General features: G+C 36.8%; 1 protein-coding gene across 1 annotated transcript; it reads right to left on the bottom strand.

The window, feature by feature from the left end:
• Positions 1-41,625: 41,625 nt before the first annotated feature.
• LOC150104249 (ribose-phosphate pyrophosphokinase 2-like) lies at positions 41,626-227,395 on the bottom strand. The gene is made up of 7 exons (XM_090396866.1): positions 227,069-227,395; positions 180,397-180,580; positions 155,385-155,483; positions 117,075-117,199; positions 114,921-115,094; positions 63,440-63,599; positions 41,626-41,742 (listed from the first exon to the last, which is right to left on the bottom strand). The coding sequence occupies exons 1-7, from the start codon at positions 227,188-227,190 to the stop codon at positions 41,650-41,652; spliced, it is 957 nt and encodes a 318-aa protein (XP_090252992.1). The 5' UTR covers positions 227,191-227,395; the 3' UTR covers positions 41,626-41,649.
• Between the last annotated feature and the right edge of the window lie 34,211 nt (positions 227,396-261,606).

Raw genomic sequence — 261,606 nt, forward strand, 5'->3', positions numbered from 1 at the left:
GTGAGAAACGAATATATAACGAGAAAAGGAGTTTTGTAAACGCAATAAAGCGTCTGACAAACTATAAAAGTCTGAGATGAAATCACCGGGGAGATGCTGAAAAATGGTGGCGAGATGATAACAGACGAACTACGCCAGATGTGTGACACTGCATGAGATGAAGAGGGAGCAACAAAAGCGTGGGTAAGATCAATTTTACTACTCATTCACAAAAAGGAAAGCAGGATGGACAGTAAAAATTACAGAACAATCGCCCTTACGAGTCATGTGGGTAATATGATGATATTAGGACAGTGGAGAGTGGCATTCGACTCTGATGGTCACTTAAGTTGTATTCAAACGAATATACAGGAATACACCATAGATATACACATTTTACTGGCATTTTTCTTTGTCTGTTCAATTATGTTTGCAACTGTCATCCCATTAAAAATGATAGCCCTTTTTAATGGGATGACAGTTGCAAACATAATTTTTGCCTCCCTAAAATTTCATGAAAAGTACTGCATAATAAATTTTTTGGGAAAATTTAATTACCAAAAAAAAACAAAAAAAAACATATTTTACTCCTTTTTCATGAACGGAAAAGCACAAATACAGAACTCATTCAACGCTCGGAATGATCATCTATTAACAAATTCGTGAATCCCCATATATGATGCAACATCATTCTCTTTCTTTTAAATTGTGTTTTAAACTATATTTTTTTAAACTTCTTTTATTCTCATCATCTCAGAGAAATACATTATACAAAAAAACTGATAAAACGCTAAATGAAACGCAAGATGCAGCTTCGTTATTATAGTATATTTACTCCAGTTAAATTAAGACATTGATATGTATTTTAAAAACATAGATTGAAAGAAAAATAAAATGAGAAGAATAATTTTTGACATACCTTCATAGAATCCTCAAGTTTAACTTTTGTAATGAAAGGGCGTCAGAAATAATAAATAACTGAACTTGAAACCATTAAAACTGAACTATGAGTAATGGACTATAAAAACCATTTAGGACTATCGGTTGGATTAAAAATACATTAGTGTTTTTTTTTTTTTTACAGAAGGGGCTAAATCAGAGATAAAATATATGGAAATTAAAAATGTGGAAATTGAAAATATGCAAGCTTAAACTAGAAAAAAAAAACTTTTATTTTTTCTTAAAATACTATGACACTATCATCCCACTGCTCTCTTCTTCTTCTTCTTCTTCATATAGCTTCCTCAATAAGAGGGTGCAGCACCATGTCCTTCCAGTTCTCTCTGTTGGTGGCTTTCCTTCTTGTTTCTGCATAGCCATGTGATCCTATCCATGATCTTATATCTTCAAGCCATGTCCTTCGTTTTTTGCCTCTTAATCCTTTTCCCATAATTTTTCTTTCTAAAACTGTTAATATCCTCTGTCCTGCTGAACCTCTCAGTATATGTCCCGTCAATCTCATCTTTCTCTGGATCATTTCAAAGGCCATTATCTGTTGCCTTACTCTCTTCTTGAATATCCAGGTCTCACTTCCATATGTAAAAACTGGCCACACTAATGTTCTTATCATTATTTTCTTTGTCTCGATACTCACAGAACTTCTGAGCAGATATCTTTATTTTTCCAGAATGCATCTTTAGCTATGGCTGTTCTTATTTTTATTTCTTTGTCTTGCTTTCCATCTGCATAAAGTAGGTGCTTAAATATTTGTATTCTGTTGTATGTTCAATTTTCATATTGTTTATGAATATTTCTGGCTCGGATCTGCTTTCTTTTGAGATTTTCATTTTTTTTTTTTTTGCTTTAATATCTAATCCAAATTCTTTACCTTCTTCAATTAGTAGCTGCAGTAATTTGATTAATTTGTTTCTGTTTTCTGCTATTAGAATGGTATCATCAGCATATCTGAGATTGTTGCATTTTATACCATTGATACTAATTCCTATTTTTTGTTTTTCAATCTTTTTCATAACTGTCTCACTATAGATATTAAATAGATTTGGTGAAAGGATACAACCTTGTCTAACTCCTCTTTCTATTTTCACTTCAGAAGTCTCAGAGTTAAACAGCTGCATTTTCTGTTTGGTGTAAATCATTTTTATAATCTTAAGTACATGATCTTCTTTCTATGTTTGATTTATCTAATATATTAAACATTTTATTATGTTTTACCCGGTCAAAAGCCTTCTGAAAGTCTATGAAGCATATGTAAATGTTCCTATTTCTTTCAAGTGATCTTTCTATTAGTATTTTTAGTTCCAGGATAGCATTACTGCTCTCTTCATTCTTCTTGAAATAACAGAAATTATCAGCGGCTAATGTCTACAGAAGATCCACTAATTACTTGGTGGTCACCTCTTTCAGGTACAAAGAATACCGATCAGAACACCATCTAAATATAAGAATGACACCTTGCCATCATTTTTTTCCTCTTCCAAACACTTAACTCTAGACTACCAAGGAAAAAAAAGGAAAATCGCTTCCACTATAATAAGCACAGTTCATCATACATGCCTCGTTGTGTTTCTAATGTAAGACATTACAAATGTCATGAACAGCTTGATACCAATAAGTCTTCCTGATAGTAACTTCAATTATGTTCAAAATGTGTGTACAAAATAAACAACTATCAGACATTGCTATGGCGCTTTATTTCAAAACTGTCTGGCATCTGTCCTACAGCGTGAAAGCAAAAAAAAAAAAAAAAAATTTTTTTTAAAGTCAGCCGAAAGTCAAACTATCATTCCACTGCTCTCTTCATTCCTCTTAAAATAATGAAAATCATCAACGGCTAATTTCTACCAGAAGATCCATCAATTATTTGGTGGTCACTAATTAATTGCCGGAAGCGCAACAATTAATTTGACCACCAGTATGGATTATAGCAGTTTTAAAGCAAAGCAGATCTCCTCAGACAGTATGAACTGTCTTGAAGACAAGTAACAGAAAGCTTTCGAGAAGATTTTGGCGAAAGTATAGAGCAAACATCTGCTATCTTTAAGAAAGAAAATTTTCCCTACCAGCAATCAATGAGAAAACCGGTTGTCGTACTCATTGTTTGCTGGTAGGGAAAATTTTCTTTCTTAAAGATAGGCGCTAGGGAGGGGGGGGGGGCTCCGCCTTCCTAGCGCCTATGGTGCCCAACCTCCCGAAGTTCCGGGCTAGTAAGCCAGTAAGACAAAAAACGTTTCAAATTTCGGCTTATCTTTATATATATATATATATATATAAACAAATAAACAAAATGATTCGGTTATTCTGTTAACACGTGCCGCATATCGAACAGCAGATTTTTTTTTTTTTTTTTTGCTGTGAGCAATTCACCCAATACACACACACGGAACTTTTGCCAATCTCAAAGTGAGAAATAAATGACAACCTTCATGCTGTGTAAGGACAAACATATGATGGAACATTTAGAAATTGAAATGAATTAAAGCCCGGCAGATTTTTCTGAAGTTTGTTCTGTAATACGAAATAAGAACGAAGCGAGTTCAATTCCAGTTGAAATTCGAGCTGGTTATGTCATAAGGACTTATCAAATAGAGGTCAGTTATCTTCATAAGGTGATGATAGAGTTTTTCTACAGGCATCCCCCCCCCCCCTCCTGTAGAACACCGAAATCAAGTCAAGGAAAGTCAAGAGAACGATACTTTGCTTCTGACCGACTAACCAATCTTAATCGAATGGGAAAAGGGGAGAGTCAGGGGAATATCAGCAACTATTTCTCTTTTTGGAAATAAAACGGCAAGATTGGCTGTACTTTCGTAGCCAATAGTACACTTTTTTTTAGTTTTCACTTTCCAAGAGTATTACATTATATTTATATTATGTTTATATTACCACGTGGATACTAATAAAAAAAAAGCGATTATTACAACCCCCAAAAAGTTACAAGCTAACAGTTCACTTGCCTGAAGAATTTTTTAAACCTATATATCATGGTAAAATTCGACACTACAGCCCCGTTGAAAGCAAAGCGACGGCTTTACAATAGCAAGCAACAAAGCAAGTGAGTATGAATATTATTTTCTTTTCTTTTTAATTTTCTTCTATTTTGTTTATAAATACAACTGTGTATTTCTAAAAATGAACTTCAGTTCTTTGCAAATATCATCAGCTATAATCCCATACTTTATATCCCTAAAGTATGCCATGTAAGAAGAATATAAAATACTTAATGAAATACATAAAAAAAAAAAAAAATCAGCTAACGCCTTTTTATTCCCGTATACGGGAGTAGGCGAGGCCATTTAGCCCTATCTAACTTATGGAGACTGAGTGGGCAGTTCAATCTCCACTTATATGCATATAAATACATATAAACTGCCAAATTGCATCTCTGTTCTACCCTCTGTATATGTTCATAAAGAAAATGTAAACAAAACAGAACTGAAAAAAACAATATTTTTATTATCTATCCTTATAAAACATCTTATCACTTTCTATATAAATTATTACTTCTTTCGTGTTTTCTAGCAACCAAAGATTTCTTGCTACAGTCCTCACGATGCCCTTGCGTATTGCGGTGAGCAACGCGCGAAGCTACGGACGACAGGGAACTGATTAAGTGTCAGGGGCCAGCGGGACATATCGTGCCTGCTGGTGACAGCTGTAATTCAATTTAGGCTGATCACTGCCGCCGGAGTAGGGTGGACAAATCGCATTTTGCAGCTATTACAAGAAGAAGAGAAGTGCGAGAAGAAGTAGATTGCCCGGGGGAATAAGAGAATCTTCTTTCCTCTGGCTAATCGTAAGTAATATTACTGTATCTACCGTATCATAACTATGTTGAAAGCAGTCAGTTCAGTAAACTGACAAGAAAATTCTTAACCGTATCGACAGCCAGAGATGTATCACACGAGTTCGTTGCTCACGAAGAGCACATAAAATTTCTTCGGGGAAATCGCAGTTTTGTTCGTTTTAATGCGATGCATCAGTAGCTGTTAACCTCATCATTCTAAATTATAAATAAACTGCAGATGGGGGTAGTTCTAAAGTGTTTACTTCTAAACGATTTTTAGACTTCAAAATACCTTAATAACACATATAAAACTTAAAACGAAATTTAAATATGTTGCAATATTATAAAAATAACAGCGAAATTGAGTATTTTGTACTTTCACAAATTTCTTTTTGGAATTATGTCCAATTCACAGCTAGTTTTTTCTATTGTTATACGTATAATTAGAAATAAAACTCAGAAATTCGAACTCGTAAGGAGTTATTTTAGGACCGTTTTTTTCTGAATAGATCAATTCTATGGATCCAATAAACTGATTAATTCTACAAGCGTATGTTCAAGAAAGAAGCACCTGTCCACTCGGTGGTCAATTCCAGGAAAATGTTTCAAAGTAAGAGATAAGAGAGCTTACCCTGAAATTCAACTATAATTTTCTTTTGTTTGTTTGTTTCAAGGGAATAACTGAAGAAGGGAGGGAATTCTCCTCATACATATGGCACTGAACTTTTGCAACCTTTCATGTATATATAATGAGGTCAGGGTGAAAAGTGAACAGGCTTAATAAGGGGGTGATGGATTTTTGGAATTACGGACGAAGCAACTAAGGCTATGAAGACAGTGTATTATGTGTGGTAACTGCATATGCTATTTTGGCCGGTTCCTATTTTGCGAGATGAAAAATCCTATTTCTTCCATATGAGACAGGCAGCTCATCTTGGGAGGAGGAGGGGAATATTGGTTATATCTCATGTGTAAAGTGAAGTGTAAATCCTCCCCCCCCCCGCCTCCTTAGAAGCAAAGTAAGAGTAAATGATAAGAAAATGAAAGGTGATTAGTATCGAGAATTTCACCCATTAGTGGAATAAATCCATTAATAATGAATTACGCAAGAGTTCTGGTGTGCTATCTGCTATAAATCACACATAGAAAGATATGCTTAAATGTTTGTTATTTTTCTTCCTTAGGGAGACTCCAAATCTTGACTTAGGTAAACATCATGATATACTAGTTGGAATTCTTAAAACTTTCCCCAACTCAAAAAAAAAAAAAAAAAAAAAAAAAAGGACATTCACACAAACTTAAGACTAATGTTCATCTTACTAAGAGTAATCTGCCTTTTTCACTTAATTATATTATTTATAATTGCAGTTTTTAAAATATTTCATGTGGAATTTTTGGGATCATATCTTATTGTTTTCGATTTACTAGACGATTAAGTAAAAACAGGTTTCGTCTGAGAGAGAGAGCGAGCTGCGCCATTAAACCAGATGTAGTAGCCCATTCGGGCTATCCTTTTGAATTCGTTTTTTTTTTTTTTTTTTTTTTTTTTTTTTTTTTTTTTTTTTTTTGAGCTCGTGCACAAAAGTTGTGCACTAGCTTTGCTTCACGAAGGTAGCACAAAATGCGATATAGCCACATTATTTGATGCCTCTATAAAGGTAAATTTATTTCTGGATATGTCTTAGTGTTAAAAATTATCTCAGAAAGAAATAATGTTTCAGAATAAAGACATTCTCCACATATAACCCAATGGTAAGTTATCACGATTATGCCCATCGACATACTGTAGTGTAGCAGCGAAGCGAACTGGTCCATCTACAACTATGTATGATTCGTATTATAAATGGATTATCCTGTAATACTGCGACCTTGTTATAGATTTATTTTTTTTTAAAAGCTGATTATAATTAAATTTAAAGGAGGCTATTACTGAGATATTTTCGATTAGGTTTTATGTCTTTTATTTTATGGACAACAGAATGCAATGAGGCGCTCGTCACATACCACAGAAAAATACTATAGATTAAAGAATTAGTACGTTGAAGATAGCTATAAAAGAAATAAACATACACATTAAATATTGTGGAGTTTTAAATTGTCAGTGAATACAGGTCTCTTGACAGCTCAATCGACTTGAACATGATCTCGTGTTAAATACGGCAGATTTATTCCATTATATGAAAGGAGAGCGTGCTCTCTCTCCTGTACTTGTTCATCGATTTTACAAAAAAAAAAAAAAAAAAAAAACGCAGATCAAACATTTCAGGAAGCAGTCATTGTATGGTAGATGTCTATTCTTCTGCTATAGAAATATATTTTCCCGATCTATTTTTGATAATAATTTTAGGGGTCATCTTTGAATAATATTACATATTAAGAAGGGGCATAAATGCGAATCGGATAAATGCGACGTCTTGTGAAGGGTATATCTAAAGAGATATATCCCAAAGGAAACAACAGATTTTACAGATTAGAAATGTGACATTTTAATATTTTGAAATTAAATTTGTAAAAAAAAATAAATAAAAATAAAAAATAAAATAAAATAAATAAAAAAACTGAGAAAAAAAATGCCGAATACGAATAGATTTCTGTTACTGATTTATGATTTTAACCTGTAGTGCATATGTCTGTTATCAGAGGTCACCCGCCCGTGGGGTACATTTTGCCAACTGGCGAGTAGCTGCAGACAGAATATTCAATAAAAATAAGTTTCTAAACATATTCTTTCTTGAATTTAAGAAAACAGAAGAATATATATATATATATATATATATATATATATATATATATATATATATATATATATATATATATATATATATATATATATATATATATATATATATATATATATATAATCCTGTCCACTTAAACAACAATTTGAGTTATAACATCCCAGATAGCCATGCTGCAGTTATTCAATATTGGCGTTCACGTGAGCCTGCACGCACACTTACAATAAACAATGACACACCTGTTAGAACAACTTGAAAAAATACAACGTTTTTCATGTATCAATTATGTATGGCAATTTTTACCTGTAATTTCCAGCTTTTTAGATACTTCAATGTTTATTACTATTCTCTTCCTTTATGAATACCTGATGAAGGTTTCATAAAGGAAGTTATAAGCCGAAACTAGTTGTTATTATTCTCATTAAAATCTTTATAAGTTATCTCGGTTTTTTAAGTCATTAAATCTATATATTTTTTAAAATGTATCACAACAACCGAGTAGAAGCATATGATCATATATATATATATATATATATATATATATACATACTCCTGAGCTTCTACTCGGTTGTAATGGTACATTTTAAAGAATAAATATTTAATGACTTTAAACCGAGATAAAATATTAAGTTTTAATGAGAACGATACAAATAGTTTCAGCCTTCTTCAGATATCCACTAAATGTAGAACATAATAATAACAACGAAAACATTTTTCGCTGCAGTGATGAGTTTGAGAGGAAAATCGTGGAATCCAGGGAAATCCTCCTTAATCCTGAACATTTGAACAGCAATTTGAGTTACAACATCCCTGATAGCCATGCTGTAGTTGTTCAATACTGGCGTTCACGAGAACTCGCAAGCACGCGTGCAACGAACAATAGCGCGTTAGACAGAACAACTTGAAAAATACAACGTTTTTGTGTCAATAATGTGTTGCATTTTTTGCCTGTACTTCTCAGTTTTTTGTAACTTCAATTTTTATTATTATGTTCTACATTTAGTGGATACCTGAAGAAGGCTGTAAAAGGCTAAAACTAGTTGTATCATTCTCATTTAAAAACTTAATATTTTATCTCGGTTTAAAGTCATTAAATATTTATTCTTTAAAAAAGAAATATATATATATATATACTAGGGGAATCCTCTCCCTGGCGCCTATAGCGTCCAACCCCCCCGAGTTCCGGGCTGGTAAGCCGGTTCTCCTTCAATTGTGATGAAGGCAAACACATTGTGTTGAACATTTCAAAACAATGAAGAGACAAAAAACGGGATATAAAAACGTTTCAAATTTCGGCTTCTTTTTATATATATAGAATAGATATATGACACTAAAGATGAAATATATATATATATATATATATATATATATATATATAATAACAGAAACCGGTCTGGGTAGTGGCCCCTTGCCTTTAATACAAAGCATCATACATCTCCTCCAGGAGGAGGTTAGTGATCAGAGCTTATTCTATTTTTACCATGAGTTGCCTTGGTCTTACACTTCGTGCAGGATCAGCTAGACTTGCAACACTTGCAGGCGCAAACTTGACTTGTTTGTCTGTTTGCTTACTTGGGAAATGGAGTAAAACCAGGTTTAAAATAGCTTGGTATCTTTAACATTTATTATACCCAAGGTAAAATACTTTCTACACACACACACACACACACACACACACACACACACACACACACACACACACACACACACACACACACACACACACACACACACACACACACACACACACACACACACACACACACACACACACACACACACACACACACACACGCACGCACACACACACACACACACACACACACACACACACACACACACACACACACACACACACACACACATAAAGCAATGTTCTTTATACTACTTTTCCTGTTTATTTACTGCCTTCTTGAATGGTTCTCGCACAATGGAAATATTCTCCAAAAACGATGCAGCACTACTAATCATTTTATGGATCTCTTATTAGGACATATCATTACAAAAATAGTCGTGGTAGTGAAGGGGAGAGGTCTTGAATGAGTACATTTTTTTTCGTGATAAGAGGGACTTTGCACAATTTGTCAAGCCCTATTATATTAAAAAAATCAGCTAACACCTTTTATTCTTTTATTCCTATCTAGCTTTTGGAAACCGAGTGGGCAGTTCAATTTCTGATAGTTAAACATGGATAGCAGGCCCAAGACTATCACTAATTCTAAGCGGCAACCGATAAAGAGACTGGCAAACAAGTGCTGCCATCTCTTGGTAGCTAACCCAAACAGTATATGTTATTGTCAGAAATAGCGTGGGTCCTACAGTTGATTTTCTTGAGTTCAAGGGGATAAAAAACCTGTCTGCCTTGCCAGAGTTCGACTTACTGATCAAAGAAAGGCTTACAAAAAAGTTCCTCAGTCAGTGAGTAGACTTAAGTCTTCGTAAGTCTTAAGTCTTACTTAAGTAGACTTAAGACTTCGTCCTCCGAAGACTGACTGAACTCCAAGTCTATTTTTGGAAGACACAAACGCGACTTCCACTGAGACTACAGCTAACGTTTGAAGAACGTGGATTTGAACTGCGCGGATACACTTATATACGTGGATTTTTTTGAATAAATATATTGGAAAATTTTTTGAAAAAATTTGCCACAGAGCCACAGAGATAAGTTTGCCCTATGATGTCTCAAAGTAAGATAATCTCACATTAACATCATATCCAACAGCATGTAGAAACATGTCCATGAATCATCTGCATGAAAGTTTCATTTTGGAAGGAACGGTCAGGGTTAAGGGTCAGGTAAACAGTACTACAAGGAAAAACAAAGGAGTCAAGTGTCTTTGCAGTTATGGCAATTCGTTCATCCTGTGCAGCTATTGTATTGTGTTGTGGTGATTGGTATCCAGGAAAGTAAAGTAAAATAATGGGTGAGCCACAAAAGTCATTGAAATTTTCTTTCTTCAGGAAAATAGCACGAGACAAAACTCTTCACTTAGCTCTAAAAGGATGGAAACCGATTATTATTTTAGAAGACACATACATTGTGATGTATTTATCCAGGACCACTTGGGAAAAGTTATGCAGGAAGTGGTCTGATATCCTCGGCTACTTGCAAAGAAGAGTTGACTACGAAATGAACCTAAGTGAGTGTTATATTCTGAAATGCCAAGATGGGGAACTAATACTTGATGATACAGGAACTGATGGAAGTAAAGTTTTTTCCTATTAGTTGTGAAAAAGCTGAGAGATTTTCACCAAAAATGTATGACATTGATAATCATTTACTATTTTTGGAAACTGAATTACCATCTATTTGTATCATGGTAATTCAGCTATTATCGCTAATCATTTAAATTCATCAATAGTAAAATTAGACTTTCAAGATTTTATCCAATTTGATAAAGATTCTTTATTTTGGGACATTTATGAACATTTTACAAAAACTGTTTGTGTATATTTGCTGACAAAAGAATACACAGAATGTTTACGGAGGCATGGTGTCATTTCAAGACTGACACAATATCAAATGTATGGAAGTGTGGTTACCATGGTATCTGATTTAAAAACTCTTTTGCATGACCAGCTATTTTGATGTAATGTAACCAAGAAACAGTGAGTAACAAAAATTTTATTCATTGAACTCTTTGGAAAATGTTAAGCATCTAAACTAAATATTGTGAAAAAATTTTAGGTAATTACATGTTTCGAATTTTTCTCAGTGAATATACTTGTAAATAGTATTTCAGCAAAATAAAATATGCATTTGTAAACTTAAATGAACAAAGATGTATGCTTTTGTCGTGTTTTTCCACAGTGAACTTTTTACTCAGTTATTCTGATTAGAACTTGATATTTAAATCCACAACTTTATACCTTAATGCAATTCTGTTTAATTATTTTTAAAAAAAATCACTACTGTGAAATTAATGCCAGGAACGGGGGAAAAGTGTTGAAAACTGATATCCATGTATTGATTATTTTAGAAATTGTCTAATTTCTAAAATAATCAATACATGGATATTGATTATTTTAGAAATTCATGTCGTTGAGTCATCTGCACAAAAGGTTCATTTTTGAAGGAATAGTCAGGGTAGGGCATATAATAACGGTAAACAGTACTATAAGAAAAACCATAGAGTCGTGTGAGTTTGGACTTAAGGTAATCATTCATGCACTGCAGCTGCTGTTTTGTGTTTGGTAATGTAAAAATAATGGGTGAGCCACAAAATTCTTATAAAGTTTCTTTGTGAAAAGTTCTAATTGTTTAGAATTTTGTAATAGAAAGTTAACATAAAATATAAGATCAGAGCTAATAATAAGTGAAATAATAATAATAAATAACTATTTATTTGTGGTGCCATATGAAGTAATCTAAGAAGAAGAATGAAGGAAAACGATTATGAAAAATCGACAGTGTGTGAAAAATACGAATTTTCGGTTATCATTGCAATAATTGATTGTCAATTTCTTTTCAATAAGACTTCAAATTTATTTCTTAAAGAAATTTGTATTCTGATGGAATTATTGTAAGATATGCATTGACAAAATCACCTTGTAGTTGGAAAGAATTACCTGAAAGAGTTAAAAAACAGAATTCTTGGTTAATAAAATATAACCATCAGCTGAAGTGGGAAAATTGGTTCACTATCTCTGGACAAACTAAGAAATTGGATGATAGAATCAGCATGCAAATATCAAATATTACTTGCCAAAGGAAGAGAAAATTCAAAAACATTAACGAGGTTAATAGGGGGGGCCTGTTCTTGATTTAAATGAAATTAGATGCCCAAAACGTGAAACCATAACGTGTACTTTTAAATGCTTTTGGAAACATAACAAAAGATTCTGTGCTTTTAATAATTATCAGAAGTATATGTATTGGTTTCAAAAAAATAAATATGCAACCCTTAATTTTACTTCAGTAATAAATTCCGAATGTTCACCAAATGAAAAATTAACTTTCAGATGAGAGTCACATTGTCAAAACCATATGATGGCAATTCCACAAACATGGAAGAACCTTTGATGTATTTTCCAATTTATTTATTTTCTGCATGTTAGATTTAGTAAATACAATTTGTAAATAATATATCATTCAAATAAAATGTGTAAATTTAAATGAATAAATTGGGTGTCGTTGATGTGTTATACAAATTTAAGTAAGACCATAACATTTTTTTATTTCTTGTGAAATTTCATGCCACAAACTAACCACAGACTTTTTTTGACTCAGTGAATTAAAAGTCTTATTTGTTCATGCAATGCCTCAAATATTTCATGAAACTGTCAACTCTTGGAAGCAAAAGGTATAATAATTGGGTATTAAATAAATAGCCAGAATTTTAGTGGAGAAGATTTCACCTGAAAAGTCACAATACTGTTATAGTTTGGTTATTTTACAGAGCCATTAGATATTTTAAACCAACGACATGTTACTAATCATAAATTTAGTTTAATCCATTTTTCCAAGTGTGAGCAAACAAAGTTTGCACCTGAAAGTATCTTCAGGACTGGGGTAAAGCGGTACACCAGAGCACTCCTTGCAAAGGTGGAGCAAGCTGCCAACACTCCTATCTCAGTATCTCCCATAATGTAAAACACATCTCCTTGCGAATATGTCTAATGTTATGCATTCTTGGTTGTGGCCCTTCCCTTAATGCATAACATTAGACATAACCGCAAGGACAGGTGTTTTGCATTATGGGAGATACTGAGATAGGAGTGTTGGTAGCTTGCTCCACCTTTACAAGGAGTGCCCTGGTGTTGTACCACCTTACCCCAGTCCTGAAGATACTTTCAGCTGCAAACTTTGTTGGCTCACACTTGGATAAAGGATTAAACTAAATTTATTATACTCTAACCAAGTGAAAAATAAACTTTCCACATCCCTCTCTAAATCCAGAGTAATTTATTAAAAAAGGTTGGCACACCATTTGGCAACTCCTATAGGTAGAGATGACCTGCTAATGCTTCTGCCTGGTATCTCAACTTGGGCCTGGCTCCCACTGAAGAGACCTCAGTAAAGATCGAAACTAGTCTGGGTTGTGGCCCTTCCCTTAATGCATAACATTAGACATATCTGCAAGGAGATGTGTTTTGCATTATGGGAGATACTGAGATAGGATTGTTGGTAGCTTGCTCCACCTTTACAAGGAGTGCCCTGGTGTTGTACCACCTTACCCCAGTCCTGAAGATACTTTCAGGTGCAAACTTTGTTTGCTCATACTTGGATAAAGGATTAAATTAAATTTATTATACTCTAACCAAGTGAAAAATAAACTTTCGACACGTTACTAAAACTCTTAAAAAGATTGCTGTAGAAAAATTGCTGCGGAGAGTTCAAAACCTTGTTTGTCTCATATCCGTTACTTAAAATTACTAATGCTAAAGAAAAAAATAAATAAATTCCAGTTACAGAAATAGGTTAAGTGCACAAGGAATCGAAGGTAAAATTAATAGTCATATTGGTTTAAAAAAAAATAAATGTAAGCATTATTTACTACAGCAATAATTTCCCACGAGAACGAAGAGTTCCAACCTAAACACACGATTTCTCACCTACGTACAACAATTTGGCGACCTTAAAGATATCTTTAAGATAAGACTTAATGAGAAATCTACAGTGTTGGAAAATAATATAGATACATTTTATTTATTTATTAATTTTGCTCAGTTCTTCTGTTAGAATATGTAGTTAAACTGAATTTTAAAAGTAAAATAGAAAATAACCATTCAATTTGAAAAAAAATCATTTCACTTGTCAGAATTCCATATCCCAACAGCACTCGGAATTCGAAACAGGAAATAACACTTACCCTAAACAAAAAAGGAACAAAGACTTTCCCACCAAGCTTAGGAAAACAGCATGAGCTAGTTTGGGAAGGAATTAAAGAGAGAACCAATCGGATAGTAATCTAAATTAAGTAGTCAAGTATAGAAAAACAGTCGTACTTCCCTGAACTGATAATACCGCGCAAAACATCAAAGGAAGAATATGAGTCATGAAAAAGATGACATTTGGAATGTATTATCAAACCCTCAAGTAAGACCAGGAGAATTCTAATCCCTCCCACTCAGAAAAGTGTTCACAAGTAGACACAACAATTACCAATCGATGCCGGATATATTAGTCAGAAAAAGACAGAATGACCCTATGCGAAGGAATTAACGGTCAAATAGTTTTCCAGGTTATTACAGAAATTTTGTTCTTTCAACCTTGTGTTTGTGTGTGTGTGTGTGTGTGTGTGTTCTGCTGTGGGTAAAAATTCAACTATTTTGGAGTATCTATTTGCATTAAGAAGAATCATTATGGAAAGCCTGTAAGTAAATTTATATTATTAGAAATTCTAGACTACATACAAAAAAGTTATTGTAAGCATTTAAGTCTCTGTTTATTTTTAATTTGTTTTTTAAAATATCATTTGGTTTTTCCTCTTCATGTAAACTAAAAAACACCATTACCCAAACATTAGTAAACAAGATAATGTAAATTCGAAAAGAGGTTGTCATTTGCCAATAATCTTTTAGTGATGTCACCTCCAACTGATAGTGATAACTTCGGAGCAAAAAAAGTGTATGTTTGAGGAACACCAGCATATAATTGAATTATTCAGAAAAGTCTAATCACAACCGCCACTAGACTCTACTATACTCTAAAAATTCCCACCCTTTAACAGGAAAGAAATACCCCAAAATGTATATAAAAAAGTGTGTTTGAGGGACACCAGCATATAATTAAATTATTCAGAAAAGCTCGAAAGAGTGCCGCCATCACGACTTACTCTTAGAATTCCCACCCTTTAACAGGAAAGAAATTCCCCCAGAATGTATTGGAAATTTAGTACATCCATCTATAGAAAAAAAATGTTTGTTTGAGTGATATTAGCATATAATTAAATTATTCAGAAAACTCTAAATACGGCCGCCATCACAACTCTACTCTACTCTAATTCCCACCCAGGAAAGAAATACCCCAAAATGTATTGGAAAATTAGTACACCCATCTATAGACAACCAAACACATAACATGACGGATGTGTGTGTGTGTGTCACCCTGGGAAAATTCCAAGATATCTTATCTGAAAAACATCGCCCACAATTCCATAACCAAACCAAAGCACCATGTGATATCACAGAGAGGTATATGTTCCCCAGAAATTTCCGAACACATAACGTCACGATTCTTATCTCTAAATATCACCCGCAATGCATTAAATGAACCAAAAACACCACGTGATGTCCCTGACAGATCAGGGCCCCAGCGAAATTCCAAACTCTATAACAACACATTCACGTCACGATTCCTTATCTTATCTTGATCTTGATCTTGTCAGAAGTGTCCCACCAATCACGACACGATTCCTTATCCACTAATATATCTCCTTTTCCATTACAATAACGTCATTTATTTATAACTAACAAATGACGTCACTTATCTATATCTCATAACAACAAACATTCACGTCACGATTCCTTATCTCATCTTGATCTTGATCTTGATCTTGTCAGAACTGCACCACCAATCACGACACGAATCCTTATCGCTACCATCACCCATAATTCCATACGCGAACCAAAACACAAGAACACACGCCACTGACACATATGTCCCCAGGGAAAATCCAAACATTCCAATATCATGACGTTATGCCCACATTGACGTCATCTCAACAACCAATCACGTCACGATTCCTTATCTTACCTTGATCTTGTTCAAAGTGGCTGGACTACTACTGACCTCAACCGATTCGCTTAGTATTTATTATGTAAAAGGAAGAAATATAATAAATACTATAACACATCTGAGATGTATATATGAGTATACGATAAATTCACCAACAGGTGATGCATATTACTAAGTCTAGACATCGGAAGAGCATTTGACACTGTGAGCCATGAGTGCATCTTCGAAGTAGTAAAGGAAATAGGTTTTTGCTGCAAACTTTAAGAACTGGTTGAAAGTTTTTTTTTTTATGAGAATGCAGAAAGCGTTGTAATAATAAATAAAAAATCTGTTCGGACTTTTCCAAATCAACCGTTCCGTACGACAAGGAGATCCTCTTTCTATGGCCCTCTTCATTTAGCACTTGAACCATTCAGTAGGGCAATAAGCACAAATAAATTAATTCAGTGAACTAATATTCATGGAGAAAGTGAAGCAAAACTGTTAGCTGAAGCCGATGATATAACGCTCAAAACACAAATGAAAAATCCATGGTGATAAAAATAGTGAGAATATTGGATTCCTTCGGAAAGGCCTTAGCTCTTAAATTAAACCTTATAAAAATGTATTATTGTATGATAATTGGTAACTGGAAAACGGAACCCAAAATACCAGCAGGAATGTCGAGAAAAAATTACCAGTGTTAGGAATCAAAATTGCAGGCCCGGATACTTATGTAGATCAGTGGAAAGAGTTGCAGGAAGCAATATCCAAAAATAAATAAATAAATATAAGTAACCTCCAGCTTCCATTTCGTTCTTCCATGAAATGGAAGCTGGAGGTTAGGTCTAGTCAATATACACCGAAAAACATTGACAACCATAGCCATAATTTGAAAAGCACATAGTTATACTACGGATATGCAATTGCCTTTCTACGAAAATGCCTTCCTGACAAAGTCATCAGCTCTCTTCCTTAGATTAAGCAAAGCCAGTGTTCGTGTAAGAAAATTATAGCATAAAGAAGTTACTAAATACTAAATCACGAGCAATATATGCAAAATATTCTAGATTCACTTTCCTTATACCTCAGCACCGAAAGCAAAGAAGAGGAGAGATCATTCTAAGCCCAGTTTTAAACACTGTATCCCGACTTCCAATAGGTCCATTCTACAAAACGTTTTTCTTCAAATTGCAACATGCAATTTTTTTTTGTAAAAAAAAAAAGAAGTGAAAGAAATCTGGAGTGTTGCTAAACAATGGATGCCACAGATTCCGATAATAAATGAAAATATACTATTTTGGCTAAACGAGAAGCTAAGTAGGGTACAAATAATCATAATTATTATAACCATGTTATAACCATATACTATTTGGTCATACAGGCATGACTATAGGTATAAAAGAAAAGGCAGTGTAAAAATATCATGACAAAGTTTCATCAATACCACCCCACCCCCTAATCCCATCACCCCCCCCCCCTCTCCTCCAGAAGATGTCTGCTCAGCCTAGTGGAGATGAGCGAGCTCATCTTTTGCGGATATCTTTTAGTGATGTCACCTCCAACTGATACTGATAACTTTGGAGGAAGAAAAAAAAATATCAGGTGGTGGAAGTGAAAGGGTAGTCAAGAGGGTGACAGAGGTCTTCCCTGCAATATTCCCCCTCACCCCCTCTCCTCCAGAAGATGTCTGCTCAGGCTAGTGGAGATGACCGAGCTGCTCATTTGCAGATATCTTTTAGTGATGTCACTTCCAACTGATACTGATAACTTTTTAGGGGAAAAAAATAAAAAAACGCGTTTTTTTTATTTTTTGATGAATCCGTTAAAGAACTCAGTTTAAAGAAATTAGTACAAGGATTGGATTTGGCAAGAAAGTTAAGAAGTTATTTTACGGATAACGATCCCTCAGTCAGTAATAAGCAAGGTTTTATTACTGACTTCTTGATAACTAAACCAGCCAAAGCATGCAATGAGAATTATACCAATCATGTCCAAGAGATTTCAAGTGATGACGACCTCCACCTACTCGTAAATAAAGAACATCTACGAAATGTTAGTTTGAAGATGGTGATGACGATTAAAATATGCTTCATTTTATTTGGATTAAAACATTTATTTATACATTAGGTGCAATTAAGTTTACGTACAGTTTGTAATTTTTATAATTTTATACTATGCATTTGTTTCATAGTTTATATGTTTTCTTAACTTACATGAATTACCTGAATTAAATAAAAATATTTTTTTGTTGGATATGTCATTGTTGTTTATATAATAAATAATAATAATAAAAAGATTTCGGAACATAACCCTACTTTTTCTATGTGATCTGAGTCTTGCATAACGCGATTTATATAACGCGGCATTTCTATAGAACCTAACATCCGCGTTATACGAGAGTTACCTGTACTTAACAGGTTTTAACCTGTTAACTTTGTATATTACATAACACGAGGAAGAATAAAGCAAGAAAGCCAAGTTAGAATAAAATATAATTTCATTTAGCTTTCGTAATCAGTAATGACAATGCTCTTTGGTCAGAAAGACCCGAATTGGAATCCCATCTAAGATGGCAAACAGTTTTATGAGCTTCTCAAATCAGGAGTTTGTTTCACCTTTATTTGAGCTAGTTATATATTGAAAGAATTTTCTCTCTAGCTCTCTGAGAAACTCGAGATTTTCTTCCTGAAAAACAGGCAAACCGGTAAAAGGCAACATGAAATTAACGGACAAAAGTGTCATTTGCGAGTGGAGGGAATGAGATAGATTAATGTGGTATTGAACAGTGTAGTGACCATTCCAAAATGTCCTGATCTTCCATGAAAGTATCCTATAATAATAATAATAATAACAACACTAATACTACTAATAATAATATTTTACCTTGCTCTTTGTTCCTTTTTTTAAACAGAAATTTAACAATTATTATGTTAAAACCCTACTCTATAAACCACATATGACGTGTGTTCTCCAGCGGTTTGTCTAATCTAAGGAGATAAAAATCTGAGTTTCCGGGAGGGAAAACCTTTCGCATATGCATGGAACTAGCTAACTCACCTGCCTTATAAATGCCGAAGGTCAACCTTATAAAGGCTCCTCGCATCCTAGACGGAATTTTTGACGGATCACTGAAGTCACAAACAAGGACATTTTAAAGGTAAAATTTCACATTTATGCAGTAAAAAAAAAAAAAAAAAAATCAGTGGAAAGGGGACTGAAGCGCTATTCTTTGCAACAGTATGTGACTGGAAAAAAGGGAAAAGAAAGAAAAAAATAGGAACCAGAGAAGCAAAAGCAAGGAAGGATGAAGATAATGAAATAAATATTTTAAAATATAAAAAAAAAGTTAGCAAGTAGCTGAAAGAAATGATGTAACAATTAGAATGCGAAGTGACATTAAATTACAAAATCTGGAAATGCATTGCAAAAAAAAAAAAAAAGTTGTCTGCAGCACAGATAATAAGGCGTTCTTGATGTGTGTGTTTCATAAAATTCCAGCCGGAGTGGATAATAATAATAAGCACTGCGAGAAGACATAAAAACCATAACACTTGATGCCATATGCTGTATTAAAAGCATTTGTTGCTTGGATATAATATAAAGAATGTCTGCTCGTACCGTTATGAGGGTGAAATACAGACATACGTTCTTTTGACCCTTCTAATGGGCCATTTATAAGTGAAAGCCCAAAACATTCTCTCTCACTGCATGTGTGTGTGTGTGTGCGTGTGTGTATTTACTGTATCTTTCATTGCAGCTGGTGTATGTGATATACAACATCATAATGTGGATCCTCACAGCCTAAAGAGTGGCTTTTTGCCAGTTTTTCCCCGTTCCGTGAACAATCATTAATTCTTCACTAGGTCTTTATTATATTTGTTACTTGTAACTGCATGTTTTCACATATACTGACCACAAGAAATTCTAACATTGCAAATAGTAGGCACGAAACATGTTTCTTCACCATATATATATAAGAAAAATATATGTTTACAATCGTTCTTAGGACGGAGATTTTTTTATATGCTGGCAACTCAAAAAAAAATAAAAAATCCGACTTATAAAAATTAATCAAGTGCCTAAATAGCTAAATGTACAAAATTTAATGCTGGAAGAACCACTTGACAATGCATACTTAGATGGGAAAATACCGGAGTTCAATTCTCGTAAGGACGACAAGAACACCTTTATAAGGACTTTTAAAACTGAAGGTCAGTTAGATGATTGCATAAGTATGTAGAAGGGTTTTTGCTGAGGGAAGTTAGTTTTGTTTTGTTTTTTAAGTTATTATAATATGTGGAAACAACCCTAAGTCCGTATCCGTTTCGACTGCATGTAGTTTCGCCATTTGTACCAAGTGGAATGTTCATTACTCTGGCAATGAAATCTCCCATTAATAATAGATAACCATTCGGGTTTATTTTATCTTTTATTTTATTTACTTATTATTATTATTATTGAAAATCTGAATAAAGGGCATTGTTATCTTCCACTCTTCCGTCCTCTGGGACAAAGATACCAATAATAGTCAGCAAGTGATGTGAAAGAGTTATGGACGAAGCGAACATGAAGAGCGAGAAGGTGAAGATTGCAAGTCTCTTGCCACGCTATGACAGAAGCGAACTGAGGAGAACGCTGACAGCAAATGAATCAATACGCAGGTTGTGCAGAAGGAATTATGTAGAGTTTTTGAACCTATGGCCTGAATTTGGTGGAAAGGATTTGTATAATGCTGACGGACTACATCTAAATGGTTGTGGTGTTAGGTGTCTAGAGAGAGTTTTGTTCACCGAGCATGCTGAAGTGCAAATTCAAGAAAAATAAGCAATTAGGGTGGATGTGTGTGAAGGCACCCATGAGGCGAGTGAATGTGAGAATGACCAACAAGGGCAGAATCTAGTCTGCCATGCAAAAATATTGAATAGAGTGGTTGGGGGGGCTAGAGGGATCAGTTTCTATAGAGCAGTGTTTCTCAACCTGTAGTCCGCGACGATGGGACAGGTGATCCGCAGGCAGACTTAAATTAATTAAATAAATATATATTTTTAATTATCCACACACACTATCTTCACTGGGCATCTACAGATGCCGTATGGTCACTCCGATGCTCGGTGATGAGCTTAATCAGTATGGGCAGATGAGTGGGGATTACATATAAAATATAAAAGTTGCAGTGGATAGATCAATGGAGGTGTCAGCGGAACGGCGCTGAAATACCCATTCATTTGCCCACAGCAAATCGGAATCTGATACCTTTATTTGTTTAATAAAAATTAAAACTTTGTTCAGTGATGACACACTTTTAATCGTTTAATTCCAACTTTATTGTGCAAAATGTTGTATGTGTATATATAAATATAATATGTAAATGTTGTATGTAAATATGTAAATGTAATATGTATATGTATATGTTGTAGTGAGCTAAGTGATCCCTACATACAGTACATTAAAAAAAATTACATAACTTAGTGGTCCATAAAATTGTTTTAGGCATTTTACTGGTCCTTGGGCTTAGAAAGGTTGAGAAACGCTGCTATATACTAATGCCTAGAAATATCAGGAACAAGAGGGAAGACATTTTGGCATTAGTTAGTGCAATCAGCCAAACGTTATAGGCATTAGTGAGAATTGGCTAACAGCAGATGATGTAGTTACAGGGATAGAATATGAAGGGTTTAGAATTTTCAAGAAAAATAGGATGGGGAGGGGGGGGGGTAACTGATGATGATTATAACAGATGAATTGCAGCCAAAGTGAATAGGAGATAGGCAGATGAGTGGCTGTTCATTTGAAGCTATCTAGTGTGAGATCAAGGTCAATAAGACAAAATATACGGTTGGGTGCAATGAATGCAGGTCGAGTGATTATTATGAAGGACTTCAACTATGGAGATACAGATTGGAAGGAAGAGAGATCACATAGGAAGGAAATGACATTTACTAACTTTTTATAATATAGTGGCAGCAGATGAGTTGGATAAAGGAAATGGCTACACAATGATTCCGCTAGAATTTGCAAAGACATGGGTTATGTGGATAAAAAGGTGGCTGCTGGACAGATGGGATGCTAATTTATAATTTATCCTGTATTTACTAAGAGGCTTAGTAAAAACCTCTTTTATAATAACATCACGGCTTGACTCTGACAACACCAGGTGTTGAAACTTTGAATTATTGGGTACCAGATTGTATGATAGGCTCTGACCTATGATAGCAGTGATAGCTTTGGCATCTTAACAAATGAAAAATAAATAAAGAGTTCTTTAAACTCCAAACTAAGATATGGTGAAGACAAATAGTTTTTTTTTTTTTTTTACTTCTACTCCGTGATTTCCAAAAATGGCGGCTACTCTGCTATCTGTAAGAATGCTACATTCTTATCCATACCACCAACTTCTTGCTCACCTCTGCCCACCTCAATCTATGTGGAGAATTCTGTCAATTTCCCTGCAAAGTGCAGAATATCTCTAGACATTTTCTCACTCCTGCATTCTGGTCTTAACCAATTCCTCGAAGACTTTAATAACCTCACAAGACATGCTAGATAGACTTGCAGCTTGCGCTCTCCATTTCAGCACATTATTCAGGTGCAACGAACACCTATCTTGCCTTCCTTCCAGTTCTTCATAACTGCATCACATACCTGACAATACAGACACACGTTTCTTTGACCATTCCAATGGGCCATTTATAAGTGAAAGCTCACAACATTCTCTCTCACTGCATATGCGTGTGTGTGTATTCACTGTATCTTTCATTGCAGCTGGTGTATGTGATATACATTGTTGTCACAAGTGGCGAAGACTGACGTATTTACATCGAGATTCTGCAACATCTTTCAAGACTTACAGCTCATCCACCACATGGAATACTTTAAAACTCACTGTCATATATGAAATATTTATTTTTCTGATTTTTTAGTGATAAAAGTTCAATCATGAGCAGAACTAATACGTTTATTTATTTATTTGTGTGTGTGACTACCACCCATTAAAGATTATGTTTCCGACCAATGGGCTTCGTCTATACCGACTGAGCTAAGGAGGCTCATTTACAACCATAGTCTATTTATATCATGGGTTGTCTATGAGATTTTTATTACGTTATTTACTTCGAAAAAAAAAATTCCGAAACACCTCTGTCAATACGAAATATTTTCAAGCCAATTCAGAGCTCGAATTGGCTTGAAATAATAATTATTTTATTTCAAGAATAATAATTTTTCAAAGAAATTATAGTCTTTCGGTTCCTATTAGGTCATTTTTAGCAAATAAAGAATATTAGTACAACTGTTATATCAAAATAACTATTTATCCAATGTTCTGAAAGGAAAAAAAAAAAAACCATTGAAATGAAACATACTTGTGTGTGAGTGTTTGGGAAATACGAAAGAAAAAGTAATATTTGAAATGGGAAGGCTGTTTTCGAATATAATTTTTCGGCAATTACAGATCCTTCTTTTACAAGCATCCAGTGGCGGCTCGTACTTAAGCACTGCGACCCTGCAGCACCCCCAAGGAAAAAATGAAAAAATTAAATTTTGTCTGTGTTTATAAATAATAACAATGCTTACAACAATATATAAATGCAATACAACATGTTAAAGGTTACAGCTTAGGTTTTGACATTGAGTGAATAGTTAATAATTGAAATTGTTCGATTAACGCTTTAGATTACGAAAAATATGCACTGCGATCTAACGCCGATATTCGTTTGCGTTTGTCATTGCACGTTACGTCATTAGATACACTGCCGCTTGGGTAGTGTATCATAAGCTTGCGCGCGTTATTTCTGTGACATATGAAACGTTTATTATTGGTGCGTGTTCGTGGTGAACTATTTTTTGTAAATCTTATTTATTTTGTTAAAATAACATATAATTATTTATTTATTATAGTTACAAGGCTGAATTATGACGAGTGTCACTGTTGAAAATATGAAAAGAATTATATTTTTTCAATTATCGTTACACGAAACAAATGCACTGCGCTCTAACGCCAATATTCGTTTGCGCTTGTCATTGCACGTTACGTCATTAGATACACTGCCGTTTGGACAGTGTATCTAATGACGTAATATTCGTTTGCGCTTGTCATTATTATTATTATTATTATTATTATTATTCCTGATACCTCCAAGGAGGCCGGAGACTCATCGTGGGAGGACATCTACAACTGTCTCTACACCTAACCTCTACTACGAATCATCTCCATCAACGCCATCTACCGCCCAACTCCAACAACCTCCACAACTAGTAATTTTTGTCTGTAAATTGCGTGTGTTCTGAAGGGCCGATTTGTATGTACGCGGGATGAAAAACCCGAGTTTCCGGGAGAAAAAACCCTGCTACCTCCGTATGAGATCGGCTAACTCACCTTCGATTGAAATCGACCAGATAAAGATTCCTCCCGTCGCGACGAGAATCGAACTTAGGCCTATTCCAATTGAAGGACGCAATGTACCGTCGTTCTTCCAATTGCGCTACGGAGGTCATTGCTATTGATACGAAACTTCTATTATTGGTGTTTGTTCGTGGTGAGGATAAAATATTTTTAATAAAGCAATTTTTAATATGTAAATTTATTTATTAATAAATTCGTTACTGATTAAGAAAAAAAAAGTTTTTTTTTTTGTATGTGCAGCACCCCCACTTTAAATTTTCACCAGCCGCCACTGCAAGCATCGCTAATTATTAGGTAGGAAACGTATTGTTGTGTTGTTTCTTTAATCGTTCGAATAAAAATAAGTGTATTGTTTCATGTTGCATTGTTGGTCATCAGTAAAACACTTTCGTTCTAATAGAAACAAATGCTGGAGTTCAAAAGGTGAAGACAGCTGTTGGCGTACGCATCTCACTATTCATTTCATTTCAAAATACGGCATGAAGTGAGTAGATTTCGGAAAATATCATTAGTAATTAATCTTTACTAATTTCATATTCCATGCAATAATTATTAAATATAATTAATCCTAATTAGTTACTAATATTATGCTATAATTAAATGTTTACATTAGTATTAAATGCTAATTTTAACATTAATGCATCTATTCTTAATGATTTAAGTCACCAATTTTTAATATAAATATAACGGAGATTACATGAATAAACGCTAAACTAATACAGCGCACTGAATATTTAATTTTAGTGAGTGAATTACCAAAATATTTAGGTAAAATATAATGCAGGAAAAGTTGCATTTTATTTCGTAATGTGATGTGCAAGGATTTAAACGCTTATTTCTCCCAATCACTTACAGTGATCCTCGTGTTTAGACTTATTTCCATACATGATATTGTTTCAGGAAACTGACAACAAGCTTCTGTTTTGTTTTGTTTTTAAATCTAGGCCACCTTTATTGGGAGGCCACGAATGGGAATAGATTTGCTGTAATCTATGGATGGACAGGGGAACGGAGTATGGGTACGGGATGATAGTGTTCTTTTTATCTGATGGGGGTGTAGCCATTGGCGAAAAAATGTGTTTTATGTGGTTGAGTTCTATGGTGAGTGCAATGTTATCTGAGCAAATTTATTTTGCTCTGTAGACTAAGTTTTTATAGTGCTGTATTGTCTCTGGAGTTGGGTGTGTGTGTACGGGGGGGAAGGTAATGTGACTGTTGATGAATGTATTTACCTGTGGGGGGACGGAATTTCTGTCGACAATGAAGGCCAAACATCCATTTGGTTGTCTTGTAACTAGGGTGTCTATGAAGGGCAGGATGTTGTTACTTTCTTTTGTGGATTCAATCTTTGGATGGTCAAATGGAACAGGGGAGTGTTGAGGTTGTCCAGCCATGTGGCCAAATAGCAAACACATCGTCTGAGAGGACTAGGACTGAGAGGAGTAGAATACCAAGAAGAAGAAGAAGAAGAAACGACATAGCACGAGTTCATAGTGAACTGGAAGAGGACAGAGATATCAGGAGGAAATTTTGCTTGAATTAGAGCAAAGGTGTCTTTAAATGGAGAAGACATCGAAACAGACCATTAGGTCAGTGTTAAGGAGGGTGAAGTCTTGTATACGGAACTTAAAATGACTGAGCTAGATATATATATATACCTTTCGACGCAGTTTAAATTTCAGAGGCTTTTTCTCGAATCTGCTGCATTTCTCAACAACTGTCCCAACCCAAATAAATATGGCTGCATCACACTGCGTCTCATATGGAAAACGCTCAGCTAGAGAATTCACCCCAAGAACACGGAAAACCGAAGCCATAGCTTTAGTTGAGTATTCCTCTAACTAAAATCCTAAACGTATTTATGGGATTTTAGGATACTCTGTATTTCACCGGTTCTATTTGTTGATACCAGTGTATTAATCCCCGAAGATGATAATTTCACTTTGAGAAATACAGGAAGTGATAATTCAAATTGTATTCAATTATTCTTTAGTCTGCGTTGTCAGTTTCCTGAAACAACATGTCTCAATCACATAATCATAAACGGATTTTATTACTCTCAATAAGACAAATAAATCTCCAAGCACTATTAATCTAAATAGATTTTGAAGTTAAACTTTGCCTTTATTAATAGTTAACGTACGGATTAATTTGTTTTTATGAAAATAAAGATATCATCATGGGAGAGAGGGAGGAGGAGAGATAGATTACGCTTTAAAGCTTCAAATCACGTGAAGTTAAGATTTCTAACTGCATGTGTTATGTATAGTTCCAACTTTGAGTGAATGAAATGTTAAACCTAGACATAACTTAATTTTCGATAATCCGGGAGTTAAAATTTAAATTTGTTTAGGGTGTGCAAGAATACCATAATAGCAAAGACTTTTTCATGTTAAAAACTGCATATTTACTTTTTTCACCACAAGAACATTTCTTATAACTGGAACCAGTTTGTTAACTTTTACTCCGAAAGCCATTTCCATAAGGTTTTCTCTGGATATGATCTTAGATGAGGATATCACATAGTATTCCATTGACAAAGGGAGATTTTTTCTACTTCATTAATAGAATATCTTTTCTGTTTGGATTATGTTGTGTGCCGTTATTTTCCCCCTATTCTGACCATGATCATACACTGGTAGAGCATTTGTCATTCGAATTGCAGTCATAACCGTAATGAAAAGTAATCTAGCCTAGCGTCGATTTCTTTCAGTCGTCTTACCAATCTACTTCTGTCTCTACTGGATTTTGTACAGGTTTAGTTGGACCTTTGAACTCATATTTTTATTAATCCCTTATACAAATATTTTTAATGGACTGGAGTGAACAACGTACCATGTGGAATTCAGATGTAATACCATCGAAAACGTCACGTGTTCATTCTTCATACCACTCAATTAAACGCATTTCCTTGCTGATGGCAGATCACTAGTGCTGGGTCTGCACTAGAGCAGCGTTAGGGTGGTTAGCAGTGACAGATCGGGCAGTGTAGGTTGAGCTATTGTATGCTTCGAAGGAGTCAGGATGACTGACAGAATCTGCAATCGATGGCATTCCGACGGAGATCTCGCTCACTCTTCGTGGTTAACCAAATTTCTTCTGTTTTTATTGGACATCGAGGTTTAATTGAAACATTGGATAAGATTCTCCTCGTTAATTCTATAATGTTTTTTTTTTTTGTTTTTATTGTGAAGTGTAGTATTGTGAGTTGAGTACCGTCTTCGAAGTGAAATGCAAGACCATCCTATCCTTTAGAGTGTTGATTCATCACACCGCCAAAGTAAACGCTAGTTCCTTACCAGTGGCGTGTCATTAGTGCCAAACGCTCCGCTAGTCTGCACTAGTGGAGCGTTTGGGCGGTTAGAGTGAACGGTAAATACTGTCACAAAACAGTGACCCTGTGGGTTGAGCTTTTGGGTGCTTTGGGGGATGCAGGATGATAGAATTCATAATCGCTGGTACTTACGACGGAGATCTCGCTTCCACTTCATGGTTAATGCACTTTTTTCTGTATTCATTGGATAAGAGACATTTTTTGATATTTCTGGAATGTTCTCTTTATTGTGAAGTGTATTAGTTGAGTACCGTCTTCGAAGTGAGATGCAAGACCATCCTATCCTTTAGAGTGTTGATTCGTCACACCGCCAAAGTAGACGCTAGTTCCTTACCAGTGGCGTGTCATTAGTGCAATGTCTGCACTAGTGGAGCGTTTGGGCGGTTACAGTGAAAGGTAAACACTGTCACAAAACAGTGACAGTGTCAGGGACACTGGGGGTTGAACTTTTGGGTGCTTTGGGGGATGCAGGATGATAGAATTCATAATCCATGGCACTTCTGGCGGAGATCTCGCTCACACTTCATGGTTAATCCTTTTTTTTCTATATCTGATGAATTTTGATTGTGGACATTTTCTTTAAATTCATTTCTTCAAGATCTGGTTTTAAGTGAAGCTTGTTTTTTTTTTCGCGACTTCCTTTTTAATGTTCGCCTTATCTGTTCATGAAAATGGCTGATAGCTAAAATTTTGTACGGCATGATTTGCTTTAGTACAGTTGGCCGACTGCGAGTTCTTCCCTCCTCTGTTTTCTGTGCAGTTTAATCCTCATTCCAATGAACATTCGATCAATCTGCGGTACTCTAAATCCTGTTTTCTTTCTCTTCTTATTTGCTTTCATGCTATGTTTTTATCATCTTGAATCACCGTTTAAAGTATCATTCTTTCTCGATTGAGTAAAAAATTTTCACGAATTATAATCCACTATTAAAAACTAATCGTGGGCCTTACAAAGAGAAATCGAAATGACATACAAAGGCTTCTCTCACAAATGAAAATTCTTTATTTATTATTAGTAAGTCAGCATTAAATAGGCAAAATGAAGGCGGAAGATAATTTTGATGTTGGTTTTTTGTGTTGCTATTCCAGTCAAGAAACGTTTAAATAAGACTGTTCCCTCCTCCCTAGCCATCTCCTGATGAGGCACCAAAAAGTGCCGAAACATGTTTCTTGAATGAGGGGGACGCACTATCTTAGGTTTTTCGAACTTAATGAGATCTAAAATTTCCTAAGACTGAAAAACAGTCGAACTTGAGAGGACCACCAATAGCGATTTGAGCCTCTGTTCATGTGATCACTAGAGGGCTAAAAGAAACTAAATTTAGGATAAATTAATTTGAATGTGTCCCTTTGGAGGACATCGCGATTTGTCAAGAAACATGTCGAGATGGTGGGAAATAAAGCCGCATGTTATTACTGTGATTCGTTCCACATTTCGACGCTAAGAATTTGAGGTGGGGCTTAAGCAGATTGGAATGTGATAAAATTTGGAAGACTTTGGTGAACAAAAAAAATATCTACATTAGTTTTGTAATTAGCTTCTTATTTTTATAGAAGTACGGTATAAGAAAAATATGTTATTTAATTGCCTTCACATTCCTTGAAGATTACAGAAAACATGAGTTAATGCAAAGTAAAAGATAAGAAATACAAAAACAGGGTAACAGCACTAGCCTAAGAGGAACTGCAAAATATTTGTGAAAGAAAAGCCCCTCGAATCAAGATTTCGTCAAATCAGAAATAAGCATCTTGAAAAGTGATTTGAATGCTATTTATTGTTCAATGACAGTGGGATAGAAGTGTGAGTGGAATCCGAGGACTTTTACTTCGAAGCAGAAAGATAAGTCCTCGGATTCCAATTCTAATAATAACAATAACAGTGATAAAGTCTTTATTTATTTATTCGTATGGGATCCTGACCCCGTCCCTTTCGGGGAGTCATAAAATATATATACCTAATCCTGGTGGAAAAATCCTGGTCCGAGTTTCCTGGTGGAAAAACTCCTAACTCATCTTTAGTCGAATCACGTCATGGACGGGAATCGAATCAAGGCCTTTCCGAGGCCTGGGTTCGTACAGACGAAGCACTCAGGCCTTTCCGACAAGAGGACTTCGTCTATACCGACAGAACTACGGAGGCTCTGAGAATAAAGCATGAGTGAATTCAAATCACGAATTCAAATACAAATGAATAATTATAAGAAAAATAATGCATTAAAAACATAAGGTGACATATAATCAAAGTGATTATTTATACATATAATTGAAAAGAACGTTGAATGCATAGAACATGTAGAACTGAAAAGGAAAAAGTCTCATATTTCCATGTTTTAAATATTACGAAAGTGGTTTTCATTTTCGTAATATTTAACTTGTCATTCTTAATTACTCACATACTTCGGTCATAATAAAGGTTTTACAGATGCAATGAATACAGTATACTCCATGATGGGCCAGTGGATCCTTGGAATAAAAAAAAACTTATTCAATTAATCCAAGAATTCACTTCCTCCACTGGCCCACTCTGAAACAGGATGCACAATTCCTATCAGAAAAAAGGAACATAAACGGCATATTAAATTTGATAACTATGGTAAATCTGTCCTTTCTGATTATGCTGTGAATACTCTACACAGAATCGAATGGAAAGGCACCTGTTGTTTACATCACACCAAAATGTGGTATGAGCGTAAATTTAAGGAGGCCTGTGAAATTCTTATCAACCACCCTAATCTTAACAATGATAGTCTAAAAATTCCAAGAAAATGGATGACATATTCTACACACTTAACATTTTGGTCTAAGAGTTAATTATTATTAAGGCTGTAAGCAATCCAGGATCAAAACTCTAATATAATATTCGTGTTAAATTATGGATTAACCATCACTTTTGATGTATTAAAACTATCTATATGAATTTCTTCTCTGATGTTATAAATGAAATATAGCTTTGACGTAGTTTTTTTTTTTTTTTCATTAGCGATCGAGCCAGTAGAATAACAGTTGATAAAATCATTGTCAGTTTGGTTTACTGTTATAAATGTAATATAGTTTGTCTTTGTAAATATATGTGCATACTCCAAATGATGACCTTAATATGAAGGTCAAAATGTCTGGGAAATAAAGAAATTATTCCTAACATGGTTGTAGTCACGATATTTTACTAAAATGTCAAAACAGAATGTCTGAGCAAAATACAAAAGTATCATAGTGTATCTATTCCCCTTGTCTAACTCAGTTGGTAGCATTGTTATAGAATGAGAGCAAGATGCTAAAACATGACTTTCCTTTAGTAAACCAAAGCTGGTTGTTGCAAAGTAGGGATTCTCTGTCAACCCGTTTCTGAATGCGAGCCCTAATCAACTTTTCCAAAAATCTTCACCATCACTCATGACATACTGATTGGTCAATAGTTGGATACGTTGGTCTTTACACCACTCTTGTGCAATGGCATTACCATACATTCTTTCCACTCCTGTGGAATCTTCCCTATTCTGAGACTCAAATTATATAGTCTGGTCAAAGGAACAGCCAGTTCAGATGAACATACTTTTATTATCCGTGATGATATTCCATCAGTCCCTATTGCTGAATTCTTATTCAGTTTGTGCAACAGCTCTCATACTTCCTTCTCATTCATATGAGTTTCCTCGTATGGTGGAGAGGTAGCGATGAGTTCAATGCTGCATATACCAGACTGATAGCTTTTTAGCAAAATGGCTGCTCATTAGTTGAACAATTACTTCTGCATCAGTCACCTACATTGTGTAATTATTCTTTCAAATCCATTCTATTACTTGCAGCATAACGATAGAATTCTTTTGGGTTGTCTCAGTGGCGTTGCTATAGCTTTTGCCGCGCGGGCGGTCCCTAAGTTTGCCGCCCTTCTCAATACACACCAAAAATACTACAAAAAGTCAAAATGACGTGTAGGATAAGGTTCAAAGTACTGCCCGGGGCAGACCTCCCCCTCCTCCCTAGCTATGCCACTGGGTTGTCTTTAACTTGTAGAGCCAGTCCCTTTTCATACTTAGACTTAGTTTTCTATACAACACTTGTGACTCTTCTGGCCTGCTGCGTATAATTATAACTGACATCATCCTTATGCACATGATATTCATTTTTCTTGCGAATCTATTGCTTAATTAGATTACACATCCATTTTACTCCTACTCTATTTATTCTTCGAACTCCAGGGACACATTCTGATATCGGATTATCTAAGTATTTTTAAACACTTCCCACACATTGTCGATATCCTTCCCATCCAAGAACTCATCATTCCCCTCAGGTGGTCATAATTTCTAGCTTTGTAGTTTAGCATGTAACCTTTTCTGAATAAAACATTCATAAACTTGACAACTTCCCAAGTGAGTACAGCATGATCAGTCACCAATCAGAGGCAGAATAATTGACTTTAACTGAAATCTCCTCTGACACTATAATCAGATATAACCTCTTTGACAGCAAGTAATAATAATAATTATTATTATTTAGAGATACCTCCAGGAAGTGAGCTACACGCACCAGCTATCATACTCATTCTTGAATTCATTCACACTGCTTGCACTCAAAACATCCAAAGGCAATCCATTCCAATCATGCACCATCCTATTAGAGAAAAAATTAGCAATCATCCCTTCTTAGCGGCATTCATTCTCAGCTTCCAAGGATGCTCTCTTGTCCTTTCCCCCACCTCCATAAATTGAAAAATTCCATGAACTGAAATTCTGCTTGACCCTTTCAGAAGTTTGTAAGGCTCAATCATATCACCCCTCTTTCTTCTGTTTGCTAGCGTCTGCAGTCCACATATTCTCAATATGTCTTCATAATCAGCATTCCACAATCCTGATATCATTTCTAAGGAGAAATGATATCAAGATTCTGGAATACCCTTCACTATATCATCAGAAGCACAGTGGAAACCAGGAGACCAAACCTGCACAAAACAGTCCAAGTGAGGTCTTATCAAAGCCTTCTAAAGAGGCAAAATGGCATCCTTATCTTTATATTTGAACGTTCGTTTCAGCATTGTAATCATCTTTTGAGTTGTATATTTGCAATCTTTGCAACATGGCACCTGAACTTCAACTTCCTATCTACTAACATTCCAAGATCCCTAGCTTCATCACCTTCTTCAAGCATAATCCCACCAATACAATACGACATTGGATATCTAATCACGTCGAAGTGCATAACTCGACATTTACTGATATCTATTTTCGAACCCACAATTCCAGGCTATTCATATCATTTTGAAAGTACTGCATATCAGCAGCTTTTTTGATTACCCTACCTATCGTTGCATCATCAGCAAATAGCTGTATGTCGCTTTTCACATCGTTACCAATAGCATTAATGTACAGTTGAATAACAGTGGACCAAGCTCTGATCCTTGTGGTACACCACTGGTTATCTTAATTCTTGCAGACTTACATCGCCCCGTACACCACTTTTTAATATCCGTCAGTCAGCCATCCTCTTATCCACGCTAATATTCATTAATCCAAACCCATTTTCTACAATTTATTCAACAGTCTACCATGCTGTATTCTGTCAAAAGCCTTAGCAAAATCCAAAAGCATCATGGTGTATCCATTCCCCTTGTCTAGTTCAATGGTAACATTGTAATAGATGTGAGGAAATTGTAAAACATAACCTTTCCTTAGTAAACCCATATTGCTCATTGCAAAGTATAGATCCACTGTCAATTATTTTTGAATGCGAACCCTAACCAAGTTTTCCAAAATCTTCACCACCACTCCTGAGATACTACCTGGTCGATATTTGGACATCGGTCTTTGCACCTCCCTTGTGCAATAGAATTACCATACATTCTTTCCATTCTGCAGGAATGGAAAGAATGTATGGTAATGATTACTTTTCGCACCCATCGTATTTATTTGGGGATTCATTTCTTCGTCACTAGCAAACAATCCACCAGGTCTGTAACAACACCTATGTATTTAATCCTGTTAGACTCCACCGCACACTAGAGGGCTGCAAAATCACTGTCAAATTAAAAACTTATTCATATTGCAGTTATAGGTCTCAACTCTAACTGGATTCAAGATATATCTGATATCATTAGCAGCATACACCCTTCCTCTTCTGTCTATCCTTAAAACTACTGTTCAATACGTTAGTATGACTGATTTTGACAGCCAGGTCTCACTAATGTTTACGCTATGAAACTCCAATATATTAACCAAGGCAACAATCTCTACTCCTTTGTTTCTGGTACGCGTAGCATTCATGTACAGACATAATAAATTACCTGTATGCTCTTTTGTATACACTTGTCTGTGGTCTGCATGACACAGTTCGACAACTTGCAGATTTGTTCTTTACTTATGCAGACATCATTACACATGCTTGATAGGTCTGAACTGGAAAACCACAGAATTGTTCTCTCTTCATAATCATTTCCATAATAATAACCATTACCATCAAACTGTTCATTTTTGGTCTAAGCTGTTAAAACTGAGAACTTTTATTGTTAAAAGACATTAAGATTTTAAGATTTAATTCATTTACAAATACAAAGAGCCAACAAGATTCACTAGCCACTGTCTAGCATTTTCAAGGCTGTACTGGTGTGAAAAAAAATGCATCAAGTTATATGAAAACATACACTTTAGTAACTGTTAGGCCGTTACATTTGATAATTCGTGTTTGATGGCGTGCATGCGTTCGAATGCTTCAGTCAGAATCCGGTACATGACCACGTGTTGTGTAATTTTTCGCATATTGTAGTTCTGTTGAGCTGAGAGAATTGATGAGATATTTCCATATGTCTTTAAGAATAGTACCTTGATTTCTATTTAAATTATTGCCTGTGTGTAGCATCACTGCTGCTTCTTTGAAAGTTCTGTGTCTGTAGTTATTCTCGATGTAAGGCATAGAACTGTTTATTCCAATCTATAACGTGATTTGATATTGAGAAATGATGAGCTAAACCAGATGTGATGATTCTATTGTCATTGACATCCCCCACTTGTTCCTTCTCTCTTATTTCAAAACGTCTGTCCAATGTAAGAAAGGTCACACGTGCATGGAATTTCATATACTCCAGGAAATTTGAAGAAAGGTACCTGATCTTTGGGAGATCTTAAGACTTGCCTAATCGTGGTAGTTGGTTTAAAAACCACTCTGATTTTATGAGCTTTTCACATTCTCACCAATTTTGTGAAAACTGAATTAATATATGGAATGACAACTGTGGACACATATTGGGACTCCGTTCCACATTTTTGGGGGTTGTCTTTAAAAAGCAATTTGTTTAAAATGTTAGAAGGGTATCCATTCAGAGATAGTGTTAGCTATTTGTGACAGTTCTCTCTGTACATCTCTCTTTCGAAAATAGACCTTAAGGCTCTATTACGGAGCATATGAATGATGCTGTGTTTTTGTGATCTATGATGGTTAGACGAATAATGTAGATATCTACTGTATCTGTGGGTTTCTTGTAAATGGACAGTTGGACATTGTTATCTTCTCTCCTCACTGGTATGTCAAAGAAGGGTTGTTCTTTGTTCTTTTCCAGTTCCATAGTGAATTTGATCTTATTATGTAGTGAGTTGATTTTATTAAGAAACAAGAGGTTTTCCATGGTATCCTTCCAGATGATAAACACGTCATCGACATATCTCCACCAAATCGACGGTTTAGGTGAAATCGTGGAAAAATATCCTTTCCAAGTTTTTCCATAAATAGGTCTGTGCATGGTGGTGAGAGAGGGACTACTCATGGCTAGACCTTCCGATTGTTTGTATACTATGTTATTTACTTTGAAGAAATTTGAATTCAGGCAATGATGAAACAACTGGGTGATGTTTCATCATTGCCACAAGTTAGTTGATGATTGATTCCTCTGTATTATAAAGACAATTCTTCTTCTTTTTCTTTGAGTGCCATCTCCTATCGGAGGTCGGCGACCACCTTGGCAAATTTTGAGCGATTCTCAGCTATTTTGAGCAGTCTCTCAGAGTTCATACCAGTCCACTGTCTGATATCTGCCAGCCAAGATTTTCTTCGTCTTCCTTGTCCTCTTCTTCCATTTATCTTCGCTTTTATAATCAATTGAAGTATCTTATATTTTTCATTACGAAGTAGGTGACCAAGATATGCAGTTTTCCTTCTTTTTATAGTATCTAAAAGTTCACGTGATTTCCCCATTTGTTTCAGTACTTCCTGATTGGACGTTTTTGCTGTCCATGGGATTTTTAACATTCGTCTGTATAACCACATCTCAAAGGCTTCAAGTCTTTTTATTGATGTTGTCTTCAAGGTCCAAGTTTCTGCACCGTACAGCAGTACAGACCATACATAGCATTTAACCATGTGTACTCTAAGCTCAAAGTTTAAACTGCGGTTACACAGTGTTGATTTCATCAAGAGAAAATTTTTTCTTGCCATTTCAATTCTAACTTTTATTTCCATTTCTGGATTGCAATCTTCATTTAACCAGCATCCGAGATATTTAAACTTTGCCACTCTTTCTATTTGTTTCCTATTTAAAGAAAGTGCTAAATTAAGAATTGGTTTCTTACTTATGACTGAATTTAGTTTTGGTGATATTTATTTTTAATCCCATTTTTTCACTCTCTGCATTTATTAGCTCCAAAAGATTTTGAAGATCCTGAATATTGTCAGCCAGAAGAGCTGTATCATCGGCATATCGGATGTTACTGATGATTTCACCATTTACACTAATCCCTTCCTTTCTTCCTTCCAAAACTTTTTGAAATATGGCTTCTGAATAGATGTTAAAAAGAAGTGACAGCACACATCCTTGCCTCACTCCTCGTTTGATGTTAATGGAGTCTGTAAATGTCATCAACTTGAACAGATGCCTTTTGGTTCCAATATAAGTTTTCAATGATCCTGATGTCTTTACCATCTAATCCAATTTTTTTTAATAGTACAATCATTTTAGCATGTTGGACTTTGTCAAATGCTTTCTCGAAGTCGATGAAGCAAATGAATATTACCTTGTTTTGGTCAATACATTTTTGAAATAAGATCTGAGAACAGAAAAGGGCCTCTCTTGTTCCCAAGCCGTTTCTAAAGCCGAACTGGGTATCACTGATGGTGTCTTCACATTTTCTGTATATTCTTTTTTGAATTATTTTCAGAAACATTTTGAGAACTTGACTCATTAGGCTGATCATTCTATAGTCATTACAAGTTTTCGCATTTACTTTTTTAGGTAGCATGATGAAGGTCGACTGTAACCAGTCTTGAGGGATTATGCCTGTATCGTAGATCTTATTAAATAGCTTTACTAATATGTTAATGTTGTCACCTTCTAATAACTTTACTATTTCTGCCGGTATTCTATCTGGTCCTAGGGCTTTACCATTTTTAGCTGAGTTCAATGCACATTCTACCTCTGATTTTAGAATACATGGACTGTCCATATGTTCATAAGTATTTTCTGGGTTCTGTCTGTCATCAGTAAAGAGGTCTTCTATATATATCACCCAATCTTGTATTTTCTCATAATTTTTGGATATAATTTCTCCCTTTTTGTTTCGAAGGATACAGAATTGTTTTTTCTTATATATACCTGAGGTCTCTTTCATCTTTTTGTGTAGATTAAAATTGTCATGTTTTTCCTGTAGAATTTCTATTTCTTTACATTTTTCATTCATCCAGATTTCTTTTGCTTTTTTGATCTTGTGTTTAATAATTTTCTGAACCTTTGTATATTTTGTTGGATTATGATTTTTATATGATCTGCGTTGATCCACGAGAGAAAGAATTTCATCAGTCATCCAATTCATCGAATGCAATTCATGGAACAGCAATTCATCGAATAAACAATTCGCAACGACAATTTAACGAATGGCAATTCGTCGAAAAGGCAATTCATCGAATGACCAATTCCTTGAATAACAATTCGTCGAAAATGCAATTTATCGAAAAGGCATTTTTCTTGCAAAGTATTGTTTAAAAATCATCAGTAACAATGTGGAACGTTACTCATGACACAGACAACATATTTAAGTGGTCATTGAAATGTAATAATTATTTCTTGCATTTTAGAGCATTTAATGTAAGTGTACATCCTGCTTCATTGTACAGTTAGCGACATGCACTTATCTCCCGAATAACCTTGAAAACATGTAATTGCAGTTAATAAGGGGAGGAATAGGCTAAGAAATTCGTTCTACCAAATTTTGTTACAATAAGTCTAGTCGATTGAAATTAAAAATTTCATTAAATTTCATCCAGCCAGAGCGAAATTGCTAATATCATTTAGGAACTTCTTTACGGAAATGTCATGATACAAGTGATCCATTACGAACTAAAACTGAACCATGCATTCAGCTTCTTGTTCTGAAAACTTCTGCGAATTCTGCGAGTTATTGTATACATAATTTCGACACTATTCTTTGTAGCCCCGAATATAGATGAACTGAAAACTGGAAGGGTTCGACATTTTTTTGTAAAAGTTTCAAATACGGAATCCAAATAAATTTTTTCATTAATAAATGTAATAAATATATAAATTTACTGAACGTAAGTTAGTAGGCCTAATACCGAGATGACTAGGCTTTTCCTCCTGGAAATAGGCAAATCGGACAAGAAAAACAATAAGAATCGATACTGTTCTGTAATTATTCCTTAGTAAAGCAGCATTGCTATACCAACAATCATTATATTGAGGAGGATGAGGGAAAATACAACTACTACTACTAATAATAATAAATTGATTCTTTGATGTAAATATTTTTCACAATATAATAATAAAATATATAGGAATTCAGAGTAAAAATATTGGAAAACTTGAAAAAAATTCATTCCTGAAGATTTTTCAATCACGTTTCACTTATTTACTCCTGTTTCTGTTATTCCTCAACGACAGGAGTGCCACATGCACTTATTTCCCGAATAAACTCGAAAGCAAGTAACTGCAGTTAATAAGGGGAGGAATAGGCTAAGAATACTGAGGAGCATATGTGTGGGTATATTTCTGGGTTTTGAGGAGGTGATCGGTGCAGTTTGTTAAAAAATAAATAAAAGGTTAAAATATTCTCTAGGAAAGGAAAATAATAAAATAAAGAATGATGAATAAAGAGTCTTAAAAAACAAAACTCTAAGCCTTTTAGAAGCATACTCATCTGGTGTTATATTTAGATGACCAGCGGTTGGAAGTCTTATTCGACTTTTGAAGGATGCCAGTGGTCAGCAGATCAGTTAGAAAACACAGTGCTAAAGGAAATTGGAATTGGGTTGAGTTGTTTTGAATTAAGGAAGAAGCAACTGGCCTTAAATCACTGCGTTTGTTTTCCTATTCGGTTCGCTTGTTTTTCGGCAAGAAAAAAACCAAGTTTCAGAGAGGAAGAACCTTCCATCCTCGTATGAGACAGGCTAACTCACCTTCAGGTTAAACGCCCTGATAAAGGCGTTTGACATCCTTGATAAACGTAGGATGCTGAAGTCCTTTTCAGCAGTTTCATTAAATGAGCAGAAGAATTTTTCTCTTCTCGATTTCTGCAGTTTTGTAGAAAATAAGTTTAGGATGGAGGACTTTTTTTTATACATTCACGCCTAGGTTTTTTTGTAGTCTTCCATTTTCCAGAGATGAGATGTTTCTTAAAGTTGATTTTTCTGTTTTGGATTCGAGTTGGTTCGAAAATATGGCTTAACAATGCGATCATGCATGATCGCATTGTGGAGCCATATTTTCCATGAGGAGATGATTACGAGAGTGGCGTACCTAAATATGCTAGAGAAATTTGTGTTTTCCCAGATTGAGAATGCGTAGGTCCTCATTTTCCAACATGATGGAGCAACTCCACATTATGGCGACTGCGCATATCCCACTGCTTGTGGCCACCGCGCAGTCCCGATTTGATTCTGATGGATTTCTTCTTTGGCGTATGTTTATATTTGTGTATAAATAATTAAGTAAAAGAGTTTTTTTAAGGGGAAGGGGCGGAAAAATAAGCTACTGCATGTGGCGACAAAATTTCTAGGGCCGGCCATGGTGAATATGTGTTTGAGGTAGATATTGAAATCTCAAGTCGTATATTGTCTGTTGGATTTCATAAGCAGGTGCATTGTCATGCAAAAGCAACACGCCTCTGCTTAGTTTCTCGAACCGATTTTCCTTCAATACCTTCAGAGCTGCTGTAACAGTTTCACCTTTCTTGAGGTAAGGTAAGGATTACACCATCCATATCCTAAAAGACAATGGCAAGAAATTTCCCTGCTGTTTGGTTCGAAACTTCTTTGGCCATAGAGAACCTTTGTGTCTCCACTCCATTGACTGTTGTTCGTTCTCCGGGTCATAGTGACGAAGCCATGTTTCATCAACGGTTAGAATATGAGCTAAAAAATTTCACGAGGATGAAATCCCTTTATGAAATGTTCTTTTAACATCTCAACTATACCCGCCTCAGTGGATATCATTCACTGCAACCAGTATGCCTCGCCAAAAAATCGCTTTCCGAACGAAGTAGGATAAATAGTAGGATAATAAAAAGATATATACCTCTCAAAATAATTCAAAACAAACCAAAAAAAAAAAAATTGCACACACATCTTCTCCCCCACACGCCTTATAATTCATTTTTCGGTGAACTGTAGTTTTTCGATCAATTGCGTTTCGATGAATTCTTTTCGATTAACTGCTCATTGGTGAATTGCTTTTTCGGGGAATTGTCTTTCGGTAAATTGTTTTTCGATGAACTCTCCGGATACCATATTGTTTAACCTTTATATCAGTGACATCGTCAGTGGATTACAAGGGGATATTCAATTGTTCGCAGATGATGCAAAGCTGGGAAGGATTATTAATAATAGTGCAGAAGTGGTAGCCCTGCAAGAGGATTTGAATAAGCTAGATAGATGGGTAAATGAATGGGAATCGATTTAATGCAGCAAAATGTAAGGTCTTGAGGTTTAGGAAACATTGATGGGATGTTGCATACTCTATGAGAGGAGCAATACTGGAGGATGTAGGGGAGGCAAGAGATCTGGGTTGATGATTGATAGAAACCTGAAATTTAGGGGACATATTGCAAAGGTGGTGAAGGTAACACAGAGGATTGCTGCAATAATGAGAAGGACACTGACCTGCAGAGATAAAAGGGTTATCATTCCGTAGTATAAGACTCTGATCAGACCACGCTTAGACTATTGTTCGCAGATTTGGTCCCCAGGATTTGAAGGGGATAAATTAACTGTGGAAAGAGTACAAAGGCGGATAACAAAGATGGTTTCAGGCCTGTACAATGTTAGTTATTAGGATCGGCTGAGGGAATGTGAGCTGTAGAGTTTGGTGGATAGAAGGAGGAGAGGTGATATGATTGAGACTTTTAAACTGTTGAAAGGTGGTTACATGGTTGACAATGGAGAGTTCTTTCACTTGGTTGAACAGCAGGAAGGAATGATGACAAGAGGCCATCCCTGGAAGATATGAAAGGAAACTGTCAGCAAGAGGGTGAGAGTGGTTTCTTTGCATGGAGGGTGGTCGAACCATGGAATGCATTGCCCGATGGAGTGATGAGAGCGAGAATGGTCAATGAGTTTATGGAGTGGTATGATAGACTTTGTGTTCCTTAGGAGGGATCTCCCCTCGATGAGTCTTGGATAGACTTTGTGTTTCTTAGGAAGGTCTCCACGATGAGTCTTTTGACTCCATGGAGGCCTGGATAATAATAATAATCATTACCATCAGATACAAAAAACACATCAAGATATTTAAAAAGATTTATTTCTGAATATATATTAATTTACAAAATAGTGCACGTCAAAAAAAAAAAATAAATAAATAAATTACAATGGAATATTAGAATATAAAGCAGATACTGATTCACCATTATGTGTTCGACGTATTGCTTCAGCTAATATCATGGAGATATCAACACACTGTAAAATAAAATAGTACTATAAAAATTTCAAATGTTTCATTAAATGCTATTTATTGGCTACTTAAAAACTGAATTAATAAATTATAATCTAATTATTTACACCTAAAAGTAATCAGTGATCTTTTTTATTTAGCATGCACAATTTTTTGATGATTTTTATGTGATATAGTTTGTGTGATATGTAGCTTGAGTAAGATAAAAATTAGCATTACAGTGAAAACAAAAAATCAACAAAAAAGCTCTAAAAATAATCCAAGTAGAGCAGAAAGTTTTTTCAGTTGGTTATAAATAGGAGTTTTAAATTCCTAACATTCTTTAACCTTCAGGAATTAGGAAATGACATTATAAATTAAAGAGGCCAAGAAATTATATTATTGGTTTAATCCTTTATCCAAGTGTAAGCAAACAAAGTATGCACCTGAAGTAATTTCAGGAGCGGGCAGCTCGTATAGAAGCTAGTTACTTCACATCACTTGCCTTAGTATCCCATAATGCAAAGCACATATCCTCATGGACATATATAATGCTGTGCATTATGGGAAGGGTCACAATGCAGACCAGTTTCAACCTTTATTGAAGTCTCATCAGTGGGAGCCAGAGTCAGAAGTGATACCAAGGTTGAAGTAATATTCCTTATTATATGGAAATATGACTTATATGGAAAGACATCCTGCCATAGGCATGTTTGTGACTGTTTGTGAAAATATTAGTGGTGGTAGTAGTAGGCAGTAGATGGCAATGGTGTAGTTGATGAGGTTCTCTGTTGTTGGCAGATTGAGTGGTGACAGAGAGTTGTAGAGTAGGTGTCCTCCCTCAATGAGTCTTTGGACGCTTTGGAAGTGTCACGTAATAATAATAATAGTATGATGATGTAAACAAAACAAAACAACAAATTATATTGGTACAACATCAAGATAAGAAACAATATGTGTTTGTTGAAAAATACTGACTTTGAGGTTAAAATAAAAGAAATTCTAAGTGCATACTAATTTAATGCTTGGCAAAAAATAAATACCAACATTCACATCTATTGTTAAAATATTATATTATTATTACATGGGTATCTCCATGGAGACAGAAGACTCACTGCTGGTGACCCACACTAACCTTTACACATATAATACAGTTAAACTTAGTTATAACAATCACCAGGGGAACGGACAAAAGTTCCTCATTATAACTATTATTCACTATATCAGTGATGAGTTAAATTGACATTGCTTGCTTGTTGAAAAACAAGCGAGCAACAATTCAATAAAACTAGATTAAATAAAATAAAAAGTAATATAGAGAAAAAATAATATCATTACATATCTAGATAGTATTTATATGAATGTGCTTCTATAAACTACAGTAATGTTAAATACAATTTATTTGTCCAAAATTTTAAAATCATTCATTTAATAGCACACTTTATCTCTCTGTAATTAAAAACAATAATAATTATTAAAATGAAGATTTCAATTATCTAGTCAACAACTGTTATATACAAAATCGTCAAATCGTTTCAAATTTTCCTCTTGAGCCTTAAAGACTGGACCCTCGGTTGAAAATCCAGCACTTCTTTGTGTAGCAAACCATTGAAGCAATGTTTAGACATTTGTAAGCTCATTTTTTTTTTGTTTCAGTCATGCTGTTTTTCAGTGTTAATGTAAACATATTAACATATTCATCTGTCATTAATGTTGAAGAGGACAAAGAAAACTTGTTAATTACTTCAACATTTTTTGCACCACAGTCTAACTCACGAATAATTTCAAAATTTTTGTAAATCAAGAAACCCTTTCCTTTTAGTAGACGTGTTTCTGATGGAAGGGTTCATTTTTAACTGATTTTACAATCATGGCAGTGAGGGAGGGCCGGAGGCTAGTCACTGAAGAGGTAGATGGGAATGATTAGGTTATAAAATGGCTTGTAATTCAATCCAGGTGGTCATGAAAGTTAAACCACTCCTTTCATTTTTGTCTATTCCAAAAACTATCCAAGCAATTAAGTATGCTTGCATAGTTACCAAAATTTGTATGGTACATTCATGTAGTATGCTCATTATAAAAGTTAGTAAACTGTATCGGAATATGCATAAATTAAAATCACTATGGGCCTTTTGCTTATTACAGCCATTATCTTGTTATTTCTGTGCTCGTTACAACAAAGCTTGACTATACTTATCATAATCTCCTTAAACTCGTTCACAGTCAGGGCACTCAAAACTAATTCTGGAAATCTATTCCAATTGCTCACCACTCTCCAAGCAAAAAAACTACACCTTACACCCTTACTAACCACACTATTAACAACTTTCAGGGATGACCTTTAGTTCTCTATTTGTTATATATGCAAAAATTTCTTGTTTCAATCTTATACAAGGTGTCCCAAAATTCACGCAAGAAGTAATTTTGATAGAAAACACAGGTTTTTAATTAAAAATTGTATATTCTTATTGATCCATAAAGTATACAGTATAGGGTTATGCATGGAATAGACTATTGGGTAAATGACCTCCACGGCTTTGCTGGCACATACGCACTCTTTTGTCAAAATTTTCCATGACCGTTTTGCATAAATGTAGCTGAATTTCGTTGATACAGCGCTCAATTTCCTCCTTCAAGGCATGGGTGGTCGTGGGCTTGTTGGCATAAACCTTAGACTTCAAAAAACCCCAAAGAAAAAAGTCCAACGGCATTAAGTCACATGATCTGGGCAGCCAATTCTGATCACCCAAACCGGAAATTACACGACCAGGAAATGACTCATGCAGTAACTGAATTGTTTCTCGGGCTGTATGGCATGTGGCACAGTCTTGGTGAAACCACATGTCATCCACATCCATATCTTGCAATTTAGGCACAAAAAACTGGATTATCATGTCGTGATAGCGAGCACCATTAACTGTTATTGCCTTACCAGCCGCATTTTCGAAGAAGAATGGACCGATGATGCCTCCAGCCCAAAATCTGCACCAAACAGTGACACGTTGTGGATGCATTTGTTTCTCAACAATCACTCGTGGATTTTCTGAACCCCAAATGCAACAATTTTGTCGATTAACGAAGCCATCAAGGTGAAAATGAGCCTCATCGCTGAAGATGATTTTGTTCGAAAAATAAGCATCCACTTGTTGTTCCATAATCCATTCAACGAACTCTCTTCGCTGTGTGTGGTCAGTAGGCTACAGTTCTTGAGTCAATTGAACTTTGTAAGCATAAAGATGCAAATCTTTCATGAGAATATGCTGTAGAGAGCTTTTCGAAATGCCCAATTCAAGACAACAGTGCCGAATTGATGTTCCTGGACTCTCAGCAACACTCTCATGAAGTGCTTTGATGTTTTCTGTTGAACGACTTGTTGAAGGATGGCCAGAGTGTATAAAATCACTAGTTGATCCAGTTTCCTTGAATTTTTTAATTAATCTTTTCATAGTTGATGAAGTTAAATCAGTATTCCGACCATATTTTGTACGCAAATTGCGAACTGTAATTGCCAAACCTTCATTATTTTTAAAATATATCTCAACAATGAAAATGCGTTGTTTTCATGTAGCGCTCCATTTTTAATAACCCTGAACTGTCAGCTGTAACGCTGTCTTTTTTTTCTCGTTGGCAACACTTTACTGCACAAATGGTGCTATATTTAAATCTTGAGTGAATTTTGGGACACCCTGTAGAACCTCTTTAATAACTTATAAGTTTCTACCATGTCATCTCATTTCTGCCTAATAACTAAACTTTGCAAAACACACACACACACACGCACACGCTTCTGTGTGTCCTCATCTCTGATTCCTCTCACCACTTCCTGATCCCAAAAAAATCCAGGTGACTAAATCTGTGCACAGTAGTCAAGATGTGGCTAAATCATAGTCTTATAAAGAGGAACAAAATCCTCCTTATCATTACGTTAGCATGTTTTTCAACATGAAAGTAATCCTTTGAGCTATTTTGCAATATATCTTCTGAACTTCAACTCCCTTTCCACCATTACCCCAAAGTCCCCAGCCTCATCAATCTCCTACAACTTATTACCATCAATGTGATACACATCATGTAACCTTTTCAAGCCAAAGCACATAAACTTACAGTTTCCAACATTAAAATGACAATTATTATCATTTTCTTACGATGCCAATTAATTTAAATCATTCTGCAGGGTATCTACATCACTATATCATTTTTTGCCCTTCCCTACCCAGTTTTGCATTATCATCAGTAAATAACTGAATATCCACCTACCATTAAATCTTTCCCTATATCATTAATATACAAATTAAAGAGTAGTGGCCCTAGTACAGACCCACAAGGTGCTCCACTAGTTACCATATTTCTCCTATAAGTTTCCATGACACCATATACTACTCTCTTGTTTGGACTATCAACCATCCTCATATCCATGCTACCAGCTTTATACCTATCCCCATTTGTTCCAACTTTTGTAATAGTTTTCCAAGCAGTATTCTGTCAAATGCCTTTGCAAAGTCCAGCAGTATCATGGTGTATCCATTTCCCTTATCTAATGCTGCTATCACTCTATTATAAAATGTGAGTAAATTACTAAGGCAGAACCTGACTTTTACCCCATACTGCCAATCATAGTTTTGTTTACCTATCTACCCATTGCTGGATTTTATATTTAACCAACTTTTCCAATAACTTTAACCATCACTCCTGAGATATTATCTGACCTGTAATTTGCTACTTCTGTCTTGGAGCGATATTTATATTTATGTAATGGAACTATGTTATCCTCTTTCTATGCTCTTGAAACCTTGCCAGTGCTGAGAGATAGATTGAACAACTTTGTCAGAGGCACTTCCAATTCTCTCGCGCATTCAAATAGTACAAGGACTGACATTCTATTCAATCCTACTGCTGTATTCATATCAATATTTTTAAATATGCTGAGCACCTCCTGTTAATCTACTTCAATTCCAACATCAGACTCCATAACATCAGCAACTACAAAATCTCCACCTGGATGATACACCTTTGCAAAGTGATCACTCGTAACTCAACTATTTTTTTTCTTATTCCAGGAACACATTTTCATAAATGCAGTATCAATGATGACACTTGCAATTCCATCTGTTTCAAAACAAATCCTGAAGGACACCAATCTTTCTTTAACCAAAGAATAAGCCTTTGTTGTAGAATAAATACCATGAATTCTTTGCAAAGGCTTTTGATAGATTACCACATGATAAGCTGACAGTCAAACTAGAGCATGTGGGGGTTGGATGTTAGACTAGTGCATTGGATTGGAGATTGGATGTCTGACAGGTATCAACAAGCTGGGTATGGGGGAGCAATAGCCCAGAAGAGGAAAGTCACTAGTGATGTGTCTCAGGGGTTTGTTTTAAGACCACTGCTGTTTAACCTATATGTTAATGATATTGGAGAAGATTTGGATAGGAATATACAGCTGTTTGCAGATGATGCAAAGTTGGGATGAACTATGAGGAGGAGTAGAGCAGATGTTGTGGTCTTGTGATGGTTGTTTGCAAAGTTTGGTAAAAAAATAAGTTAAACACATTTTTTGGGAAAAAATCATCTTTATTTCTCAACATAGTCTCCATCAAGGTCTACACATTTGGTCAAGCAAGTTTCCAATTTTTTCATCAAATCTAAAAGTAGGCAATGCAAAATAGTCATTGCCTCGTTTGAATAAAATTTTTTCTCACCAAGCCAAATATTTAAGTTTGGGAACAACAAGTCACATGAGGCCAAGTCCAGAGAATACAGTGGATGTGGAACCAATTCAAACCTCAATTCGTGCAATTTTGCCATTGTGATGGCTGATGTGTGGGACGGTGCATTGTCGTGATGAAAGAGCACTTTTTTGTGTGCCAATCATGGCCGCTTTTTCCTCAGTTCTTCTTTTAAATGGTCTAATAATGACGCATAATAGACTCCTGCTATTGTCTTACCCTTTTCCAAATAGTCTATCATGATAATTCCTTGGGAATCCCAAATAACAGTGGCCATCACCTTCTCAGCTGACAAAACGGTCTTCGCTTTTTTTTGGTGCTCTTTTACCGGGCATTGTCTACTGTTTTGACTGCTTGGACTCAGGTGTGTGTAGGTGGATCCAAGTTTCATCTACAGTCACTTTTTTTTGCCATTCAGTCTTATGTTGATAGTACTGATCTTGAACTCTGGCGATATTGAGTTAAGTTGTGTTTTAGGATTTGTTCCAGTAGCTGATTTTTTGCCCTGGTTCCCTGGCAAAAACAACAGGGGCCTTGTTCAACTGGGCGATGCCCCAACCGGAATGAAATTCTATCATGTTGTACCAGCATTTTATATTGTGGTTTATGCCTATAAGAATACAATTTAGTCAGGTAAATCCCAAATTGCCAGCCCATCCTCGTTCGTTCAGTATTCAGGTAGATACTAACATGCTGCACCACAAGAAGGCGAGTACTGGATATTAGGGTAGAAGATAGAAGGGTAAGGTTAGTTCTCTGCATTCCTTTAAAGGCTATGTGGAGGTCTCCTCTTCAGTTGCAAACTTTGTTTGCTTACACTTGGATAAAGGATTAAACCAAGAATATAATTTCTTGGTATCTTTACTCTTTCAATGGTTAATTTATTTCCTTCAGATCCCTGAGATCAAATCTGAGCAAAACAGTCCAGGTGTGGTCTGATCAGAGCTTTATACAATGGAATGACAATTCTTCTATCTTTGCTGGTCAGAATCCTGATCAATATTGCAGCGATCCTTCAGGATACCTTCACCACTTTTGCAATATATCCACTGAACTTCAAGTTTTTATCAATCATCATTCCAAGATCTCTTGCTCTCCCCCTACTTCCTCCAACAGAGCATGCACTCTCCCAATGATGTATCCAAATCTTCAAGACTACATGTAGTTGAATTAAACTGACACTCCATTCATTTGCCCACATGTCCAGCTTATTCAAATCCTCCTGAAGGGCTACCATATATGAACTATTACTAATAAAAATTTTCCAATTTCATATCATCTGCAAACAGCTGAATATCCCCTTGGAATCAATTGACAGTCATTAATATAAAAGTAAAACAATACAAGTCCCAGTGCTGAGCCATGTAGTACCCCACTTATAACCTTCTGCTTCCATAATACCACTCTGTCTCATACACAATCCTATGATATCTAGCAGACAGCTAATCCAATTCACTAAGCTGACATTTAAACCCATGTGACATAGCTTAAATATCAGTTTATCATGTGGCACCCTCTCAAATGCCTTTGTAAAAATCCACAAAATGGCAACACATGCCTTTCTTTGATTACAAAATGCAATCAGATTACTAAAACAAGAGCACCCTTTAACAAATCCATGCTGACTCTCAAAGATAACATTACCCTCATCTGCCCAATGCTGTATATGATCTCTCACTAATTTCTCCAAAATCTTAACAACCACTGATAAAGCACAATCTGTTCTATAGTTTGACACTTCCATTCCAGTAGCACCCTTATGCAATGTATGGCACTATCGTCCCCTGCTTCCACTTCTTGGGCACCTTTCCCATAGCTAGACTCTCACTGAAAACCAGGTCAACAGAGTTGTCAGCTTTTAAGTGCATTTCCTTAAAACCTGTGACAAAATCCTATTCAGTTCCATTTATTTATTGACATCCAGAATACTCAGTATTTGAAACATGTTCTCCTCTTGTACTTCTAAACCTTGAACCTGCTGCATAGTCACAGCTCTGGGTTAATCCCAAGAGAGTGGAAAGAGGAGAAAATAGTTCCATTGCATAAGAAGGGTACAAGACTGCTGTTGCAAATTACTGACTGATCAGCATCTCAGGAGTCGTTGTCGAGGTGTTTGAGAAGTTGGTCAAGAGCAAAATACAGGAATGGATAGATGGAAATGGGATACTGTATGGGAGGGGAACATGGTTTTTGTGAAGGGTAGATCATGCCTCAGTAACTTGCTCATGTTTTATAATACAGTGATGGCTGAATTGGATAAAGGTAATGGGTTTACAGTAATCCTGCTGGACTTTGCAAAGACCTTTGACAGGATACCACATGGAATTCTAATCAGTAAACTGAAGCACATGGGGATGGATACAGGGTTGGTGAGATGGATAGGAGGGTGGTTGATGGAGAGATATGCTCCATCAACCATCCTCTCAGTAGTCGAGTCCAACAGAACACCAGTAGTCACAGAACCCCTGTGACTACTGGTGTTCTGTTCTTGGACCACCTATTTAATTTGTTCATTAATGATATAGGAAAGGATCTGAGAGGAACCGTTCAGTTATTTGCTTATGATGCCAAGATGGGTAGAGCAATAGTGAATACACATGATGTCAAAATTTTGCAGGATGATTTGAATAGACTGGAAGACTGGGCTAAGCAGAATGGATGTCAGTTTAATGTAGCAAAGTGTAAGGTTATGCATTTTGGGGTGAAATGATTATCAGCAGTATACCACATGGTGGAACCGTACTCCAGGAAATTGATGAAGCCAGAGATTTGGGAGTGTTGGTGGATAGGGAGTTGAAGTTTAGAGGACACATAGCAAAAGTAGCTAAATCAGCTCATCAGTTCACTTGGTTATTGAAGAATACTTTGACGAGTAGTGGCAACAAGGTTATTGTTCCTCTTTATCAAGTCTTGACAAGACCCCATCTTGACTACTGTGCGCAAATCTGGGCACCAGGGTTTCTTGGTGATGGGGAGGAGGTAGAGAGGATCCAGAGGCAAGTAACCAAGATGGTAGCTGGTCTATGGAATGAACCTTATGAGAACAGGTTGAAGATTTGAGGGTTACAGTTGGTTGATAGGTGGAAAAGAGGTGATATGACTGAGAACATTCAAATTACTGAGGAATTCTTACAAGATTAATTCAGAGGAAAATTTTCAGAACAGGTCTGGTGGTGGGAGAACCAGGGGCCATTCATGGAAACTGAGCAAGAGTGTGGTTAGCAAGGGTTTAGAACTAGATTTTTTACTTGGAGAGTGGTGAACGAGTGAAATAAGCCCAGAGTCTGTTGTGGGTGCCATGACTGTGAATGAGTTCAAAGCAAAGTATGACAGATACTGTGCAAAATGCTGAATAGTTCTTGACGTGATGTTTAGGGCCTCTTTCGATGAGTCTAAGGACTCTTTGGAGTTGCCCCTTATAATAATAATAATACCTCTAGTATTAAAACCCACAAAATATTCATTAAACAACTCTACTATGGACTCTGCATCAGTCATTCTTCCTCCTACTAGCACACAGTGAAAGAATTCCTTAGGATTTTTTTTTATATCCCAGGGCTAATCTTTTCTCATATTTCAGTTTTGCCTACCTCACCTTACTAGTCAATCTCCTAGCTTGAATCGTATATTCTTCATGCATTCCTTTTCCACCTCTCTCATTATATCTCTTCCATAATATTTTTTTCAACTGCAGTTCCCATTTAATATTGTATGTCATCGATTTAAATACCAAACTGCATTTTTTTTTTTCACTCGACATGTATAACTTGCACTGCTGCTACTAAATATTTCTTCACCAGTTCCCATGCACTTCTTATATCTTGGCCTTCCAATTCCTCCATCCATGGAACTGCCCTAAACTGATTTCTAAAATTATTATAATCACCTCCACTACAATTCCAAATAAATTTCTGTTTCTTTGATACTCCTGCATGTCTATTCATCCTCCAAGTCAAAACTACATAATCACCTTCTCCAACTAGGAGCAGAGATTCCATCTCAGTTACATTCAATTCCTCTAATGCTATGACCAAATCCAAAACTCTTGAACCTTATGTTCCTTCTACTAAGTGTTGCCTAAGATATCTGTTCCTCAGAAATTCCATTTCCTTTCTACTACTATGTGCAGTTTCCTATTCCAAATTTATACTGCTGTAATTAAATGGACTTCTGCTCTTCACTCTGTAGGTAACTGGCTTATAGCAACACCCTACTAAATATCCTATCCTTCCCATCTCCACCTCACATCATGTGCTCTCAAAATATCATTCTGCATACTTAATAAGCCTGAATGGGATGAATGTTTTATCATAGTCACTTCATGAAGAAGTGTTTTTATATCAGATTTTAAACATAACTCATCATAATAGCGGGGATAGTGTGCAACGATCACTATACTTATTGGAGGTTTAAAGTGGCTTGAGGAAGTTGCAGGTTTCTAGATTATGTAACCCTGAACCTTTCTATGATACAGATGTTTAAGATAAGTCTAATAACCTTTGGGGGGATTTACAAAAAAATAATAATAAAGAATTATCAATACATATAAATTTTCTCAAATGGACTTTGTTCTACATGCTCTTTCTAACAACTATTGAAATTCATTTAGGTCAGAAGGCCACTCCAGAAATCTTTGTGTTGGTTTTTCATTTGAAAGTCACCTTTAAGCAGCACTGTGAAAAAGTATTATTGCTCTTTATTAAAAATCGTGCATTGTTTAAATTAGGACTTTGGGGAAAAAGTCAACAGTCACACACTTTAAAATGAGAGATGCAAAGACATACAGCATACTACTAATGTGTTAAAGTGCTGTAGAACCATCTTATCTGTATTATTACTTATTATCACTTACATCTTATCTGTGTGGCTGCCTGATTAGCTTGTATCACTATATAAGGACTTCAAGAGACAACAGCAGTTGACCACACCATGTTATAAAGAGGAAACTGATGATGATCCAGATACAAGTAACTAATACAAAATCAGGATGCCAGAATGTTGATTATGAGGGAAATCTGAGTAAACATAAGTTACAAGGATTAGTGAATAAGTAGAGAGGGGTGATATGATAGACTTTTAAGATAAGTAGGGGATTTAATATACAGAGCAGAGGGAGAAAGGAGAAGAACTGAAGCCCATTCCTGGAAGATGTATTAGCATATGGTGAAGAGAGAGTCTTTTAATGAGAGGAATGGGTGAAATGCATAATTGTTGTGAATGTTAAGAGCATGCATGAATTTAAGGTACAATATTACAGATACACTGATCACTGAATTAGCACAGAACTCCATGGAATTCTGTTAATAATAATAATAAAGTAAACCTATTATATTCCATTTAACATAGAAACTAATAATAAAAAAGAATATTTATATACCAAGAAAATATACCAAGAATATTTAATGAATGAGTGCAAGCTTATACATTGATTATCATTTATGTTGGTATTTTAGGAAGAAGTATGTCGACATCTCCATATCCAGCAATACTGTAATATATATATGATATAGCAGCAACAATAATGTACAGTGACTCTGTATTCCTCAGAACTGCATATTTCATATGTTAACATATAACATATGCATGCTAATGTTATTCTATTTTGGACTACTACACTTGTCCAGATGATGTAGCATTCAAGATAAACAATAAAGCTATTTTAGTACTTTAAAAGCATTGCAAATTTTGTAAACCTTCATTATGACAAAGATATAATGAACTTCATTACGGCAATGACATCACAATATGAATATTAAAAATGAAGTATGCAGGCTTTTAAAATGCATTTCATCAATAAATAAATAAATAAATACAGGTTACAAAATATATAGTAAAATTTTGAATAAATGACTTAGAAATATTGTAAACAATCTACTCTCAAGAATTATTTTGGGTAATATTTTACTTAATTTAGACCATGAAGTTGTGTGTGTGTTTGTGAATTTCAATATGTAATATCATTCACAAATAAACTACAAACAATCTAAATGAAATATCTTAGAAAAGTGGTGCAAAAAACAAGATTAGATCGAATAAGAAACCAAACTATAAGAGACAATTTTCAAGTTGTATACCTCTGAACTAATTCATAACACAAGCCCAAATGAGGTGGTTTGGACATCTCATTTGAATGGAAGAAGGAAGAATAGTAAAAACTGTATATGAAAACCAGAAAATAGGAACAAGAAACATAGGCAGGCCCAGGAAAGGTTGGCAAAAGGAAATTAAAGAAAAATTAGAAAAGAAGGGAATTAATTGGAAAGAAGCAAAAGAACAAGTTTTGGACAGGATGGCATGGAAATCTCTTTGGCAAAATCTCAATGGTTAAAAGCACAAGAGATCACAGACAAAGAATATGATTCAGAAAGCGTTTTCCATGGCATTGACACATACAGGGAAAATGGAGGCCAAGGCTCCTTGTTCACTGAGTTTAGCATAAGAGATTTTTGCACAATTTAGTTGTGTTCTATGTACTCATTAAGAGTGAGTGGCTTATGGCATGAGAGAGAGAAAATATGTCAGACATGTTCTGTATGCAAGTGCAAGAAATGCAAGTCATATGGAAAGTGGAAAAATGAAGTAACTAATATTGCTGATGTAATGATAGTGAAAGTGTTGTAGAGAGTGTGGAAGGAGTGAATGACAGTGTCTGTAATGAGAGTGAGATGACAGTGAGAAGTGAAATAATGTGCATATACAGTATTGTTCACAGGACAAACAGTGAGCTAAAGCAACTGCAGAAATGATTGTCATGTGGTTCAGGAAGAAGAATGAAAGAAAAAGTGAATGGGGAAAGTATGAAAGTGGGAGAAACTGGGAATAATGAGAAGGTATTATATGGAGAGGCGATGATAACAGATGTACTTGATGAAAAAGTGACAAAAAGCATGTTTCCCAAGTGAGAAGATAAAGGATGTTAGTGAAACTGTTAGTTTTCAAGAGGAGAAGTGAAAGAATTGATTGAATTGGCTGGCAAGAATGATTTGAAAGGTGAGAAATATTCAATGAGAGAAAATATGAAATAGGTGCTGATAGAAGAGGAAAAGAAGAGCAGGAAAGTAAAGACCGAGTCTGCTGCCTCAGTATGATAGGGCTGAACTGAGAAAGAGGAATGATAACAAATGAGCCAATGAGAAAATTGAGCAGGAGGAATGATGTGCAGTTTATAGATATATAGAATGGATTGAATGGACAAAAGAACTTGTATATACTCAATGGACTGCATGGGTTTGGAGTTGTTTGAAGAAAGTGCTGTTCAGTGATATGTCGGAAGTGCAAAAGCATAGAAGCTATGAGTAGAATTAGGGGAGATGTAGTCAAGTGTCGGTTCAGTCACCCTGACACAAATGATTATGTAACGATGAATACAATTTCACAAGTTTCAAATCTGAATGGGTTGGTAATGACATTACAGAAGGGCAACTATGGGTGAAAAGCAATGTTGAAATGCATGCACATGAATGTCAGAAATAAAGGAGATGAATTTTAGGCACTGCTCAGTGTCTGAATGGCTAACCGTTATAGGCATCATGCATGGTTGAAAGAAAATGATCCGAATATAAAGAGTTCTTTTAAAAAACGTTTAATTTTCTTGACCAAAAAGCTCTGGAAAAACTTTTATTGGGATTATATTGATCAAGTGTGTATAATAAACAACTAAGTTATACCAACTAGTTTCACCAACTAAGTCTGTTGGCATCTAAAAAAAAAAAAAAAAATCAGCTAACGCCTTTTTATTCCCGTATACGGGGAGTAGGCGAGGCCAGATTATCACAATGAGAGCAGGCTGAGCAATTATTATGAGAAACTTCAAACTATGAGAACACAGATTGGAGGAAGGAAAGCTACCATGTCAAGGCAAGTAATTTATCCAGTTGCTAGGAGATAATTACCTGAAAAAGCATGTACCTATAACCAAGGTAAACACTTGGTCTCCAATCATGTTCTAGAAGGTTACTGAACATGTGGAATTCCCTGTCAAGAAAGGGTTCACGTTGAACTATAGAGCAGGATTTATGACAGACTTAGGAATCATCTTCAAGCAGTGTCATGGATTGAAAAGTTACAAAGAAAGTGGTCAGGAATTGTTAGACACAAGTAGCACGACTGCATAGCCATGGTCAGGAGGATAAACTAAATGGGCTGGGGGGGGGGGGGGGGGTAAGTGGATGAGTAGAAATATAAAGCAAGAGCTGAAAAAAAAAAGAAAACGCCTTGGTGGAAATATAAAGAAAAAGGCAATCCACATATTCATGACCAGTACAAAGTGAAAGTAAGAAGGGTAACTAACATGGTAAGAAAAGCCAAATCAGATTATGAGAGAAAATTAGCTAAGCAATCCAAGTAAATCCAAAAGAGTTTTTTGTAGCAATGCAGCAATTAAGAGGAAGAATGACTGTGGAACTGATGTAGGAAAGTGACAGAAGCAGAAGAAATAATTGAGTTGTTGAGTGATCACTTTGCATAGGTGTATCATCCAGGTTTTACAGTTGCTGATGTGACAGAGGCTAATGTCAGAATTGAGGTAGATTAAAAGGAGGTGTTCAGTATGATAAATAGCAGTGTGAATACAGCAGTAGGCATGGGTGGCATGTCAGTCCATGTGCTACACAAATGTGCAAAACAACTGGCAGTGCCTCTGATGAAAGTGGTGATTTTTAAGTCTCATCTCTGGCAAAGTCACTCCAAAACAGAAGTAGCAAATTACAGATCAATTAATATCACAGGAGTGGAGGTTAAAGTATTGGAAAAGTTGGTTAAATATAAAATCCAGCACTGGGTAGATAGGAACACAAAACTCAATAACTGGCAGTATGTTGTAAAAGTCAGGTCCTGCCTTAGTAATTTATTCACATTTTATAACAGAGTGACAGCAAAAATTGATAAGGGAAATGGGTACACTATGATACTGCTAGACTTTGTCAAGGCACCTGACAGAATACCCCATGGAAAACTATTATGAAAGTTGGAGCAAATGGTAATAGATATGAAGCTGGTAGCACTGATGAGGGAAGCTGACAGACCAACACCAGAGAGTAGTATATGGGAAAGTGGAATCTAGGAGAATGAAGGTGACTAATGGAGTGCCTGAAGGTTCTGTACTGCTCTTTAATTTGTATATTAATAATACTGGGAAAGATTTAAGGAGGGATGTTCAGTTATTTCCTGATAATGCAAAATTGAGGAAGGTAATATAGACATTCTGCAGGATGATTTAAATAAACAGGCATTCTGGGTGAATGATAATAGTTGTCGATTTAATGTTACAAACTGTAATCTTATGTATGTGCTTTGGGTTGAAAAGATTATATACTATCTTGCAATTCAGTACCATCACACCAATGGTACTGAATTGCAAGAAACTGATGAGGCTAAGGCATGGACAGAGAGTAGAAGTTCAGAAGGTATATTACAAAAGATGATAAAATAGCTCAAAGGATTACTTGGTCGCCGAGGTTTCTTTAGGATCAGGTGATGGTGGTGGAGAGGATTAGAAGATACATGAATTGGAAACAGATCTGTGGAATGTTCCCAATAAGAATAGGTTGCAGTGTGCAAGCTGCAAATAGTTTAGTTGTCAGGCAGAAAAGAGGGGAATGATGGAAACTTATAAATTGTTAAAGGAGTTCCTTATGATTGACAAAGGAAATTTTGAATACATGATGAACAGAGAGAGCTTGGGGTCACCCAAGCTCTCTTACACAACTTCCTGGAAGTTGTGTAAGAGTGTGGTTAGTAAGGGTGTGCAGACTAGATTTTTTTCTTTGAGTGGTGAATGAGTAGAATGACTGTCAGAATTAGTTGTGAGTAGAATGACAGTGAACGAGTTTAAGGGGCGTATGATATGTACTGTGTGTGTATATAAAGGTTAGTATGGGTTTCCGACAGTGACTTTTCTGACTCCATAGATACTCATATAATAATAACAATAATAATTATTATTATATGAGTATTATTATATAAGAAGAAAAAAATAACAAAGTGGTTTTAGACACAGAAGATCATGTACAGATGATATGTAATTATGTTTTAAAACAAATTACTGAAAAAAATCAGAATTTAATTTGATGTATTTAGGCCTTTATAGATTATGAGAAAGCTTTTGATAAAATATACGAAAACATAAGGATATGTATTACGCTTATTACAAGCTATAAATAGTTTAAATAAAACGCAAAAATGAAATTACAATTAGGTAATAAATTAACAGAAGAGATTAAAATTAAAGTGTAATCTAGAGATGTAGTTTTTCTCCAACTCTAATAGTTATACATATATTGATAAAAATAATAATAATAACAATACTACTCACAATTGATAACAATATTGATTGAGTAGCAGTAGAATCTCGTGAGAAGAATAAAAATGCATTTATTGGGCTGTCGTGGAACAACTTCCTCAAGCAGCATGTGACAGATGAGACTTGAGGGCAAAGAGTGTTAGATTTCATTATAGTGCCAGAGGATGTTTCAGTTAAAGACAACTATTCTCCCTTCGGTTGGTGACAGTGATTATGCAGTACTCACTTGGGAAGTGACTAAGTTTATGAATGTTCGATTCAAAAAAGGTTACACGTTGAACTACAAAGCAAGAAATTATGATCAACTGAGTATACTGAGTTCAGTGGAATGGAATCCGTTGCTGGATGGAAAGAATATCGACAGTGCATGGAACGCATTTAAACAATACTTAAATGATGCAATATCAGAATGTGTAACTAGAGTTTGAAAAATAAATAGAGTACAAGTCAAATGAATGAGTAATCTTATTAAGCAAGAGATTCGTAAGAAAAGGACGATGTGGAAAGAATACTGTGTGTATAAAGATGATGTCTGTTATAAACAGCAGGCTAGAATAGTCACAACTGTTGTTATATGGAAAGCAAAGTCTGAGTATGAAAAGAAACTGGCTTGCATGATAAAGTCAACCCACACAAATTTTATCGATATGCTCCAAGTAAAAGAAAGAATGAATATGAAAGAATAACTCTTCTAAATCCTGATGGCATGAGGGATACAGATGCAGAAGAGGTTGTTCAATTAATGAGTGCCCATTTTGTTAAAAGCTATCAACCTGGTGTATGCAACATTGAATATATCCTCATATTGAAAGTATGAGGTATTAGGGCTATTGCACAAATTGAATAAAAATTCAGCAACAGGGACTGATGGGATAGCAGCACGTGTGCTAAAAGAGTGTTCAGCCGAACTGGCCATTCCTTTGACCAGTCTGTTTAATATGAGTCTCAGAACAGGGAAGATTTGCAGGAATGGAAGGAATGTATGGTAATTCCATTGCACAAGGGTGGTGCAAAGACTGATGTATCCAACTATCGAACAATTAGTATATCAGGAGTGGTGGTGAAGATTTTGGAAAAATTGGTTACGGCTCACATTCAGAAATGAGGTGATAGTGAATCTCTCCTTTGCAATGAATAAAATGGGTTTACTAAGGGAAGGTCATGTTTTAGCAATTTTCTCACATCTATTACAATGTTACCATTGAACTAGACAAGGGGAATAGATACATCATGATACTTTTGGATTTTGCTAGGGCTTTTGACAGAATACAGCATGGTAGACTGTTGCATAAATTAGAGAAAATGGGTTTGGGTTGTAGAATATTAGCATGGATAAGATGATGGCTGACTGACAGATATCAAAAAGTGGTATACGGAGGATGTGAGTCTGCAAGATTTAAGATAACAAGTGGTGTACCACAAGGATCAGTGCTTGGTCCACTGTTATTCAATGTGTACATTAATGATATTGGGAAGGATCTGACAAGCGACATACAGCTATTTGCAGATGATGCAAAGATAGGTAGGGTAATAAGGAATGCTGATGATATGCAGTACTTGCAGAATGATTTGAATAGGCTGGAATTGTGGGCATGGGAAAGTGGGTATCAGTTCAATGTCAGTAAATGTAAAGTCATTCACTTCGGCATGATTAGATATCCAATGTTGTATTATATTGGTGGGATTTGGCTAGAAGAAACTGATGAGACTAGGGATCTTGAAGTGTTAATAGATAGGAAGATGAAGTTCAGGGACCATATGGCAAAGATTGCAAATACAACTCAAAAGATAATTGCAATGCTGAAACAAACATTCACATGTAAAGATAAGGATGTTATTTTGCCTCTTTACAAGGCCTTGAAGACCTCACCTCAACTACTGTGCACAGGTCTGGTCTCCTGGTTTCTGTTGTGATTCTGATATATTGGAGAGAGTACAAAGGAGAGTGTTAAAAATTATATCAGGATTGTGGAATACTGATTATAAAGACAGATTGAGAATTTGTAGACTGCAGACACTAACAAACAGGAGAAAGAGAGGTGATACAATTGAGACTTACAAACTTCTGAAAGGATCATACAGGATTTCAATTGATGGAATTTTTTAGGAAAGGATGAGAGGGCATCCTTGGAAGCTAAAAATGAAGGCTGCCAAGAAGGGGGGGGGGGGGAGTGAGGGCTAGTTTTTTCTCTCAGAGGGTGGTGCATGATTGGAATTGATTGTCATTGGATGTTGTGATTGTAAATGGTCTGAATGAATTCAAGAATAAGTATGATAGCTGGTGTGTGAGACTCATCGAGGGAGGCCACTTCTATGGCCTCCCTCGATGAGTCTCTGTCTCCCTGGAGGTCTCTCTTAATAATAATAATAATGATAATAATAATAAATAAATAATAATAGAAATAAAATAACAAATAATAATCCTTGCATTAACAACACATTCTGGTAATGCATTCCGTTACTGATAATTCTCCATGTAAAAAATCTACTCCTTACACTCCTCTTCACCACACTCTTACATAACTTCCAGGGATGGCCTCTAATTTTTCACCTCTCACCTTCTACTTTTTATTATAATTCTATCTGGATTAATCTGATAACATCCTCTCAGTAACTTAAATGTCTCTACCATGTCACCTTTTTCTCAGCAGCAGTGCTACTTATAAATTATCCACCAAACTCTGCAATCCACATTTCTTCAACCCCTCTCTCTCTCTCCATAGCCATCATTCCAAAGTCCTGACATTGTCTTAGTCACTCGCCTCTGGACCCTCTCCAATGTCTCCACATCACATTAAAATCCAGGTGACTAAATTTGAACACAACAGTCAAAGTGTGGTCTGACCAGTGCTTTATACAGTGGCACAACCACTTCCTTATCCCTACTTCTTATCATAGCAGCATTATAATGTGCAGCCTTTGCAACACTAGCATTATGCCCTCTAAACTTCAGTCTACTATCAACTATCACTCTCAAATCTCATCCACTTCCTGCAGTATGGCACCATAGATATAGTACACAGCCTTATATTTCTGCACTCTAAAATGCATCACCTTGCACTTATTAGTATTAAAACAACAACCTCGAACAAATTTTTCCAAGTCAAAAGTTTATCCAAATCTTCCTGAAGGAAATTAACAGCAGCAGTGCTACTTATAATTCTCCCCATGTTTGCATCATCAGCAAACAACTAAAGATCCCTAGTCAGTCCATATGATATATCATTTACAAACAAGTTAAACACCAGGGGCCCAACAACAGAATCCTGGAGCATGCCACTAGTTACCCTCTGTTTTTGAGACACTGCTCCATCATACAACTTGCTGGAATCGTTCACTAATCTCCAATCCATCTAACCAATATGCTATCTATTCCCATCTTATAGAGTGTGTACACCAACTTACCATGTGGTAATCTATCAAACGCTTTTGTAAAGTAAAGAATATCACTGTATATGATTCTTCCTTATCTAACACATTCATTACCATATTGTAAAATGCAAGTAAATTGCTAAAACAGGACCTACCTTTACAAATCCATGCTGACCATCATAAAGAATGCTATATCCTGTATTCTATTCCTAACCAATCTCTCCAATACCTTGATTACAATTGCAGTTATATTATACATACTGGTCTATAATTGGAAACTTCAAATCTATCAAACGCTTTTGTAAAGTAAAGAATATCACTGTATATGATTCTTCCTTATCTAACACATTCATTACCATATTGTAAAATGCAAGTAAATTGCTAAAACAGGACCTACCTTTACAAATCCATGCTGACCATCATAAAGAATGCTATATCCTGTATTCTATTCCTAACCAATCTCTCCAATACCTTGATTACAATTGCAGTTATATTATACATACTGGTCTATAATTGGAAACTTCTGTCCTAGAACCATGCTTGTGGAGTGGTACTATTTTCCTTCTTTCCACTCTATCCACTGCAAGACTTTCATTAAATAACCAAGTCAAGGGCATAGCCAACTGTTGTGCACATTCCTTAAGAATACGTGGTGATATGTCATCCATTCCCAAAGTCTTATTCACATTTAACCTAATCGACACCTGATACACCTTGGATTCTTTCACTTCCAATTCTACTAATACTTGCCTCCCTTCTATATATTGCACTGCATCATTTACACTAGTACGATATACACTGATAAAGTGCTCATTCAATAATTCCACTATATCCTTTGTAACTTTTATTCTGCTACCATAACTATCCACTAGTGCCAACCTGCCATTATTATTATTATTATTACATGGTGAGCCCTTGGACACCTCCAAGGAGTCCAAGGGCTCATCAAGGGAGGGCACCTACTGTATGACACTGTCTCCACAACTCAATCCACCAACTGCAACTACACCAACACCATCTGCCCACCACTACTAGTATTTCCACAGACAATCACAAACATCCATGCCCACAGCAGGATTTGAACCTGCAGCCTTTTGGCTGAAGAGTAGATACGCTAACCACTTGACCAACCAGGCCGGCTTTCTCTTGCTTGCCATACAATGGAAGAATTCCCTTGAGTTAACCTTGGCCTGACCAGCCAATCTCCTCTCATACTGCACCATACTCATCATCTTCAGATCTAATATAACCAGATGATCAGATTATATTACAAGATAATGGAAGATAATCTACAAAAATCAGTTTAATTGAATCACATTTAAATATTTCAATTAAATTAAGCTGTTTAAAATTCAAGTTTAAGTCTAGTCAAAGACTAGAGGAACTTTTTAAGCCTTTCTTTAACTAGTTTCTGAATTATCTGACACAAGCAAGCATTTTTTTTCCTCCCAGAAACTCAAGAAAATTGACCACAGAATCCATACTATTTCAGACAATAACATATCCTGTTAGGGTTAGTGATCAAGAGATGGCGGCACTTGTTTGCTGTTTCTTCATTGGTTGCCCTTTATAATTAATGATAGCCTTGGTCTGGCTAGCCTCTCATTGGTTCCTGGTGAGGACTGAACTGTCTGCTCAGTCTCCAACAGTTAGATAGGACTAAAATGGTCTTTCTTACTTCCTATACGGGAATAAAAGGCATCAGCTGATTTTTTTTTTTTGAAATATTTAAACTATTTAATCTAATTAAATAAGATAAGCCAACAATAAAATCTAAAGAGTTCACAAAAGAAAACAAAAATCATGGTATTTAAAGGCAAAGATCATATTAGACCAAAAATAATAGAACAGGTGACACAGTTTAATCATTTAGACTACACAATAACATGTCTAACAGACAAAAGAGTTAGTTGAAAAAACAGGTTAATTTCAGAAAATCTGTGGACCAATTAAAAGGATGCTGAATTAAAACAAAAAAAAAAAGTGAGAAACCTAACTTACATTTTATAAAATAATGGCCACTTCCACTCTATTGTATGGTTCAGAAACATGGACTGCTATAAAGAAAGATGAAAATAGAATACAAGCAGCAGCAGCAGCAGAAGTGAGATTTTTAGGAACATAAAAGATGCATAAAATTAGATCGTATATAAAATGAAGACATTGAAAAAGGGCTAGATATTTGTTTAAATGAAAGATCATGGAATATACAGAGCGAGAAATGGAAAGAGCATTCTTAAAGGTCTTTCCTCTACAAGCTGGAATAGGCATTTTCCTGCTGCTTCCTAAGAAGAAGAAATAAATTTGGCTATTAAAAAATACCTGTATTTTAGGACACTGTTCTATATTTTTCTCTTGAGGAACAGTATTAGTTGCAACAACTAATTTCAGAGATGAAGCAGCAATTCTGGAAAGTGCTGGGCCTGAGAAAATACCATGAGAAACAAGGGCAAACACTTCGCTAGCACCTCCATCCATTAACCTGAAAAAAAAAAAAAATGTCATACTTGGAAAAATGTTACACATTATTTCACTAATTTGTACAAATACAGTTGAAAATACATTCCATTACAAAAATGAATTTCTCACAAATAATAACAGATAACGTGAGAGGCTACTTACTCTTTACTTACAAAAGAGTACTTCAGGTTATGGAGTAATTGTTATTTAGCAAGTTAAATAATCCAAAATTAGCATTTTTGCACATCAGCTTTCTGGTAAACTAATATAACCAAATTTGCTGAGAATAGACAGAGGACCTCTTCATAACAGAACAGGCTTCATGAAAGAAACTTCCTATTTGTATCTACTTCTATACACCTTTATGGTTTTATTCAAGCCTATTTTAGGCAAGGTACTCACTACATCCAGCACAGACTAAATAGCCATAATAATGAAACTAGATGTAATTGTTGTATTTTTTAATTCAAGTGTTTAATTATTAACTATAATAAGCCAGTATGCATATGCAGTAGGCTTGGACAATGCCTAGGTAATCTCCCATCTAGGATATGAAGAACCTCTACTGGGGCTTATTTTCAACTGGTGAGTTAGCTAGTCTCATACAGAGGTGGGAGGGTGTTTCCACCAAGAAACATGTTTTTCATCTGAGAGCACAGACAAAAATCAACGGAGTAGTGCACACAATTAACAGGCATAATACACTGGCTTTGTAGTCTTAGTTGCTTCAGTCCTAATTCTGACTAACCTAAGACCAGGGAATACATGGTATGAAGATGACTTTGGGAGAGCAGATAGGAGATGTTCATTATGCAGTTTAAAGGAAGGTTATTATTATTATGGGCAAATTCAAGGAGTCTTGGACTCATTGAGGGAAGCACTAAAAATCATGTCAAAAATTATTCAGCATTTGCACAATCATATTTTGCTTTGAACTCATTCACAGTCATGGCACCAACAACAGACTCTGGCAACCTATTCTGCTCATTCACTACTAGATTTGAATACTACTATCCAAGCAAAAAAAAAACCTAGTTCTAACATCCTTGCTAACTACACTCTTACTCGGTTTTCATGCATGGTCCTAATTTTTCAGAACAGAAATGTTCTGAAAAATTTCCTCTGAATTAATCCTTTAAAAACCCTTCAGTATGTCTCAATCACATCACCTCTTTTCCACCTATCAACCAGTTTCTGTAACCCATAAATCTTCAACCTGTTCTCATAAGGTTCGTTCCATAGACCTACTACCATCTTGGTCACTTGCCTCTGGATCCTCTCCACTTCCTCCTCCTCACCAAGAAACCCTTGGTGAGGATGGGGTCTTATCAAGGCTTGATAAAGAGGTACAATAACCTGCTGATCTCTGCACATTAAAGTATTTTTCAGTAACCAAGTGATCTGAAGAGCTGCTTTAGCCACTTTTGCTATGTGTCCCCTAAACTTTAAATCCACTAACACTCCCAAGTCTCTGGCTTTGTCAATTTCCTGAAGCACAGTTCCACTAATGTGGTATACAGCTTGTAATTTTTTCACCCCAAAACTGCATAACTTTACACTTTGCGATAATAAACTGACATCCATTCTCCTTTGGCCAGTCAGAATTATATGAATTTCTAATTAATCTGGTCAACTCTTCCATAACAGTTAAAATCTGAACAAAATAATGAACAGAAAGAAAGACCAGAACAGATTAATTCTATGGCAATGTTACTAAGTGCTAATTTAATAATGCTTCTAAGTCAAGGTTATGGACCTTTGGCATTCTAGACTGAGGACATTCAAGCAGAATATTATATTAATTGGCAAACTGCTGCAAGTAGTCAATGAAGCTAAAGTTCACAGGACTAGAGTTCACATAACTTGTATACAAAAGGTGGCTAAATCATCACATTTCATAACTGCAATGAAAAAAAAAAATTAACTTGGATTATGGAAGTTATTCTCCCACTGGAGAGTCATTCTCCCATTTTACCAAGCTTTCATGATAAGAGTGCATCTGAAAATTCAGTCTCAGTGATGCATGCAAATTTGGTTACCTAAGTTCGGAGAAGATGTGGAAACTGCTTTAAGATCTGCCAGCAGGTAAACAAAATGATAACTGGTCAATGGATCTAGCTTGTTATGAGTACATCTTCAGTTAACATATTCAAAGAGAGAGCTTTGACAGGTATTTAGGATGAATGAATGAATTCGAGTTCTTGAAATCTATGGAGATGCTATCGTTCTTCTTCTTATAATTATTTTTTAGAGTAGACTGCTACAGCTTTTTTTTCTCTTCTCAAGAGAAAACAGAATGGATCCCTTGATGTAGCACATCTAAAAAGTTTGTATCTTATGATGTAAGTGTTTAAATATTAAGATATAAAGAGGTTATGGAAGAGATATAAGGGGAGGGTTAGAAGGCAGATGCATGAAGAATATGACTCAGGCCAGGAGAGTGACTATTAATATTATTATTAAAAAAATTATACAGGCACCTCCATGAAGTATGAAGACTCATTGTGGGAGACCCAATCTATACTGACAATCTATCATACCTCTCCTTGAACCATTAACAGATAAAGCACTCACAACAGACTGGCAATCCATTCCACTCGTTCACAACTCTCAAATCAAAAAATCTAGTCCTCACACCCCTACTAACTACACCTTTATTCAATTTCCAGGGATAACCCCTTGTTCTGGTCCCTCTAGCCAAATGCTGAATCATTTCATTTCCTCTGTGTCAAGCCTATAAAATCCTTGAAGCAACATAAATGTTTTCATCATATTCCCTCTTTTTCTCCTATCAACCAACTTCTGCAATCCACATGCCCTCTATCTATCCTCATAGGGAACATTACACAGGCCACTCGCCTTTGAATCCTCTCCACCACTTCTTCATTCCCCAAGAAACCCAGGGAACCATACTTGAGAACAGTTATCCAGATGTGGGTGTATCAAGGCTTTATAATGAGGAATAACAACCTCCTTATCTCTACCTGGTAATGTGCTCTTTAATAGCCAAGTAATCTTATGGGCTACCTAAGCAATATGTCATCTAAACTTTTAACTCTGCGTTTACCACCACCATCCCTAAATCTCTAGCTTCATCTATTTCCTGAAGTAATAGAGTTCAGTGTCATCGATGTGATACACAGTTTCTAATCTATTTATCCCAAAATGCATGATTTTACATTTCTCCACATTAAACAGACACCAATTATCTTTTGCTCATACTGATAGCCTATTTAAATAGTCCTGCTAGTTCTCTACATTGCCTCGATTAACTATTACTTTATCTAATTTTGCATCAGCAAACAACTGAATATTTCCTTTCAGGTAACTTCCCATATTATTTGTATTCAAATAATTATTTGTGTACAAATTAAACAGCAACGATCCCAGCACTGAATCTTGCAGCACACCCTTGGTCACCTGCTTTCACCTCGATTCTACCTCTCCATATACCACTTTTTGATATTTGTCTAGCAGCCATCCTCTTATACGCTTAACTAGTGTCTTATCCATCCCTATTTGTTCTAATTTGCTTAACAGCGTTCCATGCGGTATTCAGTCAAATGCCTTTGCAATATTAAGCAAAATCATCATGTAACCATTTCCTTTATCCAGCTATTACTCTATTATAAAAAGTTAGTAAATTACTAAGGCATGACCAACTCTTCACAAAGCCATGTTGCCCTTCATGCAGTATTAGATTTTTTATCTACCGATTCTTGAATTCTCTTTTTGACCAATTTTTCTACTACTTTTACCACCACACTTGAGATTCTCATTGGTCTATAATTTGCTACTGCAGTCTTAGAACCTAGTATGGCAAGGAAAGAAAAAATTGAAATATAAAGAGAGAGAGAGAGAGAGGGAGACTGGCCCTGATATCCATAGAGAAACCTAAGGAATGTTTTTGTTATGTGGCCAGTAGGAGGAAAAACGATTGTGGAAATATGCTATTGGACAAAAATGGAATAGAGTGATTCCAAGGAAAGGGAGTTGTTCAATGAACAATTTACTGGGGTATTTCATCCTGGAGAAGTAGATTTTAATACTAGAGGGATAGGGCAAGTTCAAGGTTTAAAAGTGTAAGAAGAGTGTATTTCAAATACTCAGTACTCTGAATGTCAATAAAGCAATAAGACTGGATGGGATTTTGCCACAGGTTTTGAGAGAATGTGCTAAAGAAGTGACAGCTCTGTTGACCTTGATTTTCAGTGAAAGTCTGGCCAGCCATGGAAAAGTTGCCCAAGGAGTGGAAGGAGGATAAGATAGTGCCATTGCATAAGGATGGTAGCAGACTAGATGTATCAAACTATAGACCAGTTTATATTTCATCAGTAGTTGTTAAGACTTTGGAGAAATCATTTACAGCATTGGGCAGATGAGGATAATGTCATCTGTGAGAGCAGCATGGATTTGTTAAGGGATGCTCTTGTTTAGTAATATAATTGCCTTTTATAATAAAGTGACAAGTTGATGAGAGAAAGGCATATTCTGACATTTTTTTGACAGGGTATCAACATGAGAAGCTGATATTTAAGTTACAACATGTGGGCTCAGATGTCAGGTGAGTAAACTGGGAATTGGTTTGGTTCAGCTAAGTGTGGGGTCTTGAAGTTTGGGATTCATCAATGGAGGCTGTGTGCTTTGTTGGAGGGGACTGTTGCAATGCTGAGGGCACTGACCTATGGTAGATACTTGGGATTTGGGAGGTGATGGACTGACTGTGTGTGTGTGTGGGGGGGGGGGCAGAGGCAAATAGCAGGGATGGTATCAGGACTGCGCAGTGTTGGTTGTGGAGGGGAAATGTAGACTGCGAGGTTTGGTGGATGGAGAAGTAATGTGGGTAAGACTTTTTGACTGTTGAGTGAGGGGTGGTTGCAGGGTTCGCACTGGAGAGTTCTTTTGTTTGGTGGCTCAGGGCAGTGGGGGAGGGAGGGTGTCCATGATCCACTAGAATTGTTTCTTTGCATGGGGGATTGAGCTGTGGAGTGCGATGCATGGCACAAATGGTCAATGGGTTCAAGGAGTGGTGTGGTGGACTTTGTGTTTTCTGGGATAGACCTTCCATGATGAGTCTTGTGACTCCATGGAAGTCTTGAATCATCATCATCAATATAATAATAATAATAATATGCCAAGGTTGGACAGACAAATTTGTTACATTAAAGCTCTCCATGCTAAAAACAGGCTGTAGGTGTAGTTTTGTTTCTAAATTCAAAAAAGAAATTATAAATTAAAACAAAAATTACCTAAGAATATCAGTCTACTATTGGACGGTACTATGTAGCAATTTGCTCATAATTTTATAACAATGTTGGATAAAGGGAATGGATACACTATGATAATGCTTGATTTTCCTAAGGCATTTGATAGGATACTACATGAAAGGTTTTGCATAAACTGGAGAATATGGGATTGGAATATAAACTCTTGACTTGGATCAGTGCATGGCAGACATATATATATATATATATATATATATATATATATATATATATATATCAAAAAGTGGTATTCAGTGGGTGTGAATCAGCAAAATTTAAGGTGATCAGTGGTGCATTTCAGGGTTCAGTCCTTGGGCCATTGTTGTTCAATCTATATATTAATGACATTAGGAAGGGTTCTAACAGATGTGCAATTGTTCACCAATGATGTGAAGATAAGCAGGGCAATCAGGGATGCTACTGATATCCAGCACTTATAAAATGATTTGAATAGGCCAGAAATTTGGGCAAACAAAAATGGCCATCAGTTTAATGTTAGTAAGCATAAAGTAAGCATATGCACTTTGGCATGAGATTTCTGGTGGCCTATTATATTAATGGGGTTATGCTACAAGAAATTGATGAGGCTAAGAATCTTGGTGTAATGGTGGATAGAAATTTGAAGTTCAAAGATCACATGGCAAAGAGGACAATTGTGATGCTGAAGTGAACTTTGAAACTTTGACATGTAAGCGAATCTTGATATTTCTTATGTACCAAGATCTAGGCAAAACTTGGTACATGTGATTATCCCTGACATTCCAACTAGCAACATTCCAGATATTCTTGTTTATTTTCATTCTTTTTCTTTTAATTGTCCTGCTCATATCCATTAAACTGTCTGAGTTGTTTTCCAAAGAAACAGTCTGGTTACTTCTTTCTTGAAACTTTCAACTAAGAAAAAAATTCACATTGGTTGGTTACTGGCCAACTACAGCCTAGTTTGGTGGGGCTGCCACCATAGGGTCTCCAATCTTGCTCTTCAGAGATCACATTGCAAAAATTTCAAATACAATTCAGAGGATAATTGCAATGTTGAAACAAACAATGACATGTAAGGATAAGGAAGAAGTCATTTTGCCTCTTTATAAGTACTTGATAAAACCGCATCTGGATTAATGTGTGCATATTTGGTCTCCCATATTCCAAGGTGATAAAGAAGCTGTAGAAAAGGAGCAAAGAAGATTTACAGATTATATGCTGATTCCAGGATTTAGTGAGGACAGATGCTGGAAGTTTTTCCATTTGGTTATACTATAAATTAAAGGTGACAAGAAATTATATTCTTGGTTTAATCCTTTATCCAAGTGTAAGTAAACAAAGTTTGCACCTGAAGTAATTTCATGACTGGGCAACTCATATACAGAAGATAATGATTTCACATCACTTGCCTTAGTATCCCATAATGAAAGCACATATCCTTACAGAAAATATAATGCTATGCATTATGGAAAGGGTCACTACCCATATCAGTTTTGACTTTTATGGAGGTCTCAACAACCTTGGTATTAATATAATAATAATAATCTCATTTAACCACGGTACTGTCCATGATATCTCTATAGGTCAACAAAAACATGGATGTGAAATACCCATTTGAAATAAAAAATATTTGAATACAAGTAAACTCTCAAATTTAAAGAACCCCTATTCAACGAACTTCGGATTTAACAGACATAATTTGATAAATAAATACAGATAATGAAATAATTAATAAAAACTACTTAAATAAAGAGCCAATAGGCTTCACTTCTGCGATATAACATTATTTAAATTAAGGGGATGCTAAATCCCATATTATTTCAAAGCTGAATAAGAAACTCAAAGATAGGAATCAAAGAGTTTTATGCCGAATATAGCAAACTATAAAAGTTTTGGTGGATTGTAGCGTAAGCTAAAGCACATAGTTCAACACTAGGGCAACTCATAGCAAAGGTGGGTAAAGTTCTGATCACTATTCTTAGTATTTTCCATAATGTAAAACAAATCTCCTAGGAGATATTTGATGTTATACATTATGGTGGAAAGTCACTACCAGATAGGTTTTGACCTTCATTGAGGTCTCATCAGTGAATAGGTAGACCTAGATAATACTGAGGTTATAGCGAAGAGAACTTATATACTTTGCTATACGAGTTGTCAAAAAGGTGCACCCATAAATTACTTAAATAAAGAGCCAATAGGCTTCACTTTGGCGATGTAAAATTATTTAAATTAAGGGGATATTAAATCCCACATTATTTCAAAGCCGAATAAGAAGCTCAGAGATAGGAATCAAAGAGTTTCATGCCAAATATAGCAAACAATATTCAGGGGGGGGGGCTCAAAAAAAAAAAGGAAAAAACACTAGAAAATTTTCCAAAAATCTTTTCCTAATCAAAATTAATATTTTTATTTATGTTGTGTCATGTCTTCTATTTATATACGACTTATGAATTAGCTATCACATAAAGTGGGAATAACCTATAGCTCTCGGGAACCATGGCCGCTGTGAACTCAAGGAGAATGAGGTAGTGCTACTTCGTTTGTCCGAAACCGGGCTAGAGGAGATCGCGGGTTTCATGTATTAGTGATCACTGCAGATGCTTAGTCATAGATCGTACACAATCATAGTGTCCATTCTCAAATTGTCTACTCAACTCGGTCTCCCCAAGATTAATCTTGAGTGCTTCCCCCCACCTCACCAATATTAAATCCTGAGTGTGCCATTACTTCGTATACTAGAGGATGGAGTTTGTCTTTAGTAGAGCAGATCAAACTTGCTAATTTGACATGTGGCTTGAATGTGGTGTGAAGGTTATATTTTATTAGTACTTTGGCTACCTTTTCAGATGTATCTTGGACACGTGGAATAGAAATATTGGTGCTTTGTTAGAGTGAGAAAGTGGGAAGGCCTCATGGTATTTTATCTATTTTGTGGTAGCTGTAGCCAGTAGTCAAGAAAGTATAGCAAAGATAGTTGAGTTCTATGGAAAGATCTGCATCAGTAGAATAAATAGCCCAAGCTCTGTGTATAAGTGTTTTTAGAATTCCATGCTACTGGGCTGGATAATGATGTGATTGTTTCTTTAGATATCTTCCTGAATGTATTGGCTTTCTAGAAATGGAAAATGATAGTGAACTACAGTATATGAAAGGCAAGCGACAAATTCATCAAAAAAAGGCAAACAGTTATTTAATTCTTTTTCTAATGTGAAGTGAATGTTGGCATGTTGGATGTTAAGGTACGTTACAAAAGAATTCAAAGTGTCTTGCCCATGGGAGCTAAATGGTAAGCACATTATCAATGAAGTGTAACTACACTAAAGATATGCAAGTAGCTGTCATAAGTACTTTGTTCTAAAAGTGTTTCATATAAAAGTTAGCTAAAGAGGAGAACCCACCGCAGTGGGTTCTCCTCTTTAGCTAACTTTTGTTTGCATCTTTTTCCTTGCATGTAAATGTAATCTGCATACACAGTAAATCTAAATAATTCAAAGATATCGGGGGGAAATCAGACTTTATTAAATCAAGAGCATTTATTAGTGGTGGTACATTAATAAATAAAGAAGTGACATCGAAACTAACCATTATGTCTAATTTTCTAAGGATGTAATTTTTAATTAGTGATGTGAAATGGACAATTTTTTTTATGAAAGTAGAGGAGCTACCAGTGAGAGGGAAAAGTGACATAACTAAAGCGGGACTGTCTATACTATCAACTACAGGGTATAGGGGAGTATTAGATTTATAGATATTAGGAAACCCATAAATACGGGAGTGTTTTAAAATGAACAAGTTTTATTTTAGCAATGATTTCTTTGGCCAAGAAGTAACTTCTTCAATAATTTACAAATTTTTTTGTTTTGAGACATATTGGTGTCTCACTCTATGATTTGGTAAGTAGAATTGTCATCTACGAGATCCTGCATTTTTTGTTGTAATTAATCCTCTTGGTTCATGATAAAAATAGCATTACAATTATCAGCTTTGGTAATCACAATATCTTTATTCATATATAACATTTTTAAAGCAGCTACCTATTTTGGCGATATATTACTTTTAGGTGTGTTTTAGATTTGATTAGGATGCTTGCTATGTCTAAAAAACATTACAAAATTGAAGGTGGAAGATTGTAGATACTGTATTCTAAGTTCATCATAATTTCTAGTTTTGGAACTTGCTTAAGTGTAATAGTTAAGTGTAATAGTGAACAACCATGACTGAGAGAGTTCTTAGATTCTTCTGTAGGAACCTGTAATGATAAATATATGACCATGTGATCTTAACATAGTTGCAGTCAGAGTATGAAATGGAAGAGTACAGTGTTTTTGCAAGGACAGAAAGGACAAGGATGGAAGGAAGGAAGGAAGAAGTGTTACTGATGATAGCAAGAAAATTATGTCCACATAAAGTAGATGCAAAAGAGCGAAATAGTAGCAGTGGTTTTGAGGCAGTGTGATGTGAGGTAGAGGTTGACAGGAGGAGATATTTAGTTGGATGTTGCTATAAGCCAGGGAATATGGTGATGAAGAAATGTATAATCAACTTGGTTAGTGAACCAAGGAAGAACAATTATTATCAGTGATTTTAATTATGGCAGTATTTATTTATGTATTTATTTATTCGTATGGAGTTTCCTCCCTTTTTCTCCTCCGTTCCTATTGGGGCAAATTGAGCCCCCCTCATGGGGGGTTAAGTATTTATGGCTGTAGATCCATGTGTGTTCACGGGACCGGTTTGCCTGCTTGCAGGATGAAAAACTCCAGATAAACTGCCAGAAAAAACCCTACTGCCCAAGACCGGCTAACTTGGCTATGGCTGAGGAAGATCCTCAAATTCCTCATGTCTTTGACTGGAATCGAACCTGGGACACTCCTTCCCCAGTCATATGGTTGCGAAGCGCATAGCCACTAGGCTAACCGCGTGGACGCAGTAAAGACTGGAATGAACAGATAACATTTGGGAATAAGGAAAATGAATTTCTTGAGAGACAACTATCTTAGGTAGTATGGTGTAAAGGACGGCATGCAAACATTGAGGGTTTTAGATCTGATCATTTCATTAGAGGAGGTGACTGTGAGTGGAGTTTTGTACTTCCTTCCAGTTGCAAACTTTATTTACACTAAGATGAAGAAATTATATACTTGGTTTAATTCTTCATCTCAGTGTAAGCAAAGTTTGCACCTGAAGTATTTTCAGAACTGGGCAACTCACATATGGAAGCAAATGACTTCATATCACTGGTGGGAGCCAGACACAGAGGTGATACTAAGGTTGAAGTAATGCAGAAGTCATATTTTCATATAAGAGTAACCAAAAGGTGTCACATCACTTATTATTAAAATACTCTGCATTAGAGATAGCTGTTGAAATATACTAATTTTTAGTATAACCACTTGGTTATACTAAAAATAAAGATACCAAGAAATTATATACTTGGTTTAATCCTTTAATTATCCCAGTGTATGCAAACAAAGTTTGAACTTGACTTCTACATTACTTCAATCTTAGTATCACCTCTGGGTCTGGCTCCCACTGATGAGACCTCAATAAAGGTCAAAATTGGTCTGGGTGGTGACCCTTCCCATAATGCATAGCATTATACATGTCTGCAAGGATATGTGCTTTGCATTATGGGATACTAAGGCAAGCGATGTGAAGTCATATACTTCTATATACGAGTTGCCCAGACCTGGAAATCCTTCATTTGCAAACTTTATTTGCTTACACTGGGATGAAGGATTAAACCAAGTATATAATTTCTTGGTATCTTTAATTTATAGTATAACCAAGTGGAAAAACTTCTAACATCTTTAGCTGAGCTCCAAAAAAAAAGTAGATATCTCATTGATAGCATACCCTGGAATGTATCAAATTCCTTGCCAGTGTTGATTATTGTATTTCAACCAAACAGGTAGACCAGCAGCCATGTATGTAGTGAACATTTTGACTATTTTAAGTTTCATGAGCCAGAGCAATCAAGACTTGCAAAGCATGCACTCTCCACCAGGCATAGCATTCTTTGGAAGAAAATTAAGGTTCTGCAGGAAAGTAATACTCTCTTGAAATGTCTATACAAAGAGAATTGCGAGATCTTGCTACATCGAACAAATCTAAATAGAAATGATGGACTTAAATTCTCTCTCTTATGGGAAATAGTTCTTCATCACAAATTCCAGAATTAACTTAAATTTAATTATTTTTTTTTTATATTTTAATATTTATTATTATTATTATTATTATTATTCATGACACCTCCAAGGAGTCTGTAGACTTATTGCGAGAGGACACCCACTGTACAACTCTCCATCCTCACCACTACAATCATCCACTGCACAACCAATCATTTACATAAATGCCATCTGCTGCAAACCACCACAACTAGTATTTTTTATCTGTAAATTGTTTGTGTTCTGAAGAGCCAATTTGTCTGTATGCAGGATGAAAAACCAGAGTTTCTGGGAGGGAAAAACCCTGCTACCTCCGTATGAGATCAGCTAACTCACCTTCGATTGAAAAAGTCCATATAAAGAATCCTACCATCACGACGAGAATTGGAACTTAGGCCTTTTCCAATCGAAGGGCGCAACGTACCGTTGTTCATCCAATTGTGCTACGGAGGCGCTTAATTGATTCAATTAATTTAATTGATTTAATCAGGGTGAAATCATGAGAAACTTACGTGTAGAGAGAACAAAGGGGGAGGATGGCTTAATTATGAGTGAGCAGAAGGAATATGAGGAAATAAATAAACTTCATGTCATTAAAGCAGTAGGATTTAATGAAATATCACCATGTTTCTTAAGCAAATTTTCCAGGGAAGCCTGAATGGCAAAAAAATGGGGCTAGCTAATTAATTGAATAAGTACCAGTTCAACATAATACGGGTGACTGAATCACAGCCAATGACAAAGAAGGAAAAAAAGGGGTAGACATAGTATTGAACACAAAATACGAGGTTAATCTTCTTGAATGGCAACCAATATCAAGTAGAGTGATGTGGTCAAATATCAGAATGGGGAACTGGACAATAACACTTATTTGTGCCTTATGGTCCAACAGAAGGTTCTACTAAGCAAGAAGTGGAGGAATTTTTTGAGGCTTTAGAGAAATAAACTGACACAATGAAAAAAGGAAAAGTTGGTCCTTGTTGGGGATCTAAATAGTCATTTATCTCAATAGATTGCAGACATACAAAAATACTTCAGGAAAATTTGGAGAAAAGAGTAAAGCTAATAATAACGGCAAATACCTATTGGATTTCTGCTCTGGACATGAACTGGCTATTGTATTAGACATACATATACTGACTAATACAATGTTCTAACATAAAAATTAAAATGTGTACAAATTTACATGGAGAGAAGAGGTGATGTTTTCTCTCACTGGTGCAGGATAGAGTGTACAGAGGATCTGAAATTGGAAGTGATCACAATTTAGCCTTGAGCAGGATAAAATTGCATTTCATATTGAAAAGAAGAATATATAAGAAAGAATTGAAGGTAAAAAAGTTGAGCAGCACTCAGATGTGAACTGTAGACTAAAATACACAAACGTTATTCAAGAAAAAATGAAAGAGTTAGAGAACAGGAACCAAGCCATGGAGATCAGTGGTGGCTCATGGCTTGAAATCATGAGGGTGCTGCAACTTTGGAAATATACGTACACACTGTAATAGAGTGTATACGTGTTTGGATAAAATATCAAAATTATGGGAAAAATTTAAAAAAAAATTAAACATGAAAAAATATTGTTTATTATTGATAAAATTATACAGTTTGATATAATTCAAAATTATTTAAAAATAAAATCCATTATCATAACCACAATAATGTTCTAAAATAAAAACTAAAACAAATGTTATGTCCTTAATTGTAATGTCCAAATATTTAAAGAGACTGAGTAAACATGATAAGAACTACGAACACTCTACTACTGGCACAAACTGCATATAAACAAGAGTGGAACTGCGATATGGACAGTGCTGCATTACGCTAATAGCTCACATTTCACTATGACATGCATATGATTGCGCGCGTAGCAATATGACACTGTGGTAAACACAGCGCTGCTAGCGTCCTTCATAAAAGATGGATTTTTATTATTTTTTATAGAAAATAAGAGAATTGTATACGACTGTTGATGATAAAATTAAATATTACAAACAAATATAAATAAATCAATAAATATATTTATATATCGAGAAAAACTGGGATGCTGCAGATCTGCAGTGCCTATACACAAGCCGCTCCTGAAGGAGATTCAATGGCAAATCTGAATTTCCCATTGATTGATTCAGTCAGAGAGGCATGTGGTGAGGTTGTCTGCAGGGATAGAAAAATCAGAACTCCATGGTAGACACAGAAATTAAAGAGGCAGTGAAGGAAAAGAAGAAAGCATATCAAAAGTTCCTTGCAAATAAGTCAGCTTGGGCTCTTAGAGAATAAACAGACAAATGTAAGAAAGCTAAACACTGTGTAGAACTAGCTAAACAAAAGTCATGGGAAGACGTTGGTAAGAATATAGAAAATAAATATCAAGAAGGCAGCAAGATATTCAGGAGATTGTTGAAGCAGCTCAGAAATGGAGGAAAGAGTGCTGTAAAATGAATTAGAGATGATAAAGGTGACATGAAATATCCTTCATGTATGGAGTAATTACTTCAAAAAATTGCTAAATGAATCAGTGACAGCGCAGTGGTAAAAAATACTGACAAGGCATGCAATCAGGAATATATATCCATACTTGAAATAGAAAAAGCCATCAAATGCCTGAAATTTGGAAAGGCAACTGGAGTAGATGATATTCAACCAGAAATGCTCACGTATGGAGGTATAAAAGTCATACAGTGGCTGGCCTGCATAGTTCAGAAGGCCTGGACAGAGGGACGAATTCGAGATGATTGGAGTATCCATACATAAAAAGGGAAATATGAGAATTACAGAGGTATTTCTCTACTGAGTGTTCCTGGTAAGATTTATGCAAGTATACTTGAGAAACAGTTGAGAAGGATTGTGGAAGAACAAGTTGGATTCAGGCCAAATAGAGGTTGTCAGGATCAGATTTTCACTTTATGACAAATAGCTGAAAAATCATGGGAATATCACAAAAGTCTGAGTTTAAGTTTTGTAGATCTGGAAAAGGTATATGAAAAGGTGCAAAGAAAAGCTATTCAAAACACTACAGTTGTATGGTGTCAACAGAGCATTATATCAAGCAATACTTAGTCTTTATTTTAGTTGTAAGTCAGCAGTTAGAACTGAAGGAAGTACAGGAAGATGGTTTTATGATAAATCTGGTGTCAGACAAGGATGTACATTATCCCCGCTGTTATTTATTATCTACATGGATCATATTATGAAGGAAAGTGGTATTAAAGCTGATATCGAAATTGGAAATGTTAATCTCAGCTCTTTACTTCATGCAGATGATGTCATACTTCTAAATACATCCAGTACAAATCTGCAAGATTCCCTGACTAAATTGAATAACTGTTGTAATAGATTTGGTATGAAGGTCAGCAATAACAAGACAAAGACAATGGAAATAGGAAGAAGCACTGAAAATATCAACTGCAATGTGAATAAAGAATCTGTAGAACAAGTAAAACATTTCAGCTACTTAGACACGATTTTTAATTAAAATGGTAAATTAAATATGGAAATAGACAACAGAATTAATAAAGCTGGCATGATAGGAAGTCAATTGAATAAATTTATATGGAATAAGAGAGAAATTAGTCAAAACACTAAATAAGCTGTATAATAAGGAAGTGTTCAAACAAATTTTAACTTGCTGATCTGAGACTGGTCCTTCCCTTTCTTTCTTCTCTTCTCGCTCCAGTTATCCCCGAATGATATTAGAGTATTCGAGTGCTAGGGATGAATCTTTCTATGTCATTTCGCCTTATGCAGCCACTGAAGGGGGCAAGCTAGCCCCAATAGGTGCTGGTCTCAAGCCAAGATAAATGGCGAGGGTTGATGTCAGGGAGGGCATCCAGTCGTAAAACTTCACTGCCAGCTCTGGCTATGATCAAATGAGTTGAAAAGAAAGTGATACAAGGGCTAGGGCATACCCCTTAAGCGACGCACAGTCACAATGCCCTACAGCTGCGAGAAGTGGAAGAAGGCTACCGCATTAAGGGCAGGTGCAGTTAAAGAAGCGAGCCCAGAAAGTGGAGAGAATGTTGTGAGTAGGAACATTGAATGTTGGAAGCTTGACTGGAAGGGGAAGAGGTGGTAGACATGATGAGAAAGATGAAGTTTGACATTTTATGCATTCAGGAGACAAGGTAGAAGGGGGAAAAGGCGAAGGAACTAGGAGACGGGTATAAATTGTCCTACTCTGGAGCTAATAAAGAGGGAAGAAATGATGTCAGAACTGTGGTGTGTGGCAGAATGAAGGGGAAGTACTAGAAGTGGGTAGGAGGAATGACAGGTTCATGTGAATGAAACTGGGTCTTGGAGAAGAGCAACTGGTCATCTTATGTATATACACCCCCATAAGCTGGCTGTACAGCAGAAGTGAAAAATGATTGTAAAACATGCTAGATGAAGAAATGAGAGAACAGGAAGAAAATGAGATGGTGATTGTTGGAGGAGACTTAAATGGACACACAGGGAGACAGAATAGGGACTGTGAAAGGGTGCATGGCGAGAGAGGATTTTGGACTTCACAGTTGCGTTTGATCTTGCAATTGTGAACTTCTTTTTCTGTAAGAGGGAAGATTATTTGATAACATTTAGAAGTGGCAACAACAGTTCACAAATTGACTAGATGACTTCTTTGACTAGAAGAAAACATCTTAAAGCAGTAACAAATTGTAAGGTAATCAACAGATCAAGTGGTGCAGCAACACCAGCTGCTGTGTGCAGACTTTAAAATAAGGTCGAAGATAAGAACCTTTGGAAGCCATGGGAAGAAGACAATTAAGTGATTTCGCTTAAAAGATGAGAGTGTGAGGAACTGTTTTAGGGAGAAGGTGTTAGAAAGGATTTCAGATGGACTAGAAAGTGTAAAAGATTGGTGGAGGCATAATTCAAAAGCAATTCTAAGCTGTGCAATTGAGGTGCTTGGTGAAACATCCAGAAAGATTAGTGACGGTTAAGAGGAAGGCAAAACAGGAGTCGGATGAGTCAAGAGTCGAAGATGACAGAGAGAAAAAGCGAGAGGCCAAGAGAGTTGTTGCACAGGCGAAGACCATGGCATATCAAGACCTTTATGATCAATTAGAAAAAAAGGAAGGACAGAGAAAGATTTATCGACTGGCAAAATGCAGAAATAAGGTATCAAAGTACATGTGAGGCAGATTAAAGACTCTGGAGGAAGGGTATTAAGGAGGGATGTGGACATAAGAAACAGATGGAGAATATACTTTGAAGGGCTTTTGAACTCACAGAGGGAAGGGCAGCCTTATGAGAGGATGGTGCAGAACATTAGTAGAGTGGAAGTGAAGGAGGCCATAAAGAGGATCAAGAATGGAAAATGGGTGGGTCCTGACAGGATCCCAGTGGAGGCATGGAAGGCACTGGGGATAGAAGGAATTGACCTGCTGTGGGACCTGTTAATAAACGTTTGTCAACAGGAAAATATAGCCAACGAATAGAGGAAAAGTACTCTTGTCCCCATCTACAAGAGTAAAGGGGATGCACAAGACTGTAAGAATTACATAGGAATAAAGTTGATCCCACACAATGAAATTCCTAGAGAGGGTTTGTAAAATTCGATGCAGTAGAAAATTTTTTTTCTTAATGGTACATTGACTTTTTGTAAAATTTTCTTATGAATTTTGTGTATAATGTATATAAAGGGTGTCCCAACATTCACACAAGATTTAAATTTAGCGCCATTTGTGCGGTAAAGTGTTGCCAACGAGAAAAAAAGGCAGCGTGACAGCTGACAGTTCAGGGTTATTAAAAATGGAGCGCTACACAAAAAAACATTGCATTTTTACTGTTGAGCAATATTTTAAAAATAATGAAGGTTTGGCAGCTACAATTCGCAATTTTCGTACAAAATATGGTTGGAATAGTGATTTAACTTCATCAACTGTGAAAAGATTAATTAAAAAATTCAAGGAAACTGGATCAATTAGTGATCTTATACACTCTGGCCGTCCTTCAACAAGTTGTTCAACAGAAAACATCGAAGCACTTCGTGAGAGTGTTGCTGAGAGTCCAGGAACATCAATTCGGCACCGTGGTCTTGAATTAGGCATTTCGAGATGCTCTCTACAGCATCTCCTTTAAATGCGAGTAGCGAAATTGCCCGTTTACATGGCGCGATACACAGAGCCAAACGACAACTGGAGCGTATGCAAAAATGTGTGTTGAACGTACCGACAAATAACCGGCGGAAGTCTGTGACGGCAAAAAATAGAATGTACGTAAACGTCAATAAAATGAAGGAGCGAGTGCTGTATGGGGATTCGCTATTAAGAGGCGTAATAATTGAGAGTTTAACGAAGTCATACCAGCCGGGTGCGAACATAAAGGACGTCAGCGAATCTATTCGACTGCAAAAACAGAGGGTGAAAGAGATGATAATAGTGGCAGGAACGAATGATTTCCCCACCCCCCCCCCCCCCCACCCCCCCCCCCCCCCACCCCCCCCCCCCCCCACCCCCCCCCCCCCCCACCCCCCCCCCCCCCCACCCCCCCCCCCCCCCACCCCCCCCCCCCCCCACCCCCCCCCCCCCCCACCCCCCCCCCCCCCCACCCCCCCCCCCCCCCACCCCCCCCCCCCCCCACCCCCCCCCCCCCCCACCCCCCCCCCCCCCCACCCCCCCCCCCCCCCACCCCCCCCCCCCCCCACCCCCCCCCCCCCCCACCCCCCCCCCCCCCCACCCCCCCCCCCCCCCACCCCCCCCCCCCCCCACCCCCCCCCCCCCCCACCCCCCCCCCCCCCCACCCCCCCCCCCCCCCACCCCCCCCCCCCCCCACCCCCCCCCCCCCCCACCCCCCCCCCCCCCCACCCCCCCCCCCCCCCACCCCCCCCCCCCCCCACCCCCCCCCCCCCCCACCCCCCCCCCCCCCCACCCCCCCCCCCCCCCACCCCCCCCCCCCCCAGTGGGGAAAGGGTTGACAGGAGGAGATATTTAGTTGGATGTTGCTATAAGCCAGGGAATATGGTGATGAAGAAATGTATAATCAACTTGGTTAGTGAACCAAGGAAGAACAATTATTATCAGTGATTTTAATTATGGCAGTATTTATTTATGTATTTATTTATTCGTATGGAGTTTCCTCCCTTTTTCTCCTCCGTTCCTATTGGGGCAAATTGAGCCCCCCTCATGGGGGGTTAAGTATTTATGGCTGTAGATCCATGTGTGTTCACGGGGGACCGGTTTGCCTGCTTGCAGGATGAAAAACTCCAGATAAACTGCCAGAAAAAACCCTACTGCCCAAGACCGGCTAACTTGGCTATGGCTGAGGAAGATCCTCAAATTCCTCATGTCTTTGACTGGAATCGAACCTGGGACACTCCTTCCCCAGTCATATGGTTGCGAAGCGCATAGCCACTAGGCTAACCGCGTGGACGCAGTAAAGACTGGAATGAAAAAACATTTGGGAATAAGGAAAATGAATTTCTTGAGAGACAACTATCTTAGGTAGTATGGTGTAAAGGACGGCATGCAAACATTGAGGGTTTTAGATCTGATCATGTTCATTAGAGGAGGTGACTGTGAGTGGAGTTTTGTACTTCCTTCCAGTTGCAAACTTTATTTACACTAAGATGAAGAAATTATATACTTGGTTTAATTCTTCATCTCAGTGTAAGCAAAGTTTGCACCTGAAGTATTTTCAGAACTGGGCAACTCACATATGGAAGCAAATGACTTCATATCACTGGTGGGAGCCAGACACAGAGGTGATACTAAGGTTGAAGTAATGCAGAAGTCATATTTTCATATAAGAGTAACCAAAAGGTGTCACATCACTTATTATTAAAATACTCTGCATTAGAGATAGCTGTTGAAATATACTAATTTTTAGTATAACCACTTGGTTATACTAAAAATAAAGATACCAAGAAATTATATACTTGGTTTAATCCTTTAATTATCCCAGTGTATGCAAACAAAGTTTGAACTTGACTTCTACATTACTTCAATCTTAGTATCACCTCTGGGTCTGGCTCCCACTGATGAGACCTCAATAAAGGTCAAAATTGGTCTGGGTGGTGACCCCTTCCCATAATGCATAGCATTATACATGTCTGCAAGGATATGTGCTTTGCATTATGGGATACTAAGGCAAGCGATGTGAAGTCATATACTTCTATATACGAGTTGCCCAGACCTGGAAATCCTTCATTTGCAAACTTTATTTGCTTACACTGGGATGAAGGATTAAACCAAGTATATAATTTCTTGGTATCTTTAATTTATAGTATAACCAAGTGGAAAAACTTCTAACATCTTTAGCTGAGCTCCAAAAAAAAAGTAGATATCTCATTGATAGCATACCCTGGAATGTATCAAATTCCTTGCCAGTGTTGATTATTGTATTTCAACCAAACAGGTAGACCAGCAGCCATGTATGTAGTGAACATTTTGACTATTTTAAGTTTCATGAGCCAGAGCAATCAAGACTTGCAAAGCATGCACTCTCCACCAGGCATAGCATTCTTTGGAAGAAAATTAAGGTTCTGCAGGAAAGTAATACTCTCTTGAAATGTCTATACAAAGAGAATTGCGAGATCTTGCTACATCGAACAAATCTAAATAGAAATGATGGACTTAAATTCTCTCTCTTATGGGAAATAGTTCTTCATCACAAATTCCAGAATTAACTTAAATTTAATTATTTTTTTTTTATATTTTAATATTTATTATTATTATTATTATTATTATTCATGACACCTCCAAGGAGTCTGTAGACTTATTGCGAGAGGACACCCACTGTACAACTCTCCATCCTCACCACTACAATCATCCACTGCACAACCAATCATTTACATAAATGCCATCTGCTGCAAACCACCACAACTAGTATTTTTTATCTGTAAATTGTTTGTGTTCTGAAGAGCCAATTTGTCTGTATGCAGGATGAAAAACCAGAGTTTCTGGGAGGGAAAAACCCTGCTACCTCCGTATGAGATCAGCTAACTCACCTTCGATTGAAAAAGTCCATATAAAGAATCCTACCATCACGACGAGAATTGGAACTTAGGCCTTTTCCAATCGAAGGGCGCAACGTACCGTTGTTCATCCAATTGTGCTACGGAGGCGCTTAATTGATTCAATTAATTTAATTGATTTAATCAGGGTGAAATCATGAGAAACTTACGTGTAGAGAGAACAAAGGGGGAGGATGGCTTAATTATGAGTGAGCAGAAGGAATATGAGGAAATAAATAAACTTCATGTCATTAAAGCAGTAGGATTTAATGAAATATCACCATGTTTCTTAAGCAAATTTTCCAGGGAAGCCTGAATGGCAAAAAAATGGGGCTAGCTAATTAATTGAATAAGTACCAGTTCAACATAATACGGGTGACTGAATCACAGCCAATGACAAAGAAGGAAAAAAAGGGGTAGACATAGTATTGAACACAAAATACGAGGTTAATCTTCTTGAATGGCAACCAATATCAAGTAGAGTGATGTGGTCAAATATCAGAATGGGGAACTGGACAATAACACTTATTTGTGCCTTATGGTCCAACAGAAGGTTCTACTAAGCAAGAAGTGGAGGAATTTTTTGAGGCTTTAGAGAAATAAACTGACACAATGAAAAAAGGAAAAGTTGGTCCTTGTTGGGGATCTAAATAGTCATTTATCTCAATAGATTGCAGACATACAAAAATACTTCAGGAAAATTTGGAGAAAAGAGTAAAGCTAATAATAACGGCAAATACCTATTGGATTTCTGCTCTGGACATGAACTGGCTATTGTATTAGACATACATATACTGACTAATACAATGTTCTAACATAAAAATTAAAATGTGTACAAATTTACATGGAGAGAAGAGGTGATGTTTTCTCTCACTGGTGCAGGATAGAGTGTACAGAGGATCTGAAATTGGAAGTGATCACAATTTAGCCTTGAGCAGGATAAAATTGCATTTCATATTGAAAAGAAGAATATATAAGAAAGAATTGAAGGTAAAAAAGTTGAGCAGCACTCAGATGTGAACTGTAGACTAAAATACACAAACGTTATTCAAGAAAAAATGAAAGAGTTAGAGAACAGGAACCAAGCCATGGAGATCAGTGGTGGCTCATGGCTTGAAATCATGAGGGTGCTGCAACTTTGGAAATATACGTACACACTGTAATAGAGTGTATACGTGTTTGGATAAAATATCAAAATTATGGGAAAAATTTAAAAAAAAATTAAACATGAAAAAATATTGTTTATTATTGATAAAATTATACAGTTTGATATAATTCAAAATTATTTAAAAATAAAATCCATTATCATAACCACAATAATGTTCTAAAATAAAAACTAAAACAAATGTTATGTCCTTAATTGTAATGTCCAAATATTTAAAGAGACTGAGTAAACATGATAAGAACTACGAACACTCTACTACTGGCACAAACTGCATATAAACAAGAGTGGAACTGCGATATGGACAGTGCTGCATTACGCTAATAGCTCACATTTCACTATGACATGCATATGATTGCGCGCGTAGCAATATGACACTGTGGTAAACACAGCGCTGCTAGCGTCCTTCATAAAAGATGGATTTTTATTATTTTTTATAGAAAATAAGAGAATTGTATACGACTGTTGATGATAAAATTAAATATTACAAACAAATATAAATAAATCAATAAATATATTTATATATCGAGAAAAACTGGGATGCTGCAGATCTGCAGTGCCTATACACAAGCCGCTCCTGAAGGAGATTCAATGGCAAATCTGAATTTCCCATTGATTGATTCAGTCAGAGAGGCATGTGGTGAGGTTGTCTGCAGGGATAGAAAAATCAGAACTCCATGGTAGACACAGAAATTAAAGAGGCAGTGAAGGAAAAGAAGAAAGCATATCAAAAGTTCCTTGCAAATAAGTCAGCTTGGGCTCTTAGAGAATAAACAGACAAATGTAAGAAAGCTAAACACTGTGTAGAACTAGCTAAACAAAAGTCATGGGAAGACGTTGGTAAGAATATAGAAAATAAATATCAAGAAGGCAGCAAGATATTCAGGAGATTGTTGAAGCAGCTCAGAAATGGAGGAAAGAGTGCTGTAAAATGAATTAGAGATGATAAAGGTGACATGAAATATCCTTCATGTATGGAGTAATTACTTCAAAAAATTGCTAAATGAATCAGTGACAGCGCAGTGGTAAAAAATACTGACAAGGCATGCAATCAGGAATATATATCCATACTTGAAATAGAAAAAGCCATCAAATGCCTGAAATTTGGAAAGGCAACTGGAGTAGATGATATTCAACCAGAAATGCTCACGTATGGAGGTATAAAAGTCATACAGTGGCTGGCCTGCATAGTTCAGAAGGCCTGGACAGAGGGACGAATTCGAGATGATTGGAGTATCCATACATAAAAAGGGAAATATGAGAATTACAGAGGTATTTCTCTACTGAGTGTTCCTGGTAAGATTTATGCAAGTATACTTGAGAAACAGTTGAGAAGGATTGTGGAAGAACAAGTTGGATTCAGGCCAAATAGAGGTTGTCAGGATCAGATTTTCACTTTATGACAAATAGCTGAAAAATCATGGGAATATCACAAAAGTCTGAGTTTAAGTTTTGTAGATCTGGAAAAGGTATATGAAAAGGTGCAAAGAAAAGCTATTCAAAACACTACAGTTGTATGGTGTCAACAGAGCATTATATCAAGCAATACTTAGTCTTTATTTTAGTTGTAAGTCAGCAGTTAGAACTGAAGGAAGTACAGGAAGATGGTTTTATGATAAATCTGGTGTCAGACAAGGATGTACATTATCCCCGCTGTTATTTATTATCTACATGGATCATATTATGAAGGAAAGTGGTATTAAAGCTGATATCGAAATTGGAAATGTTAATCTCAGCTCTTTACTTCATGCAGATGATGTCATACTTCTAAATACATCCAGTACAAATCTGCAAGATTCCCTGACTAAATTGAATAACTGTTGTAATAGATTTGGTATGAAGGTCAGCAATAACAAGACAAAGACAATGGAAATAGGAAGAAGCACTGAAAATATCAACTGCAATGTGAATAAAGAATCTGTAGAACAAGTAAAACATTTCAGCTACTTAGACACGATTTTTAATTAAAATGGTAAATTAAATATGGAAATAGACAACAGAATTAATAAAGCTGGCATGATAGGAAGTCAATTGAATAAATTTATATGGAATAAGAGAGAAATTAGTCAAAACACTAAATAAGCTGTATAATAAGGAAGTGTTCAAACAAATTTTAACTTGCTGATCTGAGACTGGTCCTTCCCTTTCTTTCTTCTCTTCTCGCTCCAGTTATCCCCGAATGATATTAGAGTATTCGAGTGCTAGGGATGAATCTTTCTATGTCATTTCGCCTTATGCAGCCACTGAAGGGGGCAAGCTAGCCCCAATAGGTGCTGGTCTCAAGCCAAGATAAATGGCGAGGGTTGATGTCAGGGAGGGCATCCAGTCGTAAAACTTCACTGCCAGCTCTGGCTATGATCAAATGAGTTGAAAAGAAAGTGATACAAGGGCTAGGGCATACCCCTTAAGCGACGCACAGTCACAATGCCCTACAGCTGCGAGAAGTGGAAGAAGGCTACCGCATTAAGGGCAGGTGCAGTTAAAGAAGCGAGCCCAGAAAGTGGAGAGAATGTTGTGAGTAGGAACATTGAATGTTGGAAGCTTGACTGGAAGGGGAAGAGGTGGTAGACATGATGAGAAAGATGAAGTTTGACATTTTATGCATTCAGGAGACAAGGTAGAAGGGGGAAAAGGCGAAGGAACTAGGAGACGGGTATAAATTGTCCTACTCTGGAGCTAATAAAGAGGGAAGAAATGATGTCAGAACTGTGGTGTGTGGCAGAATGAAGGGGAAGTACTAGAAGTGGGTAGGAGGAATGACAGGTTCATGTGAATGAAACTGGGTCTTGGAGAAGAGCAACTGGTCATCTTATGTATATACACCCCCATAAGCTGGCTGTACAGCAGAAGTGAAAAATGATTGTAAAACATGCTAGATGAAGAAATGAGAGAACAGGAAGAAAATGAGATGGTGATTGTTGGAGGAGACTTAAATGGACACACAGGGAGACAGAATAGGGACTGTGAAAGGGTGCATGGCGAGAGAGGATTTTGGACTTCACAGTTGCGTTTGATCTTGCAATTGTGAACTTCTTTTTCTGTAAGAGGGAAGATTATTTGATAACATTTAGAAGTGGCAACAACAGTTCACAAATTGACTAGATGACTTCTTTGACTAGAAGAAAACATCTTAAAGCAGTAACAAATTGTAAGGTAATCAACAGATCAAGTGGTGCAGCAACACCAGCTGCTGTGTGCAGACTTTAAAATAAGGTCGAAGATAAGAACCTTTGGAAGCCATGGGAAGAAGACAATTAAGTGATTTCGCTTAAAAGATGAGAGTGTGAGGAACTGTTTTAGGGAGAAGGTGTTAGAAAGGATTTCAGATGGACTAGAAAGTGTAAAAGATTGGTGGAGGCATAATTCAAAAGCAATTCTAAGCTGTGCAATTGAGGTGCTTGGTGAAACATCCAGAAAGATTAGTGACGGTTAAGAGGAAGGCAAAACAGGAGTCGGATGAGTCAAGAGTCGAAGATGACAGAGAGAAAAAGCGAGAGGCCAAGAGAGTTGTTGCACAGGCGAAGACCATGGCATATCAAGACCTTTATGATCAATTAGAAAAAAAGGAAGGACAGAGAAAGATTTATCGACTGGCAAAATGCAGAAATAAGGTATCAAAGTACATGTGAGGCAGATTAAAGACTCTGGAGGAAGGGTATTAAGGAGGGATGTGGACATAAGAAACAGATGGAGAATATACTTTGAAGGGCTTTTGAACTCACAGAGGGAAGGGCAGCCTTATGAGAGGATGGTGCAGAACATTAGTAGAGTGGAAGTGAAGGAGGCCATAAAGAGGATCAAGAATGGAAAATGGGTGGGTCCTGACAGGATCCCAGTGGAGGCATGGAAGGCACTGGGGATAGAAGGAATTGACCTGCTGTGGGACCTGTTAATAAACGTTTGTCAACAGGAAAATATAGCCAACGAATAGAGGAAAAGTACTCTTGTCCCCATCTACAAGAGTAAAGGGGATGCACAAGACTGTAAGAATTACATAGGAATAAAGTTGATCCCACACAATGAAATTCCTAGAGAGGGTTTGTAAAATTCGATGCAGTAGAAAATTTTTTTTCTTAATGGTACATTGACTTTTTGTAAAATTTTCTTATGAATTTTGTGTATAATGTATATAAAGGGTGTCCCAACATTCACACAAGATTTAAATTTAGCGCCATTTGTGCGGTAAAGTGTTGCCAACGAGAAAAAAAGGCAGCGTGACAGCTGACAGTTCAGGGTTATTAAAAATGGAGCGCTACACAAAAAAACATTGCATTTTTACTGTTGAGCAATATTTTAAAAATAATGAAGGTTTGGCAGCTACAATTCGCAATTTTCGTACAAAATATGGTTGGAATAGTGATTTAACTTCATCAACTGTGAAAAGATTAATTAAAAAATTCAAGGAAACTGGATCAATTAGTGATCTTATACACTCTGGCCGTCCTTCAACAAGTTGTTCAACAGAAAACATCGAAGCACTTCGTGAGAGTGTTGCTGAGAGTCCAGGAACATCAATTCGGCACCGTGGTCTTGAATTAGGCATTTCGAGATGCTCTCTACAGCATCTCCTTTAAATGCGAGTAGCGAAATTGCCCGTTTACATGGCGCGATACACAGAGCCAAACGACAACTGGAGCGTATGCAAAAATGTGTGTTGAACGTACCGACAAATAACCGGCGGAAGTCTGTGACGGCAAAAAATAGAATGTACGTAAACGTCAATAAAATGAAGGAGCGAGTGCTGTATGGGGATTCGCTATTAAGAGGCGTAATAATTGAGAGTTTAACGAAGTCATACCAGCCGGGTGCGAACATAAAGGACGTCAGCGAATCTATTCGACTGCAAAAACAGAGGGTGAAAGAGATGATAATAGTGGCAGGAACGAATGATTTGAAAGAGGACAAAATGGAAATGATAGAGGATGTGAGGGAGTTGTTTGAGGTAGCAAAAGAGAAGAGTGAGAGAGTTAGGATGGTGAGTATCTTACCGCGGTATGACAGCGAAGTGTTTAGAAGGAGGGCCATAATTGCCAATGACTTTATGCGTGGGTTATGCATGGAGAGTGGTGTGGAATTTGTGGATGTGTGGAATGAGTTCGATGGGCGAAAGGACTTATATAAGATGGATGGGTTACATTTGAATGGAGTTGGTGTACGGAGACTTGAAAGAGTGTTGATGAATGATGTGGAAGTGGATGTACAGACTCAGGGAAACTAGATTTATTAAGAGGGGGGGGGAGTAGATATGCAGACTTTAGGGGGGGCAGTTAAGTGTATGAATGAGTATATTATGCCCGGGCGAGTACGACGGACAACAAATCAGAATGGGATAATTAGTATAAGGAATCAAAGTAGGGATGGGACAAATGGGCTTCTGCGATTCATGTACACTAATGCCAGGAGTATTAGGAACAAGAAGGAAGAGTTTTTGGCCATGGTTGGCACTTCCAGGCCACAGGTTGTCGGTATTAGTGAAACATGGCTGACAGAGGATGATAAAGCTAGTGGGATTGAATGCGATGGGTATAGCGTGTTCAGGAGTGACAGGGTGAATAAAAAGGGGGGAGGAGTGTTATTGATGATAGCTGATGAGCTTCAGCCAAGGAGTATAGAATTTGAACTGCAGGATGGGGAAAAAAGCACATTTGAGGCTGTTTGGTGTGAGATACAATCTAGCAGAACAAAATATACAATTGGGTGCTGCTATAGACCGGGTGATGGAGTGGATGGTGGGAATAGTATGCATAAGCAAATAGAAGAAATGAATGGAAGGAGGGTAATTATTATGGGTGATTTCAATTATGGTAACATTGACTGGAAAGAGGAGAGGGCACATGGGAGGAAGGAATTGGATTTTATGCAGTTATTAAGGGACAACTATCTACGGCAACATGTATTGGAAAATACCAGGGGGCAGAGAGTGCTGGACCTAGTAATTGCAACTGAGAATGTAGCTGTAACGAACATGACCATGTTGCCACCAATTGGTGAGAGTGACCATAAGGTCATGACTTGGGAGGTGGCTAAAGGAGTCGAATTTACAATTAAGACAGGGTATATGTGGAATTACCGGGCTGGTAAGTATGACAAGCTTAGGTGTGTGCTTGGCTCAATGCCATGGCATGTAAAACTGCAAGGGCTGGATGTTGATGGTGCATGGGAGGTGGTTAAGAACGGTTTGCAGGAGGCAATGGTTGACTGTATACCAAGAGTCCGAATAATAAATCAGGTAGGGGTTAAATGGATGAATAACACTATTAAGCTTGAGCTGCAAAAAAAGAAACAATTGTGGAGGGAATTTAAGGAGAAGGGTGACCATCAGGTGCATGAACAGTATAAAGCTCAGGCCAGGATGGTAACAAGGGTGGTAAGAAAAGCAAAAGCAGATTACGAAAGGAAATTGGCCATGCAGGCTAAAGAGAATCCCAAACAGTTTTTTCAATATGTTGCAAGTAAAAGGAAAAATGCTCATGGTAGAATGATCTTAAAAAATGCTGAGGGTAGGGAGGTAACTGAATCAGTCGATGTTGTGGAATTACTGAGCGAGCACTTTGCAAGAGTATATCATCCAGGTGGTGGCTTTGCGGAAATGGAGGAACCAACAGCTTATACTGGAATTGTGATGAATGAGGTAGAGGTAACTAGTCTATTACAGAACCTCAATGTCAATACATCTGTGGGATTGGATGGTATACCAGCTCGTGTCGTACGTGAAGCGGCCAAAGAATTGTCAGTGCCCTTGACCATTATGTTTAATTTGAGCCTCAGGACTGGGTCAGTCCCAAGGGGATGGAAAGAGGGGAAAATAGTTCCACTGCACAAAGGTGGTTCCAAGGCTGCTGTTGAAAATTACCGGCCAATCAGCATAACAGGAATCATTATCAAGGTCTTAGAGAAAATAGTCAAGAGGAAAATACAAGATTGGATAGAAGAAAATGGGATACTGTATCGGGGACAGCATGGTTTTGTGAAGGGTAGGTCATGCCTCAGTAACTTGCTCACGTATTATAACACAGTGACGGCTGAACTGGATAAGGGTAATGGGTTTACAGTGATTCTGCTGGACCTTGCTAAGGCCTTTGACAGGATACCACATGGAATTCTAATCAGTAAATTGCAGCATATGGGAATGGACATAGGGTTGGTGAGATGGATAGGAGGGTGGTTGACGGAGAGATATCAGAGAGTGGTTTACTCAGGAGTAGAGTCCACTAGACGGCCTGTGACTAGTGGTGTACCACAAGGATCTGTTCTTGGACCACTGCTGTTTAATTTGTTCATAAATGATATAGGAAAGGATCTGAGAGGAACAGTTCATTTGTTTGCGGATGATGCGAAGTTGGGTAGGGCAATAGTGAATGCAGATGATGTCAAAATTTTGCAGGATGATTTGGATAGATTGGAGGTCTGGGCTAGGGAGAATGGATGTCAATTTAATGTGGCAAAATGTAAGGTTATACATTTTGGGGTGAAAAGATGGGAGGCAGTTTACTGCATTGGTGGAACCGTGCTCCAGGAAATTGATGAGGCACGAGATTTAGGAGTGTTGGTGGATAAGGAATTGAAATTTAGGGGACACATTGCAAAAGTGGCCAAATCAGCTCATCAAATCACTTGGTTGCTGAAGAATACGTTGACAAGCAGAGACAAGCAGGTTATTGTTCCTCTGTATCGAGCCTTGATAAGACCTCATCTCGACTACTGTGCTCAGATTTGGTCACCTAGGTTTCTTCTTGATGGGGAGGAGGTAGAGAGGATCCAGAGGCGAGTGACCAAGATGATAGCAGGTCTGTGGAATGAACCGTATGAGAACAGGTTGAGGATTTGTGGGTTGCAAAAATTGGTTGATAGGCGGAGGAGGGGAGATATGATTGAGACATTCAAATTACTGAAGGGTTTCTATAAAATTAATTCAGAAGATATTTTTGAGAACAGGGCTGGTTGTGGGAGGACTAGGGGACATCCATGGAAACTGGGCAAAAGTGTTGTTAGTAAAGGTGTTAGAGCTGGGTTCTTTACTTTTAGAGTAGTGAATGAGTGGAATGCGCTCCCTGAGTCTGTGGTGGATGCTGTGACAGTGAATGAGTTTAAGGCGAGGTATGATAGATACTGTATGAATGTCGAATAGTTGTGATGAAAATGATTTGGGGCCTCCCTCGATGAGTCTAATGACTCCCTGGAGTTGCCCGTAATAATAATAATAATAATAATAATATTCTCACGAAAGATTTGCATCTTTATGCTTACAAAGTTCAACTGACTCAAGAACTGAAGCATACTGACCACACACAGCAAAGAGAGTTTGTTGAATGGATTATGGAACAACAACCGGTGGATGCTTATTTTTCAAACAAAATCATCTTCAGCGATGAGGCTCATTTTCATCTTGATGGTTTCGTTAATCGACAAAATTGTCGCATATGGAGTTCAGAAAATCTACGATTGATTGTTGAGAAACAAATGCATCCACAACGTGTACTGTGTGGTGTGGATTTTGGGCTAGTGGCATCATCGGTCCATTCTTCTTCGTAAATGCAGCTGGTAAGGAAATAACAGTTAATGGTGCTCGCTATCGCGACATGATAATCCAGTTTTTTGTACCTAAATGGCAAGATATGGATGTCGACATGTGGTTTCAACAAGACGGTGCCACATGCCATACAGCCCAAGAAACAATTCAATTACTGTATGAGTCATTTCCTGGTCGTGTAATTTCCCGTTTTGGTGATCAGAATTGGCCGCCAAGATCATGTGACTTAACGCCGGTGGACTTTTTTCTTTGGAGTTTTTTGAAGTCTAAGGTTTATGCCAACAAGCCCATGACCACCCATGCCTTGAAGGAGAAAATTGAGCACTGTATCAATGAAATTCAGCCACATTTATGCAAAATGGTCATGGAAAATTTCGACAAAAGAGTGCGTATGTGCCAGCAAAGCCGTGGAGGCCATTTACCCGATATGCTATTCCATGCATAATCCTATACTGTATACTTTATGAATCAATAAGAAATTACAATTTTTAATTAATAACCTGTGTTTTCTATCAAAATTACTTCTTGTGTGAATTTTGGGACACTCTGTATATCTGTAGTTGTAATAATTGCGATTGATGAAAAACCATGCAAGTATATGTTGAAATTGTATGAATGTTAAACTGTATATTCCAAGGGCAATGCCTCAGAAAGCGGCCCAGCATTTGATGTAAAATTTAAAAGAAATAGCTTAGAAGCTTTGTTTATACAATATAAAGTGCTTTCAATTGTGTTCGAGCTTAATGAAATGCAAGTCTCAAGGACAGTGCAACAACAGGCAGTGAACATGTAAGGATGTCCCGTATTTGGTAAATAAGATTGTTTTTGTGTTCTATGGGAAACAGAAGTAATCAACAACTCTGAAGGTCATATTCCCTTTTGCATGGGAATATTAGGGATTCTCAATCCTTAATCCAGGGACCTGAGGCAGTGGCGCACAATTTAATCTTGGAGGGGGCCGAGTTGAGTAGACGATTTGCGAATACACACTATGCATCGCATACGACCAATGACTGAGCATCTGCAGTGATCGCTAATTCATAAGTAGTATAGAAATAGAAGACATGACACAACATAAATAAAAAAAATGAATTTTAATTAGGAAAAGATTTTTGGAAAATTTTCTAGTGTTTTTTCCTTTTCTTTGGAGGGTACCAGGGACCCTTGGTCCCCCCTTCTTGGTGCGGCACTGACCTGAGGAGAAGTATAAGAAAGGATCAGGAAAAACTCCAAAGGAAGGCAGGTATGCAGAAACGCAGAAGGAAAAGCAATCTCCTCTCGTAGTGTCTCGATCCAGCATCGCAGACACGGGTCCGTTAAAAGCCCAGAAAGAAGCTGTGGGTGCCAGGAGATATCAAGTAGAAGAGAAGTCAGCCCAGCATGCTTTGCAAGCAAGATAATCTGCCATATGCATCAGTCGCTGAATGCCGTCAGGTGACCTAGAAAGCACCAGTGTAATATGCACCATGCTCCGGGAATTCTTCACAATGTTACAGCGTAAAAGGAAAGAAGCCCGCACGAATGTTGAGGCCCAGGATGGAAAAAGCAGTCAGTAGAACCAGTAAAGAGATAAAAAAGCCAGTTAAGATATATGTGTCAGAGATGAACTGTGAATAGAATTTTATGTGTTTGTTTAACATTACGGAAGATAGACTGATAGTCCACGGGACACTTTTAAAGTTTAATTGTGATTGTTTGATCCAGACTAAGAAGCTGAAGTTTAATTTGTATGACTTAGATATGAGAAGCTTGTTAATAGAAGTATATAATGCATGAACAAATTAGTATTGGGATGAGAACATAGATTCTTGTATGATAATATTGCTGCATGTTTTAATGTATGTACAATGTATGAGATATTATAATTCTTAGCTTTTAATTTTTAGAAAGGGCCAATTCATTGGTGAATTGGCCCTTTGTATAACTGCATAATTATACAAATATTTGTATAATTGCATCCTAGTTTAAGAAATATGTTTGATATGTTAAAGAGTGTGTATTCACTGCTCCTTAATCCAATGCACTGTTTCTAAATAAATACGAACCTGTGAGCGAAGGTAAATAAGAGTATCCACGACTGTCAATAAAGCCTGAGATAGATCTAGAGAGATACTGCATATAATCTTAATTATATTTAATACCTATAAAGGGGAGTCTTTGTGGCGCAGTCATAACATTAAATAAATTTTCCAAGGTTCTCAAGATATTAGAAATTAGATAACCTGTAGTAATTTAAGTAAAAGCGTAAAAATAGAGTATAGAGCATAAAGTAAATAACAGTATAATATTGCAAAGGAAAAAGAGACAGACAGAAATGTTTTACAGGTTCTTGATGGAAAACTGAGGAAGGAGGTGGAGATTGCAAAGGAGCAATTTGAGCAAATGCCTTGTTGATCGACAACAGATGCTATCTTTGGGTTACGGAAGATGATGGAAAAGTTTCGAGAGAAGCAACAGGAGTTACATCTGGTATTTATTGATGTATTTATGCTTCTCCCTCAGACCTCCAGACTTCTTGCCAAGGCAAGAAGTCTGGAGGTGTCTGAGGGAGAAGAAGGTACCAGAGAAATATGTCAGGCTGGTGCAGGAGATATACAGAAATGTGAAGACAAGAGTTCGGATCAACATGAGAGAGACAGAAAGTTTTCCAGTGACAGTTGGCTTGCATCAAGGGTTAGCATTAAGTCCATTCCTGTTTAATATTGTGATGGAGGTGGTGGTAAGGAGGAGGTGGTGAGAGAAGCACCTTGGACTATGTTGTATGAAGATGACATCGTGCTGTGTGCAGAATCAAAAGAAGAAGTGGCAGCTAAACTGGAAAGTTGGAGGAAAGTACTGGAAGAGACAGGTGTGAGAATGAGCAGAAGTAAGAAAGAGTATATGTGTTGCAAAATGGATGGCAGTCAGGAGACAAATCTGAAGCTGGAAGGAAATGTCACTAGGAAGACTTTAGATACTTAGGTTCAACAGTGGAAGAGGATGGAGAGGCTGAGAAAGAAGTGGGATGCAGGATACAAGCTGGATGGAGAAACTGGAGAGAGAGAGATGGCTGCAGTGCTATGCGATAAGAGGGTGTGACGTATGCTATGGAAACTAATCTTAGGTTGTGGCCCTGAGGAAAAATAACATCAGCAGGATGGAGGTAGCAGAGATGAGAATGCTTAGGTGGATGTGTGGTGTGACCAGAAAGGATCGTCTGAGAAATGACTATGTAAGGGGAATGGTGAAAGTTATGAACTTAGGAGCAAAGATACAGGAGGCAAGGCTGAGATGGTTTGGCCAAGTGATGAGGAGGGAGGAAGAGTATGTGGGAAGAAAGGTCACGCAGATGGATGTGCAGGGGGGAGGAAATGTGGACAGCCAAAGAAGAGATGGAGGGAAATTGTGGAGGAGGACTTGAGGATGAAGAACTTGGATGTGTCTACAACCCAAGACAGGAGGTTGTGGAGGAGACTCACTACAAACAGCGATCCTACTTAAGTGGGACAAGCAGCAGAAGAAGAAGAAAAAGATCTGAGAGCTGGGTTAGAAATAAAATACTAGACCAAAGACTAGAAAAAATAGATATCCTGAGAAACATTAGAGGCATGAACAGATGGCATCAGTGGCAATATCATATTAAAAAACGAGGATATTAGGAAGGAACTTAACATTGTTAGCATCCAAGAATGTATTAGCAGAGCTAATCTTAGGTGGTATGGTCACTTAAACAGAATGCGAGAGGAAAGATTAGCAAAACAAGTGTTCTCTGCCAGGTTGGCAGGAAAAAGACCCAGAGGAAGACAAAGATATAGGTGGATTAATATAGTAAAAAGTGCCTTAGAAGATAGGAATATAATATCGGATAATGTTGGAGTCCTGACAGGTAACAAATTGATTTGGAGGAAAATTGTAATGATGTAAGTTTTTCATATAGTACTATCATATCCTGTACACCCCTTGAGGGTGGTCTGAAAGTTCTCGGCCTCGACCATAAACGGCAACACTATCGGCAAGATTTTTTTTTGGCACATCAGTCATGAACATCCATGTGAAACTGCAAGTCATTCTATCAAGTAGTTTGTTTTATACAGCTGTCTGAAGCAAAAGTGTCCCTTGAAATGGATAAAATTGAGAATTGTGTGGTTATAAAATTTTTTGTAAAAGAAGGTTTAATGACAAAAGAAATTCATTTGAAGTTCATAAAAGTTTATGGGCACTTTCTCCTTCATTTTCGACAATTAAGAAATGGGCTGTCGAGTTTAAACAGGGCCGTACCAGCCTTGAAGATGATCCACATGAAGGAGGTCCAAAAAGTGTAACAACACATCAAATACAGTTTGCACATGAAGTATCATCATGACTAAGGCTATTTGCATATTATTATTTGACACATCCAGGGATTTCAAGGATTGGGGCAACTCATAGCAAAGGTGGACTGACTTCACATCACTTGCCTTAGTAAGGTGTGATGACACCTTTTGGCAACTCGTATATGAAAATATGACTTCTGCATTACTTCAACCTTGGCATCTCAGAGTCCAGCTCCCACTCACGAGTCCTCAATAAAGGTCGAAACCAATCTGGGTAGTGGCCCTTCCCTTAATGCATAGTATTATACATGTCCACAAGGAAATGTGCTTTTCATTATGGGAGATACTAAGATAAGGAGTGATGAGAGCTTGGTCTACCTTTACCTCGAGTTGCCACAGTCCTCAAGATACTTCAGGTGTAAATTTTGTTTGCTCACGCTTGGATAAAGGATTAAACTAAATTTATTAATGTTTTACTAACTTACTTATGTACTTATACCAAGGGAAATGGAGATGCATATACAGTGGTATACTTAAATTTTGCAAGAGCTTTTGATATGCCACATAGCAAGTTGCTTAAATAAACTGAAATGGATGGCTATCAGATAGGTATCAGAAAGTTGTATATGGGGTGCAGTATCTCAAAACAGGAAGGTCATTACTAGTGGTGTGTCACAGGGGTCAGTTTTGGGACCACTGTTGTTAAATTTGTATATTAATGATATATGGATGTTTAGCTGGATATCATTTATTGGTATGTTTAGCTGTTATTTATTAATTATCATGTAAGACATGATAATTAGTAAATATAATAAACACATGATTCGATGTTCCTATATATCAAGTTAAGGCAATAGGAACTGATGACATATGTTATCAGTTCCTGTCGTAAGCAAATGTGCAAGGGAGTTAGCATCAGCCTTGGCCTACCTGTTTTTAACAAATCTTGCAAAGGGGTGCTTAAGGGTCAAAGCTGGATAACTAAGAGGAGACCTCTCATTCTCTGATGTTATACATCCTCTCATGTATAACTGAGAGGAGACCTCACATAGCCTTTAAAGGAATGCGGAGAACCGACCAGGGCTTCTGACCTAATGTCCAATCCTCACCTTCTCGTGGTGCACCCTGTTGGGTATCTACTTGGATACTGAACGAACGAGGATGGGCTGGCAATTTGGGATTTAGCTGAACAAATTGTATTCTTATTGGTTAAGCCAAAATAAAAAATGATGGTACAACATGACAAAATTTCATGATGGCTGGGGCATCGCCTGGTTAAACAAGGCCCCTGTTGTTTTCGCCAGGGAACGAGGGTGAACAGCGAAACGTCAGCTACTGGAACAAATCTGAAAACAAACCCCAACTCAACATCACCAGAGTTAAAGATCGGTACTATCAACGTAAGAAGCCTGAATGGCAAAGAAATGGAGCTAGCTGAGGAATTAGATAAGTACCAGATAGACATAATAGGGGTGACTGAAACAAAAAAGACAAAAACTGGTGAGATCTTTCTGAGCAATAAATACAAAATGTTATATTCAGGCAATGACAATCAAGGAAAAGAAGGAGTAGCCATAGTATTCAACACAAAATACGAGGCTAATCTTCTTGAATGGCAGTCAGCCTCGAGTAGAGTATTGTGGGCAAATATGAGAATGGGGAAATGGACAATGACACTTATTTGTGCCTATGGTCCCACAGAAGGTTCTACTAAAGTAGAACTGGAGGAATTTTTTGAGGCTCTAGAGAAAGCCACTGATACAATGAAAAAGGAAAAGTTGGTCCTTGTTGGGGATCTAAATAGCAGAGTAGGAAGTGATTGTCAGACATACAAAAATGTTTTGGGAAAATATGGAGAAAAGAGCAAAGCTAATAATAATGGCAAATATCTGTTGGATTTCTTTTCAGGACATGGACTGATTATTACTAACACCATGTTCCAACATAAAAATGTGCACAAATTCACATGGAGAGAAGAGGCTAGGAATAAGAAAAGTCTCATTGACTATGTTATTGTTGATAGTGATGTTTTCTCCATGGTGCAGGACACCAGAGTGTACAGAGGATTTGAAATTGGAAGTGATCACTATTTAGTCTTGAGCAGGATAAAATTGAATTTCATATTGAAAAGAATTACATATAAGAAAGTTTTAAAGCGAATAAAAGTTGAGCAGCCCTCACATGTGAACAATAGGCAAAGATTATTGAAGAAAAAATGAAAGAGTTTGAGAACAGGAATCAAACCTTGGAGATTCAGAGGCAAACTCTGAAGAAAACATTGATTAATTCTGCCAGAGAGGCATGTGGTGAAGTTGTCTGCAAGGATAAAAAAAAATCAAAACTCCCTAGTGGACACAGCAAGTTAAAGAGGCAGTGAAGGAAAAGAAGAAAGCATATCAAAAGTTCCTGTCAAATAAGTCAGCTTGTGCTCTTAGAGAATATAGAGACAAATGCAAGAATGCTAAACACTGTGTAAAACTAGCTAAACAAAAGTCATGGGAGGACTTTGGCAAGAATATAGAAAATAAATATCAAGAAGGTAGCAAAATATTCTGGAGGTTGTTGAAGAAGCTTAGGAATGGAGGAAAGAGTGCTGTAAAAGGAGTCAGAGATGATAAAGGTGACATGAAAATGGAAGAAAAAGATATCCTTGAAGTATGAAGTAATTACTTTGAAAAGCTGCTAAATGAAACAAGCAGTGATGACAGCACAGTGGTAAAAAACACAGACCAGGCATGCAGTCAGGAATACATATCCATACATGAAGTAGAAAAAGCCATCAAAGGCTTGAAATGTGGAAAGGCAGCAGGAGTAGATGATATTCGACCAGAAATGCTGAAGTATGGTGGTATAAGAGTCTTACAGTGGCTGCACTGCATAGTTCAGAAAGCCTGGACAGAGGGACGAATTCCTGATGATTGGAGTAGAGCTCTCATAGTACCCATATATAAAAAGGGAAATAAAACTGAATGTGAGAATTACAGGGGTATTTCCCTACTGAGCATTCCTGGCAAGATCTATGCAAGTATACTTGAGAAACGGTTGAGAAGAATTGTGGAAGAAAAGCTTGGTGAAGAACAAACTGGATTCAGGCCAAATAGAGGCTGTCAGGATCAGATCTTCACTTTACGACAAAGAGTCGAGAAAGCATGGAAATATAACAAAGATCTGTATTTAAGTTTTGTCGATTTGGAAAAGGCATATGACAAGATGCCAAGAGAGAAGCTATTCGATATGCTGCAGTTATATGGTGTCAATGGGGCATTATATCAAGCAATACTTAGTCTTTATTTGAGTTGTAAGTCAGCAGTTAGAATAGTAGGAAGTACAGGAAGATGGTTCAAAGTTAAATCAGCTGTGAGACAAGGATGTACATTATCCCCTCTGTTGTTCATTATGTATATGGATCACATTATGAAGGAAAGTGGTATTATATCTGATATCAAAATTGGAGATGTTAATATCAGCTCTTTGCTTTATGTGGATGATGTTATACTTCTAAATAAATCTGTTACAAGTCTGCAAGATTCTCTGACTAAATTGAATAGCTGATGTAATAGATATGGTATGAAGGTCAGTAATAAAAAGACAAAGACAATGAAAATAGGCAGAATCATTGAAAATGTCAACTGTGTTGTGAATGAAGAACCTGTGGAACAAGTAAAACATTTCAGCTACTTAGACACGATTTTTACTGAAGATGGTAAATTAAATATAGAAATAGACAACAGAATCAGGTATGGTGGGAAGTTAATTGAATAAATTCATATGGAATAAAAGAGAAATTAGTTGGAACACTAAATTAGCTGTATACAAGGCGGTGTTTAAACCAGTTTTAACTTATGGATCTGAGAGCTGAGTCAGAAGTAAAACACTTGACCAAAGACTAGAGACAGCAGATATGAGAGTCGTATTGGAAGAAAATTGTAGATAGGAAGTTAGTAATAATGTAATTTTTTTTCATATAGTACTATCATATCCTGTACACCCCTTGAGGGTACATGACAGGAATTTGATGATGATGCAAAAGCACAAGTTTCAAAGGAGTGGAAGGAAGGATGGTAAAATTGTTCCACTTCACAAAGGTCATGATAAGGCTAAGGCTACAAATTAAAGGGGGAATGGGGGAGTCTGGAAAGTTCTGATAAATACCTAGCACAAAAATTAATTAATTTTATGTCTTCTTATATATGATATAGGATGATTTGGATAGATTGGAGGTCTGGGCTAGGGAGAATGGATGTCAATTTAATGTGGCAAAATGTAAGGTTATGCATTTTGGGGTGAAAAGATTGGAGGTAGTTTACTGCATTGGTGGAACCGTGCTCCAGAAAATTGATGAGGCACGAGATTTAGGAGTGTTGGTGGATAAGAAATTGAAATTTAGGGGACACGTTGCAAAAGTGGCCAAATCAGCTCATCAAATCACTTAGTTGCTGAAGAATACGTTGACAAGCAGAGACAAGCAGGTTATTGTTCCCCTGTATCGAGCCTTGATAAGATCCCATCTCGACTACTGTGCTCAGATTTGGTCACCTAGGTTTCTTCTTGATGGGGAGGAGGTGGAGAGGATCCAGAGGCGAGTGACCAAGATGATAGCAGGTCTGTGGAATGAACCGTATAAGAACAGGTTGAGGATTTGTGGGTTGCAAAAATTGGTTGATAGGCGGAGGAGGGGAGATATGATTGAGACATTCAAATTACTGAAGGGTTTCTATAAAATTAATTCAGAAGAGATTTTTGAGAACAAGGGTGGTTGTGGGAGGACTAGGGGACATCCATGGAAACTGGGCAAAAGTGTGGTTAGTAAAGGTGTTAGAGCTGGGTTCTTTACTTTTAGAGTAGTGAATGAGTGGAATGAGCTCCCTGAGTCTGTGGTGGATGCTGTGACAGTGAATGAGTTTAAGGCGAGGTATGATAGATACTGTATGAATGTCGAATAGTTGTGATGAATATGATTGGGGTCTCCCTCGATGAGTCTAATGACTCCCTGGAGTTGCCCGTAATAATAGTAATAATAGTAATATATCCTAAAAGAAAAAAAACAAATTATTATAATTTGATGAAACATCAAGGTTAAAGGGTTTTAAAATGAAACATCAAGGTTAAAGGGTTTTAAAATATGTTCTTTTGTGTCGCTATATCAGTTGCTTTAATATCATTTTTGTTTGTTCTAGGTGTTTATCAGAAATTTCCAGACCCGCTCCTTGTACAGGCCGATCTGTATATCTGGAGTTGTAGTTAATGATTTAGAGAGGTTAGAGAGGGCTTTGAAAGAAAAGTAGGTTGATAACAGTAGTATTCTCTGTGTTTGTTAAAGAAAGGTCATGCACTATAACAAGATAACAAATGTATTCGACAAGGGAGTTGCATATACAGTGGTATACTCAGATTTTACAAAGACTTTTTTGATAGATTGCCACACTACAAGTTGTAACTAAACTGAAGAAGATGGGATTAGATGATAGATTAGTGAGTTGGATATGGATGACAAGGAGCCATCCCTGGAAGCTAGAGGGTAAGGAGTGGTTTCTTTGCATGGAGAGTGGTTGAACCGTGGAATGCATTGCCTGATAGAGTGGTGAGAGCAAGAACGGTCAATGAGTTCGAGGAGTGGTATGATAGACTTTGTGTTTCCTAGGAAGGACCTCCCACGATGAGTCTTTTGACTCCATGGAGGCCTGAATAATAATAATAATAATAATAATAATAATAATAATAATAATAATATGCAATTCTCAGATATGTATCAGTAAGCTGTGTATTGGGGTGCAGTATCCAGGAAGTCACTAGTGGTGTGCCTCAGGGGTTTGTTTTGGAACCGTTGTTATTTAATTTGTATATTAATGATACACAAATTAGATATACCACTCCCTTTCTAATATCTTCATTTTTAATATGATTCTGCCATTGATGCCATCCATCCACTCTGCTAAGTTTTTTTCAAAACTCTCTGGTCTCTAGTCTTTAATGAATGATTGTATTTCTAACTCAGATCTCAGATCCATAGGTTAAATTAGGTTTAAACAGTCTTGTATAAATCTAGTTAAGATCTCTGATTAAATTTCTCTCTTATTCCAAACAAATTTATTCACATAACTCCCTACAGCATTGCTCATTTTGTTGCCCATTTTCATACAGTGCCACTATACACCAGTGATATGCAAAAAACAGCCTCTCCTGGTCCAATCAAATCTGCCTTCTCAAGGGTGACCTGTATCCACCAAAGGAGCTCTGGCATCAGCAATTATTCTACTGCTGTGAATGGATATTCCTAGAAATTGTCAACGAGATCCACTAAATAGTATACGATCTTTGTCATCTGATGAAATACCATCTTGTTTATTGGGGCTGTTGCCATATTTGGTTTTCAGGGCAGGGGCTTTGGTTTATTCTCTCCCTCCCACTGTTAGTGATATCCTTCGTGGCCATACCAAACATATTATAGAGATGCAGTACTTCCTCATCTCAGAGGGTATAGCAGTAAAAACATTTCACAAGTTGGCCACCAATTAGTGTATAGGACTGAACAAGACAGCAATGGTTTAGGAGGCTTCCATGAACTGGTGCATAATTTCAATTCCATTATACTGTCAGGTTGCGCATGGATAGAGATTGTGTAATGGTAATGCAAGGGACACTATTGAGGATGCATTATCACATGAAGACTGGATGCTCTCTGTATGGCTGACATTATTATTATTACATAACCCTCTTAAATATCGTTGTCTGCACCATTGTTATGTCGTTATTACTTTTCCTAAATTAATTTACTTCCTTTATGAATTTTTCTCTCTACAATAACTACAAGACTTAAAAAATTTCCCTGACTCTAATATCTGTATCACTTCTTACATGTTCATTCTATAAAGAAAGTAAATTCTATATCTCTAGCCATTCCTAATTTTACTCACGTGCTTACCCTGACTGTTAAAGGTTATTCCTTGCTAAAAGAAACGAATCCTCTAATTTCTTTCTGGAGCCGTCTCCTCTTCAGATATTGACAAATTTATTTTTAAAGCTGCACCAGCCAATATCTTAGAATAGAGGGGACTCTTATTCAGGGAGACTTTTCCAGAAACTTGGTGCACATAGGTGTGAATAAATTTAGTGCTTATACTCATAAATCAAACACTTTACTGCTAAGTAAATTCTGGTTTGCAGTCGTAACCTCTATAACAACATGTTATACCTTTCTTTCAATTCCCCCCGGCTATGGTTCAGATTAATGAGTGGTAGTTTTGATTCACATCACAGCCAAAACTCAGGTATAGAAGAAAAAATATATTTATTGGAATCTAAAGACATACACTTAGATCAATCGCACTTTCAGTTAGTTTAATGACATTCTAAATCAAACTGCATCAAACTGATTAATACTCTAATGCATGAACAATAAATCCTTCTTCTGAGTTAGAGATTAAACACACATAATATACACATTATACACTTCTAATCAATATTCTATCTACTATGTTAGTCTTGCATATTAAACTACTCACAATCATCTATAATCATTCCAGACAATTTGTCTTATGAACATTAGCCACTGCTAAATAATCACTTAAAGTTCTTAAATACTGTCCATACTCGATTATTACACTACAATGATCTCTCCCTTTTACTGACTGGGTAATTATTCAACAAAATCTGTACTTTACCATTTCTTGGGGCAGGATCTCAAGGTCCGTCTGAACTGTCCTTCTTTGTTTGAATTACCTCTCAATACTTCCATAAGCCTGCGTCCACGTGGTGGGTCACTATAGTCATCAGATTAAGCTATGTTCTGCACCCGATGTTTTTCCTCGTCTATTCTCGATCGGTTTCGGGCCATCATTGTGTCTACTGCCAGCTTCATAGGACACGTCTGCAATATTATTCCGTCGGAACTTTCAGCGAAGACTGCATATGCCGCCATCTCATGCTTTAGTACCAGCAGAAATTCAGATCGAAGGGAAAGGCGCATCGTCAGATATCATACAATCACCAAGAAACACCATGGCGCATCATCCGATATCATACAATCACCAAGAAACACCATCAGGAACTACCATGGACCGGTAGTTCCTGATGGAGATATCGAATTCCACAGGAGAAGTCGAATCATCATCCAATAGGCGAAAAAAAACCTTCAGAAAGGGATGCAAACCCTTTTTATTCTCCCTTCACTTCCCCTTTTTTAGCACCCTGTTACTAGATGTGATAGTGCCCTCTTGCTTTTTTTTGAGAGCTTTTCCCGCCCACAGGAATTTCGGTACATCGCGTGATCTCGAGTAGCGTCTTCCGGGAAACAAATGTGCGTCGCTTTCTGAGATTGCTAATGCCTCAGGCCTGCCCATGACCTTTGGACTATTGTTTACATCTAATTTACCCATTCATTATATACATGATGCATCATATAACACTAATTTATACTCAAAGTTCTTTACATGGCATTACAATTCTACTAAAAGGAGGCAATTCTATTTCTATTTACAGTTAGTACTTTATTTCTTCTGCTCGAGTACAAGTTTTTTCTCTCAGCTGATTTTTCTGACTTGTTAAATCCTGAATGAATTGTTTCTTTAATAAAGTTCTTCATTCAGGATGTAACACCACCTCCAGGGAGTCCAAAGACTCATTGAAGGAGGGTACCTGCTCTACAGGTCTCTGTCTCCACCACTCTTCTATCCGCAACTACTTTCATCATCTACACCAGTGCCATCTAATGCTGACCACCACAACCACTATTTTCAGAGACAATCACAAACATCCATGCCCACGGCGGGATTCGAACCCACAGCCTTTTGGCTGGAGAGCGGATATGCTAACCACTCGGCCAAAAGAACACTTCATCCCTTGTGGGAGGAATCTTTACGGTATCTAGTCTCTCGTGTATGATCCTCTACTCTTTTTATTCACCTTTGTAATACAAATATGAGAGTAAACCTAAATAAATGTAGCATTAATGTGGTTAAATTATATAACAAACCTCCTTCAAAAAAATTTTCAGAAAAATCTCCAATCCCCCCCCCCAAAAAAAAAAATTTAACTTAAAACATTATACAAAAAATTTCTTCCACATTTATTTCACCAACATTCATGAACACCAAATTCACTTAAGATTTTCTTGCCTCGTTATGTCATTCATTTGCTGTCTCTACCATTCCCCCAATTCTGAAAATCATCATGACCTCTTTAATCTCTTATCAATGAAGCATGATTTTACACAATCCAAATTCCCTAACAATGAAGATCTTTACTGGATCCCTCTTTTTAGAATTCAAATGACCAAGCTGATAGAGAAGCAGAGGTATACACTTAAGTAACAATTTAAAACAAATTATTCATCTCCAGACCTACCAAATATACTGTTGACTGCTCCTTTTGGTAATTATGATCACTATCTCATCAACATTTCATCTCATGGAATATTCTCTGGAGTTTCAGCCATTTACAACTTCAGTTAGTCTGGCGCTACAACAATGCCCACATCAGGAAGAACTCAGTGAATTTTTGACCACTGTAGCTGTTATTTATTCAGATCAAGATACCTGTTGTGATCTTATTGCAGAAATGATCCATGTTGAAATGGATATTTCATTCCTCACTGTTCAAAATTCCCATCCTATATCTAAACCATCATCATCAAATTCCTGCCACGTACCCTCAAGGGATGTACAGGATATGAAATTACTACATGAAAAAATTACATTATTACTAACTTCCTATCTATAATTTTCTTCCAAATCAGTCTGTTACTTGTCAAGACTCCAACATTATCAGATCTTATATTTCGATCGTCTAAGGCACTTTGTACAGTATCAATCCACATATATCTTGGTCTACCTCTGGGTCGTTTTGCTGTCAACCTGGCAGAGAACACTTGTTTTGCTAATCTTTCCTCTCCCATTCTGTTTAAGTGACCATACCACCTGAGATTAGCTCTGCTAACTCATTCTTGGATACTGACAAAGTCAAGTTCTTTCCTAATATTCTCGTTTTTAATATGATATTGCAATTGATGCCATCTGTTCATGCCTATAATCTTTCTCAGGACTCTCATATCTGTGGTCTCTAGTCTTTGGTCAAGTGTTTTACTTCTAACCCAGCTCTCAGATCCATAAGTTAAAACTAGTTTGAACACTGTCTTGTATACAGCTAATTTAGTGTTCCGACTAATTTCTCTCTTATTCCATATGAATTTATTCAATTAACTTCCCACCATACCAGCTTTCTGATTCTGTTGTCTATTTCTATATTTAATTTACCATCTTCAGTAAAAATCGTGCCTAAGTAGCTGAAATGTTTTACTTGTTCCACAGGTTCTCCATTCACAACACAGTTGACATTTTCAATGATTCTGCCTATTTTCATTGTCTTTGTCTTTTTATTACTGACCTTCATACCATATCTATTACAACAGCTATTCAATTTAATCAGAGAATCTTGCAGACTTGTAGCAGATTTATTTAGAAGTATAACATCATCCACATAAAGAAAAGAGCTGATATTAACATCTCCAATTTTGATATCAGATATAATACCACTTTCCTTCATAATGTGATCCATATACATAATGAACAACAGAGGGGATAATGTACATCCTTGTCTCACAGCTGATTTAACATTGAACCATCTTCCTGTACTTTCTACTATTCTAACTGCTGACTTACAACTCAAATAAAGACTAAGTATTGCTTGATATAATGCCCCATTGACACCATATAACTGCAGCATATCGAATAGCTTCTCTCTTGGCATCCTGTCATATGCCTTTTCCAAATCGACAAAACTTAAATACAGATCTTTGTTATATTCCCATGCTTTCTCGACTCTTTGTCGTAAAGTGAAGATCTGATCCTGACAGCCTCTATTTGGCCTGAATCCAGCTTGTTCTTCACCAAGCTTTTCTTCCACAATTCGTCTCAACCGTTTCTCAAGTATACTTGCATAGATCTTGCCAGGAATGCTCAGTAGGGAAATACCTCTGTTATTCTCACATTCAGTTTTATTTCCCCTTTTTATATATGGGTACTATGAGAGCTCTACTCCAATCATCGGGAATTCGTCCCTCTGTCCAGGCTTTCTGAACTATGCAGTGCAGCCACTGTAAGACTTTTATACCACCATACTTCAGCATTTCTGGTCGAATATCATCTACTCCTGCTGCCTTTCCACATTTTAAGCCTTTGATAGCTTTTTCTACTTTAAGTATGGATATGTATTCCTGACTGCATGCCTGGTCTGTGTTTTTTACCACTGTGCTGTCATCATTGCTTGTTTCGTTTAGCAGCTTTTCAAAGTAATTACTCCATACTTCAAGGATATCTTTTTCTTCCATTTTCATGTCACCTTTATCATCTCTAACTCCTTTTACAGCACTCTTTCCTCCATTCCTAAGCTTCTTCAACAACCTCCAGAATATTTTGCTACCTTCTTGATATTTATTTTCTATATTCTTGCCAAAGTCCTCCCATGACTTTTGTTTAGCTAGTTTTACACAGTGTTTAGCATTCTTGCATTTGTCTCTATATTCTCTAAGAGCACAAGCTGACTTATTTGATAGAAACTTTTGATATGCTTTCTTCTTTTCCTTCACTGCCTCTTTAACTTCCTGTGTCCACCATGGAGTTCTAATTTTTCTATCCTTGCAGACAACTTCACCACATGCCCCTCTAGCTGAATCAATCAGGGCTTTCTTCAAGGCTTGCCACTGAATCTCCAAGGTTTGATTCTGTTCTCAAACTCTTTCATTTTTTTTTCAATAATCTTTGTGTATTTTAGTCTACAGTTCACATCAGAGAGCTGCTCAACTTTTATTCGCTTTAAAACTTTCTTACATGTTATTCTTTTCAATATGAAATTCAATTTTATCCTGCTCAAGACTAAATAGTGATCACTTCCAATTTCAAATCCTCTGTACACTCTGGTGTCCTGCGCCATGGAGAAAACATCACTATCAACAATAACATAGTCAATGAGAATTTTCTTATTCCTTGCCTCTTCTCTCCATGTGAATTTGTGCACATTTTTATGCTGGAACATGGTGTTAGTAATAACTAGTCCATCCAACAGATATTTGCCATTATTATTAGCTTTGTTCTTTTCTCCAAATTTTCCCAAAATATTTTTGTATGTCTCACAATCATTTCCTACTCTGCTATTTAGATCCCTAACAAGGACCAACTTTTCCTTTTTCATTGTGTCAGTAGCTTTCTCTAGAGCCTCAAAAAATTCCTCCATTTCTACCTTAGTAGAACCTTCTGTAGGACCATAGGCATAAATAAGTCTCATTGTACAGTTCCCCATTCTCATATTTGCCCACATTACTCTACTTGAGACTGACTGCCATTCAAGAAGATTAGCCTCGTATTTTGTGTTGAATACTATGGCTACTCCTTCTTTTTCTTGATTGTCATTGCCTGAATATAACGTTTTGTATTTATAGCTCAGAAAGATCTCACCAGTTTTTGTCTTTTTTGTTTCAGTCACCCCTATTATATCGATCTGGTACTTATCTAATTCCTCACTAGCTCCATTTCTTTGCCATTCAGGCTTCTTATGTTGATAGTATCGATCTTTAACTCTGGTGATGTTGAGTTGGGGTGTGTTTTCAGATTTGTTCCAGTAGCTGACTTTTCGCTGTACGCCCTGGTTCCCTGTCAAAAACAATGGGGCCTTGTTTAACCAGGCGACGCCCCAGCCAGCATGAAATTTTGTCATGCCGGCTTTTTTATTTTGGTTTAACCAAGAAGAGTACAATTTGGTCGGCTAAATTCCTAATTGCCAGCCCATCGTTGTTCGTTGAGTATCCAAGTAGATACCCAACAGGGTGCACCACGAGAAAGTGAGGATTGGACATTAGCTCAGAAGCTCTGGTCGGTTGTTCTCTGCATTCCTTTAAAGGCTATGTGGAGGTCTCCTCTCAGTTATACAGCTTTGATGCTTAAGCACCCCTATCTAAACCATGGTTTTCCAAAAATAAGTGTCCGGGCAGTCCAAGAAAAGAAAATGGCTTATTGTAGATGGCTTGAGACTAAAACTATAGATTCATTCACAGCCTACAAGTTTGCAACACTTGCAACACCATCATTAAAAGGGCTAAGTTTAACTTTTATAGGACTAAATGTAGAAAATTAATCGCCCATACAAATAAATGGCAGTTCTGCCTTTTAATCTCTCACAAATGCTGTTAAGTAAAACTTTTGTGCATTTGTGATTCAACCTCATTTGAAGATTGCTACCCTATTTTCTCATCCAACTCTCACACAGATAATGAAAGTAAATCACTTCCTTCTTTACCTGGAACATGCATTGCATGCCTTCTGTAACCTTCCACCAGAAAGAATCTTGAACAATCTAGACATGATGGAATCCCAGCAGTTGTGTTGGGTTTCTATCAGGAACCATCGTGCTCCTCAGCTAACACCTGTTCTTTATCATCTATATACTATATTATACTCAGCTGGCATACATCCTACAGCATGAAAACAAGTCCATATACAGCCAATTCCAGAAAAAAGTTACAAGTGTCTATCATGCAATGATTGACTTACAGCTCTCACCTCAGTGTTGTCCAAAGTAATGCAGAAGATTATTAACAGTTACCATCTTTATTATCTGGAGAACTGTCAACTAATTGACAATTAGTTGACAAATCCACTAACATGGATTTCACCAATCCAGATCCACAGCAGTTCTCCTTGCATACATCACTGCCCTCTGGACATGTGCCATTGAAAATTTTGGAGAAACTTGTGCTATTGCACTTGCCATTCCCAAGCCAATTGAGGACTGCCCACTCTCCTCTCTTTTAATCACTTCCATCTTTTCTTCTAACACTGCAAATTTATATCGTCATTAGAAACATATTCAGCAGCAGTTCTGCTGTTATAACCAGACACATATCTAGTTTTATTTTAAAGAACAAATTTATTAAAAATATATAATCTTACAATACACAATAAACCTTGATAATATAGCACATATATCATAAACATGGTAGAGTTCACAAGCCAAGTTTAAAAATAAATTCACTATTAAGTAAAGTGCCACTATTAAATGCAACATAATTATCTAAGACACAAAGCTCAATCTATGAATTAGAACTGCATAGTGACATATATTTTGTTGATGGCAGAGGAGAATAGAATTTCTCAGAACTTTTAAGGTTCCTTTTAAGGTCACTTAATCAAAATCTTTAATTAAGGGAAACCACAGAATTTACTATAAAATTCTCGAACTGAGATATTGAAATCAGTGAAAATCAAACCTTCATAAATCAAGGGATTACTATATTTGCAAATTATTTTTCTTCTTGACTCAAAGGTTCAAGAATTTGTTACTAATGCAACAAATATGGGAAAATAAAGTTATTAGATCTCTACAATCTAAGACTAAGACACTAAGTTATTCGGAAAATAAAAGTTATTATATCACTACGACTCATTGAGTGGATTTAGTGTTCCTGAAGAATAAGTAACTATTTTGCATTTTAGCTGAAAATATTAGGTTAACTTATTGTAGGTTTGGTTTTAAACAAGTGTGTGATAGAATGTGCTACTTAGTTTGTAAGTAAACCATGTATTTTTTTTGTTTAAATATGATATTCAGTATGGGGCCAATGCTTGATAGAGTAATGACGGCAAAGACCACATTGTCGAGTAATTTGAATTTGTGGGATTTTGTATAGTACAGTATGTGTGAAACATATTCATTGAGAAAATTAAAGGATATGTGGAAGAAATTAAAATTGGAGAGAGAGAGAGAGAGAGTGTGTGTATTAAATGTGTCAAAAGTGAGTGCCTATTAGGTGACAAAAACACAGCAAATATTAGTAGAGTGTACAGTACTGATGAAAGATGGAAAATTATGTTATTAATGTCGAACATGCGACCATGAAAATAGAGGAGAATGAAATGGACACTAATAAAGAAATAGCATGCTTGAATGTTATCCATCACAGGACAAAGCACAAAAGTGAAAAATTGCAGAAGCAGCAAGAGATTCACAGGACTGTACAGAGAAGCATGTGGTCCAAAGTAATAATAGAGATCGAATGAACAAACAAGTGTGACAAAATCATGTTTCCATTCATGCCATTAGGATACAAAAAGATAAGTCAAAGGAAATTACTGTCTTGGTTGGTACAAATGATTTGAATACTGTTCATTTGAAACAGTCTGGTGTGAGATTAAGGCCAGAGGCCAGATTGAAAATTATATATTGGGTTTTACCCTTTATCCAAGTGTAAGCAAACAAAGTTTGCGCCAGTCCTGAAAGTACTTCAGGTGAAAACTTTGTTTGCTTACACTTGGATAAAGGATAAAACCCAAAATATATAATTAGTAGCACAGCCAAGTTAAAAAACTTCCATAAACTTATCTCTAATCCAGAGAATTTTAATAATAGGGCATGATACTCTTTGGCAACTTGTATAGGTAAATATGACTTCTCCATTACTTCCACCTTAGTGTCACCACCTCTGGGTCTGGCTCCCACTGATGAGACCTCAATGAAGGTCGAAACTGATCTGGGTAGTGGCTTTCCCTTAATGCATAACATTATACATGTCTGCAAAGAGATGTGTTTTGCATTATGGGAAATACTAAGGCAAGTAATGAGAACTTATACCACCTTTACCATGAGTTGCCCCATGCCTGAAAGTACTTCAGGTACAAACTTTGTTTGCTTACACTTGAATAAAGGATAAAACCCAATATATAATTTGCAAGAGTATATCATTCTTGTGAGGTTACTGCTTTAATGTATGTGACAGACATTAATGCAGGAACAGAGGCAAATAAATTGGAGGTTCTTAGGATATTGCAGAATCTCAACGTAAATACAGTTGTGGGGTTAGATGGGATATCAGATTGGGTTTTGCGAGAATATGCAAGGGAAGTGGCAATGCCTCTAACTAGGCTCTTTAATTAAGTCTCTGCTCTGGTAGAGTTCCATGGGAGTGGAATGAGAGCAAAATAATTTCCTTTCATAAGAGATGTTCTAAGACTGCAGTAGCAAATTATACACCAATTAGTATCACAGGCATGGTGGTAAAAGTAATGGAAAAATTGGTCAAAAACAGAATTCAAGAATGGGTGGATAAAAATATAATACTGTATGAGTGGCAACAGGGCTTTGTGAGGGGTCAGTCGTGCCTTAGTAATTTACTATCTTTTTATAATAGAGTAATAGCGAGTTGGATAAAGGAAATGGCTACGCGATGATTCTGCTGGATATTGCAAAAGCATTTGACAGAATACCACATGGAACTCTGTTATGCAAATCAGAACTAATGGGGATGGATATGACACTGTACTTCAGGAAATAGACGAAGCCAGAGATTTAGGGGTAGCGATGGACAGAGTTAAAAGTTTAAAGGACATATTGCTCAGGTTGCCCATAAGATTACTTGGCTATTGAACACATTAAGTGTAGTAGAGATAATGAAATAACTAACAAGTAGAGATAATGAAGTTGTTATTTCTCTTTATAAGACCTTGATACATTCATATCTGGATTACTCTGCTCAAGTCTGGTTTCCTGGGTTTCTTGGGGATGAGGGAGCAGTGGAGAATATTCAGAGGCGAGTGAGAAAGTGGTCTTTGGAATATTAAGATAGATTGAGAGTGTGTGGATTGCAAAAGTTGGTTGATAGGAGAAAAAGAGGGAATATGATAGAAACATTTAAGTTGCTTAAAGGGTTTTACAGGATTGTTTCAGCTTATAGGGTTTTACAGGGGAAATGTTTCAGCATTTGGATGGAAGGGCCAGAACAAGGGATCATCATCCCTGGAAGTTGAATAAAAGTGTCATTAGTAAGTTAATGGGGGCTAGATTTTTTGCTTAGAGAGTTGTGAATGAGTGGAATGGGTTGCCAGAGCCAGTTGTATAATAGATTGTGTGGACAGTTTGTATCTCCTGTGATGAGTCTTCGGACTCCACGGAGATGCCTATACAATAATAATAATAATCAGCGAAAAGAACTGAATAATATTATTTGACTTACTTATCAGCAGCACAACAGAGAGTTCCACAAGTGTCTGCCATGTCATCGATAACAACAGCTACCTTATCTTTGACATCACCTACCAATAACATAGATGAAATCTCACCCAATGCCTTGCGTTCCTTGTGAATTATTGCAAATTCCACATTTAATTTGTCAGCCAATGAAGCAACCCTAAAAAATTAATACCGATACTTAAATATTTCATATGTCAAATAATACATATATTATTTATATATATATATATATGTGTGTGTGTGTGTGTGTGTGTGTGCGCGTGTGTGTTGCTCCCAACTACGAAAGGTTATTTGCAAACCTAGCCCTCCCTTGGTTACATTCTGTACCAAGGAAAGGCTAGGGATTTTTTTTTTTTCTATTTTCATCAATTATATATATATTTTGAATTTTTCATTAATTTTTTACATAGTCCAGAACCCCTGCTCTACAGACCAAACGTCAAACTTTTACAGGCCACTTCAGGCCTCCAATAAGCAGAGTGGTAGTTGAATGAATCTGTTGAACAGATACATTCCAGTGAATCATTTCAATTTTTGATCTAAAAATATTCCGATACAACAGAGAAAACAAAATACAACTGTACAACTGCTGTTCTATGTTTGACAAAAATTAAATACAGTGTCAACTGAAACAGTTGTTAAGTTGCCTAGTAGAGAAATATCAATCTGCATGGTTTTGATTTAAATCTTTATTTCCTGCCTTGGATATAATTATACATTTATTAATTAATCAGAAATTTGTGCATGATATTTATCATTTTAATATTCAATCTTTTTACTGTACCAGATATCAATGCATTTATGAATTACACTCAAAATTATAAGAAAACTGTGTCCAGAAACTGCTTTCATTAAGGCAGAATCTTATTTCAGGCATTCAGAAGAATGAAAACACAGAAATATTAAAAATGATATCTACAAGGAGAAAGCAGTATTAGTTTTAGCTGTTATTTCACTATTCTTTCCTCTTTTTTTTTTTGATATTATTCTGCCATCCATAATACAATATGCCTTTTTACAGGAAGGGCAAACCAATAAGTTTTAGAAGTATTGTAAAAATCATTTTTTCTTTCTTCATTTCATTATAAATAAGAAAGAATCTATATTTTTCAGTCACTTAAAGATAATAATTTACAATAGGAAATTTAGTAAGCAGAGCCCAAGCTACAGATCTGGCAAACAAAACAAGTAATGGGGAGAGATTCTGATATTATTTTGTTTGTTAATTTTACTATAATGGTAAGACATGACTATAGACATAAATATATGTAACGAAATAAAGAATTTAATGTAAATCACTAATATTTCGTGATGAGTATCTCATCACATCATCAGTGTGAAATCACAAGAATTGACATTACATGAAGCAAACAGGAACTTCTTGTTTTTCAATAGCATGTTTTCACTCTGATGATGTAATGAGATACTCATTACAAACTATTAGCAGTTTACATTAAATTCTTTATTTCATAAAATTTATTTCATGCGTAATTTTACATGTAATGCAACTATGAAAATAAATTGTTCAACAACATGCTGAACATATCAATTTAATATATGAGTCTGAAAAACGTTTCATGTCACTCCAAAACTAAGATATAAAACAATACAGCAAAGCTTATTTAAATAGAATGGAGCCGTCCTTCTGTGTGCAGTGGCAGTCTATATGTTAATAACTTTTATTGAATATAAATTACCACTAATGAAACAGTCATTAATTTGAATTTTATATATTAGAAAGAGTACAAAGCTATTATCGTCTGATCACAGATACAAGAACCTTGGCTGGCATATTGCCAAGAAGAGTCAATTCATGTTGAAGGGGAGAAAGTTTAAGGTTATGTACGAATCCATCACCAATACGCAAAATCACATGCTTTATACATAAAAATTTTTCACCTGTTGTAGAAGCAAACTAGTTACCATGTTAAAAACTAGAATTTTCATAAAACAAAAGCTAATTTTCTGACATACAACAATAATCAACAATAATGAGTGATTATTGTTGTATGTCAGAAAATAAATAAATATGTTGTATATCCCATAAATAAACTTTGCTATATTTTTTTATAAGAATTTAAGTTAATTGGTTAACTGAAAAATTATGTATCTGAGAATAAAAAGAAAAAAAACATACCTTTTAACTCCTCCAGCATCAGGTGATACAAGAATACAATTCTGCCATTCAGGAACATTTTTTCGGATCCACCTCATAATAACAGGTTCGGCAACCATATTGTCAACAGGAAAATCAAAAAAGCCCTACATTTGTTTTTGAAATGCACTGTTATTGCATTATTGTATACTGAGTAGGTGATTACTTAAAAGTTGTACACTGACTGTTTATATCCATTCAATTTGAAAACTCAACATTTATATATTAATATAATTTCATTGCTATTATCATAAAACTCAGTAAATCATAGATTATATTTATCTAATAATCTATGTAATTCATTTAGAGATCAAGAAGATGCCAAAAATAAAATTATAATGAAACTTAAGTAGACCTATATTAAGTATGAAATGAATCCCAGATGGCTCTACTGCATCATCACCCACAGAAAATGCCAATCTGTATAACTTCATACTTTGCTTCAAATACATGCATAACTGATGATGATAAATGTCCCCCAACAATTCCAGACACCCAACATACAATGCCCCCAATATCCTTTTAACCAGGATGAGATCAGAAAAATACTGTCTAACTGGCCCTGATGGCATTCCCCCAATTGTTCCGAAGGTTTGTGCTCCAGAACTGACCCCTATTCTATGTCAACTATATATACTCTCTTACTCCACTGGAATCTATCCCACAAACTGGAAATTGGCCTATAATCAGCCTATTCCCAAGAAGGGTGACAAGTCACTGACATCCAATTACTGCCCTATCTCACTTACCTCAGTCCTGTCAAAAGTAATGGAAAAAATCATCAATTCCCAACTCCTACACTATTTTGAAGACACTCACCAAATAAATGACCACCAGTATGGATTCCACCACTGCTGATCAACAGGAGATCTACTCACATACATCATCCATCTCTGGACAAATGCTATGGTGAGGTTTGGAGAATCTCAAGTGGTTGCACGGGTCTGACACAAAGGCCTACTAGGCAAACTACCATCATTCAGTCTGACCCAGGACTTCTGTAGTTGGATTGCCAGCTTTCTGTCTGGATGCATAGTGTGTGTGATGGCAGATGGCTCCCTATCCTCTCACCACTCAATTAATGCTGGGGTCCCACAAGGTTCTGTCCTCTCACCAACCCTCTTCCTGCTATATATCAGTGACCTACTGCAATTGACCTCCAGCGAATAGACAGTTTTGCAGACGACAGCACACTACACTCCTCGGTTGCATTTGATAAGCCTTACCCTTCACAACTCACCTCAACCTACAGAACATCAACCACCACCACCCTCAACTCCAAGTCATCCTACAATGGGGTTCAGATAACCTCATAAATCTCAACACCAATAAAACCCAATTCTGTACTATTTCCCATAAAAAAGAACCATTTTTTCCCAGTATCCTTTTTGACGATACCCAAATTTCCAGACAGTTTGAGATCTCACTTCTTGGAATCACCCTCACATCAAGCCTCTCCTGGCATAAACATATCACAACCATTGCATCCTCAGCCTCAAAAAAAAAAAAAAAAAAAAAAAAAAAAAAAAAAAAAAATTAGGATTTCTCTTTTGCTCAAGACGTTACTTCACCCCTGTTAATAGCTGGTGAAGATGTTACTTCACCAGCTATTATCATTATACAAATCACAAATCTGCCCAGCTATTGAATACTACTCCCACAGTATTCAATAGCTGAGCTGAGGTGGGGCCCCTAAAAGCTCTCTCAATATGCTTGACTCAATACAGAGGAGAGCAATTAGACTTATCAATGATCCATCCCTTACCAACTCTCTCCCCCCACTTTCACACAGATGTATGATCTCTGCAGTATGTATATTCTACAAATAATTCCATGGGAAATGCTCATCCGAAATAACATCAATAATTCCTCCGTTCGGTACAAAGCTCATTGGAACACGTGCAGCTGCTGCACAACATCCCTTCACAGTACACCTAGAAAAAAACAGAACAAGTTTCTTTCCCCCTTCCTTCATCCCTGCAACTGCTGCACTCTGGAACAGTCTCCTACCTGCTGTGTTTCCCAAGGAATACAATTTAAAGTCATTCAAATCAAATGTAAACAAATTCCTCCTTTCCCAACCGACTACCCATACGCAGTACTAACGTACTATAGGTTGACTGACCAACCTCCTGTGTATGGGCTCAACATAAAATAAAAAATAAAAAAATAATAAAATAAAAAAGAATTGCCACAAAACAATACTACTCACTGCAGCAGTCTGGCGATGAAATAAGAAGAGAACAGTTCAATATCACAATATTCAATATGATTAAAATATTTAAACTGTTGGAAAGATATTTACCAGATTGACCAGATATTTTTTTTTGTATGGTAAAATGAGGGAAAGGAAAAAGGAACATCCTTGGAAGTTGCAAAAGGAAGTAATAAGTAAGAAGGGAAGAGGTTTTTGCATGAATTACACTGCCTGAGAGGGTGGTAAAGGTACAACAGTGGATGAATTTAAGGAGTGATATGATAGACATGTTATCTAAGGCAGACCTCCCACAATGCGTTATTACACCATGGAAGTCTGGAATAATAATGATGATGATGACTACAATGTTTCAGTAATAAATAATTTAAAGTAAAATAAAATAATAACTTGATATTTCAACATCTATATTAAGGTCATCATCAAGGGATGCAAACTACATAATGGTTCACTATAGTATGCTATAGTATAACTATGTTGGTCAACTGTAAATCCTAGCCTGATCGCCCGATTAAAAATTCATAATAAACGTTTTTTAGTTAATAACCCCTAGTTTTTGCGTTGGGTGGTGGTAGGAATTTTTGTGCATATATTGACCAGTATGTGTCGATTTCCAGTAAACAGTGAAAGAAAGACTGCCAGAAGAAAGATGTGTGAAAAGTGTATCTAGAAACGGAAGTGTGTTCTGCTTTTCAATCTCACTTGTGAATTGTATGCATTTATGTTGTTTGTTTAGGTGGCTGAGGAAAGTGTCTAATGTCTGAACACAGCGAAAACATCATCAACGTATCTAAGCCAGATTTGGGTTTTAAAGGAGAGGAATCTAGAGCATGTTGCTTAAAATGTTCCATGTAAAAGTTAGCAATAGGGGGAGATAATGGGGAGCCCATGGCAGTGCTTTCATTTTGTAGATAGAAGGTGTTTTGCCACACAAAATAGCCAGAATGCAGTACATGAGCAAAGAGCACTGTGATATCGGGAGGGAATTTGTCCTGTAATAGGAGGATTGTCATTGATTGGGACATTTTGAGAAGAGGCAGAGACATCGAAACTGACTAATAAATCATCTTTTTCCAGTGTGACGTCTTTGATTTTGTTTACAAAGTGTTGTGCATTTTTAAAATGGGAGGGGGGAATAACCTACCAACTCTTAGCTAGGTGACAATTGGGACTGTCTATACCTCGACTATCGGGTGGAGTGGTGTGTTTTGTTTGTAAATCTTTGGTAGACTGTAAATTCTCGGGGAACGAGCGTAGTGCAAAATTAATTTTTTAACGGTATCTTTGGGCCATACTGATTTAAGTAGCTTCTCCATTTGAAACCCTAAGTCTGGCTTAGATATGTTGATGATGTTTTTTGCTATCTGACCCAAAAGCCACCAGACATTAGACACTTTCTGGAATCAGCCACCTAAACAAACAACACAAATGCATACAATTCACTATTGAGATTGAAAAGCTTCTGTTTCTAGATACACTTGTCACACACCTTCCTTCTGACAGTCTTTCCTTCACTGTTTACTGGAAACTGACACATACTGGGCCAATATATACATAAAAATTCCTACCACCACCCAATGCAAAAACTAGGGATTATTAATACACTAAAAAACAGGGCTTTGAAGATTTGCTCCAATGAACAAGCACTTAAAGATGAAAGTTATCAGTAATACCTTCGTAAAAAATGGTTACAGTCAAAATACTATCAACAAAATTTTTTTGTACGAGACCTCACTTAAAAACAAAAATAAACAAGACTAAACTAAAACTATAACCATTCCATACATTAAAGGGATATCAGACAAAATAAACAGAATATTACAAAAAAATACAACCTTAAAGCCACCTTTAAACTTCCTGCAAAATTAAAGAACCTACTCAACACATCCAAGGATCCACTCCCTCTGCTGGACCACCCTGGGGTAGACCGTACTCACTGCACCTGTAAATTGCCCTATATAGGGGAAACAGGATGCACAATTCCAATCAGAAAAAAGGAACATAAACGACACATTAAATATAATAACTATGGTTAAGCTGGTCTTTCTGATCATGCCCTGAACACTTTACACAGAACTGACCAGAAATGCATCTGTTGTTTATTCCACCAAAAAATGGTATGAACATAAATTTAAGAAAGCCTGTGAGATTCTTATCAATCACCCTAATCTTAACAATAATGATGGTCTAAAAATTCCAAGCATATGATAGGCACATATTCTACCCACTTAACCTTTCTCCCTAAGTGTTAATTATAAACAGGACCACAGGTAATCCAGGATCCCAAATCTAATATAACAACTGTCACGTTAAATTAGGACATCATTTTACTGTAACAAAACTGTCTATATGAAAGAATTTTTCTCTGATGCTATCTTAAACAGAATATAGCTTTGATGTTAATTTATTTTATTTCATTTATTTATTGTAATTTTATTTTATTTTCACTACAGGTCAGGCCAGTAGAATAACCGTCGATCAATTCATTGTCTCTTCAGCTTACTATGTGAAATGTAATTTAGCTTGTCTCTGTACACCTGATGACAGCTCGCATTTCGGCAAGATACTTTGGTTTTCTTTTGTTTGTTTTTCACTTTGATTTTATTTTAACTGGTGCTAGTGGTGGTTTAACCCCCACTATCACTTTTTTTTTTTTTTAAAGTAAACATTAAGATTGTGCAGTTAATATCTGCATTATTAGATTACTTTTGGTGGTATCACAGCTGCCATTTTATTGTTGCTCAAATAGAGCATTTGCTGGTGGTGTAGAGTTATTTCTACTTCATGAGATTATTTAATTCTCAGTCTTACGACTGAAAGGTTTCCCCCCCCCCTCTTAAAATCAAGTGCAGAGGTTTTAGTATTTTTCCCCACCTGAGATAATGGTACCAATTCATCCTAGGGTGCAAACTCTAGGAATTGATATTCCAGGATGTGAAGAAGCGAGACATGTGCCTAAGGTTTTAAAAGAGATAGTTGGTTCTAGTGAGATTTATTTTTTCATCCTGTACAGTGGAGGGAAATATTTAATTGTAGTTAAAGATGTGAAAACAAGGGAAAAACTATTGCAAGGTTTTACTTTCAAAGGCTGCACAGTTATTCCTGTAATGGTGGAGAGCCAGGTTGAAACAATAAAAATCAAAAGATTTCCAATGGAATATATAGAGAACATAATGAAATTCTTCTAGAGACATTCTCAAAATGAGGTAAAATTAATAACAAACAAAAGGGTTTATCGAGCGAAGATTCAAACTGGTTTCTGGTGATGTCACCTTCACAATGGATACGAAGATGCTCTTCGTATCCATCGTATCAAATTTTGTCAACATCGGTACAACCCAAGTTATGGTAAATTATTCCAGAGTACAAAGGCAGTGCCTGCATTGTGGTTCATACGATCACTTGAGTGATCTAAATGTAAATGTTTCACCTACGTGGAGATCGGACATATTGCTAATCAGTGTCTCACACCAGTCAGAAATGCAAAAGTTTTGAATACTGAGTTAACACCTGTTCATTCAGAACTTTTGCTGGAAGAGTGGAAGCACCGACAGAGCCAATTAGAATGCTGTACATATCAGAGAGGAATAAAGAAGAGTTCCTGGATCTTCCAATTCAGTCTAGTAAAGACAATACTTTTAAACAAACGACACTTGGCAAAATTACAAAACGTGCATGACCAAATCAGTCCCAAAATTTCAGAACTGCAGGAGCCACTTTCCTAATCAAATATGGATGGAACATCAGTTGAAATTACCAATAATGAATCTAGTATAACAACTGAACAAATACAAGATGAAATGCAAATACATGAAACTGTTCTACAAGGAGAAATTGGAGAAGAAACAGAAAAGCGAGTAAGATGACTGAAAGAACTTAATATGCAGACAAGATCATCAAAAAGGAATGATGAATTAATAAAAAAAATTGAGGATAAACAAAAAAAAATTAAAAGATGTACTAAAAAAAAAGAACTACATCTAAAAGAAAAAGAAATAATAAAAAATATAAAGATGGAGAAAATCGAGAATCATCAAATGAAGACTTTTCAGGATCAGAAGACTTTATGGACCACAAAGAACCATCTCATGCTAATAAAGGGAAAACAAGAGATACGATTAAAGAAAAACTAATAAAGTTTACTGATTCAAAGTTTTCTCGGTACAATTATCACAAGAAATTAACTAGCTTCCAAATCAAGAACAATAGGAATGAAATTGAAATAACGGAAAGCAACTGTAAAAAACTAGAAAAGTTTACAAAAAACAGGCTACACCATTGTTCCTTCACAGATTGAAGACCTCATCAGGTTCATCCAAAATCTATAAGTTAAAGATATACCAGTGATACTTTAATCATAGCCTCTCCTTTCTGCATTGACTCATTAAATATATGAGGATTACACAGGCAAATTAAACAAGAAACTATATGGACTTTTATGATACACCATAATATTAGGTTTTTATTTCTCCAAGAAACATATATCTACAGATATTATAATTGTTACTATAATTATTATTATAACGGGCAACAACAAGGAGTCGATAGACTCATCGAGGCAGGCCATAACATCTTGTCAAGAACAACTATTCGACATTCACACAGTATCTATCATACCTCGCCTTGAACGCATTCACAGTCATGGCATCCACAACAGACTCTGGCAGCTTATTCCACTCATTCACCACTTTCCAAGTAAAAAACCTAGCTCTAACACCCTTGCCCAGCTTCCATGTATGGCGCCTAGTCCTCCCACCACAAGTCCTATTCTCAAAAATATCTTCTGAATTAATAAAGTTTACTGAATTTAATTGAATAAAGTTTAATGAATATAGAAACCCTTCAGTAATTTGAATGTCTCAATCATATCACCCCTTTTCTGCAACCCACAAATCTTCAACTTGTTCTCATAAGGTTCATTCAATAGACCTGCTATCATCTTCGTCACTTGTCTCTGGATCCTCTCCACCTCCTCCCCATCAAGAAGAAACCCTGGCGCCCATATCTGGGCACAATAGTCTAGATGGGGTCTTATCAAGGCTAGATACAGAGGAACAATAACCTGTTTGTCTCTGCTTGTTAAAGTATTTTTCAGCAACCAAGTGATTTGATGAGCTGATTTAGCCACTTTTGCGATGTGCCCCCTAAACTTCAACTCCCTATCCACCAACACTCCCAAATCCCTGGCCTCATCAATCTCCTGGAATATAGTTCCACCAATGTGATATACTGCTGCTAATCTTTTCACCCCAAAATGCATAACCTTACACTTTGCCACATTAAATTGACATCCATGCTCCTTAACCCAGTCCTCCAAACTATCCAAATAATTCTGCAAAATTTTGACATCCTGTGCACTCAACTATTGCTCTACCTACCTTTGCATCATTAGCAAACAAATGAACAGTTCGTCTCAGATCCTTTCCTACGTCGTTGATGAACAAATTGAAAAGTAGTGGTCCAAGAACAGAAACCTGTGACACACCACTAGTCACAAGCCATCTTCTGGACTCTACTCCTGAATAAACTACTCTCTGATATCTCTCCATGAACCATCCTCCTATCCATCTCACCAACCCTATATCCATCCCCATATGCTGCAGTTTACTGATTAGAATTCCATGTGGTATCCTGTCAAAGGCCTTAGCAAGGTCCAATAGAATCACCAGTTCAGCTGTCACTGTGTTATAAAATGTGAGCAAGTTACTGAGGCATGATCTACCCTTCACAAAACTATGCTATCCCATATACAATATCCCATTTTCATCTATCCAATCCTGTATTTTCCTCTTGACTATTTTCTCCAAGACCTTGACAATGATTCCTGATATGCTGATCGGTTGGTAATTTACAACGGCAGTCTTGGAACCTCCTTTATGCAGTGGAACTATTTTCCCCTCTTTCCGTCCCCTCGGGACTAACCCAGACCTGAGACTCAAATTAAACGAAATGGTCAAGGGCACTGACAATTCTTTAGCCACTTCACGTACGACACGAGCTGGTATAGCATTCAATCCAACAGATGTATTGACATTGAGGTTTTGTAATAGACTATTCACCTCCACTTCATTCACAACAATTCCCGTATAACCTATTGGTTTATTCATTTCTGCAGTGTCACCACCTGGATGATATATACTTGCAAAGTGCTCACTCAGTAACTCAACTATATCAACTGATTCAGTTACCTCCCTACCATTGGCATTCTTTAAAATCATTCTGCCATATACATTTTTTCTTTTACTTGCAACATATCGAAAAAACTGTTTGGGATTCTCTTTAGCCTGCATGGCTAATGTTCTTTCATAATCAGCTTTTGCTTTTCTTACCACACTTGTTACCCTTCTGGCCTGCACTTTATACTGTTCATGTGACTGCCTGTCACCTTTCTCCTTAAATTCCTACCACAGTTGTTTCTTTTTTTGCAGCTCAAGCTTAATGGTGTTCCATAAATGTCATCCATTTATCCTCTACTTGATTTATTATTCGGACTCTAGGTATACATTCAGTCATTGCCTCCTGCAAACACTTCTTAACTGCCTCCCATGCACTATCAACATCCAGCCCTTGCAGTTTTACATGCCATGGCACTGAACCAGTCAAACTCCTAAGCTTGTCATACTTACCAACCTGTAATATTATAACGCCCATTAATATAAAGATATAAAAATTTTAAGAGATAGACCACTTCTTTCTTATTAGAGCTTTGGAAGATTTAACAGGGCTAGAATAGACGTTCTTATTCTTTCCCCTCTCCTTGGGTTATTCTGTAATATCCAAAGGGATGAAGAAGGGAGAATCTTGACAATAGATGGAAATACTGTGGATGTGGAATAAGGTTTATTAATAAACATGAATAAAAATAGACATGCATGCATTGTCACGCATAGTTTCAAACTTAACTGCCTAACAGTTAGCAATGTAAGTAAGAGTATTAGAGTGCAAAAAACAGAGGGTGAAAGAATTGATAGTTGTGGCGGATACAAATGAATTGAAAGGAGATAAATTTTTTATGAGAGAGGACTTGAAAGTATTGTTAAAGGTAGCGAAAGAAAAGAGTGACAGAGTTAGAATGGTGAGTCTGTTGCTGCGGTATGACAGAGAGGAGTTTAGAAGGAGGGCCATAATCGCAAATGACATTATGCACAGGTTATGCAGACGGTGTGGTGTGGAATTCATGGACGTGTGGAATGAGTTTGATGGGTGAAAGGATTTATACAAGATGGATGGTCTGCATTTGAATGGACTTGGTGTGCAGAGACTGGAAAAAGTGTTGCTGAATGAGGTGAAAATGGATGTGCAGAACCAGGGAAACTAGAACTACCAAGGGGGGGGAGTGGATATTCGGACATCAGTGAGACAGTTGAGTGTAAGAATGTATATAATGTACCCGAGCCAGCACTAAGGACAAAAAATGGGAATGGGACATTAAGAATAACACATCAAGATAGGGGTAGGACAAAGGGCTCACTGCATTTCATGTATACTAATGCCAGGAGTATTAGGAACAAGAAGGAAGAATTTTTGGTCTTGATTGGCTGTTCTTGGCCACAGGTTATTGGCAGTGAAACATGGCTGACGGAAGATGATATAGTTAGTGGGATAGAATGTGTAGGTTATAGTGTGTTTAGGAGGGACAGAGAGAATAAAATGGGGGGGGTGTTATTGATGATAGCTGATGAACTGCAGCCAAGGAGAATTGAAGTTGTATTGCAGGATAGTGAAATGAGCACATTTGAGGCTATTTGGTGTGAGAATGAGACTGGCATAATAAAATATACAGTTGGGTGCTGCTATAGACCAGGTGATGGAGATAGTATGCATAAACAAATTGATGAAATGAGTGGAAGGAGGAGAGGACACATGTGAGGAAGGAAATGGATTTTATTCAATTATTAAGGGATAACTATCTGAGACAGTATGTAATTGAAAATACTAGGGGTGTGAGAGTACTCGACCTGGTAATAGCATCTCAGAATTTGACTGTAATGAATATGACCGTAGTGAGAGTGATCATAAGGTCTTGACCTGGGAGGTGGCTAAAGGTGTGGAATTTTCGATTAAGACAGGGTATATGTGGAATCACCGTGCTGGCAAGTATGACAAGCTTAGGAGATTGCTTGGATGAGTGCCATGGCATGTACAACTGCAAGGGCTGGACGTCAAAAGAGCATGGGAAGTGGTCAAGGAGCATTTACAGGAGGTTATGGCTGATTGTATACCTAGGGTCCGAATAGTAAAACAAGTAGGGGTTAAAGAAAGGGGTGACCTGCAGGCACACGAACGGTATAAAGTGCAGGCCAGAAGGGTAACGATGGTGGTAAAAAAAGCAAAAGCCAATTATGAAAGGAAACTAGCTATGCAAGCTAAAGAGAATCCCAAACAGTTCTTTCAATATGCTGCAAGCAAGAAAAAAACTGTACACGGCAAAATGATTTTAAGGAATGACGATGGTAAGGAGGTCACTGAATCAGTCGATATAGTGGAGTTGCTGAGTGCGCACTTTGCAAAAGTATATCATCCAGGTGGTGACATTGAAAAAATGAAGGAACCATTAGTTTATATGGGAATTGTGATGAATGAAGTGGAGGTGAATAGTCTATTACAGAACCTTAACGTGAATACATCTGTGGGATTGGATGGTACACCAGCACGGGTCTTGCGTGAAGCGGCTAAGGAATTGAGAGTGCCCTTGACCAGGTCTGATTCAGTCCCGAATCAGACCTGATCAAGGACTTTGGGACTAAACCAGGACTAATAATAAGAGGGGAAAATAGTTTCACTGCATAAAGGAGGATCCAAGACTACGGTTGCAAATTACCGACTAATCAGCATATCAGGAGTCGTTGTCAAGGGAAAAATACAGGAATGGATTGATGAAAATGAGATACTGTACAGGGGACAGCATGGTTTTGTGAAGGGTAGATCATGCCTCAGTAACTTGCTCAAGTTTTATAACAAGGTGACAGCTGAACTGGATAAAGGTAATGAGTTTACAGTGATACTGCTGGACCTAGCAAAGGTGTTTCACAGGATACCACATGGAATTCTAATCCGTAAACTACAACATATGAGAATGGATATAGGGTTGGTGAGATGGATAGGTGGGTGGTTGATGGAGAGATATCAAAGAGTAGTTTATTCAGGAGTAGAGTCCAAAAGACGGCCTGTGACTAGTGGTGTGCCGCAGGGTTCTGTTCTTGGACCACTGCTGTTTAATCTATTCATTAACAATATAGGGAAGGATCTGAGAGGAACTGTTCATTTGTTTGCTAATGATGCAAAGGTAGGTAGAGCAATAGTGAGTGCACAGGATGTCAAAATTTTGCAGGATGATTTGGATAATTTGGAGGACTGGGTTAAGGAGCATGGATGTCAATTTAATGTGGCAAAATGTAAGGTTATGCATTTTGGGGTGAAAAGATTAGCAGCAGTATATCACATTGGTGGAACTATACTCCAGGAGATTGATGAGGCCAGGGATTTGGGAGTGTTGGTGGATAGGGAGTTGAAGTTTAGGAGGCACATTGCAAAAGTAGCTAAATCAGCTCATCAACTCACTTGGTTGTTGAAAAATACCTTGACGAGCAGAGACAAGCAAGTTATTGTACCTCTGTACTGAGCCTTGATAAGACCTCATCTCAGCTACTGTGCCCAGATTTGGTCATCTCGGTTCATTCTTGATGCGAAGGAGGTGGAGAGGATCCAGAGGCAAGTGACCAAGATGATAGCAGGTCTATGGAATGAACCATATGAGAACAGATTGAAGATTTGTGGGTTGCAGAAACTAGTTGATAGGCAGAAAAGGGGAGATATGATTGAGACATTCAAATTGCTAAAGGGATTCTATAGGATTAATTCAGAGGATATTTTTGAGATCAGGACTGGTGGTGGAAGAACTAGGGGACACCTATGGAAGCTGGGTTCTTTACTCTTAGAGTGGTAAATGAGTGGAATAAGCTGCCAGAGTCTGTTGTGGGTGCTATGATGGTGAGCGAGTTCAAGGCAAGGTACGATAGATACTGTGAGAGTGTCGTATAGTTGTGTGGACATGATGTTTCGGGCCTCCCTTGATGAGTCTAAGGACTCCCTGGAGCCGCCTGAAATAATAATAATAATAATAACGTTTCTGTAGTCTCTCATATTTTTTGTGTGTACCATTTAGCCTTGACAAAGCTAGACAGTCGCTAGCGAACTAGTAGGTGGGATTATACTAATATATATATATTAATAAAGTACCTATGGTCTCATAACCACAAAAGGTTTCGTTTTTAAGGTTTATAAATGTTTATGCTCCATCCAATGGAATAGTTAGATGAAAATTCTTCCAGGAATTGGAACCATATTTATACAGTGCCCACAACATCATAGCAGCTGGAGACTGGAATTGTATTGAAAACCCCACATTACAAAAAATGGGAGGACACCCCAGGAGTGGAAAAGTGGGATATCCACTATTAAAAACACATCTTGACAATGCTTGACTAGTAGACATATAGAGGATTTGCAATCCTAATCTCCAGGCTTATGTGTACATGAATCAAGGTATTGGTGCCCGTCTTGATTGAATTTATATCTCTTCTTTCCTAATAAACAGGATAATTCAGATAAAACATCTTGACATCAGCATGTCAGATCATAATCTGTTCTACTTAAATTTCTACATATGGAACATGTAGAGATCAGTTCCGGACCATGGAGACTTCCAACAAATTTTTTTGTTAATCTTTATAACTAGGGCCTTTGACAGCTAAGGTCTGACAGCTCTCCTGTCAAAGCTAAGGCCTTTCACAGGATACCACATGGAATTCTAATCAGTAAATTGCAACATATGGGGATGGATATAGAGTTGGTGAGATGGACAGGAGGGTGGTTGATGGAGAGATATCAGAGAATGGTTTATTCAGGAGTAGTCCACAAGACGGCCTGTGACTAGTGGTGTGCCACAAGGATCTGTTCTTGGACCACTGCTGTTTAATTTGTTCATTAATGATATAGGAAAGGATCTGAGAGGAACAATTCATTTGTTTGCAGATGATGCTAAGTTGGGTAGGGCAATAGTGAATGCAGATGACGTCAAAATTTTGCAAGATGATTTTGATAGATTGGAGGTCTTGGCTAAGGAGAATGGATGTCAATTTAATGTGGCAAAATGTAAGGTTATACACTTTGGGGTGAAAAGATTAGCAGCATTTTACTACATTGGTGGAACTGTACTCCAGGAAATTGATGAGGCACGAGATTTAGGAGTGTTGGTGGATAAGGAGTTGAAGTTTAGGGGGCACATTGCAAAAGTGGCCAAATCGGCTCATCAAATCACTTGGTTGCTGAAGAACACGTTGACAAGCAGAGACAAGCAGGTTATTGTTCCTCTGTATCAAGCCTTGATAAGACCCCATCTCAACTACTGTGCCCAGAGTTGGTCACCTAGGTTTCTTCTTAATGGGGAGGACAAAATGTAAGGTTATACACTTTGGGGTGAAAAGATTAGCAGCATTTTACTACATTGGTGGAACTGTACTCCAGGAAATTGATGAGGCACGAGATTTAGGAGTGTTGGTGGATAAGGAGTTGAAGTTTAGGGGGCACATTGCAAAAGTGGCCAAATCGGCTCATCAAATCACTTGGTTGCTGAAGAACACGTTGACAAGCAGAGACAAGCAGGTTATTGTTCCTCTGTATCAAGCCTTGATAAGACCCCATCTCAACTACTGTGCCCAGAGTTGGTCACCTAGGTTTCTTCTTAATGGGGAGGACGTTGAGAGGATCCAGAGGCGAGTGACCAAGATGATAGCAGGTCTGTGGAATGAACCTTATGAGAACAGGTTGAGGATTTGTGGGTTGCAAAAATTGGTTGATAGGCGGAGGAGGGAAGATATGATTGAGACATTCAAATTACTGAAGGGTTTCTATAAAATTAATTCAGAAGATATTTTTGAGAACAGGGCTGGTTGTGGGAGGACTAGAGGACATCCATGGAAAGTGGGCAAAAGTGTGGTTAGTAAAGGTGTTAGAGCTGGGTTCTTTACTTTTAGAATGGTGAATGAGTGGAATGCACTCCCAGAGTCTGTGGTGGATGCTGTGACAGTGAATGAGTTTAAGGCGAGGTATGATAGATACTGTATGAATGTCGAATAGTTGTGATGAATATGATTTGGGGCCTCCCTCGATGAGTCTAATCACTCCCTGGAGTTGTCCGTAATAATAATAATAATAATAATAATAACCAAATTCCAGACCATCTGTTCAATTTGGAATAAGGTTACCTGGAACTGGGATAAAATTGGTTAAAATTCAAACACGCAGTAAAACAGAATATGATTGAGTGGGGAAAGGAACAGGCTTTCCTCAAAAGAAAAAAGTTGAAAGACCCATATAAAGAGAGAAGCTGGTTTATAGCAAAAATTGCAATGCATTCTTCAAGAGATAATTCACTAAATTCTGCAAAGAAAGGAATATCACTCAAATCTGTGTTGATGGTGAAGACGTCCACCACTCAAGCTATCCTTGACTCCTTTCAAAAACACTAGAAAAATCTGGTTGAAGACAAAAGTACGGTGGAAAATTATAACTCTTGGAACATTAATGGCTTTTCCGTTCATATCCAAGATGGGCTTGACAGATCCATTACAACATCTGAATTTACCACAGCCTATAAAGAATGCCAGTCAAAAAAATCCCCAGGACCTGATGGTCTATGGATAGAACTTTGCCATGAGGCCTGGGATTTTATTCTTTCCATTCTAGTTATACTGTTTAATTCTTTTCTCTTGTCAGGACACATTCCAAGTGAATTTGTAGCAAGCCACACCATCCTCATTCCAAAACCTAAAACCTAATAGAGATCACACCTTAATCAGCAGCTGGAGACTCTTTCTCTATCTAATACTGACTCCAAGATATTTTTCTGCATTATTAATAACAGGCTAAAAGTGGGAATGAGATACATAATTAGAAGCATACAGGTGTGTGGAGTTCCAGGCCAAGCAGTAGAATTTAATCTGTTTTTGCTATATGATCTACTCTGCTTAGTTAATACAAAAAAAGAAGTCAATGGCAGTGCTATTGGTAGACCTTATTCGAGCATTTGATAATGTCCGGCATCCCCTTCTTTTCCATAACTGCTAATTAGTTTACGGAATTAACAACGTATATAAAGTATATTAATTAAAGGTAACTTTAATGAATAACTTCTATATTTCGGCAACGTCACATTGCCATCTTCAGGAACATAAAGATATGGTATGTGCATGCAGGCACTAACAAAAGCAAATGAGGAAGAAAGCAAGAAACTAATATTGTTCCTAAAGTCCTAATGGTGCCCTCTGGCGGGCTAATTTGGTAGTCTTGGCAGTTGGGCTGAAGTTCTCATAATGTAAGTCTCCCAAATTTGGGGTAGTTTCATGCACCCAAATTTGTTGAGGTTAGGAACGTTTTTTAGAGCTGCAGATGATTCCTTGAATAATCTCTCGTATTTAAACTTGCTACGGTGTATTATTTTGTCGACGAACACAAAACCTTATGGGCGCTAGAGGAAGAGCTTTTGAATACACTCGGCCATGATCTTTGGACGATACTTTATGACGTCTCATGCGCATCAGCAAGAAAAGAATTCGAAAAAATACGAAGTCGGCACCTGAAAATATACGAAAACCTGATAAAGAATTCTACTTCCTTACCACAGCCACCACTCAACACAGTAGTCAACCTCTCGTCGGTAGTTTTAAAGCCTGAAGCACTCACAGCACTTGCACGTGGTCACAATTTCGCCCTAGCTCCTAAAAGAATACCTGCCAAGGAAATCGTGATCCAAATAGAACGTGGAATTCGCAACCAAAGACGAATATGCAGCCCTACAAGAAATGAAGAATAACAAAAAAATAGTAATCACCAAAGCGGATAAGGGAAACGCCACTGTGGTGTTAAATCAAAAAGACTACAAAGGTAAGCTTAATGCTTTAGTACTAGACCGTACTACTTACCTCCCTATTGAACATAATCCTACCAGCTCTCAGATTGGAACTCTCCACAGACTCCTTAAGAAAGTCACTAACAAACTAAAACTTATAACTCTAGACCCCCCCCCTTATATGGACTCCTAAAAATACATAAACAAAATGTGCCATTACGTCCTATAGTGGATGGCATTGATTCCCCCACATATAAATTAGCCAAACATTTAGCCAAAACGCTCACACACTATACTGGCAACACACCATCACACATAAAAAACTCAGCCCACTTTAAAGCCAGTATAGAAAACCTCTCGCTCCAACACACTGACATAATGGTCAGTTTTGACGTCTCCTCCCTATTCACTAATGTCCCATTCATACACGATTTTTATAGTCTACAAACCTGGCGATTGTTTAATGTTATGTTCTTGATAAAAATTTTATCACAAAAAAAATAATAATGTCATCCAAAAGAAGCAAGTCCAATTCTTCTACTGCTAGCAAGAAAAGAAAAACATTGACTTTGGAAACAAAACTCAACATTATTAAGGATTTTGAAGGCAGAATGAAAATTTGTGAGCTAGCAAAGAAGTTGGATCTACAGGAATCCACAATAAGAACAATCATAAAAGAAAGGTTTACAGATTTTGGAGGACATAGATTCTAACGAGGAACAAATTGTAGCCACAAGGCAAGGAATAAAAAAAATCATTAGCTTGTTATTAAAAAATTTTGCATGACAAGAAAAAGACATTATGCCGTCAGATGAATCTATTAGATTTTATGAAACCATTGACATCGAAATAACTTTCTTTTTTTTATGTACGAAAAACTACAATTATGATTATATTTCTTAAAAAATATAGGTGTTTTTGTAAACCTTTGGTCCCAATTGTATGTTTTTATATATAAATTACATGCAAAATTATACTCCAAGTTACGCGAATTCGACTTACGCACTTTTTTGTTGGTCCTGCCTACTGCATAACTTCGGGGTTTTACTGTACTCGAAACAACCATAATCTTTCCTGCTCAGTTGTACATAATAAATATTACAAAAATTACAGAAGTTGAAGAAAAGAAATTATATAGTAAGCCTGTGCAATTGTTTTGGTCCAGATGATATCAAGAAGTTAAAAAGAAATTTCTTCAACTATCAAAGAAGCATGGAGGATTTGGGCTTCCAGTCTTAAAATTCTGCTATTTAAGCAATACAGCTTCAAAAATCCATAAAATATTGCAGACCTTCTACTGTATTACCTTGGTTTTCATCTTACCTGGTTTGGAGTAAATGATTATAAAGGTCCAAAAGCTGAGATTATTCCTGAATACTACAACATTCTGACCAACTGTCATACCTTCCCTTAAATACATTCACACTAGATGCCCTCACTACCCCTAAAGGCAAACTATTCCACTCATTCACTTCTCTGTGAAAGAAAAACCTGGCTCTTATCCCTTTCTTGACTGTGAACAAACTTAATTTCCATGGATGCCCTGTTCTCTCCCCACCTTCCATATAAAGAAAAATTAAATGGGTAAGTGGGGAGAGAATATAGGAGCATCCATGGGTAAGATGATATACTATAACACCCATTCAAAAGTTTATAGACCTCTATCATATCACTCCCCTGTTTCTTCTGTTAACTAGAGGCTGTAATCTACATACTGGCAATCTGTCCTTATAATCTAAATCCCATAATCTGGATATAATCTTTGTAACTCTTCTTTTCACCCTTTCCAAAGCTCCTTTATTCCATTGGATAAAGAGTCCTTTGGTCTTGAGAGACCAAATCTGCACACAAAAATCCAGCTGTGGTCTTATAAAAGCCTTATAAAGAAGCAAAATGACTTCCTTATATTTAGATATCAAGGTTTGCTTTAACATCGCAATCATCCTCTGAATTGTATTTGGAACTTTTGTTATGTGACTTTTGAACTTTGAAAAACCTGGCTTTTATCCCTTTCTTGACTATGAACAAACTTAATTTCAATGGATGCACCAATACGCTAAGTTCCCTGCCTCCTCAGCTTTTTGTAGCATAAACCTGCTAATATAATATGCTGTATATCTTTAATAAGAAATTATATTCTTATTTCAGTCCTTTAACCAAGCATAAGCATGAAGTAACTTTTTCACAAAAGCAATAAAATTGTTGATTTATTTTTAATTTTTTTTATAATTTAAATTAAATAAATTTAAATAAAAATAGCATGCAAAACTTGGGGATATTTATTTTCAAAACAAAATTAACCAAAATTGTGGCACTTCTGTTTTATTAAAAATTTTTGTTGTTATTATTAATCTCTGACTTCCATGCAGTCAAAATCTCATCATGGGTACACACAAAGCTCATCCAACTGTGTCTTAAACTGATTCAATGTGTCCACATTCACAACACTCAGGCAATGCATTCCATTCACCAACCACTCTCCATGCAAAGAACCTACTCCTCACTCCTCTGCTCACACCCACCTTATACAGTTTCCGGTGATGGCCTCTTATTCTACCCTTTCCCATTCTATGAAAAATCTCGTCCATGTCAACCTGATAACAACCCCCGACTAACCTATATGTCTCAATCATATCCCCCCCCATTTCCTCCTATTCATGAGGCTTTGTAATTTACATTCTTTCAATGTGTTCTAATAGTCCACATTATAAATACCATTGACCAGCTTTGTGAATCTTCTCTGGACCCTTTCTAACATAACTTCATCATTATGAAAACCTGGTGGCCAAAATCTGTGCACAATGATCCATATGAGGCCTGATCAAGGCCTTATACAATGACATCATAATATCTTTATTTCTGCATGTCAGGATCCTCTGCATTGCCATTATCTGACGTGATTACTTCACAACTTGTGCAATGTAAATCCTGAATTTCAGGTCCTCGTCCATCGTCATTCCCAGATCTCTCTTCCTCCTTTTCCATCCCAATGTTGCTTACCAAATTTTAAAACCTTACATTTATCAACACTGAACTGATAGTTTCGCTTACCTGAACATTCATGCAATATATTCAAGTCCTCCTGTAAAGCTATAACAATTGATTGATTCTGAATTGCTCTCCCCATTTTTGCATCAGCTGCATATCACTAACTAAACTAATCCCAATTAATATACAAATTGAACAATGGTCCCAAAACAGACCAATGTGACGAACTAGTGACCTATCTCTTTTGGAATACTGCACCCCAATATACAACTTTCTGATACCTATCTGACATCCAGTCACCAATCCAACTCAGAAGTCGGTTATCCAATCCTATCCATTTCAATTTATTTAACAGCTTGCTTTCTGGTAGTCTATCAAAAGCTTTTGCAAAATCTAAGTATGCCAATGTATATACAAACTTATTCTTGTCCAAGATATTTTTCACCTTTTTATGGTACATAAGTAAGATACTAAAACATTATTTCCCTTTAACAAACCCATGCTGACAACTACAGAGAATACTGCTGTGATCAACAAATTTCTCTATCCCTCTCTAGTATCTTCAAAACTCCAAATTTCCAGATTACCCTACATTTTGTAATCACAGCCTACCTTTATACAGTGGAACAATTTTCTTGGAACCTGAGCTGTTGTAACACTCTTATTAAACAGGTATGACAATGCTACTGCCAATTCACTCAAACATTCCCTTAGGTCGCATGGCGATATGCCATCAAATCCTATTGCCTTATTAACCTCTCTACTACTGGCTGTGGTGGATGAAATAGTGATACAAAATTGCACTTCTTATTCATGTTATTCAATAGATGCTACAGAATCATATCCAGATTTTGCTGGACGTCTAAAGACGTCGTGGCCAGTTAAGGTGTTAACATTGAGATTATTTATTTCCTCGTACACCTCCTGCTCACTCACAGTTAAGCCATCCTCTCCTGTGTCCTATACTCATAAGTTCCTCAAGATTCCACTCTGGTGAGGATGAAACACCCTTATAAATTGATCACTGAGTACCTCAACAATGCCTTCTGTAGAAGTTACCTTTCTACCATTTTCGTCCATTAATCATCTTATCACAATCATTCTTCATTATTCATTTCGTACTGCCTCCAAAGTGCTTTCTTTTTCTGGATTTCATGCTTAATCCCCTCATTCATCCATTTTAAAACTATATTCAGTCTTTTGACCTTCGGAATACATTCACTCACTGATGCTGTTAAGCATTTCTTTATCAGTTCTCAAGCAGCATTTACTTCCTTGCCACTTAACTGCTCATTCCATGCTAAAGCTCCAAGCTGTTTGTTCAATAACCCAAGTTGTTTATACATTTCTTCATCACCACCCTCGACATTCCCTGGCATATAGCAACATCCAACTAAATATATTTTTCTGTCAACCTCTATCTCAAAGCACACTGCCTCATTACCATTGCCAGTATTTCCTTCTTTTGTGTCTACCTTACGTGGACATAATTCCCCTGCTATCATAAGCAGCACTCCCCCCCCCCCCCTCCTTTCTATCCTTGTGAAAAACACTGTACCCTTCCATGTCTATTTATGTTAGAATATCATCTTCATTCAACCATGCTTCAATAATTCCAATGATTTTGGGACAAATAATCTCAATCAGTGAAACCATTTCATCTCCCATATTTTGGATACTCCTGGCATTTGTAAATAAACACAACAGTTCACTTTCATCTTTGTATTTAGTCACTTCTTAAATATTAAAACTGGAGCTTTTTTTTGGCTTTATTAGTTGACCAGAGATTTTTGTAAAATATATACAAGAATTATCTACAAGTTTCATCAGCTGTTCTGTCTGGCTTCTTCAGGACATGTGTAATGGTACAAGGAACTAATGTTTGCTAGTAAAAAACAAGAATGGAGTAACACAGTCAAATAAATTAAACCGATGAGTAACATCATATGCATGGAATGTGGTGTACCAGTCAGAAATCTAAACAGAAATCAAGGAATGATTCTGAAAGATATCTGAAAAAGCCTAATAAGTTCGATCAGCTTACCAGAATTTCATTTCACTAAAAACTATATAATGCGCTCAATAAACAATGACTGATACACCATGTTCCATGCTTATTATGTTAGGCATCGGTTTAATTTATTTGACTGTGTCACTCCATTTTTCTTTTTTACTAGCAAACGTCAATTCCTTGTACTGTTACACATGTCCTGAAGAAGCAAGACAGAATAGCTGGTGAAACTTGTAACCAATTCTTGTATATATTTTACAAAAATCTCTAGTCAACTAATAAAGCCAAAAAAACCTCCAGTTTTAACAACAGTTCACTTTTAGGTCTATAACCAGCCCTACACAAACCACCTGCTCTTGTCCAATTATCTTTACCATTGCTTACCACATATGTCTGCTCAGTTTCAACAACCCCACTCACATCCCAATCTATTTCATTTCTATGATGATCATTCTTATACATACATTCATTACTACTTCCAACATCCATTCTGCCTATGCCATGTCTCCCTGTCTCCACCCAGACTCTCCCTGTTTCCTTGTGCCTCTTGTATTCGTGTGCTGAGGCTTAAGTACTGTGAAGAATTCATGTTAGAGGTTTAATGGAATATTAACAACACTGAGAAAGGATTAAAACTAATTTTAATACTTCCAATATTTCGTCACTGTCACAGAGATATCTTCGGGGCAAAAACTTTTTGTAACAACACACACACAAATACAATACAAAGTGAAACTAAAGTCCTATCTAGGTGGTGCACCCTCTATGGACATTTGCAGGTGGCCTGGGATGTAAAGAGGGATCTCTGATAATTAAAGTTTCCCAAATTTTGGAAAGTTTAATGCAACCGTATTTGTTTAAATTACCGTATTTGTTGATTCCGGAGTGCAGATGTAGATTCAAAGAATAGTCTTTCTTTTTTGAATTTACTATGGTGGAGCATTGTAGTTTTTTCCCAGGAGAACTTGTGGGATGTATCCAAAACATGGTCTGCAAGGCCAGATTGACTATAATTGTGTTTGCAGATGTAAGAACTGTGTTCTTCTAACCGGATGGATGCTGACCTGCCTGTTTGTCCGAAGTAGGTAAGTTTACAAGAACAAGGTACTCTATATACACCAGGAACTGATAGAGGAGGGAGCTGGTCTTTAGTTGAGCGGATAAGGGTAGCAAGTTTACGGTGGGGCTTAAAAGCTGTATTGAGGTTGTACTTTTTTAATGATCTGGCTATTTTTTCTGAAGCCCTTCTGAAGAGATGGATGGGGAATGGGGAAGGACTTGATTATTTTTTTAATTCTATAGTCATTATAGCTATTGGAAAGGAAGGTGTTGTGTATGTGTTTGAGTTCGGCTGAAAGGGCAGTTTTACTGGAACAAAGATTGTGGGCCTTATTGGTCAGAGTTTTAATAATGCCATATTGCTGGGAGGGGTGGTGGAGGTGGTGGGAGAGTTTGGGAATGTATCTGCCTGTATGAGTAGGTTTTCTGTATACCGAGAAAGAAAGGTTACCATTAGGAAGGCGTGTTATTAAGGTGGCTAGGAAGGGTAAACTATTGTTATTTTCCTTTTCCATCGTAAACTTGATTCTTGGATGTAGATTACTGAGGTGACTGAGGAAGGAATCTAATGTGTCTGGGCCATTAGGCCAAATAGAGAACACATCATCTACATATCTTAGCCAAATAGAAGGTTTTAGAGGGGAAGAGTCAATGGCTCGTTTTTCAAAATTTTCCATGTAATAATTGGCAAGAGGGGTGAAGGGGGGGGGAACCCATGGCAGTTCCCTCTATCTGTTTGTAGATTTTATTCTTCCAAGAGAAATAACCAGAGTTGATGGCAAAGGAAAAGAGCTCTAAAATATCAGAAGGAAAAAAGTTTATTCACTACCATGGATTACCTTCTCTCACCCCCCTCTTTGCCAATTATTACATGGAAAATTTTGAAAAATGAGCCATTGACTCTTCCCTCTAAAACCTTCTATCTGGCTAAGATATGTAGATGATGTGTTCTCTATTTGGCCTCATGGCCCAGACACATTAGATTCCTTCCTCAGTCACCTCAATAGTCTACATCCAAGAATCCAGTTTACGATGGAAAAGGAAAATAACAATAGTTTACCCTTCCTAGACACCTTAGTAATATGCCTTCCTAATGGTAACCTTTCTTTCTCTCTATATATAGAAAACCTACTCATACAGGTATATTCACAAACTCTCCCACCACCATCCCTCCCAGCAATATGGCATTATTAAAAATCTGACCAATAGGGCCTACAATCTTTGTTTCAGTAAAACTGCCCTTTCAACTGAACTCAAATACATACACAACACCTTCCTTTCCAATGGCTATAATGACTATAGAATTAAAAAAATAATCAAGTCCTTCCCCATTCCCCATCCATCTCTTCAGAAGGACTTCAGAAATGCCATCACCATTCCTTACATCCATGGTACTTCAGAAAAAATAGCCAGATCATTAAAAAAGTACAACCTCAATACAGCTTTTAAGCTCCACTGTAAACTTGCTACCCTTATCCGCTCCACTAAAGACCAGCTCCCTCCTCTATCAGTTCCTGGTGTATATAGAATATCTTGTTCCTGTAAACTTGCCTACTTCGGACAAACAGGCAGGTCAGCATCCATCCGGTTAGAAGAACACAGTTCTTACATCTGCAAACACAATTATAATCAATCTGGGCTTGCAGACCATGTTTTGGATACATCCCACAGGTTCTCCTGGAAAAAAAACTACAATGCTCCACCATAGTAAATTCAAAAAAGAAAGACTATTCTTTGAATCCACATCTGCACTCCAGAATCAACAAATACGGTAATTTAAACAAATACGGTTGCATTAAACTTCCCAAAATTTGGGAAACTTTAATTAGCAGAGATCCCTCTTTACATGCCAGGCTACCTGCAAATTCCCATAGAGGGCACACCACCTAGATAGGTGTTTAGTTTCACTTTGTATTGTATTTGTGTGTGTGTTGGTACAAAAAGTTTTTGTATTCCCTGAAGATGTCTCTGTGACAGAGACGAAATATTGGAAGTAATAAAATTAGTTTTAATCCTTTCTCAGTGCTGTTAATATTCCATTAAACCTCTAACATGAATTCCTCTTGTATTCCCGTTCTCTCTTCATCTCTCATACTACTACTCTTTCCATTGCCAATGTCTCTTTAATACCACTCTCCCGATCTTTCACTTCATCTCTTATTTCTGATCTCCTGCTTCTATCGCACACTGCACTTCCATCTAGCAAGAGTTTACTCCAGTTCACTCACTCTCACTCCAAAACCATCCGAATGCAATCCATCATGTCTGTATAATTCCATTCTTCCAACAAATATATGCTATACATCCACAAACTATACTCACTTATCCTTACACAGCTCAGCTAGCATCCAGTTAATGATTCATGGTCTCTCAATTTATCATTGCCATATCTTGGCAACCCACTGACAACTTTCCCACTATACTGTTATCTTTTACTCACCTAAATAACTTCCTGATATTTGCCCTTACATTCCCATATGTTCACTTAAATCATTTTTCTCCACAACCATCACTAATTCTGTTGCTCATTCTCCCTGTTGGATAGCAGACCTTATGGACTCTCTCATTAACAGAAACTGATCGATTCATGAGGGTGTGGATAATGACTAGCTTTTAAGAAGGATGATGAATCGACAAAGTATGAAGATAGTGTCCAGTGTGTGTGTGTGTGTGTGTGTGTACGATATACCTCTGAATTGATACCACTGTAATTTTCATTCTTATCTGATATCTCCAGAGAGTTAAGGACTCATTGAGGGAGGCTATAAATCACCCACACCAGCTGTCATATTTTCTTTTAAATTCATTGACATTAGGTGTAATCACTACCTCTAAAGGTGAACTATTCCACTTACTCACTGTTCTGTGAGAGAAAAACCTAGCTCTTACCCCTTTCTTGACTGTGAACAAAATTAACTTCCATGGATACCCCCATGCTTTCTCCATACTTCCATATAATGCAACATTTCATCAGATGATATCCTATAACACCCATTCAGAAGTCTACAGACCTCTATCATATTACCCCTCTTTCTCATGTTAACCAGAGTCTGTAATTCACATACTTGCAATATGTCCTCATAATCTAAATCCCATAATCAGGATGTGATCATTGTAACTTTTCTTTGCACCCTTTCCACAGCTTCTTTATCCTCTTGAAACCCAGGAGACCAAATCTATATGCAAGAATCCAGGCATGATCTTATCAAGGCCTTAAAAAAAGGCAAAATGACTTTCTTATCCTTTCCTTCATGCTTACATGGTGATCAGAATACATTATGGAAAATTATGGAAACAACTACAGTTTAGAGCAAAACTTTAGTTTAATATAAACCAAAATGAACACTATGTTTTGATCTTCATATCAAGGTCATCCCTCTTTACATCCCAGGCCACCTGCAAATGCCCACAGAGGGCGCACCACCTAGATAGGACTTTAGTTTCACTTTGTATTGTGTATTCCAGATGATAACCATCACCTGGAAAACACATATTCCAGATAATGGAATATGTGTATATTCCATCATCTGGAATATACATATATATACAAAGAAACAAGCTGCTCTACAATCTACATGGTTTGCTAAAGTTACTGACCAACCGTTACAATAATTATTGGCCTGATCTGTGGTGAGGAGGGAAAAAAAAACTTTACTACATCTAAGCTAGAGTCCTATTATTATTATTATTTATTATGTTACAAAATTAAATTGGGCTGCAGAGCAACATGTTTATATATATATATATTAGGATTACCAAGTAATTTTATAAACTTGGTTATTTTACTCCTAATCTCAAGTAAGTAAACAGTTAAGTTTGTGCCTGAACATAGTTCAAGTCTAAAGGTGGTGCAACACCAATATATATATATATATATATATATATAACTATGTAAGTATACATATAAATTCCAACCAATTTGTATGGAATAGTTTCCAATAAAAGCTGAAAATTGCTTACAGTCCTAAAGTATGCTGGAAACTAAGTAGGCTGAATGTGCCATCCAAATTCTTGGAATTTTTATGCCACAATTATTGTTGAGATTAGGGTGGTTAATCAGAATTTCCCAGGCTTCTTATAATTTTTGTTCATACCAGGTTTTTGTATGATGTAAAGAGCAGGTGCTTTTCCAATCAATTTGGTGTAGGGTGTTGAGAGCGTCATCTGAGAGGCCTGCTTCACCAAAATTGTTATATTTAATGTATCTTTTGTTTACATATAGGGAGTGTACGTCCAGTTTCACCAATATAAGGTAAGTTACAGGTGCAGTAGATGCAATAAACTCCAAGATGTGCTAAAGGGAGGAGAGGATCCTTAGAGGAGTTGAATATTTTTTTTTTAATTTTACAGGTGGTTTAAAAGTGGCATTAAGATTATAATAGTGTAGGATTCTATTAATTTTTTCTGATAATCATTTAATGTATGAGATGGCTATGGTTTTACTGTAATCTATATTCTTTTTTGATGATAATTTATGAAGAACTTTATTAATAGCATTTTTGTTATAGCCATTATTTATAAATGTGTTGCTAATAATCTTTAATTCTTGTTTAAGGGCTTGTTCATTAGAGCAAATTGTTATAGCTCTGTTTTTAAGGTTGTTAATGACTACAAATTTTTGCAAACGGTGGTGATATGAGTTAGCATGTATATATTGGCCAGTATGTGCTGGTTTGCAGTAAACTTAAAGATACACTGCCTGAGGGAAGACGTGTGTATCCAGGAACGGGAGCAAGTTTTGATTTTCAATTTCAATAGTAAATTTTCTTATCCTTACGTGTCAAGGTTTGCTTCAACATCTCAATTATCCTCTGAGTTTTATTTGCAACTTTTGCGATGTTACCTCATCATCGTAATAATCATCATCAAATTCCTGGTAGGTACAGGATATGATAGTACTATTGAAAAACTTACATCATTACTAACTTCCTATTTATAATTTTCCTCCAAATCAATCTCTTATTCAGCAAGACTCCAATATTATCAAATCTTATATTTCTATCTTCTAAGGCAAAAATGAATCTTTTTCCTGCCAACCTGGCAGAGAATACTTGTTTTACTAATCTTTCCTCTCCCATTCTGTTTAAGCAACCATACCACCTGAGATAAGCTCTACTAACACATTCCTAGATGCTAACAATGTCAAGTTTTTTCCTAATATCATTTTTATTATGATATTGCCATTGATACCATTTGTTCACTCCCCTAATCTTTCTCAGGACTCTCATATCTGAGGTCTCTAGTCTTTTGTCAAGTGTTTTATTTCTAACCCAGCTCTCAGATCCATAAGTTAAAAGTGGTTTGAACACTGTCTTGTATACAGCTAATTTAGTGTAATTAATTTCTTTAAATTAATTTCTCTCTTATTCCATATAAATTTATTCAGTTGACTTCCTAGCATACCAGCTTTGTTGATTTGTTGTCTATTTATATATTTATTATTATTATTATTACACCTTCCATGGAGTCAACAGCCTCATTGTGGATGGTTCATTCAACTGATAACATATTTATCATAGAATCTTAAAATTCTTAACGCTCCTTGCATTAACAACACATTCTGGTGATGCGTTCAATTCACTGACAATTCTCCATGTAAAAAATCTACTTCTCACACCCCTCTTCACCACACTTTTACATAACTTCCAAGAATGACCTCTGGTTCTTTCCCTCTCATCTGCTACTCTTTTGATAATCCCCTCTGGATTAATCTGATAAAATTCTCTCACTAACCTAAATGTCTCTATCATATCACTTGTCTTCCTCCTATCCTATCAAACTCTGCAATCCAAATTTCTTCAACCTCTCTCCACAGTCAGCATTCCAAAGTCCTGATATTGTCTTAGTCACTCACCTCTGTACCCTCTCCAATGTCTCCATATTACATTGGAAGCCAGGTGATCAGATCTCAGCACAATTGTCCAAGTGCTGTCTGACCAATGCCTTAACCACTTCCTTATCCTTACAAGTCAGAGTACTTCTTATCATAGCAGCACTACGATGTGCAGCCTTTGCAACACTAGCAATATGCTGTCTAAACTTCAGTTTACTGTCAACCATCACTCCTAAATCTCTAATCGCATCCACTTCCTACAGTACGGCACCATGTACACAGCCTTATAGTTCTGCACTCCAAGATGCAACACCTTGTATTTATTGATATTAAAACTACAAACCCACTCTTTTGTCCAAGTAAAAAGTCTATTCAAATCTTCCTAAAGGGAATTAACATCAGCAAATAACTGAAGATCCTCAGTCAGTCCACATGATATACCGTTTACAAACAAGTTAAACAGCAGGTGTCCAACAACAGAACCCTAGGGAACACCACTAGTTACCCTCCTTTTTTGAGACACTGCTCCATCATCAACCTGCTGGTATCGTTCAGGGAGCCAATCTCTAATCCATCTAACCAATATACTATCTATTTCCATCCTCTACAGCTTGTACACCAACTTATCATGTAATAAACTATCAAACACTTTTGCAAAATCCAAGAATATGATTCTCCTGCACTTGTCACCTTATCATAAAATGCAAGTAAATTACTAAAACAGGACCTACCCTTTACAAATCCATGCTGCCCATTATAAACAATGCTATGTCCATCAACCCAATCCTGTATTCTATTCCCTATCAATCTCTCCAACACCCTGACCATAACTGCAGTTATACAGACTGTCCTATATTTGGAGACTTCTGTCTTAGAACCATGCTTGTGGAGTGGTACTATTTTGCCTTCTTTCCACTCCTTAGGAATCCCACCCACTGCAAGACTTTCATTAAATAACCAATGACAAACAAATAACAGAGGATAGCCAATTGTGTTGCACATTCCTTAAGAATACATAGTGATATGTTATCCATTCCTACAGGTATTTGCAACACAATATCTGATACACCTCTGTTTCTTTCATTTCCAATTTTCCTAATACTTGATTCTCTTCTATATATTGCACCGGATCATTTAAACCAGTATGATATATGCTGATAAAGTGCTCATTCAATAATTTCACTATATCCTTTGCAGTTGTTAGTCTGCTGCCATGACTATCTATCAATGTTAATCTGCCATAATTATTTTTCCCTCTTGTTTGCCATGTAGCAGAAAAATTCCCTTGAGTTAACCTTAGCCTGACCAGCCCACCTCCTCTCATACTGCACCTTTTCTTTCTTTACCATGCTCGTCACCATTCTAGCCTGCACTTTATACTCTTCATGAATCTGATCACCACCAACTGTCTTGTACCTCCTCCTCCATAACATTTTCTTTTCCAGCACAGCTTGCTTCATTTCAGTCCTACTCTATTTACTCTCTTAACCCTCGGTATGCAGTCATACATCACTATTGTCAGATACTGCCTTATGAGTTTCCAAGCACTGTCAACATCTTTTCCACTCAGTCATCTACCCAATGTACTGATGCTAAGTCACTACAGAGATTCAGCTTCCTATAATCCCCTTCTCTATATTTCCACATGTATCCATTTTTGGCAGTGACAGTTTCTAGTTTCATGACTTCCCAAACAAGTACCTCATGATCACTCTCACCAACCAGAGGTAGTGTGACACTTCATTAACAGCTACATTTTGGGAAGTTATCACCAAATCCAAAACCTTAAAGCCTATAGTTCCTTCATACATTCACATGCTGCTTAAGATACTTATATCTCAGAAATTCCAGAAACTCGCTCTCCTTGTTCGCACACACTATCTCCTCCTTCCAGTCTATATTCCTGTAATTAAAATCTCCCATCCTATCACCTTCTTTTTTACATGCCAACTAATTTGCCTAAACACTTTAGACCTTTATTTTTATTACATGACACCACCAGGTATTCCAAAGACTCATCAAAGGAGGGCACCTACTCTACAGCTTTCTGTCTCCACCAACCACAACTATCATCATCATCTACACCAACAGCATATCCCACCCACCACCACTAGTATTTCCATAGACAATCATAAACATCCAATTCCATGGCAGGATTCGTACCCACAGCCTTTTTTTTTTTTTTTTTGGCTGGATAGTGGATACGCTAACCACTCGACAAACCAGGCTGGTCTGGTTTTAATTTAATTTACCATCTTCATTAAAAATTGTGCTTAAGAAGTTGATATTTTACTTGTTCTATACGTTCTCCATTCACAATGCAGTTGATATTTTCAATACTTTTGCCTTTATATTTTCATTGTCTTGTTATTGCTGACTTTCATATCATATCTATTACAATAGTTATTCAATTTAGTCAAGGATTCTTGCGGACTTGTAGTGGATTTATTTAGACGTATAACATCATCTGCATAAAGGAAAGAGCTGAGATTAACATCTCCAATTTGATATCAGGTTTAATACCATTTTCCTTCATAATGAGATCTATATAGATAATAAATAACAGAGGGGATAATGGGCAAGGGTGGTGTGAAAAATTCTTTGCCTAACAATGAAAAAACGAATTTATAATTTCAAAATTATTTTTATTTTTCAACATGATCTCCCTTAAAGGCTAATACATTTATTCCAATGATGCTCTAGCACAATTATCCCGTCCCTATAGTGGTTCTCAGTAAGATCTGCAAAATACCCCTCTACAAACACTTTTGCTTCAGACAGCTGAAGCAAAAGTGTTTTACTTGATAGAATGACTTGCAATTTCACATGGATGCTTATGACAGATGTACCAACATAGAAAGAAAAAAAAAATCTTGCCAATAGTGTTGCCATCTATGGTCGAGGCCAAGAACTTTTCAGACCACCCTCGTACATCCTTGTCTGACACCAGATTTAACATTAAACCATCTGCCTGTACTTCCTTCAATTCTAACTGCTGACTTACAATTCAAATAAAGACTATCGTGCCTGCCCCTTTACACCTTACAACTGTAGTGTTTTGAATAGTTTCTCTTTTGGCACCTTGTCATATGCCTTTTCCTTATCTACAAAAGATAATGCACTTCTTTGTTATATTTCATGATTTCTCAACTATTTGTAGTAAAGTGAAAATCTGATCCTGACAGACTCTGTTTGGCCTGAATCCTGCTTTTTTTCACCAAGCCTCCCTTCTACAATCCTTGAGTACTATGAGAGCTCTACTCCAATCATCTGGAATTTGTCCCTCTATCCAGGCCTTCTGAACTATGCAGTGCAGCCACTGTAAGACTTTTATACCTTCATACTTGAGAGCATTAACATTTCTGGTCGAATATCATCTACTCCTGCTGCCTTTCCACATTTCAGGCTTTTGATGGCTTTTTCTATTTCAAGTATGGAGATGTATTCCTGAATGCATGCTAGTTCAGTGTTCTTTACTACTGTGTTGTCACTGATTGTTTCATTTAGCAATTTTTCAAAGTAATTATTCCATTCATCAAGGATATCTTTTTCACCAGTTTTTCATGTCACCATTATCATCTCTAATTCCTTTTACAGCACTTTTTTCCATTTTTGAGCTTTCAACAGCCTCCAGAATATTTTGCCACCTTCTTGATATTTATTTTCTATTACCAAAGTCTTCCCATGATTTTTGTTTAGCTAGTTTTACAGTGTTTAGCTTTCTTATATTTGTCTCTGTATTCTCTAAGAGCAAACTGACTTATTTGCCAATAAGTTTTGATTGGTTTCTTCTTTTCCTTCACTGCCTCTTTAACTTCCTGTGTCCACATGAGTTTCTGATTTCTATCTTTACAGACAACCTCACCATATGCCTCTCTGCCTGAATCAATCAATGTTTTATTTATGATTTGCCACAGAATCTCTATGGTTTGGATCCCGTTCTCAATCGCTTTCATTTTTTCTTGAATAATGTTTGTGTATTTTAGTCTACAGTTCACATCTGACAGCTGCTCAACTTTTATTCGCTTTAAAACTTTCTTACGTGTTCTTCTTTTCAATATGAAATTCAATTTTATCCTGCTCAAGACTAAATAGTGATCATTTATAATTTCTAAGCCTCTGTAGACTCTAGTGTCTTGCACCAGGGAGAAAACATCACTATCAACAATAACATAGTCAACGAGACTTTTCTTATTCCTTGCCTCTTCTCTCCATGTAAATTTGTGCACATTTTTATGGTGGCACATTGTATTGTATTAGTAATAACCAATCCATGTCCTGAGCAGAAATCCAACATTTTTTTGCCATTATTATTAACTTTGCTCTTTTCTTAAAATTTTCTCAAAATATTTTTGTATGTCTGACAATTATTTCTTACTCTGCTATTTAGATCCAAAACAAGGACCAGCTTTTCGTTTTTCATTGTGTCAGTTTATTTCTCTAAAGCCTCAAAAAATTCCTCCACTTCCCCCATTCTGATATTTGCCCACATCACTCTATTTGATATTGCTTGCCATTCAAGAAGATAATTCTCATATTTTGTGTTCAATACTATGGCTACTCCTTCTTTTCCTTCATTATCATTGGCTGAATATAACATTTTGTATTTATTGCTCAGAAAAATCTCACCAGATTTTGTCTCTTTTGTTTCAGTCACCCATATTATGTCAAACTGGTACTTATCCAATTCCTCAGCTAGCTCCATTTTTTTGCCATTCAGGCTTCTGATGATGATAGTACTGATCTTGAACTCTGTTGATATTGAGTTGGGGGTGTGTTTTAGGATTTGTTCCAGTAGCTGATCTATCGCTGTTTGCCCTGGTTTCCTGGTGAAAACAACAGGGTCTTGTTTAACAAGGAGATACCTAACAGGGTGCACCACGAGAAAGTGAGGATTGGACATTAGGTCAACAACTCTGGTTGGTTCTCCACATTCCTTTAAAGGCTATGCGGAGGTCTCCTCTCAGTTATACAGCTTTGACCCTTAAGCACTCCTTAAGCTATGTGACCTTTAAACTTCAAATTCCTATCCACCACTATGCCAAGATCTCTAGCCTCATGAGTTTCTTGTAGCATAAACCCTTGCTAATAGAATATGCTGCTGAAAATCTCATCAAGCAAAAGTGCATAACTTTACACTTCCTAATATTATACTGAGTCATTTTCATTTACCCAAATTTCAAGTCTATTCAAATCATTTTGTAAGTGCTGGATAACAGTAGCATCACTGATTGCCCTGCCTATCTTTGCATCATTGGCAAACAACTGCACATCCCCTGTTAGACCCTTCCTAATGTCATTAATATATATAGACTGAACAGTAATGGCCCAAGGACTAAACCCTAATATACACCACTGGTCACTTTAAATCTGGAAAATTCATATCCACCATATATCACTTTTTGCTATCTATCTGTCAACTATCCACTGATCCAAGTCAAGAGTTTATATTTCAATCCCATATTCTCCAGTTTATGCAACAGCCTTTCATGTAGTATTCTAGCAAATGCCTTTGAAAAATCCAACATTGTTATAGTGCAGTGGTCGCCAAAGTGGTCGATATAACTTTTATAGGGGTCGATAGAAAAATATAAGACATCACTGTACAGGTAATATTTAATTCGGTTAACTTGGATTACCTCCATCCTGAATGACAACGCAATTAAGAGTGAATCGTGGGAACAGTGACAAGAATAGGACCTGTAAGACAGAGCAAAGTCATGAAAATAGTTACGGAGGCCAATCAAGTAGGCCAAAATGACGTATTTACCAATAAATGGATGTGTGGTTCCTTCCCGGCCGGCGTGGCAGGAGTGACATTGCAACACGTGCGAGATTGCTTATTTACTTATACTTACATGTATTCGAACCCAGTCTCATTTTTGCACATCGACATACAAGTGAGCGTTAATGTTCTAAAATTCATCAACATATATATTAGGTAATATTAAAATTACGTAATAGTAAAATAGAGAGGGGTCGATAAAAAGTCAAGAAATTCTTGAAGGGGTCGACGGTCAAAGAAGTTTGGCGACCCCTGTTATAGTGTATCCATTTTCTTTATCCAACTCAGCCATAACACTGATATAAAACATGAACAAATTTCTAAATCATGACCTTCCTTTAGCAAGCCCATGCTGCTCCTTGCAGAGTACACCTTGTTTGTCTACCCATTTCTGTATGCAAGTTCTTGTCAACTTCTCTAAAATCTTCACTACCACAGCAGAGATACTGAAAGCTCGGTTTTCTTTATGAGGAGGACATCTAGGAATGGGAGTTTGCATCCTTTTTTTTAATTCTAACACTATATTAATCATATGCTTAAATTAATTGAGAAAGTAAATGAACAGTTATAAACTTGGGAAATCATATTTCTAATAATGAAGACATCGCTCATGTATCTCCACCAAATGGCATTTTTGGTGGAGATACATGGACAATGTATTTTTACCGAAAACATTTTTCAAAATTCTCTATGAAGTGATGGCTAACAGAGGAGATTACAGACTATCCATTGCTAATCCAAACTGTTGTTCATAAAAAAACATTATCATTCCACTAAAAGAAACTGGTTTGACAGCAGTGTTCAAATAGGTTAGTGACATCTAGTGGAAAGAGATCTCCAGTAAGATCCAATACTTCATCAACAAGAATATTCGTAGAGGAAGATACTACATACAGACTGGAGAGGATGTCAGTAGATGAAATGTTGATATTAGACAATTTCTGAATGAAATAAAATGAGCTGCATTCTTGAAATAAGAGAGGACCTGATGTAATGCCCTAAAAGACTAGCAAGATGTTTAGATAAAGCATAGAAAAAACATCCCATTTCCTCTCTGAGTCCACCTAATGAACACAAGGTCATGATCCTATTTGGATCATGCATGAAAAAACAAATGCATTGCTTAAGAATATGCCAAACTGACCACTGGACTTACTATGAAAGCTCAAATCATTACATCCTATTTCTCCACAACTGTATGATCCTTCAAAGATACACAAAACTAGCATCCCCCCCCCTTTGAGACCCAATTGTTGACGACATCAGCTCTGATTTATGCTTTATCTAAACATCTTGCTTGTCTTTTAGGACATGATATCACATCTGATCTTTTGAATGTTATATCAAGAATACAGTTAATTTCATTTCATTCAGAAACTGTCTCCTATAAACATTTTCATATTCTGACATCCTTGCCAGTCTGGACTTGGCATCGCCCTTTACTAATGCTCCTGTTGATGATGTATTGGAACTTATGGGAGATCTCTTTCCACCAGACATCACTCAACTATTTGAACAATGCTTCCAATCCAATTTCTTTCACTGGAATACTTTTTTTTTTTTTTTTATAAACAACTGATTGGATTAGTAATGGGTAGTTCCCTTTTTTCCTCTGTTGGCTGATTATGGAAAATTTTGAAATATGTTTTCTAGCTCAAACTGCCTTGAAATCAGTCATTTGGTGGAGATACATATATGATGTCTCCATTATTTGGAAACATGGCATCCGAAGTCTACAACTGTTTCTTCACTCTCTCGATTAATTTAAACCTATGATTAATTTAGCATTAGAATTAAAAAAGGATTAAAAAATCACTTTCCTAGATGTCCTCATCATAAAGAAAAATGACAATGATGTCACTGGAGGTATACAGTATATAGTGCATGCTAGATGCTGTCTTGATGTTTTCTCGCCTTTACCATCCTCCTCAACTCTTCACTTTCACTTTCCTAGATGTCCTCATCATAAAGAAAAATGACAATGATGTCACTGGAGGTATACAGTATATAGTGCATGCTAGATGCTGTCTTGATGTTTTCTCGCCTTTATCATCCTCCTCATAAGCTAGGCATTCTTCACACCCTCAAGAGTTGAGCAGCTTCTACTTTAAAAATAAAGAGCAATGTGGGAAAGAACTCAAAATTAAACCTAATCAAAATGATTTGACAAATTAAGAGAAATCCTAAATACCAAATTTCATTAAATTCCATCTAGTTAGCATGGAAATATTGATATTAGTTTGACTCATTTTACACCAACAAAATTACACCAACACAAAAAATCAAAATCAAATTACATATTGTGTATCCAAAATCTCAAATTTCAGTAATTTCTATCCAGCCAGAATGGAGTTATTGCTCAATATAATCTGAAGTAATTTCCCTTTGTGTTCCTGCAAATGACCCACAAAAAAAAAAAAAAATAGAAAGGATCAACATATTTTTGTAAAGATTTGAATTATCAAATGTAACAATTTTCAAGACAGAGTCCTTGAATAGCTTTTGTATAGATGAACAGATAGGCAAAACTGATTCATATAGTTTTTATGTATCTATGAAATGCTCTTAATAAGACATTAAAAAAAAGAAAAATAAAAGTCCTACAGTATTCTAACTTCGTGATCATACCAAAACACATTACATTACAATACCATTTTGCTTTTAATGTCACTATTAACAATGAATCAAAATTCTATTCATCCTGATTATAGTAAATGTTTTAAATAATTTTAAAAAATTATTTTAATTAAAAAAAAAAATAATAAAATATATATATATAGGTAGCCCAGTTGGCATAGCGGGGGACTGTAGACGTTTGCAAAGCAGTTATCCACAGGTCGGTGGTTCAAATCTGCCTTGACGGATTTTATTTTATCTGTGGGATTGGATGGTATACCAGCTTGTGTCGTACGTGAAGTGGCTAAAGAATTGTCAGTGCCCTTGACCATTTTGTTTAATTTGAGTCTCGGGTCTGGGTTAGCCCCAAGGGGGGTAGAAAGAGGGGAAAATAGTTCCACTGCATAAAGGAGGTTCCAAGATTGCTGTTGTAAATTACCGACCGATCAGCATATCAGGAGTCGTTGTCAAGGTCTTGGAGAAAATAGTCAAGAGGAAAATACAGGATTGGATAGATGAAAATGGGGTACTGTATGGGGGACAGCATGGTTTTGTAAAGGGTAGATCATGCATCAGTAACTTGGTCACGTTTTATAACACAGTGACGGCTGAACTGGATAAGGGTAATGGGTTTACAGTGATTCTACTGGACCTTGCTAAGGCCTTTGACAGGATACCACATGGAATTCTAATCAGTAAACTGCAGCATATGGAGATGGACAGGAGGGTGGTTGATGGAGAGATATCAGAGAGTGCTTTATTCAGGAGTAGAGTCCAAAAGATGGCCTGTGACTAGTGGTGTGCCACGGGGTTCTGTTCTTTGGACCACTACTGTTCAATTTGTTCATTAACGATATAGGAAAGGATCTGAGAGGAACTGTTCATTTGTTTGCTGATGATGCAAAGTTGGGTAAGCAATAGAGTGTACAGGATGTCAAAATTTTGGAGAATGATTTGGACAGTTTGGAGGACTGGGCAAAGGAGAATGGATGTCAATTTAATGTGGCAAAATGTGAGGTTATGCATTTTGGGGTGAAAAGATTAGCAGCAGTATATCACATTGGTGGAACTGTACTCCAGGAGATTGACAAGGCCAGGGATTTGGGAGTGTGGGTGAATAGGGAGTTGAAGTTTAGGGGGCACATCGCAAAAATGGCTAAATCAGCTCATCAAATCACTTGGTTGCTGAAAAATACTTTAACAAACAGAGACAAACAGGTTATTGTTCCTCTGTATCGAGCCTTGATAACCCCATCTAGACTACTGTGCCCAGATATGGACGCCAGGGTTTCTTCTTGATGGGGAGGAGGTGGAAAGGATCCAGAGACGAGTGACCAAGATGATAGCAGGTCTATGGAATGAACCTTATGAGAACAGGTTGAAGATTTGTGGGTTGCAGAAATTGGTTGATAGGCAGAAAAGGGGTGATATGATTGAGACAATCAAATTACTGAAGGGTTTCTATAAGATTAATTCAGAAGATATTTTTGAAAATAGGAGTGGTGGTGGGAGGAGTAGGGACCATACATGGAAGCTGGGCAAGAGTGTGGTTAGCAAGGGTGTTACAGCTAGGTTTTTTACTTGGAGAGTGGTGAATGAGTGGAATAAGCTGCCAGAGTCTGTTGTGGGTGCCATGACTGCAAATGAGTTCAAGGCGAAGTATGATAGATACTGTGTGAATGTCGAATAGTTGTTCTTGACATGATGTTAGGGCCTCCCTTGATGAGTGTATGGACTCTTTGGAGTTGCCCGTAATAATAATAATAATCATTAATAATTTGTTCTACAATTCACTTTATATGTTAGTTTAGTCACACTTAACTTTCAAAGAAATAATAATATAATAATGATATAATGTAAAGTAAATTAATTGTACCTGAATTTGAGCAGAATGTAAATCCATTGTGATAATGTGATCAGCACCAGAAACAGCTAACATATTTGCGACTAACTTTGCTGTAATAGGTGCTCGACTCTGAAAAAAAGTTTTAAGCATTTACATTAAAATTAACTTAAAACAAACAAAATGATTACAACTTGTTACAGAAACAGAAACAGATTACAGAAACAGCTAACATATTTGCGACTAACTTTGCTGTAATAGGTGCTCGACTCTGAAAAAAAGTTTTAAGCATTTACATTAAAATTAACTTAAAACAAACAAAATGATTACAACTTGTTTCTGGCTCAGAAAAAATAAAATGAGTATTTGCTCATTTTATTTTTTTATTTTATTTTATTCTAGTCAAAAGAAATATGCATGTCAGAACATATGAAAGATCTGATAGCTCGGTAAATTCTTAACAAAGAATTTACCGAGCTATGAGATGCACAAGCATAACATATCACAGTAAATGCCACTCTCTAAATATCTTGCACAGCCAGCTGATGGTCCCAGTTATAGACAAAATGGACATCTACATAAGAAACACAGTGCACTTTATTGAAAAGATCAAGGATTTCATAATAGAACCATCTGACCTTCCAGCAAGTCTAGACAAATCAACGTGTTCACCAATACACTTAAAAAAAACATTGTAGTGCTTCTCATTTCTATTTCACAAAAACAGAAACCAGAAGTACTAAAACAATCATTTCCACCAGACACTGTGACGTTATATGAACAGTGCATCAATAACATACATCTTCTTTAAACTGCCGGCTTGGTTGTTGAGTGTTTATAGTATCAACTTTTCAACCAATAGGCTGTGAGTTCAAATTCCGGCACAAGCATGGAAGATTACGATTAACTTTTAGGTGGGAGATGAATTTCATTGCCCGGTTTGAGACCCCACCCCTGCTTACTGGAAGGCCTGAAAAAGTTCTATTCTGGTTTAAAGAGCAGGGTTTCCAGACTAGGTATAAAATAAATAAATATATTAAAAAAATTAAAAAAAAAAAGAATAAAAATCCATAACTCATCTCTGGTACAAATGTACTACAGGTTTACGAATAAGCCTCTCATAGGTGGGAGCCACATCAAAAAAATAAGTAAAAAAAAAAAAAATTCTAAGACAAATTCTACGAACAGCAAGAAGACCTAGTAATGTGCAACAGTTGCTGATTATGGAACTGTTTGCAAAATAGGACCTCGGGAAATTATAAATTAAGATTTAAACTTGGGTTATAATATATAGATGGATGTGTTCATCTGATGGATAGCTATGCAAAATAACTACATGACTTTGTTGATCATTTTAACCCTGCATTAAAGCTATCAAATTAGAAAACAACAAAGCCCTGTTCTTTTTTTTTTTTGGACACTCTCCTCCAAGTCTCTGAACAAAATAAACTTAATTATTCAGTCCACAGAAATCAATGCATGTAGAGAGATATGTCTGTATATTTCCATGTACTTGTTCATGTGGATTTGCTATGTGGAATAAACAGGCCAGTCACAAACAATATGTATGTCAGAACATATGAAGGATATGGAAAAAAAAGAAAATATAAATCAGGACCAGCAGCACATACAACAGAGACAAAACATCAAGTACTATGGCCATATACAAAAATGTATATTAATTATTTCTTCATCAGAGCATTCAAAGAGATATATCAGAAATGTTAATCATCTCCTTCACATTATTGAAACAAGATATGATCCTCCATCAGGTTTGGTCATCTTTCATGAAAAAACCTGGTGCATACAACATATCAGACATAATAAAGCTTAACGGTATAACTAACACCAAGAGAAAAAAATGCATTTATTAAACTCGCTAATATTTTGCTAATAATAGTGAATTTAATAAATCAGAGCATAATGACCACTGTAACAGGCACACAGCACTAAACCACGTATGTAGAAATCATTTAAATTGTAACTGACACCTAATGTCTTTACATGGCACCCTCTATACGACAGATAGCTACAAAGTTAATTCAGAGAAGTCTGGCTATTAGGTCTTAAAATGATAGTCTCCCAGATCTTTGGTAAATTAATACCACCATACTTGTTGTAGTAGGGAGAGTGCTTCATAGCTGATGCTGATTCTAAGAATAATCTCTCAGACCTGTAGCTACTTCTATATAATAAAATTAATTTTTATGTAATAAAAATGTTTTTCTCCATCTGATCCTATGTGAAGGAGTATCCAGAGTATGGTCTGCCAATTCTGACTTGCAATACAGATAATCTCCAATGTAATTTTTATGTTCTTCAAGTTTATACAAGACTTGGAGATTTAAGATGGTCATCATACACAGAAGTAAAAATTATCAATTAGCATTTATTATACATTCAAATTACTAAAGAAACAAAATGTTCTACTATTCAAAGAATGAAGAAAAAAACTGGCTTTTTTTTTATTTCATTTTTTGGTGAGGAAGGGACAGGAGAAGGAAAATATGGATCATTATAATACAGTCCCTTCTCAAGATAAAGGTTCCACTTTCGTGCAATTAGAGCACCTTCAAACTTGTTAGATGGCAAAGAAATTTAATTTTCAAAACAAAACAATTTCTCTTTTTATAAGAAAGTGGTGAGGGTATCATCTGTGAATGAACTTAAGGAAAGAAGTGATAGCTGTCTTTTACAATGAATCCTTGAGCTCTGTAGAGGTACTTGTACAATAATAATAATTTCCCTGTAGCATACTTGTGAATGTCTTTAAGTAAGAGAAGATTTTTATCACCTGGCATGAAACCTCAACCATTCTTATTGGAAATATGAAGGAAAATAATACATCATATGTACTTGCACAGAAACATATCTAAAAGCAATAAATATTGATGTGGGGGTGGCAGTATTTGTGAAATATTTCTCTACTTTGTTTTGAACATTCTTGGTTTGTGTGTATTCTGCTCACACGTTTCAGGAAATGGTGAAATTGACTCAATTTTTTTGGAACTGCAGTTGTGGCAGCATGTACTGTATATTGTGTAATATTGTTCAGTGAAATTAGTCTTATTTGTTTAATCTCTGAAGGAGCATATTTAGATAAATATTAGGTCACCTATAATAGTAATATGCCATGACCGTCCCATCCACAAAAAGCAGGTGGATGGGACTGTCATGATAAAAATTAAAAAGTATCTGAGTACATTCATGATGTTACTGGACTTGGTGCAAGAGGCCTATAACTTAAAGAATTCTTATCATACCTTTCCTAGAATTCAATAACCATTAATGCACTCACTACTTCTTCAAGCAAGATATCCTATTCACAATTTGCAAAGAGAAATGCGAGGGTGTCTGAAAAGTTCTCGGCCTAACAATGAAAAAACAAATTTAAAATTTCAAAATTATTTTTATTTTTCAACACAATCTCCCTTAATACTACATTTATTCCAGTAATGCTCTAGTGCAATTATCCCATCCCTGTAGTGGTTCTCAGTAAGAGCTGCAAAATACCCCTCTACAGCTGCAATCACCTCTTGATTTGAAGAAAAATACTGACCAGTGAGGAAGAGTTTTAGTTTTGGGAAGAGATAGAAGTCAGAGCGAGCCAAATCTGGGGAATAGAGTGGATGTTCCAACAATTCACAGTGCAGATCCTACATTTTCCCATTGCCAAAACACCTTTGTGGGCAGGTGCATTTTCCTGATGAAAGATAATTTTTTTCATCTGCAAACCGGGTCTTTTCTCAAAAATTTTTTCATCTAGTCTGGTTAAAAGATACGAATAATATTCCCCGGTTATTGTTTTACCCTTTTCAATATAATTAATAAGCAAAATGCCTTTAGCATCCCAAAACACCGATGCCATGACCTTTCCTGCTGACGGAACTGACTTTGTTTTCTATGGCGCTGAAACCAGCTTCTGTCCACTGTTTCGACTGCTGTATGGATTCTGGTGTGTAATGGTGAATCCAAGTCTCATCCATAGTAATAAATCGATGCACAAAATCAGTTTTATTCTTGTTAAAACGCTCCAAGTACTGTTCAGAGATTTTCATGCGAGTGCGTTTTTGATCTTCTGTGAGCAAGCGCGGCATCCATTTTGTGCAAAGCTTTTTCATTTGCAATTCTTCATGCAAAATATATCCTACACATTCTTTTGAAATGCCTATAGTCGCAGCAATTTCACGCACTTCGACTCGCTGGCCATCTAATACCATATCATGCACCTGATCAATGATTTCTGGTGTTGTTACACTTTTTGGACATCTTCAAGGCTGGTATGGCCACATTTAAACTTGGCAGCCCATTTCTTAATTGTTGAAAGCTCCCATAAACTTTTATGAACTTCAAATGAATTTCTTTTGGTGTTAAACATTATTTTACAAAGAATTTTATAACTGCACGATACTCAATTTTATCCATTTCAAGACAACACTTTTGCTTCAGACAGCTATATAAAAAAAACTACTTGATAGAATGACTTGCAATTTCACATGCATGCTTATGACAGATATACCAACATAGAAAAAAAAAAATCGTGCAGATAGTGTTGCCATCCATGATTGAGGCCGAGAACTTTTCAGACCACCCTCTTATCTATCCATCAATGCCTTGCTAACCATATTACTGGTTAATTTCCAAGAATGAGTCCTCACTCTTTTCTCTCCCAATGCATACTAAAATATTTCTGTATCTTTCATTTAAAATCACTTTGGGTGATCTGCATCTATCGTATTCCCTTTTTGCCTAATTAGCAATTTCAGTAGCACATATCAGTTTACTCTCAAAGCCAACAATTTTTAGTCCTGATATTATCTTGGTTAACTACCTCTCTGCATCATTTCCTTATCCCTTTTGAAACACAGCCAACAAAATCTCAGCTGGTAATGTAGATGTTGCACTTTAGTGGGAAACAATAACTTTATTCCCACTCATCAGTTCTTGATATTACAATAAAACTTTCCATTGCCTTTACTATTTCATAGTGCATGCTCAGAATTTTGATTATTTGTCCTCTATCATTCCTGAAATCCTGGCTTCATTACTTTCTTGCAGTGAAATCCCACTAATATAAAATACAGTCTCTTCAATCCAAAATGCAAAACAATGCATTTTGTAATACATTCATCTTATTCCACAAATGATGCATTGAGAGCATTCTGAACAGATAACATTTCAATCAGTCCTCGTTAACTTTCCTAGTTTTGCAGTACCACCAAACATTTAGTTTTTCTTTTCTTTTTTTTTTTTATTGGATTTACACACAAAAGGCCACAAGACCTACAGCACATTAACACCATGTGTGGACAAGAGGAATAGAAGAAAGGAGGAATCTGTTCACATTTTGCATGAACAGATGAGGGTTGTAATCTCTGTGATGTAGAGTGGGAGAGACTGTTCCAAAGGACAGAAGCAGAAGAAATGAAAGAGGAGGGTAAAGTTGGTTCAGTGAGTTTTAAGACAGACTGTAAAAGTGTGTTGGTTAGCAGTGACTCTTGTTTTAATGATTTTAGAAGAGAGTGAAGGAATAATCGTGGCCAATTCAGCAGAGTACACTGTCCATGAAAGTACCTGTAGAAGAGAGACAAGGCCGAAACTGAATGTCTTTGAAAGCAGGAATTGAAGTGGGTATGTGAGAGAGAGAGAGAGGATGATCATTAATTAGCTGGACTGCCCTCTTCTGGATAGATAGAATCGAGCAATCTTAGAGAGGATTTTGGTGCACCACCCAAAATATGGGAGCAATATTTCATGGCTGGGTAGATTTGTGTTCTGTATAGTTATCAACCGTAAAGGTGTGAAGTAGTGTCTTGTGCCAAAAAAGTACACCAAGTTTTTTGGTGGCTACTTAAGCTATAGTTGAAATGTAGTTGTGCCAGGAAAGAGTGGAAGTGCAGGTCAGTCAAAGAAGAGAAATGTGATTGTGTTTGGATGTCTCAGTATTACTGAAGGTAAAGGAGGGGAAATGTGAGCTCTTTCTTTTGTGTGTGTGTGTATGTGAGAGAGAGAGAGCAGATAGAACTGAGTTTTAGTGGCATTGAAGTTTTCAAGGTTATCCTTGTCCCACTTAGATATGGCTAGGAGATCTCAGTTCAGGTCCCTGGTTGATCTTGAGGATTCAATACTTGAGCACTACAAGGTTTTTTTCAAATGAATTCTGGATATGGATATTCTATCCCTCCTTCCAATTGTCTCCAATATTATTAACATAAAAATAAACAATAACAGCACAAAGACAAAACTGTTACATTCTCCAGTGAGAACTCTTTTATACCTGATACCTTATAAGCAAGACAACACAAGCAAAGGTAAGCAAGACATAAGAATCCTGGCAGGCAACAAACTACTCCAAACACACTTTTATTTTGTGAATCTTGATCCATATCACTTTGGTACTGGTTGATCTGCTTACTGAAGATGTGATGCAAATGTTCCTTTTTAGCTTGGACAATAATTTATCTTACTTGCACAGAAACCTATCTGAAAGTAATAAAGTTTGATGTGGGGAGGTGGCAGTATTTGTGAAATATGTTCGAATTTTGTTTTGATATTCGTGTGCATTCTGTTCACCCATGGTTTGGGAAAAGGTGAAATTGACTGAATGTTTTGGAGCATATACTTTACTTTATACTTTATACTTTTATACTTTACATATACTTTACATTTTGTAATATTATTCAGTGCTTCATTGATAGGAGAGTAGCTAGTAGCTACTGCAATATTACATTATGCTGGGGAAGTGTGTTCTGGTCAGCATGATACATGGTTTCCTCATGTAAAAGCAAGGATATTACAGGAAAATGATCACTCTTGTAGATGCTTTTTGTGGTTCCTGTGTGGACAGTAAGGATAGAGAACAAATCATTAGATCAATAGTAGACATGTTCTGAAAGGCTTCCACTGTTTAAAAGGGAAAGGTATCCTTGTTAAACAAGTAATTAATAAACCACATACTGATGTTAGTGTTTGGAGTATCCCACAAAGTAGCTTGGCCATTTAAATTACTCACACCACAAGTGGGAAAGTGGGTGTGACAGTTGAAAGATGAGATGGCAAAAATTATCCTGAGATATACAAACACGAGGTGGCAGACATAAGTAACATAATGCAAGAAGAAATTCAACCAAGAGGCAAGTGGTGCTGTTAAGAGGGGACTTATTGGATGGTTGTCCCTAAAATGGTATTACTCTGTGGGCAAGTCCATCCTCTATCCTGTATGGATGATAGTACATATTATATTTCTCTGGATTTCAAATAAGCCTCCTACAGACAAACACTATTGCTTATATTTCTGCAAAGAGAACCTTGATAGTCAATGCTTTGACAGAATCTACAATTCCACTCTCTCGTCGACCACTGGCTTCTGACTTTATGAAGCATGCTTTTTTTCTTGCATGGATGTTTCCATTTTGAGGAAACATCTGGTGTCTATGACATTCTCTGCTGTAAAATATCCAAGATGTCATCAAACTGAACTTCATCCAAGATGTTTGGAATATATACAGTTCTGGATTCCTCTGTAAATGCAGTAGTATTGAGCATTGTGTCCAATAGTGTGTACCTCTCAAGATGAGTCTCTGACTGCATGGAGGTCAGATGTTAATAATAATAATAATTTTTTTTTTTATTACACAGGTACTGAGATACTTTTCTTTGTGAGGTGCTCTTTCTTTTTCTTTTTCTATTTTTACTGCATATGTTTCATATAATGAGATCATTTTTAGTGTACTTTCTAGAATGAGGCATAATGATTAACATAAATTATGCATTCCAGCAAAAAAACAAACACAAAAAAACATAGCATTCAGAATGATGTATTGTGAGTAGGTGGGAGTTGTACAAGTTTGCATTCCCTTACATATTTTCTTTGTTGTTTATATTTTCAGCATAAGAAAGTTTTATCAATAGATATTTTTGTACTAAGCTTCTTATTCATTTGGAATCTCCTGGAGCTCCCATTCTGATATTATTTCTGCAGAAGAGAAGCATTCTCCTATTAAATTATTAATGAGAAGTGATGGTATATTAAACTCAAACTCCCTTGTTGTTTCAATGGTTTCTAAACCGAGTTAGGAACTCTGCGAGAGCCATAAATTTCATGAAGGATTCAAAGAGAAATTAATTCAATGGTAAGGCTCCCTCACCAACCTAGGAACCTCTCATGGCTTTCCACAATCTGGTAAATAATAAATGCACTTAAAGATAGAAACTGAAAGATAATGCTATACCTACACTACAACAAGTCTTGGGCCCAGTTCCTAGACCCTATAAGGGAGACTTGTTACAGCACTACCAATCACTGCAAGTGAGCCTTAATCAACTAATCTTGGTTGATGTTTATTATAATAAAAATAATGAGACTATTACTGTGTTAGAGTAATACTTCAATTTAATATAAAATAAAATAATCACCTGAGGTTTTGACCTTCATATGAATTCGGTCATCTGTTAAAACTACTGGCCTGACCTTTGTTTAAAAATAAACTACTACATCAAAGCTCAAGTCCTGTTATCTGTGGCTAGAGATTGTAGCAGACAAAGTAAAACAAAAATATAATTGGTGGTGGCTAATATATGAAAAGCTAAAATTATTGCTTAGAATCCTGAAATGAGAGTTAGCTGGAAAACTTGTAATAACAGAATCCACTTTCTTAAGAAAGGAGATGTTTTTGTGGGCTGAATGTGTGCCATCAATATTCTTGGGATATGCCACAATTATAGTTTAGATTAGAATAATTGATCGAAATTTCATAGGCTTTCATAAATTTTCATTCATACTAAGTTTTAGTATGATGTAAGGATGAATTAAGGAAAGGATAATCTTTGCAGGGTCATCCAAGTCTGCTTTTCATGCAAAAGTAATGACCAAAGCAGTATGTTCAGACTATGAGGATCCTTTTCTGGATATCAACAAGTCATATAGTGCAGTAAGTATTGTGGCAGGGTTGGATCCTAGTGATGGCATTCTGGAGAACAGGAAATCAAAGAAACCTCAGAAGCAGGGCAAAACATATGGGAAGAAAAGATGAGAAAAGGAAAAATGAAATTGGACAACTCTGTTGTTGTGGTTTGGAATTATGGCTGAACAATTAAGACATAGAGACCAGGATATTGTCTGTTAATAGCACATGTTTTTTTAGCGGTTTGTCCATTTTATGTGATGAAAAGTTAGTGTTTCCAAGAGGAAAATCCCCTACTACATCCATATGAGAATGCCAAATCCACATTGATTGAAAATCATCCTAGAACAGAATTTGAACCCACATCTTTCCAGCTAAAGAGCATAATTGATACCAAAACTATGGGAACTTAAGAAATGAACAATAATTGGGAGGTCTTTTCTATTACAGACAGGTGTCCTATATGGAAAGGCTATTGCTGAAGATAAGATACAAAGAGCTGAGATTGCTGTTCAGAGAGACTGAAATCTCTGGCAAGATCATTTAATATACAAAGTATGTTGATAATGTCATAAATGCTTTTGTATAGTGAGACTGACCTGCTCATATAATAATTCACACTGGAAGCAGAAGGGTTAACATTCATCAGTGCAGCAATGGGGGAAAAATCTAAGGAGTGAGCTCTTTCCCCATTGCAGAACTGGGTAAAGAGCTAAGGAGTGAGGTGGAGGACTTTGTAGATTCTATGTTTAAATATGATATCAAAGGTTTGTTTTTCATAGAAAATCCAGAAGCATTAGTTAAATAAAAGGCAACAATTATTTTTACACAAGCTAAGTTCACTTTATAATGAATAGCAATGATGAGGAGTCCACTTTTTTGGATTAATGATGGAATATCTCTGCTGTTTGGTTGATTGGTGAGGGGAGCTAAAGTGAGGTATGAACAGTAGTTAGTTAAAGGTGAAGCCAAAAAGAATTCTAAGGAGTTATTTCAATATGTAGCCAGCAAAAGAAAGAATGATTATGGAAGGATGACACTGATCGGAGAAAATGGTATAATGACAGCTGTTGCAGAAGGTGTGGTGGAGATACTTAATGAGCAGTTCATAAAGGTCTTTCAATCTTGTGAATATGACTTAATGGAGAGATTGAGAGCAGTTGATGATGAGGAAGAGAGACTGACTGTAAGTGAGAAGAGGTGTATGGGGAGTTGAGCAAACTAAATGTAAATAAGGCTGTGGGACTTGACAATATATCACAATGTACTCTGAAGGATGTTGAAAGTTTATTTTTCACTTGGTTAGAGTATAATAAATTTAGTTTAATCCTTTATCCAAGTGTGAGCAAACAAAGTTTGCGCCTGAAAGTATCTTCAGGACTGGGGTAAGGTGGTACAACACCAGGGCACTCCTTGTAAAGGTGGAGCAAGCTACCAACACTCCTATCTCAGTATCTCCCATAATGCAAAGCACATCTCCTTGCAGATATGCCTAATGTTATGCATTAAGGGAAGGGCCACAACTCAGACTAGTTTTGACCTTTATTGAGGTCTCTTCAGTGGGAGACAGGCCCAAGTGGAGATACCAGGCAGAAGCATTAGCAGGTCATCTCTACCTATAGGAGTTGCCAAATGGTGTGCCAAAAAGGTTGACTCACACTTGGATAAAGGATTAAACTAAATTTATTATACTCTAATCAAGTGAAAAATAAACTTTCAACATCTTTCTCTAAATCCAGAGTAATTTTTTAAAAAAAGGGTGGCATGCCATTTGGCAACTCCTATAGGTAGAGATGACCTGCTAATACTTCTGCCTGGTATCTCCACTTGGGCCTGGCTCCCACTGAAGAGACCTCAATAAAGGTCGAAACTAGTCTGGATTGTGGCCCTTCCCTTAATGCATAACATTAGACATATCCGCAAGGAGATGTGTTTTGCATTATGGGAAATACTGAGATAGGAGTGTTGGTAGCTTGCTCCACCTTTACAAGGAGTGCCCTGGTGTTGTACCACCTTACCCCAGTCCTGAAGATAATTTCAGGTGCAAACTTTGTTTGCTCACACTTGGATAAAGGATTAAACTAAATTTATTATACTCTAACCAAGCGAAAAATAAACTTTCAACATCTTTCTCTAAATCCAGAGTAATTTATTAAAAAAGGATGGCACACCATTTGGCAATTCCTATAGGTAGAGATGACCTGCTAATGCTTCTGCCTGGTATCTCCACTTGGGCTTGTCTCCCACTGAAGAGACCTCAATAAAGGTCGAAACTAGTCTGGGTTGTGGCCCTTCCCTTAATGCATAACATTAGACATATCCGCAAGGAGATGTGTTTTGCATTATGGGAGATACTGAGATAGGAGTGTTGGTAGCTTGCTCCACCTTTACAAGGAGTGCCCTGGTGTTGTACCACCTTACCCCAGTCCTGAAGATACTTTCAGGGCAAACTTTGTTTGCTCACACTTGGATAAAGGATTAAACTAAATTTATTGTATTCTGAAGGAATGTGACAGGGAGTTGACGCCGTCCTTGACATATTTTTTTAATATGACTCTTGCGCTGGGTCAAGTTCCTAAAGAGTGGAAGGATGGCAAGATTGTGCCACTTCATAAAGTAGACAATAACACTCAAGCATCAAACTATATGCCAATCTGTGTGTCAGGTGTTGTAGTTAAGTTGTTGGAGAAGCTTGTGAGAACTAGGATCCAGAATTGGGTTGACAATAATGGCATTATCTTTGATGGACAGCATGGATTTGCTAAAGAGAGGTCATGTTTTAGTAATCAACTTACTCATTACAATAGGGTGAATGCTTCCTTGGACAGAGGAGAAGGATACACAGTAATATACTTAGATTTCGAAAAGGCTTTTGATAGGTTACTGCATGATAAGTTGATAGTCAAACTAGAGCGGATGGGGTGGGATATTAGATTGGTGCACTGGATTGGAGACTGGCTATCAGATAGGTATCAACAAGTTGTGTATGAGGGAGCAATATCCAGGTAAAGGAAAGTTACTAGTGGTGTGCCTCAGGGGTCTGTTTTAGGGCCATTACTATTTAACTTGTATATTAATATTGGTGAAGATTTGGATAGAGATATTCAGTTGTTTGCAGACGCTGCAAAGTTGGGACGAACCATGAAGAGTAGAGAAGATGTTGTGGCCTTACAAGAAGACCCGAATAAATTGAGTGGTTGGGCACATGAATGGGGATGTGAGTTCAATGTTGCAAAATGTAAGGTTTTAAAATTTGGAAACCAAAGATGGAATACAGAATTTATGCTTGATGAAGATATATTGTTGGAAGCAGAGGAAATAAGAGCTCTGGAGGTGATAGTGGATAAAGATCTGAAATTTAGGGGACACATAGCCAAAATTGTGAAGACAACACAAAGGCTTCTGGGAATGATGCAGAGGACACTGACTTGTAGAATTAGGGAGATTCTTGTTCCATTGTATAAGGTTTTGATTAGGCCACAGATGGACTATTGTGCCCAGATTTGGTCACCTAGTTTTCAGAAAGACAAAGAGATGTTGGAAAGGGTCCAGAGGGAGACTAAGTTTCTAACCTCTGGAATGTCGAGTATGAGGAAAGATTGAAAAGATGCAACTTGCAGAGTCTGGTGGACACGAGGAAGAGGAGACATATGATAGAGACCTACAAGTTGGTAAGGGGGTTGTTATAATATCAATGCTGAAGAGGTTCTACAGAAAATAGTGGGAGATCAGGGGGAGAACCAGAGGTCATCCCTGGAAACTGTATAAAGACAGGGAAGTGAGAAGTCAGGTTTTTTTCATGCAGAGTTGTGAATGATTGGAATGCCTTGCCTGAGAGTGTGGTGTCTGCAGAAAATTTGAGTGTGTTTAAAGCACAGTATGATAAGCTGTGTATATGATAAAAGGACCTCCCAGATGAGTCTTTGACTCCATGGGGATCTTGGGTAATAATGATAATAATAAACTTATAAACAAACCAGTCACATGTACAACATAACAAAGCAGTACTACTTGTTTTGAAGCCTTTTAATTTTTAAATGCTTTGTAATAATAAATCAAAGGTATCTGAGTATACAAGTGAGAATCTGCCATACTGAGTTCGTGTAACAGTATACAAACAGCTTCGGACATATCCAAAAATGTTCAAACCAGGTCTCTTAATTTTAGACTATGATCACATGCCCTGGAAGTCCACATGGCTATTGTAACTACAGGTAAGTGACGATAATTTACAATTTTACTATTATTAATAATGATAAAATATTCTGAACACTTACAAAAAGCATACATTTGTAAACAAAATTCTTGCATTATGGAAATTTTTGGATTCAGCAACTTGAAAGAATAATTTAGATGCATTTCAATCAAGGAAAAAAGTTAATTTGTTAACCATTATTATCAGGATTTCTTCTTCTCTCTTTCATCATCTATGTGGATGATGATGAGGCCGAAGGAACACTTTCATTCGGCCTCATCCATCATATTATCAGGATTTAGAGAATGATAAAGATGGAAAATTAATACACAACGGGGTAAAAAATTAATCAGAGAATCAAATAGAGGATTCTAGTTTTGGCATTCTCATCTCATTACCTGTAAGTAATGAAGGAATAGTGGATGTCAGTTGCAGCTCTGAAAGAAATGAATGATTAAGTTTGCATGTCTGTGTAGATAGTGCTGTAAATAATTTATATTTGTATTAAGGCCACAAATAGTGGTTTAGTAGGTGCAGTGCTGCACCCTGCTTTTGTTGTATAAATGTTGACTATTCTTTATGATTTTTAGCAGTTTTTTGTGGGGGATGATTTGATCCTCAGTAGTAATACAATTATTATGTTGTCTTTCATATTTAGTGAGGGATAAAAAGTGTAAGGGTGGAAATTTTCATTTCCTGCAAAGAGAGCTCCCAGTTACCTGCCATAATGAGAATCCGACAATGACTCAAACAGACCATCATATTATTATTATTACTATTACAAGAGATCTCCTTGGTGTCAGGGACTTGTTAAGGGACGCTACATATCACACCATATCTTAAATTTATTCACACTATATGCAGTCACCACCTCAAAATTCCAATCACAGATTGCTCTACAAGAGAAAAATTTAGCTCTCAACCCTTTCTTTATTGCATTCATTCTCACTTTCATGGATGTCCTCTTATGGTCTCTCCAGCCTCCAAAAAATTAAAAATTCCATCTACTGGTATTCTGTACAATCCTTTCAGAAGTTTGCAGGTCTCTATCATATCTTTCCCTCTTTCTACGGCCTGCAGTCCAAAAAGTCTCAATCTATCCACAAAATTAACATTCCACAATCCTGATGTATCTTTTGTACCCATTCCTCTGTAATATCTTGGAATTCAGGAGACAAGATATGCACATAAGAGTTCAGATGAGGTCATATCAAAACCTTGTAAAGAGGCAAAATGACTTCCCTATCCTTATATGTCAATGTTCATTTCAGCATTGCAATTATCCTCCAAGTTGTATTCATGGACTTTGCTATATGATCCCTTAATTCCAAGATCCCTTGGATAGTCAGTTTCTCCAAGCATAATCCTTGATATCTCATCACACCAAAGTGCGCAACTTGACATTTACTAACACTGACCTGACAGTCATTTTTGCATGCCCATAATTCCAGCTTATTCAAATCATTCTTCACATACTGCAAGGCAGTTGTATTACTGATTACCCTGCATATAAATTAAAGATACCAAGAAATTATATACTTGGTTTAATCCTCTATCCAAGTGTAAGCAAACAAGTTTGCACCTGAACTATTTTCAGGACTGGGGCAACTCATATAAAGAAGCTAAGACTTCACATCACTTGCCTTAGTATCCCATAATGCAAAGCAAATATCCTTATGTATAATGCTATGCATTATGAGAAGGTCACTACCCAGACTGGTTTCGACCTTTACTGAGGTCTCGTTGGTGGGAGCCAGACCCAGAGGTGATACCAAGGTTGAAGTAATGCAGAAGTCATATTTTCATATACGAGTTGCCAAAATCCTATTCTAATCCAAAGTATTTTAATAATAAGGTGTGACACCTTTAGGCAACTTGTATGAAAATATGACTTCTGCATTATTTCAACCTTGGTATCACCTATGGGTCTAGCTCCCACTGACGAGACCTCAATAAAGGTCGAAACTGGTCTGAATAGTGACCCTTCCTATAATGCATAGCATTATACATGTCGGCAAGGATATGTGCTTTGTATTATGGGATACTAAGGCAAGTGATGCGAAGTCTTAGCTTCTTTATACAAGTTGCCCCAGTCCTGAAAATAGTTCAGGATGCAAACTTCTTTGCTGACACTTAGAAAAAGGATTAAACCAAGTATATAATTTCTTGGTATCTTTAATTTATAGTACAACCAAGTGGAAAAACTTCCAACAATACCCTGCATATCTTTGCATCATCAGCAAATTGCTGTATGTCTCTGGTCAAATCCTTCTCAATGTTATTAATGTAAAGATTGAATAACAATGAATTAAGGACTGGTCCCTGTCCAGTGACACCTACTCCAGTCATCTTAAATCTTGTAGATTTACATATCCCATAAATTACTTTTTTTGATATCAGTCTGTTAGCTATTCTTCTATCTAAACTAATACTTCAAAATCTAATCCCATAGTTTCCAACTTAAATAAATTATACTGGCTAACTTAAATTAATTTATATTATATATTAAACACATAAATAATAAATTAAACCTTACAATTTGGTTAAGTGTAAGCAAACAAGGCTGGCATATGAAGTATCTTCACACTAGGCTACTTATATATATATATATAGAAAGTATTTTACCTTGGGTATAATAAATGTTAAAAATACCAAGCAATTTTAAACCTGGTTTTACTCCATTTCCCAAGTAAGCAAACAGACAAACAAGTCAAGTTTGCGCCTACAAGTGATGCAAGTCTAGCTGATCCTACAGGTAGTGCAAGACCAAATATATATATATATTATTATTATTACGGGCAACTCCAAGAAGTCCTTAGCCTCATCGAGGGAGGCCCTAAACATCATGTCAAGAACTATCCAACATTTGCGCAGTATCTATCATACTTTGCTTTGAACTAATTCACAGTCAAAGCACACCTACAAAAGACTCGGGCAACCTATTCCACTCATTCACCACTCTCCAAGAAAAAAAAAGGCTAGTTCTAATACCCTTGCACTCAGTTTCCATGAATGGCTGCTAGTTCTCCTACCAACACAACTGTTCTGAAAAATTTCCTCTGAATTAATCTTGTAAAAATCCCTCAGTAATTTGTATGTCACAATCACATCACCCCTTTTCTGCGTATCAACCAGTTTCTGTAACCCACACATCTTCAACCTGTTCTCATAAGGTTCATTCCATAGACCTACTGCATCTTGGTCACTCGCCTCTGGATTCTCTCCACCTCTTACTCACCAAGAAACCCTGGCGCCCAGATCTGTGTGCAGTAGTCAAGATGGGGGCTTATCAATTCTCAATAAAGACAAACAATAACCTGCTTGTCTTTGCTCGTCAAAGTAATCTTCAGTAACCAAGTGATCATAGGAGCTGTTTTAGCCACTTTTGCATTGTGTCCCCTAAACTTTAATGCCTTATCCACTAGCACTCTCAAGTCTCTAGCTTCATCAATTTCCTGGAGTACAGTTCCACCAATGTGGTATACAGCTGGTAATCTTTTCACCCCAAAATGCATAACCTTACACTTTGCCACAATAAACTAACATTAAATCTATCCAAATCATCCTGCAAAATTTTGACATCATCTGTATGAACTATTGCTCAACCCAAATTTGCATCATTGGCAAATAACTAAACACTTCTCAGATCCTTTTCTATATCGTTAACCACCTTACCGGCCATTATGGATCAAATATGCATCCTCATACGTTTCATATCCATCATATATTTCAATGTAATATCAATGGTATTAAAATTTTAATATGCACTTCGCATTCATGATAATCTCGACATCTATAGAAGTCTTGGCTGGTAGCTTGGTTAATGAAAAAATTAAACAGTAGCAGTCCAGGAACAGAACCCTGAAAGCATGCCTCTATTCATAGGCCTTCGTTTGGACTCTACTCCTGAATAAACCACTCTCTGATACATCTCCATCAACCACCTGCCTATTTATCTCACCAACCCTATATCCATCCCCATGTGCTGCAGTTTACTGATCAGAATTCCATGTGGCATCCTATCAAATGTCTTTGCCAAGTCCAGCAGCATCACTGTAAACCCATTACCTTTATCCAACTCAGCTGTCACTGTATTAAAAAACATGAGCAAGTTAATGAGGCATGAATACCCTTCACAAAACTATGCTTCTCCCCATACAGTATCCCATTTGTCTATCCATTCCTGTATTTTGCTCTTGACCAACTTCTCCAATACTTTGACAACAACTCCTGATATGTTGATCAGTCGGTAATTTGGTCTTGGAGCCTCCTTTATGCAATGGAACTATTTTGTCCTCTTTCCACCGACTCGGGACTAACCCAGGACTGAGATTTAGATTCAACAATATGGTCAAGGGTACTGACAATTCCCTTGCCACTTCATGTAAAACTTGAGTTGGAGGTATACCATTCAATCCCATGGCTGTATTCACAATAAGGTTCAGTAATATGCTATGCATCTCCATTTCATTTACTTCGGTTCCCATATAAGTCTTTGGCTCTCTCATTCGTGCAATATCACCACCTGGATGATATACTCTTGCAACGTGTTCACTTAGTGATTCTACTTTTTCGACTGACTCATTACCTCCCTACCATTAGCATTCCTTAAAATCATTCTGCCATATACCTTCTTTTACTTGCAGCATATCGAAAGAACTTTTTTATTATTCTCTTTAGCCTGCATTGCTAACTTCCTTTCATAATCTGCTCTTGCTTTTCTTACCACACTAGTTACCGTTCTGTGCCTTGTACTATTCATGCGCCTGCAGGTCACCTTTCTCCTGAAATTCCCTCCACAACTGTTTCTTTTTCTTTTTTTTTTGTAGCTCCAGCTTGATGATCACATTCATTCATTCATTTAACTCCCACTTTGTTTACTCTCCTGACTCTGGGTATGAAGTCTGCCATTACCTCCCTCAAACACTCCTTTACCACTTCCCATGCACTATCAACATCCAGATCTTGCAGTTTTACATGCCATGGCATGAATCCAAGCAATCTCCTAAGCTTGTCATACTTACCAGCATGTAATTCCAAATAAACCCCTCTTAGCTGAGTGATCATATGGTCTTGCAGGGGCGGCTTATGAACTGCAGCACCCCAAGTTTTTCTCAATACATAAATATATTTATTAATTTATTTATATTTGCTTGTACTATTTAATTTTAACCAACAACCTTATTCTCTTATTCTGTATAAAAAATAATAAAAATCCATCTTGTAGCACTTAGGAGGGCAAAGGAAACTAGCAGCACTGTGTTTACCACATTGTCATATTGCTACACACGCAAGCATATGCACGTCATAGTGAGATGCGAGCTATTAACGTAATGCGGCACTGTCCATCGTGCAGTTGTTTATATGCAGTTTGTTACAGTAGTAGAGTGTTCGTAGTGCTTATCGTGTTTACTCCATCACTTTAAATATTCGGACATTACAATCATGTCCAAAAATTGTAATTAAAGGAATTTTAATAAATTTAAATAATTTTATCGATAATAAACAATATTTTTTCACGTTTAATTTTTACCATAATTTTGATATTTTATTCAAACACATATATACTGTACTTACAGCATGTATGTATATTTTGAAAGTTGCAGCATACCCACGATTTCAAGCCACGGGCCGCCACTGTGACCTAGGTCAAGACCATTATGTTCACTCTCACCAATTGGTGGCAACGCGGTCATAATCGTTATAGACAAATTCTCAGATCGAGAACTCACAAATTCCTAGTATATTCTATTAGATGCTGTTTCAGGTAATTATCCCTTAGTAAATGTATAAAATCCATTTCCTTCCTACCATGTGCCCTCTCCTCCTTCCAATCTATGTTCGCATAGTTGAAATCCCCCATAATAATTACCTGCTCTCCATTCATTGAGTCTATTTGCCAATACATACTATCTCCATCTCCTGGTCTATAGCAATGCTGCTGTATATTTTGTTCTGCTTGCCTCAATCTCACACCATATAGCCTCAAATGTGCTATTTTCACTGGCCTGCAATTGAACTTCTACTCTCTTTGGTTGCAGTTCATCTGTTATCATCAATAAGACTCCTTCCCCCATTCTTTTCTCTCTATCCTCCCTGAATACACTACACCCCTCACATTCTATCCCACTAACTATATCATCTTCTGTTAGAAATGTCCTCCTAATGACAGTAACTTTTGGCCAGCTCCTCCCTACAGGGAATCAATTCTAGTCCCAATAAGAATCACATACTCATATCCTGATGGTAATCTGGTACCATCCTTAATCCACTGATGTTGAGGGGGGCACCTTTTAAGATTCACAAAGAGAAGCACCATCAAAAGCGCCATGAAGTAGAGATGCCCATCTCTTATGCTTTGCTGATGCTGTCACTATCTGGGCACCCTGGTAATGGGTCCAATACCTAGTGCATCTGTAATCATCTTGAATAAATAATAGAACTATGGAAAGCCTCCCTGCAGATGGGTGAGGAGGAAGCTTCAAGCTTTGCTAACTGGATGAAATGTAGTCATGGAATCAACCAGAGAAGAGATGGAATACCGAGCCCTTCATTCTCCACTCTAGCATGAAAATAAGCCACTGGGGTGTCCAAGGGTAGGCAGAGCCAACATCTCACTGCAGAGTGAACTTCTTTATCCATTCGGGATAGTAACGAAACATACGTTCGTCCAAGTACCAAATTGTGGTAATACTAGGAAGTAAATAGAGAGAATAAAGAGCCTTTGCTGTGGCTTAAGAGGAGCTTTCCTCAAAAGAGTAAGCCCAGCTACCAATGCTGAAGAGACAGAAGACCTTCCTTTTGGAGTGAAGAAGATACCCATGTATCTCCATTCTTCCAGGATGGTTAAAGAATGTAATGACCTATTGTGCAGGGAAAACTCAATGTTCTCAACCTTAAGCTTCTTGTCATGGCCTGAAGGGACAAGGGCTAAAGAGCAGGACTTCTCTATATTAATATTAAGGCCTCTGACATGAAAGAGGTCAACTGCCCAGTCGAGGAGTTCCTGCAGGCCTACTTTAATAGAGGCCACGAGAATGAGGTCGTCAGCAAAGGCCATTGCTTTAAAAGAGTGTGCATCAAGGGAGTAACCAATATGGTTAGGAAGAGAGCAAAGAAAATCATCAATGATGCAATTAAAGAAAAGAAGGAACAGAGAATCACCCTGGCGAACTCCCCGAACGGCAGGAATAGAGGTCACACGGGATCCTGTAGTGATAGAAAGGGAGCTACAGTAGTATGAATTTTACTACTGGAGTAAAGCTCATACAGTATTATAAGCTTTACTCCAATACATATGAAATATGTATTGGAGTAAAGCTCCAATACATATGAAAGAAAGGGGTCTGCAATAGATAGTGCTCTAAGAATAGCAGGAAGGGAGACACTATCAAAGGCCTTTTGGAAGTCCAGAGAAACCATGTTGAGAGGCCTAAGGCAGCGTTGAGAATCGGAAAGAAGGGAGGAAAGGACATATATGTTTTTGGCACAGCTATCCGAAGGGATAAAGGCTCTTTGACGGAAGTCATACTTAATATGTTGCTGCAGTCTCTTAATCAAAACTTTATGGAACAAATGGAGAATCACTGGAGAAACTGTAATTGGTCTATAGTCTGCTGCTCTAGTATCTGTGTCCTTCATGGGAATACATATAGTTCTGGAACTGCAAAGATATGGAGGAATTGTTCTGGAGGATAAGTGGATATCAAGTAGATCTTGCAATATCTGCAAAGGCACCTTCTGCAGCCTAGATGCTAGGAATCCATCAGGTCCAGAGGCAGATGAGCTAGATTGGAGAGCTGCTTTAATTTTTTTTGTAGACACTGGATGAAATATTGAAGATATTTGGGATGGACCGAAGCACCTCGGGTTGATCTTGATCTGGAAGTGAGGAGGTGGAGTAGAGAACATTGTTTTCTGAAACTCTACAAAGTCCTTATGATGTTCTTCAAGAGGAGGAGGGGATGGGAGGTGCCATCAAGGATAGTTTTGGCACCTCCCTCTATTCTTCTTGTAGACGGCTTTATTACTGCATAAGCTCTCTTCCTTTGCTTCCGTCTAGATACATTATTTGGTGAACTAGGCTGAGGCCGATTTGTACTGGCTGTTGGTTCAAAGTAGAGAATAGATTTTGGAGGTAATTGTCAAGACTATGAGAGACATCAAGTCCACAAAGGTGGGCACAAATGACAATCAATTCACTTTTCCCTTTTGCATCCTAATAGCCTTGCTAACATCGTTAATCACTGCACCTGGGAAGCATAATTTCATCATTCTCTCATCAAGAACTGAGGCAAGTCTAGAGACCAGAGTCACCACTGTTATTTCTGGAGGTTGGGTGGAAGAATGAAATTCAGATGTTATGGAGGATGGCACAGGAAATATGGAGATATTACCCATACCGTCATGGGGAGGAGACATGGCCATTTCTTGGACTAACAGCTTATAGCCAGCCTTCCTCCTGTGACACTTGATGACATCAGATGAACAATGGGGAAAAACTTCAGCCAGGGCCTCGTTGATGTTCTTGAAACCTTTCAACAAGCATGGGTTGCTAGGATCTTTTTCTTCTTTGTTCCACTGAGCCTTTGCATGCTCCATTCTTATAGCAGCATTGGCCTCTGATGGATGTTTGGAAGTGTGGTGCACCCAAGGCCAATTGCGGTGATGAACGACCAATTGCAGACAGAACAAACGAAATGTCTCAAGTTCATTGCTGCTGGAACATTGATGCACTGATGTTTTTTGCTGGAACCGATGGGCTAGTTACAGATATCACAATTCGGTCTTCTTCTGCTCTGGATGGCAATGCTGGGCCGGGCGACTGGTGCATCACCGACCAAGTCCCAAACCTCAGGATTAATTACTGAAAAATTGTCTCCCACCAATCAGAGTTGGAGTCTATCTTCCTTGGATTACTTGCAGAAAGAGGAAATTAACCTTACCAGAGATGCTGACCCTGTTAGGGAGGAATAGTGTAGTGAGCCAATTAGTCATCTGGAGGTGTAATAACATTATCCTGATGTATAAACATCAGAAGGGAGGCAAATGACACTGGGATTCAAGGTAAAAGAATTTGAAGTGTATCAAGTAGTGACTGGGATATATGTTAATAAATGTGTGGGAATGGATGACATATCACCATATGTTTTAGGTAATATTCAAAAGGAGTTAGTTATGTCCTTGACAAGACAAAGTTAGTTTAACTGAGAGAGCTTTACAATTGTAAGAATTGAAAAGAAGTGAAAGAAAAGAAGAAGGCAAAACATTGCTACTGCACAAGCATGGTTAGGGCTGAAATTTCTAAATACAGTGGGTATATGTAGAATTGTAAATATCTGGAGAGGCCGGACAGGAATATAATACAGGAGTGATTATACTTAAATGCTTGAGTGGTATCTGTGTACCCGCTCAACAGCTCCCCTCCCCTCCCTAAAATCTCTAGTTTCCCTGATTTTGTATACCTCTAATCCCACTTAATTCAATAATACACAGTTTTTTCTGGATGAACACCAAATCCATTCAAATGCAAACCATCCACCTTGTATGAGTCATTTTCTTCATCAAACTGACTCCACAAATTCCACATCATTCATCCTGCATAACACTTTCTCACTCTTTTCTTTTGCTACTTTCAGTAACTCTTTCATGTCCTCCCTCATACTATACTTTTCTTCTTTCAAATCATTGATTCCAGCCAAAACAATCAATTCACTTTACCCTTTTGCATTCTAATAGCCTTGCTAACATCGTTAATCACTGCACCTGGGAAGCATAATTTCATCACTCTCTCATTAAGCACACTTCTTATAATAGAAGTGCTGTATATGATTCTCTCTTTATTTTTTTCCTTCTCTCTCTTAGTCAGGCATTCCTTTCTCTTTCTTTCTTTCTATTCTCAACTGAGCCACCTACTAGATTCCATGAAGGGCTGATTATCATCAACAGCACTCTAGGCAGTCCTCACTGCCCATCAAACCACACCTTAAATCCATTTACTGCTTCTGTATTAACTACATTTTCGGGTAATAAATTCCAGTCAAACATCATTCTCAAAAAACTGCTCCATTTCGATAGGAGATAATATTCTTTTGCCTGCTTTATTTTTTCTTTAGGAGTTTAGCGAAATTTTGTAGTCATGTTCAAACATTAAATTGTAAGGATTTTTCTATTCTTATGGTAGAACTTCTCTTTTGATCTCTCTTCATATTTTTTAGTTCATCTGTTATCCAGAATGTGCAAACATCGTTTTATTTATTGTAACTCTTTTGTGGTACCCTTGTTCACATCTTCCTAGTACACCATTCCTATCTATCAGGCCCTACAGATGTTATTCTATCAATCTGTCCTCATATTCAACATTTCAGAGACTTGACATTATCTTAGTCACTGTTGTCTACATTCTTTCTAATATCTCTTCATCTACTCAAAAAATCAAGTGACTAAATCTGACAAAGCCTGATCAATGTACAATGCAATGCAAACTAATACTACATGATTTCTACATGTCATCATGCTCCTTTTGACATAAAAATCCACCATGCTGGCTTCATGATTTTTAAAATATGCCCCTAAATGTTAGGTCCCTAGTCTAACATCATCCCCAAGTCCCTTATTTCTTCCATCTACATCAACTGGATATACAACACACCATCACCTCATCATTTTCCAAATTTCAATACCTTACATTTTATAAAACTGAAATTGTAGGTCAACTAATCTCCACCAATTGATCTATTCAAATCCTCCTCAAGAGCCATAATATGATGAAGATTTAGAGCACTGGTTCTCAACCAGTGTTCCCCGGAACACTGGTGTTCCACGGAAGGTGAATAGATGTTCCGCAAGAAGTTCTGGAATTTGTCATTTTTAAATTAATTTGTCAGCTCAAATTAATTTAATGATGGTTTAATTGATGTTTAATTAATTATTAATTATCAATTATTGATTAATAATAAAAAATCAGCTAAATTACTAATTAATTATTAATTTATACATTACAAAATAACCAAGGTTTCCATGAAAATTTCAGGATTTGTGAAGTGTTCCATAGTCGAAAAAAGTTTGAGATTTAGAGGGAGAGAGGTGAGTTTTGTTTCTCATAAGACTTCCACAATACTGCAACATCTACAAACAACTATATATCCTCATCTAAACTTCTAATATCTTTAACTTCTGGCCTGGTTTGTCAAGTGGTTAGCACACCAGCTCTCCAAACAACAGGGCGCAGGTTTGAATCCTGCCGTGGGCATGGATGTTTGTGACTATAATTAGGTGGACGATAAATTTCATTGTCAGGTGTGAAGTTGTTGTCTCAATCCCCCCCTGGGGGGAGGGGGATTGAGACAGCCTTCCCGTGCCTAAGTGAAGAGTACAAATTGTGATTGTACTCTTCACTTACCAGTTTCACGTCGCCATAAGCATAAATAAAATAAATTGCCAGGTGTGAAACCATTACCCTGATTATTGGAAGCATGAAGTGGCTGAAAGGTTCTATGTTTGGTCTCTGGAGGGTTTCCGAACCATGTGAAAATAAATTTTTAAAAAAAATTTAACACATAACTTAAACAATAATGGTACTAAAAGAGACCCTCCCATGGTACATCACAATATTCTTATAGGAAATTATTCTCCTCCCCACGATGCTTCCATTGCTATCCAAATTACTAATTAATTATCCAATCGATATGCTATGATTTACAGTTTTTGCTACAATTTACAACTTATCATGATTGATTGGTTGGATTTATAGTGCCAGCAACTAAGGTTGCAAGGCCAAGCAAGCCCTTGGCAATAATATAGATATATTACTTTATATGCATGCTCCCTTGTCCAGCACTGTTGTATTATTGTATAAAATGTATAGGAAAATAACAGAATGCTCAGAGATTTCAGTTTTTACAATTTAAATAAAATTACGTATGAAAGTAAATTTTAAAAAATTAACCTTGTCTTTCTTATCTTGTCGTGCATAAGGAAAACAGGGAATTACAGCTGTAACTCTATATGCTGAAGCAATTTTGCAAGCATGAATCATTATTAAAAGTTCCATGAGGTTGTCATTAATATCCCCACAGCCACTTTGAATAATAAATACATCTTCCTCTCTTACTGATTCAAATATCTTCACCCTTGAAATAATGAAGGTTATTATGTTATAATGATAATAAATACAGATACAACAATATCAAATAATAAATAAGGTTTTAAATTGATAACTTACCTCACTAAAATGATAATTGTAATACAGTTACCAAGACATAAGGGCTCGGTACTGGGACCTGTATTGTTCAGCCTTTATATAAATGATATTGTCAATGGATTGCAGGGGGACATTCAGTTGTTTGTGGATGATGTGAAGCTGGGAAAGGTTGTTGTAGTGGCGCAGATGTGGCAGCCCTGCAAGAAGATTTGAACAAACTAGACAGATGGGCAAATGAATGGAGGTTTCAGTTGCAGCAAAGTCTTGGGGTTTGGGATCCATCGATAGGAGGATGCATACTCGATTGGAGGAGCTGTACTGGAGGAGGCACGGAAGACAGGAGATCTGGGAGTGATGATTGGTGGAAAACTGAGGTTCAGGGGGGGGGTCATGTTGCAAAGGTGGCTCAGAGGACTGCTGCAATGCTGAGAAGGATGCTGACCTGCAGAGATAAAAGAGTTATCGTTCCGTTGTATAAGACCCTGATCAGATCACACCTGGACTATTGTTCTCAGATTTGGTCCCTGGGATTTGAAGGGGATAAATTGACTGTGGAAGGGGTGCAGAGGTGGATGGCAAAGATGGTTTCGGGACTGTACAATATGAGTTATGAGGATCAACTGAGGGAGTGTGGACTGCAGAGTTTGGTGAATAGAAGAAGGAGAGGTGATGTGATCGAGACTTTTAAACTGTTGAGAGGCAGTTACAGGGTAGACACTGGAGAGTTCTTTCATTTGGTGGAATGGCAGGAAGGAGCAATGACACGGGGCCATACCTGGAAGTTACGAAAGGAGGATGTGCGCAAGAGGGAGAGTGGTTTCTTTGCATGGAGGATGGTTGAACCTTGGAATGCATTGTCTGAGAGAGTGGTTGGAGCGGGAATGTCCAATGGATTCAAGGAGTGGTATGATAAACTTTGGGTTTCCTAAAAATGACCTCCCACGATGAGTCTTTTGACTCCATGGATGCCTGGATAATAATAATAACAATAATAACTTTAATTCATTGTATCATAAGAAATTAACATTTCAGCCTGAATTAAAATTCCAGTCCTATGGCTTTCCCCAGGTCAAAACTAAATTACAGTATCTTTTTACATGAAGATTATTTTTCAGTTATTTTTCTTTAATAAATTTAATTTATTTTTTACAATAATAATCATTACAATATAATTAATCACACTGTTACTAACATAGACCATTTAATAACCATTCAATGTCACACTCCTACTTGACACTTTATTATTATGGCTCCACCAGGAAATCCATGGACTCATTGAAGGAGAGCCTTTCTTGTCCCTGATGCCTAAATATTAAATACCTATCATCTCTCTCTCTCTCTTTGAATATATTAGCTGAAGATACACTGACATCTAACATTAGCACATTCCAAATACATTTATCCCACCATGGATGTTGCATGCTTCTTGACCACACCATTAGCTTCCAGAAATAACCTTGAATTCTATTCCCATCCACAATAATAGTGCTGGACAAGGGAGAATCTAATATCTATATATATGATATCCCTTAAAACTTGCAAGTTTCTTATAATATCTCCTCTCCTTTATCTATTCCTCAAACTCTGAGGACCATATCCCATAATCTATCCTAATACATGCAATTCTATAGGCTAGCATCTTAGTTACCTACTACTGGGCCTTTTCGATAATATTTCCATCTCCTCTGAACACAAGTGACCATATCTGTGCACAGTAGTCCAGATGTGGTATGCCTGTAAAAGCAAATAACTTTTTTTTCTTACAATAAGGGTTCTCTTTGACATTATATTAGTTATCTGTCATGATGCCTAAAACACCTTACCAGCAATCCCTAAACTTTAATTCTCTATCCACTATAATACTGAGTCTCTAGCTTTGTTGATTATTTACAGCAAATTCCCATTAACATAATACTCTGCATTCAATGTCCTGAGTCAAAAATGTATAGTCCTGCACTCAGAAACATTAAACTGACACTCATGAACATTTGTGCATAGTCTGTTCACGTCAACCTCCAGAGATTCTATATTAGATATATTGCTTATCACTCAACTTCACATCACCAGAAACATACTGATATATCCATTAAGACCTTCCCCAATTTCATTAATATATAATTTATACAACAAAATTGGCATGGAGAGTATATAAGGAGAAAACAAGTGAACAATACAAGACCCATACAAGAAAAGTGACCTGCATGGTGAGGAAGAAAAATAAGACTTTGAGAAGAAATTTGCTAAATAGGCCAAAGAAAATTACAAAAATATTTGCTATGTGACACATAAAAGAAAGAATGACAGTGGAAGGATAAAATTAATGCATAATAATAGTATTGAGGCTATGAAAGCACACAAAATAGTTGAGTTACTGAGTAACCACTTTGCAAGGGACTGTTATCCAAGTGAGGAAACTTGTGATATCAGAGTTTGGTAAATTGGAAGGAAGTACTTAGAATAATGCAGAATCTCAATGCAAATACGGCTGTGAGATTAGGTGGGATATCAACTTGTATACTGCAAGAATGCACAAAGGAAATGGCATTGCCTTTGACTAGGCTGTTTATTATTATTATCAACAGATCTCCATGGAGTCAAGAGACTGATCATGGGATGCCCTATTCTCACATTAACAACTCATAATACCTAGATTTAAATGCATTCACTGTCCCTGCAATCACCACACTCTTAGGTAATGCATTTCAATCACCTACCACTCTCCATTCACATTCAAAAAGTCTACTCCTCACTCACACACACTTTATACAGCTTCCAGGGTTAGCCTCTGGTTCTTCCCCCCTGTCTAGGATATTCTATGAAAAATCTCATCACTAATCTGGTATTTACCCCTTACCAACTTATACATCTTGATTATGTCTCCCCTCTTTCTTCTATCCACTAGCCAATGTAATTTGCATTCTCTAATCAGTCCTCATATTCCACATGACAGAGACCAAAAACCAACTTAGTCAATCTTCTCTGAACTCTCTCCAACATCTCATCATCCTTTTGAAAATCTGGCAACAAAATCTGTGCACAGTAATCCGTATGTGGCCTAATCAAAGTTTTCTACAATGGAATCAAAACATCCTTACTGCTACATGTCAGTGTTTTCTGCATCATTCTCTTAATCTGCTGTGTGGTCCTCACAATTTTAGCAAAATGTCCATGAAATGTTAAGTCTCTATCCAACATAACCTGAAAATCTTTCATATACTCCACCTCCTCTAAAACATCCCCAACAATCCTATAATCTGCATCCAATCTTTGCTTCCCAAATTTTCAAACTTTACACTCTGCAACATTAAACTGACATACCCACACACACTTTTATTCAGACAGTCTATTTAGGTCTGCTTGCAAAGCTACATCTGCTCTACTTCTCATAACTCTCCCCAACTTTGCATCATCTGCAAACAACTGTATACTACCATTTAAGCTCTTTATAATATAATTTACATACAAAATAAACAACAATGTCCCCAACACATACCTCTGGGACATGGCACTAATCACTTTCCTCTTCTAGGATAGCACTCACCCCCCCACACACACACAATGTGCTGATACCTATCAGATAGCCAATCTCCAATCCAATGCACTAATCTACTATCCAGCCCATCTGTTCCAGTTTAACTATTAGCTTGTCAATTGGCAATCTATCAAAAGCCTTTGCAAAATCTAAATATACTACTGCATATGCATCGCCCCTCCTGTCCAATGTATTCATCTCCTTGTTATAATAAGTAAACAGGTTGCTAAAACATGATCTTCCTTTAAGTAATCCGTATTTAAGTATTTATATATATTTAAGTAAACACCATGCTGTCCATTACTGAGAATTCTACTACTGTCCACCCAGCTCTGAATCCTTGTCCTCACTAGCTTCTCCAACACCTTGACCACAACTTCGGACAAGCAGATTTGCCTATAATTTGAAGCCTTAGTCTTATCATGCTGTTTATGAAGTGGAACACTTTTCCCAATTTTCCACTACTTTGGAACTTGAGCCAATCTAAGACTCGTGTTAAAAATGTAGGTTAAAGCTACTGTTAACTCACTTCAACATTCACTCTAGACATTCGGTGATATGCCATCAAGTCCCATGACTTTGTTGACATCAAGTTTACTCAATTCCTCATATACCTCCTGCTCACTCACCATCAGTGGTTCCTTCCCCACTCCTACTGCTCTCAAGTTCTGTATTTTGTTGCAATCACACAGATGGAATACTTTAATGAACTGCTCATTAAACACCAACTATATCCTCCTCCTCAGTGTTTATCATTCTCCCATTATCACTGACTAACATCCTCCTCCCATAATCATTCTTCCTTCTACTGGCCAATATAAAAAAAAAACTACTTAGGATGTCTTTTAGGGTCATTTGCTGACTGTGACACATACTGCACTTTTGCTACCTTTACTAATTGAGCTACCTTCCTTGCTTGCTCCTTCATAATTGTATTTCACATGTAAATGATTATCTTCACTCATCTTGTGATGCCTCTCAATGCCTTTTTCCCTTCTGGATTGCACACTTCAACTCTTTAGTCATTCATTTCACACCGACTTTATTTAATCTGTAGAAAGTATTTTTACCTTGGGTATAATTATGTTAAAGATACCAAGCAATTTTAAACTTGGTTTTACTGCATTTTTCCCAAGTAAGCAAACAGACAAAAATGTCAAGTTTGCGCCTGCAAGTGATGCAAGACAAGCTGATCCTACAGGTAGTGCAAGACCAGGGCAACTCGTGGTAATCTCCTGACCTTTGGAATAAACTCAGTCACTGCCTCTGCCAGACACTTCCTCACTTCCTGAGTATAGATCAAGCAGTACTGATTTCCTTCTCATGCATTCCTCATTCCATGATATCACTGCAAGCTGCCTCCTGAGGTTGTCATAATCACTTGTCTTATAGTTCCACGTATAACCCTTAATCACAAAAGTCCTGATATAGCTGGCTACCACCAAAGTGATCCTTTCCTCATCACTTTCACCAAATGGAGGATGATGCGACACTTCATTTACAACAATATCTTCTGATGAGATAATCAAATCCAAGACCCTCGATCCACATGTGGCCTCTGTTACATACTGTTTAAGGTAGTTATCCATTATAAACTCAAGAAATTCATTCCCTTTGGTTCCTGATGCTGGCACTACACTTCACTTCAGTCTATATTACCATAATTGAAATCACCCATAATGATCACCCTTTTCTTATTAGCCAGACCAATTTGTCTAAACATCTCCTTCTCACTGCCTTCCACATTACCAGGTCTATAGCAAAATCTTACTAAAACATTTCATCCTATCCACCTCCACTTCACACCATACTGCTTCAAAATCACTATCAGTATTTACTCCTCGCATCTTCACTCTAGATGGACACAACTCCTTTGCAAACCATCAATAACACATCTCCTTTTTTTGATTTTTTGTCTGTCTTCAAAAAAAGACTATATCCCTCCATCTCTATTCCTATCAGAATGTCATCCTCGTTCAACCATATCTCACTTATAGCAACAATTGTTGGGTGAATGAACTCTATCAATGCTACAATTTTATTCCCCTTGTTTTGAATACTTCTAGCATTTGTAAAACATGCACACTAGCTCATTTCTCTTTCTATAATAAGTTCCACTAATCCCACTTCTCAGACATGACTCCTCTACTCTCCCCCCTGTCCATTCCTCTCATCACTGATATTACACCCCTCCCCAGACCTAAATGTCACTCCCACATCCTTGACTGTCTTAATCCTTGCTTGCCCACTCACATCTACTCCTGAAACTATCATCTACACTATTTAAATTAAGGGGATATTAATCCCACATTGTTTTAAAACCGAATAAGAAACTCAAAGATTGGAATCAGAGAGTTTCATGCCGAATATAGTAAACTATAAAAGTATCGGCGATTACTAGTGTGAGCTAATGTAAGTAGTCCTAGTATGTAGTACAATCTCGGGCAACTCGTTGCAAAGGTGAATAAAGTTCTGATCGCTATTCTTGGTATTTTCCATAATGTAAAAACACATTTCCTAGGAAATGTATGCTGTTATTATATGGTGGGAGGTCACTATCCAGACCGGTTTCAGCCTTTTTTGAGGCTTCATCAGTGAGTAGCTAGACCAAATAGATAGACAGATACCAAAGGGTATAGCAAAAAGAACTTAGATACTCTGCTATGCGAGTTGTCAAACAGGTGCAACCATTAAGTTACTTAAATATAAAGAGCCAATAGGCTTCATTTCGGCAATATAAACATTATTTAAATTAAGGGGATATTAATCCCACATTGTTTTAAAACCGAATAAGAAACTTTACATCATGGAAAATACCAAGAATAGCGATCAGAACTTTACTCACCTTTGCAACGAGTTGCCCGAGATTGTACTACGTACTAGGACTACTTGCATTAGCTCACGCTAGTAATCGCCGATACTTTTATAGTTTATTATATTCGGCATGAAACTCTCTGATTCCAATCTTTGAATTTCTTATTCAGTGTTAAAACAATGTGGGATTAATATCCCCTTAATTTAAATAATGTTATTATCGCCGAAAATGAAGCCTATTGGCTCTTTATATGTAAGTAACTTTATGGTTGCACCTGTTTGACAACTCGCATAGCAGAGTATATAAGTTCTTTTCGCTATACCCTTTGGTATCTATTTGAACTAGCTACTCACTGATGAAGCCTCAAAAAATGCTGAAACCAGTCTGGGTAATGACCTCCCACCAATAATATAACAACAGCATACATTTCCTAGGAAATGTGTTTTTACATTATGGAAAATACCAACAATAGTGATCAGAACCTTACTCACCTTTGCAATGAGTTGCCCGAGATTGTACTACGTACTAGGATTACTTGCATTAGCTCACGCTAGTAATCGCCGATACTTTTATAGTTTACTATATTTGGCATGAAACTCTCTGATTCCAATCTTTGAGTTTCTTATTTGGTTTTAAAACAATGTGGGATTAAGATTAATATCCCCTTAATTTAAATAATGTTTATATTGCCAAAATGAAGCCTATTAGCTCTTTATATTTAAGTATCATCTACACTTTTCACACAATGTCCCCCCCCCGTCCACCCTTTGGAAACTCCTTCTCTCTCTTCACTTGCACCATTCACCTCTTCATTCATAAACTTGCCTACCTAACGCTCCTGCTTTTCCACGACACCTCTTGCTTCCTCAGGTGTTATGTTCACCTCAGTCATTCTCTCTTGCAGCAACACTTTACAAGTGGCTCATAACAAATCCATTCAAATGTTGTCCATATCTTTTATACAGCTCTATCCGCCACCTCAAACTTATGCTAAACATTCACAAAATGAACTCCTTTCTCCTCACACAACTCTGCAAGCACACCTTTCATAATCTTTGCTCACCTTCTCAACTCATCATTATCATACCTGGGCAATACGATGACAATATCACCTACCACACTTTTATCTTTCAAGCTCCTTGATAGCCTCATGACATCCTTCTTTACATTCTTCTTGTTACTAGTCAAATCATTCATGCCAACTACCACTACCAACTCTCTTACTTGCATACCCCTCTTATCCAATGCTTCAACCATTCTGCTCATTCTACCTCCCAGAAAACAGAACTTGTACACCTTTCACTCACCACATCTCTTATCATCAAATCTCCATGCGTTAACACTCTCAAATCATTCGATATTTCTTTCAAATCTTTCATTCCATTCCTCCTCCCCATACAAGTCCACAATTCTCCTCAGCACATTTCTTATATGTTCAATCTCTTGCCTCATCTTTACCAACTCTGCTTTCATATCTTCATTAATTTTTCAATGACATTTAAGCAAATTGCATTTTCACTACCTTGCATGTCCACTGTCTTACTGCTCACAGCCACTAACTTGTCGCAGGCTCTCTTACCATTGTTAACTTGCCACCATCTCACCAACGAACATTGACTAATTGCTACTTTCACCGACTGTTTTACTGTTACCATTCAAGCACTCAGCTGTACCATCAACTCCGCCACGATCTTTTGCCCACTACTGCTTATATTCAATTATATTTCATAAATTCATATGTTGCACTTATTACACACCCAAACTCTCTCTCATGGCATCTCACTATTTTCAAAGCATTTATGCACTTGCATTCATCTTTCACATCATCTTAAGTTTCACGGCCATTTTACTCATGCTCAAAGCTGCACACAAAAAACAAAGAAATTTAATAAATAGAAAATTATAACTACACCGAACACCACCTACCAATCAGAACTATCATTTAACAATATTTAAAAAACGAATTATTGCTAATGCCGTGCTAATTCTAAATTTTACACTTTTCTTTTCACAGCAATCTCAACAAACACAGCTCTCTTCAGCACCTAGTGGCCACACTTAAGTTTAACTTAGGAATTAGTTGGTAAGGTCCCAAACAAGTGAAAGGAGGGCAAAATAGTTCTGTTGCATAAACATGGCTCCAAGACTGCAGTAGTCTCAGGAGAGGTAATAAAGATACTGGAAAAGTTGGTCAAAACAGAATTCAGGAATGGGTGGATAATAATTCATACTCTACAAGGACTGCATGGATATGTAAAGGGTAGGTCATGCCGTAGCAATTTATCTTTTTATGATAGAGTGACAGTTGAAGTGAATAAAAGGAGTGAATGGTTAAACGATGATACTGCTGGATTCTCAAAGGAATTTGATATAGGGTACCACATAGAACTCTGATACACAAACTAAAACAAAATGGGAATGGATATAATCTTGGTGATATGGATATGAAGGTGGCTGATGAACAAATGCCAAATAGTAGTGTATGGAGGTGCAGATTTAGAAGAAAGCAGGCAACTGGCAGTCTGCAATGCACTATGCTTTTATCACTGCTGTTCGATTTACACGCTGCTTGGAAAGAAATCAACAGACATCCCCCATGGGCAAGGTGTATCATTCTATGTAATGAGTCACATGTTTGTAGCCGGCAGCATAAATTGGAGGAATATAATGCACCCAAGTCAGTGCAACTGCATCGGGTTGAAATGGCTTCGAGAATGCAACTGATGGAGTATGAAAGAGGAGTTGTGATAGGATGACATGTTGCAGGCCTATCTGTTTGTCAAATTGGGCCATTCCAGGTCAACAATTAGTGATACCATACTGAGATGGAAATACAGTGAGTCAACTGCAAGTGCTACCTGTAGGGGATGACCCATCACACTCACCAAACAAGACTGTAGGGTGCTACAAAGGATAATAAGTAAAAATCGCCATTTGCCGATTGACACATTGAATGCACAGTTCCAAGCATCGACTGGAACAGAAATCGGCACCAAAACATTCAGAACTGGGGCTCAACAAGATGGATTTCCATGGCAGGACTACAATATGCAAGTCCCACATTACCTGAAACCAACATGCAGCATCATCTTCAGTGGTGCAAAGGGTACAGTGGAACATGGAAGTTTGGAAAGCTGTGCTATGGAGCGATGAATCATGTTATCTGCAGACATAACTCAGATTTCTTGCAATTTTCTCTATATTTACTAAAGGTACATCTTACTTTTACTTGCCAGGAAGTTTTCATATGATTTTTTTATTAAATTTAATTAACTTTTTATCTTTACAGACAACTTCACTAGATGCCTTTTTGGCTAAATCATTTGTCTCCATATTTTTCCTAATAAGTCTATAACATTTGGTTCTTGTTTTTATTTTTTTTCAAACTTTTCTTTAGACTCAAAGGTAAGAATTGTGACTGGAGTTCATTTCTGAAAGAAGTGATCACAACTTAAAATTTTTAGATATATATATATATATATATATATATATATATGTTAAAGATACCAAGCAATTTTAAGCCTGGTTTTACTCCATTTTCCAAGGTATTTTTTGGTATTTCTAGCCTGGCTCCCACTGATGAGACCTCAATAAAGGTCGAAACCGGTCTGGGTAGTGGCCCCCTTGCCTTTAATACAAAACATCATACATCTCCTCTAGGAGATGTGTTTTGGCATTAAGGGTAAATATTAAGATTAGTGATCAGAGCTTATTCTACTTTTACCATGAGTTGCCTCGGTCTTGCACTATCTGTAGGATCAGCTAGACTTACAACACTTGCAGGCGCAAACGTGACTTGTTTGTCTGTTTGCAAACTTGGGAAATGGAGTAAAACCAGATTTAAAATTGCTTGGTATCTTTAACATTTATTATACCCAAAGTAAAATACTTTCTACATATATATATCATCATCATCATCATCAAATTCCTGCCATGTACCCTCAAGGGGTGTACAGGATATGATAATACTACATGAAAAAATTACATCATTATAGTTCGCCCACCGATTAGAGAACCTTCGACACTTCTGCGCATCTCAAAAAAAGGAGAATCCATTCCGATAATAGGGTAATCAGTCCGTATTGTGGGATGAGTTGTTTATTATTACCGGTCAGAAAATTAACTTCTCTTTTATGATTATTGCAGTTAACTATGTTGCTTGTATAACAGTTGGAAAATTTTACCTATAAAGCACGTGATTTCACGTGTTGGCGACCAATTCGGACGTCCTTCATTTCTTTCTCCCCTTCAGCATGAATCAACTATTCTTGGAAAGACGCAAAGCAGGGACCTACAAACGGTGGGCAAACTATACTAACTTCCTATCTACAATTTTTCTCCAAATCAATCTGTTACTTGTCAAGACTCCAACATTATCAGATCTTATATTTCTAGCATCTAAGGCACTATGTACCATATCACTCCACCTATATCTTGGTCTTCCTTTGGGTCATTTTACTGCCAACCTGGCAGAGAATAATTGTTTTGCAACTCTTTCCTCGCCCATTCTGTTTAAGTGACCATACCACCTGAGATTAGCTCTGCTAACGCATTCCTGGATGCTGACAATGTCAAGTTCTTTCCTAATATCCTCGTTTTTAATATGATATTGCCATTGATGCCATCTGTTTGCGCCTATAATTTTTCTCAGGACTCTCATATCTGCGGTCTCTAGTCTTTGGTCAAGTGTTTTACTTCTGACCCAGCTCTCAGATCCATAAGTTAAAACTGGTTTGAACACTGTCTTGTATACAGCTAATTTAGTGTTCCGACTAATTTCTCTCTTATTCCATATGAATTTATTCAATTGACTTCCCACCATACCAGCTTTGCTGATTCTGTTGTCTATTTCTATATTTAATTTACCATCTTCACTAAAAATCGTGCCTAAGTAGCTGAAATGTTTTACTTGTTCCACAGGTTCTCCATTCACCACACAGCTGACATTTTCAATGATTCTGCCTACTTTCATTGTCTTTGTCTTTTTATTGCTGACCTTCATACCATACCTATTACAACAGTTATTCAATTTAGCCAGAGAATCTTGCAGACTTGTAGCAGATTTATTTAGAAGTATAACATCATCCGCATAAAGCAAAGAGCTGATATTAACATCTCCAATTTTGATATCATGTTTATTACCACTTTCCTTCATAATGTGATCCATATAGATAATGAATAACAGAGGGTATAATGTACATCCTTGTCTCACACCAGATTTAACATTAAACCATCTTCCTGTACTTCCTTCAATTCTAACTGCTGACTTACAACTCATATAAAGACTAAGTATTGCTTGATATAATGCCCCATTGACACCATATAACTGTAGCGTATTGAATAGCTTCTCTCTTGGCATCTTGTCATATGCCTTTTCCAAATCGACAAAACTTAAATACAGATCTTTGTTATATTCCCATGCTTTCTCGACTATTTGTCGTAAAGTGAAGATCTGATCCTGACAGCCTCTATTTGGCCTGAATCCAACTTGTTCTTCACCAAGCTTTTCTTCCACAATTCTTCTCAAACGTTTCTCAAGTATACTTGCATAGATCTTGCCAGGAATGCTGAATAGGGAAATACCTCTGTTATTCTCACATTCAGTTTTATTTCCCCTTTTTATATATGGGTACTATGAGAGCTCTACTCCAATCATCGGGAATTCGTCCCTCTGTCCAGGCTTTCTAAACTATGCAGTGCAGCAACTGTAAGACTTTTATACCACCATACTTCAGCATTTCTGGTCGAATATCATCTACTCCTGCTGCCTTTCCACATTTTAAGCCTTTGATAGCTTTTTCTACTTTAAGTATGGATATGTATTCCTGACTGCATGCTTGGTCTGTGTTTTTTACCACTGTGCTGTCATCACTGCTTGTTTCATTTAGCAGCTTTTCAAAGTAATTACTCCATACTTCAAAGATATCTTTTTCTTCCATTTTCGTGTCACCTTTGTCATCTCTAACTCCTTTTACAGCACTCTTTCCATAATTCCTAAGCTTCTTCAACAACCTCCAGAATATTTTGCAACCTTCTTGATATTTATTTTCTATATTCTTGCCAAAGCCCTCCCATGACTTTTGTTTAGCTAGTTTTACACAGTGTTTAGCATTCTTGCATTTGTCTCTATATTCTCTAAGAGAACAAGCTGACTTATTTGACAGAAACTTTTCATAAGCTTTCTTCTTTTCCTTCACTGCCTCTTTAACTTCCTGTGTCCACCAAGGAGTTCTGATTTTATTACCCTTGCAGACAACCTCACCACCATGCCTCTCTAGCTGAATCAATCAATGTTTTCTTCAGAGTTTGCCACTGAATCTCCAAGGTTTGATTCCTGTTATGAAACTCTTTCATTTTTTCTTCAATAATCTTTGTGTATTTTAGTCTACAATTCACATCTGAGAGCTGTTCAACTTTTATTCACTTTAAAACTTTCTTACATGTTATTCTTTTCAATATGAAATTAAATTTTATCCTGCTCAAGACTAAATAGTAATCACTTCCAATTTCAAATCCTCTGTACACTCTGGTGTCCTGCACCACGGAGAAAACATCACTATCAACAATAGCATAGTCAATGAAACGTTTCTTATTCCTAGCCTCTTCTCTCCATGTGAATTTGTGCACATTTTATGTTGGAACATAGTGTTAGTAATAACCATTCCATGTCCTGAGAAGAAATCCAACAGATATTTGCCATTATTATTAGCTTTGCTCTTTTCTCCAAATTTTCCCAAAACATTTTTGTATGTCTGACAATCACTTCCTACTCTGCTATTTAGATCCCCAACAAGGACCAACTTTTCCTTTTTCATTGTTTCAGTGGCTTTCTCTAGAGCCTCAAAAAAATTCCTCCACTTCTACCTTAGTAGAACCGTCTGTAGAACCATAAGCACAAATAAGTCTCAATGTCCATTTCCCCATTCTCATATTTGCCCACAATACTCTACTCGAGGCTGACTGCCATTCAAGAAGATTAGCCTCGTATTTTGTGTTGAATATTATGGCTACTCCTTCTTTTCCTTGATTGTCATTGCCTGAATATAACATTTTGTATTTATTGCTCAGAAAGATCTCACCAGTTTTGGTATTTTTTGTTTCAGTCACCCCTATTGTGTTGATCTGGTACTTATCTAATTCCTCAGCTAGCTCCATTTCTTTGCCATTCAGGCTTCTTACGTTGATAGTACCGATCTTTAACTCTGGTGATGTTGAGTTGGGGTTTGTTTTCAGATTTGTTCCAGTAGCTGACTTTTAGCTGTTCAACCTGGTTCCCTGGCAAAAACAACGGGGACCTTGTTTAACCGGACGACGCCCCAGCCGGCATGAAATTTTGTCATGTTGTACCATCATTTTTAATTTTGGTTTAACCAATAAGAATACAATTTGGTCGACTAAATCCCAAATTGTCAGTCCATCCTCGTTCATTCAGTATGCAAGCAGATACCCAACAGGGTGCACCATGAGAAGGTGAGGATTGGACATTAGGTCAGAAGCCCTGTCGGTTCTCCACATTCCTTTAAAGGCTATGTGGAGGTCTCCTCTCAGTTATATATATATATATATATATATGTAGAAAGTATTTTACCTTGGGTATAATAAATGTTAAGAATACCAAGTAATTTTTAAACCTGGTTTTACTCCATTTCCCAAGTAAGCAAACAGACAAAAAGTCAAGTTTGCGCCTGCAATTGATGCAAGTCTAACTGATCCTACAGGTAGTGCAAGACCAGGGCAACTCGTGGTAAAGGTGGGGCAAGCTCCGATCACTAATCTTAATATTTACCCTTAATGCCAAAACACATCTCCAAGAAGGGGATGTATGGTCTTGCACTACCTGTAGGATCAGTTAGACTTGCATCAATTGCAGGCGCAAACTTGACTTTTTGTCTGTTTGCTTACTTGGGAAATGGAGTAAAACCAGGTTTAAAAATTACTTGGTATTCTTAACATTTATTATACCCAAGGTAAAATACTTTCTACATTTATATCTCCTCCAGAGATTTTTATTTAATAAGGTTAAAACACCTTATGGCAACTTGTTCTGGTAAAATACTTATGAGCTCCGTATTACTAAATCTTGGTATTTTCTAGCCTAGCTCCCACTGATGAGGCCTCAATAAAGGTTGAAACCGGTCTGGGTAGTGGCCCCTTGCCTTTAATACAAAACATCATACATCCCCTTCTTGGAGATGTGTTTTGGCATTAAGGGTAAATATTAAGATTAGTGATCGGACCTTGCCCCACCTTTACCACGAGTTGCCTGGTCTTGCACTACCTGTAGGATCAGTTAGACTTGCATCGATTGCAGGCGCAAACTTGACTTTTTGTCTGTTTGCTTCCTTGGGAAATGGAGTAAAACCAGGTTTAAAAATTACTTGATATTCTTAACATATATATATATATATATATATATATGTATGTATTCTTTCGGTTGTAATGATACATTTTAGAGAATAAATTTTAAATGACTTTAAACCGAGATAAAATATTAAATTTTAATGATAATCATACAACTAGTTTCAGCCTTTTACAGCCTTCTTCAGGTATCCACTCAGTAATAAAAAATTTAAGTTACAAAAAACTGAGAATTACAGGCAAAAAATGCAATACATAATTGACACAAAAACGTTGTATTTTTCAAGTCATTCTATCTAACGTGCTATTGTTTGTTGTATGCATGCTTGCAGGTTCTCGTGAGCGGCAGTATTGAACAACTGTAGTATGGCTATCAGGGATGTTATAACTCAAATTGCTGTTCAAATGTTCAGGATTAAGGAGAATTTCTCTGGACTCCACGATTTTCCTTTCAAACTCATCACTACAGCGAAAAATGTTTTCGGATTTATCCCAGCAAACTGAGTGACTCTGTAGATCATCATGATGGTTATTAGAGAAAAGAACATGACTGGATAGTGCAGATGCATGTGATCTTTTATAGGAGATGTCTCTCTTATGCTCCTCAATACACAGTTCAACAGATTTGTTAGTCTGTCCAAAATAAGGAATATTACAGTCGCACCATAACTTTTAAACACCTGGATATTTTAGGTTATGATGAATAGGCTTCGGATGGCTTATAAGAGAACGGACTTTAGGGAGTGTAGTGAAAAACGTCCTGATGTTGTATTTTTTAAGGACTTTAGCCAATTTATTGGAGACTGAACTAATGTAAGGTATTGAGATGCTACCTTTAAAATCAGTAATTTCCGTAGTACACTGCCTAGGAGGATCCAGAAGAAATTTCTTAATTGTTTTTTCAGAATATCCATTTTGCTTAAAGGTAAGAGAAAGTTGTTCAATTTCTTTTTGGAGTTCATCTGGTTCATTTAAAAGAGATAGTGCTCTGTGTCCTAAGGTAGAAATAGTTCCGAGCTTTTGTGGTGGAAAGTGATGAGATTGACAGTGCAGATATCTGTTAGTATGAGTTGATTTTCGGTATATAGAGATTTTAAATCTATCAGAGCATCATGTAAGAATTACATCCAGGAAAGGAAGGCAGTTATTTCGTTCTAGTTCGGCAGTTATTTCGTTCTATTAGGATGCTGGTTGTTAAGATGTTGAAGAAAATCCATGAGAAATGTGTGTCTGTGACTCCATATAATGAAAATGTCATCAACATAACGTCTCCAAAGTTTCGGCTTAAATGAGAAGGACGATATGGCTTTTGTTTCAAAATCTTCCAGGAAAATGTTTGCTAGAACTGGGGATAAAGGGTTGCCCATTGCTAGGCCTTGGGTTTGTTTGTAAACGGAGTCCCTATATCTGAAGTAGCCAGATTGAATACAATGCTTTAGTAAAGCAAATATCTTTTTAGACAATTTATCCTTAAGTAATGTTAATACCTTCTCAATAGGGACATTAGTAAATAATGAGATAATGTCAAAACTTGCTATGATATCATTTTCACTGATTGAAATATTTTTGATATGAGAAACGAAGTCTGTGGTGTTTTTGATGAACGATGAAGATTTATTGGCGAAACACTTGAGGTATTCTGCAAGATGTTTCGAAAGATTATAAGTAGGACCATCAATTCCTTCCACAACTGGGTGAAGAGGGGTATTTTCTTTGTGTATCTTCAGAACTCCATAAATGCGTGGAATAAGAGGGTGAAGAGAACATAAAGAAAGGCGCATATTGTGAGGAAGTTCAAATGTAGTTTTTAACAGATTGTTTGTGCAGTTTTGTAGTTCCCTTGTTGGATCATCCTGAAGAATTGAATATGTAATGTTGTCTTCAAGCAATTGAAGCATTTTTGGTAATCTTCAGAATTGAGGACGACTGTGGCATTGCCTTTATCTGCAGGTAAAATAATGATGTTTTTGTTCTTTTTAAGGCTAAAGAAGCGAGTCCAACAGAAAGAGAGAGACTGTAAAGTAGGAATCGGGTTGCTGAATGTGGGTACAATGAATGAGAAAAGTAGGGAGGAGATAGTAGACATGATGAGAAGACGGAAGCCGAAGATCTTGTGCATGCAGGAAACAAGGTGGAAGGGCAATAAAGCAAAGGAGCTGGCAGAAGGATATAAACTGTTTTATAGCGGGATGAATGAGAATGGAAGAAACGGAGTTGGAATCATCATCGACAAAGAGCTGAAGGGTGGAGTCTGCGAGGTGTGCCGGAAGAACGATCGGATTATGAGTGTTAAACTTGAGATTGGAAGAAGCGTGGCTGTGATAGTGTGTGGATATACTCCACAAGTAGGTTGTGATGAGGAGGAGAAAGAGGTATTCTGGAAAGAACTAGACCAGGTAGTAATGGGAACACTCTCTCACCATCAGGGTGAGAGAGTGATCATCGGAGCTGACCTGAATGAGCATGTAGGAAGGCAACGAAGTAGTGAAGAAAGGGTGCACGGGAGTTGGAGTAGTGGTGAAAGAAACGAAGGTAAAAGAATCATAGAGCATGCTGTGGCCTTCTACCTGGCTATAGCTAACATGTGGTTTAAGAAGAGAGTTGGACACCTGATAACTTATAAGAGCGGGGATAGGATGAGTCAGACTGACTATATTATGTGCAGAAGGAAACATCTGAAGGAGGTGAAAAACTGTAAAGTGATTAACGGAGAAAGTGCAGCGCCACAGCACAAGTTGGTTGTGCTAGACTGTGATATAAAAGGGGAAAAGAAGAATACATGGAAGTGGCGGAAAGATAGGAAAATAAAGTGGTGGAAATTGGAAGAGGAAGGTCCAAGGAATGAGTTTAAAGAAAAAGTATTGGTGCACGGGGGTTGGAGTAGTGGTGAAAGAAACGAAGGTAAAAGAATCATAGAGCATGCTGTGGCCTTCTACCTGGCTATAGCTAACACGTGGTTTAAGAAGAGAGTTGGACACCTGATAACTTATAAGAGCGGGGGTTGGAGTAGTGGTGAAAGAAACGAAGGTAAAAGAATCATAGAGCATGCTGTGGCCTTCTACCTGGCTATAGCTAACATGTGGTTTAAGAAGAGAGTTGGACACCTGATAACTTATAAGAGCAGGGATAGGATGAGTCAGATTGACTATATTATGTGCAGAAGGAAACATCTGAAGGAGGTGAAAAACTGTAAAGTGATTAACGGAGAAAGTGCAGCGGCACAGCACAAGTTGGTTGTGCTAGACTGTGATATAAAAGGGGAAAAGAAGAATACATGGAAGTGGCGGAAAGATAGGAAAATAAAGTGGTGGAAATTGGCTATAGCTAACACGTGGTTTAAGAAGAGAGTTGGACACCTGATAACTTATAAGAGCGGGGGTTGGAGTAGTGGTGAAAGAAACGAAGGTAAAAGAATCATAGAGCATTCTGTGGCCTTCTACCTGGCTATAGCTAACATGTGGTTTAAGAAGAGAGTTGGACACCTGATAACTTATAAGAGTGGGGATAGGATGAGTCAGATTGACTATATTATGTGCAGAAGGAAACATCTGAAGGAGGTGAAAAACTGTAAAGTGATTAACGGAGAAAGTGCAGCGGCACAGCACAGGTTGGTTGTGCTAGACTGTGATATAAAAGGGGAAAAGAAGAATACATGGAAGTGGCGAAAAGATAGGAAAATAAAGTGGTGGAAATTGGAAGAGGAAGGTCCAAGGAATGAGTTTAAAGAAAAAGTATTGGAAGGAATGAACTTACCAAAGGATGTGGAAGAATGGTGGGATGTAAATAGTCAGAATATTATAAAATTTGGAGAAGAGGTGCTCGGTATAACATCAGGAAGGGGGCCGCCCGAGGATAAGGAGGCATGGTGGTGGAATGACGAGGTGCAGTTGGAGATTAGGGAAAAGAAAGAGGCAAAGAAAAAATGGGACTGACTGGAACCAGAGTTGACAAGGAGGCATATAGATTAGCGAAGAAAAGTGCAAAGAGAGATGTGGCAAGGGCGAAGTCAGTTGAAGAAGTTTATGAAGTACTGAAGAGAAACGGTGGTGAAGCAAAGTTGTTGAGAATAGCGAAAGCTAGAGGATAAGGTCTCGAAAGACATAACTTCAGTTAAGCATATAAAGGATGCCACAGGAGTAGTACTACAAGAGGAGAACAACATCAGAGGAAAATGGGAAGAATATTTTTGTAATCTACTAAATCAGGAGAATCCAAGAGAGATGTGAGGATGTAGAGGAAAACAACGGATCGGTGCAGGACATAAGCAGAGAGGACGTGTATTGGGCACTGAGAAAAATGAAGAATGGAAAGGCTGTGGGGGGATACCTGGAGAAGTGTGGAGAAGTTTGGGCAGCGGGGGCGTAGACATGTTATGGGATCTGATGAGGAAAATAGCCCAACAGGAAAAGATACCAGAGGAATGGAGGAAAAGCATTCTAGTCCCAATCTACAAGGGAAAAGGAGATGTTCAAGATTGTGGCAACTATAGAGGGTTCAAGCTGATGTCACACACATTGAAGATAAGGGAAAGAGTAATTGAAGGGAGGATACGGCAGGAAACAAAAATTGGTGAGGAGCAGTTTGGATTTATGCCAGGAAGAGGGACAACGGATGCAATATTTGCTAAGGCAATTGATGGAGAATTATAGGGAGATGCAGGTAGAGCTACATATGGTGTTTATAGACCTGGAAAAGGCGTACGACAGAGTGGCCAGACAGGCAGTATGAAGGTATACAAGGAAGAGGGGGTGTCGGAAAAGTATGTGAGGTTGGTGAAGGAAATGTATGAGGGAGTGAAAACTCAGGTCAGGTCTAGTGTCGGCATGACAGAGGGGTTTCCCATTGTCGTAGGGCTCCATCAGGGATCAACTCTGAGCCACTACCTCTTTGATCTGGTCATGGATGTACTAGTGAAGGACGTCAAGAAGGAGGCGCCAGGGAGCATGATGTTTGCCGATGATACTGTTCTCTGCAAATCATCCTGAGAGAAGCTTGAAAAGACCCTGGAAGAGTGGAGAAAGGTATGAAAATGAACCGGGTAAATACCGAATATATGTCAACGGGGAGTGACGAGAATATGATCATACGACTCCAGGGTAAAAGGTTAACTTCAAGGAAGAAATTCAAGTACCTTGGGTCGGTCGTTGAGAGGAATGGTGACCTGGATGAGGAAATACAACACCGAAAAACATGCGGCCGGATGAACTGTAGGAAGATGAGCAGGGTTCTGTGCGACAAGAGAGTGAGTTGTAAGATGAAAGGAAATCTGTATAAGATGGTAGTGAGGCCAGCGATGCTCCATGGCATGGAGATGTGGCCTATAACAAAGGCACAAGAGAGGAAGATGGAGGTGGTGGAGATGCGGATGTCGAGATGGATGAGTGGTGTGACAAAGAAGGACAGGATAAGGAAGGACTACATCAGAGGGATAATCAAGGTGGGACTGATCGGTAAGAAGGTACAAGAAAGCAGGCTGAGGTGGTTCAGTCATGTAGAGAGGAGTGAGGAGCATGCTGGTAAACGAGTGGAGTGTATCGAGGTGGAGGAAAGGAGGAAAAGAGGCAGGCCCAAACTCAGATGGAGGGATAAGGTGGCAGAGGATCTTAGGGAGAAAGGATGGAGTCAGGAAGATGCCCTGGACCAGAGAATCTGGAAGAAGAAGATTAAAGATGGGAATGCCAACCCCGTTTAACACGGGATAAGGCATAGCGAAAGAAGAAGTCATGTATGCATTATTTATCTCTGCAAATATTCAGATATGCAAATAAACAACTGCACTACTGTAATAATTCTATTTGACTAATTCTGGCATCTTTAAAACAGTCTGCTAAAGACTAAAACCAACATGATTCAAAAGATTTAACAGAGCTCATTTACTTTAAAATATTAACCGCAGTGATCACTGCTAAAAGCAACCTGGTTTCGTATAAACATAATTAATGATCTGACAGAGGGACAACTATATCTGCATTGTCTGTTGATTGCATTCAAGTTAGTTTGTCAGTTTTGAGGGATGAAAATGCTTGCCACCTTAAACTGCAAAACCTTATAAAGATTCTCTGCATCCTAAATAGGATAACCCTCAAGGTCTATCCAATCAAATGGCATCATTATTAATGAGTAAAACAACAGATCCAGAGATCCTACATATGAAATTTCATTAAATTCCATTCAGCCAAAGAGAAATTAAAGAATTATCAACATTTCAAATTTTATCCATAAAAATATTCCAAGTATAGCATAAAATCATTCATTAACCAGTACTTACCAAAACCTAAAATTGATTATTACTGTATAATAATGCATACATACTGGTTTTTTTTTTTTTTTTTTGTAAAATGACAACAGGTACTGGAAAACAGGAAAACTAGCAAGACAAAATTCTTGTAGAAAGGCTTAGAAGTTGGTTAAACATGCTTATTAAATAATTTAAAGAATTTACAACGTACACAGGATATAAATTAAATTAAACTTTAATCTATATTTCCAATATTTCGGCAACATGCCATCTTCACAGGAACTTAAAATAAAGACACGTGCATGCACCAGACCATGTATCCAGAGCATGGTCTGCAAGACCAGAGTGGCTGTACTAGTGAAACTGGATGTAGTCCTTGTGTTCTGAAATTCTGATATTCGCTGTCTTGCCTGCTTAGTAGGACAGCTTACAGCTGCAAGGGACCTGGTAAACACCAGGTAGGTCTAGGGGAAGTGGTTGGTCTTTAGTGGAGCAGATAAGGGATGCCAATTTTCTATATGGTCTGTAACACGAGGTCAAGTCATGTTTTTTTAGGATTTTGGTAATTTTTTCCAAGGTGCCTCGGATGTAGGGAATGGTAATGGATTTAGAGTAATCCTTGTTGTGAAGGGGGGGGGGGGGGGCTGTGGTTTACTGGTTTCAATATTTTTTGGATTATTTGTGTGTGTGTGTGGGGGGGGGGGGTAGCCATTGGCTGAGAAGGTGTTGAGGATGTGGTTTAGTTCTGCGGTTAGGGAATTGTCATTTGAACAGATAAGTTTAGCCCTGTTGTGCAGTGTCTTAATGACTCCATATTCATTTTAAAAATGTAACCCTAAAAGAAAGAATGACTCCATATTGTTGTGAGGGAGGGAAAATGTTGGTGAATGTAAGCTATCAAGACAACTGAACCATCTGACCTTCCTAAAACACTGCTGGGATAATCAGGTAATCCCAAATTGTGTTAAATTCAAGCACCGTTTCTTTTCTCAAAAGGCTCTCCAAATTTATAACCTCGCCAGCCAAGCTTTGCTACGAGAAAAAAATTGCCGCCACCCGTTTTCTCCTAGCTGAAGCAAACTTAGTTATTTGGGCATTCGAAGAAGAGCTTTCCAGCACGTTAAACCACGAGCTTTGGTCAATTTTATATGACATCTCGTGCACTATGGTGGATAAAGAATTTAAAAAAGTACAAGGTCAACGTATCAAGAAATTTGAGAAATTAAAAAAGAACTCGACCTCCAAACCAAAACTACCTACCGACACTGTAGTCAACCTTTCTTCAGTTAATTTGAAGCCTGAAGCACTCAACGCTCTCTCACGTGGCCACAACTTCGCCATTGCTCCCAGAAAATTACTGGTCAAGGATATAATGATCCAAATTGAATGTGGGATCCACCATCTTCCAAACCACTTCGCTAACGATATTAGACTGGATGTAGCTTGTGTTCTCACCAAAGCAAGACCACCAAAACCCAACATATCCAATAAGGAATATAAATCTCTGCAGGAATTGAAGAAAAACAAAGAAATAGTAATCACCAAAGCAGATAAAAGTAACGCCACAGTAGTACTTAACCAAAAGGATTATACAGGTGCTCTACAATTAGATCGGGCTACTTACTTCCCACTAACTCACAAATTAGAAACTCCACAGGCTCCTTAAGAAGGTCACTTCTTGACCTGTAGAAGTCACTAACAAATTAAAACCATTTAACTCCATACCCCCCCCCGTATATATGGACTCCCAAAAATACGTAAAGAAAATGTACCATTACATTCCCATAGTGGATGGCATTGATTCCCCCACATACCAATTAGCTAAACATTTGGATAAAGCGCTCACACACTATACTGGCAACACACCATCACACATAAAAAAACTCAGCCCACTACAAAGCCAGCATAAAAAACCTTACACTCCAACATACTGACATAATGATCAGTTTTGACGTTTCCTCCTTATTCACAAATGTCCCGCTCAAAGAAACCTTAGAGCTAATTCAAGCTAAATTTCCTCCCGATACCTCAGCCTTATTTCAGTTCACAATGAACTCAGGTTATTTTGTTTGGCAAGGAAAATTCTACAAACAAATAGAGGAGGAGACAGCCATGGGTCCACCACTCTCCCCACCCTTAGCCGACTTTTTTATGGAGACTTTTAAAAAGAAAGCCTTAAACTCTGCCCCACAAAAACCAACCACATGGCTTCGCTACGTTGATGATGTGCTCGCAATTTGGCCGCATGACTCAGATACACTCCTCTCCTTCCTAACACACTTAAACAACCAACACCCCCAGAATCAAGTTCACCCTGGAAAAAGAGAAAAACAACAGCCTCCCTTTCTTAGACACACTAGACACCTGCCAGCCTCATGGAACCTTGGTTTTCTCAGTTTATAGAAAACCCACCCATACAAGCAGATACATTCACCAACAATCCCCCCCCACTCACAACAATATGGAGTCATTAAGACACTACACAACAGGACTAAACTTATCTGTTCAAATGACAATGCCCTAACCACAGAACTAAACCACATCCTCAGCACTTTCTCAGCCTATGGCTATCCCCCCCCAAAAAAAATCCCAAAAAATATTGAAACCAGTAAACCACAACCCCCCCCCCTTCACAACAAGGATTACTCTAAATCCATTACCATTCCCTACATCCGAGGCACCTTGGAAAAAATTACCAAAATCCTAAAAAAAAACATGACTTGACCTCGTGTTACAGACCATATAGAAAATTGGCATCCCTTATCTGCTCCACTAAAGACCAACCACTTCCCCTAGACCTACATGGTCCCTTGCAGCTGTAAGCTGTCCTACTTTGGCCAAACAGGCAGGACAGAAAATATCAGAATTTCAGAACACAAGGACTACATCCAGTTTCACCAGTACAACCACTCTGGCCTTACAGACCATGCTCTGGATACATGCCACAGAATACGGTGGAAGAAAGCAATGGTAATACACCATCGTAAATTCAAATTTGAAAGGCTATTCATGGAATCAGCCTCAGCCCTAAGAAACAGTCCAAACCTCAACAAATTTGGTTGCATGAGACTGCCCCAAATTTGGAAAACTTACATCAGAAGACCTTCAGCCCAACGGCCAAGAATACCTACATAGCCAGCTAGGGGGCACCATCAGGACTTTTAGGAGAAACAATAGCTTCCTGCTTCGTCCTCATTTACTGTGTGTAGTGTCTGTGTGCATGTGTCTTTATTTTAAGTTCCTGTGAAGATTGCAACGTGATGTTGCCGAAATATTGGAAATATAGATTAAAGTTTAATTAAATTTATATCCTGTGTACGTTATAAATTCCTTAAATTATTTAATAGCAAGAAAAAACAAAAAATTTAAAGATCATGACAAAAAAAAGAACTAAAAAATTATTTACTAAAAAAATTATTTACTTCATTTCTACTTCGTAGGATGATGATTCTAGTAGTAAGACTTATACGTTGGTTAAACATAACTGGTAATTAATTTACGGAATTAACAATGCATATAAAGTATATTAATTAAAGATAACTTTAATGAATCACTTCTATATTTCGGCAATGTCACATTGCCATCTTCAGGAACATAAAGATATGGTATGTGCACTAAGGAACTAACAAAGCAAATGAGGAAGAAAGTAAGAAACTAATTTTGTTCCTAAAGTCCTAATGGTGCCCTCTTGCGGGCTGATTTGGTAGTCTTGGCAGTAGGGCTGAAGTTCTCATAATGAAAGTCTCCCAAATTTGGGGCAGTTTCATGAACCCAAATTTGTTCAGGTTAGGAACGTTTTTTAGAGCTGCTGAAGATTCTTTGAATAATCTTTCGTATTTAAACTTGCTGCGATGGATTATTTTTGTTTTCTTCCAACGAATTTTATGGTGGGTATCTAAGGCATGGTCTGCAAGCCCAGAGCGACTGTACTGGTGAAACCGGATGTAGTCTTGGTGTTCTGAAATCCTGATATTTGTTGTTCTGCCTGTTTGGCCAAAGTAGGACAATTTGCAGCTGCAAGGGACCTGGTATACACCAGGTAGGTCTAGGGGAAGTGGTTGGTCTTTGGTAGAGCAGATAAGGGATGCCAACTTTTTATATGGTCTGTAACAGGAAGTAAGGTCATATTTTTTGAGGATATTAGTTATTTTTTCAGAGGTGCCCTGGATGTGGGGGATAGTGATAGACTTGGTGTAGTCTTTATTGTGGAGGGGGGTTGTGGTTTACAGGTTTTAGTATTTTTTGGGGTTATAGCCATTGGCTAAGAAAGTGTTGAGGATGTGGTTTAGCTCCATAGTCAGGGCCTTGTCATCTGAGCAGATTAATTTTGCCCTGTTATATAGTGTTTTTTTATCACCCCATATTGTTGTGAGGGGGGGGGGATTGCTGGTGAATGTATCTGCCAGTGTGGGTGGGTTTTCTGTAAACAGAGAAAACCAAAGATCCATCAAGCTGGCGGGTGATTAAAGTGTCTAGGAAGGGGAGGGTGTTGTTTTCCTCTTTTTCTAAGGTGAACTGGACTCTGGGATGTTGGTTGTTTAAGTGTGTTAGGAAGGAGTGGCATGTGTCTGAACCATGTGGCCAAATAGCAAACAACTCCTGTAACCTGTAAACCACAACCCCCCTCCCCCCCTCCACAATAAAGAGTACACCAAGTCTATCACTATCCCCTACATCCAGGGCACCTCTGAAAAAATAACTAATATCCTCAAAAAATATGACCTTACTTCCTGTTACAGACCATATAAAAAGTTGGCATCCCTTATCTGCTCTACCAAAGACCAACCACTTCCCCTAGACCTACCTGGTGTATACCAGGTCCCTTGCAGCTGCAAATTGTCCTACTTTGGCCAAACAGGCAGAACAACAAATATCAGGATTTCAGAACACCAAGACTACATCCGGTTTCACCAGTACAGTCGCTCTGGGCTTGCAGACCATGCCTTAGATACCCACCATAAAATTCGTTGGAAGAAAACAAAAATAATCCATCGCAGCAAGTTTAAATACGAAAGATTATTCAAAGAATCTTCAGCAGCTCTAAAAAACGTTCCTAACCTGAACAAATTTGGGTGCATGAAACTGCCCCAAATTTGGGAGACTTTCATTATGAGAACTTCAGCCCAACTGCCAAGACTACCAAATCAGCCCGCAAGAGGGCACCATTAGGACTTTAGGAACAAAATTAGTTTCTTACTTTCTTCCTCATTTGCTTTGTTAGTTCCTTAGTGCACATACCATATCTTTATGTTCCTGAAGATGGCAATGTGACATTGCCGAAATATAGAAGTGATTCATTAAAGTTATCTTTAATTAATATACTTTATATGCGTTGTTAATTCCGTAAATTAATTACCAGTCGTAGGATGATAATGATTTTGGAATAAGAACAACAAATTAAATAAATCACATACAGTTTTACTAAGCATTAATCCATTGTACAAGTATATAAAAGAATAAGTAAAATGTATACTATAATTTTTAATAAAAATTTTACATGCCAAATATAAAGTTTTATATAGCAAATATTGTAACAATATGCATAGCGATATTAAACAAATTAAGGCTTATTTACATACTAGGTGAACGAATAAAAAATTAGTGAATATTATAAATTTTTAAACATACTGCATCTGTATGTGACACATCACTGTTAATAAAGGTGCCTACCATGGTGTACTCTCCAAAAAATCAACAACAAAAAAAAAAAACTGCACATAGCTATATATAAAGGAATCATAGGGAGTTTTTCTGATATATAGCCAGTAGAGGAAAGAATGATAATGGATGATATTAGTTGATGCAAATGGTGGAATGATAACCACTGCAGGTGATAAGCTGTAGATTTAAAAAAAAAAAAATTCATTAAGAAGATATTCCATTTTTGCAAAAGTAACATAATACAGAACTTGAAAGCAGTGGAAAGAAGGAAGGAGCCACCGATGTTGAATGAGCAGTAAGTGCGAGAGTGGTCTGAAAAGTTCTCGACCTAACAATGAAAAAACGAATTTATAATTTTAAAATTATTTTTATATTTCAACATAATCTCCCTAATACATTTATTCCAGCAATGCTCCAGTGCCATTATCCTGACCCTGTAGTGGTTCTCAGTAAGATCTGAAGAATACTCCTCTACAGATGCAATCACCTCTTGATTAGAAGAAAAACACTGACCAGTGAGGAAGAGTTTTAGTTTTTGGAAGAGAAAGAAGTCAGAGCGAGCCAAATCTGGGGAATACGGTAGATGTTCCAACAATTCAAAGTGCAGATCCCTTAATTTTCCCACTGCCAAAACACCTTGGTGGGCAGGTGCATGCATTGTCCTTTTTCTTTTCTTCTTCAAACTTTTTTTTCTTCTGCAAACTGGCTCTTTTCTCATGAATTTTTTTGTCTAGTCTGGTTAAAAGATTGGAATAATATTCCTTGGTTATTGTTTTACCATTTTCAAGATAATTAATAAACAAAATGCCTTTAGCATCCCAGAACACTGATGCCATGACCTTTCCTGCTGATGGAACTGACTTTGTTTTCTATGGCGCTGAACAACCAGCTTCTTTCCACTGTTTCGACTGCTGTTTGTATTCTGGTGTGTAACGGTGAATCCAAGTCTGATCCATAGTAATAAATTGACACACAAAATCAGTTTTATTCTTGTTAAAACGCTCCAAGTACTGTTTAGAGATCTTCATGTGAATGCGTTTTTGATCTGCTGTTAGCAAGCACAGCACCCATCTTATGCAAAGCTTTTTCATTTGCAATTCTTCATGCAAAATATATCCTACACATTCTTTTGAAATGCCTATAGTCAGTGGTGTGCTATAAGGGACTTGCCAAAGCCCTTTGTTAAATTTTTCTCAAATTTTAGAGCCCCTTGTTCTTCTTGTTTACTTTTTTATTTTTTCAAAAAAAAAAGAAAAAAAAGACAATTTTTTGAAATATATTAAGTGAAAAACTCACGGTAACTGGTAACCTAACAAAGTGATTTTATTAAATAAAATATTATAGTTACTGTTACTACCATTTTACAAATAAGAATTTACTTTTGGTAATCGCACATAAATAAATAGAACTATAAAATAATGCCCCTTGATTGGTACCGTTGATTATCACTTGAAGTATAAAAACAAAAGAGAAATATAACGTACTTATATATTATTATTGTGTTTAGATAATATTTATTTATTATTTATAGATTGTTTGTCCTAAAAACTTCTATCACAAACAAAAGACATTTATTTTGTTTATAAAAAATGCAGACTATTTCATATAAATTAACACAGATGATTGTGTGCAAATATTTCATGTTTAGATCATGAAATATTTGTTTAAAAATGATAGCCTTTACAGGTTGATTGTCCCCTCATACTTTTTGATTGGCATTTGTACACAAACTGTATTAATAAACGTTTTTGTGTGAAATACAGCTTTGTTTTTTTTGCTCGACGATGCGAGCCCTTTGTTAAAATTTCCATAGCTCACCACTGCCTATACTCTCAGCAATTTCACGCACTTTGACTCGCAAGTCATCCAATACCATATCATGCACTTGAACGATGATTTCTGGTGTTGTTACACTTTTTGGATGTCCTTCACGTGGAACATCTTCAAGGCTGGTATGGCCACCATGTTTAAACTCGGCAGCCCATTTCTTAACTGTCAAAAACGATGGAGAAGTGTTCCCATTAACTTTTATGAACTTCAAATGAATTTTTTTTGGCATTAAACGTTCTTTTACAAAGAATTTTATAACCGCATGATACTCAATTTTATCCATTTCAAGGGATAGAGACAACACTTTTGCTTCAGACAGCTGTATAAAACAAACTACTTGATAGAATGATTTGCAATTTCACATGGATGCTTATTACAGATGTTCCAACTTAGAAAAAAAAAAAATCTTGCCGATAGTGTTGCCATGTATGGTCAAGGCCAAGAACTTTTCAGACCATCTTTGTATATAAGGAATTGAGTAAACTAGATGTTGATTACCACATCTAAGGATCTTGAAGGAATGTTCCTTCAAGATCCTTAGATCTTTGTTCTGCTTCATAAAGAGAGATAACATGTTAAAAAGCTAGTGAGGACCAGGATTCAGAAACTGGGTTGACACCAGCAGCATTCTCTTTGATGGACAGCATGGGATTTTTCTAAAGGAAGACAGTGTTTTAGCAATCTACTTACTTATTTATTATAAGAAGATGACAAATGCATTGGACACGGGAAAGGGGGGGATGCATACACAGTAGTATATTTAGATTTTGCAAAACTTCGATAATTAAAGTAGAAATTAAAGGTAATTAAAGTGGAAAATATGGAGTGGTACGGTTGATTAATGTATTGTATTGGAGATTGGCTGTCTGATAGATATCAGCAAGTTGTGTACAGGGGAAGTGATTTCCCAGAAGAGAAAAGTCACTAGTAGAGTGTCGTGAGGATCTGTTTTGGGACAGATCCTCACGACAATTGTTGTTTTGGATATCACTTCCCTATACACAACTTGCTGATATCTATCAGACAGCCAGTCTACCATCCAACCCCATCTATTCCAGTTTAGTTACCAGCTTGTGATGTGGTGGTTTTGAAGGCCTTTGCAAAATCTAAATATATCAATGTGTGAGTGCATTCCCCCACCCCCTTTCCAATGTATTTGTCACCTCACATTTGAAAATGTATGCAAAGGATATTGAGAAGGGTTTGAATAGTGATATATAGTTGTTTGCAGATGATACAGACCTCCGAAGAACTATGAGGAGTGGAATGGATGCTGCAGCTTTTCAAGAGGACTTGAATAGCTTGGGTGAATGAGTACAATGCCAGTTCAAGGTAGCAAAGTGTAAGGAAGGTTTAAAATTTGAAAGCAGAGATGGGTTGTAAGTATAAGATTGGTGGCAATATCTTAGAGGAGGTGAAGGAAATGAAGGATCTGGTGGATAGGGACCTGAAGTTTTGTGAACATTTTGCTCAAATTGTGAGGCCATCGTATAAGACTTTGTTTAGACCACATATGGATTATTATGCACAGATTTGGTCACCTGCTTCTCAAAAGGAAGAAGAGATGTGTTGGAAAATGTTCAGAGACAATTAATTAAAGTAGTTTCTGGAATGTTGAGTATGAGGACAGACTGAGGGAATTCAAATTGCCTCTGTGGAGGCTAATATAGATAGCAGGCGAAGGAAGACTGGACATGATAGATTCACATAAGGTGGTGAATGGCAATTATCAATTAACGTGGATGAGATTTTTCATAGAATGGATGGAGAACAGAAGGAGAGGCTATCCCTAAAGCTATATGTATGAGTGGGACCTCCCACGATGAATCTTTTGACTCCATGGAAGTTCAATAGGGTTGAGATTAGGGCTATATGGAGGCTAGTCAAACTCATGTCCACAAACCATGCAGTAACAGCAGCATCCTTATGATTGATATGGTGCATTGTCTTGCTGAAAGAGACAATGGTCAGTTCCATAAAAACACCACATTAGGAAGCATTGCATTGTCCAGAATGTTCAGATACCTTTTGGAGTTTAATGTTCATAGCATCAGAAACAGGGCACCAGAGGTTCAAGGCCAAACCAGGAAAAATGACACTGTATTTTGGTTCAGGTAATGAGGGGCTTGCATAATGCAGTCCTTCCATGGAAACCCATGTTGTGAGTCTCGGTTCTAAATGTTTTTGTGCAGATTTGTGTTCCAGTCAGTGTCCGGAACTTCGCATTCAATGTGCCAGCGGATGAATGGTGAGTTTTACATATTATCCTTTGTAGCACCCTCACACTTAGGGCGACCCAACACACTCATCCTTGGGTAAGTGTGGTGGAAGAACTGCAGGCAGCACTTGCAGTTGATTCCCTGTACTTTCATCTCAGTATAGTATCACTGATTGTTGACCAGGAATATCTGAATTTGTCAACAGTTTGCCAAATAGATAGGCCTGCAACATGGCATCCTATCACAACGCCGCTTTCAAACTCTGTCAGTTCTATTTTGGCAACCATTTCAACCGAACGCAGATGCACTGACTTGTGAGCATCACATTCCTCTGATTTATACTGGCTACAAATGTGACTCATTACATGGCTAAATGCACTTTTCCCATGGGGATGTTGAATTCTTTCCAAGCAGTGCGCACGCGAACACACACACACACACACTATTAGCAGACTCCTGTGTTATTTATATACAGTAAGTTTGATATTTGTCACTGTTTTCATTTTGCATTTATAATTATTATTATTATTATTATTATTATTCAGGCCTCCAAGGAGTCAAAAGACTCATCGAGGGAGGTCCTTTCTAAGACATAAAGTCTGTCAAGACTCATCGAGGGGAAGTCCCCCCCTGAGAAACACAAAGTTTATCATACCACTCCTTAAACCCACTGACCGTTCTCGCTCCCACCACTCCATCAGGCAATGCATTCCACGGCTCAACCACCCTCCACACAAAGAAACCACTCCTTACCCTCTTGCTCACAGTTTCCTTTCGTAACTTCCAGGGATGGCCTCTTGTCATCACTCCTTCCCGCTGATCAACCAAGCGAAAGAACTCCCCAGTGTCAACCCTGTAACCACCTCTCAACAGTTTAAAAGTCTCAATCATATCACCTCTCCTTCTTCTATCCACCAAACTCTGCAGTCCACATTCTCTAAGCCGATCCTCATAACTATCCTTGTACAGCCCTGAAACCATCTTTGTCATCCGTCTTTGTATCCTTTCCACGGTTAATTTATCCCCTTCAAATCCTGGGGACCAAATCTGAGAACAATAGTCCAAGTGTGGTCTGATCAGAGACTTATACAACGGAATGATAACCCTCTTATCTCTGCAGGTCAGTGTCCTTCTCATAATAGCAGCAATCCTCTGTGTTACCTTCACCACCTTTGCAATATGTCCCCTAAACTTCAGGTTTCTATCAATCATCAACCCCAGATCTCTTGTCTCCCCTACTTCCTCCAGTATAACTCCTCCCATAGAGTATGCAGCATCCCATCGATGTTTCCCAAACCTCAAGACCTTACATTTTGCTGCATTAAACTGACACTCCCATTCATTTGCCCATCTATCTAGCTTATTTAAATCCTCTTGCAGGGCTACCACATCTGCACTATTACTAATAATCCTTCCAAGCTTCGCATCATCCGCAAACAACTGAATATCCCCCTGCAATCCACTGGCTATGTCATTGATATAAAGGTTAAACAATATAGGTCCTAGTACTGAGCCCTGTGGGACCCCACTTGTAACCCTCTGCCTCCTGGAAACTGCTCCACCATACACAACTCTCTGATACCTATCAGACAGCCAATCCTGAATCCAGTTGACCAATCTGACATCCAGACCCATGTGCTGCAACTTAAATATCAGCTTATCATGTGGCACCCTGTCAAATGCCTTCGCCAAGTCTAAGAAAATTGCAGTATATGCCTTTCCCTCATCTAATGCTCTTGTAACTTTATTATAAAAGGCTAGCATATTGCTAAAACAAGAGCGTCCTTTAACAAATCCATGTTGATTCTCACAGATAACATTACCCTCATCTGCCCAATGCTGTACACGGTCCCTCACTACTTTCTCCAAGATCTTAACAACTACTGATGACACACAGACTGGCCTATAATTAGACACTTCCAGTCTGTTACCACCCTTATGCAATGGCACTATCTTACCTTCCTTCCATTCCCTGGGCACCTTTGCCAAAGCCAGACTTTCATTGAAAAGCCACGTTAAAGGTATTGTCAATTCCCTAGCACATTCTCTCAAAACTCGTGGAGAAATACCATCCAGTCCCACAGCTTTACTGACATCCAGAGTACTCAGTATCTGAAACACACTCTCCTCCTGTACCTCCAGACCTCGTACCAGTCCTATCCCTCTAGCATTAAAACTGACTCCTCTAGGATGAAATACTCCAATAAAGTGTTCATTGAACAATTCCACTATGTCCTCTGCATCAGTCACTCTATTCCCATTTTTATCCCACAATATCATTCTTCCACAGTCATTTCTCCTCCTACTGGCCACATAGCTAAAAAATTCCCTAGGATTTTCTTTGGATCTTAGGGCCAATCTCCTCTCATATTCCAGTTTCGCTTTCCTTACCACACGAGTCACTCTTCTGGCCTGTGTCTTATATTCCTCATGCATCTCTTCACCTGTCTCCTTATATCTCTTCCATAGCCTCTTTTTCGCATGCAATTCCTGTTTAATATTGTTTGTCATCCACTTTACTCCAAATTGCGCCCTCTTCTTCACTCGTGGTATACAACTTACCATTGCTGATAACAAATATTCTTTCACAATTTCCCACGCACTGGTGATATCCCGGCCTTCCAATTCCTCCCTCCATGAAACTTCCCGAAGTTGACGTCTAAGACTATTATAATCACCTGCCTTATAATTCCACATAAGTTCCCGTCTCTTTGATACTCCTGCATGTCTATTCATTTTCCAAGTCAAAACCATATGGTCACTCTCTCCAACTGGTGGGAGAGACGTCAACTCAGTTATTATCAACTCTTCTGATGCTATAACCAAATCCAAAATTTTTGAACCTCTTGTTCCCTCTGTTACATGTTGCCTAAGACATTTGTCCCTCAAGAATTCTAGAAATTCCATTCCCCTATTGTTACATGCATCTTCCTCTCTCCAATTTATACTACTGAAGTTAAAATCTCCCATAACAATCATTCTTCTTGCACTTGCCAAACTTAGCTGTCTAAACATCTCCTGGTCCCCATCCTCTGTGCTCCTGGGTCTGTAGCAACACCCCACTAAATATCCTGTCTTACCTACCTCTACCTCACACCATACGCTCTCAAAATCATTTGTCTCACTACCTTCCAAATTTTCCACTCTTAGAGGACATAGGTCATCACTTATCATAAGCAGCACCCCACCACCACGCTTTCCCCTCCTATCCTGGCGAAAAATGCTATACCCAGTGACTTCTATTCCTGTTTTTATATCCAATTCTGTCAACCACGTCTCAGTGATCGCAATAATTTTTGGCCAGGCTGATGCTATCTGCGCCACCAATTCCTCTCCCTTATTCCGGATACTCCTGGCATTAGTATACAGCATATAAATGCCATTGTTTCTATACCCAGCATTATCCCTTCTAGACTCCACTGGGCTCAGTCTTACCTGACATTGTCTCCCTTCTCCCAAGTATCCATTCCCACAAGAGGCCACCCCTGCTATCATCCTCCCTGGGACACACTGACTCGTTCAGAACAGCAATCTCTCCAGATGCCTACGTCCTTCCTCATTCAAATGCAAACGGTCTCTCGCAAACAACTCCTCTCTTTCCTCAAACGCACTCCAAGCATCCACATATACCAGTCCTCTCTTGTCACACATTCTCGCTATTATGCCATTCAATATCACCGCTCTTCTGCTCAGCTCATCATTATCATACCTAGGCAACACGCACACTATTTTTCCTCTCTCTGTCTTCTTCCGTACAGTCTCAAGCAAAAATCTCATATCTCTCGCTGCCCGACTTACATTACCACTCAAGTCATTCGTTCCTACCATCACAATCATCTCATCCACCCTTTCACTTCTCTTAATTGCCATAGCCACCCTTTCTATTGTTCCTCCTGGCAAACACTCCTCACGCATCCTATCCTGAACACCACGGATCATTGAGTCACCATACATTATACCTCTTACCATTCCATCGCTCCTATTGTTTCCATTCTCTTCTCTTCTTTCATTCCCATACCTCTCTCTTCTACTGTTTCCATTCTCTCCTCTTCTAGCACTCCCATACATCTCTCTCATTCCCTCTCTCCTACTGTTTCCATTTTCTCCACTTCTAGCACTTCCATATCCCTCTCTCATTCTGTCTCTCCTACTAGTGTTTCCATCTGCTCGTCTTCTAGCATTCCCATACCTCTCTCTCATTCCATCTCTCCTACCGTTTCCATTCTCTCCTCTTCTAGCACTTCCATATCTCTCTCTCATTCCGTCTCTCCTACTGTTTTCATCCTCTCGTCTGCTAGCATTCCCATACCTCTCTCTCATTCCTTCTCTTCTACTGTTTCCAATCTCTCCTCTTCTAGCACCCCCATACCTCTCACTCATACTCCTTAAATTCTCTCTCTCTCCTACTCTGATTCGCCTTGCATTCATCTCTTCCATTCTCCTAATCTTATCTTTCATACTTCTGCTCTCATTCACTAGACATTCCACCTCCTCTTTCAACTCATCTATCTCCCGCTGCAGGTCAGTCACTCTTAATCTAAATTCACTCTCCCAAACAAAACCATCTCCTAAACTTCCACAGGCACTCACACCTTCCACACTATCAACCATTATTTTCTCATTCTCTCCTATCACACCACTCGTCCTCCTACTTTCATTCTCCGTTCCTGGAGCAACAAAGTCGGATATCGATATATCTAATGTAGTTATTTCCTCCAACTGCCTGCATTTTGCGCACATACGCTCTCCACTCTCTTTAACAAACCACATATGTAATTCCTTAGAAGCATACATGCCGCAAGTACTGCATGCCACAAAGTCTCTTATGATATTGCTAATTATCCATATTTCCATTGCTTCTGCAAGTCCACTCATAATATCTATGAGAGATTTACAGTACTGAAAGAATATTTACAGTACTATCCAACCGTGCACTTTACTAAAATTCTACCAAGCATGTCAAAAGTAGGCAAGGTTTCTGAAACTCTAACCTGTTTCATGGGGTTATCTGTAAGTATATAACTTTATTTCACCAATTTTTGCCACTAAAAAGTCTAATTAAAACCTAATTGGAAACAGCACATTTTAACAGAGATCCTAAATCCCTGACATGAATGGCTAGCATCTCTAACAAACAGTCTATGGATTTGAATTTCACTGTGGTACAGGTGTTTGTGAATGTCTTTATGTGGTGGATTAATTTCAGTGGCTGGTGTGAGATTACATAATAAAATGTTCATCTTCTTGTGAATGGCAAGCACTTGAAGTGACTTCAATAAGTATTATGCTTGGTCTCCGGTTTACCGATTTTTGGGTATGGTGGATTCTCTCCCCTTCAATAAAACATTTTATTTTCATCTAGTTCCCCCTTCAATGCAGAATTATTACTATTGGTTTGAAGCATTTTGCTAATAAAAAATTATTTTAATTAAAACTGAATTTTGGATACTATGTTTTATTCTCTCAAGTCAGTGTGGCTACTTCTTCATGTAGCTTCCTCAGTGAGAGGGTGCAGCATCATGTCCTTCCAGTTCTCTCTCTGTTGGTGGCGTTCCATTTTTTTTCTGCATAGCCATGTGATCCTGTTCATGATCTTATATCTTCAAGCCATGTTTTTAATTTTTTGCCTCTTGATCCTTTTCCATAAGTTTTCCTTCTAAAACTGTTAGTATCTTCTGTCCTGTTGAACCTCTCAGTACATGTCCTGCCGATCTCATCTTTGTCTGGATCATTTCCTGTAATAAAGATCTCTGTGTTCTCATTCTCTGTAGGACATCTGTATTTGTCACAAGTTATATCCATGAGAATTTCAGAGCTCTCCTATAGCACCACATTTCAAAGGCCATTATCTGTAGTCTTACTCTCTTCTTGAATACGTCTCACTTCCATATGTGAAAACTGGCCACACTGTTCTTAATGTTCTTAACATTATTTTCTTTGTCTCGATAACCACAGAACTTCTGAGCAGATCTTTATTTTTCCAGAAAGAAATCTTTAGCTATGGCTGTTCTTATTTTTATTTCTTTATCTTGCTTTCCATCTGCAGTAAAGTAGGTGCCTAAATATTTGTATTCTGTTATATGTTCAATTTTCATATTGTTTATGAATATATCTCGCTTGGATCTGTGTATTTTTGAGATTTTCATAAATTTGGTCTTATTTTACATCTAATCCAAATTCTTTACCTTCTTCAATTAGTAGCTGCAGTAATTTGATTAATTTATTTCTGTTTTCTGCTATTAGAATAGTATCATCAGCATATCTAAGACTGTTGTATTTTATACCATTGATACGAATTCCTATTTTTTGTTTTTCAATCTTTTTGATCACTGTCTGACTACAGATGTTAAATAGATTTGATAAAAGGATACAACCTTGTCTAATGCCTCTTTTTATTTTCACTGCAGAAGCCTCAGAGTTAAACAGCTGCATTTTCTGTTTGGTGTAAATCATTTTTATATTCTTAAGTACATGATCTTTATGTCTAATTTATCTAATATATTGAACATTTAATTATTTTTGGTTCCCATTAATGGTTCCCATTCCTCTTCTGAAACCTTTCTGTTGTTCACTCAATTCACTGATTAAGGCTCTTTCAATTTGTTTGCTAACAATGGTTAAAATAATTTTAGATGCATGGGATATTAGGCTCCCAGTTCTGTAATCCTCTCAATTTCGTGTATTATTTTTCTTTGGAATTGATATGCAGATAGATGTTGTAAAAACTTCAGGTAATTCTATTGTTTATAGATGTCCTGAATGGATTCCACTAAGCCAGTCAAAGCTTTCATCAGCTCAGCTGGGATATTATCACACCCAAAGGATTTATTATTAGGAAGATTCTTAATTAATGTTCTATCTCCTTTCTTGTTGGCAGAGTGGTATCTGTTGTTACGTTTAACTTAATGTGTCGTGAATTGTGTTACCATTATGTTATGCTACCATTATCATCATCATAGAGATCCGATAAGTACTCCGCCCATCTTCCATTTACCTTTTCCTTATCAATGATTATGTTTCCATCTTTGTCCTTGATGTTATTAGACTGTGAACGTTTTGCTTTCCATTAAGTTCTTTCACTTTCAGGAATGCTTCTCTGATTTTGTAATTCTTCTATCTTGGTATATTGCCTATTTATCCAGTTTTCTTTCAATCTTCTGCATAACTGTTTGATTCTTTTACCCAATGTTTTATATCTTAATCTTTCTTCTTTCAGTGTGGCTACACCATATATAATTTCAAAATCAGGCAGTCCAATTGAGACAATCAGATGGCTTGTCAAATTTTTGTGAGAATTTCAAGTACCATTTCAATAAAATCCACCCACTCTAGGAATAATTTATGTAGACAGGCAGTCATACAATACAAATGCAATGGATAAATATCTGAATTACATTAAATTCCATGAAGTAGATCATTAGGAATTGCAGAACATGCCAGACATCACATCAAATCCCGTGAAAGAAGATTAATGAATGTCCTTCACAAAAGCAATTATCAATACTCATATAAAGAGTTGTGAAACCTTACTTCACCATTTGAAAGAACAGAAATGATAGCCTGAAATTATTCCCATAATGGAGAAATAGTTCTCTGTACATTCCATAACCAACATTTTTTTTTAAAATTAATTAATACTTTTTCCCATTTGTACAGCTAGGATTTGAATACATTTTAGCATGATATGTACCACTCTATCATGCACATGTAGCTCACAGTTTTCTCTTCTATTTGGCTAATTTGAAAGTAAAGTCATATTGAAAACCCTCTTGCTACTAGGGCTAAAATTCTATGTTAAATAAAATCTTACATAAGTAATGAATCATTAGTCACTTATTTATTTAGTTATGGCTTACATATCCATTTGTCATGAAATATAATGGATCTTTAAGCAATTTGCAAAACATACCTAAACCTAAAAACAATGTACCTTCCATCTTCCCGTTCGTGTTATGCAAGTGGCCTGTCACGGCCAAAGCCTGCTTCCTGCTAATGATAGGATGGCCAATCTTACCTGCATTGTCTGCAAATGCATGTACTTTTCTGACCAGTCTGCCTGTTCTAAAGGTTAAAAAACTCAAGTATCTGAGAGAAAAAGAGTGAGAGAGAAATGCCACCTCCATATGAGACCAGCTAACTCGATCTTCATTTGAAAAGCCCTGATAAAGGTTCTTTATATGAAGGAATCATTGATACCACCTGAGCTACAAAGGCTCGCATAAAAATAAATTCCTATAATATTAGATAAAACTTCCTTTCATGTTTACTATTCCAATACTGCTCTCTCTCTCTCTCTCTCTCTGTTAATATAGCACCTCCATAGTGCAATTGGAAGAACGACGGTACATTGCAGCTTTCGATTGGAACAGGCCTAAGTTTGATTCTCGTCGCGACAGGAGGAATCTTTATCTGGACGATTTTCAATCAAAGGTGAGTTAGCCGATCTCGTATGGAAGTAGCATGGTTTTTTCTCCCGGGGGGGGGGGGGGTGGAGTTGATAACCTATACAAAAAAGCCAAAGAAAAATGGTTAGAAGAAAAAGCTAAGAAATGCCAACAAAACAACCTAAAAGTCTTCCCTGATACTGTAAGAGAAATTACAAAGGAATTCTCATCAAAAGCAAAAGCAGTAACAATGATAAAAACAAGATGACTGAAACCGGGAATATTGAATATATAAGAAAAATCTGGTCAAACCATTTTAAGACTATCTACCACCAAGGAAACAAAACTACAATGCCAACAATAGAAGAAAATAACGATCATCCAAAAATTTTACAAGAAGAAGTTAGATACACAATAAAACAGATGAAAAACAATAAAGCACCAGGCATTGATACTATCTCTACTGAACTGTGGTCATATGGAGGCAACATGTCAATAGAATATTTAACAACCCCATTCAATATAATACTACAAACAGGAGAGATCCCAGATGACTGGAGAACTGGAAAGATCATCCCAATATACAAGAAAGGAGACAAAAGAGACTCCAGAAATTACAGACCAATCAATTTACTCCCTCACACCTATAAAATATTCATAAGAATTATACAAAATAGATTAAAAAACACCTATGAAGAAATGATAGACATAGAACAAGCTGGTTTCCGAGGAAACTTTTCAACAATATAGCAAATTTTCACATTGCACCAACTAACAGAGCTCAGCTGGGAAGACCATAAAGAACTATATTGTTGTTTTGTGGACTCTAAACAAACTTTCAATAACATCAGAGAAATCCTTCTTAAAATTCTACTATAAAAAACAATAGACAAATATTATTATTATTATTATTACGGGTATCTCCATGGAGTCAGTAGACTCATCGCGGGAGACCCAAACTAGCAAAACAATATCTGTCATATCTCTTCTTGAATTCATTTACAGATGAAGAGCTCACAACAAAGTCAGGCAATGAATTCCACTCATTCACCACCCTCCAGGCAAAAAACCTTGTTCTGACACCTTTGTTAACCACACTCTTCTTTAATTTCCAGAGATGACCTCTTGTTCTTCCATCACTATCACACAGCTGAAACATTTCCCCTGCATCAATCCTATAAAAACCTTTTAGTAATTTGAATGTTTCTATCATATCCCCTCTTCTTCGCCTATCAACCAACCTCTGCAATCCACAAGCTCTCAATCTATCAATGTAGGGAGCATTTTTTATATCACTCACCAACTTGGTCACTCTTCTCTGAACCCTCTCCACAGCCTCCTCATCTCCAAGGAATCCAGGTGACCAGACCTGAGCACAGTAATCCAAATGTGGAAGTATCAATGCTTTATAAAGGGGAATAATAACCTCCTTATCTCTGGATGTCAGTGTGTTCCTCAACAACCAAGTAATCCTATGTGCAATCTTGGACACCTTAGCAATGTGTCCTCTGAACTTCATCTCCCTATCTACCAATACCCCTAAGTCCCTAGCCTCATCAATCTCTTGGAGTACCTTTCCATCGATGTAGTACACAGCTGGTAATCTTTTAATCCCAAAATGCATGACTTTACACTTTTCCACATTGAACTGACATCCATTTTCTTTTGCCCATTTTACCAGCTTATTTAAATCCTCCTGCAAACTTTCAACATCAGCTTGATTTTTTATTGCACTACACAACTTTGCATCATCAGCAAACAACTGAATATCTCCCTTTAAGCCGTTTCCTATATCATTTATATACAAATTAAACAACATTGGCCCAAGCACAGAGCCCTGAGGTACACCACTGGTCACCTGCCTCATTCTGGACTCGGCTCCTCCATACACCACCTTATGGTATCTCTCCCTGAGCCATTCTCCTATTCATATCACCAATTTAATATCCATTCCCATCTGCTCCAATTTGCGTAACAGTGTTCTATGGGGTATCCTGTCAAAAGCCTTAGCAAAATCCAGAAGTACCACTGTGTAGCCAGTTCCTTTGTCCAACTCTGATGTTATTCTATTATGAATAGTTAATAGATTGCTAAGGCAGGATCTACCTTTAACAAAACCATGTTGGCCTCTATAGAGTATCATATCCTGATCCACCCATTCTTGAATTTTGTCTTTAACCAACTTTTCCAATACTTTTACCACTACTCCTGAGATGGTGATTGGTCTGTAATTCAATACCGCAGTTTTAGAGCCACCCTTATGCAAAGGAACCACATTGCCTAACTTCCACTCCCTAGGGACCATACCAGAGTTCAAACTTAAATTAAATATCCAGGTAAGAGGGGTTGACAATTCATTTGCACATTCACGCAACACCCGAGCTGATATTCCATCTAAGCCTACCGCAGTGTTTGCATTTAAGTTTTGCAATATATTTAATACTTCTGATTCTTTAGCTTCAATTCTCACATTAGGTATTGCTATAGGTATAGAGATATCCTCACTTGGGTGATAGACTTTTGAGAAGTGATCACTCAGTAACTCGACTATTACATCTGATTTTGTCACCTCAATACCATCAGCACCCACTAAGGTTATCCTTCCGAAGTCATTCTTCCTCTTACTTGCCACATAGCGGAAGAACTCTTTGGGATTACCTTTGATCTCTTTGGCTAAGGTCTTCTCATAATCTGATTTAGCTTTTCTTACTATGCTGGTAACCTTCCTAGCTTGAGCCTTGTACTGCTCATGGGTGTTCTGATCGCCCTTCTCCTTGTAATAATACCTTGTAATAATATATAATACAGTTTCTGATAAAATATTACTCTAAGACAAATGCAATAATTAAAAAGGACACACTCACAACAGAACCCATAGAGATCGAAAAAGGAGTAATGTAAGGATGCCCATTATCCCCATGCCTATTCAACATATATCTAGAAGAAGTTGTAAAGAAGGCAATAGACAATGAGCCTGGAATCAATGTCAATGGTTTAAACATAAATAATATCAAATATACAGATGATCTCGTCCTTCCTGCAAGAACCTCAAATGAACTACAAAAGTTGATCAACAAGCTAAACGAAACCTGTAAAACATATGACATGACAATAAATATACAAAAGACAAAAGTGATGAAAATAGGGAGGAACAGAACTACCATCTCAGCCACCCTAAACAGAGAACAAATAGAACAATTAGACAACTTCATATAACCTTGGATCAAAACTAACAGAAACAATAGATGAACTCAAAACAATCAAACACAGAATAGGGATAGGATGGACCACCATGGGAAAATTACAGAAAATCTGGAGAAAAAAAAAAGATATCTAAGCAAGCCAAATTATATGAAGCAATAATTATACCAACAGTCATCTATGGAGCAGAAGCATGGACAGTTAAAAAAAAGAGAGGAGAAAAAACTACTGGCATTTGAAATGAAATGCTTAAGAAAAATAAATAAACAAGTTGGATAGAAAAGAAAACAAACATCACAGTCAGACAAGAACTATTGTATAAAAAGACAATAATAGAAAAAATTAGAAAACAACAACTGAGATGGTTTGGACACACTGTACGCATGGATGCAGACAGACTTCCTAACGTCCTAATCAATACTTTTCCAACTGAAAAAAAGAAGACCCGGAAGACCAAGAATTACCTGGCTGAAATTAATAAAGAACATCTCGGGATGCAGACCATATAAGGAACTTGTTCGAACAGCAAGGAACAGAGAAGACTGGAAGATCCTGCTCAAGAGAAGACTCAACCCATCTTAGACGGAAGAGAAGAAGAAGAAACTCGGGTTTTTCATCCGGCATACAGACAAATCGACCCTTCAGAACATACGCAATCTACAGACATAGAATACTAGTTGTGATCGTGGTGGAGGTGGGCGGTAGATGGCACTGATGGAGATGATTCATAGCAGAGGTTCAGTGTAGTGGTTGAGACAATTGTATCAGTTGAGACAGTTGTAGGTGTCCTCCTGCGATGAGTCTTCGGACTCCTTGGAGGTGTCAGGAATAATAATATTCCAATTGATATTTCAATCAATAATAATCAATGGATGCTTTTTTCGAGGTCTGCCACTGATTCGGTTCTTGTTTACAATCCCTTTTTGTTTGTGTACTACAGTCTATAGTTCACCTCTTAAAGCTGTTCAATTTGATTCTTTTTAAAAGCTTTTTACATACGTTTCTTTACAATATAATATTCAATTTTATCCTGCTCAAAACTAAATGGTGAGCATTTCCTATTTCAAATCCTCTGCATACTCTTATGTCTTTATTCTATATGCCTGTGTGAAGACATTACTATCAACAAAAACATAGTCAATGAGAGTTTTCTTATTTCTTCTTCTTCATGTGAATTTATGGAGATCTTTGTGCTGGAACATGGTGTTAGTAATGACCAGTCCATATCATGAACAGAAATCCAGCAGATACTTACCACTGTTATTAGGAGTTTGCTCTTTTCTCTAAACTTTACTGAATCAGATGGTACTCTAGTGTCAGAAGCTAATGAGATTGTTCAATTAATGAGTGCTCACTTTGTTAAGATATCAACCACACACGTGTTACATGGTGTACTGTGCTACTGCTATATTGGAGAAAGAGTTAGAGGAGCAGGAAAATGAGGTTGAATAACCTGGATAAGAATTTGTAAACAGAGACAGATGGAATATCAGCACATTTGCCGAAGGAATGTTCAATCAAATTGGCTAGACCTTTCATATGCTTGTATAACTTGAGTATAGCTCAGGAATAATACCACATGAATGGAAGGAATGTATGACAGTTGCATTGTATGAGAATGGTGCAAAATCTGATGTGTCTAACTACCGACCTATCAGTATCTCTGATGTGGTAGTGAAGGTTTTAGAGAAGTTGGTAAGAACTCACATGCAGAAATGGGTAGACAAACAAGCTATACTCTACAAGGAACAGCACGGGGTTTACTAAAGGAAATGTTTTAGCAGTTTGTTCATATTTTATAACAATATTATGGCTGAGTTGGATAAAGGGAATGGATGCACTATGATAATATTGGATTTTGCTAAGACATTTTATAGGATGTCACATCAAAAACTCTTGCATAAACTAAAGAATATGGGATTGGAACATAAACAGTAGGGGCAACACTGGTAGGAAATAACCAAATAGTGAAGGGAGAAGAATATAATAAACCAAGAAAACGAGTTTTCTCTCCAGATCCTAGTATATCATTTCTCACTTCCATACTAATGTTTTTGGTCTAACCTTCCTTCTAATACCAATCTATTAGATTCCGCTTCCAATAATAAGTTATATGATTTGTTGAATAGCACTCCATGGCAGATGAACTTAATTGATACATTGATAAAGAGAGGATGAAAGAATGTACAGCCTCCTAGTAACATCCATGGTGCTATGTTTGCAAAAGAAACACCATGTAAGTTTGAATCTAGCTACCATTTAAAAGAACTTTTCCCTAGCCATATTTCTACCATTTCCATAATTGGATATAGCCAAGTAGAGTTTTATCTCCCAGGCAGAATTGAGGTTAATTTCCTTACGACTTAGGAGAGCAGAGAACACACATTTTATATTTTAAAATGCCATAGAAATGCAATGAAATCTAGCAATGGTAAGTAGGCAGATGCCAGTTGCCTACCAGTTTGAGAGAAAAAAAAAAGGATGAAATCTCGTGGGGAATGAGGAATCGCCAATCTTTCTCGGTTTTTTATTTTTTTATTTACATAGCACAGGGAGTGGCAAGACATGTGAGCAGAGATTAAAAAGGTAGAAAAAGTGAGGAATTTAGTTGTTGTTTTTTCCTTTTTTTCAAATAAAAAAAAAACAGTTATCCTTCCTTTCCTATAACTATTTACAGGTATTATTATTATTTGACACTTCCAGGGAGTCCAAAGACTCATCGAGGGAGAGTGTGCCAACAGCATCGAACGATTGGTCCCCTTCCAATTGCGCTCACACTTGCTTAACGTTTCGCGTGAGCCATTAGTAGCAGAGGCTCAACCAATTGACCAACCTTTGCTCTATTCAGTATTCTTTCCTACAGAAGTAAAAAAAGTGGCCCCTTTACTTCTCTTATTCAACTCCTAATATCTGAAATATAGTATGGATTGGATGCCCTACTAAGTTAGTTGCTAGCATGAACTTATTTCATGAACTTACTCGGGACTCGCGCCGACCCCGTAAGGATTTCTAACGTAATAATATACAATACTTGACTTCGCTACAGTTACACCAAGATTGGTTTCTTGTTTTCAGAAATGTCCGCTTCACATAAATAAACCATCAAAATTTATTGAAAACACCAATATTCCTGCAGAATGTAACAGGATGAATCAATTCAAGTATACATTACAATAAAAATAAATAAATACAACATATACGGCGGAGAGCAATAAAATATCGCGATTGCTAAAACATATACAGACACATGCACGCAAGCCAAAACATACGGTGACATGGGCTGATTTGAACGTTTCTAATCGCTAGCACTGCGATGCGAAGTTGAATGAGCTAACATAAAGGTTTACATAGTAACGCGATACGATATCTTTCTCCTCTCGTAATTCTAAGCTAAGTGGCCAGGATGTTCCATTTCTTCTTTTTTCCATTCATTTTATATCTATACGAGATAAAAATGATTTTTTTTCCCTTCTCAGTCAACTTATAAACTGAGGTAACAAGGTCTGTTCTTCAGCATAATAAATAAACCGACCTCGTGCAATGTGTCGTGGAACTCGATGAAGATACCATTTAATAATAATAAATTTTTCACGATTATTCTGCCCTTACATACAATACTGAAGTGCTACAGGTTTTGTAACCTAAGAGTTACATTATCCGGGAATCCTACTCTTTGATCTCTACTTTAGTGATCAAACACCTACCCGGTGTTTGATCACAAAAATCCAAACATGGAATTTTAGTGATCAAACACCGGGCGACGAAAATCGCCTGTCACTTAGACTTTCACAAATATCCAAAGCTGAAGTAGAATTTGAAACCACTTCTTTCGCCGAGGGGTGAGGACGACATCTGCTCGCGCTACCACGTGGGCATTGATTTATTTACTGGAGAACATAACCAGTATATTAAGGTATTCTGCAAACCATTTCTTCTGCAGGATAATCCTAAAATGGAGGGAAGAGGTAATTTAATCAACTGACATCTCTGTATACACTAAGTATCCAATAAGTTGAAATTTTTCTGTAATACATTTGCATATAAAGGTTACTGAAACAACAAATCCCACGAGCAGTATGTATGACAACGATTTAGTAAATCAATACTGTTGACAAAGAACTTGGTTTACTACTAAGACCGAAATAACATAAAATGTGTATTTTTATTTATACTACTTACTGTGTTTCTCCATTACTAAACTTCTTTAAAACAGCATTTCCTAATTCTAATCCCAGATGATCAGCAACTTTTTCGGCTAATTGCCGATGTGAGGAACCACTAAATATTTTTATACTGCGCATCTTTACAACCGTTACACTAAACAATTACAATTAATAATTCTTATTCTACTGCATTACACTAGGAACAAGAATTACTACAAGCAAGTTATTCCAAGATCAGTGACGAGGAGAGGGAGAATTAAATAACATTCGAGGGTTCATGAAAGAAAATCACCAATAGCTGTACACTTAGAACATAAATTTAAATTAATAATAAACAAACAGATTTGCTCCGTAGAATCAATTGCTGCTGCTGTTGTAATCAAAAATCATGAAAGCAATATTTAATTTCGTATTTCGCGTGATATTTCACGCGAAATACGAATGTTTAACAATGTTTTGTTAATTACGTGCTGTATAATCTAATGAAATATGCATTCAAATATTACACAAAAACAAACTTAATTCTTTTCAACAAAAATTAAAACTGCACCTCTCTCTCTCTCTCTCTCCCTCTCTCTCTTCCCAAATTGACAGTTAACAACAATTATAATTATAAAATAAATAAATAAATAAAATAATGCGGATAATTTTTTTTCTCAAAAATCGTACAATTAGTGGTTAGCACTAAAGTCACTTACTAGGTGTCGAAGCAACTAAAGCAACTAGTTTTGCAGGAGGAAAAACTCGGGTTTCCGGAAACCTATAACTTTTTGTATGAGATATTGGGATGCGTTGATGAACAAAACAATTACTGGCTTAGGGCGTCATTTAATCGTGATATCGATCTCACTACAAACTAATATCTTCTTTGCTAGCCGTTTCGAAGCTAAGTGATATTCTTCGCCATTATTTTAGTCCCCAAAACATCAAAAACGATGAACATTTATAGTAAACTCTATTGGTAAAATAAAAGCAGATAAGATAAAGACATCCAGAAGCAATTAAAATAAAATTAAAACACTTATCCCCCCCCCCTTCACCAGATTGGAACAGATTTTTCTCACTTCCATTCTCCTGTGCTAGATGGTTTCTAGTCCTATCTAACTTTTGGAGACTAAGTGCGCAGTTCAATCTCACCTCTTTAAAATTCATTTAATATAGCTATAAAGTTTTATTGAGAAAATTATTATAAATCTCGCAATACTTAGTAAGCTCCTTTTTTGAAAAGCAGCTGGAACTTATATGAATCACCAATCTTTGTTCTTCTGTCTATTATTATGATTATTATTATTATTATTATTATTATTATTATCAAAGGGAGTAAGTAGAGCTCCTTCAGCTGTAAATAACATTTTGAAGGTCAACAAGCAGCCAGTCTCCACTCTCCACTTATCACTGATAGTTTGCTAATGCCATTATCATAATATAATTGTATTATCATCATCATACAATAAATCATGTGAACGTTTGTCTGAAATATTGTGAGTGGTATGGACGATATTTTGTGTCGATTAATGTTAGGTACAGGAAAATAGGTTTCTCGTTAAAAACTAGACTTTCAAACAAGAAGCCTGTACCAAACATCGATGACTCAAAAATGACGGAAGAAAGGCACAAAAAATATCTCCTTTAACTGGAAACTCGAAAAGAACAGTCTTTCCTCAAGCAGTCTATCACTAAGGAAGCAAATATTGTGTGGATTATAAAATAAATATCAAACATATTTATTATTTCTGTTGTTGTCATTGTTGTATGGAACCCTCCATAAACTCCAAAGACTCATTATGGGAGACCCAAACTATCAACACAGTACTATCATACCTCCATGAAACCATTAATAGACAAAGCACTCACAACTAACTCAGGCAAGCCATTCCATTCATTCACCACTCTTCCAGCCAAAAAAATCTAGTCCTCACACCCTTACTAACCACACTCTTATCCAACTTTCAGGGATGACCTCTTGTTCTGCCTTCTCTAGCGAAGTGATGAAACATTTCTCTTACATCAATCCTTTAAAAGTCGTTAAGTAACAAAAATGTTTCTTTCTTTCATATCCCCCATTTTCACCTACTAACCAACTTTTTGCAATTCACAAAACCTCAGTCTGTCCTCATAAAAAGCATTTCATAGACACACACCTCTGGATCATCTCCACCACTTCCTCATCCCAAGAAACTCAGGTGATCAGATCTAAGGACAGCAATCTAGATGTGGTCAATCAAGGCTTTATAAAGAAGAATGATAACTTATCTGAGCTTGTTAGTGTGTTCTTCAATAATCAAATAACCCTGTGAACTATTTTACCTTTCTCTGGCTGTTTTAGAAACATGCCATCTAAACTTCAAATCTCTCTTTACTGAAACCTCCCAAATCCCTGGCCTCATCAATTTCCTGAAGTACAGTTCCTTCATTGTGGTATATATATGTCTGTTGCAATATCTCTGTCTAAATGCATAACTTTATATTTTTCCATATTAAATTGACATCCATTATGTATTGCCCATACTGTTGGCTTATTCAATTCTGTGGTTTCCTGTTAAATGCCTTTGCAAAATCTTGCAGTGTCATCGGTAGCCATACCCTTTATCCAACTCAGCTGTCAATCTATTATAAAAAGATTACTAAGGCATCACCTACCCTTCACAAAACCATGTTGCCCTTCATAAGTTATCAGATTCTTATCCACCCATTCTTGAATTCTGTTTTTCGACCAACTTTTCCAGTACTTTTACCACTACTCCTGAGATACTGATTTATCTATAGTATAATTAGCTACCACATACTTAGATCTCATTTGTGCCAAGGATTTGTTTTGCCCTGCATTAACTCTCCTGGGACTTTGACAGAGATGAGACTTATATTAAACAGCCTAGTGAACATTGCCAGTTCCCCTGCACATTCTCTAAAGTGGGAATCGATATCCAATCCAATCCCGCAGCTGCATTTGCATCCAGATGTTGCGATATCCTGAGTACCTCCAATTCATCAGCTTCTGTTCCACATCAGTCCCTATCGCCTCGTTCAATTAATAATTGGATTTTGTCTTCCTTAACATGATGGTCAACTTTTTTGCCTCTTGTACTGTTCATGATTTAGCTGGTCACCTTTTCCCTTATGCTTTTCCCTTTTCACCTTTTCCCTAACTCCTATCCGATTTATCCTCCTGACTTTGGGTATACAGTGTGATATTGCTTTGTTCAGATAGTCCTTGACTATCCACAATGCACTGTGAACATCCTTCCCATTGCTTCAAGCTGTCTCCTAGGTGTATCATAATTACCTGATTTATGGTTCCTCTTCTTAACAAACCTCTTCTTAACTATAATTTCCACGTTTTGCTACTTCCCCAAGTCAATGTCACATGATCACCTTTTCCAATTTGAAGAATGCCGCCACCTTAGTTATTATTATTATTATTATTATTCCTGATACCTCCAAGGAGTCCGAAGACTCATCGTGGGAGGACATCTACAATTCTCTCTACACCTAACCTCTACTACGAATCATCTCCATCAACGCCATCTACCGCCCACTTCCAACACCACCACAACTAGTAATTTTTTGTCTGTAAATTGCGTGTGTTCTGATGGGCCGATTTTTATGTATGCGGGATGAAAAACCCGAGTTTCCGGGAGAAAAAACCCTGCTACCTCCATATGAGATCGGCTAACTCACCTTCGATTGAAATCGACCAGATAAAGATTCCTCCCGTCGCGACGAGAATCGAACTTAGGCCTATTCCAATCGAAGGGCGCAATGTACCGTCGTTCTTCCAATTGCGCTACGGAGGCGCTTAAAAAAAAAATCAATCACCGCATCTCACGGTCGATTGATTCCTCCAAAAACCCTCAAACCTTGCCATATGAACAGTATTCTGATCCAATTACAATACCCGACTCCCTCGTACCAGGAGTCCCTTCCAATAAAGTTCTGCTTCAAGTAATTATCACTTAGTAAGTGTAGTAAGTTTATGAATCCCATTTCCTTCCTGCTATGTGATATTCTTTCCTTCCAAGATATGTCTCCGAAGTTGAAGTCCCTCATAATAATTACTCGACTTGCACTCATACTGCTCAGTTGATGTTTATTTTCCACATCATCCCTAACCTATATCAGCAACCAATTCTATATTTTGTCCTACTGGCCTCGATCCTACAACAGATTGATTCAAAAGAACTGCCATCTGTCCGACTGATTCGTCTTGGCTGCAATCATCTACTGTCTTCAGCAATATCCTATTCCCCTGTTCAGTTACTCTGAACATACTGAACTGAAAATACTAAATCCACATTATATTCCTCTAACTACAGTTCGCCATCTTCTGTTAGCTAAGCGTCACTTATAATGTTTAGTTGGGTTGCACACTAACAGTGGCCAAAATTCTTCCATCTTATTACCAATGCTTCCAGTATTAGTATACGGAGTCATCCAAGTAATCAAACGATTACTTCGATGTTGAAGAACACATTAAGAAGTGAAGACAGGGAGGTTGTGATTCCTCTTTATAAGTCTATTATTTGGTTGCATCTGGACTAGAATGCATAGATTCGATCATTTGGTTTTCTAGGGGATCAGGACGTCTTAGAGTGGATTCAGAAATGAATAACCCAGCTGGTGACAGGTCTGTGAATTGCTTCTGAGGAGAGATTGAAAGTGTGTTCGAATTGCAGAATTTAGTTGAGAGGGAGGTACAAGAGGGTACATGATAGAAACGTATAAGTCACTAAAGAGATTCTATAAGACTGACACAAAAGTAATTTTTAATTCATAACGAGAAGGGAGGGAACAAGGAGTCACTCTTCAAAGTTGGGTAAGAGAGTAGTTAGTAAGGATGTACGAACAAGATTTGTTGTTTGAAGAGTGGCAAATGAGTAGAATGTATTGAGAGGAGTAGTTATGAATGGCCAGACAGAGAATGAGAAGAATAGTTATTGTGGGTTTCCCACAATGAGTCTTTTGGCTGCATGATGATACACACAATAAAAAAAAACCCAGCTAACGCCGTTTATTCCCTTATATGGAGTAAGTGAGGCCATTTCAGACCAATCTAACTTTTGGAGACTGAGTGGTCAGAGATGTACCTCAACTGAAGTAGAACTATAATTCCCAAAACACCATCTCGATTTATACTCAATCTAAAACCGTGGTGGAATCCAAAGTTTCAAGAAGCCAAAAAAACACTAGACAGAGTTCAGGGTGTATTACATAAATATCCCACCTTATCAAATCTAATAGCCTTTAAACGTGCTTGGACCAAAGCACATTATGTGAGAAGTGTCTGAATCAAAAACAATCTGGGATCCAATTTACATAATCGATTCAGTGCAAAAATTAAACTTAGAAATAGAACCTGCATTTGTCTATCTTGGAACAGAATAGATCTGTTGTTGCTGATCCTAAAGCTATTGCAGACACTTTGGGAGATAATTTTCCTAGAATGACAGCCAGAGTGACAGCTTCCTCTTCTCTATATTTCTAGATGTATGTTATGTCGCTTATCATTTTTCAAATAATTCTTATTTATTTAGTTAGTTATTTGCATCAGGGTGATGAGGTGAGGTATGAAGTATCTTCTAGTGGAGATAAGCTTTCTGTACAATGAATAAGTGAGTTTCTTTGGAAACCTTTAGGAATATATACAGAAATGATAGTGTACTGTTGTTCTCAAGTTCAAAAGTGAAACGTATACATGGATAAATAATAGAGAGTTATATGTCTAAGTTTTAATGGTACGGCACTAGTCCGAGTCCAGACAGACGTGAGGTCCGGGTTTGGATCATTGATTTGTATTTCTAGGGAAGTATTTTTCAAACTGTGAGTAGAAATCCGTTAGTGGGCCGTAAAATCATTTTAACGGACGGCGACCAAATTTTTTTTTTTTAATGAAATATAATAAAATAGCAGAATGCAGTCTGACAAATTTCGTATCTTTAGCACGTTGACACGGTACTGTGTAACAACACGCGTTTCCCTTGACGATACATTATGCTGCCCTTTCGCGTTACGCAGGCGCATTTTTACAATTTTTTAAATATAAAAGGCATGCTAGTTTGAATGTTTTCGCTTAAATTTTTAAATTCTAAAATTAGTATACTTAATGACAACGTATGGCGTCTGTGTGAGAGGAAATGTTTATCATTATGCATAAGCGGGTGATTTTTATTCCGAATTTCGCCAATTTGCACTAATTGGCTACATATAGAACATAAACTAATTGTGTCCGTACTGTATTTTGATGTACAATATAGTAAGCTATATTGTACATCAAAATACAGTACGGACACAATTTTTTCTTGCATTTGCAGGAATTTGTCTATTGGGGTAGGGATATTTGCCACTATTCAGGGGCATTTTCATTCGTCTTCAGAAATAATAGGCGTAGTGAGGAAAACTCTGTTTATTCCTATGAATAAAAATAAATCGTATTTACGTTTATGCCAAAAACATCGATAGAATTAAAATAAAATATTCCTAATTTTTGTTTTAACTATTTGAATTTCTTTTTGTATGTTGTATTTAAACGTTAATGAAATTTATATAAAATGGAGAAAAGGATACTGAAAACTATAATGATATACAGGCAAAAATAATAAAGTAACACATGCATTTACAAAAATGAAAAATGGAAAGGTACCTGACCTTGATGGAATACTTATAGAAATGTTAAAAAAATAGAGAAATCGGCATATTAAACTAGCATACTGTTTGTATACTGAGTGTTTAATAATAGGATGAACTAAAAGTTGAAATACTGGAAAACTCATCATTCTATATAAGAAGGATGCTAAAACTGACATAAGACATTATAGACATATAACACTTCTACCAGTCCTTCATAAGTTTTTTTTTTTAATAAAAATTACAGATGGCAGAATAGAGAGCATATTAAATTTCCATCATCCAAAAGAACAGGCAGGTTTCAAACATCTTTCTCAATCTTAGATCATTTCAAAAAAAAAAAAAAATCAGCTTACTCCTTTTTTGTTCCCATATAGGGAATAGGCGAGGCCGTTTATAAGCCCTAACTTTTGGAGACTGAGTGGACAGTTCAATCTCCACTGGTAGCCAATCAGAGATAGCTGACCCAAGGCTATTACTAATTAATCGGCACGCAGTGAAGTGGGCGGCTAGTAACTGCCGTCATCTGGTGGTCCCTAACACAATATATTTAATGTCTGAAAATAGTGTGGGTTCGACGGCCGATTTTCTTGAGTTTATGGGACGAAAAACCCGAGTTTCCGGGAGGAAAAACCCGCTAGCCCGTGCCAGAGATCGACTAACTCTGGAACCTGTCGAGAAAAGGCTTAGAAAAAGTTCCACTAGTCGGCAACAAGATTCGAACGCCTTTCGTCGTGCGGTCAAGCGCTGTAGAATGCAAACGCCATTTCTACTGAGCTACACAGGCTACATGCCTTAAATCAAGTGATAGATTTATTATTATTATTATTATTATTATTATTATTATTATTATTATTATTATTATTATTAACTAATGTTTTAAATAATGTTTACATTATTAAGTAAAATCTTCCAGTATGCAGACGACACTGCCATAGTATCCATTCACAACAATGCAAATATCGCTTACAAAAATATGCAACACGACATCAATCAAATCACTAACTGGTTAACTGAAAACGGCATATATATAAACCCTGGAAAAACAAAGCTAATGATATTCAAAAACCCCCAAACCCTGCTCATAGAAACTAAATATCTCACTATCAAACATTCATCCTCCTATACACAAAGTCCAGAACCAAAAATCACAACCATCACACAGGTGAAAACAACATGCTACCTTGGACTTCACTTCGATGCTGATCAAAGTTGGAATAGCCATACAAACTACCTACATACCAAGCTTAGGATAATAGCAAGCAAACTATACAGATTAAAAGACATTGCCCCAACCCACATAAAAATACTAATCTATAAAGCATTATGTGAAAACATTTTAAGATATGCAATCACATCATATGCATTCTGCGCAGACTAAAGACTTAACAGGCTACAATGGTTGCAAGATAAAATGATAGAACTGATATTCTGGGAACAACCCACTCTTATGCAGGAAGCACGGACAAGACACAAAATATTTAAGGTGAAACACTTATGCCACTACACAGTCATGTTAAAACACTACTACAGCCCAACCTATAGAGTAACCAGAACAACATATCAAATAACAAGACCACAGTCAACAAACTACATAACATATAAGTACAACAATCACAACGGCAAAGCCACCCGAAACTTCTATGTACCTGACATGAGAAACAAACTGCCGTTCGACAACAGAAACCTAGGAACATACAGAGCTGAAACAGGCACTATATAAATATTATAGCGAGAATGAAAATTAGAGCAATTCCTGTTTCCCTCTCCCCCACCAAACATACACACACACACAAACCTATGACAACCCCCCCCTCTCAAAAACTATCACTACAAGAACACAAAGGAACAAACACACCATGTCTAAATCCAACCCTATTTGCACAAAAAAAAAAAAAAAGAAAAAAAGTTAAACTGTAATAGCAGTCGAAGTCTTTCAAGCACGTACCAACAAACAGTAAAATCAACACCTGGCTTGTGACCAGTATAGGAACACAACCATGAAACCACCACCCTCTGTCATCTATTATCTTCCTCAGATAAGTTCTGCTAAGCTTCGAGGAAGAAAATTACTAACTTGCAAGTATCTGTTATACACACTTGTAATGCGTTATAAATATTATATATATATATAATAACTACAGCAACTATGTATGCAATTCATCTGAGACATAAAAAAAAAAAATTCTGTATAATCCTTATTGTAAATACTGTAAATATTATTATTGTATGTAACTTATACTGAGACATAATAAAATGTTTTAAAAAAATTATTATTATTATTATTATTATTATTATTATTTTATTCACATAATTGATACACAGTCAAAACAAGATATCATATAAATAAAAATTTGACTGGTGATTCAGGACAATTCAGATTCTACCCCCAAGAATCTAAGAATAGACGGTCAGGTAGAGTAGTAAAATATGGACTGTTCCAAGTAATGCTGTTTTTTGTAGGTCATATGGGATCACTTCATTGATTTTTAATTGCTGTAAATAGTTGGACAGCTTCTTTGAAGTTGCATCAAGTGCACCGATAACTATTGGAATGACTTTGGTGTGTTTAAGCCACAGTCGGCCAACATCGATTGCCATATCTCGATATTTAGTCATTTTTTCCAGTTCTTTTTGTTGATGTTGTTATCACTGGGTACTGCAATATCGATAATCCAAACCTGTCGGTGTTCGATAATTGTGATATCAGGTCTATTGTGTTCCAAATGCCGATCAGTTTGTATTCTAAAGTCCCAGAGAATTTTTGCTGTTTCGTTTTCCAATACAGTCTCTATTTTATGCTGTCACCAGTTATCAGAAGTAGGAAAGCCATTTTTTTTTCCCCATGCCAATGAACCATTTTGGCCACATGATCATGGCGGTATTTATAGTCAGTTTGAGCTATTTTGCTGCAGGCACTGATTAGATGTTCTACAGTCTCATCTTTCTGATCGCATAATCTGCATTTGCTGTTATTATTGATGTTGAAAATTTGCTTTGGTTTACATTATTTTGTAATGCTTGTTCTTGAGCTGCTAGAATAAATCCTTTTGATTCTTTTTTAATGTATCCATTGCCATGTCTTGTTCACGTCAATTTTGTCCTCAGTATCTCGAAGAAATTGGCCATGCAAGGGTTTATTTTTCCAGCGCACACATCGGATATTTTGTTGTTCCTTTTTGTAATCGGATTTGTTTCCTGTTGCTTTTAGAAGGCCCTCTTGTGTAATTGCTTGAAGCATTGGCTGAGAGCTATTGTCGATGTAATTTCTTAAACCAATTTCTTCTTCTTCCACAGTCTGTCTCACTTGCAGCAGACCCCGTCCACCTATTCTCCTCGGTAGGTACAACCGGTCAACATCACTTCGTGGATGTAATGCATGATGCACAGTCATTAGTTTTCTAGTTTTGCGGTCTAGTTTGTCCAGGTCTTCTTTTGTCCAATTTATTATGCCAGCTGTGTATCGGATCACTGGTATAGCCCAAGAATTCATTGCTCTAATTATGTTTAATCCATTTAGTTTTGTTTTCGTAATATTTCTAACTCTTTTGATGTATTATGATGCTGCCTGTTGTTTAACTTTCGAGTGGAGAATATCATTGGCTTCTAACATTCCTATGTATTTATAGTGTTCGTCAGCTGAAATTTCTTTTATATATTTCTCTTGATCAAAATTAAAATTGCTAATGTCATTAATTTTTCCTCGTTTAATAGATAAAATTGCGCATTTATCTAAATCAAATTCCATTTTGATGTCCTGACTGAAAATACGAACTATGTTCAATAAAGAGTCTATTTGCTGGGCCGATTTTCCATATAGCTTCAAGTCATCCATATACAACAGATGGGAAATTTTAATATTATATTTAGGAATTTCATATCCAAGTTTTGTTTTTTTTCAGAATCATAGACAAAGGTATTAAAGAAATGTTGAAGAGCAATGGTAACTAGGAATCACCTTGGAAAATTCCACGTTTAATGCTGATATTTCCAAAGTTGTTTTCCATGATTTCATAGCAGTAGCCAGAAACGAACATATGTTTTTGCTAATTCCAAATATTTTTACTGATTTTAGGATCCAGGAGTGTGGGAGGGAATCGAATGCTTTCTTGTAATCTATCCATACCATGTTTAAATTAGTTTTTCGTCTTTTTGAGTTTCTGAGAATCATTTTATTAATAAGGATCTGGTCTTTTGTTCCTCTAGATTTTTGAAAATTGCCTTTTTGTTCAATCGGATAAATCTGATTATCCGATAAGTAACGGTATATGGAATTTGCTATGGTTGCAGTGAACAGCTTAAGCATAGTTGGTAGGCATGTTATTGGACGATAATTACTTGGGTCTGCATCCTTATCTTTCATGAAGAGAAAAGTGCGCCCAGATATCATCCAGTCTTCCACTGAGCCAGACTGCAACAAATAATTAAATTGTTCTGCCATTCGATCATGTATACTGGTTAAATGTTTTAACCAAAATCCATGTAGTTCGTCTTTGCCAGGTGCACTCCAGTTTTTTAAATTTCTAGTTTGAGAACTGATTATTTCTTTAGTGATAATGACATTTTGCATTTGATTTTGTTTCATTTCTGATTCTATTTCCTTAATCCATGAATCATCTTTATTGTGTTCAATAGGATTATCCCAGATTGATCCAAAATTTGAGTGTTTCTTCTTTTCAGGGTGAATGATGGTTTGCATTTGTATTTCTCTGGAGAGACTGGAAGAACTGATGTTGGTTCTGTCGAAATTTCATATTTTGTAAATATTGGTTTATTCTTGCTTCATATCTTTTAATTTTCTATTCAGTCGCTGTAATTCTTTGTTTTAGCTCTTCGGTAACTTCAGCAATTGTTTTGTTGGCCAAATTATGTGTTAATCAGTTTGTTTTTGATGTTATTATTTTTCAACCGTCCTTCTTTAAAACTCTTCAAGTTGCTTAGATCAGCTCGAAGCCTGTTAACCTTTCGTTCTAACCAGATTTTCCATGGTGCAGATTGTTTCATCCTTGGCTTTTGCTCTTTCGGTTTGCAACCAAGCTTCACTGAAATGATATAGGCTGTGCTGTATAGAAGCTGATTTGTTTCCTTTATACTGTTGGTTATGATGGTTTAAATTACAGCATTTGCGTCTAAGATGAGCTGTTTTAGCTTAGATTGTTGTCAAGCTTTTAATGGTGGTAGTCTTATACGGTCATTTATGGAGTTCATATGTTCCAATATCACTGACTTCATTTTACACTGCCCTTCTGTCAAAACATTCTGAGGTATGTCGTCAGCTTGATGTTTACTGAGTTGAATTCCAAAGTTTGATATAGCTACTTCCTGATGATTTTCTGTTACTGGAGTTGTTGGTTTATTACGTAACTCTTGCAGCTCAAGTTCAGTAAATATTTTGTTACAGAAAACGAAAGTCTTTTGGTCCATAAGTCTTTGTTCTGTTATTGCAGATTCTGGGAATTTTTGTTTCCAAATTAAATGCATACGCTTCCTGAAACCTCGTTTTTCTGGTGTTGATCTGTAAAAACATTTCATAGTGTCTCTGTTTTCCTCTACAGCTCATTTTTTACGTTTGGTTTCTTCCAGTTGGTTTTCCTTCCCTGATTGCCATGCAAGGAGAGCTGGGTCCTGTAGCCCACTTGTCGCCTGATGCCCAGGATCCCCAATCTGACACAGTCCTTGATGACCCGAGCGTCGACGCATCCGGTATGGATTTCTTCTTTTCACCATTAAGATGGAACACTGTTAGTCTGGCTCCTCAGTTGAGACCTGCCTGACAAGGGTGGCGCTTCTGGCAGCTATGCAACTCCCTCCAAGAACTCGTCGCGAGAGGATGCGCTATTTCACTTCGCTACACACCATCTCCCTTACTACTTAATTCTTCCACTACACAAATATATAATCCAATTTCTTTGACTTTCCTAGATTATGAAAATGCCTTCGACTCAGTAGACCTATGTAAAATACTTGAAATTTTAAAACACATAAATAGACGATATTTCGTCGTCGTCATCTGAATGATTTAGACATAGGCTTTTTTATGTCCTGTTCCTGTTCTGTATATGAGGTTGATATTTTCATCTTAGTCTTGGACGTCTGCGGTCTCTACTTCCTGTAGGTTTATATTCTAGTGCTAGTTTAGGAATCCTATTGTTATTCATTCTTTCTATGCAGTGTAGCCAATTTTGCTGATATTCTTGTATGATATTTTTTGTATCTAAATTATACATATTTGATCGTTTTATAATAGAAATATAATTTTATTAATACAGACCAGTTTACAATAAAACTTATATTAAAACCTACCAGTTTCGCCAGCAAACTGTCTGGCTTTTTCAAGGCGTTTACGGAGATATGAAAACTAGTAAATGCAAATTGAAAGGAACATAAAAAACGTTGTAAACCAACTAGTAGCTATGGTTACACGTTTTGCGTGACAGTGAGGACTTATTATTCTTATTCATTATCATGCATGCGTTGTAGACGTGTAATGTGATTACTGACTAGCTGTAGTTCAGACTGATTGAGAGAGAGGATCAAGTTTTTCCACGAACTGTTTAGAATTACACCCTGATTTCTGTTGAGGTTTCCGCCGGTTATTGACACTATTGTGGCTTCCTTAAATAAACGATGCTGTAGTCGTCATCGAGATATGGCATGGAGCTGTTTTGCCAATCTATCGTGTGGTTAGATGTACAAAAATGGTTGCTAAGCCGGAAGAGATGCTTCTGTTGTGGTTTACATCACCAACATGTTCTTATTGTCTAATTTCTAAACTTCGTGAAGTTTGTCCGATGTAGGCAAGATCACAGGAACAGAGAATGTAATATACTCCTGGATATTTGTAGAATGGCACTTTATCTTTTGGGGATCCTAAAACTTGTCTGATGTTGGTGGTTGGTTTGAAGACCACTCTGATGTTATGGGCTCTTAGTATTCTTGCTATTTGATAAGAAATTGACGATGAAAGGTATCACTAAAGTAGAAATGTGCTGACAGTGGGACTCTTCTTGTCTGGGGTTGTCATTGTATAGATATTTTTTGATGATGTTTTGAGGATATCCATTTTGTGATAATGTGTTGGCTATTAGTGAGAGTTCATTCTGTGTATCCTCCTCTTCTGATATAAACTTTTTGGTTCTATGTTTCAACATATGGATACTGGTCAGTTTGTGTGTCTTGTGATGGTTAGAAGTATAATGAAGATATCTTCCAGTATCTGTGGGCTTTCTGTAAATGGATAATTTGACACTGTTAGGTTGTTTTTTTATCAAGATATCTAAAAAATGCAGTTGGTTGTTGTTTTCCACTTCCAGAGTGAATTTTATCTTGCTATGTATTGAGTTGATTTTATCCACAAACGATTTTAGGTTATCTAAGCTGTCTTGCCATATGATGACGATATCGTCAACATATCTCCACCATATAGATGGTCTCGGAGAGATAGCAGAGAGAATTTCTTTTTCAAGTTTTTCCATGAAAAGGTCTGCACAAGATGGTGATAGTGGGCTTCCCATTGCTAGGCCTTCTAATTGTTGGTATATGGTGTTGTTAATCTTGAAGAAATTAGATTGAAGGCAGTGTCTAAACATCTGTGCGATGTCTAGAGGAAAGAGATCTTGAATGATGTTTATTACCTCTTCTACTGGTGAAAAGGGATACAACATCTAGACTGGCTAGTATGTCTGTTGGTACAATCTTAATGGCTTAAAGTTTATTCACAAAATGTTGACTATTCTTGATATAGGATTCTGTTGATCTTATTTTATTATTTAATAAGTTTGCAAGATGCTTTGCCAAAAGGTAGGTTGGTGATGATCTTCCATCAACTATTGGATGGAGAGGTATATCCTGTTTATGTATTTTAGGTGTCCCATATAGTCTTGGAGTGATAGGATGTGAGGATTTTAGTGTTCTCTTCACTTCTTCTGGCCAAATGTTACAATTTCTGATCAGTTGGTTTGTTTCATTATGATTTTTTATTGTGGGGTATCTGTCTAGGATCTTATAAGTGGAGTTGTCTGATAGTAATACGTTTAACTTATCATAATAATCTTTAGAGTTGAGGATAACTGTAGAATTTCCCTTATCAGCTTTTGTAATAATGATATCTTTGTTTTTCTTCAAGTTGAGAATTGCCTTTCTATCATAAGGAGAGGTGTTGAGAACCTGTTCTCAACACGTCTCCTTATGATATTAAAACCTTTTTACTTAAATCTCGGTTCTAGTCATTTAATTCTTCATAAAACTATATATATATATATATATATATTTTTTTTAAAAAACATAGATTTAATGACTTAAAAAACGAGATAACTTATAAAGATTTTAATGAGAATAATACAACTAGTTTCGGCTTATAACAGCCTTCCTCAGGTATTCATAAAGGAAAAGAATAGTAATAAACATTGAAGTATCTAAAACAACTGGAAATTACAGGCAAAAATTGCCACACATAATTGATACACAAAAAACGTTGTATTTTTTCAAGTTGTTCTAATAGGCATGCCATTGTTTATTGCAAGTGTGCGTGCAGGCTCACGTGAACGCCAATATTGAGTTACTGCAGCATGGCTAGCTGGGATGTTATAACTCAAATTGTTGTTTAAGTGGACAGGGTTCAGCAGGATTTCCCTTGATTCTACAATTTTTCTCTCAAACTCATCATCACAGCGAAAAATATTTTCTGCTCTATCCCAGCAAACGGAGTGGCTTTGTTATCATTAGGATTATTTGAAAAAAGAACATGACTGGATAACGCAGTTGCATGAGATCTTTTGTAAGAGATGTCTCTCTTATGCTCTTCTATACGTTGTTCAATACATTTGTTAGTTTGTCCAAAAAAAAAAAAAAAAAATATATATATATATATATATATATATATATACACAGGCAACTTATGTATATATATATACATAAGCAACCACCACCTTACACCTAAAAATAAACATCTTATTAGAAGAAACACATGTATAAACCGCAGTGAAAATTATTTAATTGTAAATATTTCATCTTAAGTATCTTAGGACATCATCAGTACAGTATTTAAACAAAATTAGGAATAACATACAGTTAGGGCGCATGATTACAATAGAATCTCATGAAAACGTGCTAAAGTAGTACAAAAAAAAAAAAAAACAACGTTAATTATTTAACACGATTTTGTATGATAATTTCCCATACTTTAGGAATAGTAAGAACGTCGTTGCGGTTTAGGTTTGGTCTGTGTAGTAGGGCTTCAGAACTTTCTTTGTATAAACGTTCATGTTTAAATAAAGATCTATGTAAAAGTTTAGCCTTTTCCCAATGGATCCTATGGTTTGGATTTTCAATTCCGTGTTGAGAGAGGCCAGATTTCTGCGGTTTAAGAAGACAAATGTGGTCTTGATGTTCCGAGATGAGTTTCTGAACAGACCTACCTGTCTGTCCAAAGTAAGATAATTTGCATGAGCATGGAATCTCATAAACACCAGGTAACAAAAGAAAAGAAGACGGTTCCATCGCCACGTCCGTCTTTCGCAAGCCTACATTCTCAGGTCGCTACATTCACAATTCTTCTGCTCATCATCCATCTCAGAAATCTGGCATTATTAAATCACTAGTTTCCAGAGCACACAAATTCTGCTCCTCTGAAGAATCTTTAAACCAGGAATTAGAAGTTTTCAAAAATACAGCCATCCTAAATGGATATAATCCCAAAACAATTCAAAAAATCATCAGTCACTTCTGCATACATCAAACCAGACAGGAAGAAGTGCATAGGATTCGCATACCTTACGTTAAAGGCATCTCAGAACGTCTTTCTAAAATTATGAAGAAATACAATTTTGCCACTACTTACAAACCTATCAACCAAATTTACAACTTATTACCTTCTCCTAAGGACAAATTCTCACCTTTGATGTTACCTGGTGTTTATGAGATTCCATGCTCATGCAAATTATCTTACTTTGGACAGACAGGTAGGTCTGTTCAGAAACGCATCTCGGAATATCAAGACCACATTTGTCTTCTTAAACCGCAGAAATCTGGCCTCTCTCAACACGGAATTGAAAATCCAAACCATAGGATCCATTGGGAAAAGGCTAAACTTTTACATAGATCTTTATTTAAACATGAACGTTTATACAAAGAAAGTTCTGAAGCCCTACTACACAGACCAAACCTAAACCGCAACGACGTTCTTACTATTCCTAAAGTATGGGAAATTATCATACAAAACTGTGTTAAATAATTAACGGGTTTTTTTTTTTTTTTTTTTTTTGTACTACTTTAGCACGTTATGCACGTTTTCATGAAATTCTATTGTAATCATGCGCCCTAACTGTATGTTATTCCTAATTTTGTTTAAATACTGTACTGATGATGTCCTAAGATACTTAGGATGAAATATTTACGATTAAATAATTTTCACTGTGGTTTATACGTGTGTTTCTTCTAAGTATGAACGCACCACAGGTTTCGTTATTTAAAAAAATAAAATAAACATCTTATATTTATTTAGCACTATGTCATCTATTATTATTTTTTTTTTTTTACGTAACGCCTCCAGGGAACCCAAAAACTCATCGAGGGAGAGCAACTACTCTACAATTCTGTCTTCACCACTCAATCCACCAACTACAATGAACTGCAACTACCATCATCTACTGCTCATAAAACTAGAGCCTGCCAAAGTCAGACAGAGGTAGCCAGATGGTTGCATGTGAGTTGTTCTATGGTTCAGACTGTGGAACTAATTCCAGCAGTCATAAAAAGCATCCTGGAGATAGTAAAGATAAGAGTGGACTACAACTGCTTTGGTTGACTAATATCCCTGAATCAGCTACGATCTGACCACAAGTTGGCTAGGGGAATATTGGTATCTGCTTTACTGTGCACACATACAAAAAGATTCACGAAGGTGATCTGTTTGCTAAGTACGGTACATTTCCTATAGGAATATTCATCAATTTTTGAAATAAAATATGGATCTGCCAAGGGAATGCTCTCTCACTGACTCTGTTCAACCTATGTTCAATTGGAAAAGTCATTAGTTACCTAAACGAATAAAGGAGAATGGAAATGATTGGGAAGAACATCCTTATTAATTATGTTGATGATATTATTTTGCTTGGAAATTCTTGTTAAGATGTTATACAAACGACATCCAATTCAGTTAAGGAAAGTACTTTGAGTCTTGTTATAAACAAAAATAAATGTATGTAAATTTCAAGGACTCATTAGGACTGATTAAACTTGGTTGTTGATAATTATACCTTTGAGCAAGTGGATAATGTTGAATATTTAGGAGTCGACATAGCAACCACAATGAAAGAGATGCAGTAGAAATATGAGAAGGAAATCATGACATTTTATGATCATACAGCAGCTAAAATCAAGAATATTATCACCATAATCCAAAGAAAAGCTCTAAGTTATCAATGTCTGGTGTTAATCTATAGTTGTGAAACATGATAAACAACAACGGAAGATAATAGAAAACTACATTTGAAACAAAAGTATTGGGAACGATTTTCTGGCCCATCTTACATTTAAAATATTGAATGTATGAATAGGATATGAACTGCAAAATTTGTTTCAAAAGCCCAACATTCTATCATTTACATGAATTAAAAGACCTGAGTTGTTTGGCTTTTGGGGGACAGTCAGTCCAGACAGACGGTCCTTACAAATAAGACCAACAAGAAAATAATTGCAGGATGATCCCAAGAACAATGGACAGTCTTTACCACAGATGACGGAGACAGAGAAAGAAATCTAGTGATGGCAACATTAGACCTAAATTATTTCTTTAGTTGCTGAAGGAGAATTACTTCAAATTTGCAGTTCATGATAAAATATTCCAAAAAACATAGTTATTTGTGAAAGAAAAATTCTTTTACAGATAATTTTGTGATATATATATATGATGTTTAGAATATATATATTCTAAACACATTTAGAATCATCCAGATAAATTTCAGCTTTTCTCATGTTTCTCACCTAGGATTTTCTTATTTAATGATACTCCTCATTCCATTTCTAAATTGTTTTTTTTTTCCTCAGCAGATGCCAGCTAACATCTGCATTATTTCACTCTGTTAATCATTATGGTTATTACTGCATGCTACAATATTGCTAATATTTTGATATTATATTCCGATTCATGTGCTGTCTCGTATCTAGGAGGCTGACTACCTTGATTTGACTCATGGTTAACTATGGGCAATACGGCATGTGAAGACCATATCTCTTCCACATATTGTCGTAAGTATTTATGGCTGTAAATTCATGTGTTCACAGGGCTGGTGCGTCTGTTCTGTGGGACGAAAAATCCGAGTTCCTGAGTGAAAAACCACCTACATCCATATGCGAATGGCTAACTCATCTTTAGTCGAATCTTTCGACAGGATAAAGGTTCCTCAAGTCATGGACAGTAATTGAATACAATTCTCTCCAACCAAAGCGTTTCATCTATACCAGCTGAGGTACAGTGGCTCTGATATTATATTAAAATATTAGTAATATGAATTAAAGATTAATACAAAAATCAAAGAGTATCCAATCTCTGAAAATAACTTTATAGTTGTCACAGAATCTTAAAGTTTGATAGCAAAATCTATTACTGTAAAAATGAAATTACTATTAACTTTCAGTATAGCAAATGCCAATATAACTCACTCACTCACTATAATAAAGTATCAAAAATGTCCCGACAACAACAACAACAACAAAAAAAAAAAAAAAATCCACTATAGCAAATTATCTGCTTTTATAAGCTATTTCTGTGGTTCCTATGAGTTCTCTACAGTGGGAGTTGGATATATATTATTTCATCATTGAAATGAAATATTTGTTTTATTTTGTAGCTGATGAATGCCCATGTCATGTTTTTAGCAGGGGCGGTTCGTGCATAGTAGGCTGACCATACGTACCGTTTTTTCACATTTCCCAGCCGTCCTGTCGTTTTCATAAAAATGTCAATTTTGTCTCGTTTTTAATAAAACTATAAATACTTTAATATTGGTCAATCATAACTTATTATTCATAACCTATAATCAATATCATGGATACCAGTAATTTTTATAACCATGGAGTCGCATTGTTCGATACCAAATATCGATATCTGCAATGATTTATTCAGAGAAAATAAAAAAAATGCATCTCGGCCACGTTGCGCGTTTAAGACGCGGCGTCTGTTTTTGCTGTAGTGTTAGTTTTTGTTTTTCCTGAATGCTAACCGTTGGCTTTGTTATTCAATGCCCATGGTTTAAATTTCATATTTTTTTAAAGTTTTAAGTCTATTCTATTCTTGCAATGTCAAAGAGGCGAAACTGCAGTTTTAATGATAATATCCAGAAAGCATTCAAAATTATTAAACTGGACAAGCTGTGTAGCAATGGAACAAAAGTGGTATGCCAACATTGTATTGTTCATTTTCCCGTTGCTCATGGAGGCAGAAGCAACATCAAACAACATCCAAGTAGCCAGATACAAAAGGATGATGAAAAGGCTCTGGTTTCAGTTAAAAACATCAGCTCATTTATGGTGAGACATGATAGTGAAAGCGATAAAATTGCAGCAAGTGAATTTCGTGGAAATGATTGCTTTTAAACATTGACAAATAAAATTTATGAACCAAAATTTTCTTCATCACGTAATCAGAAGCAATAATTAGCAATGTTTTATCACCATACATATCAGGCGAAGTAATCGAGGATTTGAATAAAACAAGAAGCATTTAAAGACGTCAAACTTTTTCCAATCGTTGTGCAGTACTTTTTGCGAAATTGTGGTGTGCAAGACAAAATTATAGACTTTATTTCCTTACCTGAAATACAGGTCCCCTATACGTCTACCTAAATTTTTGTATGGGTTCTGTCACTGAAGAATAATGGTAAGCACAGCATGTTTATGTAATAATTTTTTTTATCGTCTTACTTTTTCATGAATACAAAATATTAAGTAACCCTCCATCCCGCTTTTGCCATCCCAATGTCACTTTTTTGTCTCAAGGAAATATTCAGTCTAGTGCATAGGCACTGTAGAACTGCAGCACCCCCAATTTTTCTCGATACGTAAATATATTCATTAATTTATTTATATTTGCTTGTAATATTTAATTTTATCATCAATAATCCTGTACAATTATCTTATTTTGCAAAAAAAAAAAAAAAAAAAACACCATCTTGTAGCACTTATGAGGGCGAAGGACGCTAGCAGCACTGTGTTTATCACGGCGTCATATTGCTACGCGCGCAAGCATATACGCACATCATAGTGAGATGCGAGCTATTAGCGAAATGCGGCACTGTCCGTCTCGCAGTTCCACTGCTGTTTATATGCAGTTTGCGCCAGTAGTAGAGTGTTCGTAGTGTTTATCGTGTTTACTCCGTCTCTTTAAATATTTGGACATTACAATTAAAGACATAACATTTGCTATAGTTTTTATTTTAGAACATTATTGGGGTTATGATAATGGATTTTATTTTAAAGTAATTTTGAATTAAACTAACGACGGTTCGTTGCGCCCTTCGATTAGAAAAGGCCTAAGTTCTATTCTCGTCATGACGGGATCTTTATGTGGACATTTTCATTTGAAGGTGAGTTATCCGATCTCATACGGAGATAGCAGGGTTTTTTCTCCCGGAAACTCGGGTTTTTCATCCCACATACAGACAAATCGGCCTTTCAGAACATACGCAATTTACAGACAAAAAATACTAGCCGTGGTGGTGGTTGTTGGCAGTATATGGCGTTGATGTAGGTGATTGGTAGTAGTGGAGACGCAGAGTTGTTCAGTGGGTGTCCTGTACAACTCTGTGTCAACTGAAGACTCATCGCCAGCTGGCGATGAGTCTTCAGTCTCCTTGGAGGTGTCACGAATAATAATAATAATAATAATAATAAACAATATTTTTTCATGAAACAAAACAAGAATACATTTTATTTTTAAGTAATTTTGAATTATACCAAACTGTATAATTTTATCGATAATAAACAATATTTTTTCATGTTTAATTATTTTTTTTTTAATTTTTACCATAATTTTGATATTTTATCCAAACACGTATACTTACAGTGTGTATGATTATTTCGAAAGTTGCAGCACCCCCACGATTTCAAGCCACGAGCCGCCACTGGTTTTTAGAGATACGATATATATTTAGAATGAGATGAATATCACAGTTCTGGACATGTGAGCAAACTGTTAGACTGTAATCACATACAATTTTTGTAGGCACTGATATCTTCCCAAATGATCAGATCTTACTGTGTAGGCTTCTGTGGAAAAAGTACATGTTATAATGTAGGGTTTCCATAATGTTTTACTAAAATCTGGGACATTCTGAAATTTTTACTTAAAAAACCCGGGACATTTTGTAAAAAAACAGGACATGTTAAAAATTAAGAAAACCAAAACAAATACTATTATCTATTTTTTCGATGATCAAAAAAAAAAAAAAAAAAAAAACCTATTAAAGTTCACCCACCGTTTGTAGATCTCTCTCCTTGGCATTTTTCCAAGAATAGTCAATTCATGCTGAAGGAGAAAGAAATGATGTACGAATTGGTCACCAACATGCGAAATCACGTGCTTCCTTGTCTGTCGCTATACTAGCAATGATTTTTAATTTGTTGTCGCTTTTTTTGCATTTTTTTTATTTATTTATTTGTATGATGGATCCAGTACAGTCAACAAGTTCTGTTGTTAAACGTTTCACTAGCTCTTGCAAAAGAATATTGAATAATGTGCTGACATTCTGCGAAAAAGAATCGTCTCCTTGTTCCCCTTTCTCAAGTCATAAAAAGTGCACGTGCAATTGCGGGCGTATCAGGGTCGACTGTTAAAAGAATTCGTAGGGAATCAAAAGGTGAAGGAAAGCCAAAATTTAAATCTCAAAAAAAAAAAAGCGCCAGAGTAAAGAAAACCATTGAAACCGTAGCTTTGAATGTACACGTTATAAGAACTATTCACGAATTTTACGTGGTCGAGAAAAGAGTGCCAACTGTTCCGAAATTGATTCCTGTGCTTAAAGAAAAAATTAATTTTCCTTGGAAAAGAGAAACTTTAAGGAAAATACTTCATGAAATCGGATTTTGTTTTAAAAAGTCCCATAATAAAAGGAAACTTATCATGGAGCGAAGTGGCATTGTTTTATCTAGAAAGCAGTATTTGAGAGCAATAAGACGTTTCAGGGAGGAGAAAAGACCGATTGTGTATCTAGATGAAACTTGGATTGATAGTAATTTAACTTATGGAAAATGTTGGCAGTCTAAAGAAGAATGTGGAGTGCTACAAACCGGAAATGTCTCGCGGTGCATAATAATTTTGTGTGCGGGTGGAGAAATGATTTTTTTACCGAATCCAAACTTACTATTCAAAGCCAATTACCATAGGCAAATGAATTCTACGATCTTCGAAAAGTGGACAGAAGAAAAACTGATTTCAAACCTTCCTAAAAATGCTGTTTTTATAATTAATAACGCTTCATATCACTCTATTCGATTAAACAAAGTTCCAAATTGGTCTAATAAGAAGCAAGTTCTTATGGATTGGCTCTACGCAAATAACATTTCTCATTCCCCAGATATGCGAAATATTGAATTGCTTAATTTGGTCAAAAGAAACTCGCCCACAACTAAACTATTTAAATTCGACACGATGCTCAAAGAGCTTGGATTTCTAGCTTTGAGACTACCAGCGTATCATTGCGATATTAATGCTATTGAGTATGTTTGGGCAGAAGTGAAAAGTTTCATTCGCCATCGCAACGTAACTGGAGATATTGACATGTCGAAACTTTTTAAGCTTTCAGAACAGGCGATTGAAAGTATTACAGTTCAAAACTGGGGAAAATATTGCTTTCATGTCATCTCATTGGAAAATATGTATTGGGACAGAGACGGAATTATCAAAGAATTATGCGAACCTTTGGTGATCAGTTTAAGTGAAAGTGATGGCGATTCGGACACCGATTCAGATGACTAAGATTAAAAGGATTTGATGATGGTATTTTTTTCCCAACCTTTTTTTTGCATGGGTTTGTTAAAAGAGTCACAACAAGTCATAAATAATTAATCGGTTTAGGACATTAAAGTGTCTCAGTTCTTTCAATTGTAAGTTTAGAACATCTAAGTTCATTTGAAAAAATTTCTGTTTTTCTGTATAATTATTTTTATTTTATAGAAAACTTTCTTAAAAATAAACTTAGTTAAATTTTTGTTTTATGCTATACCGTTTTTAATTTTGTTACTACTCTACGTATATTTTTCCAACTGTTATACAAGCAAAATAGTTACACTTTAAAAACTACAATGTTCGTAAAAGAAAAGCTAAATTTTTCGACATGTAATAATAAACAAACTCATCCCAGAAGACAGATTGATTACCCTATTATCGGAATGGATTCTTCTTTTTCTGACATGCGCAGAAGTGTCGAGGGACCTCTAATCGGTGGGCGAACTATATATATGTTGCACTTTAAATTAAATACTGCTATAAACATACGTTAACATTAAATCCACTTTAAAAAAGGTTTACTAATCACAAATATATTTAATTAGAAAAATATTTATCAGATTTATGGACCTGTTCAAGAATTTTTTTTCTTTTGATATTTGATCACAGAACTCAGCACAAGAGAAATTCTTAAAATATGTATTTACAATGATTAAAGCCTTTTCTGTCTCAATTTTGTCTGTTTTTTTTTTTTTTTTTTTTTCATCTGTCCAGAACGCATTTATTAATGAAAAAACATGTTCAACAGCTGCATTAGTTCCTGGCAGTGCTAAACAAAATCTAACTAGGCATTTAATACTCCCAGAATTTATACTCTGCTTTGTAAAATGAGCAAACATTTCACACCATTTATCACTGACACTTTGATCCTTCTGTTCACTCCACACTTCAAATTTGCTTTCAGAATATTTTTTCACACCTACAAACTCATCAAATAAATCCTTTCATTCACAGTAAAACTTGGTGACACTGTCTGCATGGATATGTAGCTTTCTCGTATATTCTTCCAAATCACAGGATCCTTTCAGTTCAAATTAATCCAATCCATAGACTGAAGAGGTGTGAGAAATGGTGTATACACAACTCATGAATATATTCAATACAGATGCAGTAGAAATCTACTGCATAGCTTTCAAACTTTTCAACTGTTATGTTCCCTATTTCTGTTCGCTGTGCCTGCCGTCTGTAAAACAGCTCCTGAACTTAAGCAAACGAATAGAAAGACTCGAACAACACCTCAGTGTTACGAACGAAACTGTTTCCTCCAAAATACGCGCACTAGAAACCAAGCTCGAATCAACTAACGATCAGCGGCGCAATCCTTTTTCTAATTCTTGCAACTGTTTCCTCACAGTGGTTGTAAAAAACTTTTCTGCCTTCCTACAATTGAACCTTTCCACCAGTTTGTTTCATCCTTCACTTCAATTACTGTTATATTTTGCTTTTCAATACGTTTAATGGTATCATAAAAGGTTTTTAACTGGCTAGCAAGGAAATGCAGGAGTGTAATTGAAAGTGGATTTTCAAAGACATTTTTGAGCCTGATAGGACATTTGTCAATAGAAAGAAAATATGACTTCAATGAAGGGAACATGTCAATAACCCTCTGGATTGCAGGCCAAAGAGAGAGCCATCTTGTCTTGCTGCTACCCAGAACAGTTTTACACTGTTTGTGAATTCACAAAATGATTTAAGTTCCTCAACTCGTACACAATATATGCGGAAATGTTGGTAAATCTTGTTAATTATTAACTGAAGATCGATAGGTAAGCAATCCGAAGCAGTCTGCACAGCATTATGTATCACATGTGCAGGGCAACCAATTCCAATTAAACTGTTCACAGTGTTTTCTTGCATTTTGAAGTAGATTATTCTTTCCCTTTCTCTTCTTTCCACCAAAGTTTGTATTTGTATTATCTATTAATATAGCAATAACCTTTTTTTAGATCTAACTTCTGTAACACTTCCAACACATAAGAAAATAAAAGTTCTGAAGTTTAACCACCTAAATGAACTAACTCCAACATATTCACCTTCACACCTTCTTCTGGATGATAGTTCTAATGACCAGAGGCACTAATTTCATGTCAAAGTAGTTTGATGAATCGATTAGTACTGATATATAAAACGAACTTCTTGTAGCTCTTCTTTTAGCTTTATCGCTAATGGCTCAATAACATTGGTTATTATTGCCTAGCACTTTGTTTGCGAACACCTGAATTTATCGTTGAAAATTTATTTTCACCGATAAATTCAGGTGTTCTGCAGTCCATGGAGTTAAAGCTGTGGTTACGCACCGGTTGTGATACGCGAAGGTTACTTCCTGCGCTGCCAGTGATAACTCTTTTTCCCATTCACGCTTTGTTTTCACAATTAAAAAATTACTTACACTGCAGTTGAAAGCCTTACTTCGAACAGCAGCTTCATGTTTTTTCGTTTTCACGTAGTTGACTAATCTGACCAACCGCCATGAGAAATGCAAAATTGACAGTTACATGAAGTACATTCCACATTTTCATTTACACCTTTAATGAAAGGAAATTCTCTTCTAATATTATCATTAATACTGCACTTACGTTTCGGCATTATAGGGGTAGAAAACGATAAAAATTATAACACGCAAAGTATTGATCAAGTAAGATACTGTTATAACAGAAGCATGGGGAAAAAAGAACATCGCCATTAGTTACTATTGGTTAGTTATATTATTTATAATACTAATGATTATTATAAATAATAAATAAAATTATTATTATTATCAACATTGTAATAGATACTAAAAACGAGATAAAATCCGTTTATCCATTTTTTCCTAAAGGATACTTAAAAAAAGTGGGACTTTTGAAATTAACTCGGGACATTTTTATAAAAAAAAGGGAGTCTCGGGAAAAATGGGAACCCTATTATAATGACAATTTTTCTTTTTGAATTCTTTGTGAGTGGTTTAATAGTATATAAAACAATGATTCTAACATGATCAGATCTTACATTTAAATATGATCAAAAACATAAAAAAATACATCATACCCATGATTATTTCAGGGTATCCTGTTCCAACTAATTCTTAGTTAGCATTAAAATAAAAACAGAACTACATTTGTTTCCCAGAGAGAGACATTTTTATTAACATTATTATCATAATCATCATTGTATGGGCACCTCCAAGGAGTCATTGCAGGAGGTCCACACAATCTATCATACATCACCTTGAATACATCAACAGACAAAGCACTCACAACTAACTCAGACAACCCATTCCACTCATTCATAGCTCTCCAAGCAAAAATTCTAGTCATCACACTCCTATTAACTACACCTTTATTCAACTTTCAGGGATGACCTCTTGTTCTATCCCCTCTAGCAAAGTACTGAAATTCTCTATTTCAGCACTTTGCTAGAGGCGCCAGGGTTTTATAGGATTATATTAATCCTATAAAACCCTTTAAGCAACTTAAATATTTCTATCACATTCCCTCTTTTCTTCCTATCAACCGACTTCTGCAATTGTGGTACACACACTAATATATATCCACGTAGGGAACATTCCACAGATCACTCATCTTGCTCACCTCTGAATCTTCTCCACTGCTTCCTCATTCCAAAGAAACCCAGGAGACCAGACCTGAGCACAGTAATCCAGATGTGGACGTATCAAAGCCTCATAAAGAGGAATAACCAGTAATCTTATGGGCTACCTTAGCAATATGTCACCTAAACATTAATTCCATCTACTCCCTCACCAAATCTTGAGCTTCATCTATTTACTGGAGGACAGTTCCAGCAACGTGATACACAGCTGAATCTATTTCTCCTAAAATGCACAACTTTACATTTCTCCACATAAAACTGACACCCATACTGATAGCCTTTTAAAATCGTCATGCAAGCTCTACACACATCACCTTGATTAACTATTACTCTACATAATTTCTCATCACCAGAAAAAAATGAATATTTCCTTTAAGGTTGTTTCCTATATATATATCACTTATGTACAAATTAAACAGTAGTGCTCCCAGCACTGAACCTTGCAGCACACCTAATCACCTGTTTTCTATAATAAATTTAGTTTAATCCTTTGTCCAAGTGTGAGGAAACAAAGTTTGCACCTGAAAATATCTTCAGGACTGTAGCAAGGTGATGCAACAGTTCCTCACACTTGGATAAAGGATTAAACTAAATTTATTATAGTCTAACCAAATGCAAAATAAACTTCCAACACCTGTTTTCACCTCGATTCTGCTCCTCCATAAACCACTTTTTATATGGATGGGGGCAGAATCAAGGTATATCTGTCTAGCAGCTACCCTCATCCACACAATCAGTGTTATATTTGTTCTAATTTGCATAGCAGAGTTCCATGTGGTATTGTGTCAGATGCCTTTGCAAAATCATAGTGTAACCATTTCCTTCATCCAACTTGGCTGTTACTCTATCATAAAAAGTTAGTAAATTACTGGCATGATCCTTCACAAAGCAATGCACAAAAATATGATACTCTTAGAGCATATTTTTATCCACTAATTCTTGAATTCTGTTTTTGACTAATTTTTCTAGTCTTTTACCACCATGCATGAGATACTGATTGGTCTATAATTTGCTACCTGCACTCTTGGAACTTCTCTTATGAAGAGAAATTATTTTGCCCTCATTCCATTAAAGAGCCTAGTCAAAGACATTGCCAGTTCCCTTGCAATACCAGCTCTGATATCCCATCTAATTCCACGTTTGCATTTACATCGAGTTTCTACAATCTAAGCACCTCCAATTCATCCACCTCTGTTCTCACATTAGTGTCCGTCACATATGTTAAAGCAATAATCTCATTAGGATGATGACTCTTGCAAAGCGGTCACTCAGTAACTATTTTATCTGCTTGTCCCCTCATGACCATCATTACTCATTGAGGTTAATTCCATAGTCATTATTCCTCTAACAAGAGAACGCTTAGGGATTTCCTTTGTAACTCATGTCTCATTTTGCTTTCCTTGCAATGCTGGTCACCTTTCTTGCCTGAGCTTTGTACTGTTCATAAGTTTGCTGGCCACCTTTCTCCTTATATACTCTACAGCATTCTTCTGCAGCTCATGCTTAAAGATATTACTCATATATAACCCCTACCTGATTAAACCTCCTTACCCGAGGTATACAATTTAATATTGCTTCCTCTAGATGAACCTTAGCTATCTCCCATCCTTCCCTTGCAGCATTTTATGCCATGACACAAATTCAAGCTTCCCATAATATGTCATATATATTATTATACAGGTATCTCTCCATGGAGTCAGAAAACTCATAATTCCCATCATGATTCTTAAACTCACTCACTGATAAACATCCACCACCCTCCAAACAAAAAAACATCCTAACACTCTTGCTAACCACACTCTAACACAACTTCCACTGGTGAACCCTTGTTCTTTTCCTTCTTGCCATGTACTGCAAAAATCCTCCAGGGTCAATCCTATAAAACTCCTTTAAGGAGCATTTCACAGACCAGCTACAATCTTTGTCACTTGCCTCCGGATCTCCACAAATTCATCACCACCATGGCATCTGGGGCTCTAGATCTGTTGTGCACAGTAGTCCTGATGTGGACTTATTAAAGTCTTATATAAGGAACAATAACCTCTCCACCCCTGTTTGTTAGTGTTCAACTACGTAACTGGATGCACCGTTTGCAATATGCCCTCTAAATTTCAACTTGCTGTCCACAATGACACCTAGGTCCCTACCTACTCAGTTTTCTGTAGTCCATTTCCATCAATATAATATAGTACACAGCCGAGTGCATTACCTTACACTTGGCCACATGAAATTGGCAACCATTTGCCCTAACTGCTAGTCTGTTGAAGTCTTCCTGTAAGATCTCTAAATCATCTTCATTTAACATTGCTTTTCCCAGTTAAGTATCATCATTAGCAAGTGAATATTTCCTGTCAAAATCATTTCTTATATCAATGATATACAAATTAAACAGAGGACTCCAAGTAATGAGCCCTGTGGTACACCATTTGTCACTTGCCTCTTCCTGGACTCAACTTCTCCATAAACCACTCTTTCATATCTGTCCATCAGCCACCATCTAAATCACCAGATTCATATTAATATCACTGAGTAGCCAATTTCCCTTATCCATAACTGAGAGGAGACCTCCACATAGCCTTTAAAGGAATGCAAAGAACCGACCAGGGCTTCTGACCTAATGTCCAATCCTCACCTTCTTGTGGTGCACCCTGTTGGGAATCTACTTGGATACTGAACGAACAAGGATGGGCTGGCAATTTGGGATTTAGCCGACCAAATTGTATTCTTATTAGTTAAACCAAAATAAAAAATGATGGTACGACATGACAAAATTTCATGCCGGCTGGGGCGTCGTCCGGTTAAACAAGGCCCCCATTGTTTTCGCCAGGGAACCAGGGCGAACAGCGAAAAGTCAGCTACTGGAACAAATCTGAAAACAAACCCAAACTCAACATCACCAGAGTTAAAGATCGGTACTATCAACGTAAGAAGCCTGAATGGCAAAGAAATGGAGCTAGCTGAGGAATTAGATAAGTACCAGATCGACATAATAGGGGTGACTGAAACAAAAAAGACAAAAACTGGTGAGATCTTTCTGAGCAATAAATACAAAATGTTATATTCAGGAAATGACAAACAAGGAAAAGGAGTAGCCATAGTATTCAACACAAAATACGAGGCTAATCTTCTTGAATGGCAGTCAGTCTCAAGTAGAGTAATGTGGGCAAATATGAGAATGGGGAACTGGACAATGAGACTTATTTGTGCCTATGGTCCCACAGAAGGTTCTACTAAGGTAGAAGTGAAGGAATTTTTTGAGGCTTTAGAAAAAGCAACTGACACAATGAAAAAGGAAAAGTTGGTCCTTGTTGGGGATCTAAATAGCAGAGTAGGAAATGATTGCGAGACATACAAAAATATTTTTGGAAAATTTGGAGAAAAGAGCAAAGCTAATAATAATGGCAAATATCTGTTGGATTTCTGCTCAGGACATGGACTGGTTATTACTAACACCATGTTCCAACATAAAAATGTGCACAAATTCACATGGAGAGAAGGGGCAAGGAATAAGAAAAGTCTCATTAACTATGTTATTGTTGATAGTGATGTTTTCTCCCTGGTGCAGGACAACAGAGTGTACAGAGGATTTGAAATTGGAAGCAATCACTATTAAATCTTGAGCAGGATAAAATTGAATTTCATATTGAAAAGAATAACATGCAAGAAAGTTTTAAAGCAAATAAAAGTTGATCAGCTCTCAGATGTGAACTGTAGACTAAAATACACAAAGATTATTGAAGAAAAAATGAAAGAGTTTGAGAACAGGAATCAAACCGTGGAGATTCAGTGGCAAATTCTGAAGAAAATATTGATTCTGCCAGAGAGGCATGTGGTGAGGTTGTCTGCAAGGATAAAAAAAATCAGAACTCCCTGGTGGACACAGCAAGTTAAAGAGGCAGTGAAGGAAAAGAAGAAAGCATATCAAAAGTTCCTGTCAAATAAGTCAGCTTGTGCTCTTAGAGAATACAGAGACAAATGCAAGAATGCTAAACACTGTGTAAAACTAGGTAAACAAAAGTCATGGGAGGACTTTGGCAAGAATATAGAAAATAAATATCAAGAAGGTGGTGAAATATTCTGGAGGTTGTTGAAGAAGCTTAGGAATGGAGGAAAAAGTGCTGTAAAAGGAATTAGAGAGGATAAAAGTGACATGAAAACGGGAGAAAAAGATATCCTTGAAGTATGGAGTAATTACTTTGAAAAACTGTTAAATGAAACAAGCAGTGATGACAGCACAGTGGTAAAAAACACAGACCAGGCATGCAGTCAGGAATACATATCTATACTTGAAGTAGAAAAAAGCCATCAAAGGCTTGAAATGTGGAAAGGCAGCAGGAGTAGATGATATTCGACCAGAAATGCTGAAGTATGGTGGTATAAGAGTCTTACAGTGGCTGCACTGCATAGTTCAGAAAGCCTGGACAGAGGGACGAATTCCCGATGATTGGAGTAGAGCTCTCATAGTACCCATATATAAAAAGGGAAATAAAACTGAATGTGAGAATCACAGGGGTATTTCCCTACTGAGCATTCCTGGCAAGATCTATGCAAGTATACTTGAGAAATGGTTGAGAAGAATTGTGGAAGAAAAGCTTGGTGAAGAACAAGCTGGATTCAGGCCAAATAGAGGCTGTCAGGATCAGATCTTCACTTTACGACAAATAGTCGAGAAAACATGGGAATATAACAGATCTGTATTTAAGTTTTGTCGATTTGGAAAAGGCATATGACAAGGTGCCAAGAGAGAAGCTATTCAATACGCTGCAGTTATATGGTGTCAATGGAGCATTATATCAAGCAATACTTAGTCTTTATTTGAGTTGTAAGTCAGCAGTTAGAATTGAAGTACAGGAAGATTGTTTAATGTTAAATCTGGTGTGAGACAAGGATGTACATTATACCCTCTGTTATTCATTATCTATATGGATCACATTATGAAGGAAAGTGGTATTAAACATGATATCAAAATTGGAGATGTTAATGTCAGCTCTTTGCTTTATGCGGATGATGTTATACCTCTAAATAAATCCGCTACAAGTCTGCAAGATTCTCTGACTAAATTGAATAGCTGTTGTAATAGATATGGAATGAAGGTCAGCAATAAAAAGACAAAGACAATGAAAGTAGGCAGAATCATTGAAAATGTCAGCTGTGTGGTGAATGGAGAACCTGTGGAACAAGTAAAACATTTCAGCTACTTAGGCACGATTTTTAGTGAAGATGGTAAATTAAATATAGAAATAGACAACAGAATCAGCAAAGCTGGTATGGTGGGAAGTCAATTGAATAAATTCATATGGAATAAGAGAGAAATTAGTCGGAACACTAAATTAGCTGTATACAAGATAGTGTTCAAACCAGTTTTAACTTATGGATCTGAGAGCTGGGTCAGAAGTAAAACATTTGACCAAAGACTAGAGACCGCAGATATGAGAGTCCTGAGAAAGATTATAGGTGCGAACAGATGGCATCAATGGCAATATCATATTAAAAACGAGGATATTAGGAAAGAACTTGACATTGTCAGCATCCAGGAATGTGTTAGCAGAGCTAATCTCAGGTGGTATGGTCACTTAAACAGAATGGGCGAGGAAAGAGTAGCAAAACAAGTGTTCTCTGCCAGGTTGGCAGTAAAACGACCCAGAGGAAGACCAAGATATAGGTTTGAAACGGTAAAATGTGCCTTAGATGATAGAAATATAAGATCTGATAATGTTGGAGTCTTGACAAGTAACAGGCTGATTTAGAGGAAAATTGTAGATAGGAAGTTAGTAATGATGTAATTTTTTTCATGTAGTACTATCATATCCTGTACACCCCTTCAGGGTACATGGCAGGAATTTGATGATGATGAACTCCACTGTCACTTGATTATAAAAAGTAAGCAAATTACCAAGGCAAGACCTTCACAAAACCATGTTGTCCCTTATAGAGTATCATTTTCTTATCCATCCAGTCATGAATTTAGTCTTCCAGTTTCTCCAATATCCTAACCATCACTCCTCTAATGCTGATTGGCCTATAATACACAGCTGCAATCTATTTCTCCTAAAATGCACAACTATACATTTCTCCACATAAAACTGACACCCATTTTAAATCGGCATGCAAGCTCTATACACACTTCTTGCTTGAAACCTCCTTTATGCAATGGGACTGTTTCGCCCCTTTCCACTCCATTGGCTTAAACAGTTTGGTCAGAGGAACTGATAATTCCCTTGCATATTCTTGTAATACGTGGGCTGACATGCCATCTAATCCCATGGCTGTGTTTGTATTGAGGTTCTGTAATAATTTAAGCACTCATTTCTTCAAACTCCATCTTCCTATCAGTCAATGTCACTATCTAGATGGCACATTCCTGTGAAACTTTCATTTGGTAATTTAACTATTTGGTTTAGTTGTATTACCTCCCCACCATCAGCATTTTTAAAGTCATTCCTCCTTTTACTTGCCCCATAACCAACATTTCTTCCCCTCGAAATTCTTATGCCATTGCTCTGCTGAAAGCTGTCCCCTCAGCTTGCCATAATGAGCTGCTTTGTAGTTCCACATATATCCCTTCTTAACAGAAAATTCTGTATGTCTGGCAATCACCCAGGTCAAGACTACATGATCATTTTCTCCAAGCAGAGGCAGCGTAGCTAGATTGGTTAGTGTTCTCTGATGCAATGATCAGATCCAGCACTCTTAAACCTCATGTCTCCTCCATTACATGTTGCCTCAGGTAATTCTCTCTCAGAAGTTGTATAAATTCCATTTCCTTCATCCGTAAAATTTATATCCCCCCCTACCAAATAGCTGAAATCCCCCATAATTACTCCACCTGTAGTAATCATGATAATTTAAGAGCAGGTCATCTACATTCTCTCACATACCCCCTGGATTATAGCAGCAGCCAATTACATATTTAGTCCTGTTGGCCTCTATCTCACACCAGATGACCTTAAATGAACTGCCCTCTGAATTCCTGTTCCTTTGATGGATTTCTACTCTTTATGAGTTTAATTCCTCTGCTATCAACCCTTCCCCTTCCGTCCTCTCTGAAGACACGATTATCCCTTGTATTCTATCCCTATGACCATATCATCCTCAGTCAACCACATCTCACTAATGCTTTTGGCCAAGTTATGCTAACTAACAATGCTAAAAACTTCTCAAACTTAGTTTGAATACTTCTGGCATTGGTATACACTTTCTTATGCCTTGTGTTATTTAGCCAACTAAATTTAACCTGGGGTGCTACATTTTGCATCATGTGATAACTTTCTCACTTACTAACTCTAGGTTGCCTGCATCTCCCCTAAACATTCCAGTTTCCCTCATTTTGTACTTCCAAACTC

This window comes from Typopeltis vanoorti, chromosome 8 (genome assembly GCF_054136105.1).
Source record: "Typopeltis vanoorti isolate ZY-2024b chromosome 8, IOZ_Tvanoo_1.0, whole genome shotgun sequence".
Lineage (NCBI taxonomy): Eukaryota > Metazoa > Arthropoda > Arachnida > Uropygi > Thelyphonidae > Typopeltis > Typopeltis vanoorti.

Excerpts from the sequence above, each read along its gene's own strand:
- LOC150104249 (XM_090396866.1), bottom strand. The coding sequence starts at position 227,190 with ATGCGCAGTATAAAAATATTTAGTGGTTCCTCACATCGGCAATTAGCC. Across the intron at positions 180,581-227,068 it reads TTTAGTAATGGAGAAACACA|GGTGAAGATATTTGAATCAG; the intron begins GTAAGTAGTATA and ends CATTATTTCAAG. Across the intron at positions 63,600-114,920 it reads CTCTGTTGTGCTGCTGATAA|GTTAATGGATGGAGGTGCTA; the intron begins GTAAGTCAAATA and ends TTTTTTTTTCAG.